This window comes from Genypterus blacodes, unplaced genomic scaffold, assembly GCF_046128005.1.
Source record: "Genypterus blacodes isolate CSIRO-AG114 ecotype Tasmania unplaced genomic scaffold, CSIRO-AGI_Gbla_v1 ptg000005l_1, whole genome shotgun sequence".
Taxonomy (NCBI): domain Eukaryota; kingdom Metazoa; phylum Chordata; class Actinopteri; order Ophidiiformes; family Ophidiidae; genus Genypterus; species Genypterus blacodes.
Window position 1 is genome coordinate 2,008,350 of NW_027466819.1, and position 234,151 is coordinate 2,242,500.

Here is a 234,151-nt window from a genome sequence, read left to right on the forward strand (position 1 = left end):
TAATGCAGAGGCCAGAGGTGTGTGTGACCACTGACCAGATCCACAGCCATTTATTATATTTAACAACGAGAGAGAGAGAGAGAGAGAGAGAGAGAGAGAGAGAGAGAGAGAGAGAGAGAGAGAGAGAGAGAGAGAGAGAGAGAGAGAGAGAGAGAGAGAGAGAGAGAGAGAGAGAGAGAGAGAGAGAGAGAGAGAGAGAGAGAGAGAGAGAGAGAGAGAGCACACACATTCTCACAGACAAGCACACACACGGTCAATTTTCTTTTTTCTTGAAGGTCCCCGTGGTAAAATACCGGTTGTTTGGATTTATTTCAAAATAAAAGTCAAATATTCTCGTCCCCAGAGAGAATCTGTGAGAATAAAACGCAAGAGCCACGTTAAATCACAAATAATCAATAACCAGTGACATAACAATAACACAAAGTTTGAAGAATATTATTTTAACTAAAATTATTTACTACATCATAAATAATCACATTGGAATTTTTTTCAGATTTACTCACCGTAACCGTTCGTACTAATTTCGTTCCATTGTTTTGTGTTGAATATAAAAAGAAAGAGATTCATTATGTGATATTTATGTGAAAACATGTTTTGTTTTTTATTTTGAAGGTTTTAAGCGGAAGTGCTGCGTTATATTCTGTGCGGCTTGACGTCGCTGAAGCTGAGCGGCGCTCATTGCCAAACAGCGGCTGTGCAGCTCAGAGCCTCAGTCCGTCCGTCTGTCTGACTGTCACGGGAGGATATTTATAACGGCCATTATAAATTTGCAACAACCGGAGCTGATATCCGGAGGGGCTTCGACCCACAACCATCCTGCCATGAGCACCGAGCTGGAGACCTGAGCCCCGCGGTGTGGAAGAGGGGAAGATGCCTCATGGACCGCTCCATCACCAGTGCGCCACTTCAGGGCATCTCACACTCCCAATAACAAAGACATGCCGAGGTTTAGCGTCAGATGGATGGTGGCGGCGGTGCTGATTCTGGTGGTCGTCGGCGCCTTCTTCTTCTGCGAATATCTCATCTACTTTCCCACCATCCTGAGGTGCGCCTGGCCGAAGATCAGTCATGTGCGGGCCGGAGAGGGCATCGACGGCCGGCCGATGGACTCAACTCTCCGCGCCATGGTGCTGTCGGACACGCACCTCCTCGGAGCCGTGGGGGGACACTGGTTCGATAAGCTGAGAAGGTAAAAAAAACAAACATCATCAACATCATTCCGTTCCCCACCATCCACCCCTCCGTCCTGTCCGGCTCATCCGTCCATCCGTGGTCACCGCAGGACCGATATGTAAACAACAACAACCACAACAGTAAGGTCGGTGACCGGCTTGTGTTCACAGAGAATGGCAGATGGAGAGAGCGTTCCAGACCGCCCTGTGGCTCCTCAGGCCTGAAGTCGTCTTCATTCTCGGGGACATCTTCGACGAAGGCAAGTGGAGCTCTCAGAAGGTAACGCAGAGCTCCTCGCTCCTCCATTGTCTGCAAAACATCAAAGCCCAACGTGATGGTGGTGGTGGTGGTGGTGATGAAGATGAGGGTGGTTGTGTGAAATGTGAATGCATGTTGTCATCGGTGGTCGTCATCATCCTCTTCACCACGCAGGGGCAGAGAGGCTTTGTTTTTAAATTTCAAACAGCATCAGAAGCTGCAGTTTGCCTCCTCTGTGCTCTCTGTGCTGCAGCCTCCTTTTGGAAAATTCCCATGGGAAATCCCACAAGTCTGATCTGAAGTGGGAGTCAAGAAAGAGTGAAGAAAATTTGGAAGAAATTGAGAAATGAGAAGACAACCCAAGGGCAATTTAACAGATGGGAATTTAGTTAACAAATTAGTCAAAAAGTGCAAAACAAAACGGTTTAACCTTCTCATCGTGCTGCTTTTCTCTGTTCTCCCTCTTAAATTCGTCTTTTCACAAGGGACTTTTGTTATTTGTACATTGCTGGAGGATTTACTGAGAGCCGAACAGCTACAGCTCATTCAATAATGTGAAGCAGTTGACGTAGCGGCGGTGCAAACAGCAGCACGAGGCATTAAGGTGTAATTAAAGGGCTCCTGTGAGAGGCTGAGTCCCTGCAGGTGTACAAATAGATGAGAGTGTGAATCACAGCACAGATGCATCTTGTCCCAGACACCCATGGGAGCAGGAGGAGGGGGGAGGGAGTGAGCTCCTGGGTGACCCACAGAGATCCATTAACTCTTATGAATTTCCCACGAGTGTTTTCCTTAAGGGCCCATAAGTGAAAACTGCTACACAAAGGCTTGAGCTGCACCTGTGTTGTTCACTGTGCAGCACTGGGAGGATGACGTGCGGCGCTTCAACCGGATGTTCAGGCACTCTGCTGACACAGAACTGGTCGTGCTGGTTGGAAATCACGACATCGGTTTCCATTATGAGTAAGATTCCAATTTACTGCCTTATTCATCCTCGCCCTATCCAATAACCCTTAAGCCTTAGATGCAGTGTTGTTGATCAGAATGAGATTCCAGCAGGACTTTGGCTCCCAAACACAAACACACAGGCACCGCTATCACGAATCTTTCTGATATCGTTTACGGTTCCAGAAATAAACCTTCAATTACAGTAAAATGGCGTTCATAAGGACGAAGTCTATTTGCCTGCATCTCTTTGAAGGACTTTGACTCTAACACTTGCTTAGTTGCCAAAAAGGAAATGTTGTGTGACCTCAAAGAGGAAGAGAGCATAAGGACTTTGTACTGGTTGCATAAGGTTTGATTAAAATATGTTCATTGTGTGCAGAGGGTGGAGACGATCAAAAGCAATAGATTGTAAGAGAGTGACAAAGTGATAAAACTGCAATGTTTAGTTTCTACTTCAGCTGGAGTGTGTTAGATGAGCGTGTGTGACTTTAAGTGATGTTACTCTGGGGAAACAAAGCAGATCAAGTTTTGTTGATCTTCACTCAGGGGTTCTGTATTTTGTTTCCTAGAACCTAGATGGGGTTTGAGGGCACAAGCGATGGGTTAAAGGTGGTGTTAAGATGGCACACACACCTGTTGCGGCAGTCTGATGTAGGGTGTGTGTGTGTGTGTGTGTTTGTGTGTCAAGAACAGGTTTTTGAATGACCTAAACACACTGGCATCTCTCTGCAGGATGGACTGGTTCAAGCTGCAGCGCTTTGAGAAAGTCTTCAACGCCTCCTCCACCAGGATCATCAGCAGGAAGGGAGTCAAGTGGGTAACGCAGTGTGACACTGAAGGAGGAGAGAGGGTTTAACCCCCCACAAAGTGCCTCTGAGCAAGGGAGCAGGAACTAAACTGCTCTAGAGCTTAGTACATTCCTGTATCGTGAAAAAACAGAAACTTGTTCAGCAACTCCATACTCCTTGTTAGTATAGTGGACAGTATCTCCACCTGTCACGTGGAAGACTGGGGTTCGACTCATAGGCAACATTTCTCTTATCTTAATGAATGAAAGAACGTAGATCAGTGGCTGTCAGTGTTACTCAAACCAAAACATCAACAGATCTCATACACTTCATTCACTTACTCGTATACTTTTGAAATTGCCAGAGTTAAAGTAAAAACTTAGCTCTATGATAAAACAACAGCAACGATTTACTCTAAACTTGAAAGATTCTGATATAAATGTGTTTATTTACTCTGTATTAGCTATAAATTCCTTTGCTGCCTTGTTGAAATCCTCTAAGTCCACAGCTTTCTTCCTGTGGCAGCGCTGTAACCATGTAAGAGGAGAGCGGCAGACTCGCTGTTACATCACTGGGATCCATATTGCAGGAGGATCAAAAAAGGATCAGAGAGAATCCAGAATAAAAACATTGTGATATGATGTTTACTGCTTTTATGCTTCTAGTGTGTTTACAGAGTGTGTGTGTGTTTGTGTCTCAGCTTTCTGTTGGTGAACAGCGTGGCCCTGCACGGTGACGGCTGTCCCATCTGTCAGTCGGTGGAGAAGGAGCTGATCAAACTGTCCAGAGACCTCAACTGTTCTCTTCAGGTGGGAAAAACTTCCTGGAAAAGTCGGCGGCTTCTTCACAGCGCCGGCATCCAGAGAATGCGTGAAAATCTTCAGTCAAGTTAGGAAAAGATTGGAAAAAGATGTGGAAGTTACTGTTTAAGCAGAAGTAGTACAAAACTACTTAACAAGTCAAAGTCCTGTCTTTAGATTGGACCCGGATGAAGGTTCGGTATCTCTCATTCTGTGGATCCGATCATGTTGATAGATCGTTTGCTGCTTTACAGATCAAACAAAAGTGTTTTTCTATAAGCTATTTACCTGACAGCAGCTTTATCCAGCTCCTGTAAAGTGTAAACTCTGCAGCACAGAAACAGATAAGAGATCTGGAAAGGTCCAGACCCCCCAGGTGCAGATCAAGAATCAATGTGAAGATAGAAACACACCATCACCGCCATTATGTGGCTGGAAATTTGGATCTTCCACATTTAAATAAGGTCTTTGGGTCTGTTGATATTGATTGTGTGTTGAAAGTGATATATAAATTGTCTAGTTCTGTTAGAAAATGTTTGAAATGAGAGACAGGAAGTAAGAATAATTTCTCTGCAGCAGAACACACAGTCCAGCAGCGGCATGAAGGACAGCTGTGAAGGAGCGCAGGTGTACCCGCCCACACCACCTGTCATGTTACAGGTACACTGGCTCTGTGTGTGTGTGTGTGTGTGTGTGTGTGTGTGTGTGTGGGGGAGAGCTTCAGAGAACAACGTGAATGCATATACACACACACACACACACTGACTGACAGGAGCAGAACAGAATGTGACGCAGGTGGATTCACACACCCGGAGTGCAAATATGTCTGTTTGGAGGAATCAGAGAGGGGAGGAGTCAGTGCATCATCTTTATATGATGTCATCACTCTGCCATCAAGAGTGTGCAGTAAAGAAGGACATAGAGGGGAGATGGAGGAGTGAAGGGATTAAGAAGGAAAAGAAGGAAGGGAAAGGAAGGAAGGAAGGAAGGAAGGAAGGAAGGAAGGAAAGAAAGAAAGAAAGAAAGAAAGAAAGAAAGAAAGAAAGAAAGAAAGAAGAAAGACAGAAGCAAAAAAACACAGAAAGAAAGAAAGACAGACAGACAGACAGAAAAAAAGAAAGAAAGACAGAAAGACAGGCAGACAGACAGACAGACAGAAAGAAAGAAAGAAAAAGAAAGAAAGAAAGAAAGGAAGAAAGAAGTCTGGAGTGCAGGAGTGAACAAATAGGCAGACACGTGTGTGATTGACAGCTTGTCCTCGTGCAGCACTACCCCTTGTTCAGGGTCAGTGACGCCGCCTGCACCGGACAGGACGCCGCTCCTCCGGAAGAGCGACACCTGCTGTTCAGAGAGAAGTATGACGTGCTGTCCAAGGAGGCCTCGCAGAGGGTGAGGACGCGCGCACACACACACACACACACACACACACACACACACACACACACACACACACACTACACTCACAAACATCTGCTTTCAACCAATGGAAACACACCTCTAATATAGATACTGATGCTGATGATGATGATGATGATGATGATGATGATGATGATGTTAATGATGATGATGTAAGTGAGCTGCAACCCCTGTTACCCTGTTACGCTGCTGTGTCTCGTCCTCAGCTGCTGCAGTTGTTTAAGCCACGCCTCATTCTGAGTGGCCACACCCACAGCGGATGCGAAGTTCTCCATGACAACAAGTACCCAGAAATCAGCGTGCCATCTTTCAACTGGAGGAACCGCAACAACCCCAGCTTCATCCTGGTGACTGGCACTCACACACACACATACACACACCTTTAATGCCTTAAATGTTCTCTTAATTTGAAGGATCAGAGTACAGGCTGCTAAAAACAAACCTAAAATGATCTTAAGTGTTAAAGTAACTGCAGATTGGAGAGACAGCTTCATGCATATTCACTCATTTAACCCCTTAAAGTCACTTCTACCATGTACATTTAACATTATTCTTCCTATGGAACGTTTAAGGGAAAGTTTAAGGGGCTCTAAGGGCATAAACCAAAGCACTTCTGCTCTCTAGTGACACGAAAATCACAAAAAGGCCTCTTTGGGCTTCAGCAGAGACAATGCATGTTCTCTGTGAAATCTTCATCCTGCTGTTAATGACTGTGGCTGTCACATGGCGAGGGCGAAGGTTCAAAGTTGACGAGCGGCACGATGGTCACACTGTCCTTAATTAGTACAATTAGCTTTTCTGCGTGCCGATAAACAGAATTGATGTATTTTAGCTCCAAACAACAAAGACCAACAAAACAAAACAAAAGCCACAACGAATGCTTTGGTCACACGTTTCTCTCTATTTGCACAGTGAGACAGTAGATGCTTAAGTCTCCGTCACGTGATGCTGATGCGGCTGTAAACAGGCTGCTAAGGGTCAGATATCATCAGTGGATCATCAGTGGCGGCGTTACGGTCAAATCTGTGCTTTACAGTCTAAAAACCGTCTCCTCCTCCTCGCTGTTTAAGTGAGAAAAGACCCAGAATGCCTCAGTGCACAAACTCAATGGAACATGACCATCATTCATGCTTTTAGTCACACATGTGCTTTTCCTGTGACCACTGTATGACTTCATGCCTCTGAACGCACCACCACACCAAACCGCCATGATGGGCCAAACAAAACAGAACATATTCTCTCTGAACCTTCCACTTTTCCTCCATGCCCTTTCTTTCCTTCTTTACTCCCATAGTACCAGCAGAGGGACTTTCAAAATAAAGTGCTGAACATTACCTTAGATTGTTACCTCTAACTCCTGCTATTCTGCGTTTATGTCCCTCCGTCTCCCAGGCGTCCTTCTCGTCCAGCAGTTACGCTCTGTCCAAGTGTTTCCTGCCGGAGGAGAGCACGGTCATCAGCGTGTACTGCTCTGCCGGCGCCTGCTTCCTCTTCCTGTTCCTGGCTCACTGTCTGTGGATGAACGGCCTGCTGCAGTGCCTCAGCCTCTGCCTGCTGGGCAAGCACAAGTACCTGTGAACTTCATTACCCAGGGTACACTGCAACGACGGGTGCCAGGATGAGTCCACTGTGAAGTTCCTCTGCTGAACAAGCCAAAACCTGCTCGTACTACCTTGATATATTTGCCAAAATGTTTAGCAGAACTGTGAAGGATCGATATGTTTTATGTCTTTAAACGGACTGAAATGGATCTTGCCAATGGAGACGCTGAGGATGATGATGGTGAATTGATCTTTGTCCACTGAAAAGTCATATTTCCTGTGACCAAATGTGTTATTTATCAGAAGAATTTGCGCATTTGGCGTTAATGTAAATAAGCCCAGTCAGACTGAAACGTGTGTAAATACTCTTTGTTGCTGCTCTGGTGTACGGAGGTCAAGTCTGATGTGTGTGTGAGTGGTTTAAGTCTCTGGTGATCTTTGTTTTAGATTCTGAAAAGTTCTTTCTGTTTTTGGAAGTTTATGATTACGCAACGATCCGAGTATATTCCATCGTTGACTTTCTGTGTCAAATCTATGTGAGGGTTCTTTTGCCAAATTGTTGAGGAGTTTCTGATGAGGTGTAAATAATAAAGCAGAATCTGACACCGTGGTGTGTTTGGGTCGGTGAGGATGACAGCATGTGTGTGAGCAGTGACCGAGAGAATCAATCACCCAAAGCCTTAGGAACCCGTGGTAGAAGAATCACCAGAATGTATACAAAGAAAGCATACCTCCACCAAGGCCAAAGAGATCCTTTTCTGGAAGCGGACCAATCTGCACCAAGATAAGAATGAGAAGATAGACTGGCGACAAAAAGTGAGCTGCTTCCTCCCTGAGCCGCGACTCAAACAGCAGAGATGAACAACATACTGCACGTAAACAATACAAACCTTCAGACGTCTCTCTCCTTACTCATTAACTCTAATAACGCTTTGCTCGTCAGTACGGTAACTCTCCAGTGTCTCTGAAACCTCCACGGTAACAAATCTGGACACAACTGGACACCAAGATGGAAATAAAGCAAAGTCCTCTAATGTGCCTCTTTATTTAAAGAAAATAAAAATGTCATTTAATCATCCTCCCAGGCCAAACAAGGCTTTTGCACCTCCAGTCACTTCACTCTGTTTTGGGGGTTAGACGTGTACTGTAGCAGAAGAAAAGGCTGATGCTGTTTGTACAAGGAGAAGAGCTTTTGTCTTATTGGGTGCTGCTCACACATTCATAGTGCCTGTGCCATTGAGTTATGGCTCCAAAGGACCAAAGATTTACTAATATTGCACGCTCTCATTTATTCATCTCCATTCTAAACATGCTTTCCTATGTGTGTATGTATACATATTTACCGTATACATACATAGGTATGTACACCTAGGCACACACATAATTAAACATGTATAATTGTACATATATATTTATATAGACCTATAAATTTACATGTACATACATTTATAAAATTTTACACACACAACGCACACGCTTTCGCACGCCCTCTCTCTCTCTCGCTCCCGCACACACACCCACACACACACAATGCGTCTGTGAGTCTGTTTTATGTACACATGCGCACAGGCACACACACGCACACACATCAGTACAGGTCTCACACACACACACTTCATATTGAGAAAAGAAAAAAAAAAAAAAAAGGAAAAAAAGAAAGAAAAAAGTCGGTTCCTATTAAAACAACACCAGGTTGCAATTTGGACACTTTCAATGGATTTCCAATGTTTGTTTAAAGCTGTGAAATTTTAAACAAAATAGGAGGAAAAAAAAAAAGAAGAAAACAAAACAAAGGCATGGCGCTGCAACATCTGGTCTTCACTGCAGGTAAGTGGTTAATTTGCATAATGTATACAGGTTTTTAGGATTTTTTCCCTATTTTTTATTTTTTACTAAACAGCATTTCCTTTTATTATAAACCAGAAAAAACTAAACTCTACAGAGAAAGTCCCCTACCCGCAGTCTTCTGCTGCCGATAGAGTTTGACATCAAGCTGTACAGCGCAGTCGAAAACATACTTACATCTGAGCTCATTTACAGGTACAGCCATAATCAAGGCACAAAGATCTACAAGTAGATTTGTTTTTCTTTCAATAAAGTTGTACAAAATAATATTACATTTTACAGTCTGTACAGGATAATTCAACCTTGCACAGTGTACAAGTTTAACAAAATAAAAGAACCAAAAAAAAAAAAGAAGAGAACAATACATTTCTCTTTCTCTCTCTCTCTCTCTCTCTCTCTCTCTCGCTCTCTCTCTCTCTCTCTCGCTCTCTCGCTCTCTCTCTCTCTCTCTCTCTCCCCCCTCCCCTCCCCCTCAGTATCTCTAAGCTAAAGGATGGTTGTGTGGACAAAAACCAAAAAAAGAAAAAAGGAGGCATGTCCGAGTCCGTGGAGGCGTCTCTCCGTCCGGGTCGCGCCCAGCGGCGGCAGCGGCGGGGGGCGGGGCTAAGGTGCAGACAGCTCAGTCCCTTTGCTTCATTCACATCCTTCTCTCTGTCATTCTCCTGCCCCCCCCCTTGTTTCGCTCCTCCCCCCCTCCGTCTGCTCCACGCATGTGTGTGTGTGTGTGGGTGCATGTGTGTGTGTGTGTGTGTGTGTTTGTGTATATGTGTGCGTGTGTGTCCATCTCTGGGCTGCTCGGTCCATCCTGCAGCTCGGCAAGCTAACGTCTTGACAGGGAAATAAATATGGTGATGCTACATTGTGTGTATGCTTCCTCTGGAGAAAAAACAAAAACAAAAACTTATTAAGGAACCTGATGCAAAGTGCATTTCGTCTCTTCGTCCGCTCGTCTTCCGCTTCCCCTCCGTCCTCTCCTCTCCCCCGCCTGTCGCCGTGTCGTCTTCCACGGTGTGTGCGGGGGGGAGGAGGAGCAGAGGAACCGTTACGGGTGGAGGGCCGGGGGGGAGGGAGGGGCAAAAAAAGGGGAGGGGCAAAGGTCATGGTGGTGATGCCAGCTTCAACTGGCAAAGTGACACGTCAACATAAACACACACACGCGTTCGCTCGCTCGCTCACACGGCACGCCACCCTCTCGCCCCTCTTCACCCAACACACACACACACACACACACACTCAAAATGAAAACACACACCCACACGCTCTCCACGCCGAGTTCCCGCAGGTGTGTTTCATGTGTCCACACCCACCAGTCCAGGTCCAGTGACAAAAGCCAATGTCAAAAATACCTTAGGACACCAACGGGGGGAGGAGGGGGGCGGGGCATGAGGGAGGGGGCGGGGAAATCAAGAGAGGTAGCCCGAGGCTTAGTGGAATGACAAAAATCAAGGCATTCAAAAGTAAAACCCCCCCCCCAAAAAAAAAAAAAAAGACGACAAAAGCGGCACGCAAACAACTTTTGTTCCCCAAACTTCCTTTAACTGTGAAATGGGGATGAATCTGTCTCAGAGGGGGGGAAGAGGCAAAAACTACAAAAAGCCAAAGTTAAGAAGAGGAAGAGGATTTGACACACTTCAGTAGTACTTCATAGTCCTTGACAGGGGGGGGGGGAGGGGGGGGTGAGGAGGGGGAGAGGGGTTCTGGGGGGGGTGTGTGGGGAGCGAGAAGAGGAAGAGGTGGAGGGAGTCGTCAAGGATGCAGAACGGTGGAGGAAAGAACAAAAACAAAATCAAAAAAAAGCCGAAAAAACCCAGCGAAGGCTGACGGAGGAACGTGAACGTGTCCCATCACAAGAGTTCGTACTGCCGCAGGTGCATTCTCTGGATGATGTCCCGGCAGTCGTTGAACACCCGCCGGATGTTCTCTGTGTCCACGGCGCAGGTGAAGTGTGGGTAGCAGTAATGTCTGCCGTCGCCGCTCGCAGTGCTGATCCGCTGTGAGGGAGGAAGAGGAAGTGGAGGAGAAGGAGGAGAGGGGGCGGGAGGGATAGAGAAAACAGACGTCAGGGGCAGCCGAGACAGAATCTGTCACGGCAACCATCTATATCTTCTGTTGCTCACAGACTTGAACCCTCCCCCTCCCCCCCTCTGCCCCCCCCCCCCTCTGTCCCCCCCACAGTCTTATTGTCCACGCTGGTGTGCCGAGTTACTCACATTTCTTTCTTACTTATACAATTGATTTGTCCCGATTATTCTTATCAAGACTCAATCGGGAACACGGGCCCCTTTAGTTTAGAAACGCAGTGTGACCATAACGAGCTGAACCGTCACTACGCAGCTCAGATCACTGCGGCCTTTCACTCATTTAGAGAGTTGTTAAGGTATACTACTACTACTACTACTAATAATAAGTAATATAATATAATGTATGTATTATAATATCTATCTAGTCCTTGTTCAGGCGCCTTCAAACTGTCTGAACTCACCAGAAACTCGTCTCGGATGAAGAACTTAGCTCTCGTCACTCTCGGGTCTTCACCGGGTTCAGGAGTTGCTGAGAAGAAGAAGAAGAAGAAGCACAGAGAGAGTTTAAACACCGGGGCTGAGGTGAGGCTGGGTGTACTCAGTGTGTGTAGACAGGGAGGCACACACACCTTCATTTGGTATGGTGTAGCGAGCATATTCAGGGAAGTAGTCTTCGATTTTGGATTTTCCAGCTAATACTTTCTCAGCCAGCATGTCCTGCTTGTTCAGGAATAAGATGACTGATATAGTGCGTAACCATCTGGAAAGCAAGCACACACACAGCAAAACAACATGAAACACATCCTGCCCGCGTGCTTAGGGTTGGGTCCCGGGTCTGAATCTGGTCAAAGAGGTCAAACCGGACTCACCTGTTGTTCCAAATACTGCGGAAGAGGTCCAGAGCTTCTCGTAGCCTGTTGGTGTTGTTGTCTTCCCTTATTACCATGTTGTAGCTGCTGCTGGCCACCACGAAGATGATAGCGGTGACGTCTACCACAAAATAAAGAGGAGAAGGACAGCACGTCAAAAAAATAACCCTGAAACAAAAGGAGGCGATGCGAGGAGAACGTGTTCCCCTGACACACAAACTGCGTCCGTGTCAAGAGAGGGAAGTCTCACCGTTAAAGCACTGGATCCATTTTCTCCTTTCATCTCTCTGGCCGCCAACATCAAACATGCTGTGGAGGAAGAAGAGGAGAGAGAAAGATACTGGGTCAACCTCATCACACACACACAACGTGCTGAATGCTGCCCTCCTGTGGCTACAGAGGGCACAGCCTGTAAGGAGCGTGATGGAGCTACTGGCTGCTGGACTTTGTACAGGCAGATGATCACATATTGTGTAACTGCTTTGGTCTGACGCTGAATCTGTAAATCCATCTGGAGACACACCGACATTACTCTCACCTCGGCGACCTCCATTGTCTGGCGAATATCGACGACTAATGACTAATATCCACCTGGAGTCGAAGCAACATGCAGAGCTTTGACTTTCCCCTCAGGATGATATCATCGAATAACAAAAGATGGCAGAGCAGAGTCTGTTGTGTGTGTGTGTGTGTGTGTGTGTGTGTGTGTGTGTGTGTGTGTGTGACTGGAAATAGGTCATCTTATCTGACATCATCCACGTAGTTACACAACTCTTTAACTTTCACTGGCTGCTGGTTGTAACTGCAGCCTGGGCTCAGAGATCACACACTGCTCAGCTGTGATCACACACACATCTACGTTTACATTAACACGGCGGCGTCCGTCCAGCGGCTGAGCAGGTTGGGCTCTCCGCTGCTGTTATGCGGCACAGATCTTATTTTGTTTTAAAACGGGGTCAGAGTAAATATAGCGCCGCAGCCCAGAGATCCTCTAATGTGTGTTTACAAGAAGGAGGAACAGAGACGGCGTCTGAAATCGTTTCCTCCATTGTGTCATCCTCATTTCATGCAGAGCAATGTCCAGTATCAAAGCTCTTCACATCATTTATGGGAGCTGGTGGCGTTGCTTAACTAAATGTCTTTCTGTGGTGAGATAGAGTCTGAGGCACAGTCATCAACACGGCGTCATCACGAGCCTCAGACCCCAGAGAAAACACGGCTCACACTTACTGAAAGTTCACTTTGTCTACTTGGAACCTCGTCTCAAAAATCCCTGAAGTTAACACTCGGCAGCGTAGCAGATCCTGGAAAACAGGAGAGAACAGAAGAGAAAGTTTTCCCCATTTAGTAACATTAGCTCCACAGCAGCACGGAGGCGATGGCGTGCAGAGGGACAGAGCAGACTGACCTGGTCCGTTGGTGTGTAGTCGCTCTGTCTTACAGAGTCGATTCTGTCCAGGAAACTGCAAAGAGATAAACACAACAGATTTAGACTTTGTGTCCATAAATACAGATTCAGAGGCAAATCACCTCACAGAGAAGCCAAAGGCCGCTGTTGCTATACCAACAGGCAAACATAAACATCCACATCTCTGAGACTTCCAGCTACAGCAAACGCAGCCAGAAGCAGCCGCCATGTCTGACTTCCTGTCCGGGTTTGGAGGGCTGGTGCTATGGCAGCTGGTAGCCACAAGAGGGCAGGGCTGTTCAGTCTGGGCTATTTTGGTCTGTCTCTAGCTGGAGTGATTACATAAGACAGTTATTGTGGAGGTTAGACAGCTTGCTGTTGCCGTCTCTTCACTGCGAGCAGCTGCAGCTGCAGCAGCAGCAGCAGCAGCGTCTCTGCAGCACAGCACCCAGGATCAGGACACTGAAGCCGGGGACATACAGACACACACACAGGCCCCTGGATGATCAGGAGGAGTGTGTGTGTGTGTGTGTGTGTGTGTGTGTGTGACATTACAGAGGACGCAGGTAGCAGACGGTTTCACACACACTGACTGTGGTTACAGCAGCACATGAGAGAGCTGAGGCACGTCAAATGAGCGACCGCGGTGTGTGTGTGTGTGTGTTTTGTTCACAGTTTTAGTCAGTTCTCCATTTGGGGGACCTGATCTGGACTTAGACAAATGATCAAACATGTAAATAACTAATTAGAAATGCTCAAACCCTGACACACACACATACACACACACACAGACAAAAACCTCTCTCTCTCTTTCTAGCTCGCCCCCCCCCCTCACTGCAACAACGTGTGTTTAAATTTAGTCACTGTTCCTTACAAAAACCTGAGTTCCTGAGGCTTTATGAGGCCGTGTGACAGGGGGCCTGATGGTGGACCACATGGGGGCCGGTTGGTGGACCTGTTGGTGGACCGCCTGGGGGCCGATTTGGGTCCTCGCCCCCGGCCAGAGAGGAAGATAACGGCTATTATCCGGGAGCCGCCTCAGATAATCACGTCTCACCCACCAAACGGTTCGGGTGCAACTTCTCTGGGACGCCGGTGCCCCAAATAGACAAACAGCCGGGTTTCAGGTCCGGTTTAATCTGAACCAGGAGCTCTCAGCGTGTTCTGTGTTCCCTCATAATGCTGCGCTAAATTAAAACAGATTGTGATTTCCCAGCGACCTATTTGTGCCACCGTTTAATAAGAAAACCACGATTACAGCTTCTCTCTTACGCAGTACAACCCGTATTGTAACTCACACAAACACACACACACGCACCCACGCACACACGCACACACACACACACACACACACACACACACACACACACACACACACACACACACACACACACACACACACACACACACACACACACACACACACACACACACACACACACACACACACACACACGCCTGCATACTGAGGGACAGTCTGACGTTATGGCGCCCACGTCCACGTAGCTCAAGTTGAATGTTACTGATGATCAAAGAGAACGCTGCAGTTTGAGCAGAGAGGGCATTAAAAAACAGAGTCACACGGGCCTTCTGGGGGGTCACAGGTCACCCAGCTGCTCCCTGAAACGGAGCTCACGTCCCAGCAATCGAGCGATTTGGCCTCTTTCTTCCTCTTAGTTATGGAGAGGCACAACAAACAAACCGAACGTGCCAAAGCAGAGAGGAATCAGGGCTGGAAAAACGCTCCACCCCCCCCCCCCCCCCCCCCACACACACACACACACACACACACACACACACACACACACACACACACACACACAGCGACAGCGACAGTGACCAGCCTCATGTGCTCATTTGATAATTGGGTTGACTTTTTACAAATAGCGCACCATCTTTAATTAGCAGTGCAGAGAGTCCGGTCGATAGTTTCCATATTTTGAGCCGCTCAGGCCGACATAATGGACTCTCTCTCACTTTAGTGTCCGACTGACCGGGCGGGCAGCTCTCTAAACCTCACTGCTGGACGGGGAGCACATACACACACAGACACACATGGGCTGCACTGTTTCCAACCAGCAGATAACAACTGGAAACCTTCAGATACAGCAAATTTCCGGTTTCAAACAAGAAGTGAACAATCCTAAAGTTATCCTACAGTTTGCCAAACCGTGGCCTGATATGTAAACTTGACTCGTCTCATACGGCAGGGACAGACAAGAGACACACGTGCGGGGCGAGGCGGGACGCGGCTCGGGCTCCCGGTCACCTGGTGGAAAGATCTGAGCCCCGGGTTCAGCTCGTCCATCCAAACAGGAACACTGTGTCGTTGTGGGAGATGGATCTGGAACCACACAGATCCATCAGCCGCTCAGTGGGTACTTCCTAAATATAGGCGCGAGAACGGAGACACTCCTGAAAGTCAAACCAAATCCTGTGTAAACAAAAGTGCCTGCTTTCTCTCAAAGCCGCCAATTCCTCCTTCCAGGGCCGCATCAAGTCCTGGTTTTGAAAGGTGTTGTATAAAAATGTGAAATACATTGTAATGCCCTTTTGTCTCTGTTTAGTGTCGACCTGGGCCGTTACAGCGCTGCGGCTTAAAATAGACTCAGGCCCCAAATTCTGTGTTTATGCAGAGCTCAGGGCAACGGCTCACACAATCACACTGACTTACGGCTTTCTAGAAATAATATTCAACCCTAACATCAACACACCAGCGGCCATGCAGAGGATTAGTCTGGGACAGAAATAGAAAACAAGGTAAAAATAGTCTAATCAACATTATGGAGCAGGTTTCACACACAGACACACACACACACACTGTTCGAACTGGCTCGTTATGTCTTCTGTTGAGACGACACCCTCTCTCTCCTCCGCTGATCAGGAGTCAATAAGCAATATCTGACATCAGACAGAGGAGAGGCGGCCGTATCGCTGCAGATTGCGTAACCCTGGAATGAGCCGAGCTGGCTGACCCGACAACCGCTGATTACAAACCAAACAAAGCTAGACGTGTGTGTGTGTATGTGCGTGTGTGTGTGTGTAATGTCGCCCTGTGTTTCAAACTCGGATTCAAATGCTGAGCCGATCAAATCAGGCCAAACCTGTGTGAGGGAGCCGGAGCCGCCCGGGCCTGTGTTGCTGTTTGTGTAGTACCCAGGCCGGCCTCCGGGTGGCATCCCTCCGCTCCTGCTGCACACAGCCTCTCTTCCACACTGACCCTGCCTGCTTTTAGCAGCTGGGTTCCCATGGCAACCCCAGTCTGTCGATACCACTCCTCTCTCTCTCTCTCGCTCTCTGTGTCTCTCTCTCTCTCTCCCTCGCTCTCTCTCTCTCTCTCTCTCTCTCTCTCTCTCTCTCTCTCTCTCTCTCTAAGCCAGGCCGCACTTGTATCCTTCCATTCCCAGACTCTCCCATACATCAACACAAAGCAGAGCCACGCTCTCTGCTAGCTCTTTCTGCGTGTGTGTGTGTGTGTGTGTGTGTGTGTGTGTGTGTGTGTGTGTGTGTGTGTGTGTGTGTGTGTGTGTGTGTGTGTGCTCGGTGGGAGGGCACAGCAAATTTAGGCTTACAAAGACAGATTCATCTAAAACGCCGCCGTCTCAAGCAACAAACCAAAATAAGTCACATCTTCAGAGGAGCGAGCGCAGCGCCTGCTCGTACGCTAAGACTCCGCTTAAAGTCGGCCATGCCCTGAAAAAGCCTCGGACAGCCGTGATGAATCAGATGCACAGAGTAATAGGAGTTGATGAGAGCTAAACAATGGAGCTGAGTGATAAGGATGGTAGGTGTCACGCTAGGAGTCATGGTAGGAGTCATGGCCCAGTACAGCTGAGCCTCACTGGGAGAGGACCAGTCTGAGGATGAGTCACTGCAAACTGTGGACATGCTTTCATAGCAACATCAAGAAAAAAGCCCCAAAATCAAAAAAGACACACAGGGAAGCGACGGGTCAGTATAAATGATCAAGGTGGCTCCATTCTCCTGCGATAGTCGCTGATGTGGGGAAACTGATTAGATGTGATTTAATATGCTGGTTATTAGCATGACATCTGTACAAAGTAATGAGGGGACAGAGTCATTACATCACCCAGGAAGAGCCCAGGACTCAAACTCTACACAGCAGAAACAAAAAACACACAACGTAAACGCAGAAACGTTTCAGTTTCAATCCGAAATGTAAATTTAAAACTTTGGAAATGGAACCAGAGCGTCCACTTCCTGAATCGGTGCGAGGGGGAAGAAGCAGATGAGCCGCAACTGCAGGTGATAACAGAGGCGCCGCTTTCATTTGTAAGCAAAAGCAGAACTCAAAATGGAGCCGGACGATCGGAGAGTTCCTCCCCGAGCGGACTGAGGAGGTTTAGAGACGTTCTATTAAAGAATAAAGACTTCTTTCAGCAAACACAAAGTCTCAAACACATTTCCTCCTGTTTGCTCTCAGGAGGTGTTGCAGCTCTTTGCTCAGCCGCTCTATGATTTATATACCATAAGCTGTAATTATTAGATGATGGCACATTATATATCTTTGCTTAACCTGCAACAGCTGTAAAACATTTGGGTGTAATGTTGAATTAATTCTCTAAGTAAACGTTACTATGAGGTAAAGTATTGCTTGGAGGAACTCCAAAGACATAAAAAAAAAAAAAAAGGAACTGGATGTTCTGGTAACACGGCTCTGACATTCCCAGATACACACGCGTTCGGGATGAGGCTGCGTGTCTTCCTGGTGGTCTTTAGAACGAAGAAGCTCTAATGCCGACAACAATAAGTCATCCATATTTAAGGCCCTGGTGTTGACTTAGCTTAGCCTCCCAGGTTACCTCCTCCAGGGCCTGATGAAACACCCGACAGCTCAGACTGGCCGGGCAAACAAACCGCTGTGACAGAAAATATATAAAAGCTTTCTATAAATAGCTTTGTGCCCCCTCTGGCCACATTCCACAGGAGGTGAAAGTTGAGGCCTTGTTTGAACAGTGGTGGAGGTGCAGCGCGACCTTTGACCCGGGTGTGGCCGCTCACCGATGGACGTTACGCTGTCGGCTACCGGGGCCTGCAGGCTGCGTGACCTGGAGCTCGCCACGGCCTGAAAGTCGGGGGTTTGAACTCCTCCACCCGCCCCCCCGCCCCTCCATGTGATGCGGAACATGCTAAAGTCAATGCTCGCACACGTGGTCATGTGCTTTTTGATGGATTTAGCATGCCTTCAAGTCTGCTGCTGCTGCTGCTGCTGCTGCTGCTCGCCGTCAGGCCCGAGAGGAAGAGCGAGGAAGGAGCTGCGAGCGCCTCTCATGATTAGACAGCGAAAAAGTCTCCTCACATGTCAAACCCCTCTTAGATCATCCGGCTCCCCTTCTGTCTCTGGCAGTGTTAGAAACGAGAGCAAGCGTGTGTGTGTGTGTGCGCGTACGTACAAGGGGGAGACAGCGCAGGAAAGCTGGTGTGTGTGTGTGTGTGTGTGTTCATTCACTTGTGCGTGTGTTCCCATTATCAGGGTATTAGGAGCGAGGCTGTGGCTGAAGCAGGCGGCGAGCGAGCGAGCTTACACACACACAAACTGAGTAAATGTCCCTAAGTACTGTACTTGAGTAAATAGCGGGAGGTATTTGAGTTACTCGTTTAGCCGACGCCAGAATAACTTTGAGAGAGAGAACTCCTACTTTGAGCGGAGTAATTCCCGTTTTGGGACACTCCGTACTTTGATCCACTTCAGCAGCAGGAAATAAACATGGCTGCTGTCAGGAAGAAATCCTCAACCTCCAAACATTTAAGGGATCTTTGGAGGAAGGGGGAAAAAAAACCCTGGCTTGGATGACATCATCACTTTATTATCTGTAGAGTTGTGTAGATAATATTATAGATGAACGTGTGCAGCAGCAGTAGCGTGTGTCAGGTTCAGAGTTCAGCCTCAGCCAGCTCAGATCAGACAGAGGAGGAGGAGGAGGAGGAGGAGGAGGAGGAGTTCCTGTTCCTGCTGAGACTTTGGCCTGTTTGCTGTTAGAATCCAGGCTTTCCTTCTTTTCTTTCTCGACTTGTAATGCAGTATTGTTCCATTGTGGCATTACTGCTACTTAAGTAAAAGGATTTGAGTCCCTCTTCCACCGCTGACACACACCCACACACACACACATACGCGCAAAACCAACACAGAGGCATTTTGTGTCTCACCTTCTGCTTCTGACCTTCCCTTTGTTTACAGCGCATTGCCGGGATACTCCCTTTGATTCGGCTGCGCACACGTGACCCTCCGCCAGTTTCTGCTCTGCAGTGCTGCTGCTAAAAATAGCCTCAGCTTGCCCTGGCTCCACAGCTAGTTTACATAAGCTCTAAGGGGGGTGGGGGAGCTGGAAGATGAGGGGGAGAAAAGGGAGAGACAGAGGAGAGGAGGGGAGGGGGGGGGGGGGGGCTACGTGGGGGGAGGGAGCCAAAGAGAGAGACAGAGAGAGACAGAGGGAGAGAGAGAGACAGAGAGAGACACACATGCAGGGAGAGAGAGAGAGAGAGCGACAGAGAGAGGCTACTGACGACAATTCCACAATCTCTGAGCAAGGAACCTGCAGCACAACCGCTGTCCTCCACCAGTCTGTGCCTTTACACTCCTGGTTGCCGGCAGCAGCGTGTGTGTGTGTGTGTGTGTGTGTGTGTGTGTGTGTGTGTGTGTGTGTGTGTGTGTGTGTGTGTGTGTGTGTGTGTGTGTCAGTTAATTCGAGACAAAACTACCAAACGAGTTAAAGCTCTAATCTATCCGCAGGTCCAGGTCTGGGAGTGTTGCCGGGGCGAGAGCGGCAAGTTTCCTTTTCAAAATCCAGCTTTCTATCCCGCTAACACACAGAGTGAGTTTGGTTGATTAGTTACCGTCTAAACTGTGACCTCTCAGGGTCCAACGGCCACAACCTGGACGTGAGAATGCTCTCATCTGATAATAAAAGAATTCTTTAATCTCCACCTACCAAAGTAAAAGCCACACACAAACTTAAGGACAGACGTCTGACTCTCACACCAATCTAACTTGTTCTGCTTTTTTGTCAGATGACCCCTCGTCTCTTCTGTCCCCTCCGCCTCTGAAAGACAAACGTGAGCTCTTGCCACATGTGCGGGGGGTCGAGTTTGGGAAGTTGACGGACGGCATTTTGGGTGTAATCGATGTCCCGGTGTCTGTAGACGCGGGCACACATGAGGCCTTTTGTTTGCTCTCCGTCTTCAAAGCTGCTTGTTTGCAATCTGAGCAAACTTTGCGAGCCGGGAGCGGAGAGAGAGAGAGAGAAGGAGAGAGAGAGAGAGAGGAAAAAAAAGGCTGTGCTGAGCTCTAACCTGGAAGCGAGGCTCCATTACGGCCTCTTCTTTCACACACATGTCCACGGGGAGGCAGTGTCTCAGCTCACTAAAGGGCAATGTACAGAAACAACAGCAGCTACTCTGGATTTGGATCAATCTAAACGGAGCTAAAACCAAAACAGGAGACAAAGCAGTGAGGTGGACTCTGTGCGCCGTCAGAGCAGAACATCACAGAAGCTTCTGCACGCTGGACTGGACTGGACTGCACCACACACACACACACACACACACACACACACACACACACACACACACACACACACACACACACACACACACACACACACACACAGCACACACACACAGCACACACACACAGCACACACACACAGCACACACTCCTTTGTCCTCCGATTAATGCGTGAAACAAATATGCCTACTACCAGATTTGGGCATGTCCTTTAGAGTCCTGTACTGGCCAAAGATGGACTCCTAAGTGTTCAGAACAGCTGAACACCGAGCGCATAAACCCGGCGTTCAGCATTTAAAACCTGATCTCTGCTCATAAATAACGTCCCCGCACACGCTTGCCTCTTGTCTCGCAGACGATTTCTGCTCAGATTTGTTTTCCCCCTCGCACAATAGTTACTTCTGTGATGAATTTCCACAGTGTGTGTGTGTGTGTGTGTGTGAGAGAGACAGAGAGAGAAAGGTTGGTAAGTCTATGCGTCTGTCTGTATGCATGCGTGTGTGTATGTGTGTGTGTGTGTGTGTGGTGGGCACACAGTAACAGATTGGTAGATATCTGCCATTCACCAGCATCTCTGCCTCTCTGTGGCTCCTTCTGTCCTATAAAATGGAAGCACAGTTTAGCCCAAAAATAAAAATCTATTTATAGCAGCATTTTCCCGTCTTTAAGTAGAAGATGAATTCCCTTTTCTTCCGCGTTTCAGTCCGACGCTGTTACTCTTACAGATCTGCCTGTACAAAGCTTGTGATGAACACGAGGCTGCGTTCAAGCTACATAGGGACGCAACTTTGCTATTAGATATGAAACACAGAAAGAGAGATAAAAGTTACTCAATGTGTGTTTGTTGTTTTCAGCTTCAGATAACTTTTCTAAACGTAAACTCTCTCTCCTTTCCTATGTGAAGGCAGCTCGTCAGACTCTCCCAGGCCTCTGGTCTCTAGGAATAAAACACAAACACATTAGTCTTGTGACATGTAGCATGTAGCCGGGCAGCTTTACACTCTCTGAACCATTTCCAAATGCAGAGACGGGCTGAGGGCTTTCTAGACCGACAACTGGAGCTGCTACAACATCTTCAGTCCTCTTAATGATCAGAAAAGGACATTAACAGTCATCGATACACCAACTTCCAGGCTACATAAAGCCTGGTGTGTGCCGTGTCACTTTGAGAGCTTTGAAATGTATCATAGTGAAATAATGGGAGTGGATTTTGGTCCACAAACACACACACACACGCACTCTACAGAAGGTTTCATATACAGTAAGGAACTTCATGTGTTAAACTACATCCTCTGCACTGTAGCTTTCAGGCCTCAAGAGAGCTGTATACATAGACAGAGAGAGAGAGAGAGCGAGAGAGAGTCCCTCAGGGGGTTCTAACAACCTTAAGGACAGTGGTTTGTTAAGATGGAGTCCCACCGAGCTTCCAGTAGATCAGATTCTACAGTTGAAGAACCACTCCTTCATTTCCCCTTAGAAATCACACACACACACACACACACACACACACACACACACAGCCACACACACACACACACACACACACACACACACACACACACACACACACACACACACACACACACACACACACACACACACACACACACACACACACACACACACACACACACACACACACACAGAGAGTATACTTCCATAGTGCCCTCTTTGATTATTCCTCAGTCAGCTGACAGCAGGTCATCTGATTTCACCAAGTGACACAAAGGTTTTTGTTAAAGTGGATTAAGGCCTTTTATGATTCTCTTCATGGAGAGAAGTCTTATTATTGGTGGAAGGAGAATTTCCCTTTGGATCTGTTTGATAAGGCTGCGTTTCAGCTGTCAGGTTAAGAGCACAGATGCATGTTTGTTTACTCACACAGGCCGAAGGTCACAACTCAGGAAGAAAAGACATCAAATTATATAAAATACTCCAAAAAATTCGGAGGAACTTGTTGAAAATTTTAAATGTTTCGTTAAGTGGAAATTGGAGTTAATTTGCGTGGAGAATCTGTGTGATTTCCTCGCTGACAGGATGAGGAAGTTCTTCATTAAAGAGGAAAGGCTCAGAAAAATTATGATTATCATTCTCTCAATCCGACGGTAAACTTCTGCTTTAAGTTTCTGTGTTGTGTTTTAAAAGCATCACACAGTGTGAGGGACGGACAAAAGTGACATCTAAGCCAGTCAGTTGATTAGTCACTTTATCTAAATGGACAACTATTGATCTGATCTCTCACGCATTCTAGTGGAGCCAGGCCATTCATGATCAAACACACACACACACAGACACACACACACACGGCCCCCGCCCAGCCCAGCCCACCCCCGACCATGTGGCAGAACTGACAGAGACGGAGACAAAGGCCTCCTCTCTCTTAACACGCTGAGCTCTGAAGCCCAGAAGACGAAGAAGAAGAAGAAGAGGGCGGTGGCTTCATTTACTGATTCCAAATCTTCCTTTCACAAGGCAGCGTCCCGTTAACGTTCACTTTCATTCGCTCTCATCTGCCGCCCCCCCATACAACATGCGCTCATCATCAACATCAGAGAAGCTTTATGAATGAGGGGAAAACACAACAACGCAGGTTTAGCCCAGCGTTGTGTTGTTACTGTCATTTCTTTATGAATGACCCTCAGCGTGTTCTAACTCCTTGTATGAAGTGCTGCAGTGAGCTGCTTGTGCCACTGATGCATCTGTGCACCGCTTTCTGTTTAGTGTCAGAGTTTGTAATCCTCAGCTGAAAGTACATCAAACTAATCAGGAGATGTGTGGATTGTTTTCTATTCCTCACACATTTCCTCTCTCTGTCTCCCTGGCGTCTGATTGGCTCACAGCAGGTATGGAGTCTTCCGATTGGCCAACAGATCAGCTTCGTGTGCACAGCAGACGCATTCTCTAACAACCTCTCCTCTGCAGACGGCTACGGCAAGTTTACTTCCTGTGTGTTACATGAAAGAGCAGAACGCTCCGTTTGCAGGAGGGGCAGTGAGCCACAAGCCAGCAGACACCAGAGACAAACACACACACGTGAAGACGACCTGATAACTAACACGTGAAAGAACAGACCACAAACGGAGGACACACAGCCTGTCTGTCTGTCTGTCTGTCTTTCTGCATGCATGCATCGTCCTCTGGCTTCAGCTTTCAGATATAAAAAGAAAGAGGAAACAGAGAGATGTAACAGCAACAGAAACAGTGAACAGTGACATGCAGCCGGTGTACAAATATGGCTCTCTGTGCTTCTTCCATGAACAGAGGAGGCTCCTTACAGAGGAGGGCCACTGTTTGCAAAGCGTAGCCCCGCTGTTTCTGTAGGCCCTTCAGGGGCCGGAGCTGGCTGACAATGGCGGCCATTCTTAGCACTTTACTGCCCCAGATGACTGCGTCAGCGGCCCTCAGGCTGGTGACAGAGTCCCGTGACCAGCACTCACCCCAACTCCAGCCCCAGCCCAGGCCCGGGCCAAGAACCGACGCGGCCTTAGCTGTGGCTGTCCGCGGCCCTGATTCGCCATCGCCATGACACCAGCGCTGCTGAGGCCCGCCCCACCCCGGCCATTCTAACGTGGGCCGGCACAGCTCGACCTACAGCTCTCATCTGGCTATAGGATAAGACTCACAATAACACTGCATCTGTTTCTAATGGTACAATGTTTCTCAATTGTTATGATAAATAAATACAACATATTACAACAATGACAGATGCTTGATCCTCCAATCTACCCTAAATATAACCTAGTTCTCTCTCATATCTGAACTTTGACCTTTCCTTAAAACCTCATCAGCATCAACTACACGGGTGCCAGAACGTGGCGATGTTGTCTGGGTGGCTGGACGCAGACAGACGAGGCGTTTGTCTCAGCGAGGAAGGTGAGCCCGGATCAGGAAGGGAAAGTCACACGCCGTATTTATTTATCTATCAGGTAATGTTTGGCCGCGCTTCAGATTACATTATTTCCAAATCCAGGGCCGTTTTCCTCTGGAGCAGCTCCTAGCACGGAGTCTGTTACCCAGCCGTCAGAAGAGCAACAACAACAACAACACAGGCCCGTCCAACGCTGAGTGGCAATCATCCACTAAAAATACCAAATTATATGGATTGTGTCGGATCGGCCGCTCGTCTGCAGCAAACACAAACTCGCCACGGAAAAGAAAAAAAAAAAGCAGAAAGCCCCGAAAGTTCAGATCTGCGTGTGAAAGAGTGTTTTGATTTTGCGGGCGACACGTCCGAGGCTCGGCGATGGAACCACGGTCTGCCGCAGCTGAAAATAGCTCCTAATCAATCAACCGGCAGACACATATCTGTGCTCTTAAAACATATAAATATGCGACGCAGAGGGAGGATCAATGGGTGACAGGATTCCAAAAGCATCGATAGGCACACGCTCTGTGGCATAACAAGTGTGACATCAGCCACGACTTGTGTTTCCTGTCCTCTCGTCCAATGGGCTGTCCGAGCTTCAGGCCTGCTGGAGAACAGGAGCGGGTGGAAGGTCTGTGAAGGACGCGACGGAGCGTACGGCGCTCTGCTAGCCAGGACTTACTAATAGTTTGGACAGAGCTTCTTCCGCTGTATTCGTCTTTCAGAGTTTATGACAATATATCTATTATGTTTGATGACTGTTAGGATGTAAAGTTGCTGTCTGCCAATCTGTTCCACCCACAAACAGCCACATGTAGACCAACTTCCTCTATAATTTGCTCTTTTGAGTGATGGAATGCCTCTCTTATCACATTCTTGATCCGAGACGCAGCCTACCTCCCTCACAAGCATCGCAGCTCCAGAAGAAAATGGCTTCAAGACAAACGCGAGAGGCGTGAAGAGCAGAAGAAGAAGAAGAAGATGAGAGATTGAAATGACAAACTTCCCGGAAGGGTCAGCGTTGGTGTGAAAGCGTGCAGAAGCAGCCGAAACCACAGCGGTTGACAGGGACCCAGACGGTTTGATGTGGGGCTCGGTCGGATACAGGAAGGGTTGCTAGGATACGCATTGGGTTGGGGGTCAGGTTGAGGTTTAGATCGCTGGGTTTGGGTTGAAGACTCTCAGCTCTGAGGGCAGAATTCCTCTGCCTGAGATGGGGTTTGGATTATAAACATCACGGTACGCGTCAGGTCAAGATGAACTCCGCCGGCACTCTGTGTTACAGTTTGGGGTCGGGATCAAAAAAACTACAGGCGTGATTCAAGCTCTAAATATGGGGCCGAGGCTGACGAACGGCCAAATTCTCCAAATCAAGGAGTGAAAAGACTAAATAAGTGAAATACAAGTGAATTCTGTGCCGTCCTCCCTCCTCTTAATGCTGTCACTGAGACACTTACTGTAATGAGTGGTCATAACAACAAGGTGCGCACACACACACACACACACACACACACACACACGTCGGCCACAGTGTAACCCGCAGTACCCCCCCTCCCCCCACACACACATACACACACACACACCCCAACCTCCGAAGAGTTCACACAGAGGTTAAGAGGAAGTGAGTGAGAAGCAATGCAACCTAACAAATTCCAGGCATCGGTCAAACACACAGTGAGCGGCCACAATAGAAGCTGAGGCTGAAGCTGAGTCTCTCACTGAACGCTGTGATTGCAAAATGAACTCCTCTGAAAAAAACCCCACAAGATTTAGATTTTGTTTGTAGCTACAAGTGACTGACAGGAAACACCCGGACGTGAACCGCACAAGGAACTGAAATCGTAACTCAACACAAGGTTCTGACTTTTGAGATGAGGCGAGGACTTGTTGGCTCGATCTTCATCAGCTGGAAATCCCCAGCGATGATGACGACGACGATTTATGGGACAGACAAACATCACACAGCGGCTCCTTACCGCTAACTAACCCGTCCAGAGCCACGGAAAGTACATGAAGTGAAACGAAGCCGGAAGATGGTGAATAAACTGGATTCAGGAGTGTATTCACACACACGTTGGAAGTCAAACCGCTCGACAAAGACGAGGTCATTGAAAGAGGCATGTCGACTGAACTCAAGCTGACAACAGTGACCTTACAGCTCATTTAAATATATTTAGAGCCCGTTTCCCCGTCTTTTATTCGTGTTCAGTTGTGTCACAGGTATGATGTCATCTTTATTCCTGCTTCAGCCGTTTACAGGAGCTAAACTTGTAAAGATGAGCCTTTGTCTTAACTTCCAGAAGGACGGCCGTATCTATCACTCCTGGTACTGTCAATCAAATCACAATATGAACTCAAATATTTACAACATTTTCACCGACACACACACACACACACACACACACACACACACACACACACACACACACACACACACACACACACACACACACACACACACACACACACACACACACACACACACACACACACACACACAGTAGTATGTATGCTTGCACAGACACACAGCCTGAGTCAGAGCAGCAAAGACAAACAGACCCTGGACTATATCAGCTCCACCGTACAGATTCATGTGACTCTCCAACAATCACCTGACTATCTCTCTCTCTATCTCTCTCCCTCTCTCCCTCTCTCTCTCTCTTTCTCTCCCTCTCTCTCCTTTGCTGTGGAAGCTGCTTTGAGGCAACCAAGGAAAACATGACCCGGAGTCAAATCTATGCTCAAGGAACGGCAGATATTCAAAAAAAAAAAGAAAAGTGTACAGAGTGTGTGTGTGTGTGTGTGTGTGTGTGTGTGTGTGTGTGTGTGTGTGTGTGTGTGTGTGTGTGTGTGTGTGTGTGTGTGTGTGTGTGTGTGTCTACATGCTATGTCATCTAAACTCAATCTCAACACTGCACCCAAGCACCGCGCCGACCAACCACACAATATCCCTATTCAGCCATAAAAGTGTGCCTTTGGCCCGACCCGGAGAGATAACGGGCTGCGACCTTTGGGACGGGACGGGAAGACGACTTCCAGGCGAGTCCAGGCCGCCTCGTATTTACATCTGAATCCAGAGGTGATAGGGAGAGGAAGCAGAGGGAGCTCGCCGTTACAATCGGCCGGTCCCCCTTTTTTTTTTTTTTTTTTACATATCCAGACTTCCTTTTACAGGCATCGGAGGGGCCCGCCGCTGCCGTGCACCGCTGGCAGACGATGGCGGCCAAAGGTGGGAGCCATCCAAACACTCTGCCCCCCCCGCCCCGTGGAAACTGAGGTGGGTGTGTGTGCGTTACCACAGTGCAGTTATCAGAATTTCATAACTGCGGTATCTGGGAGGCAATTGTGTAAAATGTAGGTTCCAATTCTGAGCCGTGACCCACTTAGCTTTAGTCCAGCCTGAGGAACTGGAATATCACCCAGCAGCTACACAGGTAAAGTCTCACTGTGAACAGGATCTGCTCACTACAACCACAGAGTTAGAATGCAGAGAAACACAACGTCACACAAACACAAGCGCCGTGAATTCAACTGCGGGCCGTCTGGATAAGCGGCGGCGGCGGCAGAGTTTGCATGCGTCCCTGGATACGGGTCAAGCTCGTCAGCGGTGGGGAGACATAGTGTGTGTATCGTTTTCCAAAGGACAAACACAACTGTTGCTTGCCGTGCCACACCCAGTGTAAACATATCTCTGCCATATTCATACATGACATGACACAGGTACACGGTGCAGAGCTTCACCTCGAACACGACACAAAGACAACAACCCCAGCAGGGGTTGGACGACGGTTTGAGGGCCTGTGAAAATAAACCCTCTTACCCCTCCTCCTCCTCCTCCCCCCCTCCTCCTCTTCCTCCCGGTACATCATGGTCGCAGGCGTAACCCATCGCAGGATTAATTGCGATCACCAACCTCCGTCTTTTCTTTAACCACCGTCAAAGCTCAAAATGAAAACCCCGCAAGATGTTTTTCTAAAAGGTTGTACTCACTATTGTGCACAGTCGATGAGCTGGTACTCATTGGACCTCTCAAAGCAAGCCTTCACTCCTTCATCGTCCCACAGCTTCTTTGCGTGATCAAAGAACTCCTGTTGGAGGGAACAAAAGCAGCATTAAGTAACAGATCACCAACAATAACATATGTAACATAATAATAACAACACGTACATAATAGGTTACATGAAGGCCTAAACTTGTTGTGACGTAAAGGAGGAAGGCCTTTTAACGACACTCATACCCGGGACAAACAAACTGGAATGCAGCCGATGGTAAATCCACCTAACCCTTCCTGAAACAGACATTATCCTCCCTTTTTCTTAGCTTCTATAAATCACTGCTGCTATTAACTCCGAGTGCACATGAAGTAATGTACCATTCCTGTAAGCGTAACGTAGGACCCAGGCGGCGTTGGCGGCGGCTCGTCTTATCATCAAAGAGAGTTCACAGCTTACTCGTCATCATTTGTCCTTCCGACCGTTACCTGTTGCCAGAGCCGTGCCCCGTTCTACTGCCGGTAACTACGCATGTACGTCACATGTTCAGCCGGTTACTATACAAACTGCTGTGCCACTAAAACATCTGGAAAAGTACGAGCATCGACTTTAAACGTGATCTGGTCAGGAAACACACAAGCTGCCCCCTCCAATGTTTAGAGACGTAAACACATGAAGGTATCCACAGAAATCTCATGTTAGATTACATACATGACCAGTTACACACACACACATACACACACACTGTCCACTTCCATTAAGGCAATCGGTGTATGTAGTTTGTTAAAGTCCTGCACAGATGGAACAGGGCGAACAGAGTCACAGACCTGGATTATGTGATTTTAAGTCAATTTACTCAAGCATGTCAACGATCCATTGTCTTCTAATCAGACCGAGCGATCTCCACATGCATTTCCTCCCCCGGCTCTCCCTCGCACGCCGACGCAGCATCGCCGTGTCGTGTATACGTACAAACAACCGATGACGGGATCGCATGAGTTACTCTCCGTCTCCATCGCAGCACGGGATCGGGAATATTAGAGGTTAGATTTAGTTAAATATGTCAAAAACACATCAACTGCATTGCTTAGCCTGAGCAGCTGAGTGCTGAACGCCTTGCTCATGAGCGGCGTAGAAAACAAGAAGACAGAATCGGATGATTTGCTGAACCAAATTCAGATTAACACGCTTATTTCTTTAAATCCTGCCCTAGTTTACGGTCAATAAATATGCCAGATAACTCTAAACTCCTTCCCCTCCAGAGGTCATTGAACACAACACACCAAAGTAAAAGCAGAAGAGTTCCTAACGTGTCGGAGCGCCTCCTCTGCTTATCAATACGCTGCTACAGAGCTTCTCATCTACTTCCTCCACGCAGGTTTGCCAGCACTTCCTGAATTCAAACTCATGACATTCAGGTCACAGGTCAGGTTCTCTAAACTCTCTGAGCCTGAACACGCCTTTCACACACTCTCACACACTGCTTCATGCCGTTCCCTGGATAGTAAGATGTATATAAATGTTTTTCTGATCTTCCTAAACACACAAATGTTGCAGCGACTCCTGCAGAACTCATCCATAGGCATGATGCTTCTCAGAGCCTATATATAGTCTCAGTTCTTCAGCTGACTTCCTCCTCCTGGACAATGGCGTGCATTATGAGAGGGGCGGAGCTCATCTTATCAATGACTTTGAGACATGAAGCTCTGCAGGGCCCCAAACAAAGATGATTGGGCCAATATCCGCCCTGGCCTCCTAGCCTGCGCACATGTCTCCTCGCCCCGGCTCCTCCCCTCGCCTGGAACGACCACATGACCCTCTGCACTCCGCGCCGGCTGCGGCTGAGGAGAGCAGAGGGGTGAGACTCGCCCCCGAACCACAGAAGGGAGAAGAAGGGAGGCTGATAGACGATCACATGCTCCGGGAGATCTCCTCTCGGCAGATCCGGTGATTAACTTCCAACAAGGAGGAATCCGCTAATCCCGTCCTCAAGGAGTCCTGATGTACGTTTAGTCCAGAAAAAGGAGTAAACATAGACGTGTCACACACTTCTACACTCACACTTCAGTCGGGAAAGGCTCAACTTTGATACAAACGTTTACTTTCTATACCAAAGACTGAGGTTTAAGGCATTACTTTGACTTCCTGCAGCAACCACACACACACACAGAGAGAGAGAGAGAGAGAGAGAGAGAGAGAGAGAGAGAGAGAGAGAGAGAGAGAGAGAGAGAGAGAGAGAGCCTCTCAGCCATGATTAACAAAAGGACATGGGGCCATATTTGCTCTCTTGCCTGTATTTGCTTTCACCTCTGTTGCAGTCCGGCTCTAATACTCGTCTCGGCTCGTATCGATACATGTCCGCTGCTGTGATCGTGTTTGGGTGCCCTTGTTTCTGCGGGTTTGCGGGGTTTTAGCAGACCGCAACAGACCCAAACAACCAGGAAGGGCCAGGCGAACGCTGGGACTTGATGGAGGGAGGAGGAGCGGGTGGAGGGACGGAGGGTGGAGGGACGGAGGGACGGAGGGTGGAGGGTGGAGGGGTGCAGAGTTTGGTCCTCAGGGCTCTTTTCCACAGAGGCGTGTGACACTGGGCCTTTGAATAAATGCAGTGTGTGCTGCAGTGCCCTACAGAGGAACTGATAACGCAGAGAGAGACCAGGAGGGAATTTGTTTCAACACAAGCTTCTTTTTTTTTTAACTCTTCCCTGCGAGCTTCCCGGGGTCGTGTTCCAACTCTCCGTCCATCGGCCCCGTCATGAGATACCGGTTCTGGGGCGGCCCGGCTAGAACCGGGTCTGGATTAGGTGCCGGGCCTATCCGCTTCACTTCAGCGGTAATGGAGTTGGGTGTGTGTGTGTGTGGAATCTAATTCAACGGTATAAAGTTTTAGGTCATCGGAGCCGGACTGTGTGACCTAAAAGTGTCTGCTGCAGTGTAACATGAATGTTAGACCGTAATGAGACAGAGGGGGGCAGATGTTTTGGGGGGGGGGGGGGGGAACGACACTTCTCTGCAGACTGGAGAGGAAGGAGAGCGATCAACAGAGACGACAATACCGCCAACCTTACGACCTCGGAGTGAAACATATCAGCCAGAGAGAGAGAGAGGAATGTTTGACAATGCTTGAGAAATCCAACACGGGTCTGAGTCCCACTGCTTCCTCGGCACGCAAACCCGGGTTTCTCGCCGTGAAAGGGGAAACGTGCGCGGCGAGCGTGGCGTAGAACTCGTACGTCCCTCAGCACGTTCGCACGCACATTAAGACTTTGATCCTCCTCTGATTAAGCCCTTAAATCAGCATCATTATGTAAACACGTAAACACCCTCATCATCCAAATTGGCATAAATCGACTTTTATCATTAACAAACCTAGATGATGTGATTCTATTGGGATGTGTCGTCTGATAACCGGAGCGAGCGGTGGCCGCGTGCGTCTGCTCACCTGGTGGGCTTCCTCTTAACAACAGGTCGTGTCGTTTGTCGCCTGTGTGCTCTTAGAAAACTTTGATTACACTGCGAATTAAGGCAGGATGTCTTTCTCACACCTAACCTACACACCTCAGCCTAACTGTCACAAACCCAGGTATGCTTAGCCCTACATTAGGCAACTGTAGATCAATGGATTAATAAGGCAGGTAAACTAAACGCTGACCTCATTTCGCCGCCGCCCGACGTGAATCCAACCGCTTCCGTGCGAGCAAAGCTGCTTAATCACATTTCTACCTTTAATTGCCGTCAGGGCAAACACTCACAGCATCGCCGGCATCGTGAAACCAGTACGACTGCGTGACTCCCACTGTTGGAATGCGGCCGCCTCGTCTCACAGCTACCACGGCGCAGCGAATACTGTTCAAATATCCGAGCCATATTATTTATGATGGTGTATTTATATTGGCCCGGGGGATCCTGGTGTGCGTCCCACTGCCTACCAGCCTTTACTGGTGGCGGTTAGGAGCGTGGAGATATCTCGTATCACAGGTTTGCTCCTTTAAACTGGAATTCCTACGGTTCAAGTTTTTTAAAGCGACCTCTGACCTCAGCAGATCCCAGGGCCGGGTCGTGGCTGTTTTGATTGGATTCTAATAGAATGTGTGTGAGGTAACAGTCGCCCCGCGCAGAGAGAGACAGCTGAGCTTCAGAGGCGGCTTCGGCTTGATAGTACAGGCTTCAGCCAAAAGCAAACAACAGAAGACGAGAGAGAGAGAGAGAGAGAGAGAGGGGGAGAGAGAGAGAGAGAGAGGGAGTGACTGTTCAAGGCTGTTTCATCTTTCATAACATCATTCCTAAATTAAACCGGTCCTGCATACCGTCCGCCCCGTTGCCCCATATCACAGATCGTTAAGTAATCAATTAGAGGGAAAGCAGCTTCTGGACTCGAGCTTCTTTTTTTTTTTTTTATCATTACCAAATCAACAAATCAGCAGAAAAACCTGAACGACGAGGTAAAATTCCAGACTTGTTAGACTTCGCCGGGCCGCGACTCAGCACAAAGCAGGGAATGTTCTGTGACGGGAAAACTCATAATTATGGGTTGCCCCGTTAACATCAGACAACATTAAGTAATGTGACACACACACACACACACACACACACACAACCCGACACACTGACAGTCCCTGATGCGCACACGCCTAGAAGCTGGTTAAGTTTCACCCTCGATGAATTAGTAAAGTAACTCTCTACTCTGGTAAAGGAACTAAAATGGTCGGAGGTAAAAGCTGAACTCAGGAACATAAAGCTTGTGTCGCCTTTCACGGCAAGACAACCGCCGATTGTTGACTTGTAGATTAAAAGGACACCCAAAGCCTAAATGCTTAAAATGCTCCACAAGTGTGAGAAGAAGCCCTGGGACCTGCAGGACTTCATATCAGGGACGGAGGCGATGCCAGGCGGGCCGTAACGCGCCTGACGGGAAGAAGCCGCGCTTAAAAAAACCCAGAGCAGAGGCCGGGGCTCATTTGAATTGGCTCCACTTCAGCTGACGGGAGGCCGCCGGGTGGCTCGCACTCGCACGGCTCCTCGCTACAGCATTTGTTTCCATTTGCATAGACGACCGTTTGTGTCGGGGCCTTTTTTTTCGTTTCCTACTGTTATCCCTGGCCGCTGCAGGGGGAGGCTTTTAAAAAAGAAGAGGAGGCTTTGATGATGAAGGCCGGGGGCTATCGAGAAAGTAAAAAAAAAAAAGGTCCCAAGCATGTCCGTTTCCATACACGACAAGTGGAGGATCTTGTTTTCCAAAGTTATCAGGCATGAAGCCGCAAAACCTCAAACAAATCCAACCGAAATTAACTAAAGTCTACTGACAGTGATTGTTCTGTCGTGGCGGACTTCCTGCTAAGCTTGCAGTTTCTTTAAATCTCTAGAATATCAACACTTGGATCATAAATGTAGCATTACTCTTTCATATTGAGCCATCAGGCCGATACCTGGCCTCTGTGGGAGGAACAAGTTTCAGTCACTCTCACATCTCCTCTCAAGATTCTTCTACAACTAAACACAAGAGCCACAGATTTAGGTTTCCTTTTCTTCATTAATGCAACAACATGGTGTCTATTTTTGACCCCCCCCCCCAACCACACACACACACACACACACACACACACACACAGTGGATGAGACACATCCAACATGCAGAATAATCCAGATTCATCACGGTGGAAAGCAGGGGAGCAATATTTTAACTGCGTCGGGTCCAAAACGCCAGAACACAGTTAGAAGATAACATTAGCTATGTTAGAAACAGCGACAACCAACCAGAGGCTTCATTCAAACAGACAAACTGACCACCGGGACTCGTCGTGTCATCACCGCCGTGCAGTGTTGTGTTTTACAGCCATTTATTGCTATGCAGATTCGGTTCCAGTAGATATCCAGCTAACGTCAAATGCAGAGATCATTTTAGGAGGAAGCGTTCATGTAAGCAACAGCTTAGCCTAGTTATCAGGATCAGCCGGTTCACAAGCTCCTAACCAGAACACGGAACCCCGGCGGCTCAGGTCTACTTCCACTCTCCATCAGGTAAAGGGAAACAAACGCAAACTGAACGCATTGAATTTTGACTTCTAGATGAAGATGTCATAAAGCTGACATTCATTTTGAAGTTACCTATCAGACCATGACATCATCTCTACACACATGTCTTAACGGCGCCAACAGGTGAGCGCCACAGGTTAGCACCCGGGCCGTGTGGCTGCCCCGCCGTATTGGATGTCATGCCCGGTGGCACTGAGTGACAATGTAACGACGCTGCTGACGACACGAGTGAAGCCCGAGACCGACGACAGGCGGGGACGCTCGGAACAGAGCCGTGTTGTTCCCCGTGGCCTGGGAACTCTGCGTGGACTCTCCCCGTGGCCCTGAGCCTCGCACAACACCACAAAACAACACAACACACAGGCTTACAGTGGGACCCGGTCAGAACATGAACACCTGGACCTTTATTTGACGTTCTTATGATTAAAGAAGCATCAACATTCAGACCAGAGAGAAACTGAGAAGCTCGTTTCTAATCTCCATTTATAACCAAGAGCAGAATCATTAACCTGAGATATAACAAGTGTGTGAAATCAAACCAACCAAGAAGCTGAAACTGAAGCCAAACTATTCTTAACCCAACCACAAACAGCTTTAAATACAGTGAGCAGATAATAACACATGTATCTCTTCCTTTAGATGAACTTTGACTACCAAAAAAGGCCAAACCTCCTAGATTGACTGAACAATTCCGTGCCATTGTCTCTCTGCTGCATCGGCCAGTCCGCTTTGGAACAAGGAAGACTTTCAAAATCATGTAAAACATTATCTCCTTTTCCAAAGCATGACCTCACGCTTTTGCCCCGTCACAAAGAGGAGAGAATCACATGACGCTCAAAATGGCTTTAAATCTACACGCCTGTTCCGCCTCTGCAAGGAGGAAGGAGAATCAGAACCAGAGTCCGACTGTCGCTCTCGTAAAGCTGTCATTTGGATTTCTTGGGTATGAAGACCTCTTGGGGGGAATTAAACGCTGGTAGACCCCAAAGAGAACGAAGTAAACAACAACTAAAGAACATTTCATCTTTTCTGGTGGAAGTACAGCCGATGCCCCTGAGCTGGACGTGTTGAGGTCTCCATTGGCGGCCATGGGACTCTTACCAACAGCAAACTCTCTTGTCACACACACAACCAACCGTCACACACACACACACGAACCATCAAAAGCCTTAACGCAAACACATGTCCTCTCACTCACACTCACACACACACACACACTTCATGCACTTCTTACCTGTGAATAGTCAAAGTCGGAGAGAGGCGCTATGCTTTTGATGTATTCGATTCTGAATTGGTCCTCTGGGTTGGCTAGTGGGACTGGGGGTATTAAAGTGCTCATCGCAGACACTATAGTCTACAAAGCAGAAGTAGTGAGAGAGTGAGAGAATGAGAGAGAGAGAGAGAGAGAGAGGGAGAGAAACATTACACAGGATAAATACAGGCAAAATCAAATGGTAAGCCTTTATAATCAGTGAAATGGGATGGACATGTTCAATCTAACAACAGAGGGACGGAGCAGATGAGGCGGTGATCGCCGGGGAAACTCACCACTATGGCATCCTTCACGTTTTTCCGAATATCTTGGATTTTCTGTTTCTTTTCTCTGCATGAGGACAGAATAGAAAAGTGTGGGGCAACGGTTACAAAACCCTCAAGCACAGCAAAAAAAAAAAAAAAACCCACAAAAGACTTATCAGCCAGGCTAAGATAAAGGTGAGTGCCAGGCTATAGGGTAAAGTCAGGCGACGCAGCTGACAACATGTACACGGAGATAATACCTAGTTAAGATTCAACATTGGGACAGATCTACAGATACATGCTTTGATTGAACACATTGAGCAGCAGGACTGGGACATGTAGTGAGTCCTGTTTAAAATAGACCACAGCTCAGATCAATGCAATGCTGAGTGAGGCCTTGCAGCAAAACAAATCATCAATAAAGCCTGAGTGGATCACAGAGCGATCAGGCACCGATATCAAACAGGAAACGGTGAATTTTAGCCCCGTGTCTGTGTCACGGCGTCAAAAAAAAAAAGCCTCACGAATGCACCGATACTGTATATGAGGCACCAGAGAAGAAGAAGAAGGAGAAGGAGAAGGAGGAGGAGGAGAAGACATTAGCTGCTCTGCTCTGCTTTGCTTTGCATGGGATCCTGGGCCCAACAGGCGCTGCAGTGCCTGGGGAAAATCATTCACCAGCCTGTGTACGCTGGCCTCCACAGTCTTAACACATTAGCACACAAGCCGTAAGAATAAGCAATTACGATTCATTTTTTACCGAGGCATGTTATGGCGTTTTTAAATAAAAAGGAATAAGCAGCAACACACTCACTCCGCGTTGAAGCCGTTGACGTGTAGAATCCTCATTTGCTTCACAATGGTGCTTTTTCCGGACTCTCCCGCACCTTCGAAGATAAAAGAAAAAAAGACAAGAGAAACGAAACAAAACACGTCAAATATGGAGATATATCGCCGTGGAAGACCAGAGAGGACATCCCGGCGACAGCGTCAATAGGAAAAAACACAACTAATGCCCTTTTTTTGGGGGGAAATGAAGCCAGTTAATTGTAGGCTGCGGAGCTTCCATCAATATCCACCCCCATGACATATTATTGCAAGCGCTGTCAAATGGGGCTACGTGTTCGGTAAACGAAAGGGATTACGGTTAGATTCCAGCCACCGACACACAGAAAGCATTCTTACCCAGTAATAAAAGCCTGTGGGTGGCTTTATACGCCTGTCGTTCCTTTTGTAACTGTTTGTCTATCTTTTTATTAGCCTCTCGTTGTGCCTTTTCGTCGATGCGTTGATCTTCAGTCTTGCTGTTGCCCAAACAACCCATCTTCCGTCGCCCTAACCCTTCCTTGTGAAATGGTAAAAAATATAAAAACAACACCCGGGATGATATTGTGATCAGATAATACAGAAATAGGTCTAGAAAAAAAAAATCTATGCGAAGCTTCTCCGTCGGAGGGAGGAATACGTTCCCCGTTACAATTCCGCTTTAGCCGCAGCCAACCGTCATCCAAACCGTGTATTAATTTACAAACCAGCGAAGAATGGCGGGTCGGTTAAAAAGGGGGATATCAAAAATATAAATAATAAGAGACAGAGAGGGTTTTCAATGTGTGAGAATCCAGTCAAGTGTTCCTATCGCGTCTCCAACCCCTCTCTTCTCTTCTCTGTGTATTTTTTTTCTATGTGGATTCTATCAGTATTTCTGTCTCTTTAACTCAGCACTGCCTCTCTCTGTGGCACCAGGAAGTAGCCGTGGACCGTGGAGGTGGAAAACAAACCTGCGTTAACAATCCGCACTGATACACCATTTTATAACCTGTGTGGTAAAAAAAATAATGAAATAAAAATAAAATATAATTAGTCGCCTTCGTAGTCTTCGCCCTCCCGATATTAAACGAAAACAAACGAGGAAGAACAGGGGAGGAAGTGGAAACCGTCCCGGTGCTGGTTTGTACAGGGGCTGGGTCTGTCCGTGAAGTGGCCCTGACCCAAACTGGCAACCCACGTACTGTCTGCGTGCCGCGGGCTTCACCTTTATAACGCCTCCTTTCCCAAATAAATACCCCCTTTAATGCCCGTATGACGTAATGTTCACGATTCTAGTGTCAGTTTTTAAATCTATAATCACGTCTAGAGTCACGAGTTCCACTGTAGCCACTTCCTGTAGCGCCAGATCAGTGGTTCTCAAACTGTGCTGCGTGTACCACTGGTGACACCTGAAGTGCTCTTTGCTACAGTGTGAATTTAGTCACACATTTCATGATAACATTTAGATTTAACTGAATTTTTAATGTTTAACTACTATAAAAGCTTGATTCTGATTGGTCAGTGGCAGTATTCAGTTAATGATAATGGCGGCTGAGGTTAATAACACACCAATCAACTAGGTAACTAGTTTGCTTTCATTAAAGTATATAAGCACACACTTTCTTAGATTTGGTGGCTTGTTGGTGAGATGATATTCACTCACACGCGGATCATATTTCTGACTTTCTAATTCTTGGCACTTACACATAAGCAGCATATTGCCATTGCAGTTTCTTATGTACAGTATACACACACACACACACACACACACACACACACACACACACACACACACACACACACACACACACACACACACACACACACACACACACACACACACACACACACACACACACAGAAAAGCAAAACTAAAAATTTGCAGATGCGTCTCTCAAGACAAAATGGAGCCTTTCCACTCCACAAGTCTCTGCTCCAGTATCCTTCCATTTAATATCTTACAGATCCTTAACAAAAATAATTCCCTTATCTGCTTATGTGCCCTTGAGCAAGACGTTAAGCCCCCGCACTGAATGAAAGTTCCCGAAAATATTATTTCCATATTGGTGGATTAATAAATGGCATCAAATCATACAAAAATACAAAATATAACTGATGACTGCTGAGATAAACTCCAGCCCCCCCTGACCCTGTGACCCCAGAATAGTGAACAGATGAGTGGATATCATAGTAATGACATAATGATCTATACCAGTGATTATCTATGTAGACGATTGGTGGCTTGTCTGTGTTTAGATGTGTTAGTTTACTTAGAGGAGCTACTTGGTTCAAAGAGTTTGAGATCAGCTGCACGATACAAATGAAGAATGGAATAACACAAAATGGCCCCAGCAGGATATTAGAGATGAGACTGTAGCTGGTCAGAAAATCAAAGATCATGATAAAAGTCAATATCAGTCTTAGACCAATGATTCTTCTGATCTTTTATCTGTTGCATACCAGCACATCTCTTTACTCCCTCCCTGTATTGACCATTTACGTTCACAGCGTCTGATACAGCCGTTCCTCCAGCGTCGTAACTAAACCCTGGCAGTGCAACTCGTGGTTTTGCCATGATAAGATAATAGAGTCGTAGTTGTATCTGTATGTTTAGCTTTCTGTGCTGTAGCTTCCTCTCGAGCAGACTAAAGTGACATGTGGCTTTGTTTAAGATTAGTCTCCTTTAACACTGCTGTTGATTTCAGCTCCTACTACGTTAACGGTGATACAGAGCAGATCACTGCCACTGTGTACTAATGTGGGAGATGGAGAACGGATTTGTTATAACGATGTTGCATCATTATTCAGTTATGAAGAAGCTGGAGAAGTTGGCCGGGGTGGGATCAGATTCAAGTCACGACAAACTAAGTTCAAAGGCTCTATAATGTGTGAGTTAGTAATAGAGCGTGCAACAGCAACAGGAAACAACCATCAATGACTATTTGTGTAACATGTAACAACGTGTGCTTGCTACGGTCCACATTATGCAAATCCAATGCAAATGCTTGTGTCATGCATGTGAAAAAAAGAGTGAAAAAAAGTGCAACAGAACAGTACAACGCCGAGTTGCAATGCATGCAAATAGAGGCTGGAGCCCTCACTCCATCTATAGTGGTGTGGAAACTGTAAGCCCCCAACACAAACCACTCCTTCCCCACCTTAAAAAGCAAGGTCAAAACAAGTGACTGGCCCACAGCACTCTCTAGTGTCTACAGAGGGAATTACACGCATGCTGCAGCCACTGCCTCATGCTCAGACACAGCTACTGCAACTCTGGGAAACTAGTGTCATCTCATAAATATACAGATATAAATACAATAACTTTGATACTTTGATGGTAAAGATAAAGTGTAAAGACAGAACACAACCCTATCCAAACAGCAAAGGTATACGTGAAGCTAGAAAACAACTTTTCTGCTTTTTTGGCATCTTGATTCTATGTGTTTGGTGATTAAGAAACCGTCCTTGTGACCAATACATTCACTCTCTTTCTTCATTTACACAAAGCAACAAAAGACAATGTCCTTAAGTGACAATGCACCATCTACTGCTGTACCTCTTGTGCACAAATTATGATGATTTACTGGAATTATTACAAACTGGGATTGGGAATTTACAGTTTCAACATCTCCTTCTTGTTTCTCTTACAGTAAGAAACAAACTCTGGTATCTTCGTGCACAGCTATCGTCCACTCAGCTCACAATTTAAATAATCAGTAGATTGATTCTTTTTCACACTAATCAATAGTGACAGACCTTGTGTAAACCTTCTACACCGATTTACAATCAGTGACTGTGTTGTAACATGTATAGAGGGGTGTATATCTTAAATGATAGCAGGCTAAAAATAGCCTACTTGCATTTTTCTGAAGGTACAGAGGACGTTATCGCTCTCTCTTTATGCCCGGAGCCGTTTGAGGAAGCCACAGTGTGAATTATACAGTAAAGCTAAACCTGCAGGACAAACACGGTCCAATGTCCTTTTTTTTGTCGAGCGGTTAGCTTTCATTGAACTGATACAAGCATGAAGATGATTCATGCTGAGGCCCCGCTATCAATATCATAAAATACACCAATAATTCATCATACTTAAGTAACTCCTGTTGATCATTACATTAACGATCTGTGAAGCTTCACACTCATTCAGCTCGTCCAGGAATCCTAGGAAAGTTAACTGGACTGTTAGTCAAGTTTTACTATCTTAGGTTAGTAGCAAGTCCAGCTGCTTCAGATTAACTTTCCTCTAGTATAAACATGCACTTTAGTATATACATCCACGTATCGTTAGTAATGTCAGATAGTCAAACAAAGTCCAGTTGCCTAAGATTAACTTTCCTTTGATGACATTAATTGGAAGTCCAAGCAGTGAGTAGCAAAGTTCAGCAGTGGTCAATGATAAAACCCCTTAGCTGTGAAGCAAAGTTCACCTGACTCCACGCGAGCCATTCTCCCATTTAAAGGGGCGGTGACGGCCGGGGCTGCAGCCTCTGGCGCGTCCCCTCTGTGGATGAGTAAGCTTTTCCAAAATATGGTTTCACATTTCTCGGAAGTGAAACGCAGGCTGGATAGCGGCCCAAACACTGAGGAACTGACGGAACATGACAATCAGTGACTTCCAACAAGCTATTCATTGGCTCCGGCCTGCCTTCCTCACTGATCGGCTGCCACAACGCCGCCGGCCTGTTGTTCGGGCTCATGAAGGGTGATAAGGCTGAGATACGGAACAGCCTGTTAAGGACATCTAGGATAGCCGTCACAGATATGATCACAAGTCCTGAGCAGAATCAGGTCCATGCAGCATAACAATAAAGTCACTTCCTGTCCAAGAAATAATAGGAACTTGTGTTGAGTTCAGTTCCTGTCCCTGCGTTCATATTCAACGGCTTAAACGTTTAAAGGAACATCACTCCAGGAATTCAGACTTTCTTCTCCCTATCAACATACGTTATCAAGTGTGTTTAACAATGATTAGAAGGTCGATTGGAAGTCGGTGACCTTTGCCATCAATCCTGTGCTTGTTCTGCAGAAAGGCACTTACAGATAGAAGAAGACAAACATATTGACCCTTTTCTTACATGAGAACAAAGAAGTCCATCAGTTATCAGTCAGTTATCAATGACATCACGATGAATGGAACAACATGATGAGTTAAGAACCTTACACTTAACTTTAATCACTCTAATCAGCAGGTTTATGGGTCCAAATGTCCCATAAGTGATACTAATGATCACTGATCAATGATTGCACAACATGCCATGGTCCTGGAGATAGGTTTGGCATGTATCTAGTCTATGTAAGAGGTGTTGCAGTAGCAGCATAGAGATCCATAGGGGTCACTAAAGGCCTGTGGACCTGTGAGTAGCTCCAAAATGCTGAAACTTATCAAAACAAAACAAAGCAGTGTCAGAAACCTGTTTTGGACCTGAAAATCAGGAAATTTTAGGTTTTTACATTCAACTAAATATTCTTTACACAAACTAATACTTTACTTTATCTTTAATCCCAAATTCTGTACTCAGGAGCATAAAGCCAAACATGTTGGACCCTTAATGATGTCATTAATTATCAGTTCACAGCTTGTGGTTTGTCAGAAATGCACACATTTGATTGCATATCACCACATTCAAGATATGAAGAGGTGCAGTTATGGATCTGGGTAAAGGTGATGAACTCCTGCTCCGGCTCAAAGTGAAACAGGAAGGACACACACCGGTTCCTTATTACTATCATTATTCAACTACATAGCTGCAGCAAATGCAAACAGATAAAGTGACCCAGATTAGCTCGCATACGTTTCCTTGAAATGTAACACTATTTGAAAGGTGTCCACTTTCAGAGGAACACAAACCGCCTCAGTCCTCTTGCATGCAACAAGAGTCCGAGCGGAGCGGATAAAGTCCTGAAGGCCTCTTAAGTAAACCCAAAGTGGCCTGTGGTCCAAGCTGAGGCTCTCTGGGTGTACACCTGGACGGCCTGCTCCTAAAATAATGGGACTACACAGCGATGAGGAGAGCTGGCTGAGCCATAATGACAGATAAGACGGTGAAATGACACGGTGACACAGGTTAAACGCTCGTGGCTGGACCAAAGGCACAAAGAAGCACAAGCCTGCCTGTGACCTGTGCAGGTTCATTTAGTGAGCCGTCGCTTATCGTTTGTAATTAGTGAGAGACATTTGCTCAGGAAATTATACGGAAAGCCACTGGTTACACACACGTATCTAGCCATCAACAACTTCATATCACTTCTTTAAGGAACGTTTTGTGTCTGATGAGCGTTAGTTTGACCAATAGTTCAATCAGAGTAGTGTATGTATGGCACACGGTGAACAACAGGTTAGATCTGCAGAAAAGTCAACTTGCCGAGCTTCACGCGAATCTACAAATCAGCTGGAGAGGTAAATAAGTAAAAGCAGGTGTTGGATTGTAGGAATGAGCCTGTTTAGTGTGTGTGCAGTGAGGGAAACATGTCCCACGCCGGTGTGGGATGACAACACCTACTACTGACAGGCTAAATGTTCCAGGGACAACAGTCGCTACTGACACAGGGGACGGAAAGTCTGTTAATAAACCATATGCATTATCTCTCTGGGTAAACCGGCGACTGTTTGATGATGATATGGCTGCATTTCATAGGATCAGACTAAAGTACTCTCAGCCTGACACCAACATAAACACAGAGTGAGTTATACTCCTGCCCTCAAACACCAACAGGGCTTTACTCTTTACTCCTGAGAGTGAGACCAAACGCTCCAGACTACACAGGTATGAGAAAGGGATTCTGCTCTCTGCATGTGTGAAGCTGCATGGGATTAGTATTTCAAGAACTTCAAAATAGGAATCAATTGTTTACTTGATGATGCTGCCAAACAATTAACAATGTTTCCCTCCAGAATGTCACCTCCTGCCTTTTAAACTTTACTCTTACGATACCAAACTATGCTATACTGTACTACTATACTATGGGCTACTGTACTATTACTATTACTATACTAAAGGCTGCTGAACTACACTACACTTCACTACGCAACACTATACCATACTATACTACACACTACAGGTAATAGGTGTCTATCAATCAGTGTTTAGGTCTATTTTGATTGTGTACTTTCTTGTTAATAGTCATGTGTGAGAGCTGTGTATCTGTGTGTGTGTGCTATAGGCCAGCAGGCCCGGCGAGTGTGCGGCTAAACGCTCCTCTTCATCATTTGTCATTGACACCCGCAGGGGATTCTTCTTCTTCTTCACAGCCGAGCACACAGATGTGGCAAGAGGCCTCCGCCAAAACAGTGACATAATGAGTGTATAGGCCACAGTGACATGAGTGTTTCTAATCACATAGCGGCTTCATAGCGGAGGAGAACCTACCGAGCAGCAGCAGCCGGTGGGTCTGTTTGTACTCCCGCTTCAGCTCCTTCAGCGCTCTGTCAATATTCTTACTGACTTTCTTCGCCTCCTTCTCGGCCTCCTTCTCCTCCACCAGCAATTTGTCCCAGTTTTTCTGCTTTTGCGTGCTCGTCTTCTGTAGCAGCTGTAAGCGGCGGCCTCGGTCCTTCCCGGTGCCTTTGCCGCTTCCTCCACCTCCTCCTCCTCCGCCGCCTCCGTTCTGTATGAGCACACCGTCTGTGCCGGTGTCTCCACGGCGGTGCTCCCCGGCCGGGAGCCTGGCAGGGTCCCCGGGGCGCACCGGGCCGCCGCCGCCGCTGCCACCGCCACCGCGTAGCGACGAAGTCTCTCCACATCCCCCGGTGTCCTCCTGTCGGGCTCCCCCGGCGCGGCTCGGCACGGAGGCGTCCGGAGGCTGGTCCGAGTCCGAGGTAGCGTTGGAGATCGAGCCACTCAGGTCCCCGAACAGCCGGGGACGCAAACTGTAGCACAGCCCCATGTTGAAACCAATATTTGTCTGTGAATGTGATTTTTCATAAATTAAAATATCAAAAAAATCGCCGTTGCGCCTCCAGTCCTAACGTGCCATCGTTACATTGGAGCTCCAGCGGCGCGTTTTAAGTCCGAATTCGAGCCGAAACGTGAATGAATAATGCTCCGACATTTGCTATATGACATTTTGCATTTTCCCCAGTCAGCCTACGCTTCGTAGTTAGTGGATCACCTGATCCTTTAGTGGACACTGCGGGTCCACCTTACCGTAAGTAACCGAAAACACAACCTTGGAGGAAAAACGCGTCTATCCGCCACACAGACAGCCAACAATCCGGCTGCACAGCTGTTAGGTGCATTGCGTGAGACGTCACGTTACTACAGTATGGCCATTTCGAGAATGCTGGTCATGATTTTCATTCCTCACATTTCATGCCTGCATGTCTCACAAAGCGACCGCAGACACTGAGCCTGCTCTTTATCTGACATGTGCAATAGGATTCTGTAATGAAGCCCAATGAAAGTCCTTTTTCTGACACTTTTCCACAATTTACACAGACACACATGCATGTATCATTACGGTAATTGCCTTTAAAGCCCGTTTATATGGAGCATGTGTTTATTTTAATTTCTCATCATCAAAGTGTCAAATATTTATTATGTAATTCTTTTTCAGTGCAACCCTAATTTTAACATGTGTTCTACATTAAAGACATCTTGCATCTCTACCTGTGTCCTGGCTCATCAGGGCAGTTTTGTTGACTCCTCTGGAAAACAAACAATACTTACACATTTCTGTCAAACTCATCACAATTGTAAACAACCACCAACATCTGTCCTCTTAAAAACAATCTTACTGCAATTGCAACAACACTCTGTTTCTTTAGTGGGGGGTCACAAGAATAAATGATCCATTAATTGGGATTCTTTGTTTAATGTGCAGCTAATTGAATAAGTCAACCTGCATGTGTCACAATCACATGCAGGCCTTGAAATGAACACTAGATGGCGACATTGCTAAAAGCAAATGTATTGATTCGGAAGTGCAAAGGGTCAAACTATAGAAACCTACATACTTTACCTCAGAGAGAAGATTGATACTTTTGCAAAAATTATGCACATATGTGAGTAAATAATAGAGGAAAACAAACACAAACGTGTAGCTCGTTGCCTTTCCTATGTACACATTTGCACTGTAAATCTATTCAAGCCTGTCAATAAGCACAATAAATATTTGTACACTAATCTACATATTAAATTATATCCTGCATACATCATGGATAATGCACTTTGATGTCATTATATAATAACGTTTCTTTGTAAATTACTAGAGTTAGTAGAGTTGATTTTTATTTCATAATTTGTAATTATTTTGTAATTTTGTGAGCCTGTGTGCGTTGCCTTGGAGACGATATTCAGGAAGCAGCCCTTGCCTGATTACATCTCCGTCTCCACAAGCATCCCGTGTTGATTAACTAGCAGTCCTCGTTTGAACACGGAAATGTGGTTGATGGGTAGGCGGCACCGAAGGAGGCTTCTAGAGATCAGGCTGACTAATAATAAATAATCTGAATTGTTTAAAACCAAAATGTACTTGTGCGTTTTACATTTTCATTGCTCCCCTCAGTATATGAGATGAGTACAGGACAGTGCAAACATTGTGTGCTGTGTGTGTATGTGTGTGTCATCATGTCAGCCACTCTAAGGGGATGTTCCCGGCTCTTGTCTACTACAGTAACTACATGTTCTCCTTCCTATCAGTCTGTTACTAGTGGAGCGTTTACTGCTGTTTTATAGCAACCGCCTGATAACAACACTGGTAACCCTCCCTCCCTCCTCCCTCCCTCCCTCCCTCCCTCCCTCCCTCCCTCCCTCTCTCTCTCCCTCTCTCTCTCACTCTCTCTCTCAGGTAACACTTGTCATGACCTCCAGTTTTACACTCCTGTGTGTGTCAACATGAAACTCAGTGAGCCTCTTCTTCTTCTGTTCTCCTCACGTGAGTCCATTTCCTGCCACAACATTCTTAACAAACCTAATCCACTTCCTCTCGCAGAGGATCGCCCTTCCTTTGTCCAGGCTTACCTCAGGACAGCTGGGACACAGTGGGGTATGCAACAGGTAGAGTCGGTCATCCACTCCCACGCACAAGTCAGATCTCCAGCCGTCATCACCGAGGCCGCATTTGCAGGGAGAAAGGTAACAGATTAAAGCTCATGTTTGATTTCAGACTTTAAGCGTGACGTTACTGTGTTTAAGGTGTCTAACCGTGTGACTGTGTGGGATTTGTCATGGCTCTTCAGTGATTGACAGGCAGGGCTGGAGGATGGAGCGTTACACCACACTGAAGCAGCTGGGCGACGGCACGTACGGCTGCGTGCTCCTGGGAAAGAGCAACGAGTCCGGGGAGCTGGTGGCCATCAAGAGGTGAGTGTGGCTCCAACACGTGAAGACATGCCAGGGGACAGACGGGACGCTTCTAGTCTCGTTCCGTCTTTATCCTTAAGCTCATTAGACCCTGAGCAGCTGTTGCGCGGTGCTTTCAGGTGCTAGACCGCAACAGAGTTAATCCTCAATGGGAACCTGCAGACAAGAGATCAGACGATAGACTTCTGATCTATCAGGTCAAAGGTGAGCGGTGTGTGAATCATAATAAACAACACCAACCTACTTTAAAGACCTGGTTCAAGATACCATATGTTGAAAATGAGCAGATGCAGGTTGCACAGGTTCCTCGTAAAGCTTCCCTATAAGCCACACACACACACACACACCATCTGGCTGCTCATAAACAGCAGGCTCTGACATTTGATTATTGTTTCTTTCCGGTCATAACTTCCTTCCATATCTAAAGGGTGTGTTGCATATGACATATATATATTACTGTACACATAAATGATGCCTCCATCCGAGCAGAATGAAGAGGAAGTTCTATTCCTGGGATGAGTGCATGAATCTGAGAGAGCTGAAGGTAAGAAAGCCTTCTGACTATCAGAGCTTAACACTAACATACATAACATAACCTACATGTTAAGTGAGATAAGTGAGGCGTTTGGATTGATGGGAAGTCTTCTCTGTGTTGTCGTGTTGTTGCCATCAGTCGCTGAAGAAGCTGAACCACGCCAACGTTGTCAAACTGAAGGAGGTCATCAGAGAAAACGACCGCCTCTACTTTGTCTTTGAGTACATGAAAGAAAACCTCTACCAGCTCATGAAAGGAAGGTGAGAACATCAATATTCCTGCATCCGTGTCTGTTTCATTGGGGAGTATCTCAGTCCTGCACCACTTAAATGCTCCGATAAGTTTCATTTGTTTGGGTTGAGTCACGGTCAGCGTCAGTCAGGTATGAATGGTTAGTAACAGGAGCGAAGAGTAAACTGCATTAACTAGTATGACCAAACATGGAGAGCAGGCAGGACAGCTGCTTTAAAGCCTCACAGGAGTTCCTCCATGCCAATAAAGATGAGTCACTGTCTGAGGAGAGGAGGTGTGAGTGGTACTTGAGGAATACTTTTCCTTCTCGGGATGAAAATGAACTTTTAGTGCTTGTGGGAGTTGGTGCATGAATGTTTACATGCTTCTTCTTCTTCTTCTTCTTCTTCACCCCCCCACCCCTTTCTTATTTTTGTCTTTCCTCGCTTTGCTGTCGTCAGGGAAGATAAGATGTTTTCTGAGAATGAAATAAGAAACATTATGTTCCAAGTGTTGTCTGGCTTAGCGTTTGTGCATAAACACGGTAAGAGACTCTTCTTCTCCCTCCCTTTGTGGGTGTGTGCCTCGTCACGTTTAAGTGCATCCTATCAGACGTGTTCTAACGTCTGTAGTCTCAAGCGTTACACGGTCTTCCTCGTGTTCCACAGGTTATTTTCATCGTGACTTGAAACCGGAGAACCTGCTGTGCATGAGCCCCCAGCTGGTGAAGATTGCTGATTTTGGACTCGCTAGAGAATTACGCTCCCAGCCACCGTACACCGATTATGTGTCCACAAGATGGTGAGAGTGATTTACAGAATAGTGCATAACACATTCATCTACAGCCCCTACGGTCCAAAACAATGGACTAAACCACTCATTTCATGTTATGGAGGCAGGGGAAATCTTCTATTCTCACTCTACCAAAGTCCCTCACTGTGTGTTTATGTCCTAAAGTTACTGCAATAGAATTCACAAGCAGGAGATCGGGCCGGGCCTGACTCGGACCCAGACTGAGTGAATTTGCTGACCTGTTGTTGATGTTCCAGGTACAGAGCTCCAGAGGTTCTGCTCAGGTCCAAATCCTACAGCTCGCCCATCGACATCTGGGCGTTGGGCTGCATCATGGCCGAGCTGTACACACTCAGGCCGCTGTTCCCCGGTAACAGTGAGGTGGACGAGGTCTTTAAGATCTGTCAGGTGCTGGGAACAATGAAGAAGGTGAACAATCAGATCCAAATATCCCATCAATCACATCAGTTATGAACTACACACACACACACACACACACAGCACTCACTTGTACACACACGGGCCCAGACACTCGCTCAGGTTTCTGTGTGTCTCTCCCCTCAGTCTGACTGGCCCGAGGGCTACAACCTGGCCGCCTCCATGAACTTCCGCTTCCCAAAATGTGTCCCCGTCTGCCTGAGATCCCTGATCCCTCATGCCAGTCAGGAAGCCACCACTCTGCTGACAGACATGCTGCAGTGGGACCCTGAAAAAAGGCCGACTGCGGCTCAGGTAAATGTGGACAGTGGAATGCTCTACTTTATGTCAGCAGGCCGATTCAAGTCCTTTCACATCTGTACAAATCAATGCACTTAAATGAACACTTCACCTCGATGAGTGACTTTGGGTGTCAACTCTCTGGTCTCTCCCTGGGTGTGTGTTTCTTCAGGCCTTGCGGTATCCCTACTTCCATGTTGGCCGGAGCCTCAGCACTCCTCTGAAGCTCTCAGGCCGTCATCACACAGCATCGACTGCAGATCTGAAGCCTCTGTCCCTGAGTAAAGCAGACCTGGGATCATCTCAGCTTCAGGCCTGCAGTCAGACTCTCCACCAGCCTCTTCAGCAGATCCTCCCACAGCCAAACACACTGAGACTGAACCAGGAGGAACCTCTGAGTCTGGTGAAGAGGAGAGACCTGGTGAGCTGTGTTTCTCACTCGACTACAGCAACAACAGGACCAGGCTGAAAGAGCAGAAACTACACATGTTCTCCCTGTGACAGAGAGCAGCTGGGCCAGGAGCAGAGAACATGGCGACAGGACTGAGGAGTGGACGCAGGCGATGGGGCCAGACGTCCATCAAGACGGTGGACAGCTGGGACGATGCTGAGGATGCAGACGCTGGAGTTTCCATCTCCAAAAAGCCTACCGTCCGTTCTCTGAGGGAGAAGACCTCTGATGAGTCCAGCTTAGGGTGAGAGCTCTGCTTTGTCAAAGAAAGATTGCTTCTCTTCCATCACTGTTTACAAAGAAATACAAACATGGACTTTTCTGTAGATTTGCAGAGTCAAATTCCTACATTAAGTCGCCAAGCAGCGGTGGGCTGAGCAGAGCCGACGCCCCCTCGCTCTCTGCCAAGCAGCACTATCTCCTCCAGTCCAGATATCTGCCAGGTAAGACTGCAGACTCAACCTCCAGCCACCGCTCAGCCTCTTTCATACTGAGGTTGATTTTGTCTTTTCCAGGCATAAATCTGAAAAGTAATTCCTCAGCAGGAAGTCAGCTGGCAGACAGACAGGTGCAGGGCAGCTGGAGTCTAACCAGAGGACAAGGAGCGGATCTCCCACTGAAGAAAGGCAAGAATCAATCTCAGAGAAATGATAATGAAGATAAAAGACAGACAAGCTGACATCCACTGAATAAACACAGATTCAATTATCTTTCTTTCAGAGGCTTTCATGAGCAACTCCAGGGCCCCGATGGAGACGTACAGGTCAGCACAGAGGGACACGGGAGCTTCTCCTCTGAGGACGACACCTATAGAAGCAACATCTGCTCGTGAGTCCCACCACTGTGCTTTGAATCGTTACAACACACAGTGACGTCACAGAGTAATGATGTCACGCACAGAATTTTGGAACATAAATCTTTCAATCAACACGAAGAGTTGTAGATTTGGTTAGTTGGTCAGGTCACTCGTCTACTTCTCTGCTGTAATCAGGGTCAACCGCAGCACAGCGCCTCCCGGAGCTGGAAAGGAGTCGGTGTATTGTCTTAATCACAGCGTAATCAATGTTTTGAAGTGTATGTACAGTATAACAGTAAATGTGTTCTGTGTCTTATTCCCATTCTGTCTGTGTGTCTCCTAGTTGATCTCTCCCCCGCTGCTGATCTAAGAATAGACTCTAAAATCAAATCGTCCAAGAGCAACATCTTCCCAAATGAACCCTCTCCACCACATGAAGGTAACATATCTGAACTCTGAACCCAGGCTATATCAGTTTGTGCTTTTACACACTCAGCCTCACTCTCATGTTGACCTTCCAGAGAACAGAGGATGGAGGGGCAGATCTCTGAGCGCTCACATCCCCGCATCCAGCAGCAGCAGCAGCACCATGGGGACAAACACATTTTCTAGGAACCCAAACATTCAGCAGCCAGTGCACGGACGAGTAGACTGGAGCGCCAAATATGGAGGCCATACACACTCCACCGTGCTCAACTGGTGACTCATGGGAGAACATTCCCTCTGTGCTTTTGCCAGGAAACACACACACACACACACACACACACACACACACACACACACACACACACACACACACACACACACACACACACACACACACACACGCACACACAGAGCGAGAGAGTCTGTCTTATCTGCCATACTGTCAAACAGTGTCCAGTTCTGTAGAAATGTCCCATGATGTTTATATTCAGTACTTTTTTATAACAAAACAACTCAAATAACTGATGAATTAGTACATTAAAGAATATATGTGTTTGTTTTAGAACAATACAAACATCACAGATTTGAGTTTGGTCACAATCCACTGCAGTTAAACAGGTAAAAACATAAGCACACGTGTGTGAATGTACAGTGACAGGAATGTAGGTTTGTATTTTTGTAGTGATCTCTGATATAATAAACTAATATTTTCAGGATTGGTGTTGCCTCTTCATCATTCCAGCGGTGATCTTCCACACCATCAGTCCACTGCAAAGAGAGCATTTACGTGAGGACAGGGTTGGGAAAGTCCATCTGTTAATGATTGTGAATCTCTGCTCATGCTGCATCAGATTCACATTTATGATAGCAGCAACACTCTTAACATGTTGTATTACCTCAACAAGCACATCAAACCAGCCGGCATGAACTTCCAGGAGTTCAGGAATCGGATCCCCATCAGCACAGCCAGAGTTCCCGAGGTACCTGAAGGGAAACAGCCGTCATGTGTTTATGTCAGAGCGGCACTCGAGTCCTTCTAGTTTAACAGAATAGATTCAACTCGCTCACCTAGTGACAGCCAGACATTCTTGGGATTGTGAGATGTCAGATAAGCTCCAGCAGCGGCCAGCAGCCCAAACACGAGCCCGGCGACCAGAGAGGGGACGCTGCCTGCGGGGGGGCGGTCAGGGCGGAGGGGTCACACACCTTCTTTCATCGCTTTTAATACACATTTTCAATCGGAGAACATGGCGCACACCTCCCACCTGCTTTAACATAACCTGTGATCCCTCCTGCTGACACCAGGACGGCGTACGTGAACCCGATCCAGTCCAGAGCCATGAGCGGAACCGGCACAGAGCTGCAGGGATCCGGGAGGACCGCAGTTTTTCAGAGAACTTTGGCTTAGCGTCTGCTTTCAAACTTCTTCCAAATGTTTGCATGCATGTTTCTTTTCCGGGTTTCGTGCAATTCAAAATAAAAGTTTCTAATTGATTTCATATCCCACTTTCTTTTAATTACTTACAAAATAACTTGTTTGTAATCATATAACACGGGGAAAGGGATAACTTGTTTCTACTCGTTGGGAGTTCATATACAATATTTGTCAAAAAATACAATCATTCTTAATACAAACTGTACTTAAGCACCCCCTTGTGGCCAAAATGAGCAACTGCACTTCTGATGAAAATAAAATCTGTCTAAAAAAATCCTTGGATTAATAAAATGTTTTATTGATTTCCCGTTTCTGTTTCAGTTTCCACCGCCTTCTTCTTCTTCTTCCTCTTTTTCTTGGGTTTGCCCTCATCTTCCATAACGACTACTTCTGTAGCAATTCGGACTCTCTTGTTCCTTGAAAGCTCCTGGATCACTTCAGTGGACAGACAGACAGAGGAAGAGAGTGTTACAGGGGCACAGGAACAGGACAGGAACCTCACACACACGAAACTTGAGCTTTTTTATGGCAAAGAACAGCTAATTATAACAAAGATGAAGTGAAACGCCTGCAGCTGTTTGTGGGGCAGCACCTTCAGACGTCGTGGCCTTGGTCTCTGGTTCTTCAGTGATCTGCGGCACATTCGAAGGTTTCCACACAGCCAGGCACATCAGTCTGGCTGTTGTGTTCACTTCCCCGAGCAGCGTGGGAGACTCCAGCTCCTGTTGGACAGAAGCGGCACACAGATCAGGGACAGCTGACTTTACAGACGTGGTTTCTATATTAAAATTAGTTTCATTCTTGCTTTCATTTGTTTTGTTTGGCATTTTCAAAGTTGCCCAGACATTGAGAATGTAAATATGAAGGTTTTGTATATAAAGAATTCTGTAAAAATGTGTAAAGTGAACATAAGGGAGCGAACACTGTGGGTAAGGGACCTGTGTGTGTGTGTGTGTGTGTGTGTGTGTGTGTCTCACCTCTTTCAGATGGAGTTTCCACATTTTGATGAATCCGTCGTTGGAAGCTGTCACCAGCACTTGGTAGTCGTCCATTTTGAAACTATCAACAGCTTTCACCCTGAAATGGAGTAAGATTTGTTAACTTCAACCTCTCTGCATTCTAATGTCACACACACATGATGGAGGTTGTGTGTATACCTGGTTTCATGTGCCTTGAACTCGCACAGCCATTTCTCAGTCCCCACATCACACAACCTCAGTGTTTCGTCGTCTCCTGCCACAGCCAGGATGGAGTTCTGAGAAACAAACACGGCAGGGTTCAGAACAGAGAAGCCCACCCCATCAAAGCCTTCAACCAGCCCACAGAACTGAAGAACTCACAGTCAAGAACTTAATGGATGAGATCCTCTTTGGGTTGATGATGCTCCCCGTCACCGATGCCGTCTCCAGGTCGTACACGTTCACCGTGTCGTTCACCACCACCACGTATTTATCGCCTTCTGGAGACCATCGGACGATTTCAGCATCTGTTCACAACACGATCCAGTCAGAAAAGACACAAACAGATTCTACAAACAACAACAACAACAACAACAGTGTGTTAGTTAAAGAACTTTACTCTGTTTGATGTTTTTGATGAAGGCTGATCTTCCATTAATCAGATTCCACGTTCTGAAAGGATGAAAAGATGCAAGAGTCATTTTCTGGCGATGCATTTAAGCGCCTCTCTCACACACTTTACAGTAGAATCGTTGACGTTTACCTCAAAGTTTTGTCCGTCCCGACTGAAAGAGCAAGTTTCCCAGACGGATGGACGGACAGAGAGGTGACGTGACCTCTGAGGAGAAGAAGAGAGTCAAGGAAACGGTCACCACCAACATAATGAGAGACAGAGACACACACACACACACACACACACACACACACACACACACACACACACACACACACACACACACACACACACACACACACACACACACCCCCTCTCCCTTGTGCTTACTTGTGAGCTTTGATGGATTTCAGGCACTCCCACTTCTTCTTTGTGCTCCACACACATATGAGTCCGTCTTCTCCTCCGCTCAGTAAATGAGACGATCCGTAAAACTCCAGGCAGGTGATGGTGCCTGTCAACATGGACCTTAAAGAGTTAATTCGGTTTTATTTTGAAACATATTTAACACAGCGGCGCTCTAAAACTAAAGACAAGTACCGTCATGATGCAGCAGAGCTCCGTGTTCGATTCTCTTCTTCATGTCGTACAGCTGGATTGTCTCATCTTTGCTGCCTGTGACAACAAACCTCTCACTGGCTGCAACGGCTGATATGGAGGCCGTGTGGGCGTGATGGGTGAAGTCTGCCATGGTCGTCCACACCTGCAGGAACAAATGAAAAACACTCATCAGATTAGAACACATAAATGTAAGTGTAGATTAATAATAGGCAATGGTTACAAGAGACACAGAAGAGAGTTGATCTTCAGCTAGATATAAATGTCGTACAACTTTCAAATATGGAGATAAAACAAGGACATGTACAAACATTCTAAATAACAAATTAAAACGACTCACGGCTTCGTCGGTGCACACTCGGTAACCGAAGGCGATCTGCTCGTAGCTCCCTGCGATCAGCTCCACCACAGGAGCCATGCTGGTTCCTCTGCTAGCTCCTGGAGGCTAAGCTAACGACTACTAACTCTATTGGTCTGAATTCTGTCGTCTTTTCCTCAGCAACAGGCGTAACAGCTCAGAGAGAAGCCCGAGTGCGCAACAACGAGACAACAAACAACGCAAACACGGCGGGGGAAGTATTTCTACGTGACATCTAAGCTAACGGCATTTCTATCACACAAAAATCCAAACAACGTGAGAGGCCGATGCGCATGCGCAGAGAACAATTTCTTCCAATCCAAGTTAGGATCCCGTTTTCAAAATAAAAGCTGCGTTGCCTCCTCGAGCTGTAACTAAATAAAAATATAATTAAATAAAATATAACGTGGAAAATCAATTAAATTCAATTAGGGTGTAGTTTCCAGAAAGTCAGTGTTTATCAGGGAAATGGCAAGCCATAACAATACAATGATTACATTTCATTTAATAACGTTACAGCTTATTTTATGTTAAATAAACAAATTACATGTATATGACTATTAAGTATCACACCCACTACCAGCCTTCCTTCCTTCCTTCCACGTAAACCCACCGTAAAAATGAAGACCCCCGGAGGGACCCGCCCTCATAACAGATGGGCGGGACCTTGGCCTTTTCCTTTCATGTGATTGGCTCGCTGCTTTGGCGAAGTCCTGATTGACACTTGAGGTAAATTGTGTGAAACGGTAGAGTGAAGTGGATGCGACTGAAGTTTTCCCACTGAGCGGAATCATGGCAACGAGGTAAGATGTTGATGTGTAGAACAGATAACGTAGTAACTCGCATTTTTACACGGGTTATGTTATTATTTCCTCTTTTTAGCTGCAACTTGTCCTTTGTATAAATGTGCATTCTAATAAAACCATATACATTGTGAATGGCGTAGCTGGAATGCACTGCAACAAGACACTTCTCTTGTTTTTGTTGTGGTCATTGTAGATAAAAAGTCAGTTTTAAGTTACATTTTCCAGGTTTTTTCCTGCGTGCTTCAGACCAACAGCTGGTTTCTGCATTCTTGGCGAAGATTATAGTTTGCTCATGGGTATGCAAGCTGTTGCAGGCAACGTTGGAGTTGGAGTGTGTGTGAGAAGCAGGGCTGGCGTGTGTGTGTGTGTGTGTGTGTGTGTGTGTGTGTGTGTGTGTGTGTGTGTGTGTGTGTGTGTGCAGGGTCTGGGACTCATTAGTGAGTGGAAGTACACAACAACACAAACAGGATACAGTGGAGTATAAACGGCATCATTGTGCCCAGGCTAAATCAAGAAGGCTCATATGCTCCTTCCTGTCATCTGCTTCTTAGTCAATCCCTGTCATAAATGTGATGGGTGGGGCTGCTGCTGTCATATAATTTATTGTATGTTCTAAGATATTTTGCTGCTGTTTGCGATAATGGCGGGGGGAGATGTGAAAGATCTACTGTCACGGTTTCAAACCCATGACCAGTTCTGAAACAATGACTGATCAATAAGTTAGTCAATAACAAGATTAATCTATTCACAAAGGTTGATTGATAAGACCTGAGTCCAGTCCACAAGATAGTGTAAGCAAGGACTGTGCTATAATTGCTGTAGTAGTTTAAGTATCATCAACCAAATTATGCAAAGTGATCTTAACCCACATGTTGCAGAGGGAGCTGAGCTTTGGCCACGTGGAACTCGATCACCTACTGTACTCACCCAAGTGTCAACTCTTCCCAAACATTATACAGGCAGAAGCCGGAACAGGTTTGGCCTCAGATGATGTTGTTATATCAGCTGTGGAGGAATTCTGTCTTTGTTGGACAGCTAAGAAAAGGACGTAAATGAAACTGTAATCAAATCAATCCAGCAATGTCAGCAAAACTGTGTCAAACACCAACAGACGTCTGCATTGTGATTACATTTGTGGTCATTGGCTTGTCGAAGAGACAAACAGTGGTAATTTGATAATAGGGGTGGAGCCCCTATGTTTCTGACAGACCTGCTTTCCTCTCTGGCACGGTGTCATCTAACAAACACCAGGAGACAGAAAGGTCACTAGGGACTCCATGATAAAACAACAGAGGCATCCAGGTGCCGTGTGGGCTTCAGGTTCCCTTCCTCTGTAGGGAAGTAGTGTTGACCTTTTAAGATAAGGTTGTTAATTCCATGTTACATGCATCAAAACATTTAAGGAAAACATGGACCTGAGTACACATGCATGTAGGGTACTTTCTTCTTTGTGACCATTAACTCAATTATAACCTTTTTAAAACCCAACCTAGCTTTTTAAATGTTGGAATCAAACCACTGTACACCTACACATTTGTATTTTCCCCACTTAAACATTCCCTTATGTTGTGTTCTTTTATTAAAGTGAAAGGTCAAACCAGGAGCTGACTGACGTGCTGAACGAACTGTGGCGCCTGGATGCCAACCGTCTCAGACCGGGGAGCGATTACATCATCAACCCTCAGGTCAGGATGTGGTCATTCCGTTGTCATCTGCAATGCAAATCACTTAGTTATTGCACATACAGGCACATAAATGCAAAACCTCAGAACTAAATCCACTTTATCCACCTGCAATGTTCAGGCATGACAACTGCACTGATGCTTTCAAGTTCTAAACCTTTTTTCTGATGTCTAATCTTCATCTTTTGTCTTTGTTATGTCTATCTTAAGTGCTTTTTTTGGTCTTGTGTATAGCTCTCTGGATTGCTTTTGTCTTGTTATATTCTGCTGTGCTGTTGTTGCTGCTTCTTATGCAGGGCCGGGCCGGATATGTGGCTCAGGGCAGCAACTACGCCAGAGACAAAGCCAGAGCTCCTCTCTTCTCCTACGTCAATGAAGACAAAATCAAGGCCATCGAGACATACGCCCGTAAGTTCCCTCATCTGATCTCAGCACTGGAGGTCTTCATTATTAGTTACATCTGATTTGGTCACAGTTTAAAGAGACCAACTTAACTTCTCTTGCAGATTTCATCAACTTGCTGGACAACTACGAGACGTCCACAGGCGTCTCGGAGACGGTGACGTCAGAGGAGATGAGAGAGAACAGGCTCTTCTTGGACTCCGTAATGGAGACCGATGTCATGAAGGTGCGGTAACTGCGCGACAGTCATCAAACATCATTATCTAACAAAGAGGATGTTTGCACTCCTGGTTATCCCAACAAACGTCTGTGTGTACAGAAGTTCATGCTGAGTGAAATAAACCTATAGATGAATGGTATGAAAGAGGTGACAGTGTTTCTATCAAACCACCTGTGTACAGTGAATTAAAATCTGCTCTTAGTTATTTAACTTGTACCTATTTCAGTGGAAAAGTAAGGTATCTTTATTATTGTTTCTTCTGCAGTGACTTGGGACTGAAATGTGGTCTTCGGTTGCTTGTTTTTACTCACAGCGTGCCCACATGTATCTGGTCAGGAAGGGCCAGTCGCCATCAGACCAGTTACAGTTCAAGAAGCAGCTGTTCGGCATCTGGTTCCGCCTGTACCACAGAGACAGGAGTGGAGGGTAAGCTTCAACGTACCAGCAGGGGGCGGTAACATACAGAGAGAGGCTGTGCTGACAGCTAGAGGAAAGACAAACGTGTGCAGTCCTGATAGGCATGTTGATGACTGACTGATGACTTTTGTATGTACTCGCTTCTCTTTATAGTGAGGATTCCTGTGGGTTTGAACATGTCTTTGTTGGAGAGACCAAGTACGGCCAGGAGATCATGGGTCTTCACAACTGGGTCCAGTTCTACCTGCAGGAAAAGCACGGCCACATAGACTACAAAGGCTACAAAGCAAGAGCTCACAAAAATACAGTAAGAAAAGAATGTCTATCACCTCGTGAAGATACTGGACACTTCCTCAGCATCTTCACACCTACAGGTTCAACTATTCTTCCTCTGTTCTGTTGTACAGCCTGATGAAGACGACCACGTCCTGAACCTCCAGTTCAGCTGGAAGGGCCTGGTGAAGCCGGTGGGTGGATCATTTATCGGAGTCAGTCCAGAGTTTGAGGTCGCTCTCTTCACCATAGTCTTCCTCATGTCCACTGAGAAGGTGACGACTGTGGAAGTGAAGGTGGACGAGTACCTGCTGGAGCTGGTGGTCTATCGGCACGGGCGATCCATCGGCACATCCTATCCCAAGCTGATCAGCAGCAACCACAGGGATTTGTAAGATCACATCATGCAGCGGAAACCTAAAACAAATCTGGATCAGGTTCATGTTTCAGTAAAAACAAACTTTGACCAAGGTTTTAGCCTAAAAACAGCAGATAACAGCTGATCTGGATTGCTTTTACAAAAATATTATTGATTTGTATTCTTCATCTTTATGACCCATACTCTGTATGCTATCACAATATGATGTTGAATAAAACAGTGTTTAACATGTTTACGTTCCTCCAGGGGAAATTGGACAAAGGTACATACTAATGAATTCTTATCACTCACATATGTTTTTGCTTACTATATGTTTCATTGTAATAAAATAATAAAACAAAGCTTCAAGCTAAACATTTGAAATGGCCTTGTTGTTGATATTTAATAAATCCCATCATTCAGTGGCACCAGCACAGGCTTGGAACCCACAACCCTTCTTGTGGGTAATAAACAAAAATAGACATGGGTAAGACATGTCATCGCAGAAAGCCACCAGTAGGTAGAAGCAGACACTTTGGAGCTGCAGTCATAACTGCTTGAGTTTCCATGGCCCAAAGTTAAGGTGTGTGTGTGAGTCATCCTCTTCGTCCTTTTCCTCTTGGCCCTTCTCCTTTCCTGGCTCCTTCTTGATCCCTTCCTGCACTTGCTCCATCTTCTCCTCTGAATATCCACTCAACATCCCTCATCCTCATCCTCCCACCCCTCATGTTCCTCTGTCTCAGCCTGGAGAACTCTCTCTGGTTTCTATGGAGCTTTCTGTTGTGATCCTGCCTTCATCTCCATAAGCTCCTTCTGTCTTCTGTCAGTGGGCCTCGTTTCCCTCACGTGTTCATCTGAACTCACAGAAGAGAGAACAGATCGAGGAAGAATTGCTCCTGCTCCTGCAAATGTTTTAACATAAGTCAACATAAATGGATTAGATTAGAAGCTTCAATAAAACACTCCATGCATCCATCCCCTGTGCTTTCAGCTTAGAAAGTAACACAGTAAGAGAAAGATTACCATGATACCTGATAGAATAGGCGCCATTATCTTCGTCAAAATACATCAAGCCCTTATCAGATCAGGAAGTAGCTATGACAGTCACTCTGTTGCTGGAAGTTCCCCTTGCAAACAAAGAGATTAGAAAGGCGATGCGTTGAGATTTCTGTCAGTGAGCCAAACAACTTCAACACGCTTAAGTCACAAATTGCGATAATTACGTTTCTGCTTTGGTGAAGTTTTCCCTCATGGTAATTTCTCTAACTCACCACCATAGTGATTAGAATCTTTTGTTTGTGTTGTCTCCATTATGCAGGGAAACGACAGCTCAGACTAATGTTACAGGAATGTTCTATGTGCCTTTAGGTTCCAGGAACTCCATTCTTGTGTAGCTTTGGTTTCTTTCCTCTTATGCTCGGTGGAATCCTGCCGTTTTGCAATCAGCAAGTGACACAATGATGTCATCAATCAGGTGTTGACTGAGAATGAATTGACTTACAAAGTACGACCAATTTAAATCACAACTATGGCAGTTTGATTGGAAAGTAGGCACAAACAGTGACTTAGTGGGAAATACTACACAAGTTACGGAATACTAAGAAAGGATATCAAAGATGTTATTAGGATTTACATTATTTTGAGAGGTTATAGTTTGTTTATTTCAGAAAATTACATTTTTAGTGGACATGAATGATCTGATACTGATACAGACCTGTTTATAACACACCTGCCAAATCAGCAAATAACAAATCATGCCTGGCTTGTTGCTTCCAGAGTGTGAAGGACCAAATCCAAACTGTATGAATAATATAACATTATATGGGTATGAATATCTAATTTGGGCATGAAATTCTAGAATCAAGTGACTAGATCAGGATTGTGTCTGAAGATTCTGAATCATTTTGACACACTTTCTGAAACAAGTTGATTTGTATTGGAATGGGGTGGAACCAGCAGGTTTCAGGACTCAATAACAGACAAAATGACTTCAGAGGATGGAGATTTTGGCAGCATTTCTAAATCTTATGCTCACTATAATTTTTCCCCAGGTTAAAATTGAAACACGTTTAATTTTAAGCCTTTTCTGCGTTGGTTTTGCTTACATTCTTATAGCCATGTTTCTGCCGAGTCATGATTGAAGGCTTGTGTTGCCCAACTTTCAGCTAAAAAATTATCCCATGATCCTCCTTTCCCTTACAACAATGATGACACATACAGCCGGCCCACACACACACACCCCCAACCACCCACGCACGCACGTACACACACACACCTGTTAAGAAAGCGGACAGGTGAATTATCATCAGGCCCCACCCACTAGAGGATGCTAGTGAAAGAGGCCCCGCCGACGCTATATCATACACCGCGGCTTCGCATCACAGGTGAAGTTTGAAGAGAAACAAACCAAGAACATCAACTCGCCTCAGCATCATATTCACAAAGCACAGGTAAGCAAAACTAGTTTTTATCCAAAATCGTTAAAATTTTCTACAATTCTGATGACGGCGGAGGGACAAACTTCCTTCGCCGTTATATGTTCGTATTTTGGGGGGGACTCGGAGGGTATTATCTTGGTGTTTGCTCGAATATGTCAAGCGGTAAATATATTAAACAGTGTCAAAATAATTATTAACTATTTGTAATGCTTTTATGTAGTAAATTTAATGCGGAGCTATGTCCTTTCACAAGTCTAAATTGTAGTTACGCGGCATACGCTTTAATATGCCCCCCGCGCATGGATCTATAATGGGCTTTACCTGTCAAAATGGCAATTTGAGATGTTTGAGATGTGACCTGTGTGGGTCCAGTAAAGATCAAATGGGCATTTTCCTCAGATACGGATAATAAAAGGTACTAATTGATGCTTAGAGTGGTGTTTAATGGCGTCTGAACACCCAGCCCAGACAGTATTAGCTCCCGGTTTGTGTATTTACTATAGAATGTGTGTGTTCTTGTCAGACATGGACAGATGGCAGATGGTGCTGGTGGCTGCTGTGATGGTTCACATGGCGCCGCACATCCATGGAACCTCTCACCTGTCTTTTGCCAACAACACACAGGTGACACAACTAATTCATCTGATTTGTTGATATTTTGCAAATGATAAGGACAAAATCTGGTCTTTTCCCATTGGTTGGAGACACTAAATGACCTTGTTAAGTGAAAGCCTGCTCTGTGATGGTATGTGTGAATTGTGTGTGTGTGTGTGTCTCCCAGGTGAACATCACAGGGGCAGGCTGTGGAGAGACTAAGCAGTGTCTAAAGACCCCGGCTGGCTGTGATCCTGCAGGAAACACCAGCTGTCTGTTCGCCTCTGCGGTTAGGAAGTCCGTTTCCTCCGTGTACGTGCAGCTCCAAGGAGAGTCGACTGGATACGTTGCAGTGGGGCTCAGTGCCAATGCTATGGAGGTAACACACACACATACACACACACACACACACACACACACACACACACACACACACACAGCTTTGGATATGACACTGTTGATACACTATATTATTACGTCTTTAGCCACATACAACTTTCCAGACTTATATATTAACCATTGGCTCGAAAACAAGGAAACGGTTTCACTTAAATGTGGAAGCAAAGGAGATGATAATGGCTGATTAAATATCACAGGTGAATGCAGCGACTGACTGACTGACATCCGCTTTGTTGGCTTCTTCCTCTCTTTATCAAAGCCTGTTTGTGCAGCTTTCCTGTGTCAGAGTTGTATTTACTTTCCTAAGATAAGATCTTTCTTTCCCCGCTCTTTTCTCAGGTCAGCACAATGCTTTTCATCTGCGCTCAGAACAGCTCAGCCAATGGAACCTTCTTTTTCCGCACAATGCAGTTAAACACCAGCGACAACTCGCTCACTCCAACAGAGACGGTGAGACCTTCCGCTTCATTTCAATGTTTCTACTCTGACTGTGTGCAAGTTATTCTATGGTCAATGCTGAAAAGAGACTGAACTTCATGGACTTTTTAACCGATGCCTCTCGTCGATTAGGCCTACGTCTAATCTGTCTGCCAGAACTTGAAACCCTGTTAAAATAAGTTTCGGCTGCAGTGTTGTGTAACAAAATAGAGCCAAACATGCAAACCACCAGGACAGTTTCCTCTTTTTCAAATGAGGCAAAGCCTGTCTGACAGGATCTCTGAAGTTCGATATGTAAAAGTCCTCATGAAGGTCACTGCCTTTCCAAAACACACATACAGGGCATTCAAATGATTTCTTTCCCACTGACGTATAACTAAACTGTATTTTTAGACTAAGAGTCACGTGAAACTCATGCAGTCCTTCCTCTGACTTTATCTTCTCTCTAGAGAGTGAAGATGATCAGAGGCATGGTGAAAGGAGCCATGATCGGGTGTGAATTCACCATCCCCAATCTGAATATGACCCACACACGCATGATGAATCTGACCACATTCTCCATCCTGGTTGGGAACGGAACCTTTGATGGCAGTAAGTGGACATAAACACATTAGGTAGAGGAAATCCATCTGGTTAACAAAGGAATTCCTCTTTACAAAGACAAACTCAGCCTCTGCTACATGCTAAATGCTAAATGTGTCCGAATTTCATTTCTCAGATGGTCTTGGTCCCTTCAACCTCATAGTGAGGAGCGACTCACCCTCTACAGTCGCTACAGCCTCCACAGTCGCTACAGCCTCCACAGTCGCTCCAGCCTCCACAACCAATGCTGCTGTCCACCCTCAGGGTAAACAAAATTAAATTCACACAGTGCCCATTAACTGGTTCTTAATAAGGTGTGTTTAAATGTTCCAAATATCAGCTTTGGGAGTGAACGTACTACAGAGTTATGTGACAGGTGAAAATTACCGTAACTATAATCACATGCTGGTCTTCAGTAATACACAGAGTTGTTTGATCAGCAACCAAATGAAGGAACGCTTTCCGATAATTGCCTGGTGTGTCTTCCGTGCAGCTACACTCGCCCTGCTCAGCCTCGTCATCGGCGCCATCCTTCTGAGAACCTGAGCCGCACAACAGGAAGTCACGGCAAGTTGGATGAAGGAAGGAACGATGAAGGATTTCGAGGATTCATATTAAAACTTGTATTTTTTGCAATCTTCTGAATTATGAGAAGCTTCCAAGGACTCCATTACATAACTTGTTAATAATCCTTTTTTGTTTTACCAGTTTAACGCTGCCAATGTGTCGGTCTGTGTCGATACATTAAGCTTTGCAGCACACGTTTGCATGTTGGTTTCTAAACCTCACTTTATGGCTCTGAATGTAACATGGATCACTGTTTTGTTCCTTTGGCACTGTTGAAATGAAGTTTGAACTGTTTGAAATTAAGTGCATTCTTTGTATCATTAACCTTATTACACACACACACACACCTGTCTCAGGCACCTCAGAGGCTGGAGTTGCAGCTTTGGCAAACATGAACTTATCAGAGCTTCAATAAATCACCTAAAAGAGAGGTTGAGGTATTTAAAATGATTTCCTTACCTGTTCTGTCAAGGAACACAGGGTTAGCCCAGCTGACAGGCATGACTCACTGATGATAAGATGATGATACACATGCACCCGACTTCAAAACAATGGCTCTCAATCAGCAGCTGGACAGATGAGAACCAAATGTAAAGGGAAAAACAATTCCTGTAAACTCCTCCACTACTGAATCTCTCCATAAAGCCTGTGAACACCTTTAGCAAAGCCTCTTACTGTTATGACATCACTTAAAAAGGATTCATCCTAAAGACTTACATCACTAAAAGCACAAAAAGGGGCAAAACTCATCCGATTTTAATATTTTATTGCAATTTATTTCTTTACAGTTCAACTGAATAGTATAAAAAACTGACACGACAAACAGACACAAACAGTCAAACAAGCTGATTAGGAAAGAAACCACACGTGAGCCGGTGGCTGAGTTAACCCTTGCATTAAGACATGTCCGTCGAGCTGTTGTCTCTGAGAACATCTGTCCGTGTTTCCGTCTTCTGGTGAGACTGAAGACAAACATCGACGCACTAAAAGCACAAATCCAAACCTAGAGCTAGTTTATTCCTGTTACAGTGATTCCAACGACTGGAGAGAAAATGAAATGTACTAAAAACAAACTAAAGGGATTGTGGAACGATACGAGTAGGTGCACCATGCTTGTGCCAGCGTGTGTGTGTGTGTGTGTGTGTGTGTGTGTGTGTGTGTGTGTGTGTGTGTGTGTGTGTGTGTGTGTGTGTGTGTGTGTGTGTGTGTGTGTGTGTGTGTGTGTGTGTGTGTGTGTGTGTGTGTGTGTGTGTGTGTGTGTGTGTGACTTTTGTTGCCACGACATGAGTGTTAAAATGGGAGTCCAAGTTCATACGGGGAGCTGTGTGTGTGTGCGTTTACTGCATGCCTCTGTGCTTAAGAGTCGTCGTCGCCGTTGACACTGTCGCCATCGTCGTCTCCTTCCACGTGCTCACCTTCCTCCTCTTCCTCTTCCTCCTCATCGTCCTCATCTCTCTCTTGGCTCTTCACCTGCAGCACATCACATGCTTTAGTACTTAAAAAGGATCACAACATCAAACTACAAACTCACTATGCGATTCCAAATGCTCACCTCGTCTTCCTCGAGCAGGTCACCCTCCTCTTCGTCGTCGTCTTCATCTGAGTCGTTCATGTCCTGGCTGTCCCGATCTCGCTTTCCGTCGTCCTTCTTGCTGCTGGAGTGAGGAGGTGACGTCACCTCTCCTGGCTCCGTCTTCATACTCTTTGAATCTGTTGGGGTGAAGGAGGGGGAAACACATTAAGTTCTTCTGGTGACATTGTGTGTCAGTGTGTCCCTCATGCAGTTTGGTGCCTTGGCCCCTTCTCACCTGACTTCTTGCCGTGGTCCTTCTCCATACGCTCCAGGCTCTCCAGCAGATCGTCCACCTTGCTTTTAATCTGGGCCAGTTCCCTTTTGATGGTCTGCAGCTCGTCTGCTTTCACTGCAGACAGAAAGTCTGCGGTTATGAGCGACATCAGAGCAGTTCAGTCACATACACACTCTCTCTCTGACCGATTAACCAAGGGAAACACTAACTCGTTCTGGAAGAGGAGGTCCTCTGACTGCTCTTGGAGGAAGAGGAGAAGCTGCTCTTGGTGCGTCGGCTGCTTCCACCCCCGCTGAGGCTGACCCGCTGACGCTTGGACGGGATCACGGCGCGAGACAGTGGGGGAGGGGGGGCGGGGACACGGGACGGGTACGAGTACATTCTGCCATCAACACACAAACAAGAGAGACTGGGTTAGAACAAGAGCGCTTCAAGATCCACAGATCCATTTGTTTCAAAGCGCACCTTATTGATTGGCCTAGATTTGTTGGCAGCACAAGAACAGAAGAACAGAAAGACTGAAATGCTCACGAGGAGAGAACAGGTTCACTCACTTCAGACTCGTGACTGACAAACCTGTTCACCATAATTAAATCTAATGAATAAACATCTCTGCCAACAAGGGAACGTATGGAAACATTCTTCTGCTTCTCACCTGTCGTAATAATCTCTCTGGAAGTCATAGTCGAGGTCAAAGGAGGAACTGCTGCTGTAAAAGGAAAGAGAGGGATGCAAAATGTGAACAACGCGGCTCTAATGCTGCGTTCAGGGGCTCTTCAGAAGATGGTAAATACCAGATGGTGTAGTGGCATGATTCTTGGAGGGGAAACACCGCAACATGGAGGCTTTAATTGAAGTTGGCTTCGTCTCAAGAACAGAAATGTGATTTTACTGGGTTGCAGTGTCACAGTGGGGCGGAGTCTTGGAGCCTTTGGCCTTACCTGTACATGTCTCCAGCTGAGCGCTTGGTGGTTTTTGACCTGTGTGGTTTGGGTTCTCCAGCCAGGTTGATGTCTGAGGTACAGCAGATGACAGATCATTGCATCAGTAACACAGATGGTGTCACTTCATTCAAACACAGACACTTTATCTCATGAGAAGGTTAAAGCTTATGTGTTGGAATGTGAACGGATAAATAAAGACGAGTTTCTGGAAATTCCACAGCAGTTGGCATTCAAACACACAGTGCCACCTTGTTCTCAAGATGCAACCGAATACTTACCCAGCACTTGGCCGACTATCATCCGCCCGTCCTCCCCGGTGACGGCACACCGGGCGTTCCTCTCGTTGGCGTACTGAACGAAGGCGTAACCCTTGTGGACGGAGCATCCTACGATTTTGCCATATTTGGAGAAAATGGCCTCCACGTCCGCCTTGGTGACCAACAGGGTGTTGAGGTTGCCGATGAAGACCCGGGAGTTGAGGGAGCGCGGGTCGGTCTTGTTGGTGACGTTGCTGCTGGCCATCAGGCTGGCTGCGGCGGCGGCGGCTGCGGCAGATGTGCGACTGGAAAGACGACACAGAAATAAGAGCGGAAACATTTAGTGCCAGAGCGAGTCATGTTTACTCCTAAGAACTACATCTGATTAAAGAAAGAGCAAATACATTCTGCCAACACAAACAGGATCAAACAGCCAGGTGATTGACTCGAGGCGGCCCTGATTCTGATGCTTAATGTGAACAGGGCCTATGTAGCAGTATGATGTCAACAAGTGATCACCCGGAACACAAAGGGCAAATAAGATCCTGGTAGTTTACAGATCACAACACAAAGCATCCAGACTGACGACCCACAGCAAAGTCAAACTCTGATACCAGAACCTCTGATTCTGCCAAAACCACAGACATAAACTGTATGGTGATAATGTTTGGGTATAAGAATAATAAAAGACGGGCTTGTCTGGTAGTTTGTTGCTTCTTGTGACAGATTAAGCTTCTTCATACTGCAGTTTCAGTTAATTTAAAACCAAAAGTATAATCAGCATCCATATAAACATCAATATTTAACATATTACATTTCCTGTCTTGTTTCCTCTTCCTACTTTCTGACCAGGAACACATTCTCATCTGAGGGCTGATTGGCTGATTGGTTGATTGAGTGATTAGGATACAGCTTATTGTATCGCAGCTATCCTCAGGTCAGCAATATGGGATTCAAACCACTTACATATTGAATATGGTGACATTGGTAAACAGTATTTTGACTAGTACTGTAAATAGAACACACATGGCCGAGGGTTTTGATGATACTTTAGGTACTGTAGATACTTTATAACTAAAATATGGCCCCTGGACAATAATAAACACGCTCTATTTAATATGTTTCTATTCCTCTGACTGTGGGTTTTATGCATTTGGGAGATGAAAGTGGCCTGATACAGCAAACATGAAAGAAGTATTGGCATCAGGAGAAACCACGCCCCCTACTGACAGGGAGCGGAACATTCATCACTCACTCCATAGCGTCTGTGTGCAGGGCTGTCTTCTGTCTGAGTAGTCTGGGTTCAGTTTGGGCTGGTGTCGTGACCCTTCACCTTCGCCCCTTGCGATTTATACTGAGGCGACAGAAAACACACCTCAGTCAAGCGGCGCAGGGTTATCTCAGGACCAAGTCTTACCTGGGAGCATACAGCAGTCAGAGACAAGAGGAACACGGCTTACTATCATGGTCAACTGTTAAGGTTTGAGAGCTGTTACATATAGACTATAAGTAAGTAAACACACCTGTTACAAACCCAAAAGTGGAAAAGCAACATTATCCACCATTAAACACAAACCTACAGCTCTGTTTGTTACATTTAATGGTTGTAGGCGATGGATGAGCTACAGAAAGATTACTGTACCCAGGTAATATAGATTAGGCCTCCTAAATAAGACACTGAACTGTACTATAAAATAACAAATTATGAAACATAGCAAACCCATTTCCCTTTTTTTGACAAACAAATTGAAGCACAACAGTTTGCCGTTTCTTCATACAACAAAGCATCTCAATATGTCACATTGTGACTTGTTTAAAGGCCATATAAACACTTTGGGACTCTTTACTCGGTGTGTTCCCCCTGGGAGCTGAATGTAACATCAGTGTGGTGCGACACTGTGACTGGGGGTCAGATTGTGTTGCTATACTTTAATGTGAGCTGAAGAAACAGGAACATAAACAGTTTAAGACACGGAAAGGCCAAAAGAACAGGCGGGCTGGGATGTGATTATTCAAACAACGGAATTTGTGCTCTGTATTTATGAGATATTTTTCTGAAATGTGTTTAATTGTATTTTGCAAGTGATTCTCTCTGCAATGGGCCAATATAATAAATAAAATAAAATAAATTTTTTAGCTTATTGGTTGATGTTTGCGGGGTGAATGTGAATGAGTGATTTATGATACAGATAAACAGCCATCATACTTTATTTTAACATAAATAAGGCTTTAATTATCATGTGCTTGTTGAGGTCTCTGGAGTCCAAAATTCACAGAAAAATATATAAAATGTTTATCGAAGGAAAAATATAAAATATCCCGCAAAAACAGAACAGCAGCATGAACCAGTTGGAAAAACAAAAAGTACCTAAACCAACAACACACAGGCCTCTAGCCCGGCAGCGCCCCCGTGAGGATTTACTATGCAACACCGGTCGTGCGGTCGCCTTGCCTAAAGGGGCTTGCAGCCGGCTAGCATTGCTACCGCTAGCCAACCACCACTTCAAAAGCAAAAAGCATCAAAATCACCACACCAATCAGATCGGCCCTTGTGCGTGTAAAAATAAAAAGCATTGATTTTGTAACGAATTGATTTAGTAAGAAACTGCAAAGCACCGGGATTAGAATGATTAAGCACTTTAAACCCTGCAGAGCCCGTGACGTTGTTAGCTAATGCTAACCTTAGCTGGTAGGCTGCTGAAAAGCGTGACAAAAACATCAGTCCACTTAGAGAAAAGTCTTCACAACATCTGCTATTAAAAAAAACAAAACTACACAAGCTTGCAAAAAGGAAAGAAAATTGCGTCGTGCTTCTAAAAACCACAACCAGCGTTCGTGTTTGTCAAGGGTCGCCTCCATGTTAGCTAAGCTAGCTAACTCGCCAGCCCGCACATTACGTTCTGTCCGCTCGCAAAATAGAAAAAACATCGTTGAAAAAAATCCAAAAAGAAAACAAAAAGAAGGGAAAAATAAAAATCTCTGGGAACAAAATACTCACCACGACCTGTACGAGTAAAATGTCTTGCTTTGGATAAAATCTGTTTGTTAGGTCGTCCTTTAATAGCGCAAGCGGTTCGCCCACTGAGCAGCCACTTAGCTTTCTGTTAGCCACTGAGCTAACCTACGTCAGCGGAGATGGCGCATAAATGCACTCTGATCCGGGTTTTCAGTCAGAGCGCAGTCCGAACGGGCGGGGTCGACCGCGGAGGTATCAAACCGAGAACCCAAACGATTCCGGTGTGAGCCGTAAGTAAAAGCACACTCACCCACTGTCTTTAAACATGAGCTCACTCTGCCTCCGAGACCCCTGAGGTTTGGGTCTTTGTCTAACTTTATGGCCTGTTTTACTAGACAACTACATCATTAAAACAAAAACAACTATTCCACCAGACATGTTCCATCTTTAGGGGAAGTATTTTCATGAAATATAAAAAAACCCACACACACTTACTTTCCACCTTAACAAATCGACACATTTCACAATTGAGTGATTTTCTTAGTCAGATAATAACTGTGAAGAATACAATGTAGGCAAATAAAGGAAATTCAGGAATGATTTTACTGTCATTCATTTCCATCCTAAGTGAATTCTTGTTTGGTAGATCAAACTTCATAAACACTCAACAAAATCATCTGATCATAATCAAACACCCTGTTCTTCTTGTGTTTTACCACGCTTCGCCAGGAGAGGGCAATGTTGTTATCATAATAAATCAATGACACTTTGGCAATGGATGGGATACACAACTACAAAACGAGAACGAAAAAGTCCTGTTAGTTGGCTCATTAAAACTGTTAAGACTGTAAGAGTTAGGGTTCAGACCTCAACACGCCAGATCATAGAAGTAGATCAGAGAAGAAACAGGTGATCCTGGGGTGGAGGGAGGGGGGAGACAATCTTGCCATCTAGCGGTCAGGTGTGATACAACCAGTTCTGGTAAATATAACAGATGACTCAAATGTCATTCTAAACTGTTTGCATGAAAAGACTGTTCTCATCAGGGCAGGGTTATATATGTACCTGACCCCCTGTATTGGTAAAGTAGTTGCCTTGTTTTGTTTTTTTAAACGAGTACCAGTTTAATCACATGATCATTTGTGGTGTAAAGGCTCTATTTTTTGTGTTGTAGGAAAAACACCTCCGACATCTCGTGGTTAAGTTCAAAATGACCAAACATTTTCCTTGAAATGTCATGAAAGGCCTCGGTCAAATCATCTGCACATAATTTCCATTGACATGTTTGGAGTTTGTGCCATTAAACAAGGTAAAAATGGGCTACAGAGACCCTCCAGCAGGTGTGTGTGGTCTGGGTTAAATGCTTCATTATGGTGCATGGTTGAATTCTAAGCGTGTCGTTAAGATTTCTGAATGGCTGCATAGTACCTGAGGAGGAAGAGAAAGAAAATAATAAGTAAAAGTGTCCAAGAGCAGCTGTTTTCTGCATTTGCTTAAGAGATGAAACCCCTCCAGTGTCCCAGTTTTCATGGAGAATATGTTCTTTTGTGAATTGTTTTCGTCCATCTGGTTTTGTTTTGAGCACCGTCCCAGAGGACTTGTTTACAGCTCTGTGCATCATCTCAGGAATCAGAACTATAACTCTTGTAACTTGCAGTTTCACACACACACACACGCGCGCGCACATGCATGCGTGTGCTCACACACACACACACACACACACACACACACACACACACACACTTCTCTCACTTGTTTGCAACCCGGTTGTGTATTTCTGTCAATCTTGATTGTGTGAGATACGGCCAGATGTTTGACAGGCTGTCACACAGTTGGTTACATGTCCAAATTTTGATCGAATGGTGCAGATGTGGAGGGATAAAGTACCTTCTGATTGTTCATTGACCACCTAGTGAGGAATACATTAACATGCTTTGTTAACATTCATCTGTCATGCAGTCAACACAGGTGTGGGGGCAGTATGAAGAATTGTGTTTTAACTCCAACATAAACCAGGCTGTGGTCAGTGTAAGGTTATAACCGGGAGACACAAATATACTATGAGTACATTTGGGTAAAGTGTTTATATTGTTTTAATTAGGAATGCCTGTATTTCATTTGAGCCTAGTTTCTGTGTGATAACTAACAAGAGAAATGGAAGTTAGATAAAGTACAAATGGATCTGGACTCACTCTTGAGTTCTATGGACACTTACCGTCCCTGCAGGAGCCACAATGACAGCATAGAAGAATCAATCAATTAACCAATATAGTCACAATGCATGTCACTTTGAAGATGAAACAATATAGATCAGCTCAAGTCCAGTACACTTTTGATGCATTTGACCTGTAGCAGTATTTAAATTTTGTGCTTTCTTCTTCACTATTACATTTCAAAGGAAATATTGTACTTCAATACATTTATTCATCAACCATAATTTAGTAGTAGTAGTTACTTTGCAGATAAAGATTTCCGACTTAATGGAAATAAAAACAGCATGTGAGTCCATGAGATTATCAAAGGTGCAAATGTGATCCAAATGTCAATGAATGAGAAGGAACTTAATGCACAGACCAATACTAAGGAACTGCATACATAAACATATATGATGTGGGGCTGCTGGTTTGTAAAGAATAATCTGTTCTCAGTTATTATAGTATATAATAATTCCCAGCTCCGGCAGATCGAAATACCATAAGCACCATAAAGTTACCAAAACCCTGATGGGATAAATGTTATAAATATCTGAGCTGTATCAATGTCACAATAAATCACTATAAACATGTTACTGAACGCTGCTGACGCACAATGAGTCCCTGTAGGAATAACAACAGCGCCACTAAAAAGCTCAAAACACTGCAGCAGATAAAAGCACAAACACACAACAGGCGATTCATTCAGCAGCGTGTGTGTGTGTGTGTGTGTGTGTGTATGTGTGTGTGTGTGTGTGTATGTGTGTGTGTGTGTGTGTGTGTGTGTGTGACATATTGCCTGCATCAGAGCTCCACGGGGGGGCAACTTCAGCTCGCGCGTGCGTGTGTCCTTGTGCGCGCGCGGCAGCAGCAGCAGCGTGGATGCGCCGCACGCGGTCAGTGGCCGCGCGCATGCAGAGCTGCAGCCGCGCAGTGAAGCTCCTCGATCCGCATGGAGCAGCGCGGAGACGCGTGGACGCAGAGACGCAGAGACACGCTGACGGCGCCTGCATGCTCCACGGTAAGAACACACACACACACACACATACACACACACAGACTCACTTTCTTTGACTTTCTTTGGATGTGTCACACTGAGGAAAGCTGCTGTTATTCGGACCTACGTGGGCATTGAACATATCACCTCCGCACACACACACGGGTCACCTCCTGATCAATGTTGCGTTCAGGTAACTAACTTTCAGGAAATGCTCTTTATTTACCCTAAAATATCCAAAGTACTTTTTCTTATAACTGGAGAAACATTAATTTCAAAAGCGTATGAATTGAACTGCTTGCATCTGTCAGTGTCTTCTCTTAAATTGATGGATGAAGGATTTGTAATCACACAACTGCCCCTTGATAGCTGTGACAGATCTTTGGACAGATCACAGTGATCAGTGAAACTGGTGTTCGGTTCTATTTTTACCTCTCAGTCCTGGATTACACAAAATGTTATTTTGATTGTGCAACAAGGATTCGTGGAAGGCATTTTAATAGAACTGCTGTTATGAACTCCTACCCAAATGATTCCCTGATATTTCCCCCCTCATCACTTATGGGACTCTTCCTTTCCACTCCTCTGCAGTGCACTGATTTATGTAATGGATCTGGAATGAAAAGTGCCGTGCAGGGGGTGGAAATCTGGCTTACTGAAAGTCAAACAGAGGAGGAGGCTTGTTTTAATCATTAGTCTCATGGTATCACTGTCATGGTGCTTGTGCTGGGGAATCACCCGAGGATGGTTTTTACTCACCGGCCTCGTCAGCGACCCCGCCGCACAGATATACACGTTATATTTTCTGTGTTAAATCACAATTTGTTTTATTAGTTACCTCATTTCTCCTTTTATTTGTGGTGAGGGGCAATAAGCAGGATTTATACTGTTCCATAATTCCAGAAAATGACCCCAATATGTATTTGGGAGGTTGATTATGTTGTGGATCAATACCAGTGACTCAACAATGACTTCACCAGATGCTCAGATTGTTTGTTCAAGTGCTCAGATGGCGCATGGCGCTGTGACGAGCGACAGCTAGGAGCCAGAATCCGTTTCGCCCCAAAAGATTTTGTTTGCCCTGGCAGCGTGTCTTCACCTCAACTTCACACCAGGGAAGAAAATAACAAAAGCATTTCACTTTCAGCGAGCTGTGTTCCTGTCGGTTGCCTTTCAGATAGTTAAACAATGGTATTAAAGTATTGTTTTTGATTAGAAGTGACGGTACCGAGCCCAGAGCTGAACGTCTTCATTCTACAAGGACATTTTGAGGTATTAGACTAATTTATTAAGTCAGTTTCCCACCCCAGTTTCTTGTAGGTGGCAAAAATACAAAGACTGAAAATGAGAACACACTGTCACCGGGGGAACCACCGGGTCCAAGACATACACATTTTGACGTTAACATCTGTATCAGATGACATTTAATTCTCCTGTCAGGAGGTTAAGTTTCCCTCAAGCTGTTATACGCTCATCATTCATGGAAAATGTTAAAGCTGCTGTAATCGATTTTTTTTTTTACGATTTGTTTGACCAGAAACACCTGTTAGCAAAGCTCAATATTCACTCCTCTCCAGTCCTGTTTCAGTCTCTTTCTCTCCTTGATGCTTAACTTTCTGCACCAGCTGTTAGGTACGTTTGTCTCTCTGCTGTTTGTGTTGGACAGATAGTGTACAGGTGTCTAATCGCTTGATATAAGAGGCTTTAGATAACTGAGAGGCAAACAAACAGTGTGTTTGTGGGGCGTGAATCCAAAACAAAGCGCTCAAAAAGGTTAGAAGTTGGTTGATTAAATGTCAGAAACATCAGTTGCCAGTGAGGAATTGGATAAAAAAGATAAAAGTCCTTTTTTAGAAGCAGGAGCACAGAAGGTTTGGATGGATGAAGCGCCTCTTCTGTTTCTTGTTCCTCAGCTGAGACACTGCACGGTTGTGTTGGTGTCACCCACCATAACCATTACAATCATGAGGGGATCCTCAAAATAAAAAACTAAACAAGACAGGAACACAGAAACAGCCATTGTTGTTCTAACATTTGATTAAAGCCATGCTCCTTGATTCTAATTGTCTTTTACAGGCCTTTGGAAACTCTGATTAAGATGTACAGGTTTCAGTTGCAGTTCCCCCTGGTGGCCAGTGGAGGTCAGTTACAGTTAGAGCTGAATAATGCCTTGTTAATACTGGTGTTTGTATTATGTGTGCCAGGATGAGCTAACGTGTTTAATTAAGGCTTCAAAGACGATGAGAGCTGCGGATCATATGGGACTTATTAGTGCTGTAGTGAAAAAGACACATTTCCTTCCCCAACCCAAATATTTGTTGCCATGTCGGTGAGAAAACAGCCTGCTGACTGACTTTGTCACATCCGATGACACGCTGCGTCGAGCTGCGTTCCATGACAGCCGTGTCTGTATTTATAGCACGCTGATGAAATGGATCACAGTTTGTTTTGCTCCGTTGCCCCACATACCTTTCACTGACGTTAAAGCTTCTCGGCCTTGAAACGCAGCTCTTTTTGCACATTCTGGTGTGGTTCAGAAGTATTGCTTCTGGCTGCCGAGGTGCTCTTTTGCAACACTCGAGGGTGACACAGCTTGGTAATAGGGCCCCGTGCGAGTGTCAGAGGTTGCTGTTTCAACATTCTCTCTGCTGTCTCTTTATATCATGTTTACTTGGGCAAATCGTTTCATTTTCTTCTCCATGCAATCCAGAGAATGAGTGGAATTATTAGAGTTCCATCTATAACATGATGTGGATTTAATATCTGAGTGTGTGTGTGTGTGTGTGTGTGTGTGTGTTTTATCTATTATTAATTGGTGCATTCTTTCATTTATACCGGTCAGCTTCATCAATGAAATTACGTTTGCGCCTTCATCTGTTGTTGATTTGTTTGTGTTTTCGCATGGTGACTCCAAAGGCTGCAAATGTATTGTGATGGAAGGTTACTACCGTTGCATATAAAGCCTCGGCCAGGATCAGAGCAACACGAAGCCTCGTCTGTCCTTGGCAGAGGCACTGTGGACGTCTTCTCTTCGCTCAGACTCTCAGGTCAGATAGTTCAGCGACGTCGCAGTGCCGTTACGACTCACTGGATAAACTCAAAAATACACAGTGGTGAAGGTTAAAACAGTTTGACTTTATAGTCCCTAAAGTTGACTCGGTGAGGACAGAAGGTTCCTGTCTGGGGTAACACAATAAACTGAAGTCGTTTATTTCCCTCGTGGTCCTCAGGGGAGGTTGGAGTTGGGAGTTCTAGCAGAACAGCAGCTCCAGAACAGAGAGACCGATTAAGACAATACGGCAACATTTAAACATCATCTCAGCAATAAAACCAGATACGAAGAGGAGAGGAACTCCCGCAAAATGGCCATTCTATGTGTCAAATTGATTTCATACTGCACAGGGTGTGTAGTCACAGGCGACGGTAACGTAACACACTCCTCTGCATCGCTAAGTAGTTGGGGCTGGGAAACGGACACTGAAGTTGTTGCAATAAAGTTTAAATATTATTACTGGGAGCCACCTAAGACTAACATACAAGCATAACAAATAGTGCAGTTAAATTAAAGAGATCTGTCATGATTAATGGCGACTCGTAGAATTTGGCGAAAGAAGGTGTACGCGCTCCCCGTTTCATCGTCTCCCATAGGAAAATCAATTTACATTTCAAAGTTTGAGCTCGAAGGGTGAAAAAGGGGAAACTTCAAAAGCTTCAGGGGCCCAACAGGAAACAGGCACAGACTTTTACATGAAATGGGACTATTTAGGGAAGCAAAGATATAGGGGCAGAGGTGAAACGTAACTGAAGTACATTTTCTCAAGGACTAAAGTTGATTACGTGTCATTTGTTGCTTCTACTCCTCTATCACATGTATCTGATCACAGTTATCAATGTATTTCAGATTAAATGCAAAGATTTAGAAACAAAAATGTGAGATTTTACTGCAACTAACCTGAAAACAGGAACATCGCACATCGTAAATACTGGAGTATATTTTCCTGCTAATCCTTATTGAGCAGAAATCTGAATCTAACGCACGTCCCTCCACCCTGAGAGGATTGTTGACGCCATTGTTTTAGCATTAACACATGTTGTAAAGATAAGATCATGCACTGGAACAGAAAATGTTTAGCGTGTGTTGCGTGTTTGTTTTTGAGTAATTTAATAAGTTACTTTCTAACATGCATTCCCTCTCCTCTCCTCCCATCCCAAATGTATTTGCAATAGGACTTCAAACAATTATCTACGAGTTGCGTAAAGCTAATTCTCCCATGACATGAAATGGAGGAGCGATGCATTGGGGGCTTAAACGTGTTGCTTGATATACTGACGCCTGATCTTCCAGCCAAAACACTCAACACGCCGGTTGAAAGAACATGAGCTATAATCTGCTGGACGTAAAAACTGAACCTATTTTCATAAGGGTTGTTAGATCTAATACCACCCAAAATGTGTTTGGAAAGACACGCTGGAGTCAGTCAGCACCCAAGCAGCCCAGACTGGGTCCACGCTGCCCGAGAGGTTTAACAGACGCCTCAAGAAGCCGCTCCGGTTTCACGACACTTTCAGGCCTGGCGGGTTGGGAGACGCGTCCATATAGGCGCTGCTGGCTCCTCTGTATCTGCTCCGTGGGCTCCGCTCGCACCGTCCTGTGGTTTGGATGGAGCCACTGTCATTTCCCTGGAATTTCCTGCCATCTGCGCTCAGTGGAAGTTTCTCACAGATCCACACCTGCTTGTAAATTGTTTAGGTCTAAAGAAGGAGAAGAAGGGAGAAGAAGAGAGTGACAGGGTTTAGGTGAGCAATGGAGGAGTGCAAGGGCTTCACACTAGAGTAGGAGTGGTATGGAGAACAGGAGATGGGATTTGATGGTGAGGAGGAATGTAAAGCATATTCCAAAACCAGCATGATGCACTTCCTTGCCGTATGCATCCAGCTGGAGTGTTTCCATGCGTGTGTGTGTATCTGTGTGCGTTTGGAGGGTGTTTAATTATGTGATGAGCAAACCAAACCTTCACATTACAGCTGAGCAGTGGAATCAAACCAAATCTGATCAGATGTATGTGACACATCCATTCACAGCTCATTCAGCATGTGGTCCTACATCTGATTCATCTCTGCTCTCTGCTCTCTGGCTGTGTGTCCACTGCGTGAACGCTCAGATTGGAATTCTTGCAGGTTATTGACGTCTCACTTCTCAGCTCAGGCGTTAAAGTAAACATGGAGGGAGGAGTTTCCCCCAAACAAATGCAGGAGAAACGACACAAATGAGGCTTTTTTGTTGCACACTTGTGGCTTTTTAGTGCCGAGCTGTGATCAGGTCCAATAAAGGTCAACCTGAATGGGAAGCATCAAGATAAAAACATCAGGTCTGATCTGAAAAACGAGCAGAAGAAGAATGGAACATGGATATATACAAACTTGAGAGACACATTTACAAACAAGTACTTCTCCGTCTGCTCACCCAGGTTCTGTTTTTGCTGTCAGCCTCACTCTCCTCAGTTTGGATTCTGTCTTTTCACTCTTCTTCTCGCTTCTAAACCGATGCAACTGATTGATGACAGGTGAGTGGATGTGATAATAATGTGTCGCTTGCAAGCGAACCGGTTCAGGTTGCAGAGACATTTTTCGTTCTTTGTTACTCAATACTGAAAGACCACAATGTAATTTAGTCCAGATCTGGAGCGGAGTGCACATATTGAGTGTGTGGCTTTAGAAAATGGAAAGTTCTTGATTTTTTTTTATGTATGCAAAATGTTAAAAATAGAAGAGAATCACACTTTCCCATCCTGTGAAAATAAACTCTGGAGAAATTTCCTGCTGTTAGCGTGAGCGTGTCTCTCTAAAGGCATAATTAGGAGGATAAAATGTCACCTTAGAGGAAAAGTGTTGGGTCTGAAGAGGAATTTAATAGCAGTAAAAACATTGTACAAAGGTAAAACCCAGGATTTCTGCTTTTTATTCTGTGCAACATGAGACTCTCTTACTCACCTGTTCTCATTTTCACCTAAACTGCCTTTGAAAAGCGCCAAATGTCATTTTTCTTTACCCTGAAGTCATTAATAGGCAGGAAGTGATCTACATTAATGAGATCAATTATTCCTCAAAATTACTCAGAGGATTTTTACCGGCGAGAAAGTTCCAGTCTTCCATCTCGGCTCGTCTGCTGAGCAGCACATCTGGGTCACAGCACACTGAATGTAAACACATGTAGCGTGAGCGGACGTTGTTGAGGCGTTTTCTCATTACAGCAGCTGTTGGATGAGAATGTTGCGTCGCTGCACAGTCACTTGCACTGCTGATGGGTCGCAGCACATTCATCTACTTTCACGCACATCAATCAACCGCTCCTGTTATCTCCAGCCAGCGTATGAAGAGAAGTTAAGATGAAAGATTTAGATTGGGGATGTGTCATTCAAAACACCACCATTTTGAACTCAACACATTTATTGTATATATAGTCTCAAAAGGGCAAAATGGACACGAGTGTATTCACTAATTCAACATCAGAATGGCAAAATACTCAAAGTATCATAATTGTACTTAAAATAGAGAAGTATAAGCAGTAAAATGTATGTTGTAAGTAAACGTAAGTGCACTAATTGTGAGGAAAGTTTCCTGTTTCTTCTTCTACATGACTTTCTCTCATCTCTTTTCCTTTATAAACCTTGACATGATGCCTATACATTGTGTCATAGAGCTAAAAAGAAAAGAGATACAGGGTTTTAATGCATCAATGGCAACTTCTAATGGGTAAAATTAGAACATTTCACCCTGAAAATGGAATTAATCAAGTAAGAACAACAAAACTGCCCTTAAGTACTTGAGGAAATTTACTTAAGTTACTTTCCACCCCTGGAAGAACACTTATATACTGTATATAATGATATATATATCTGTCACAAGCTAAGAACATGCAGGTGGTTCTACCTGCTCCAGACTTGTTGTGCTCCACAGACTGGAAAATAAACTGTCCATCACTCATTCGCCTTTTAACGACTTTCCTAGCGAGTGCAGGAGTGAATGAGAGCATTTTTCATTTTCACACATCTCTGTCTGGGTAACACAGTGCATGTGTGTCACACCTCGACCTGCGCTCTGAATATGCCACTGTTTACCTTTGATGGGGCAGCCCGGGAGGATTACGTCTCCCGGAGAGCCAGGAATGACTTTTGGAAGTTTTTTCTGTCTGCGGCCAGTCCACCAATTTTACACATTAAATCGGGTTTTCTGGTCATTCAGACGCTGCACTCGGCTTCTAGCAGCGGTTTTAGTTTTCAAAGATAATTTTCTGCACCAACTGGAAGAAATCTCTCCCTCTTCCTCATCCTCTTCCTCCTCACATAGCTTCATGCTGGTAACTTCTCTGGCAGCCCTGTTGGACTTTGTCACGCGCCTGATGCAGCTTCGTCACATCGCCTCCTTCTCTTGCATGGTGCTGATCCCTACTTGGATTCCCCTATAATGCAGAGTCGTGCTGGTTATTGACTCTCCATGTGGAAAAACCTCCTCAGCTCCATTTTGTCAGGCTCAGCCTCAGCAGACTTGGCTGCGGCGATCAGACATGGCACACTCGGGCCTTCGGGTTCAGATGTTGGGTGGTAGCTTCCACGGTGTGGCCCACCTCGGTGACGTGAGTCTCTCCGGCGTCCTCTCTCTCTCTCTCTCTCTGCGTGCGCGCTGAGGTTGGCACGGTGCGTCTCTGCTGACCTCACTGCCCACAGGTGCGAGGTCTGCTTCATCACCATCTTCTCCTTCAGCTTCGCCTCAGAGAGCTTCTTGTTGTAGTCGCAGGGTGACGTTTGGGATAAAGCCTCCTTGTTCTCTGTGGACATTTAGTTGAAGTCAGTGCTACGGCTCATTGGGGAAAACATAAAGCTTTCATACTTCTGCTGTCATAACAAAGACATTGTTGCAACACATGCCGTTTCCAACATATCGGTGATTCCTGCCCTGGAGGCAGACAGGATTTCCCCTCAAATCGTGTGTCTGCTCTGTGTAATCAAATTATTATTTCCGATGATTACAGTGTTTTATAATCACTGAAAGGCTGTAGGTTGTTTTCCACAGTCACAAGAGTAAAAGTGACGAAGAAGTGAAGTCTGTGCAGTCTGCTTCTTGGTGCAGCTCAGTGTGGCACAGCAGCTCCAGCTTGGGCCTCTTCCTCAGAATAAATAAATGTTTCACCAGGCTCCTCCTCATCATCCTCTTGTTTTAGTTTCTCAGCTGAAGGTGTTTTGCAGCACTGTGAAGTATTTATAGGGGCCTGGCCACAGAGAAAACAGAACATGTTACTCAGTCGTGATTCATCATTACATACATGCATCACGTATGTGGAGGCACACACTCTGACAGTGCTACCTCAGGTTGGCCCCCTAGTTTGAACAGGAAGTCCAGCTGCTTAAACAGCAGCAGGCTGTGTGTGTGTGTGTGTGTGTGTGTGTGTGTGTGTGGGGGTGGGTGGGTTGGTGGGTGTGTGGGTGGGTGTGAGCCCAGAGAACATAGAGATAAAGAATGGGTGCAGGGAATGATAAATAATGATGAGTGATGAGTTTTCTTAGTGTTTATTAGTACTTATTTACTTCCTAACTATAGTTTGACCGATTTTTTTTTTACCCCAGTTTGTATTTAAAAGCCTATCCTGCTGTTAAAACAGCAATTCAACAACAGTTGAATAGGTTGTGTGTGTAAAGAGTCACTGGGCTGCTGGAACAGAACTGCAGGTGTAGTGGAGTTAATGTAATGATAGATGTGTGTGTAGGTTGGTGAAACAGGGTCTGAATGGAAGCAGGGTCAGAGCCAGGAGGTCTTGGGTAGGACCCTGGTTAGATGCTCGCAAAGTCTGCCTTGTCCCAGTATGATGCAACATGAGGAGCATTCGGGTTACAAACAGGCCGGTGTTGCCTAAAAGCGACGGAAACGTTTTTGTTTTTTAATGCAGGGTTGTCAGTTTAATTCTCAGGACAGGCTGCGAAATCACGGCGAGGCCAAATGAATAAGTGATGCTCTTTTCTGGCTTTAGCCTTCAGCTGCACAGCGGCCACGAGCTGGAACGTGCGGCTTTCCTGGTAAATGTCCAAGTCTGAATGAGTGTCACTATACGCTTCGTTCAATTTCCTCTGGATAAATAAAAGGTTAAAGGACTCCAAGCAGTGTAAATTATGATTTAAAGCCGGTACTTAGTCCGCAAATGTGTTTAACAGGATTAACATGTTTTAAAATGGGCACTCGGAGGCAGAAAATTATTTAGAGAAAACTCGCCTCCAGCCAAGGGTTTACAAACACACACAAGACAGTAATGAAAGTGTGTATGTATTCCACATATTTTCTTTAATACCCAGGCGGACGCATTTATGATATTTGGTTCCCTTGCACACATTTAGTCACCCTGAGTTTAAAATACAGTCTACCTGGGAATACTTGGAAGATCTAAACGCTGGGACTTTGATTTACAACATTTACTTTCCTGGTCAAACTCGCAACAGACTGGATCTTCAGTCTGAAATGTGTCCACAGCACATGAATACTTAAAATATTATCACCAACCAGTGTGGAAGGGCAGGTTTTATTTCAACATTCTAAGTATTGGACAAAGTCATAACCCGACTCTCTGTTGCTCTTTCTGAGATTGATGAAGTTAGTTTGACAGCCAATTCCTCTGGCACCTAACACGGGACTCAACCCCGGATCTGATTCAGGCAGCATCCATCATATATTCAGTCTGATCTGTTCTGGATCAGGGCCCACACAATGGAGCAGGTCTCAGGTCTGCGTGTCGATATGTGTCACACCTGAGGAGGAGGAGGTGAAAGTCTGTTTGGGTCTAATTCTCCTCAGGTCTATTGCAGACCAGTTCACACTGTCCTTTGGTTTCCTTCTCAATCTCGTCTCTTTTTCTTCACATTACGCACGTCGGGTAGCTTTTCTGTTTGTCTGTTCCAGATCTGTTCCTACTTTCTGCAACCGTGAAGGCCTTTACACCTAACAATCACACCAAGCACAGTAGAGAGACCTGCTGTCCTGTTTTTGATCAGACTGACACAAACCTTCCACTCCTCAGTGCCTTAATGATTCTCAGTCATGTTAGCATTTGGTCTTAGTCAAACAAAATAAAAATAAAGCAGATTTTCCTCGTTCACACGGAACTCAGACAGATGTTCCCTGATGACCTGATAAGCTTCATCTTCTGTGCTGCACATGTTGCAGCTTGGACAATAGAAGTCTATGCCATATATAAATCTACAAATTGAAAGAAAACCACCATCTAATACCCAAACCTAATAATAGCCTCTTCAGCGAGAGGATTGAGTGAGTTTGTGAGTGCCAAGCCACTCTGACGCCTTTATAACACCGTCTATTCTGAGGATTTAGAAGCTGCATTCAGAGGAATGTCTGCTTATTCTCATCTCTCTCATTTCAATGAGGAGCTTTTCCCATGTTTCAGTTGAACCAAAAAGCACAAAAACATTGGTAATTCAAGAAGCAAAGTGCTTATTGTTGAGACAAGTACACATTTGCTTGTCCTGAAATGCCACAGCTGTGTTTAGCTAACCTCAGAGAGAGACTCTTTAAAAGACACCACATGAGATGAGCCTGCTATTTTATAACGTCTGCTGGTGAACTTGAGGCTTTGTGGGACACTTTTCTTAGTTTTACTGTCTGACTCTTCTTTCTGGATTTGAACCAATGTGGTTCGCGAATAGATACTGCTAAAAAAACACAAACCCTTTCGCTATGAATACTGCTGGAGTTGAGTCGGCTCCATTTGTAGCAAAGTGGAATCTCACATCCGATCTGGAGTGAAGGAGAATATGACACGACAGCATGAGAACACCAGCCGCTTCATCAGGCCGATGAGTGTGTGTGTGTCTGCACAGCATCTGGAAAATAGTGGAGGAAGAGGAGCGTAAACAAATACAGGGCTTACAGTAAATAAAGGCTGAGATACCACAATGGACTTAACTAAAAGATATTTAAGCAGTACAAATGTACTTTTGAGTATTTAAAGTGTCAGGTGAAGACTTTGCATTTTTCCATTTGAAAACAGAGCAAAAAGGAAACAAGCCGGGAAAAGATACAAAGTAGACAGAAAAGAAAAGAAGAAGAGCAAAATGAAAAAAATGCAGACCCCTTGGGGACGCGAAGGTTGACTGATAAGTTCACAGCCTTGCATGGAAAGCTGCAGTTGGTGATGCATCATGTGTGGGAGGAGGTGCAACATCAGGCTCAGAACTTATCATTCAGCTTTTTTAAAAGAATTAAACCTAATGACCTAAGTGTATTTGGCTGCATGAATTTTAATAAAATTTCAGCCTACAAAGGGACCTGCAAGTACAGATGCATTTCCAGGTAACGTTTCAAATACAGACACCTCAGCAAAATACGAGCACGAGGTGATGTCATCGCATTTCACACCCACCACGTCCAGTAACTCTGATTAATTCCATTGAACTGTTTGACACGTCACTGCGTCTCTAATTACGATCCCACCACAGTTCCCATGACTCGTCTACTACATGGCTGTGGTGGTTGTGTGTGCGTGTGTGTGTGTCTGAGGGGGGGACGGGACTCCAGCGATTTACGGGAAGAATCATAAAACAGTAAACCCCGAGTGTACCAGGAAACTATGGGCATGAACCTACACTTACTGCGTCCTTCGTCAGCTAATATAACTAGAAACGTGAACCTACTCATCATGTCAGCCGTGCCGAGTTCTGGCTTGTAAAAGAGCCTCCATCCACATAAAATCCACATTGAATCTTTCCGATAGCTAATTACACATGGCGGTGATCCTGTTGTAAATTAGATCATCAATATCTGACAGATGGCAGAGAACAGTAGGAATGGAGTTTATCCCAATAAACACTGGCGGGCCGTTGCACAGCAGAGCTACTGTGTAAGTGACAGGCTCGCTATTTTCCAGGCTCCCTGCGCTGTGTTCTCAGCTCCAACTCCAACAAGTACAAGTGAGTGTTCGCAACTATCAGCCTCAGTAATAATAAGCAAAGTCTGTGCAGTACAACGCACTCCAGTGAAAAAACTCAATCAGAAGAAAAGGAAGGAAGGAAGGAATTCAGAAGGTCAAAGGATAAAGGAGTGAAATAGGAAATGGAGGAAGCACAGAAGGAAGGAAGGAAATGAGCGGGCAAACAAGTGTAGAAAAAGAAGGTGAAAAAGTAGGAAGGAAATAAGGACACATGGAAGGATGGATCTGGTGTTGAATGTGAAATGCATTCAGATGTCAGATTAATGTAGAGGAGTGACGTCAAACCTCCAATACCTCCAATCAAGCTGAGTACCTCAAATGAATACATGAGTTGTGCTGCGTTCAAGTACTTCTCTGAACAAACGACCAAAACACTGACTGGAATCTTTCTCCCTAAACGTTCTGGTTTATTTCAAAGGTTCACTTGTAAATACGACTTCTTTTGTTCGATTGCAGTTTCCATGTTGTAAAATTGGTATTCCCGATTTCCAACACAGCTCGAAGGCAGCATTGCCGTGGTAACTCGGCTACGGTGCAGTGCTGCTCGTGGACCAGGTTCCAGTCCATCTGAGGCCGTTTGCCGCTGGGCCGGCCTCAGGGAATCAAACCTGAGAGCGCACACACACACACACACACACACAGACACACACACACACACACACACACACACACACACACACACACACACACACACACACACACACACACACACACACACACACACACACGGTCGTCACAGTCACAGCTGTTTGACAAGGAGGTTGGACACCCAGTTTGTTTTGGTTTGATTTCATCCATGACCTCCTCCGCCGCTCACCTCACTCCATTTGTTGTTAATGATTGGATGCAGAGGTCTGAAACCAGGGAGGAACGTTCTCGCTGTGACACAGTTTCATGTCCTGCAATAACACGGCGCCCTGTCCAAGCCACTGAGTCATAGCGTTGCGACATGAAAATAAATCCTGAGTCACATTAGCCGATTTCATTTTGTTGTTACATGATCTGGGGGGGGAAAGTGTGTTTGTGACTTTCTGAATTTTTGTTTTGAAATGATTCAGTGGGCTTTGGTTTTTGTTTCCACAGGGCAGGAGAGACGGCTGACCACGCCGGACCATTACGCTCACTCGGGTTGAGATGAGAAGACGCCAGCAGCAGCAGAATCAACCTGATGTCTTTCTGTGTAATTATCTCTAAGTACTAAAGGATGCTGAGGGCAGCTTCACCATCGATGGATACTTAGACTCTCCTCCAGTCTGCTCAAAGTGAATCAGCATCAACTATTTGACAGAAGGAATCCGTGGGGGGGCCAAGATGTGGCCCCCTGATCTCGGCCCTCCAGATGTCCAGCTGACCCTCCCCGCGTTTGGAAGCGTGTTTCAGGATGCGGAGGACTCTCAGGCGCCGCTGTCGTCCGGAGGCGTCTGTCAGTCCATGTCGTCCATCCATTCTGGCGGCCTGAGCATGTGCTGCCATTCACGGACGTCCCTGTCCCTGTCCACGCTGGGACGAGACCTCACCTCCCTCCTCAGCTCCTCCTGCAAGACCAATAATAAGACTGTGGAGGACTTTGCCACCACGGCACACACAGACACCAAAAACAGCACTCAAGCGTTAAGTTGTTACCCTCAGCCCTCCCTCCCTGTGTCCTTCATGATCACGACCTGCACCACGTCTCCGTCTTTCTGCTCCCCCTCCACCACCTCCTCCTCTCCGTCCTCATTCTTCACCTCCTCCTTGTCTCTTTCTGATATGCCTCGGGCCCAGATTTCTGTCAAAAAGACTTCTCAGCAACAGCAGAAACTAGAGGAAGAGTACCACTCAATCAAACAAGAGCCAGAGGACGATTTCTTGCCCTGTAATGGGGAACCGCTTCAAATCAACAACTTGCAGACGGAGCTGTTCCACGTGGGCCCGCCCGTCTCTGGTCAGAACAGCAGCCAGTCCCCTCCTAACAGGCCCACGGGACAGGACACCACCGGGGACAAACAGGACCAGCCGTGCCATTGGATCGACTGCAGCGCCGCGTACGGCAGCCAGGAGGAGCTGGTGAGACACATCGAGAAGGTGCACATCGACCAGCGCAAAGGGGAGGAGTTTGCGTGTTTCTGGGCGGGCTGCGTGCGGCGCCACAAGCCTTTCAACGCTCGCTACAAGCTGCTCATCCACATGAGGGTCCATTCTGGTGAAAAGCCCAACAAATGCATGGTGAGTTGTTCTTTCAGTCAGGCAAGACTGACCGAGGTTACACAGTTTGCTTGCACTTCACGCTCACCCTCACACCTGAGAGTGACCCAGTACAACCACAGCCCTCTGCTGCTGGTTACTGAGCAGCTGCACTGGAGATGAAGTCATGATCTGGGCTCGGTCTGAAAGAGTAAAAAAAAACCCAGGGATCCTCTCCAGAGCTGCCATTTAACACTGATATTCAACAATAACTACCAATTTCTCCATCCGCAGTAGCCTCAACAATCCAGCGATGCAATGCAGCCACAAGTCATGTTGAATTGTGGGTAGAAGTTGCAAAGTCTCTTTTTTTCTGACTGGAAAAACATTCACCCTCTTGCTCCGTTGGCATCGGTTTCTTTACCTTCACATGAATGCCAAAACTGATTGCAACATGTCCATACCCATGCTAAAGAAGGTAAAGGATGTCTGGAAAATGTAGGGAATCGCCACTGTACAGCAAGAAGCAGCAGTTTGACGCTAACTGAAGTAAAGTACCACACTTATATGTCTTTGAAATCTGCACAATTCATAAATAAATCATACACTTGGCTGTGTATCAGCAGTGAGGTCAGGTAATAACAATGTGACCACAGGGACATCATGGTGGTGCGGCGGTTAGCAATGATGCCTTACAGCAAGGAGGTCCGGGTTACAAATCCAATGCCTTGTATGGAATTTGCATTTTCTCTCCCGTGTCCATGTGGGTTTCCCCCCATCATCGTAGAATGTGTTAGTTTAATGCTCCGGCCATTGCCCTTGACCAAGGCACTTGGCAGCGGACCTGTGGTGTGTTCAGACACTTTTACTTGGTTGTTACTAGATCCTCCATCCTCTCACCACTTGGAAGTTTCTCTGGTCCGCCATCTTTAAAGAGATGCTTTGACCTTTTTGTTGTAAGTTGGAGAATTCTGGAGGTATTTGGCGTTCATTTACCAGGCCTACAAGCCTCTGAGTGGAACCCTGGACCCTGATAGATTGCTCATACAGACAAATAACAGCAACAAATCAAATGTAAAGGTCCTCATTACCTAGGTTTTACTTTGGCTGTTTCACAATATGATTTAGAAGTGTGTGTGTGTGTGTGTGTGTGTGTGTGTGTGTGTGTGTGTGTGTGTGTGTGTGTGTGTGTGTGTGTGTGTGTGTGTGTGTGTGTGTGTGTGTGTGTGTGTGTGTGTGTGTGTGTGTGTGTGCTTGTGTGTGTGTGTGTGTGTGTGTGTGTGTGGAGCTGGATGATGAAAGAAGCATAAAACAATACGGCTGTAACTTCCTGAGTGGAAAAGACTGCTGATGAATGGCTGCAGCCTGTGATCAACACGATAGTTTGATGTGTGAAATTTACAGATTGTGGCTCAGGTGTGGATACTTGTCAGCTTTATCACATTAAATGTTACAATAATAATCAGAGAATAATATTTCACTATTGTCATGGGGGAAATAAAACAGTCAGTACAGAGCATCTCCAAACAGGCTGACAGATGATCCAGCTGTGCTGCTGTCGTCAGTGAGTGATGTCCGCTCGGATGACGCACGAGGAGCTGAGGATGTTTCATTTCTTTGTAATCGATGTCCCTCGGCTCCTTTGTCCTCTCGTCTTTGGGACGCAGGGGAAAGACCCGTGTGAATGAAAACAAATGGGAACAATTTAAGAGCTCTGGAGTGCAGCTCTGGAGTTGGTCACTCGCCTCACGCAGATCGTTAAAGTGTTAAAGTGATTTGGTGCAATTTTGGTGCAATAGTACCACAGGGGGCCACCTGAGGAACAGCTGAGTTGTCAAATGTCATAACAACCCTCATCAGTAACTGGAGGAGGAGTTTACATAGACGCCCTCATACATTTATCCCAATCTTGCGCCTCGTAACCTTTCACAACATGGTGCTGCTTCATCTGTTGCAAGGATTTCCAGTCTGTGCGTGGCTGGAGACCTCGGCATTCCCGTCTTCATGTCCCTGTCAGTAGGTGCCGGGCTTGTTTAGGCGTTTGACCCTGTTTGAAAGGTTTTAACAGGTTTGTTTGTCCACAGCGTGTCAGGATTTCTTTCAGACTGTGATGAAGAGCCCGTGAGACGGAGGGATGATCAGATGGTTTCCTTTCCTAATGACAGGTTTCCCTTACTCATGTATGCCAGAGGGAGAACTGTGGCATCGCTGTGTGGAATTAAAGGAGGATGTGTTTGTGCCTCTGAGCATCCAAAGACCTGCTGACAAACATAGGATTGTAAAGGAGGACGCCACCAATTTTACTCACCAAATGCAGTGCCTTGGTCTCGATGAGCGCTGTTCAGCATGTGAAAACAACTGTATGAAGGCTTCTCTGGCTGTAGAGGGCGCTGTGCAAGGTCAGGGAAGCTGATATCTATGACACTGCATGATTCAGTGTGTGTCCACCAAGCACCAAGAAGCAAACAAAGCCACTTCTAGAACTCAGAAAAACTCGGAGTGGCCCTGGCTTTAGTATTCAAGCTTATAGTTTTCAGCACAAACAGGAAGGAACCCTTGTGATGTCATAAAGGTCAATTCTTCTTCCTCTAATTTTACAAACCGTCTGTAATTAAGGACAGGAACTTGCCGTCACTGTCATACAGGTCTTACATGCAGCAAACATAAGTTATTAATGTTAAGAGATGGATCCTGTTGGATATGTTTTGCATTAAAGGAGAAGACAGAGCTCCAGTAAACATACTTTTTACTTTCTACCCCTTGCAACATATGTTTAATATTTAAGCAAAGGTTGCAGGAGAAGGTACTATTTTAGAAATGACAGGATGCAACAAAAGCAGCTTATGCACTTTGAAGAATGCACAACACTCGTCCAAGATAAATACAAGACGACAGAACGTGACGTCCAAGAGAAGACGGACACCATGAGGTTTCTGCATTAGCATTGCTGCGCTTTAGGTCCCAGCGCTGCATCACAGTCCATCACCGCTGTCATGAGTCACATAGTGAAACACGAGTGGGCCGTCTCTTCTGTCCCATGATGACCTCGCTCTCGGAGCCAAATCCCCCTCCTGAGTCCAGCCATCACAGAGCTGAGTAACAAACGCCGCCGTTCCCCAGCGACTCTGCTGTCATGGTGCTGTGACTCCGCTCCATAATTCATTCAAAAATTTTCACTCAGGGACACGTTTCCTATTAAATTGAATTAGTTCATGAAAATGACCTAATCTGCTGCCATCATGTAAATATGTTTATGTGGTGAGTCGCTTGTGAACAGATTTATGAGACTAAATAAACATCAACACAAAAAAGAGTCATTAGTCACACGCCACTGTGTGACTGTAAGGCATTCACAGTGCAGCAATGGAAAGTGAATATTTGACACGAGTACAGTTGGTGTTTGTTAATGGATTCATGCTTATTTACCTGCATCAACAGGTAAATAACATCAGACAGCTATTATTCAGGTCCCTGAGAGTTTCCTGGTATATACGAGAACTCTAAGAATGAAACAAACATAACAACATTGTGAGTTAACTCTTTTTTGTTGGAGACAAATCACAATTTATTGATAAGTAATCATGAAATGTGTTAAAACCATGTATCTTCAGATTCAGTTTATGTTTTAAAGTGAAGGATTATGTTCAGAAATCTTATAATTCCTTACAAGGCATTTGTCTGCTTTTGACTCATACCATATGCTGGTATCACTGTGTCGCCGGTTCGATTCCCGCTGTGGATCTTTGTGGCAGCAGTCTGTCCACACTCACTTTCCCTGTCTAAAAATAAAGAGAACACATAGTTTTCTATGGAGTCACGAACTGACCTGACTGCAACATTGCTTTGGTACCAAAAATCGTGTGTGTGTGTGTGTGTGTGTGTGTGTGTGTGTGTGTGTGTGTGTGTGTGTGTGTGTGTGTGTGTGTGTGTGTGTGTGTGTGTGTGTGTGTGTGTGTGTGTGTGTGTGTGTGTGTGTCCACCTCAAATGTGCTGCCAATGGGCAAACCAAACCATGCTAACTTCCTGCCCCACATGATGACAGCAGATGTATGAACACACACAGAGCTTACTGTGTATAAAAAGAGGCCGTCTTGATATGAAATGGCCAATTGACTCAATAGAATGACACTATGTTGTTTATTATCAGTCAAAATCAGGGGAACTAGTAACAGTTTAAATGCTACTAGCTACCTAAGTTGAATGAATGAAGTGGTGAGGACGGAGGACTGTAGAGACAATCACCAAGGTAACCTGATGTCCATGTGTTCCAAATGTCCCCTGCGTTTGTTGTGTTTGTGATTAGTTTGAGCTTTGACACGATATGAAAGTGCTGCAAAAAGCTATGTTGTCAAGTCGCTGACTCATGTGTGGAAGTTAGCTAGTTGAGTTAGCTCACAAAATTTGTTCTTATCAAGATTTAAAAAGGATGGGGAAATGATATGTTGAACTCTTCATTGTGTGAACATCTTAATCTTACTAACAGAGGAACGTAGAGAAAGTAATGTACATAAACTATTAAAGCCCAGAGCTCAGATCAATCTGTGCTTCATTTTCTGCTCCCTGAAAAATGTTAGAAACGTGTTTCCATTTAGGAGCATATAACGTCCAGGCTACGGTTACATTTGTTTGATTCTTTATAGGCTTTTAAGTGCAGTAGCCGCGGGCCGAAATGTAACAGGCATGACTGACTGAATGAGCATGAAGTCTGTCGCCGTTCAGACACTCCAACCGAGGAAACGGACGCCATTTAAGTACGCTTGTTCTAACAGATCATATGACATAAAGCAGCAAATATGAGCCGCAATGTTGACGGTACTGTGTGTGTGTGTGTGTGTCTGTGTGTGTGTGTGTTTTAATATCTCAGTCTTTGGTCTGTAATTGTGTTGTGCTGAGGTGAGTTTGAGTTGCTTTGATTATTATCTAAGATGCTCCTTAATCTTTGCACTTTTAATTCCCTTTTTCTTAAGCAACACTTAGAACAGTTTGATTGTCTCCTCCTGTGATCGTGTGCGATTGTGTGATTCCGACACACGGTGCTCATTTGCACTCTGTGGGGTTTAGTGATGGTGTGTGTAGTGCAGCGGTGTGTGTAGTTTCTGCTCTCTGCCTGCTGACTCGGTGATATTTGCACTTCGTCTGGCTTCAGTCCAACAGAAACGCTTTTACCAGAACCTACTGCAGCTGTGTGTCTATGTGTGTGTGGTTGTGTGCGTGTGTGTGACTGTCTATCCATTACCTGATGTTTATTATTCCATAAAATAAGATGTATGAAATTGAGTTGTGATAACAAGGTCTTAAATCTGCACTGAGTCACTTTTTGACCTGTTAATCTGATCTTCATATTAACAAACATAGATCAGAGTGACGGCTTATTTATATTGGTCAAGTGTTCAGCCTGTTTTCGCAATATCATATCCTACTTGTGAGGGTCTTTCTCACCTGGAATTCTTGAATCTCCTCTCTGGTTCTTCCCAGTTTGAGGGCTGCTCTAAGGCCTTCTCCCGCCTGGAGAACCTGAAGATCCACCTGAGGAGCCACACAGGAGAGAAACCGTACATCTGCCAGCATCCCGGTTGCCTCAAAGCCTTCAGCAACTCCAGCGACCGAGCCAAGCACCAGCGCACACACCTGGACACGGTCAGTGCGCCGCAAAACACGCCAGTGCAGTTCGGTGCTAAAACAAACTTCAATCAGATATTCTCAGATCCATTTTGACATTATTCATTCCAGGAAATAAATCCGATCTTAAACTGATGTATCAATATTTTCCATCTGAACACACAGATTGGAATTTCCTGCCACTCTGACTCAAGCATCATAAAATGGGCCTCTTGTGCTTTGTTTGCGCATGAGGGATGTAGCTGCGCACACCCAACACATGCTATAGTCCCTCTTCTCCTCCTTTAAGTATCATTATAATTAAGTCATTATAGACCAGTGAGGACGCTGCGGAAGGCAACAGCTGCTGTAATTAATGACATCGGCCTCATTTGAATACATTGCAGCAGTTTTGTTTACCTTTCAAAAATCCGATATAGGCAAAACTTTGAGGAAGAAGAAGACAATGGATACGGTATCTCTGTAAAAACAAAACAAAGAATAAAAAGTGTGTTGGGATTGCTCACGACCAGGGCAGGCAAAGTAGCGCCCCCTACTGATGGGATCTGGGGGGGAAACCTGCTGCAAACTGTTGGCATAATGGGTGAAATTAATGTAAAAGGACATTTATGTTACCGCAGACTTGATTTCCTGTGTAACTCATAAAGTCTGTGAGAATAATTACACCCCAATATCTGTTTTAAGCCAAAAGCCAAACTCCAGAACTCTGTTACTTTAGTCGATGTCATATATGAGGATTTCTTGGTCCATTAACTGCCAAATATTTGTTCCTACATACACATACACACACACACTTCAACTTGTAGTCCCCCCTCTCTTCCCCCTGTTGTATAATTGCATGATACACAGTCTGAACATTCCTAAAGATTGGGAAATTGCATACCTAGTGTGGATTTACTGTATAAACCACAGTTATTTTTACTCCTGCTGACAAGTGATGAGGATTTAGAGGTAATCCAGAAAATCAGATCTCTTATTTCACGGATGAGATGGAGCTGTACGTTGCTCTCCAATGTTATTACAACGAGAGGACTCCGTTATTTTCTCCTTTTTGTGGTTTCACACTGGCTAACGGGGGCTTTGCAGATGCATCACAAATCAAGTATAAGCAACATCTGGCGCCATCATGGAAGCCCACTGGAGAAATGTCTGCATGCAAATAATTGCTCAATACATAACTCATACCAGTCAAATCAAACCTGAATTTGCTGATATTTGGGGATATTATCACAGGACGGAATGAGTGTGTGATGGCAAAGGGTCACCTGCAGGGATGAACCAGCACATAAAGATCAAACTCTGCAGCTTTATGGAGCTTTAAGCCCCTTTTTTTTGCTCAGTGTTTGGGTTCTTCTGGCCTGTTTGCTTTCAGCGGTTCTCACAGTGGAGCCCTGATTTATGAAAGCAAATGTAGGCAGCTGTGTTTGTCCACCGCACAATACCTGAGCACCAAATGACCCAGAGAGAAGCGGCATGTTTAACCTTCAACTGGACACATGTAAAGACACAAATCACCTCATTATAATTCTATGTTGTTGGTTTGTTTCATCTGCGGATGATTATTTGCTCAAATAAATATCCTGTGTGTTGTTTAACGGCTGCAGATGTCTTAAATATGAATCTGTGTGTTGTGAGCTCTTCTCCTCTTTAACTCTCCTCTCTTTCCTCTTTCCTCAAGCCTGCAGATGAAGGTAATGAATTCTGTTTTCACATGAGGAGCACATTATGTGACATGTTGACATGATCTAGGCGGCTCTAGTTCACTGAGGCAGTCATGTCCATGTACAGTATTTATCCTATATGTTTCAGTGTATCGTACACAAAGCTACTGCGTACTGTGTGCTGCACCTGTAACCCCTGTGCTTTAACATAAACTCTCATTCGTAAACACACTTACACTTACACGCTCACATCCGGCGCGATTACATAATCCCCCTCAGGCATCCTGGAATGTTTAATGAGGGGAAAGTTGTATAGGATGGTGGATGGGCGGAGTCAAGTTTATTCACTTAATAATGTATGCAGGTTAGTTTCATTTTGTTAATCTGTGAAACTTAAATACTTGATCACTTTGATTGTTCATGGCATGTTGTTCTAGGGTCACATTTCTTGAGGCTAGTGCAGTTTTAAACCCTCTTCTGTGCTTTTTCAAGACATCTCTGCTCTATTCTCCAACACTTTTCACTGTATGAGCTCGTTTTTGACCCTCACACCCTGAAATCTGATTAGTTTTGGCGCCTGCACAGTGTTTCTCTTTCTCTCTCCTCTCTGTCTTTCCTCTCTCACTCCCGCCTGTCGCTGTGGTTGTTTCGCAGAAGCCGTACGCCTGTCAGATCCCAGGGTGCACCAAGCGCTACACCGACCCCAGCTCCCTGCGGAAACACGTCAAGGCTCACTCGGCCAAAGGGCTTCACGAGAGGGACAACAAGGTAACGCTCACCATGACATCACCATGGACATTACAAACACAACATGTGTAATCAAATAGCCCCTTAGGTTAGATTAGATCTGATTAAAATTTGTGACAATGGCTGAATTCAATGAAGAAGGACACAAAAGTGGCGTAAAGTGTTGTGTAATATCTGTATCGGCCTTAAAATCTGTTAAAATGTCAACTCCAAACACTTTACTCGATAAACCTGACAACGTTTTAGGAAGAAATGCATGAATGAATACGTGCAGATCAAATTCATCCATCCATAGTTTTCCTATAACAGAGAGAGAGAGGAGAGAGAGAGAGGGAGAGAAGGAGAGAGAGAGAGAGAGAGAGAATGTTTATGATTGAGTCGAATGAAATACAACAAAACAAAGTATTACACACACTCTCTGGAAGTCAGCATAGGGAGCCTATTGTTCGGTGTTATCTGGGCCTTGTTTGTTTTCTATGGACTGTGAGTGACATCGGAGCTTCGTGTGTATTCCCAGGCCTTGTTTGGCTTAAACAGAACCACGTGTGCGTGTGAGCTGCGACATGGCCAACACGCCCTGCGCTGCACTAAACCCTGTGGGGCTGGATGGGACTTTGAAATATCAAACTTCATTAACTCCTCACGGTTGTGCGTCTCTTCCAGCTGATGCGTCACGGTTATTGAGGTCCATATCTTCATAAACACGGCTTCGAGTGAACATTTCTTGGCCGACGGTGCGGATCTTTATTGTGGTTCCTGGGTGTTCCTCATGAGTTTCTCCTCAGTCCTGGAGCTGCCTGTCAATGAATTGTTTTGAATATTCCCCCAGGATCTTCTGCTAATGCTTGACTCAACTTTGTGAACATTTTGGAATAATATTGCCTAATAAGATTTCGGGGTTTTGTAGCGAAAGAAGTTGGATTACAAGACGAAACGAGAAACAGGCATCTGGTGCAAAAGCGTCATTTAGAAAAAAAGAAGAACAGTTGTGTATCGCCTGAGGAAAGACACTTTCAATTGATCTACAGTATGAAAGTTAATCAGAAGAGAAATGAATCTTTTGAAACTGGGCTCTGTGGGGTTGAACGTTGCCCAACATCACTGCAGGACATCAGAGCTTTACTTGCAGGCCGGCGTCACACAGGGACGGGGAACTCTTACCATCTTACTCAAGCTAATTCAAGGAAAAACGCTGTCGCACGACCGAAAAATACTCAAGTAAATGTAACTGACGTCTAGCAAAATGTGCAAAGTGGTATTTCAATTGAAGAAAGAAGGCAGAGGGGGGAGTACCAACAATATCCACAAGGGGGCTCACGGCCTCGGCTGTCAGTCATGAGGCAGAACTTACAGATTGCTGCTTTAAAAGGATCGGAAGGAAAGAAATGAGGAATCAAGACGCGTTCAGGCTGAAATTAACCTCTAAGATTGTTTTCATACATCTTAGCCAATCACATACACATCAGGTACAACCTGAGTAGAAGTAGAAGGCCAACACAATGAAAATATCCAGTTCTAGTACTTTGAGCCTGAAGTTAAGCTTGTACTTCACTAAAAGTACTCAGCACTTGGCACCTCTGCGCTCACACACTCCTCCAGTGTGGAATCTTAAACCCCAGATGTAGCACATTACACGTTCCTCTCTCTGGGCTCCGTCTACATGCGTATCTGTGTGTCGTCTCGTTTGACAGGTTCAAGCTCACTCTCTGCTGGAAGCCGACATGTTGACCGATTGTCTGGCCAGGCAGCGTCTCCACAGCTCGGCCGCCTCCCACCGGGGCAGCGGCAGCTCCCCTCTGCCAGGCCTGGATGACTTCACAGGTAAGAGCTCAGATGAAACGGTAGCGAAAACGGCTCTGTGGCCCTCCGACACCTCTGTGGAAAGGAGGGAAAGAGAGAGAGAGAGCGACTGCCCGAACACCTGGGCTGTTAAGCTGTCTCTTTCACTTTCTCCCATGGCCTCATTTGCTCCTTTCCTCGCCCTCTCCCTCTCCCTCCTCCTCCTCCTCCCTCCTCCTCTCCCATTCCTGCGATGATAGCTCATCATGCCAGTGTTTACCTTGTCCAATTACCGGGCACTGGCTGCGGGCGTCTTGGCCCCCTCGCCGCCCGTCCTTCAGCCTTCCCCAATCCGTACAATTCGGCCAAGCTCTGTTTCTTTCCCTCTCAATGGCTGAACCGGGATCAAGAAACTGTCAGGTACGCCGAGGCCTCAGCTGGCAGAGGAGCGGCGAGGAGAGCGAGCGTCCAGGAGAGCTGTCCATGTCCATTACTTCAGACTACTTGCAGTTTTACCCAGAAGACTTTGAGGGGGAAAAGCCTCAAACGGCGCCCTGCAAGCGATGTTTATTCAGGAAGAAACAAGCATGTCAGTGTTTAATTCCAAACATTTCCCAAGGGGACTCTTCTCTTTATCAGTATTGTGCTAATCTTAAACCTTAAAATCTATTGGCTGCCTCTCCAGTAAACACAATAAAACTGCACAAAACATCACTTCAGCTCAAACAATAGAGTTTCACAAACAACATTCCAGCAGAACAAAAGGATTGTTACCTAATACGTTGTTCTTGGACCTCCGGGCCTCCTTGCAGGTATCAGGCGTTACACTTCAATGCTTTGGCGTTTGGTTTCTTCCAGGCGTTTACTCCGGCAGCAGCAGCAGCAGCACCGGCGCCTTCCAGAACCGAGGGAGCTCCGGGTTTCTCCCTCCGCCCGCAGACTTCTGCTCCCGGTATACGAGCCTGGAGGGAAGCTTTGACGCCAGCAGCCCGATGTCTTCACTGACGAGCCTGAGAGACGGGTGAGTGCCAGAGGACGCAGGTGGAGACGTGTCGCTCGTTATTCATTCAGAGACGCTTTGAGGGAGACGATCCATCTTCATCAGCTCCACGTTCTCACACACACTCCTGGGAGCAGACACACTGCTGCTTTCTTATTGCTTCCACTTAGACAAGGAATGCCTTGCTCAGTGGCAGTTGACCAGTAGTTATTACATCAGAGGTTAATTCTGACCTCCACCAGTGAGTTTATGTTTGTTGTGATGTTTGTTTGTTAATTTGCTGCAGGACTCAAACACATTGTGTCAATCTCTGCTGCCCTCATGATGTTTTTGTTCAATCCCTTTATTTCTGCTTTGACAGTCAAATGAACTTAACTTAAATAAGCAAACACATTTTTTAAATGATGTAATATCGCAAGTTAGGGCGTTTACTTTACTTTTACGTGCTGGCACAAGCATGCACACACACACACACAGACACACACACACACACACGCAGGCCAGGCAGTAGGTTTTCCTCTGTTTTGATGAGGTTCAGCTTTCTGCTTCACCGTTTGGAGCTTCTGGACTCCAGCCTCAGCATGTCACAACCAATCCAAGTGATCATCATCAAATCTCAGAATGATTTGATTCAGATCCCTCCCTACTCTCACACACACATGCACACACACACTATTCCAGGACATCCAGGCCAAACATGCAGCTTCCCTTCATCTTCAGAGGATGAAGATGCCGGTGAACATCAACCCACCTGCTCCTCTCATCAGCTGAAACATGCAACTTCACCACTTTTCCAGAGCGATATGAGCTCCAGTGTGGTTTGGTTGTGGCTGTTCAGCTGTGAGTGTTTCACCCTTTGGTGGCTCGGATCCACGTAGCAGAAGAAACTGGAGATCATTTAAATGGAAAGCGTAGCATGAAGCATCCTTCCCTCCCGGCGCTTCTCACGGCCCGGCGTCCCGTTTCAACCTGAAATATGTTTGAGTCCTAAAAAAGAATCCTGTTTCCATGTGACCGTAATGATTTTTACGTTTCTTGGCCTCTCTTGCCTGGAAAGAGCCAGAGAGACGTGAGCGTACACATTCTTGAATAAACCAGAGGCATTATCGCCACAGATGGAGGTATTGCGGTGGCTCTGATTGGCTTTGTCGGAGGCCACAGAACTTAGGTCTCCCGTAAACTGAGACAAATTTTGTCAATGCCGTTAAAAAAGCGGAGGCGAGGAGGCAGCTGAACCCCTGAAGCACAGCGGCTCACACACAGAGAGGCGTCAGAATCACTGTAAACACACTTTTAATGGCCATCGCATTAACAACAAAGGCATCAATGCATTGAGAGAGAGAGAGAGAGAGAGAAAGAGAGAGGCACACACACACACACACACACAGGAGGGGTCGGGGGTGGGGGGTGGGGGGGGTGATATGGGCCAATGTGGCATTTTTGTGGGTTAAGACTTCGATCTAAAGTTCAAGTGTGCTGCAATTTTCACTTCTATTAAGAGCTTCACACACTAATAACATCAATATCAGCCTCAATACTCCAGCATTGGTGTGTGTGTGTGTGTGTGTGTGTGTGTGTGTGTGTGTGTGTGTGTGTGTGTGTGTGTGTGTGTGTGTGTGTGTGTGTGTGTGTGTGTGTGTGTGTGTGTGTGTGTGTGTGTGTGTGTGTGTGTGTGTGTTCTCGCCGCAGCAGCATCTCCCCGCAGCCCTGCACAGTCCGTCCATTCAGGTCTCCGTAGAGGCCGAGGATGTCACAGGGTCCCGTCGGTGCTGCGGCCCGTGAAGGTTCTGCCAAAGCCAACACCAGACACACACACTTGTTCCCTCCCAAAATGGCTGAGCGAGATGTTAAAACACGTGAAAGTGACTGATCTCCTCCTCGCAGGCAGCAGCCAGCGTGCAGCTCTGACTTCATAGCCAGGCCAGTGTGTGTGTGTGTGTGTGTGTGTGTGTGTGTGTGTGTTTACCCTGGCCGAGTCCAGCCGCTCTGACTTCTTTTAATTATTTAATACATGAGGGATTTCGGCGCGCTCTAAAGCTCGTCCGTCAGCGTGTGTTTGTGACGTGCAGTGTTTGTGTGTTTTGTGGTGGAGCGCTGGATCGGTTTCTGGGCGTGACGTATCCATCAGATAGAGGCGGCCTGGCTGGGATGGCTCGCACACACAGAAACGCTATTATACACTTAGAAGGAAAGGAGAAGTAATGAAGCTTAGAGTGACTCCTGAGCCAAAACACCAAAATGTTTGACATCTCCAGACATGTTATTCTATTTAGATCATTTTCACGTGAACCAAACGCACTCTCAGCTACGATCGGTGGCTCCTCTGATCAGCCTCAATCTCCATCTGGATTCCATACATTTACAGCTCTGATCCAGGGACATGTTGCAGTCTGGACAGCCAAACTCAGAACAGTTTGACTTCTGACTGCACAGAGACGCACCTGCATTTAAACTGACTGATCCGTCCTCCCGTCCAGCCAAAGCAAGCTGCTATTGAAAGGCAGCCATGTATTAAAGTGATACTTTATCAGGTCATTTACGCCTGAACGAGGTCATTGAGCATCAAGAAGGTATTGGCGGTTACTCAGCAGGTTTGTAGACCTTTGAATGAAGCTTATGGATCCCTATGCATGTATCTGCATTCTTTCAGCTACTTTATATTAATAATACAGACGTTTCAAGGTGAAAGGTCATCAGAAAGCACTTAGAGGCTGCAGTACTTCATGCAGAGTATCTTCAGAGTGTGACTTAAAGCCTGGTGGCATGCAGGACACAGATTACTGGTTTGAATGCAGGATGTTTCCTTGTAAAGAGAGTACTTTTCCACTGTCCCCACGCCGCTTCTACCGCTGATGGACGCACAAACTGTGATGACAAGGTAAAGATCTTAACGTCTGCGTGAAGGATTCCTGACGTTCCTGATAGGAATCCAGCAGCTGGCTGCAGTTAGTTGAAATGAAAAAGTGAGTGATGAAGGGGTTTAGCCGGTAACATATGAGCGGAGGAGCAGTTTCCTCGAGGTCGCGCTGACAGCCGCTCCCTCAGGCGTGGGCTCTCTGTTAAACTCGTGCGTCGGAGATGTTTGGCCGTTCTGACCACAGGACGACAGATTGGCGCTGCAGGTCACGCACGGCGGGGATCTGACATTTCAGCTATGTTGTTGCAGCGTTCAAAGAATGTAAGCCGTGGAACAGATGCAGTTGTTTGCGGTCAAGGTCGGCTGTGATCGCTGTGGGTCCGCTGAGGGGAACCGACACTGCAAGAAAACGCTCTGGAGAAGAAGAAGCAGCAGAACCTGGAGACACTCTCACACAGGAACAACATCTGGCAAGAGAGCATCTGTATAACTGCATGTTTGGAGACTGAATAACAGACAAAATGAGCTGTTATGAATTCAAAATTGAGCCGTTTCTTTTCAGATGTTTTGGGATATTGATGATGTCGTAATTAATCAAACACCCAGTCCTCTTGTCAAGCTTGTTTGTTGTCCTTTAAAGCTGGAAATCAGGCTGAATACCTCATGAGGCCAAATCCAGACCAGTTTCATAATAACCCAAACTGTGCTCGGTGTATTTATGCGGTACCTGCAGCGCCCCCCTGTGGCCAAAACTAAACCATCAGTTCCATTAAGATTTATTCTCTTTTAATTCGCCCAACTGATCTCCTGGGGAGGATTTATTTGGCGCTCATACTATAAATTTCTCAGCTTCAGGCTTCGTGCGGACAGAAGGACATTAAGAGAACGGACAGATCTGGATTAGAGTATTTAGTCATGGATTTGTCGTGGATTTGTGGGACTTGTAGCCTCGCAGCAGTTAAAGGTGTGAAAATACCAAGCAGATGAGGTTCTTCTCTGGTGTTTCATGGACTTGGTGCTTGCTTGTGGATGAGGTAGTGCTTAGATGTTTTGGTTTACTCAGAGGTGGTACTTGCTTCAAAAACCTTTCAAAGCGCCTGATGTAGTGCATATGGTGTTTATAAGGTTACTTTGCCTTGGGTAAGTATTAAAAAAAAAGGGATTGAATCATCGTAAAAAAATCTCAAGACTTTCCTCAGAATTCCTGTTTTTGCAGGGCAGAGAAGTGCGGAATTCTTCAAGCTGGGAGTCATCGTGGCAAAGCTGCACACATTTATTTCAGCAGTGGTACTATATCAAAGCTCACTTTGTTTACATAATCTTATACAAAGCCTGGTCTTTATTACCTTGGGAAGCCGCAGCCATCTGTAAGTTATATCAGTTTGGGTTTCAAAAAGTTCCTCTGATTAATTTTGGCTTTTATTATGTTTCTCGGCCGAAAAAGGGGAACGTTAAATTAAACATAATATCATTTGACATGGGAAATGGGTAATAAAGGGAACTTGGGACGAGAAATGATAGATATGTAAAGAAATCTCCAAACAGTTCCCTTTTTTTTGTAAAGGTTTTGTAGCGGGTTAGATGTGAGTATGGAGGGTGCTCGGGCCGGCTGCCATCAGTATCTGTGACAGGGCCTGGCTTGTTTATGAAGCCCACTAAAAGCCTTTCCAGCACAAACCCGGGCTGTTTGGCTCCCCGGGGTCCAATAAGCTACAGTACATCATCCAAGAGACTTCTTAGGCTCACATGGACCGCTGAGAGCAAAGTCTTTGAAGGAGGGGGTCGGTGCGGGGGTGGGGGGGTGGGGGGGGTCGCATACTCAAACACCACACTGAGCGTTTTTCAGCTGCGTATCTCCTCTGAGAGAGATTCCATTGCTTTTCTTTCGTCTTCTCATACTTGGCTTCACTGACTCATCTGTTTCCATGTTGAGTCACCGTGCTGTTTGTGCACAGTCAGCACATTCCTGCAGCCCAGAGATGGATACAGCCCCCTCCCCCCGCCCCACCCCCCGCCAACCTACCTTTCGTTAAAATAACTCAACCCAGCTTTAAAATCAATCACAGTTGTTGCTCAACACAAACTGAGTCGTGAGATTGATGGGCGAAATTTTTATGATTAAAACCCAGATTATAGCAATTACTTATAAAGAAAGAAAGGTCAGAGATGAGGGATTGCTGTTGGGAGGGGGGGTAGAGTTCCAGGCTGCTTGTGATCGTTAAATATGACTATTAGTGCAAAGCTGCACTAATGATGGACTTATTACACCCTCAGCATTTTACTTTCCTCAGTAGAGACTAGAGACGCTCGGAAATCTGGTGGTGAAGTTAATGAATCTGGAGAGAAAGTTCCTAACAGGTCAGCAGAATGAAGAAGAGGAGAAACAGCTGGAAGAGAATGAAAACAAAGACTCGATTATCTGTTTTCAAGGAATCTTTTCTCCATTCACCTCAAAAATGCTTCCACTTTAGATGCTATTTGTTTGGCCCGATTCTTTCTGTTTTTAATCCATTTTAATGCTTGCTGTGAAAGAATTGATTGGAGTTGACTGATTAATTACGAGCCTAGCACAGAAGGGGGGGGGGGGGGGCAAATCAGGTGAATACGGTTGCTGAATTAATTTAAAACCACAATCATGAACAGCAGCCAGCAAGTATATATACAGTAAAACATAAAACTAAACCCTGCATGTTGCCTAGTTTGTACATTTGAAGTCTAAATTCCTCTAATGGTTGCAGCTGCAGCTGATGTGCAAAGAGGCCAAATAATTCTATCATTTCCACAAATAATGTTACAGATCCTCATTGTGTGGAAGGCTCGGAACTTATCAATCAACCCATGTATGATCGAAATATAACTTAATCTTAAATATTTCTGTTGTTGTGATTGGTATGGTAACAGGAACCGCCTGGCATCATCCTTCATGTCTGATCTGAGCTCCACAGCAGACCGACCGGACATCAGGCTGCAGTGCTTCAACAAGAACTACAACCAGCACCACCAACAGCCACATCAACAACAACAACAACAACAACAACAGCATCAGCTCTCAGAGCAACAAGGTACTGCAGCCCTCCACCTGACATGTCTGTGTATCAGAGGCCTGGCTGTTGTCCTCACCCATTGTTCCTGCCGTGCCTCCCTCAGGATGCCTGTTTGGAGAAGGAAAACTGTTCCAACCCGCCAGTGATGGAGGCTTTGAACCAGCTGGTTATTACACAAATGCCTCTGCGTCTCACTCTGCAGGTCAGACTTCATCTTTAGATTCGATTATTGTTATTTTTTGGGTTCTAATCTAAATCTAATTCTGTGTATAAAAACTCCTTTGTTTTCTGTTTTCCTCTGCTCAGGGTTTGACTTGCTGCAGGACCTCCAGAGTCAGGCTGGAGGCGGCTACTCCTCATGCCCGGACGACAGCTTCCTCTTCCAGGCCGGAGGCGTGGACCGCTGCCTCAGTCAGATCTACTCCATCTACCTGGACTCGTGATGCCCAACCCAGATATGCCAACAAATACACTTTATTTCCCCAAAGACTAACGCAGCGTGGCCTTCTGATGTACTGTACAGCAGCACACAACAACAACAACAACAACAACAACACCTATAGAGTAAACACGCAAATAACAGATGTGGGAAATGTGCAGATGATATCAAGTGCAGGAACAAAGGCCCCTGAGGCAGAGCTGCTGGTAGATGGAAAACATGAACGGATAAAGAAGAAGTCTGGGCAAAGTATTAATAAGAGATTCACAGTAAAGAGCAAACTTAGTCTGAACTATTTAGGCGGTCCTGCGAAGGTGATCTGTGTCCAACCACAACCAGCAAAGATCAGTTTGTCTGAATTTAAGGGATCCTCTTCAAATGCACCGCTAACTTCATTTTGCAGCCCATCACATAAAACTCTATGTGACCACTTTCTAATAATACATGAACTTTTGTCTAATGCATGATGCAGCAAAGCTTTTAACTTCAGCCACAACTCTTCCAATCTGTCTATTCTGCTCTTAAGTGTATCAGACAGGATATAAAGTTGTACTGTTGCGGGGGGGTTCACATAATCTCTGGTGACAGATACAATAGATGCAATCACGTCTTTGCTCCTGAGGTATTTACAGCTGGAAGCTCTAACAACTCTGTTTTCAACATTTCAAGATAAACTTCACATTTCTGGTTCTACAAAACAAAGACTCCTCTTGGTAAAGCTGTTTAAACTAAGCAAGACTCCATGTTTTGGCCATCCTACTTGTATTTCCTGATGCTGCGGTGTCAGTTCACACTTAAGAGCAGTAGAGTTCACAGGGCGCTTGAACGTTTAAATCACCATTTAAATCCACTGTATAAAATGTACAGAACACAGCTGGATCAAAGAGCAGCGCTGCCCTCTAGTGGCTGGATTCCTTCTCATCCTGTGTGTCGCTGCTAGCAGTGATCAGTGCTGATGACTCCTGACAGTTAAACCAGACCAAATGTTTTCTCTTTGGTTCCTCTGTGATGGACTGAGAGGCGCCAACACACGCTGGCACAAAATAACCAAATGACTTCCAGCAGTTATGACAGAAATCATTATGGATGCTTTATTTACGTCTTTTGTTTCAACGCTTCTTCTTCTTCTTCTTTCTTTTTGCTTCCAGACAGTGTATTTACTTGTTTACTGTCTAGTCTCTATCAGTGTTATAGTATCACCAGCCAGAGGGGGTGTGCATTGTTTACAATAAGTCTCCTGCACTCTTTTCTGTCTTATTACAGAGACTTAAAAATGACCAACCGGAAAAATGTTTACACTGATTCTGTAGCATATTAATAATTCAGAGATTTTCTTATTGTTGTTTATTGAACAATGTATAGACTGTATGAAGATGAAGATGGATCTTTCTTTTATATCTGAATAAAAGGTCAAATGTACGTACATGTAGTGTTTGTCTGTTGGTTGTCAGATTCAAAGGAAATCCTGTCCAATATTGCCATCTAGTGGTCATTCACTGAACATACAGATACTTTTAAAGCGGCTGTCCCTATCGCGTCTATCCCATAGACAGATTTATAGATTTAATTAGACAAAATAAATACAAAATAAATAGATAAAATCAAAGTAATACACGGAGGCCGTTGCTCAATTCACAATGATTATTAAGTTATTTTAGATTGTTAAATAAGTGTTATCTCACTGTGTAACGCCTCTGCTAACAGGGTAATCCGGATGTAATTGTAGTTATTTTAGAGAATTAAACTGAATTAAATATATTACAGTATGGTGAACAATTAATGTAGCCACCAGAGGGCGCACTGTGATCACGAAGCGGTCATTTTAATTTTGTACCGGGATTTCACAGCCAATCTGGAAAAGTAAGGTAAAAACCACAACAACTCATCTAATGAATGGTCTCTCTCTCTCTCGCTCTCTCTCTCTCTCTCTCTCTCTCTCTCTCTCTCTCTCTCTCTCTCTCTCTCTCTCTCTCTCTCTCTCTCCTCTCTCTCGCTCTCTCGCTCTCTCTCTCGCACACACTCACACACACACACACACGGCTGAATTTCCACATTCCGCTCTGAGGGACTGACACACCCACAGTTCAGCAGGAGGAGCAGTGGGAGGTTCAGACAGCAGGGCAGTTGATGGGAGGCAGAGAGGAAGAGGAGGAAGAAGAAGCTGCTGCTGCTGCTGCTGCTATCTGTTCTCTGACTGATGTATGGATCCAGAATAAAAACCTGAGATCTGATGGCTTTGATCTGACAGAGAGCAACAGGCGGCTGCCATGGCAACCACAGGTGAGACACACTCATCTGCTCCACCCTGGTAATGCAAGGTGGGGAAACAGGTGTGGAAACAAACAGGTTAGAAATACATCTTTATATTGATGAGTGATGAGTTTTCATTGTGTGTGTTATAATGTTAATCACCAGGCACTTATAAAGGTAACTACAGTACTAAATGGAGAGAATTCAATGATGATAGCTCTGATTGTTGTGGTTTGTTTTGCATACTAAAATGTTATGATGTCAAGCTGTTTCAAAATGAGCAGAGAGTGTGTGGGACTGTTACTCCTCAGCCAGGGAGGCTGTAGCTACACACATAACTGTAGAGTGAGATCATCCATGTTCTTCAGATATAATGCTTGTTCTTATCACTGATCACACACACACACCCAGAGAGGAGACGAATCCTGAAAGAATCCAGCCTGGGTGGGCCCTCGCCCTCGCCCTCATCCTCATCCTGCTGGGTTTCAGTGCATCCTGGTGTGAGTGTGTCTTCAAAATCCAGCTAAAAAAACAGAAGTCCCTAAATCCACAGGAATTGACTCCAATCCTGCTGATTCTGAAAGGTGGTCAGAGTCAGTTTAACCTTTAGACTGCACTGTTATCTAGGTGGGATGGTAGTTTGACTCCTGGGCATTTTTAAAGGATTCAATTATCTTAACTTGTGTTTGGCAATGCACACAGAGTCTTGCTTCATCCTTGTTGAGGTGTGAGCAGCTGGACTGAAGCATCCACATGTGAGCCACACAAACCAGCGTGTAGCTTCATTCTCTTCCTCTGAGAGCTGAAGTTTTGAATATCAGATAATCATCAGCTGGAACAAAAGCTTTGTACCATGTGGCGCAAGGTGCAAAGTATAAGGAGTATAATATGTACACACAAAGTCTGAGTGCCAGAAATAAACATATCACACAATAGGGGTTCACATGGTCAACTCTCAAACCAACGCATTAACAAAGCTCTGCCCCTTTATCTGACACTGTGTGTGTGTGTGTGTGTGTGTGTGTGTGCCCTGCCCTCTTGCCCAGTGAACCCTGGGATGTCTCTGTTCCCCTCCTCGACCTTGCACAGGATATTTCCTCCAATTGTTGGAGACGTTCGATGGCCTGCTGATATAAACTCCAGACTGGAATCATCTCTGCTTTACTTTCTGTCAAAAATAACTAACGCACAAAGCTTCAGTCAGGTTTTTTGGGTGCTTTTCTGTTCTGTTTAGTCATGAAATAGTTTTTTACTAGAAATCTTTGAAGTCATTAGTTGATATGCATCTGTTGACTTGTCCATGTAACAGTGAGGCGAGCTTCTCACTGCTGGAGCCTTTGTGGTCTCCGCTGGTCCTATAGGCTGCAGCTGACAGTGGTGGTCCTGCTTTGCCCCCCCACCAGTACATGAATCGGCCCTGTTGTTGGGGAGTTAGCACATTCCTGCCTCTCTAACTGTAGAGCCGCTTTCCAGCTCTATTGTGGTGTGTGAGGAAGTGTGACATCACGACCAAACACCCTCATTCTCTCCCTCTTCCTGCCTGCGTCAAATGTAAGTCATTAGGGGAAGACAGTGTTTATGTCCACCACAGGCCACTTTCTCCTCTGTCAGGATCAACCAGCATGTTCTAATTTTAGAAAGTGAATGAAGATTTCATCGTTGTTGTCCCCTGAAACTATAGATCGTATTGCCACACTCTGTAGGGAAATCCATCTCAGTGTGTAAGTGTGTATTCTGTCACACAGGTTTGGGAGTGACCCGCAAGTTCGCAGGCCAATGATTTGAATTTGTTGACAGTGTTTGGCTCCCGTGGCTTCATCAACCAGTGAGCTCATTCCTGCCGGAGACGTGTTTGTCTAAGTCCCATCTGTTTATCAAAAGCCGAGCCCTCCTGTGAAAGTCGTGGCAGCATCTGTTTCCTCTCCTACAGCCAAACTCTGGACTCGCCGGTCCCTAGTGATATGTTTCACCATGACAACACCCACGCTACCCACAACAACCGGGAGTCCTTAGAGGTGTTGCTAGGCGCACGAAGCCGTCTACATCTGTGTGCCTTCATAAGGAGGATCCCCTCCTGTATTATATGTGTGTTAGAGACGGAGGAGGGGAAGGGCGGAGGGTTCAGAAAACTATCAATCTGTCTGAGTTCTTTCTTTCTTTCTTGCAGTTTCTGTTTCAGATATGATCTGCCATTGGCGTGTCCTGTTGCTTTCCGTGCTCCTGGTGAAGAATGGACTGGTGGGTGGGTGTGAGTGCCCAGCAGCTACCGTTTTGTCCCAGTTTCCCTCCACCGTGCCTGCTGACGTCTGCTGCCTGAACTTCTCTGGCTCTGCTTTCAGCCATGTGTCCTGGTCTGTGTTTACCAATGAGACCAACATAGAGATTCTTGATCTTTCCAGCTGTAATATCAGTTTTATTGGTATTAATGGATCAGAGTCCCGCACATTGCAAGAGGTCTACTTAAATCACAACAGACTGACTGCTTTGCCGAGAGACTTCCTCGCAGGCCAGCCCGGCCTGAAGGTGCTGGATCTGAGCAACAACCTGCTGGAGAGGATTTCTGAGGGTTTCCTTCAGGACTCTGACAACCTCCAGGTGCTGAATCTACAGGGGAACCAGCTTCGCGTCTTCCCTGGCTCTGTACTGCAGAAGCCCAGTCTGCAAAGGCTGGAGCTGCAGGGGAACCTCTGGGACTGCTCCTGTTTGTTCATTGAAGGCCTGGAGGAAGGCCACCAGGCTAACAGGACCACCAAGCTGCACCATCTGGTGGGGAACTTGACTTGTTCCTCCCCCGACAAAGTAGCTGGACGGACTGTGTGGTCAGTGAGGCCTGGCGATGTGTGCCGCCCACCCGGCCTCACTGCACTCTTCATTGTCCTTCCCCTCCTCCTCCTCTCGATCTTAGTGCTCTGCTGGTGCTGTGGGAGGAAGAAGAAGAGGAAAGAAACACCTGCGTTTGCTGCGTCAAAGAAAGGTGCCTCCAGGTCCAACTGCAATGGACAGAAGCATCGCACCAATCATCTACCTGTGGCTGTAGAGCAGAACAGAACTACAGATGTGTCGATCCTAAAGAATCAGCTGCTGCTGCCTCCGGCGTCGACCCTGTTGGGCAGCACCAGAGACATCTATGAAGACGTGGAGATCAAACTGGGCTCTGTGGATTCGCTGCCACGGACTCTGTCGCATTGCTCCGGCTTCACAGACGGGAGGCAGGGCTCCCAGGGGCCCGACGGGGCCGGAAAAGGAGAGCTGGACACCGTGAGTGTGACGGAGGTGATGAAAGACTCCAGTGACAGGGAGAAGGCTTACCTGACCCAGTCCACTGAGTACTACAGCCTGGTGCCAGGCATCGACCTGGAGGACTCAGACCATGGAGATTACGAGAGTGTCGATCTCTCATGACAGGAGAGGAGGGACGTTTTGTGTGTGAGTGTGTGTGTGAATGTGTGTGTGTGTGAGAGACAGAGAGAGATCTGTTGACTCAGATACAGCGCGGCCTGGACACCACAGTATCACAATGTAAGAGGAAGTGATTTAATCCTGAGCTTTTCCTGTGGGACCTGAGGAACGCTGTGACGATTTGAAAGGGAGGCCCACTTTTTCTCTCAGCACACATCTAAAGACACTTTCTCACTTCCAATATGACTTTCATGTTGTGGCTTTAAACCTTTGCACAAAGACATTCCTCATATTTAAACACACGGTTCCACTGCAACGGTTTTATGAAGCAATCATGTGAAGTTTATGACAAGGATCAGGGCACGTTTTGTAGAATTATCATACTTCCTGTTTACTTTTGCCAAGCCAGCTTTAGCATCTGATTGTACCTCACTCTATTATGGCAGGTGTATGCATTCCAGTCTGACCTGTTATTAATGTATAAAGCGTATACTCTTTGACCTTGAGCTGCAAAACCAGAAATATTTGAGCAGAACAATGAGAGGAGTGAATGGACGGATGTTTACTCTGCTGCTTTTCATTGCTAGATCATCAAAGATGCACAAAGTGTAGATTGGAATATGCTTGACATCACAACAACAAAATCCCTTAAGACACTCGGGGAGACCTGCACAATAGATCACACCCAAAGACAACGTGAAGGTGCAGAATGTTCAGACTCTATTGTTATCCGATGCCTGGAAAGCTCTGTGGCTGCGTTCCTTAATTAGTTCATTGAAAGACACAGAGAGTGGGAGGAGCTCAGGGTGTGGAACTTCCTGGAATGTGTTTTCCTCATGAGTTCTCACAGACTTTCTATCAAAGCTTTTTTTCATTTTATTTTAATCTTCATGATATGGTTTATTGTTTTCCAAATTACAAAGAACACTTTAGGTCAAGTCACTTGGATTGATGTAGCGAAAACACTGAACAAGGTTAAGGACTGAATGTTGTGTTTTGTAATTTTGTATCACTTTTGCTCAGTGAATTAACTTAAATGATGTGATGTAACTGCACTAACAGTGACTAAATAATGTGTGTTCACCTTTTAATGGGACTACTGGAATGGTGTGTAATAAAGTCACTGCTTTTTCATCTCTGTTGGCAGAATTTAGTTTTATTACTCACAGCATTGTGTCAATTAAACATTAAAAACAAGTTAGGAGAGGAGAGAATAAAGCAAAGTGTGTCATGAGTTCACGTTTCACATCTCTTCTGTGGCCCCTTGGCTCCTTATGCCCCGACAATGACCCAGGCCAGCCTCTACTACCTGGAATCCCACTTTGTGTTCAGATCTAATTTCACTCACCGTGGGAAGTTGTAATTACAGCATTGGGTTACCTTAGCAATCAGCATGAAACTGCCCTCTGTGTCCGCGTCTCTGAAGTCTCAACATGAACATCACCAAACCGCTGAGGCCAGGATATGATCGCACAGAGAGATTTGGAGTATCTGTGGATGATGAAGATCACAGGCAGGCAGACGGCTTTAGAACTGAGACCACAACACAAAAGTGAAAAATCCTTCCCTCACTTATGTACTTATATGATTCAATGGGAAGCACTTGAGCACTTAATTGAGTTGATAATAGATATTTGTGGCACTGGGATCTATTTCAGACTATTGTAGTGGCAGTTTACATTATGAATCATTATCATTGTGAAGGAAAAATGACTCATGACAAAATACATAAAGAAATGTCTAAAAATTAGATAAACCTGATATCTTAAGCAAATCTACTGATGAGAGAATATTCTAATTATATTTCAACCTCACTTATTGTCTGAATATCAGCAGGTAAGTGTCTATTTTGTTGGTGAGGGAAGATTTGACATAGATCTAGGGCAAATAGCTTTAAAGTGATAAATATGTCAGATATTCTTTAATGTTTTCTGTCATCAACAGCACCTTAAGCCTCTTTGTTTAGGAGATGAACACACTGCAGGCAGGGGGGCCTGGGGCCATGAGCTTTACTTCACACCACAAGAGCGCCATCTAGTAACAGGGAGGGAAACTACCATTTGTGAGCCAAACCAAAGTTGACGGTGGGACAAACGCATAAATCAACTGGAAATAAATGCAGTAAATCTAAAATTACAAAACTCAATCGACTGCAGCTGAATGAGTGTGACACAGAGTTCCTGCAGAGAATAGGGAAGTGTAGAGTGAGCGGCTGTCTGGGCTCTGATGGAGGACAGATTGCACTGTAAATATCCTGTCAGGAGAGAGCAAACAGAGCAGGAGGATAAAACTGTGCTGCAAAAGATATTTACCGTGGAACGCTGTAACGATGTGAAAGACAAATAAGCGAGCTGAGCTTAACAGCCAGTGACAAAGGCTGAGAGACGATGGGATGTGCCCATCTGACAGATCTGCATGGTGCTGTAAAGATGCCTCCTGTTATCAGACACTGATTTCCTGAAGAGTAAATAATGTAAAAGGCTGCACACTGCTCGGCTCTCGATCTGTGTTTATCCCACTCGGCACAGCAGCATTAGATTTATTTAATACTGCCCTGGTATTTTAACAGCATCTGGAAATGGAATGCTAGTACAAACAATGCATTCTTTTGATAAATAATACTTAAGAATATGCCAAGCTCTCAGATAAAGCACATATTAATCTCAGAACAGATTTATATTGGTCTGTAAAATCAGCTTTATTTGTTTATTATGGTTTAACTAAGCACTGTATTTCATAAATTATCAAACTGAAAGCAGCATGAATTAGGAAACAAAATAACAAAAGCACTCAGGGATATAGCAAAGATTGTGTTTATGTGATCAAAGACACACTCCTCCGTTTATTAACTGTGTGCTACTACCACCATATACACACACACAGGAGTATCCTGCTCTGTACAGCCATGACAGTTTCTTATAGCCAAAATGATTATTCACTGTATTGATATGACTCAGTTAACAACCTTGTATCTCCAATCTTGCAGACAAACATGTGAGGTATGAAGTCTATACTGAATGATTATCATTCTCTGAGCTTTGAGATAAAGTCTCAAATGTGTGAGTTTATGGCAACCTGAACATGTCTTCATTCTTCAAGTAAATAGTAAATAGCAAATAAACCTGCTACTTTCACCTTTCCATTGACATAACAATGGCGGGCCTTGATGACAACAAAGATCTGGCAACCCAAAGTGCACATGTGTAATGATAGTGTTGAGACTGAATGAATGCCGCATGGCCATATGCTTTATTATTAACAACAACTTGACTAATAATGTTTTTTCATAATTTTCCTATTTAGGTGAGATGTGTGTGCCTGGTGATGCCTGCTGCAGGAGAATTCCTCGGCCATCAGGTTCCCAGGCAATAAATTTAAGATGATGAATTATGAGGTCTGACATGGAGCTTTAAATGGTGCGATGGGGGGAAGCATCGTTCTTCCCAGGACAGTGAGTCTGAGCCCAGGACAGAGGGACACAGGGGATTCACAGGTAAGACACCTTTAAGAATAGGTTGGCACATTTCAAAGAAGAATACATCTAGATTTGATATTTTGCTCTTTTACAGGAGTATCCTTCTCTTCACAGCCATGACAGTGTCTTATAGCCTGGAGGTGGCCGATGCAAGCTTTGGTGGTTTCTCCAAGCTGCTGTTTCGATGGAAGGGAAGCATCTACAAGCTGCTGTACAAAGAGCTCCTGGTGTTTTCTGGCATGTACCTGTTTTTCAGTCTGTTATACAGGTAAATGAGGCCAAATCTCATCTTTTAGTTCTGCTGATTACTATCAATCAATGCATGGGGGCTTTCAGTGGAGATGTTTGATGTCTTCTGCAGGTTCATCCTCACATCCAGGCAGCAGGGTGTATTTGAACGTATCGCCCTCTACTGCGACCAGTTCACCAATACAAACTTCATCCCAGTGTTGTTCGTGTTGGGTGAGTCTGACTGAATCCACTCTCCACAATACAAGCCACATCTAAAAGAAATGTTAAAGAAAAGGATGTGTGTGGTGCTTGACAACAGGATTCTACGTCACCCTGGCCTTTAATCGCTGGTGGGGTCAGTACACCAGCTTCCCCCTGCCTGATAACCTGATGATGGTGGTGTCTGGTAACGTGCACGGGGCCGATGAGAGGGGACGCCTGCTGCGACGCACGCTCATGAGATACGCCAACTTATCTTCAGTTCTTATTCTGCGCTCCATTAGCACACGCGTCCACAAACGCTTCCCAACTCTGGAGCACATTGTGGATTCTGGTAAGAGCTGATAATTGTGATGATGTATGTATTCTACACCTGATGCCTCCTAACCCATCTGTCTCTCTCTTCTCTCTGAGCAGGATTTATGACTTCACAGGAGCTGATGAAGTTTGAGTCTCTACACTCTGATTTCAACAAGTACTGGATGCCTTTGACTTGGTTTGCAAACCTGGCATCCAGGGCGAGAGAGGAGGGTCGAGTTAGGGATGACATCGCTTTGAGGCTGCTGATGGATGTGAGTACTTCAAGCTCTCTTGTTCAACAGGGAAACTCCGGCCACTGCCTGTAAAAGTCCTATGTCACAATTCTGCATATGTTAACTGCATTCCTGGGTCTGCAGGAGCTTAATAAGTACAGAGGAAAGTGCAGCCTTCTGTTCCACTACGACTGGATCAGCATCCCTCTGGTCTACACTCAGGTAAGGACAGATATGTAACATTCTATCAAGAGCACCTGAGATTTATCATCACAAATGTAATCTCATGGCTGTATCACTGTTTTCCCCTGCAGGTTGTTACTATTGCAGTTTACTCGTTCTTTGCCTTCTGTCTGATTGGCCGACAATTCCTGAACCCCTCGAAAGGATACAAGGATCACAAGATGGACCTGTACGTGCCTTTTTTCACACTGCTGCAGTTCTTCTTCTACACCGGCTGGCTCAAGGTGAGATGGAGGAGAAATAGTTTGAAAGTTTTGATCTGTCTGTAAAGAGACACACTAGCCTGTGTTTCCATTTGCAGGTGGGGGAGTTGATCATTAATCCATTTGGAGAGGATGATGATGACTTTGAAACCAACAAGCTGATTGACAGAAATATTCAGGTTGTCCTCCACAGTCTGTCCATTCTGACCTGACATCAGTGTTTCACAGCGTGCTCACGTGAGTCTTGTTGCACCTATAGGTATCCATGCTGGCAGTGGACGATATGTACCAGAACCTGCCCCCAACTTTGAAGGACAAACACTGGAAACAGAGTCACTTTTCCATCCCATACACTGTGGCAACTGCAGCAGAGACTCTCAGACCAGCTTTCAAAGGCTCCACCTACAATATGAGGTAAACTTCCCCTGCTGCTGCACAAGAATGCAATCCAGTAACTAGAAAACAGACAATCTATATCTCTGAACGTTGTTGAATGCTTCAAATAAATAAATAAATATGGATACACATCTGTAAGAAACTGCAGAATATGTCCTGTTTGGGAAAATTATGTTTCATATACAACAATCACATGTGAAGCTTGAGTTTTACATACTGTATGTCTCCCGTGTTGGTTCCATGCAGGATGAGCGTTGAGGATCTCGAGATCCACCAGCCTGCAGACGCTCTGTTAAACACCCAGTATTTACCTGTGAGGGGTTCTGTGGGGGATGGGCTCGACAGACTTCTGCAGAAGGGCAAAAACCTTCTCCGTGGTGGCAGCCTGCCTTCTCTGTTGGACGACCCATCACAAACAAATGAGGATGAAGATGATGGTGCAAATGGGGAGGATGAGTTTTCCCCTCATAGTGACTCCAGTGCCATCAGACATAAAGAGCAAGAAAGAGAATTGATTGAAATTGCAGTGGAACATATTGAGTGAAAATGAATTGATTCATCAATCTGCTTGACTTGGTACATGTGATGCATCCAGATGAATGCTGAACTGAGAATTATGATATTATTAATAGTATAATATAAATATTATTTTATGAAATATGTCCGGATTTGACGCACAAATTAGTTTCATGTTATTCTGAGTTTAAAAATAAATTCTGACAAAAATTGTATTTGGTGAATTTATAATAAATAATAAAATTGTTAAAAAGATCAGCCCTCACAAATGAATGTTTCCCATTTCTGTTGAGTTTTGCGGTTATTCCATTTTTTTTAATTCAGTAATATTACACCGCAAAATAAATGTGAAAATTAAACAAGATTTGTTTACATTATTAAAATAAGCAAAATGCGTTCTAAGGATGTTGATTTAAAGGATTAATTCTTTCTGTTCTGTTTTTTCGTATTTGAAAAGTAAATCCAAAATTATCTCTAGAAGTCTTGGTACATTATGACAGTAACCCTTGTGTATCTCAATTTGATTTAATTATATCACTGATATTATTCTGTGCCATCTTCTGTATTTGATTCTCTATCTCCTGTTCGTATTATTTTCTGTGTAATGCTGGATCTACTCTCTGTTATCGTTGTTATTTGTTCAGTAATGACGGAAAATAAACTGAACTCTTGTGTAACAGAAGCGACAGCGACGCTTTTATTTTGGAGTTAGAACGACGGAAAGTCGGAAGAGTCTAAATGGACCTTTGCGCTTCCGCGTTGCAACTCTCCACAGATGCCGAAGCTAAAGCCTGTTTTCTTCACTCATACCCGGATAGTTTTCTGCTCTGAGGGTACGTTAAGTGTTACTGTTTGGTCCACTATGAGTTTATTTTTCTGAATTTTTACTTTAGTTAATGTTGTTTTACGGTGACATAGCTAAAGGCTAATTTCATGTTAAGGGTACCTGACTTGCTAACGTTAGCTTCCTCAGTGGCATCGATTAGTTTAGTCACAGTGACACAGAACTTTGGCGATTGACCACATTTGACTTTTAACACTCTAAACTCCGGGAGTGATGACAGCACTAAAGCAGCATTTTCACTTATGCGCACCAATTCGCCTCTTTGTTTACTCCAGTCCAGGAATTCCTCAGAATATTCTACATTGTGTGTTTGTTTGACAGGAGCGTCGTTGCTTCACTCTGCAGGAAAACAAAAGCAGGTCCGCGGTGTTATGTCACGTGACTCCCCCCTGCTGTAAACAAGGTGTGTCTCCATCATGGCGCTGGGTGACCACCCTCACCTGCTGCTGGGCAGGATCCGCTTCCTCAGCAGCTGCATAGAGAGCTTCAGGAGAAGCCAGTCTGTGCCAGAGTGCCTGTGTTATGTTCCCAATGAGGTGTGCTATAAAATCTGCAAGGACTCTTCAGCGTCCTCCTCTTCCTCCTCTGCAGTATCTGCAGGTGGTTCCACCGTTGGAAAAACACTTGTGTCTGTTTTTGAAAGCCCGCATCATAATCCTCATAGCAAGAAACTAATCAAGTTTAACATTGAACCAAAGAAAGGCACTTGTATCCGGACTACAGGGGAGGAGTACTGTAACAGCCAGGGCCTCTGGGTGAAAATCAATAAGGTAAACCTCACACCCTCCTGCTTACACTCATATCTTACATCTCAGTTGACTTGCTCAGCTGCATTGCACCTCTTATCAATCAAGTTGTTTGTGCCTGATGTGTGTTTGTGCGTTATCAGGATCAACTTGTGGAGCACCGTCCAGGCCAGGAGCTGGAGGAGGGCTGGATCCTGGTGTGTAAGCACACAGAAGGGGGCGACAAGCTGGTGCCAGTGGAGTCCCAAGAGACTGTGAGCAGACTCCAGCAGCTCTTTGGCTACGACCACAAGCCGTGTGATCGGTGGGAGCAGGTGGTGGATGTGGAGAACGCCCTGCACATCGGCACCAAACCCAAGGTCGCTGAGCGCGATGACGCTGCCGTCCAGAAGCTACGGTGAGTCCGTTTTAATGATGACCGCTGCAACATCTTGGAGTTTGTTTTTACAGCAGTAAATTGTTGTTGAGCGTGTCAATAACATCGACTCTCCTTTGATTTGTGAAGAAATGTTCCGCCCACTTGGACATACGAATGTGACGAGGACCTGGTGCACTACTTCTATGACCACATAGGAAAAGAGGACGAGAACCTGGGCAGTGTGAAGCAGTGTGTGACCAACATTGAGCTTTCTTCATGTTCAGTGAGTGGGTTGTAGAAGCTTTTGCACAATCAGCACCAAGCTCACAGTGATGTACGCATTGTATTGTTTAATGTATTGTAATATATGATAATATAACTTGATTATGGCTGACAGGAGGATCCTACAGGGGGGACCAGCTGTCTGACAGACGGCGACACAGAAACCTTCTGGGAGAGCGATGGCATGCAGGGGCAACACTGGATCCGCCTGCACATGAGGAGAGGCACTGTGGTCAAGTGAGACGCTGCTGAGCTCTGTGACTTTACCATGTTGTCGTGATATTTCTATCGGACCTATGTATAAATCGACCACACTGATGTAGCTTTAAGGTGGAGCGTAACATATTATTTACAATGATGATCTGTCTGTACTTAATTGTAAATAACTTCTCTCTCACCTCTAGTAAACTCATATTGACAGTGGACTCGACTGATGACAACTACATGCCAAAGAAAGTCACCGTGTATGGAGGAGAGGGAGACAATCTGAAGAAGATGAGTGATGTCACCATTGACGAGTGAGTCTCATCTTTCACGACGGCGGATGACAAAGGCACTAATCAATACTTTGGGAAACACCAGGTTTTGAACTGACCCTGTTCTCTGTCTTGGCCTCCAGAAACCTCATTGGAGAGGTGTGTGTGCTGGAGGACATGACGGCCCATCTGCCCATCATTGAGATCCGGATAGAGGAATGTAGAGGTAAAGCTTTCTATTCATGTTCACCCTGACTCTTTCTACAGCTGTAAACTAATAATAAACTAAGACAGGCTCCTTGGCCTGTCTCTGAGTTGACGTCTCCCTTGCTTTCCTCTCTCAGACGAAGGCATAGATGTCCGAATCCGAGCCTTGAAGATCAAATCGTCTTGTGAAAGGGATCTGGGTCTGAACGCAGATGTTTTCCAGTCCTCCAACCTGGTTCGCTACCCACGTCTGCAGGGAACCCCGCCTGACGCTCTGTACCGCCGGGCGCTGATCATCCAGAGGTAGGCTGGCATCTGGACTGGAGTGAAGAGCTGTTATATTTCTCACCTGTGCAGCATTTCAACTAAAACCCAGTCAATGGTCATGCGTTAATAGTGCACTAGTTATTATCCTCTCTCTTTCTCTCTGCAGGTTCATCGCACTCCTGGACGGTGTGCTTCCACATGTAGTGCCGGCCTGGGACTACAGCTTGGGCACCTTCAACCAGATCAAAGTGAGTCATCATGATTCTTTAATGTGTCAGTTATGGACAATGAAAGAGACTTGAGCAATAAACCTCAAGCCGCCAGCGCCTTTATAACACTACAAGAAAGTATGATGTAATGTGGCATTTTGTTGTTATACTAATGGGAGTTGGTGTCTGAACTGTGTGTTCTCTAGAGCATTAAGCAGTTCCTGCTGCTGTCCAAGCGCCGCTCAGCGCTCATCACTCAGTGCCTAAAGGACTCGGAGACCAGCAAGCCCAACTTCATGCCCCGCCTGTATATCAACCGGCGCTTGGCCATGGAGCACAGAGACAACCCGTCACTGGACACCACCAGCAAGAACGCTGTGTTCACTCAGGTAACACTTTGTACCTGATCACCTGATAAGAAGATTGGGTTGGAGGGAATGTTGGATCTGTCTTCCTCATGTTTATTTTTGATTTAGCCTCTATGGGACACTGATGCTTTGTGGATGTGTATCATTGTTTTTCTATTTGTATGCAGGTCTATGAGGGTCTCAAGCAATCAGACAAATTTGAGAAGACTTTGGATTACAGGTGTGCATTGCTTGGCCTTGTATCTCAGCTTCATGTTTCCAATATTTCTCAGCTGAAAATGTCTGTCGCTCCACTGAAGGTTGATCTAACAAAGCAGTAATCATCCTTGTGTTTGGCTGCTAGGTGGCCGGCTCGGTATGACCAGTGGTGGGAATGTAAGTTCATTGCCGAGGGAATCATTGACCAAGGTGGAGGATTTCGGGATAGTCTGGCAGACATGTCAGAGGAGCTTTGTCCCAGCTCAGCAGAGTGTCCCATGCCTCTGCCTTTCTTCACCCGGACCTCCAACCAGGTAATGAAATGGACGAGCTGCTTTCTGACAAATGCTAACACGTTTAACATGACAATTTAAGAGAAAAGGCACCAGGATTTGGAACTCTTCTTCACAGATGCATTGAACTTGACGATATCTGATGTTCACTGATTGTTGAAGTGTCCTTACTGGTTTCCCAGGAAGCTGGAGAGGCCAGGGATTACTACGTACCCAATCCGTCCTGTAAAGAGCTGCACAAGTTTGAGTGGATCGGCCAGCTGATGGGAGCTGCTCTCAGAGGAAAAGACTTCCTGGTGAGTAACATCACAGTATTTGCATCTTCTTTTACTGATGACACCTGGCTGTGGAGACTTGGTTTTAATTTGGCCTCCGTCCGCTCCTGCAGGTGTTGGCTCTGCCTGGGCTGGTGTGGAAGCAGTTGACTGGAGAAGCTGTCAGCTGGACCAAAGATTTCCCTGCTGTAGACTCTGTACTGGTGAGGACTTTGAAACCATTATATAATATCCGCACAATGGTAATCTTGATTATTACCTTCTATCTGATAAATTCTCTCTCGCTCTCGCTCGCTCTCTCTCTCTCGCTCGCTCTCTCTCTCTCGCTCTCTCTCTCTCTCTCTCTCTCTCTCTCTTTAGTAAACATATCAGAGATGAATGGACTTGAATTTGACTCATGAACATTGATGCATTGTCAATAAAGATAAATGTTGTTGTGTGTTCAGGTCAAACTGTTGGAGGCCATGGAGAACATGGACCAAGAGACCTTTGAGTTTCGGTTTGGGGAGGAGCTGGTCTACACCACCCTGCTCAGTGATGGGGAGATGTTGGAGCTCATCCCTGGCGGCAGTAACGTCGCTGTTCGCTACGAGGACCGCATGGAGTTCATTCGCCTGGTGCAAAAGATACGGCTAGAGGAGAGCAAGAAACAGGTGTGTGTACGTGTGTTTGACAGGTTTGAAGACGTAACCAGAAGCAGTTTTCATTACAAACTATGTGTATGTTTGTTCCAGATTGCAGCCATGCAGGCAGGGCTGCTGAAAGTCGTCCCTCAGGCGGTGCTGGACCTGCTCACCTGGCAGGAAGTGGAAAAAAAGGTGTGTGGAGACCCGGAGATTACTGTGGAAGCCCTGAAGCGACTTGGTGAGTGTGTAGCTCAGCTCCCTGCAGACTCTTGTTTAGACAGTAAATCTCCATCAATAGTAACGTCATTTCATTCTCTCCACCAGCTCGCTATGATGATTTTGAACAATCTGACATCAGAGTGCAGTACCTGTGGGAAGCTCTGTCAAGCTTTACCAATGGTCAGTTTGGTGTTCGCAGTGTTTACATGATGGGCTACACAGGAGCCTATTGTATGGTGGATGATTGTTGTGTCTTCTAACTCAACATTCATGAAGGATTCTCCCTTTGATTTCTGTTGTCAGAGGACCGCAGCAGGTTTCTGAGGTTTGTGACCGGAAGAAGTCGTCTTCCTGCTCCCATCTATATCTTCCCTGATAAAGTGTGGTGAGTGAGAAAGCATCCTCAGATCAGTCTTTCTAATTAGTTAGTCGATAATGAAAGGACTTTGGGGGAGAACTTACAGCGTTCGTTTCTCTTTTTTTTCTAGCTCTGAAACAACAGATGCACTTCCGCGGTCTTCCACGTGTTCCAGTACACTTTATTTACCAAACTACCCAAGGTAATCTATAAAACTGACCTGATGCTTTGCCTCCTAACTCCCCTCACAATTTGTAAATTGCATTATCCAACTATAACATGTTGCGTAATAAACATGCGTTTTATTTAAGGTAATAAAATCTATCCCTCTGTCATGCAGTGCAAAGGTTTGTGAGGAGAAGCTGCGTTACGCTGCATACAACTGCGTGGCCATCGACACAGACATGAGCCCATGGGAAGAGTGATTCTCCTGCTGCCCGTCTGCACGCTGCACTCTACATCACTGTTCAGTGAAGGAATGTTGCCAAGTTCATCACCGTATTTACAAACTGCCAATCAATCCTACAGCTGTGTATAATAAAGAACTATATGGAAACATGGAAAAGAGTTTGGGGTGTTTATTGCTGACTACTCATATTTAACACAGGACATATTAGTTAATGAAGTCTATTTATGTTTGTCATGAGTATGATTGTCGGTTACAAATACAGTTGTTTATGGATAAGAGAAATATATCTGGATATCTTTAATTAATTTTTTAAGGTAAGCTTTGTTACTCTTATTTTTCAATTATGATATTTTTTGAACATTCAAAGAGAAATTGATGAATCTATATATATCTACAAACATATATTGATTATTTATTTTTAGTAATTTGACGTTGGGATAGACGGCGATGATCCAGGGCCTTTACAAACAAAAGCCGTCTGCTGTCCACCAGAGGACGTTGCGCTGTGTCAGGAAATCTCGCGAGAACACGCGTCTTCAAACCTCCCCATGATCCTTTGCGGGTCCTCTTTCTAGCCGGCGCCTGAGAATGGGTACGTGGTTTTACGCTTGGGTCGGAGGCTGAATCGATGTCCATCTGATGTTTTACTGAAGGGATATTTCAATAATGGTTTGCTACATCATAGATTAATGTTATACGAATAGATGTTGCGTTAAATTTATTTTCTGCAGGCATTTCCGTAGTTTTTATTTAGTTAGATTCCTTACGACTCTAGTGCTCCAAGATGGCTGCTCGCTTTAGTCATGTCGTTTCTGATGTTCATACGCCTTTATACTCTGCGGTTTGCGTTAAATTCTGTTGTTTGTTTGTCTTAATCAGGTTCTTTGTTGGTTCTAAAATTTCCAACGTTTTGGCGCAATGCTTCTGTATGTTTGTATTCGCGTGGCTTTTACTACACAGGTATCAGAGTAGCATTTAGCTAATAGGCTCCTCATGCTCGTCATGATGCTAATGCACGTTTCATGGAACACAACTCCGTGGAACGTGGAATTAAATGTTAGAAATAAGTGCAACTAATGCCAGATACTGTGAAGTTGGAAAATTATTAACCCTAGAAATAACGGTGGAACCATGTGGATTTGTCTCATGTAGGCCCCAAAAATGAAATGGCATTTGAAATTTAGAACTCCATTATGCCTCAAATGTTTCACTGCATTTCTGCTCCATCGAGGTTGGAGTTGAAAGTTCATTTGCAGTTTTGATTGTAGCTTGAAGGGTCAATATGCTAGGGAATTTGTAGTGTGGATGCATTCAAAGAGTTGGGTTGTTGGAAGTGCTTGAACGTAATTTCCTGTAGTTTGACTTAAAATGCGTTTGGGGGAGCAATAAATGGGAATATTAATGTGTATCTTTTATCAGCCATGTGTATGGAACCTGTAACTGCTTGAGTAACATGATGAAATCCTTTATGCGGATCCTATTAAACATGCGGACATCCCTACCTTGGAGAACTGATTGCTCAAGCTTACAAAGGTCCTCTTGTGAATAACATTAGGTATCAGTGATCTAACCTATTTCATTTATCTCTTTCCCTACTCCAGGTATCTCCAGGGACAACTGGCATAAACGCCGCAAGACCGGCGGTAAACGCAAGCCTTACCACAAGAAAAGGAAGTATGAGCTCGGTCGCCCTCCTGCAAACACAAAGGTAAGAAAATTGAATCTTGCTCTCAGCTTAATTTAGGTTAAAGAAGTGTGGGTGATGAAAACACAACCTTAGGTAGGTCTCTTTTGGATCGTCTTGGTTCAAAGCACAGGGCCTACCAATGTCAGGCTTGTCATAGTTACGCTGACACGCTTCATTAGAAAGTGCTCTTTGTACAACCGTTAAACATTTTCGTTCATATAACCACGTAGACCTGGTACTTACGTTAAGAACTGTTTTTCCTTAGATCGGAGCTCGCCGTATCCACACGGTGAGGGTCCGTGGTGGGAACAAGAAATACCGTGCGCTGAGGCTCGACGCTGGGAACTTCTCATGGGGCTCTGAGTGTGAGTTTACCTTTGGCTAATTCTACAGTTGTACAGATAGCAGGATGACATTGTTTCTCCAGTACTCCTGATGTGAAGGCTGAAGTAAGAATATCAATTGAGATACTGTCATGTATTGGGACCATCGGTACCAAAATGTCTTTCCATGATGATAACTTTGTCCAGTTCTGCTACTGAATGCAAGTGATGATAATCGTGACTCTGAGAAAGACTGCTTACCCATGCTGGCATTTGTAATATAAATGGTCATTATACACATTATCTAGGAAGTTGAATTGGCTCTTACCGACAGTACATAATCTTGTGTATACAGGCTGCACACGCAAGACCAGGATTATCGACGTGGTCTACAATGCCTCCAACAACGAGCTGGTGAGAACCAAGACCCTGGTGAAGAACTGCATCGTCCTCGTCGACAGCCTTCCATACAGGCAGTGGTATGAGGCTCACTACGCTACTCCTCTGGGACGCAAGAAGGGAGCCAAGCTGGTATGTGGCAAAGTTCATGTTGAGCTTGTATTGTCTTTATATTAGGACTTGGATCCACACTGCTGTTCTCTCCCACAATTTAAAATATGAAATGCAGTGTGGGTAGTTTATGGTGTTGAGCAGTTAACTATTCCTGACTACACATGACGGCACAAAACGCATCATTCCATGCATTATATTGTGGTCTGTTTTATTTTCAAATGCCGCCCCTAACCTTAATGTAACTGCATTTTTGTTGTGATGTCTTTCCATGATGATAACTTTGTCCAGTTCTGCTACTGAGTGCAAGTGATGTTAATCGTGACTCTGAGAAAGATCCTCTATTCAGTTGAAAATGTTGTGTATTTTTGTAGTTTGTCCATCTAAATGCCTTATTTGTCTTCAAAACTGTAGACTCCTGAGGAGGAAGAGGTTCTGAACAAGAAGAGGTCAAAGAAGACCCAGAAGAAGTACGACGAGCGTAAGAAAATGGCCAAGATCAGCACCCTCTTAGAGGAACAGTTCCAGCAGGGAAAACTGCTCGGTGAGTCCAACATGGAAAACTGTTGATGTTAAACTGAACGGATTTTCAGAAGTAGAAACTCTTGCCTTTCTGAATCCTCAACAGACCGTTACAGTTAACAATCATTTTTCTTTTGGTTGCGACTGCCAGTGTTTGTCCATCTTCACACTCTCTCTTCCCCCTGCAGCTTGCATCGCCTCCAAACCCGGACAGTGTGGCAGGGCAGACGGCTACATCCTGGAAGGCAAAGAACTTGAGTTCTACCTGAGGAAGATCAAGGCCAAGAAAGGCAAATAGATGTACAGGTGTTTGATACGTCAATAAAATCCAAATGTCCCAAAACAGTCGGTGTCTTAACTCTTAAATTGGGGTGAATTTTGTGTTCCATGGGAAATGATTCAGATATGCTTTACACGTGGAAAGGGTTAAATCTGAAATATATGAGCACTGAAAGGGTTGACATACAATCACGAATCAATGAAAATAACATTTCTACTCAATGTGACCTGAAGGCAAATGCGCAGAGGAATGGTGTAAGCGGTGACCCTGCAATTATCCATCTTCTAATATAGAATAAAGACTTGAATCGGAAGTTCTAATGCACAATTTGCTAAAAAAATGTTAATAGAATGTGAAAACACAAATGATAGCAGCATGGGACTCTACCTCTCCATTCGATCATAGTGCTACAGGGCCAGACACTTATGTAGGCCAAGATAATAGAGTAAGGTTCCAACAATTTTGATGAATCTTCAACCCGGGTCCAGGAGGAGATCATGTCCACAATATGTGATTGTATCTTTGCACTTAAGGCAACATGATACAAAGGTACAGAGTCGCCAAAGTCATCCTCCATAATGAACAACCCTCAGTCTCCGTAGCGGGATGATTCTGGGCTGCTCCCTTCAGTGGCAGACAGATTCCCCCTCGGTGTGCAAAGGAGTTCCTGCTCCATCTTTGTCCCATTTGCTGTGAAGCAATTTCTACAGTAGGCATCTATAGGCATCATAGTTTGCAGTAGGTGTACTTAGATGTGTTATACAGCTGTTTAGAGAGGGAGTGTAAATGTAGTCGGTATAAATAAAAAATAATCATGAAGCTTACACTTTTTTAAGTTTGTGTTCATTCATTCCACTATCTCGTGCCATGTGATTTACCCGTGTTAAATTTGGGTTCGCTTTTGGGTTTGTTGTTCCAATCATTTAAGAATATTGAATAAATCTGAACATTTGCACATACATCTTATTCATATTATTACAAACCTCAATTCTGAAATTGGGTAAAAGGTAAATAAAGTGGTCTGACTGTTCCGGTTATGGTGAAGGTTAAGTAAGAAAGTAGAGCAAACGTCATCCTGTTTAAGGGTCACATGATCACCATCCTGTGCTGTGATTGGATGAAACTGGAGCCATAGGGATGTAGAGCAAAGGTAACAGTCTTTTAGTAGAACACTACAGCCGTCTTCTTCCCTGAGCCACCAAAACAATGTTACTAAACAAGGTAAACGTCTCTTTAATATGACTCACCTTCACGCTTTCATGTACAAACAAAGCTGAATCTTTAGCTCTCGTTCAGCTTGTCCCATATTCGTACTTTTCTTGTAATTATTGTCTTTGCCATTGACGTAATTGCTAATGTTAGCCAGTAGCGAATCGCCGATTTCTACGCGTTTTACTGCAAAAACGAACAGCTGTTACCGAAACTTTACATCTATAAACTGTATTACACCATGTTTAGTGACGCTGCTTTGACCATACAGTCTAACCGGACACGGCCAGTGTGTGGCGCTATTTAAGGTTCACCTCAATTGCCCCCATTCACATTTGGAAGGAATTAAACATTATTTTTCAGAATATGTTGCAGTGAGATATTGGCCTGTATGACAGTTTCTAAGAATGGGGGTGATTGGACAATTATCAATGACTTGTGACTTTGTTGTGGCCCTAATTTGAATTTATGTACTAATCCTATATGTTGATACAGTGTTTGTTATTTTTTGCGGTATATTTTAGTCCTGTTTCACCCCTACAACAATATATTTAATGTCTTTTAAGCCCGTCTGTGCCTGTCACCATAAAAATTGATCAACCCAAACCCCTCTGCAGGTTCTGAGAGCCGGTGTGCAGACGGGGATTCGTCTGCAGAGCTCTGCTGCAGCAGTCGGTGCCAAAGCGGCCGCCGTCGGACATGGAGGTTCAGCGGGATATTGCTTTGGTGAGTAGGATGCAGGGGAGTCAAAGTGCCTACTGGACTGAACTGACCTGAACAGCTTGTTGCTCATCAACCTGCTCATGTTGCTGCTTCGGTCCACAGAGTTCACGGACCAGCAGAAAGAGTTTCAGGAGCTTGCAAGGAAGTTTGCACGAGAAGAGATTGTGCCTGTTGCAGCAGCTTATGACAGAAGTGGTGAAGTGAGTGTGACCTAAAACATGTATGATGGAAGGTTGACGAGCAAGATGAGCCATACCTTCATCACACAAGCGTTTGAATTCTAAATATAAGCCACCTTGGAACCTTTGGTTAGATTTGATAGCTTTACAAATGACATCACATGGTTTGTCTTCGATATCCTGCTGTACCAGTTTGTCACAAGATCACATCATCATTACTTTATAATGGGACAAGTGTGGGGCAAAGCATGTGCCGCCTCCACTCAACTCTTAGTTTAACTCTTAACTTAACTGTCTGTGTCATTTTGCAGTATCCCTTCCCCATCATAAAGAAAGCATGGGAGCTGGGCCTGGTGAACAATCACATTCCAGAGGAGTATGGTGAGCTCTCTGCACTCTGCACTCTGATGTGGGTGTTTTTTTCATTAGACAGGTGTGTTATTAGGTTTTCTCCTTTGTTCTCAGGTGGAATGGGCTTGTCTGGGTTCGATTGCTGCCTCATCACAGAAGAGTTGGCCTTTGGCTGCACAGGGATGCAAACTGCTATTGAGGCAAACTCTCTAGGAGTAAGTCTCACTTTGGGCCAATTACTTCATTTACATTTTCTTATTGAATATTAATCAGTTGAAAATGAATTATTTCATTGCATCTAATAATCTGTGAGCAAAAGCCCAAAACAATGCATTTTGTCTGTACTTTGTTGGTGATAATTCACAGCGGTTGTGGATTAGAATTAAATCAAACTTCTCTCTCACAGCAAATGCCCGTTATTCTTGCTGGAAACGATGCGCAGAAGAGGAAATACCTTGGAAGGATGACTGAGGAGCCTCTTATGTGTGTAAGTATGACATCAATAAACGCAACTTATCTTAACAAGCTGCTATTCTTCATCCCCATCAAAGAAGTCCTTTCTTTCACACACTCAGAATGTGCAGTAGAAAGATTAACATGTGATGTGTTATACTCTGATGTGTTAACACCTGATAACCTGTTCAGATCAGCCGGTGGTAAATATTGTGTGTTTTTGTGGGGCAGGCGTATTGCGTCACAGAGCCCGGTGCCGGCTCAGACGTTTCCGGCGTCAAAACCCGAGCAGTGAAGACGGGCGACGAGTACGTAGTGAACGGACAGAAGATGTGGATCACCAATGGCGGGAAAGCAAACTGGTACGTGGTCACGCTGCTCCGAACAGAGATCAGAGCACAGCGGGGATTAGAGATATCACTCCAGGAAACATCAACAAACCCAATCTGCTGCTTTGTAAAGGTCCTCACTCATTTTTTTTGTCTTCCCATATTCAAGGTACTTCCTCCTGGCCCGCACCAACCCAGACCCTAAATGCCCCCCCAGCAAGGCTTTCACAGGCTTCATCGTTGAGGCCGACACTCCAGGAATTCTAATCGGAAGAAAGGCAAGAATCTCTGCATTTAGTTTTCCTCTCAGCCTATAATTAAAGCTTCGATTCGCAATTTAACGGCTGAAGAGTTGAACTTTGGAAGTCATGTTTGCCTGTGTGAATGTAGGAGCTGAACATGGGCCAGAGGTGCTCAGACACCAGAGGCATCACCTTTGAGGACGTGAGGATCCCCAAAGAGAATGTCCTGATCCAAGAGGGAGCCGGCTTTAAAATCGCCATGGGTGCCTTTGATATGACAAGACCGCCAGTGAGTGTGTGACCTGCATGTGCACCACAGTGAACTATACTGGAATCTGATATGTGAGGTGTGTTGATGCTTACTTATGTGACGTAGGTGGCAGCAGGAGCGACTGGCCTGGCACAGAGGGCACTGGAGGAAGCTACCAATTACGCAATGGAGAGGAAGACCTTTGGCAGAGTTATTGCTGAGGTCAGTCAACACAGCCTGCACTGTCTCTGAATGTGAATCTGAAAAGTAAACTGATACAACAAATGCAGTTTCCAGACGCACAAATGTCACCAGACGGCTGTTTGTTTACGATTCTTAGCACCAGGCCGTTTCCTTCTTGCTGGCTGAGATGGCGATGAAGGTGGAGCTGGCCCGGTTGTCCTACCAGCGGGCTGCCTGGGAAGTGGACCAGGGTCGCAAGAACACGTACTACGCCTCCATCGCAAAGGCCTTCGCCGGAGACATCGCCAACCAGGTGGCTTCCGATGCCGTCCAGGTATTTGGAGGCAACGGCTTCAACAGCGAATACCCCGTAGAGAAGCTGATGAGAGACGCCAAGATCTATCAGGTAGGCGATGATGTCATGGTGTGAGCGTGTGTGGCGTGGAATCAAAGCTGGCAGAGTTTCACACATCCTTTTCTTTCTCTCTGTAGATCTACGAGGGCACTGCGCAAATCCAGAGAATGATCATTGCTCGTGAACATCTGGGAAAATACAAGAAATGAACCTTGTACGAGTGAAGATTATATAATTGTATGATTGCAGATCCGGTTTTAACTCTGTCAGGACTCTTTGGAAAGGCATGGAATCATGTATCATGTTGGTTGCCTTACTTTCACCTCCTCGCCTCTTCCATTGTCTAGTTCGTCAACAGAAGACTGAGACATTGAAGAAATAACATGAAACCACAGTGTCATTTTTCAAGATTAAAAAAAAGAATAACATAAATAATAGGGAAATTAATAAATTATTTCCTGGACATCTCAGTTATCATCACCTGCTTTTAGCTTTAACTTGGAAAACCACTGCAGATCTAGAATGTGTCACAGATGCTGTAGGTGTGTGAGTGGACCACACACACACATTCCCTTGTCAGTTCTCAATAAAAGTCCAGCCCCAGAATCGTATGGTGCCATGAGTATCACTTTGTGCCACCAGCGAGAGTTTTGATGCCATTGAAAAGCTAGAATAACCCGTCGTCAGAGTAATGCTGCTGCAGGGCTAAGACATGAGTTCGACAATGGACGGTCTCCTGGTTACATGAGGACACGAGCCTGGGAGGAGCAGAGTGCCCTGACTCCGCCTGACAGGATCTTTACAGATGTGATGGCCCCTGTGAAGTTAAACGGGCTCTGTGGAAGTGTCATTGTGCTGCAAGAGGTAGGAATTTGAATGCCACTATCTGAGTGTAACGCCCCTCATTCGCCAGGTAAAGCGTGTGTGTGTGTGTGCTTGCTAGTGTATCAGTGCAAGTCTGTGGACAGCCAATCAGGTGAGAGCTGAGGCAGTTTGTCCACTACCACAGCACGCTGACCTGCTGAGGTATAACAGTCTCTGGTACCTATGGAAAAGTAAAAATCATTAGAATCCATTTAAATCAAATGACTTTCTTCTTAAATGCCACCGCACATGTTTCTCTCTATGATATCCAGCGTTTGTCTTTCTTTCTTTTTATTTTCTGGCTGTGGTTAATGTTTGTATATCATTATGTGCATGAAATGTTGGTAAAATTAAAAAGCATTGCCGGGTTTTAACGGTTATGATAACAGAATAATACAAAGAAATAATAAATAAAAACGATAACATGAAACATTTAAAGACTCATTCCACTACTACATTACACTTGTTTACAAACATGATATTGGGTAATTCCACACTAACGTGGGGGAGAGGGTAACGCCCCGTTAACGTCGTTTGTCGGTGACTTATGACGCAGTAACTGTGCGACGCCGGATCATGCGAGAATGGTAACCTGCTCCCTGTTTGACAAACTCGATTAATTGCAGCGAATATGGCTCGCGGTTTAAGAGAACTTAATAGCTGAATTAACATAAACGTGCGCCCGTTTCCATTTTGTCCAAAATTAGCTTCACACTTACCGTCGATCAGTCAAAACAGCTTGTTAAGTAGCTAGAAAGTAGCTAGCCTCGGTGTTAGCAACTAGCTCTGTCAACAAGGCGGCGCCGTTTGACAGATTTGTTCAATTCAATATGCAGAACAAGAGTAAACGCAGAGTGAAAACATGCGGGTGATCATATTATAGGATCGAAATGTGTCTTAGCAGAATCGGTGACCCCATTTTAAATATTCGATGTGTTTTTATTGCCAGTCGACTCAAGTGAAAGATGTCATCATCAAGCCCGACGCTCCACACTGCCTCCTGCTGGACAAACACGCAGACTACATCGCTGCCTACGGCTCCAAAAATGACGACTACGTAAGTAACAACGTGTTCTCATGTCTTTAATCAATTACTTTATATCTACTATTACTTATTATGTCCCGGCTGTACATTAAAGTCTTATTTTCTCAATGCTAAAATTAGTCTTTGTTGTTCTGTACGTTCACTGTACAAATTTAAATTTAATTAAAAAACATACACCACTAAACCACTAAGCGGCGCTGTTACCTCCTCTCCCGCTTGTGTCGGCGCAGGAGTACACGCTGTCTGAGTACCTGAGGATGAGCGGCATCTACTGGGGGCTGACGGTGATGGACCTGATGGATCAGCTGCCCAGGATGAACCGCCAGGAGATCGTCGACTTCATCAAGTCCTGTCAGCACGAGTGTGGTGGCCTGAGCGCCAGCATCGGCCACGACCCGCACCTCCTCTACACCCTCAGCGCTGTACAGGTGACGCCCAGGTCAACCTGACCAAGCTTATAGGATGAAGCTCTGTGATCAACCAGATCTCTATCTGGCTACTTTGAATATTTATTCCCCTTTAATTTCTTTACATCTCTGTTTATTCATTTCCAGATCCTGTGCTTGTATGACAGTGTTGACGCCATCAATGTGGACAAAGTGTTGGAATACATCAAAGGGCTGCAGCAGGAAGACGGCTCGTTCGCTGGAGACAAATGGGGTGACTCATTCGTTTCGTTTCATTTATGAGAGTGGACAGAAAATTGCACTTGAAGTGTGTGTGTGTGTGTGTGTGTGTGTGTGTGTGTGTGTGTGTGTTGCCTTCCACCTTATTCATTCATTTTGACTCGGTGGCTGCGACCTCGTTCAATACAAGGTCAATGACAGGAGATCGTTGACTTTATTCAGTCCAGTCAAAAGGCAGCGAGAACATTCCTTTCTCTTTCTTTGCTGTGGTATGAATAAATATATAAATTGTTTAAATGAAAGAGTTTCTTCTATTTACAGGAGAAATAGATACGAGGTTTTCCTTCTGTGCTGTTGCTACACTGGCGTTACTGGTATGAATCTGACCTTTCACCTTTTCACTCTTTAATGCGTACAGTGATGGTGTTTGTTATGAGAGGAGGACTGATGCTGCTTTGTTCTTTGTTCTCTTCAAAGGGCAAAATGGACACAATCAACGTGGAAAAAGCTGTGGAGTTCGTCCTGTCCTGTATGAACTTTGATGGAGGTTTTGGCTGCAGGCCTGGTTCAGAGTCTCATGCTGGTCAGGTGAGGTGACGTCACTCTGGCCCCAACAGGATCCAGACTTCTGACTGGACTCCATTCTAACAGGATAGATGCTGATCTTCTTCTCACCTCGACGCCGTTTCTTCTCTTCTGTCCTTCAGATTTACTGTTGCACCGGCTTCCTGTCGCTCACCGGTCAGCTGCACCAGGTGAACGCCGACCTGCTGGGCTGGTGGCTGTGTGAGAGACAGCTGCCGTCTGGAGGCCTGAACGGGCGACCTGAGAAGGTTCGCTCAGTCACTAATCACAAGCCACACTCACTGTATCTCAGTGTAGCTCAACCTCCATCAAAGTGTCTCAAAGCGATGACGCTGAGGTGTCCCTGTCCTTCTGTCTCTGTCCTTCAGCTTCCTGACGTGTGTTACTCCTGGTGGGTTTTGGCTTCGCTGAAGATCATCGGGAGGATTCACTGGATCGACAAAGCAAAGCTCCGAGCTTTTATCCTGGCCTGTCAGGACGAGGAGACGGGAGGTTTCGCAGACAGACCAGGGGACATGGTGAGTGTGTGTCTCTTCTCTGAATCTCCTGGTTTCCTCCTCTATCCATTATTGAGATGTTTCTACCTATTATGATCCCTTGGCTGACGTGGCCTGAATTCTCTTCTTGTATTTTATCTCTTTGTTAAATATCAGCGTATTCAAATCTTTAATGTTTACTAAAGATGAGGTAACTTCTAGCTTTGATGAGGTAATAAGTACGTTTAAGACAAGATCCTCAGTAAACCCTGAAACCTCCGTACGGTCAGGTCCATGTGTCTGGGTCGGTCAGCTCCTCCTCCATTGAGCCGCTCCTCCTCTCTCCAGGTGGATCCGTTCCACACTCTGTTCGGCGTGGCCGGTCTGTCGCTGCTGGGCGACGAGCCGCAGGTGAAGCCGGTGAACCCTGTCCTCTGCATGCCAGAGGACGTCCTGCAGAGGGTCGGCTTGCAGCCAGAGCTCCTGAGTTAACCCCTCCACGCCCTCGCCACCACCCAACGACAACAACAACAACAACAACAACACCGCCACACCTCTGCTGCCCGGTTAGCCTCCACTCCCCTCACTGATGGACGCTGGGAGCAGAGAGACGCCACCTCACCTGCTCCTGTAGCTGTTTCTCCGCGGGCTCAGATTTTTGTTCTGACAACGGCGTCTCACTGTAGACGCTGAGGGCAGACGCTTTCCTCTCAGCCATTGTTTGAATCATTCATCATATCAAATCAGTCTGCGATGGAAGGAGCCTTCAGACAGGTAATGAGGAGATGAGCATCGTCACAATTCATGTCAGAGTGGAAAGAACTGGAAAACCCTAACCTGAACCCCAAGTCTCCTTGTGGATGTTCCTTAATTCTTGTATAAATGACCTGCAGGAGCGATGGAGACAAACACAGTCACGCAGTTTCCTCTTCTTTATTTAAATCGACCCACAATCCTCTCTGGCTGTGTGAGATAACACACCTCTTGGCCCAGTCGTGTGTGTGTGTGTGTGTGTGTGTGTGTGTGTGTGTGTGTGTGTGTGTGTGTGTGTGTGTGTGTGTGTGTGTGTGTGTGTGTGTGTGTGTGTGTGTGTGTGTGTGTGTGTGTGTGTGTTGTGTGTGTGTGTGTGTGTGTGTGTGTGTGTGTGTGTGTGTGTGTCTCTGTCTCTGTCTCTGTCTCTCTCTCTCTCTCTCTCCCCCCCTTGGTCGTGCTTATTGTCATTTTGATGCGATAAAGCCTAGAACAACATTCCTCCACCCGCCAGCTCAGCAGAAAGACGCCACGTGTTTGTCAGACTTGTGGGAGGAATTCAGCTTTATACGGGAAAGAATGAGCAATATTCAGATCTGGGCTCACTGGTATGTTTGACCTGGGAGCAGTAGGAGGAAGATGAAGGTGGAGGTACATGCGGTTCGGCGGCACAGAAATATGATTTGTTGTCAAATCCTCTCAGTTAAATCTGTGATTTTATTGTGTCTGGAGGTGTGAAGCACTTCTGTTGCTTTCTCTGCTCGTTTCTTTGTTTAGATCGAGTAGCTTTGGTCTCTGACGCGTGACCTCCTCCTCCTCTCCTCCTGTTACACTGAAGCCAGAACGCGTCACCGTGCCTCAGCAGGCTTTACACTCGTACGTGTTCTCTGTCCTGACACGACCTCGGTGTTTACAGACGGACCTATAGTGTGTTTAGCAGGAATTTTAGTGAACTGGAAACATCATCATCTTCGTCTTCTCCTTTCATGTCTTATCCTCAGTCAGAACTATGCGCTCACGTTACATTGTGTGTGTGTGTGTGTGTGTGTGTGTGTGTGTGTGTCACTAACCATGTTCAGTCTGACGCTTGTGTACTTATTTAATCGTTTTCTTTGCAAATAACCATGTTGACATGGTAACTAATGCACTCTTGTGGGCTCTGTGTGATTGATCACCGATCACTCTCCGTGTTTGTTTGTCAATAAATCCTGAGTCAAACATCAAACATCCTATTTCCTTTTCTTCTTATCTCAGTAAACTTCCCCCTCAGATCTGTGACCCTTTCAGCGTCACAGCCAGCCGTGGCCACCAGATGGCACTGTTACCTTTCATCACCACACTGTATGAAAATGCAGTTTACAGTACAGAATGTTTGTTCCATCAAGGATCTGGGAAGCTTTAATCACATAATTAGTAGCTTGTTATTTGTTATTATTATAATATTATGACATTTCAAACAGAAAATGATCTGGCAGCAGGAGACACAAACACACACACCCAATCCTGTCATGCGCTTATTTGTTTGGCGGCTCTTCTAACCTCATAGCTGTGTCACTTTAATGTCTCTTTAAAATTCCTACTTGCACATAAAAACCTTCTTTAAAAAGTTTACAGTTATTCCCGATGATACACACTCCTGAAACATTTCACACCCTGGTCTCTGCTGCGGCCTTTGTGATCGGCACCGTGGAGGCTGCAGCAATTATCCCTGCACCTCAAACGCAGCACACTTGATGTATTATGATTCCCATCGCGTGTCAGTCGGCCATAATGGAGCTGCAGAGAGATTGATGTTCTCTTCCGGAGCAATTAGACGCAGGTCATTCTTCCCTTCCTGCCTCTCGTCACATCATATAGATAAAACGTTTCACATGCGACGTACACAATCTGATAAGAGAATCACGCTTTATGTTTAACAAATCCCAACAATAGCTTTTTAATGAGAGGTAAGAGAAGGGATGTTGTTCCTGGAGACCACGGGGCCGCCCCAGAATGAGCTGAAGGGTTATGTTTCCAATCTGGCCTGGGAACGTCTTTAGATCCCTCAGGAGGAAACATTCAAAAGATGTATTTTCTATTCATTTAATCCAAAAGGGGAACAATAAAGAACAACTCGGTGGTTGTTAGAGATACTGAGAAACCCCACCGGCTCTCATTAGTGAGAGACGGAAAAGAAAACCAAGACAGGAGGCGAAAGAGAGAGAGAGAGAGAGAAACAGAGAGAAAAAGAAAAGAGGAGCGGGGAGACAGATGGATGGATTGCAGCTTTTCAACGCTCTGTTTCTTGGTTGTGAGGACAGCAGGAACCACATTTCCCTCCCTCTCCTCTCCCCTTCCTCTCCCCTTCCTTCCTCTCCCTTTCCTCTCTTTCTCCTCCACCCTGTCACAGTCTCGTTATCGCTGCACGCAAACCACAGAGGCTCAGTGCAGAAGCAGCCAAGTTGGTGTACCACAAGGGCGAAGCAAGAAAAACACTGAGACAAAGCACTGGCATGCAGCATGAGAGCGACGGTGACTCACTTTAACCACTAGCAGAGGTGGAGAGTAACCACACGCTCTACTCTAGTAAAATGTTTGGGTCCTTCTTGTTTTCCTGAGCTTTTCCATGGTATTTCCTTATCAGTGTTTTCATGTGTATGTTGTTGCACTGCAGCATTGTTCTCACTGTTGTCAGATGTGATGGTTACAAACTAGGTCGCTGTGCTTCTTCCTTCACTCTATGTAGGTTGTGGTGACATGGAAATGGAAAGCAGGGATGTCTGTTAAGTAGCAGTAGTTATGTGTGTGAGCCGGTGGCAGTGGGACACTGTAAATTAGGACGGCAGCATGTCACCGCTGTTGTTATTCACTCAGAATGGAGGGGAATATGTCGGGAGAGAAAAGTTTATTTTCTTCTGAATTATTAAGTTACTGCGGTCGGTGTGGAGGTTTGTTAGCCGTCGTCTGTGCGGTTTGTGCTGACAGGGCAGCAGCTGGTGATCGGGTCCACAAATATCTGCCAGGGAACAAAATCTTATGACTAAACCTGCCTAAGTACCACAAGAACGAGTGACAGTGTACCTGAAAGCTTTCACTGCTCAGAGGAGAGGGAGGAACATGTGCTCAGGTACACTGCTGCTGCTGCTGCTGCTGCTGCTGTTGCTGCAAAGGTTTAGTTCTTTGATTATTCCCATTTTGCTCTGCTAGTAGTGGATTCAGATGAAAGTCTGAAGCTGTCACATGGAGGTCTTGCGTAACTTTACATCATCTCCATCTCAAGTGTTTGAAACAGTTCTTCCAACTTTCTGGTACAACCAATCCTGCTTCAACTCTTCATCATCTGCTTCCGTTTCTCTCCTTCATGTACTCGTATACTTCAAACTTCATTTTCCTCGTTGTAAGCTGCATGATGTAATCAGTCAGCAGATATCTTCTTCACTGAGCTGCGTGTTGTACTTCCGTATCATTTCAGCCAAACTACTACAGAAGATAAGTTCATATCCTGTTTCAATACATCACATATTTTCATTTATGTGAGTTAATGATTCATTCTGTAATCCATTTTTCTGTGCACAGAGCCGAACGCTTTACGCTGCGTTTCTTTAATTACACTTCTGTGATTATGAATAATGTTATCGTTCAGTCATGAAATATAGAACGACCTAGCTTTAGTTTCAGACAGGAGTGATACATCATGTAACAGAACACGTAGTACAGCCAGACCACGTAGTGAAACTCTCCTCTCCTGTTGTTTTGCAGCGTTTCCATTTGCTTAATGTTGTTTAAGAACACAGACACCCAGCAAATCTGTCTCTGTTACGTTTGTTTGATGGTTGCAATGTGGTCCAAGTTTGATGAGTAGATTGTTTTCCCTCTTACAAATCACCTGCACACTGTTTACCGCTGCAGGCTGTGTGTTCCTAACCCCACAAGAGCTGACTCAGCAACTTCTCAAGCTCCTCAACAAATCAGTGTATCACAAAGGTCTGCAATGGAAACACGGCCGAGTCCTCTGAAACCGGGCACCACGCCGACTCTCTGCTCCCTTATCCCATCGTCCATCTGCACACTAATCCTGTTCCTCTTGCCAAGAGGTGGGAGGAGGTCAGACACCATGCAAACGAAGCTCCGCTCTGCTCTTCCCTTCCCTTCCCTTCTCTTCTCTTCTCTTCTCTTCTCTTCTCTTCTCTTCTCTTCTCTTCTCTTCTCTTCTCTTCTCTTCTCTTCTCTTCTCTTCTCTTCTCTTCTCTTCTCTTCTCCCCTCCTCTCCTCTCCTCTCCTCTTCCTCTGTTAGTTTGACGCCACACATAATGAAGTTGCATTCAATCCAGGCTGTGAAAATAGGAAAACTGCCAATCGAAAAGAGTAAATAGGTTTTAAATGGGTTTAATGTCTACTTCATTCACTACACGCAAGCGTGTGTGTGTGTGTGTGTGTGTGTGTGTGTGTGTGTGTGTGTGTGTGTGTGTCTCTGTGATTGTGAGTGAATGATTTTGAATGAATTTGATCATCAGCAGGAGGCAATGAAGTACACATGCCGGCCTGGTGTGACATGAATCACAGGTTGTTTTGATCAAACGCTCACCCTAAGAGCATCAGGGAGCGCTCATCCATCCACCGAGAGGAGAAAATCTACATTATTATTGAATGAATTCTGATCAATACCCTCCCTGCTTATTGATCTGAGTCACAGTTCAGCCTAGGAAGTGAATATGAATGGATTTTTGGTCTTTGAAGATAAATTGTTACACACATTAAGTCAGCCACGCAGTGTGAAATAGCACACACGGTAATGATGTGTGAATTTATAGTTCAGTCACTCATTGGCAGGGGAGCCAAATCTGTGGTAATGAGTCAAAATGATTCATCCTTGTCTAATACGGAAACAAACAAACGTTGTGAGCCATCTTGTAGCCAGGGTGGTGACAGGAGCTTAGCCATGTGTCTGCAGCCCGAGGACATCTGATGTGCAACAATAACGTCTGTGTACTTAGAGCCGGGGTACGTCTCAAATCTCTCCTCTCCTCTCCTCTCCTCTCCTTTCCTCTCCTCTCCTAAAGATCACATTCTTGGTCATGGAGGAGGGCAGGATGGAGTCATTTTCCGGCTGTTGCATGTTTTACCAAGGCCGTCCGTCCTGCTTGAGCGTCCTTGGACTCTCTCACACATATACAAATACATTTATTTACCTCATTCCTCACTGAGACTAAAACAAATTCCAGCAGCAGTTACATCAATACATAAAACGTGGGAAGCATAAAATAGGCCAACATTCTACCCCACACGGGACAGAAGAACATCAATATTATCAGGTTTAAATATGCTAATTTACAGATAAAGATAATAACAGTAGTTCTCATGCAGCTCATTACCTCTCGTACGCTTTTGTCTTTCCCTGGAGGTTTGATAAAGTAAATGGAATTAGGGATGATTAAATTGTTCAAACGTTTTTGGTCAAAAGGCCAGATGTGAAAATGTTACGTAATATCGCTCCCTAGCAACCGTAACAAAAACACTTATTCAGTTAGAGAGCAGCTAGAAATATAATAATAATAACGGTCATTTGGCAGACGCTTTTATCCAAAGCGACTTACATTACATTATATTACCACCCTTCGCAGAGGGGGGAGCAATTGAGGGTTCGGTGCCTTGCTCAGGGGCACCTCGGCAGGGACTTGAACCGGCAACCCTCCGGTTTTCAAGCGGAAGCTCTACCCACTCGACTACTGCCTCCCAGTAGAAGAGACTCAACCTGTGTGAACCTGTGTGAACCTGTCCTGTTGCTTCTGATAATGTCTCAGTTTCATCTACAGATCCCTCTCATGTCTCTCTATCGCCTCCAAATCGGCCTCATCCACACTTTTACTGGGAAGAGCCTTTGCGTCTCCGTCAGCTGGGAACTCTGGCCGGGGGCTTTGTCTCCATCTGTCAGCGGAGGAGGAAGGTTTCGGGCCCAGGGAGGTCCCTTCACTCAGGCTCAGCCGGCTGATTAAAGGCCGGGAACCCGACCAACACGGACTGTTCTCATCAGGCAAATGGACCCAGGTACTTTGAAACCAGAGCCCTGCTGTGTGGCCAGTAGAGACAAACTGTGCTGAGCTGCTGATTATCAGATACACTTTACACCGATGCCAGAATGTGAAAAATACGGAAATTAGCGGAGCCAGATTGCAGTTTTTGACTCGATCCGCTTCGTTGCGTCTTCTGTGTCATTTATGATTAATATCTCTTCAGTCCATCTGTCTCCCTCTTATCCAGCACTGCAGAACATCCATTTATTCATCCATTCATCCTTTCAGCAGAAGTGTAATCGTGCCCTTTAAGCACTCAGGGTCCAGTTTGAGTATCCAAAGCCAAAGTGCTGTGATATCACAGCCCTGCAAAGTTTCTCATCAGGATAGTAGAAACTATTCAATGAAAACCCTGCAAGTTCCTGTATTTCTCTCAGCCTTGAAAATTGTCGACATAGCAGTGGAGCTACCTGTTAATCTGTTACAACAGATAATGGAACAGTTTAGTTTTGTTAATTAGTAATGGAGGACAAAACCTTTCTGTTTCTCTGCACCACAATACAATAAATACAATACATTCTCCTTTCCTTTGTAAAACTCAACTCTGTGTTAATCTGCAAAGTAAGTGTAGCCACAATTATTAGATAAATGTTGAGCAGTAAAAATTGAAATATCCTCCACTACAATGTCATGAAATAGAAGTATAGAAGTAGGATGTAGGATTTCCCAGCTGTCGGTGCTTTGTGTCTGACAGTGTGTGTGTGTGTGTGTGTGTGTGTGTGTGTGTGTGTGTGTGTGTGTGTGTGTGTGTGTGTGTGTGTGTGTGTGTGTGTGTGTGTGTGTTTGGGGCTTGTTGGAAACTAAAATCCGACACAGAAATCTGTTCTTACTTCCACACAGCTCAGTTTCTCTCCATCAGACACACGAGCCCTGCTGCTATCTGGACCGTGTTGTGTTCCCTTCCTCAGCTTTCCTGCGCCTGATGGCTCCTTATCACATCCCAAAGCTCAGACAGAGTATCATCCACTGTGTTTCACATGCACGGGCCACAGATATGACCTGGATTGTCTCTATCAGCCGCCTGTAAGAATATAACCTACACTATGGCCCCTGCAGAGTTTGATGACTTGTTCCTGCTCTGTTTGTAAAGCTTTCAGAGGTGATTTAGTGATAACCCAGGTAGAGCCATTGATCTGGAGAGAGGACACAAGATTACACAGGAGGATAAGGCAGGAGTTTCATCAGATTATCAAAAGGAGGGAGACATCAGAGCGGGACAAAAAAGTTTCAGGACAAACCGAAGTCAGTGGGTGTGTTTGTATTGTTACAGGTATGTGTGTGTGTTACTCAGCAAATCTCCCCTAAGTAACAATAAAGACCTTACTACCTACTTTGCATATAAACACCCCAAATTGATATTTCCCCCTAATGGACACAATTATATAAACACCCACTTGGACACGTTTGATCAACCAAAATTTACAGAAAAGCACCCTACCATAGCAACCACACCGTACACCATAGCAACCACCCCAGCAATCTCCCGGATCACCATGGCAGCAAGCACACATTAGATGTTCTTAAGGGACATTGTTGTGTTTAATGTCTTGTTAATCATCTTGAGATCCCCTTGGAAACCACAGAAGTCTTTACCTGTAATGTAACCAGTAACTACAGGCATCACATAGATCCTGTATGGTGGAATATAAAGTATATTAATCCCTTTTCTCTTTATTCATGTGAATGTAGAGGAGGGTAGAGGATTGGAGGAATAATTTTATTCCAAAACACACTAGTGAAGTACAATTGCCTGTAAATTGTAAATGTACTCGATTCCTTCCACCTCTGCTGTGGGTGTCTGTACCTCTGTGGATTCAGGCTCATTCACGTCTCAGTAATCACAGGACATAGATCTCAAATATTTGTATATTAGTTTTGAGTCAGATTGGTTTTGCTCATTTCCAAACACGACTGACGCGATGAAAAATGTGTGTTTGCTCAAGGTGCCGTACCATGTGGGAGGAAGGCAGTCTGAAGATGAACTCAATCATCTCCTACACACACAGAGGCACATGAAGGCAGCATCTGGAAACGTGATAAAGGAGACGTCTGGAGGTGTCTGATAAAAGCAAGACTTTCTGTGAAAACATGCAAAACACCCATATCCCCACCCAAACACTGCTGTGACTGAAACACACCTGCTGCTGTCACAAAGGCAACACTCTGTCAATAATACATGTTTGTGTGTCCGGGTTTATTTTCATCCACCTCTCTACATTAAACATGGATTCAGCCAAGACAGATATTTCTTTAATGACTCTTTTAAATGGTAATAAGGTTTACAGAGCCCACTGGTGTACTTGTCATGCCTGGAGTGATTACACAGATTTGTTTGACAGACAGAGACTCAGAGAGGATGTTACAAAAATAACTTATTCATTCAACAGCATCATGTTTAGAATTGACTTCCCTTCAGGTTTACAGCATTATATTCTTCTTGTTGACAGTATATAATAATAATAATGAATTTAATGATAGCAAGTATGATCAAGTAGGTGTTTTTGTTTGGCTGTAATGTTTACATGTAATCATAGAATAGTAGATACAGTACCCCAGTATTGTCCTTAGTATGTTTTGGTTGTGTGTAGTATTTGGTAGTAGTTTGCATGTTCAGTCCTTGAGTATCTTAACAGGTAGCATATATGGTTTATGTGTCGGTAGTATTAGTATTATTTGATCTATCTTGACTGGTAAAGTGTATGTTTTGCTTGTGTTTGTGTGTATTTGATGGCACCATATTACATTACAGTGCTTGTGTATGTTGGCTGGTAGTATATATGTGTTTTGGGCGCCTGTAGTATTATAATTTGATCTTAGTATGTCGGATGTAGCAGTATTTGTGAGTATCTTGAGTATCTTGGCTGGTAGTAAACTGTATGTATGCTTGTGGGTTGTACTATAGGATGTGCAGTAGTATCTTGTCTTGTCTGTAGTATGATGTACTCGCGTGTCCTCGCTGTTGTACTTGTGTGTACTCGCTGTTGTACTTGTGTGTACTCTCTCTTGTCCTTGTGTGTACTCGAGTATCAGAGCACAGAAACGCAGGCGTCAGGAGCTCCGGCAGTCACGTGACGCGGCGGGGGGCGGGGCCGAGCGCGAGCGCGGCCAGTAGCGGCGCAGCGTCCGTCCAGGTCCCGGCAGCTCCACCGGGGAAAAAAGCCCAGCGGAGACGAATAACGGTCCTCTGCCGCGTTTATGGAGCCCGTCCCCGCACACGACGGCATCGCATCCTCCTCTCCCCGCCGCATGCATCAGTAAACACGGGCCTCTGTGCACCGGGGGGGCGGCGGCGGCGGCGAAAGGACCAGAAAAGCAGCGGTCCACCATTGTCTGCGCAGGAATAAGAATGGCCTGGATGTGGAAGGTAAGGAGCGGGGCTCTGTCGGGCATCGCAGCCGAGCACAGGCGCACACTCCGGCAGCAGACGTGGATGTTTGCTGGGTCAACTTGCATATATGTGTATTTAGAAATAGCGGAGGTGAAATGAGGCGCAGAGCGGCGGATTGGCGGTGATGCGGGCTCCGTGTGTGGAGGTGCTGAACCCCGCTGCTCCTTCCTTCGGCTCTCCGGACAACGAAGCTGTAATTGTGTCCTTGTATCTGAACGGAAAGCAGGCCCGTGTGTGTGTCTGTGTGTGTGTTATGCCCGTGTGTGTTGTCCTTTTCAGTCAGCTGGGGTGAGCTGTGCTGAGGACTAACACACTGCAGGACTCGCTCAGGTGTTTCAGTGATTTATTGATTGATTTATTGAGCGCTGATTGAACTCGTACAGACAAAGTCAACCAAAACTTTCCCACTCTATCATCTTCTGTGTACGTTTGTTTGACTGCTGCACTTATTTTTCCATTGTGGCTGTAAGTACTTTAGTAAGGGACTTAATGTACTTTATGCTCTCTCTCTCTCTCTCTCTCTTTCTCTCTCTCTCTCTCTCTTATTTCACTACTTTCCATTCCACTCTTTTAGCACAGATCTCTGCAAACACTGCCAGTGTTTGACCTCTTGTACTAAAGCATCTTCTTTGTTTGGCACAAAACTTTCCATAGGCACCAAGAGCACAGAGGAAGTTTATAAATATAAATACACGATGAGCAACTTTGCATTCTGGGTCTGGATGGATGTTCAGATGTTTGTTGTGTGTGCTTGGCCGATCCCAAACATTCCTGTGTCCCTAAAAGTCTCGACAAGACATTTCAAACATTCCCCATGTGACACACACAGTTAAATCAATCAATCAGTCCCTCTCCCTTGAGTGCTCCTCCTGCTTGTGTTTGTGTTTGGCCTCAGTCTTTGATGATAATCAGATGAAAACAGTCAAAGCCATCGTAGGAAACACAAGTGTGATGCCCTGCTGTGATTCTGTGTGCGTGTGTAGGGGTGTCTCCTATCGACTGTGATAATGTTACCATGGTGACGCCCATGTTATTGCATGCAGCCATTTTTATTTTTCTTCTTATTCAGGCGTAGTGCAGATTGACATTTGCCTGCTGTGAGTGTGTTCATTCATGTCTGATGACCCACAAGAAGGATTTGAACTCTTGAACTTGTCACCTCACCTAAACCTCTGTGTCGGCAGAGATGGCGGTTCTTTACAAGGTAGATTTGGCTTTATTAGTATTTGTATTTAGAAACATAAATGACTAAATGTGAAGCGTCTTAATTACACGGTGTGTTTTACAGAATGATTACAGGAAATTGGAATCTATGTGAGCATCAGCAAGCAGCATGTGTGGCAAAGCAGAGGAACATTGGTGTGTTATTGTGTTTATTTATGGATATTTGGGCCAAAGAATCCTGTAAATGTAGCTGTTAACAAAGAGACACAGATGGTTCTGGTTCCATCTCCACTCTGCTGGTTTCCCTCTTATTCAATTGGACTCCAAGTTGAGGGTTGATTTTCCTTTCGTCACACACAACCTTGAGTGTGTATGATAGAAGGATGGACAGAGTTTTAACCGCTGTCATGTAATAGCTTTTTCTTCAACTTTTTAAAAACTATTTTCCACTTTGTGATTGTAAGTTCGGCCACTTTTAAAGTTCTTTTAAGGACACGAGCACTCAAATGACACCTGCACCACAAGGAACCTTCCACTCAGAGGAGATACTTTTCTTGGCTGATGTTGCTGATAATACAGTAGGCCAAAAGTGAAAAATGTGACATGAAGACCAAACACCATTTATAAAGCATGTATGCGTCTTGTTCCCCTGACTGAGCCATTAGATAAAAGCATGCTGTGAAGCTACAGCTCATGAGCTCTCCCACTCTCAGCTCAGACCTGGGAAAATATTCTATCTGAATATGGCATCAAATATTGAGCTTTAGCAACCTTGAGCTAAGGTTGGGTTTTGATTTGGATTCCATGAATTGGTGTGAAAACGTTAAAAGCCAAAATGTTAAAGTGGTTATATAAAATGTTATCATTTTAATGTCCAACCAGCCCACTAAGTTTCATTGAGTCAGTCACTTTTTGAGACAGGTGTGATATCTGATATCTGTGAGGCCTAGTCAGCCTTGGCGGAGGTATGGGCCTTCTAGCTGGGATGAACTTTCCATCATTCCGCACCAAAGGACGGAGTGCTGCTGTCACTTTCTAACTGCATGAGGGAAAACAAGGTCAACACACACACACACACATAGAAGAAGCCCAATTAATGAATGCATCTGCAAACACACACACAGGCTTTGGCGTGTGTGTGTGTGGATTTAAAGCGATGGTAAATGTTGTGCGTGTCCCGGCTCCTCCAGGCTTCCCGGGCCTGACTGGCACGTCTCTAACTCCCTCTCGGCCCGGCGTGATTGTGTTACAGCAGAAGGTGAGCTGATAATAAAAAGGCGCTGGGCCACAGTTTGACACAGAGCGTGGTTTAGCTGAACGCTTCTAAGTCAGTGTGTGTGTGTGTGTGTTTGTATTCAGCGTGTTATCAAAGCGCAGCTCGGATTCCCCTCTGCGCCTCCCTCTCCTTTATCTGTTTGCCTTCCTGAGTGTGAAGTGTACACGGGGGCTTTGGGGGATGCATTGTTTTATCGTCGACACAGGAGAAGTCAGCAGTCGGCTTGTTTCGTCTGACTGATTTTGTCACTTTGATGCCTAGTTGAAACTCCTTTAAACCTCTTTAACTTTGCTGGATTCAGTTAGTTTGAGTCACAAATTCCTCTTATTATTCATGTCTATGCACTATTTTATACACGTTCCTTAAAACGTTGCCTAACATGCTGGGAATTCCTGGAAACTTTGGGACTTTCTTGAATTTCAGGTCGGCTTCAACCCGGCCTGAACCATGTGTTTAGATACGAGTCACAAGACACGAGAGAGAGAGCTGAGAGCTTTAAGTTGAGAGAAGAAGAACATGCGTGACTTCTTTATCATGGTAATGTAACCTACATCACACACACACACACACACACACACACACACACACACACACACACACACACACACACACACACACACACACACACACACACACACACACACACACACACACACACACACACACACACACCACTGTAACCTTCTGTGTTGCTGCATGTTGCTCTGTGCTGCAGTGAGTCACGTCCCTGTGGTTCTGGTGCTTACATGAGGAGCAGACCTGAGGTTCCGGCCTGCATGTAAACACGCTGCCTGCAGTTTAAAGTGAAGACGTGAACGTGACCCCCTCAGTCTCAGTCAGCCGAGCACACAGAGGGAATCTGAGAGGACTTCACTTCACTTTAAGTACCCGCCGTCAGCGGTTTTGTCCTCTTTAATCTCGCACAGTTTAATCCCGTGTTCCTCTGCCAGATCAGTCTGCTTCTGGCGCTGTGCTGACTCGCTCTGAAACGCAGAGCTGCCGCTTTGCTCCGCGTTCTATTAGCCTGTTTGTAGCAAACACAGAGACACTCGTCGCTTAATGAAAGAGGCGACACGGCGGTTCACAAATTGCGTCTCTGTTCCTGGACTGCGTTTGTGGTCAGCAGCTTAAATGAAACAGCGTTCAGAAGGAACCTCTGGGCTCTGAGTTCTATTATTAGACACATTCACAGAAGCTGTAATTACCCCAAAGCCACAGACACACACACACACACACACTTTCCAGTAAGAGTCCAATTAAACGCATGAATGAATCTGAATCATCATACATTACAATCACATAGAACCTGGTGACAGCGTTTAGGCTCCACTCTCCGTCTCTCACACATAAACATGAACGACTCCAGTTTGTGGCCAAACACAGCAAATCTCATTTCTGTCTCTGTTATTTATCTCTTTTCTGTTCTGCTTGTGATGCAAATCTGTGCGTGTGTGTAAAAGCGCTGCGTGAACGCGACGACCTCACGCCGTCATTAGACAGATAAGCGTTTACACTCGGTGGTAAATGTTTATCTTTGCTGTTACATTATTTGATAAATATCCGGATAAGGAAAAGGCTTGACTGCAGTGTTCATCTGTGTAGAGTTAAGGCCTCTATCACATAGATTGGACATCATAATCATTTGTACCATCAGCGTTGCATTTTATGTTCCATAAATCATCTCCCGCCGCTCCTAAATGATCTCCCGCCTCCCTCAGGGACTCCAGCAGATTGGAGCTCCGTTTAATTAAACTTCTCCCAGCAGCACTTTCCCTCCGCCGCTCGTGTTAACCTCCACGTTTATCTGTCTGGGTTTAGAGAGGTGAGGATAATTGGCTGATGATCATCTGGTCACCGTGTTACCTTTTTAAACGCACCTGCCTGATCCGTCAGCGCCGCAGTCCCAGCAGACCCCGGGGCGCCCACTTACAGGGATTAAAGGGTCACACCGTTTTGCGATTAAGCCTCGGCCTCGTAGCGCTCAGATGTGAAATCCCACTGGAGGATAAAGACCGAGGCGACGGAGCGGACAGAGTGTCAATCTGGAGGTAACAGCCGTGACAGCAGATCCTCCGTGATCACGTGGCGTTCTTCCAAGTCTGACGGCTGGGATAGAAACAAGGAAAATAACTGGAATTAAAGCAGCAGTGTGTGATCTTTGGAGCCCTCTAGTGTTGTGTTGTGCTCACTGAGCTCCCTGGTGTGTGTGTGTGTGTGTGTGTGTGTGTGTGTGTGTGTGTGTGTGTGTGTGTGTGTGTGTGTGTGTGTGTGTGTGTGTGTGTGTGTGTGTGTGTGTGTGTGTGTGGTGTTTACGGTTTACATCCTATAGCAATTTCAACCACAATTTAGAAAATAACACATCATCAGCGACATCACCTGATTACCTCAACACAGCACTCTGACATCTCTAAAGTCTAAGATCACAGCTATCTGAGCCGCCGTCTGTGTTGTTCAGTCTTGTTTTCAAATGATGGTGATCCCCGTGTCTTCAAATTGCCTGAAACAATTGAAGTTGAAATCGTCTCACAAACAAAAGTGAATAAAGCTGCGAGGACTCGATAACAAAACAATGTGACTGCTGAGGAATCCTTCCTATTGATCTTAGTTTAAAAATGAGCAAAGTAGATTATCTGGCTGTTTGTGATATTGAGCCGTTTACTCTCAGGCTTGATTTGAGAGGAAGCTCCTCGTCTCCTCGTCTCCTCGTCTCCTCGTTCAGTCATACTGACGTTTTTCCGAGCGCTGAATCGTTTCCAAGTCAGAGATCAGTCAGTTCCTGATTTTGCCGTTGTGTGGAAACATTGTGTGTGTGTGTGTGTGTGTGTGTGTGTGTGTGTGTGTGTGTGTGTGTGTGTGTGTGCGTGTGCGTGTGCGCCTTCTGACGTCTTCCTTGCTGATATTATTGTTCAAAAGCGGAGGATGACATTTATATTTTCCCCACAGGCCAAAAGAAGGGACTGAGTGAATACATTCCTTTATCTAGTTTGCTGTACCTGGTCTCCATCCTGTCCTTTGTGTCCTGGCAGCAGTGGCGGCGCTCCTAACCTCTCATTTCTGGGTGACTTCCAGCTTCCAGGCACATTAATGCCCTCAGCTTTTGTGGACTATCAGACATGAAGTAGTTACAGCATCAGACGAGTCTCAGCCAGATGGATTTGATTTGAGTTTGTTGCACCATCACTGCCTCACTGCCCCCCCCCCGTACCCACACACACACACACACACATACACACACACTGCACACTGTACACTTGGCAGGCCCCTAAGAGCTTGTTGTAGTCTTGGTGAGGTCTGTCCGCCCACTGGCACCGAGCGACCCAAAGCCCCACAAGAGACGGATCAACAGAGGTCATGTGTGATAAGGAGCTCTGTGTGGAAACTCTGTCCAGATGTCAAAGAGGAGGAGGAGGAGGAGGAGGAGAGGTCAGGCGGAGGCAAAGGTGCCAATGGATTTCAATGTATTATTTATTATTGCCCAGGCTTAAAGAGAAAGTAACGTCGCTGCATTAGTGTAGCTCCAGTCCAAACATAAAGACGATTGTGTTCCCAATAAGTCTGATTGTTTCTGAAGAAAAATGGCCCAGAAAAAGATGAACCAACGCCCTCACATGTCTCTGTGGGTGAGGGATGCTTGTGTTTCACCCTGAGGTCGCCCTCCCGCCCACTCTCCTCCCAGTTTCATCAGAATTGCTCGGTAACTTTTTCGAGCCTCGCAGCTACAAAACAAACAAGACAAGCAAAGCGACAGCAAACACGACCTGAAAACAAAAACAGTGAGAGAGAGCAGCAGCGGCTCTCATGAGGGATTATTCACTCAATCCATCCTCAGGAAACGGCAGCAAACACTTCCCTGCGCGTGGATTCGCAGATTTTCTGATAAATGAATTCTTTGCTCCATGTGATTTACGAACCCAAACCATCAAAGCTGCTCCGCCCGGGCTGGAAGTCTCAGCGGGTTTGGCGCCCTGAGCTCGCCGCTTCTCCGCCCCGGAACTGAACTTGTGAGCGTGCAGAACATCCCTGTAATTGCATTAGTGTTGTTCAGCAGACCCCCGCTGCCCCGACCCCCCCCCCATAGATCCGCTTCTTCACAGCCACACTCGCCGCTCTGACAAGTTAGGGCTTATGCTCATCCCTCTGCAGAAATCTGGATTATGGGTGACGGAGGCGGCGGGAGAGAAAGGATGGAATGCAGTCGGTTTAATTCAAAATAAATCAGTATCGGTCCTCCGTATCGGTGAAGAGAGTCCAATTATGAATGGATTATGGATTTAAGTCATTACTCCATCATGGTATTACTACTTTTTTGTCAGGACTTGGCGATATCCACGTCTTTAAATAGTACATCAGAAAATTCCCCTCTCTCTCTCTCTCCCTCCATCTCTCTCTCTCTCTGTGGGGTCCCGTTATGTCAGCATCGTGGTCCTGATCCCAGCATGTGAGCTTTCCTGAGGGCTCTTGACCGCGGCAGCTAATCAGTGATATCAGTGCCCGTGTTATTATCTGCCTGGCTCAGCGGCGGTGGCGGCGGCGGCGGCAGGCTCCAACTCCAGGAGGTGGATCGCCTCCGTCAGCTGAAGAGGTTGATGGACACAAACAAAGCCCGAGCAGTTAAGCGACGGTATTAAAGTGCAGTAGCTTCTTCCCTGATCTATAATCTCCCCCCCCCGTCTGCCTTTATGTGCGTCTGTGGAACCTCCCATTGTTATGATCATTATGAAAGAGGAAGCGGTTCAAATTGCCCCAATGATCTCTGGGTAATGTCGTGCCCGGCTCATCCGGCCTGCTGCTGGTGTTCGCTAAGTCGCTTGGTTGCATTCGAGGTCTCTCAGGTACTTTTGTGATTGTTTGTCTGTGCGGATTTGTGCTTTCATTTCCTATTGATCTCCACGGCAACTGCAGGTGGTTGCTGCTGTTTTTGTTTTTGTTATAATTCTGTCAGATTCACACACACAAGTACACACATGCGAGCCCACACGCTGAGCGCTGAGCTCTCTCGTCCGTCTGTTTTGCCGGCGCGTCGCAGCGCCGCAGAGGCTCTAATAGAACCGACTGTCATCAAACTTTATTGTTATTTTGCCGAGTGGACACCTGTGAGCGCGCCGCACCGCCTCGCCTCGCCGGCCTCTCATTCATCTGCCGCGCGTGTGTTTAATGCGTGCGACAGCTGCCGCACTGAAGTGCCGGTGTTATTGCGGCTCGCGCTCTCGCTTCACAATCAGAGGGGATTAATGAAAAACAAAAGCTGGTATTGTGCTGGCAAATCATCTGAATGTGTTTTGTGCTGAGGCACCAAAGCCCCAAATCCCACAATCTGAAGAGAGGAATCTGTGCAGAACAACAAACGCTCTTCTACCTGAGTTTGCAGTATAACTACATCTGGTTTTGGAGTATTTACACTTCTCTTCTCCATTACTTCTTATCAAAAGAACTCTAACGTGCTCTCATCACCTTATGAAGTCTTTCAGGCTGATGTGTCTCTTCACAGATCCAGCAGACACAGAGCCACATTAACAGCCCACTGGAGCCACTGCTCTCTGCTTTTAGCTTTGTTAGCTCTTGGCTCTTCGCCTGGCTCGTCTCTCCTTTGCCACCACACGGGTCACATGTTGGATTTGCTGCAGCTTTAAAACACACACACACACACACACACACACACACACACACACACACACACACACACACACACGACATTTGATTGATGTAAAAACCAAAAATCCCCAAATTTTAGTTTGGTTATTTTCTTACCAAGCGAGCGACTCCTCTTTTCACAAAGAGTGTTCTTACACTTCTGACTTCCTCCTGGCAGACATTTAAGAGCTTGTTGAAATGTCTTTGTGCTGCGTAGCTTTTCATCACCTTGTCTTCATTCTGTCTCTCTCTCTCTCTCTCTCTCTCTCTCTCTCTCTCTCTCTCTCTCTCTCTCTCTCTCTCTCTCTCTCTCTCTCTCTCTCTCTCTCTCTCTCTCTCTCTCTCTCTCTCTCTCTCTTTCTTTCTCTCTCTCTCCTTTTGTCGGCTGTAAAGTAACAAACGTCTGGCATCCTCGACCTTAATGACTTGAATGCATACGTAACCCATGGGCGACGACAATACGTCTGTAAACTCATGTACTCAGCTTGGAACAGGACAAATTTTTTCTCGCCGAGCCTCTTGAACATTCCGCGCGTGTTTGCGGCAGTCTGTCTGATTCCAGCCTCGCCGTTTCTCTGCAGAGGCCGCACGTCTTTGTGTTCAAGCGCAGAACAGATTGGGCGGTGCCGTTTGTTCCCCGTGTTGCAGACCTTCGGGCCCATTCAGATCCATTCAGGTCTTCATATTTCCATGCGGTTCGCTCTGCTGCGGCTGAATTCGCTCAGGTTTGTCTGTTTGAGCATTCGTGCTGTGTGTAATCACTCTCAATGACACAGCCTCTATTATGGAGTTATAGAAGGCTATCATTGAGTTTCTGGGGAAATACTGGTTGCTAAATGTCAGTAATTCTGCACCCGCGTCTGGTAAATTGAAATGGATTTTCTCCGGTCGATATTTTTCTCGACAGCCGGATTCCCCGCTGCCTTTGCCCTTCGAATACAAAGAGACAAGAGTCTGCAACGGAGGAAAGACTGAGAATAATTGGTATGTCGGTCGGAGTGTGTGTTAGTGTGTGTCTGGTGTGTGTGTGTGTGTGTGTGTGTGTGTGTGTGTGACGTGCAGATGTGATTTTGCATTTAGTTGCCCATGTGTTTAGTATGGTCTCGCAAATTGGTAGTGTGCGGTCATAACCTGAAGTTTGAACATCTGTGTTTGGGCGGAGGACAGATTCATTAACATTCAGCAGCTTTGTCCTCCAGAAGGGAGAAGAAACTAAACTCACTGAACAGAAACGGCCTCAAAGTTTGGTTTAGATTCAAGAAACTCAAGTCAAAGACACCTGAAGCTAGACGATCTCAATTCAGAATATAAATAAGGAGAAATGACCATGAAGTGTTGATGTTTCAGGCGTGATCTTCTCAATTTCAGGCTCAATCTTCCTTCTTATGTCTCATTAGTTGATGCGTGTATCAGAAACAGTCTGAAATCCCAGTTTCCCCTTTGAATAAAATAAAACATTCAGAACTCAATAACAGATAGAAGTCTTTGCTCTGCTTCCATTTAGCAGATTAGGAACGGAACGCTTCAGAGAGTCGTCCAGTCGGTTGCTTCATAGATTTCCTTCAAGTCAAATATAAAGAAAGTTAGAACCAAAAATCTGAGAAAAAGTCTTTTTAATTATCTTGCCCACATGGCGCTCGATACGATTATTATGCCCGGATAAGAAGAGAAGAGAGTGAATCGTCTCCAAACTGCCCTCGAGACGCTCCTGAATCCACATCTCTGCACTCCGGTGTCCGTCTGTGACCATAAGAGCCCGCACATAAAAACTCTGATCCACTAAAATCACTTAATGCAACACTTGGTGGGCCGTTTCTGTAATTGGCGTTGGAGTTCAGTATCAGCTGGGCCCCCGATCTAAATATAGCCCCCCCAGCAGTAAATGTTCTAGATTTTATAGAGGGAGCAAATTGGCCACATTGGCTCTTTTAAACCGAGGAGCAGGTGGTCCGAAACACGGCGCCGCCAACGTCCTCGGCAGGCTTCACGCCGCGTTTAAAGTCGGGAAGCGGCAATCTCTGCGTCTCTCTGTGGCCGCGGACGGCGCCAAACAGACGGGGAAACAACATGAGGGCCCGGCCCAGATCCTGCTCGCCTCACAGCAGTGTGTGTGTGTGGGAGTGTGTGTGTGTGTGTGTGTTTAGGGTATTTTTGGGGAATTTTTCAGTGAAACGGTGCTTATTTATCTGCCAGATGCCAAAGTTCCACATCCCATGGAGCCCGCAGTTAAAGCTCAAGTTAAACTCCATCTCTGGTGTTACATGTCAGCTTGACCTTTCAGAGTAAAAGCACACAATGATGATGATGATGATGACAGTTCAGCTCAGTGGGAAGAGAGTTCTCACCACTCAGCTTCTGGGTGACAGTCTCAGCTTGTACCATGTCTGAAATAGGGCCGTCTCTTTGAGGAGGTATTTTATTCTGAGGAGGTCAACGCTGCTCTTTCCAATGCTGCGTTTTGGTGGGAAAAGTGTAGGAAATTCTCAACACGCAATTTAGACTTTAGAATCATCTGTCAGCTCCGACTGGTATCCAGAGAGAAATGGATGAGTTAAGATCTCTGAAGGACAAACACTGACGATGACGAAGTGATGAAGGAAGTAAAGTCTCAGGCGCTCGTCTCTCCATCTGCAGGTACTGAGAGTCTGTTTGTGTTTGATCTGTCGCCCACCACACACAGCACTGAGCCTCACATATGCTGCTATTTCCCCCCTCCTGTAAAAAGGTTTGTAGACACAGACGGGAGGCTTGGTATTGTACAGTTTTAATCCTTTATACTTCTGCGGATTACAGTCCATTAGATATCCGATCTGCATTAGTTTAATGGGTTTTAACTGCATGTCCTTTCAGAGTCACGCAGATTTAACACGCACACACACACACACTTTCATGTGATGGGATTTGGTGGATGAATGTTGTGGCTAAAGTGTCGCTTCCTCACACGTTAGCGCCCCCTGCTGAGTGTTTACATTCACAATGAGGAGCAGATTCCCCTTTCAGGCCCCAGATTAAGATGGTGTGTGTGTGGCTCAGCGTCCGAACGACGCAGCGTCACAGCAGCAGCACAGATTAGCAGCTGACCTGGATCCTGGGATTGTCTTCTCTCACTGCATGAAGCCGCCGATGAAGGTCACACAGCGATTTGTAGGGGAAGACGCCTCCACAAGTGAGGCTCCGTCTGATTCTGCTCAGACTGGATGACATCATGACTCCAATGTTTGTTATTTGTATGTAAATTATGGATTATAGAATTAGATTGTTGATTGAATCACTTAACTGCAAATGAGTGAGAGGAGTGTTTCATATTTATCTAGTGAACACTGCAGAGACACATTTACATATGACTGCACGCTTGAGTCGGGCCTCTGGAGTGTGAGGTGTGTGTGTGTGTGTGCCTGTGTGTGTGTGGAAGGTTTTTATGCAGTCTGAGGTTCAGTCAGAGAGAAAACTCCAGAGACTCTTTAAGAAGCAGCACTGCACCATCTGAAACTCATCTTCGTCCTCTTCTTCCTCCCCCCCCCCTGGCTCCTCTAGTCCCGTCTGGGCGCCACATGACAGCTGTGTGAGGTGACTGCCCCCTCTGCTGGGCTCGGCGGGGATGAACACACTCACACACTCGCACACACACACTCACACACACAAAGGGAGTGAACTTCGCCTCTTCTCATTCACTCACCCTGCTGGAAGCTGAAGCCGCCGACTTAATTCAGTCTGAAACTATGAAGCGTAAGGAACATTTCAGTGAGGAGCGGAGAGTCGAGCCGGAGCGAATTTCTCTGTCAAATGAATAATGCAAGAAGAGATTTGGAGTTATATGAACACATTCTGCATCGCTCTCCTCTATTTCTCCATAATTGCTACAGAATCGACACACCGGTCTAATCTTCTCATCTAATATCAGATGCAGATCAATTAAAGTCCAGGACACAGAGGCACCTGTGAAATAAAGTAAATGAAAAGCAAACAGGAAGGGAAGAGAGACGCCTGTTTGATAAATAACAACCCCAGAGACTCTTAGGAAGCAGCTCGAGTGTGAAATTAATCACTAATCAAAACAAAAACAACCCTAATAGTTGTGTTTGGGATTTGATGTGACAGTCATTACTCCTGCAGATGGAGGTTTGGAGCGGAGGAGCCTGCGACCCCCAGCAGCAGCGGAGTTTATCTCCTCCCCGGGGGGGCCAGAGAAGGGGAGCGCTTGTTATCTTGTACTCGGATGACTTTCCAGGAGAGGCTTTTGCTTGAAATATTGCACGAGGGAAGTAATGTGCTGAGAGCCGCTCCATCACGGGAGCGACGTGCTGTTTACGCCGCCGCCGCTGCTGCTGTCGTCGCTACGGCCCTGGAGAGGGACGCCGAGGAGAGGGGAGAGGGGGGGAGGCAGACAGAGAGCGGGGGGAGAGGAGGGAGAGGGGGAGAGAGAGAGAAGAAGGCGGAAGAGCGGGGGAAAGAAGGAGGCGAGGGAGAGAGAGAGAGAGGGGGTAGACAGACAAGCAGACAGACAGGGAGTGATGGAGAAGGGGGGGAGGGGGCAAGAGACACAGACAGACGGACAGACAGGAGAGAGAGAGGAGGGAGAGAGGTGGAGACAGATGAGCAGACAGACGGGGGCGTCCAGGGTTTGGTAAATCTTTTCTAAATGCCTTAATTGAACTTGTCTCTGAGCTTCTCTCTCACTGGCCTGTGCTGGCAGGATCCATCTGCCTTGGAGGAGGCGTCCCTCTCTCCCTTGCCCCCTCTCTTCCCCCCCCCCCCTCTTTTGCAATGCAAATGTAATTTTCAGGTGTTTTTTTTCTGTTCTTTGGCCTGTTCCCAGGAGACGCTCCAAAATAGCTGCAATGTTTTTTTCATGAGCTCTTTTCTGCAGGTTGAGCTTCTCATCATTGTGATTAGCTTCTGCAGACCGAGCGATGTGCTGTCCTGTAGTTGTTTACTGGGCGAGCGGCCTCGGGTTCTCCCCCTCTCTCTCTCTCTCTCTCTCTGCCCCCCAGAGCGCCGGGTAGAGGGGAGGTTTTGATTGCGCAACAATAAAAAGCTCATTTGTGCTGAGCTTTGTGTTTGTTATTCAAGTGGATGGAGGCAAAACTGCCCGTCGGCCTGTAAATCACTAAACATGAGTACAGTTTATTACCTATTCACTTGTTATGATGTCAGAATGTTGCCTCATGGATTCATACAGAAGATGCAACAACATGTTTACTCACACATGATCACAGCCCCATAGTGCTTTATTATGAAAGTAATCAACCTACAAAACCTGAGGTCACGTGTTTATCTATTTATTTGATGGTTCAATAATTGCAGCTGGATACAGTGATAATCAATCAAATCTCTCTTTTATCACTGTTTGCAATCTGACACACCGACTCACTGCAGGACACACACACACACACTCACACTCCTAGAGAGAGAGAGAGAGAGAGCCTTTGAACATGGACCCTTTTATGCAGCAATATAAGAAACTGAATTCTGAGTCCTTTTTTGTTCCTGAGGCCTGAAACAAAATGAGGAGAGATTCTGCGGCGGTTAAGCTTCAGGAACCTAAATCCATATAGGAGCTCTTTAATCTGCAGCTCGGAGGTCTGGAGGCTCCGCTCCTCTGTTGTCTTCCATACGTTCTCCCTCCAAAGCCTCTCCTCTGCCTGTTAAACATGATTCCTGGCTGTGGCTTATTTCCTGTTCTTTGCATCACCTCCGCCCCCATTTTGCAAACCGGGCTGTCAGACACTCGGACAGACGCTCTTCCTCCTGACGCTCTTCCTCCTGACGCTCGCCTCAGACGTGCGGTCAGCGTTTCTGTTATTGTGTCACAGCTTCATTTTTGTGTCCCCTCGTAATGGAGCCGTGAGACGCTGCCACCGCTTCATCAACTCGCCGCCATATTGTGACTTTGAGGAGTATGAATACCGAGCGGACGCTGCTGTGATGGATGGCTTCTCTCCAGGAAGCTTCAGCAGGACGCTAATTGATTGACACGTCTCAGGGAAATGAAAGGGAACTTGTTTGTACATCTACTCTGTGTTTTTACTCTAATAGAGTCACATGACGACTGTAGATAGTTAAAGATGTCCTTTAGGTTGATGTGGTCAGGTGGAACGTTTGGATCTCCCCTCTGGAAATCCACCAAATCCCAAAATAGCCCAATCCTCCATTTTGTGCTTTTACTTGGGACGGATTAATGCTGTGTTGTTGCACCCTCGTTAGGTGTTTGAGTCGTTTTTTTTCCCTCTGCTGTATTTTGCTCTAAAACTTGAACAGCCACCGCCTGAACGCCAAAGTGCTTCCATCCCTCATAGGATGGGAGTACTTCTAGTGGTACTGCAGTTAATGGCCGTCATTGTCGGATTTGATGGCCACAAACAAGGTCATCGCAGCGGCGAATGGAGCCGTATTTCCCCCTTTATCATTGACTTGAAAGCTCTGATGGTGAAGCTTTATAGCCGTTCCGCTTCCTACTCGCCGCCGCTAATGTCCGCCCCCCTCCCCCCTCGTTTCCCCTCCCGTACTGTACTTCCTCCCGTGACATCACCGGGGCCTTTTGCGACTTCCCGGCGAAGCGTTCGAAACGACCGCCGCCGTGATTACCCTGATGGATGGCGAGGCAGGAGTCGCTTGACGCCGGCGGAGGTTCAGCGGCCTGACGCGGCCACGCCGAGCCCCCGATCACCTCCAGACTCTGACACATCATTTCCCCTGTGATTTGTGGGCCAGATTGAGGTTGAGGGAGTCAAGGAAACTCCCCGTCCTCGCCGGGACAGATGGATGCTGTAGCGTCGGAGGCTGAGGGCTGGTTTGTCCTCGTGCTGTGTAAGCGATCGGCTTCATGCTCCATTATGGCCCCTTTATGATCGGCCATTACAGAGCATTTACCAGGAAATGACCTGCTTCTTTTCCCCCACGACCTCATACAGAGCCAGCGTCCTCTCAGAGTGGTGATGTAACCTCCTTAACGTGAGGAGTGGCGGTCTGGATCGTCTCCTCCGTGTCCTCCTCCGCCCCCAACGTGCGGCTTCGCTCCCACAAGAGATCAAAGTTGAGACCCTTTGTTTGCGATCAAAGATGGAGCTCTAACGTGACGAGGTGATGCCTGATGTAACTCGCCCGCAACCGCCCTGTGAAGCGCCGCGTCTCGTCTCGTCGGCGGGGGCAGCGAATGGTCACCGTCCCCTTCATCCACCAGCCTCATGTTTGATCTGTGAAGGAGCGAAGGCCCCTCCTGGGTTCCCCCCCGCCCTCCAACCCCCTCAACCCCCCTCCCCCACACGGGACGTTTCATGTTGGAGATTAGAGCCCAGGCTGGACCCCCAATCCCCCCCATATGAGATCACTTCAAAAGAATCTGCTAAACGCCACCTTTCCTTAAAAAGGCAGAGTTTTCCCACCCGTGCTTCCTGTTAGATTAGCAGCGTGTTATTGAAGTTTCCCTCCGACGCCTCTGAAATCCATCATCACCTTCAGCTCGGTGGTGCTGCAGCGCTTCATCTCTCTCTCTCTCTCTCTCTCCCCTCACTCTCTCTCTCTTGCTCTCACTCTCTCTCTCTCACTCTCTGCGCCCATCTATTGATCCCTGTAGCTCTCCGCTCTGCCGCCATGCAGCCTCTCTCTCTCTTCTCTCTCCCTCCCTGTCCTCCGTCTCTTATCCATTATTCATCGCTGGCTTCTCCGCTCCTGCCAAGCCGTAATGCCTCTTTTACCTCCAGACGATCATTCTGCTGTTTAGCGAAACTTATGGAACAATGATGCTCCGGCTGTTGCGTTATTGGTATAAATGCTGAAACAGGAAGGTGGATTATCATATAAGCCCACAGTGGACACGTCCTCTAATCCTGGACGGCCGCTGTGCAGCCCAGAGCCCCTTTCCTTTCCTTTCCTTTCCTTTCCCTTTCCTTTCCTTTCCTGCGTGACAACTCAATCACATTAGGGAAAGAGTGAAAAGTAAAAGTTGCCGTACGTGAATGAGAGGAGATTAAGTGTTCATCTCTGTAAATGGACTGTAAAGAGACGGCGGGCTTCAAAAGAGCTTTTTCATGGCACGACGACGCGTTTTAGTGCTCAGCACTTGTGGAGTGAAAGCAGTGAATCATCAGCGTAGAATGAACGTCTCATCTCTGCGTATTGTGTCGCCTCTCTGCCACTTCACACGGCCGCTCCGGGCTCAGAATGCTTTCCTGTCCGACGTAAAGGTGAACGTTTTCAACGCTGGAGCATTTCTGACTGAATATGCTGAATAGTAAACAGACCAGTGCAGTAAAGAAAGGTAAATAAGGATGTGTGAGCCGCAGAAATGACGATACTTCTCTATAAACAAACATAAATAGGTACTGTAGGTGTGAATGTAAGCTGGCGATTTTCCTTTAGAGATATTCATTACTGTTGGAAGTATGACAGCCATTTGGTGGTTGTAGTATCTCTCACTTCCTGTTCTGCAAACTGAGGCGTTAAACACTTAAATACGCTCCTGCCACTCCGACGCTTCGGCTCGATCTAAAGACGAGACGCAAATGAGCCGAGCGGAGAATCCATACGGATTGGGCGAAACCAAGAGAAGAAAAACAACTTTCTTTTACTCGATCTGCGCCCGTTCGGCAACGCGATCTCGCCTCTCCTCCAATACCCATGGCGTATGAACAAATATAGATTAGTTTATGTGTCCACGGCGTGAGCGTGTTCAGGTTGATGCCCAAACAAGCAAAGCGAAGCTGACGGATGTGTGCGTGTTGATAATGCGAGATTACAAGCAGCGTTTACTCAACAGAGGGACGGCCTGAGCGTCATTGGGATGGAGCAAACGATACGTATCAGTAATAACGGAGTACATAATAACATATCTGTCTCCCTGCTCCCCTCAGAGGGCAGAGTGACTGACAGGCCTGTTTTTCTGAGGATTTTCTCGGACTTTTGCAGACGGCAGATAAGGTCTGAGACGAGCAGCGGCACGTCCAAAGTCCAGAACGTCAGGCGTAGGACAGAGATCGATGGTATAGTGACTGATCTCTGCGCCAAATCTCATTAAAAAAGCAACTCTGGAACTGTCTGACACAGTAGAGAAGCAGAGGCAGTACACAAGACCAGCACTGCAGGGGACAGAAGGAATAACTGTCATAGTTTCTGGCTTTATTAGATTTCAAGGGATCAGATGTGCTTAAGTCCACCTTAAGTGACCGACTCGTCTCTCTCTCTCCCTCTCTCTCTCTCTCCCCGCAGAGGAAGTCGCTGATCGTCAGCAGCCTGGTGGTGGCGGTGTCGCTCTTTGTGGTGGCGGTGCACTACTCGGAGAAGCCGTACTTCCTCCTGCCGCCCGTCTTCGGCCAGACCTTCAGCGGTAACCGGACGCTCCCCAAGCAGCCGTACACAGCCTACAAGCCCCACCCGGGCTACGTCAGCATACCCAAACAAGAGGTGAGGGGCGCTAAGGAACACACAAACGCTCAGGCTGAGAGTTTACTCCAGTCCTGTCCGTTTTTAGTACAATTCAGCTGAAATCTTCCAGAATTAGGTTTAACTTTCCTTATTTCAAGTGTGGAAAAACACAACACCTGCATATATTGTTACTTTGTAGCTTTTGTGGTGTGAATAATCTGTTTTTCACTGCAGATTTGAAACGATTGAGGCGTTCTGATCTAATTTCTCACATTTTGCTCATCCGGGTTTACGTCACACACACACACACACACACACACACACACACACACACACACACACACACACACACACACACACACACACACACACACACACACACACACACACACGCACACACACACTTATTTATTTTATGACGCACTCATAGTTTAATATCCCTCTATTAGAATGAACTTGGCATCTCCGCGCCTCACCTGGGCAGTAAAGACGCTGTGAGATGTGCTGACACACACACTCCTTTCTTGTATTCATCAGGTTCCTCTCTGGTGATTGATGTGAAAAAGCCTCTCTGACGTCTCCGTCTTATTTCATTGCGATTCCAAACACACACACGTGTCTGCGATCTCGTTCCAGTGCCTTCAAACCGCTCGGCGCTGGATATTCCCCGCGCAATTTATGGAAATTGAAATATCAAAGCCTTTTAATTCCCAACACATCAATATGTAAAACCCAGCCCAGTGTTTGTTGTTTGGAGGGAAAGAAGCCGAAAGCGCAACGTTATGACAGACATCGCAAAGCAAAGCCTGCCTTTGGTCGACACGTGAAAAGTTTCTGCCTTGACGGCGAGTGAGCGATCGCACGTGGTGGCTTTCTGAGATCTGGAGTCGCCCCGAACACAGAAGTCTTTAATAACGCCTGGATGCCATTTACGTAGTCTGCAGGCCGTGTTGGCAGATTAATGCACAGGCTCAGACCCCCCTATACCCCACCCGCTCGACACCAGAGGGCCCAGAGGCAATCACGCCGTACGGCAACCTCTGTGTCTGCGCCTCTTTAAATCACTCCACCCCTCCTGCAGAGATTTATGTAGATCACATGTAAGACTGGCAGCTTCATCAGTATCAGGCGTCTCCCCCCCCCCCCCCCCCCCTCCCCCACCTGTGAGCCCCGTCCCATCCCGTCCTCTGATTGGGTTTCTGAAGCCGAGCACACCTCCCCGAAACGTCCTGACGGCGGATTAGACGGCGGTCAAGGTTGACGCCCATGTGCCAGGCGTCATAAATGATCCCGTCCGGAGCGGAAACCTGCTGCCAGTTGTCAGCCGCCATTAAGCACGACGCGACACCTTCAGAGCGCGGCCGTATTTCTCCCCGGACAGTGAGGCAATCCCAGCGGGGCGGCGGCGAGGCGGGCGAGGCTGCGGGCGTGTTTAATGCATCAGCCTGAAGCCGAACGCCTGCTGCCTTATTTCCCTCAGTTTGATTGAGTCTGTCTGCGCGGCGTGATGAATTCTTCCCAATCTACTTTTTTCAGGAGGAATAGAATACATTTGTCCTGCGACTCTCTCATGCTTTCCTCTTTTTTCTTCTTCTTCTTCTGTTTTTCCCTCCCACCGCACGCAGAGGCAGAAAGTAGATGTTTTCATTTAGGTCTGAAAACATTAAATTTGAGCCCTTTGAGATGAACGAGCTCAGGGACGAGGGAGAAAGTAGTCTTGGATTTGGATCGAGCGTTTTATTGTTTTTTTGCTGCCTCTTAAAAAACGGCGCCCGGCGTTCAAGTCGTCCTTCAGCTTCGGACGCAGTCGGTTGATATCTTGAGCTAATCAATGGTACTTCAGTCCCTGGGTGACGTCTCTACACAGCCACTTAATGTTAATGTCTAAATTATGGCTCATTAATAAGTTGGGGTTCACATCCCTGCGCTATCTTTCTCTCCTGAACACATCGATAGATATTAAACATGCCTCTATTCTTCTTGTTCTCGTTTATTTTAAGCACATTTACACGTTTTAATCTGCTTCTTCACTCTGTGTGTCGAGAAGATTTCATATTTATCAGCAAACGGCAAAGTTATTGGATTATAAACGTGCAGCGTGAACCTCAGACATGAATCAGCGTTTGGGGGCGGTGAGCGCACGAAGAGGCCATGTTTTATTGATTTATCGGACGGGTGGATCCTCTCCTGAGCGGATGAGAGCTCAGTCGCATTACGCTCCTCCTAAATAAAATATAAATCCTTAAGTAGGGATTTTAGTCGGGCGATGGGATTTACTGCACTTCCTTTCTGCTTGAATCGTCTCTTAAAGTCGCAGCTACAAGAAAAGTCACAACGTCGCCGCCCCTCGCAAACTTCCTCGGCTGCAGCTGCCAGGAAAGGAGGGTTAAATGTCTTGCTCAAGGGCTCCTCGTCGGACATTTTCCAATCACAGACCTGCATGTCTCACCCGCAGCTATAGGTTGACCGGAGTCCCTGCAGAGCCCCAACCAATCTATACATGCTGAGAGCTGTGATGGAGTTATGAGTCGGGCTGAAGGTGGCAGTTTATAATAGACGAGCCGCTGACAGCTCAGGGCTGCAGTGATGTGTGTGTGTGTGTGTGCGTGTGTGAGTGTCACAGTATGTGCTCAGGTCCAGAGATCATTTTGGAACCATGATTGAATCCTACAAAAGCAATACTGGTCGCTCAGTTTGAGCTTTCCTCACCAGGGTTCTGTGAATAAGCCTCCGCATGGCGTTCTTATTGCTTTCTGTGATGCAGTTTAGGGGCAGAGGACGCTTTGATTGCCCCCCCCCCCCCATCTGCTCGCATCTCATTTGCCCATCAACTGGAAAGGTGTGTGTCACTGTTGCATGGTCACTTCTCCATCTCCACTCTCTCAGCTGTGGTATTTAAAATGGCCGTGATTGTGAAAACCTTGAGCAGTCAGAGTGAAAACAGGCTAAATTATCAGTGAATCCACAACACGGAGGGAAACAAGGTCAAGACGATCGGAATTCGTTTTTTATTGGAGGAGCAAACTCTTCACTCTGCTATCTGCAGTCAAGGACGGAGCATATTAAAGAGAAATCCTTCATTCAGATTGAAATGTATCTCCAGTTTATTACGTGACACAGAACACTTCTTCTTCTCTTTCCAGTTTGTAACTTTCATCATCGGCTGTCAAAGTCACGGTGGAAACACAAATTCACACAGAGCGGCGGCGGCGGCGTGATGGTGATGAAACGTAGCGCAGCACCAGCACGCCGCTCCTTCATTTGCATTTTGAAATCAGACGATTGATTGATTATAGCGGATTTGAAATGAAAACGAAACGGAGACGCTGCTTTCAAATCAGCAAGCCGAACGTCTGATTGACTGATTAAATCGACTTCTCGCCAAGGTCACGTCTGTCACCCTCATCCTGCTCTTAATTAAAGGAGTAAACACGGCAGGCAGTAATGATCCTCCGGTCAGACCAGCCTCTGGATTTACACCTTCCACATCTGGATTCAGCTTAAAGCAAAGTTAACCACGATGTTCTGCTCCTCTCGTCTTTAGCGAACTGCTCTGCGATCCTTTAAATCCTTTTTGTTAATATCAGATTCATGAACAATTTGTAAGATTTGACATTTATTCCAATTTCACATTTCTCCCCTAGTGGCTGAATTATCCACCTGCCAATTAAAATGTGTGTATCTGCCAGAGTTATTGATCTAGATAGTCAGCGTGAGGCCGCCAGGAGGAAGGTGAGGGCCTGTGTGTGTGTGTGTGTGTGTGTGTGTGTGTGTGTGTGTGTGACCTGAGGAATAAAACACACTCAGGCCTGTAGCAGTAACACGTGATGCATGGCCCTGTGGGACTCCGTTTGCTCGCTGAAAGCAGGAGAGGCAGAGTGTTTTTGTAATGCAGCACAAACACACACATTTGTATTGAAACCAGCGGCGTGGCGGCTGTTTATTCTCCATTAAGCAAACGATCCGCCGGCGCTCAGTCACCGTACCGCGCTTGTGCTCTGCTCCCCGCCCCAACTTTCCTCTCCTCTCGTTCACTTCAGCAAGTTTGATCTCATCAAAACAAACCGAGCGTGTTTGCCTCAATTACGTAAATCTCCCGTTTCGGATGCAGACACGTCTCTCTCTCTCGCTCCCTCTCTCTCTCTCGCTCACGCTCTCTCCCTCTCCTACTCTCTCTCCCTCTCCTACTCCCTCTCCCTCTCTAAGCTAAGAGCCATTATTGAGCAATTACAGGAAGCGTAGACGAGTGACGAGCGTCCTTCCATCTTCTGCTCTCCTTTTATTGCAAAAAGCCTCTCGGCCATTTACAAAAACACAACATGGATCTGTTCTGTGTTCCGACTGTTCAAACCTTTGTGGTCCCACGTTCAATTAACTTTGTCAATGTTTTCTGGCCGCATCAGTCTCAGAAAATAAACCCAGGCTCTTTATTGGGCTGTAAACCTCTGATGAGCGTCTGTATAGATAATTACGAAATGTGTGTTTGCTTTTATGTTCCTTTTGTTTGAGCCTCTTGCCAAAAATCCCGCTGTCGTATTCCTGGGGTCAAAGGTCAGCCACAGCATGACACTCAGGCAGGCGTTTGCGTGGTTGCATCAGGTGGAGGAAGTGTGTGTGTGTGTGTGTGTGTGTGTTTGTCTTCCTGCACCGCCTGCAGCACAAACACATCAACAGTGCTAATCAATAGAAAATACAATTATTATTTCACAAGGTTTATTTTCCCCTCTAAGCTTTTCTGCTCCTGACTCACTCTGCTTTCATACAAAAACCATTTGTCCGTGCAAATTTCATCAGCCGCCTCCTCCTCCTCCTCCTCCTCTTCCCTCTCCTCCTCCTCCTTTTAAATGCTCTGCGTTTGGAGGACGTTTGTGCGCGGGCGGACACGTCCATTATCACAGGACACAGAGGAGACAAATGTCAAAGCGCTACAGTGTTACACGCTCCGCCGCCATTTTATTAGGAACACCGAGCCCATAAAGTAATTTGTGTGTATTCTGTCCGACACACACACACACACACACACACACACACACACACACACACACACACACACACACACACACACACACACACACACACACACACAAGGGAAGCAGAATGTCGCAAGCTTACATAACAGCAGCGATAATAAAATGGCAGCTGAGTAAATATTCATCGACTGTCTGCGTTCGCGGATCGCCGATGGACGAAACGTTGAAACTACGCAAAGATTTGGCTTCAGCTTCAAGTCTGATCACGCACACACACACACACACACACACACACACACACACACACACACACACACACACATACACACACACACACACACACACACACACACACACACACACACACACACAGAGTAATGCTTATGCCGTACATCACCACAGCGAGGCGAGACCGCCGCCGCGTGAGGTCGGGACAAAGTGAAGTTACTCTTAACGCTGCTTTTTAAAATGTCAACCCTTCAGGCGGCGTGCTGAGTAAGGAGCCGCTCCTCCAGCTGGGACGCGTTCAGGTTAATGTCAGGTTAAAGTCGACTCATTTATAAAACACACGTTACACTTTACAGCTACAACACGGACCAAAGTACTGAACACACACATTTGTGTAAAAAAAATGCAAACGGAGACAGAAAAGCTTTGTACTCCTCAGAGGTGAAGATGCTGAGGAGTTCAGGGGCGACAAAGGAGCAAAACGCCTCCTTATGGTTGACAGCTGAAGGTGGCCGTCCCCAAATGAGGACACTGGGCGCCACAAAGTTAAAGGAGATCTTGGCTTTACGTCCAAAAATCCCCACAACAAAGAGATATTATGCACTTACAGAGTCTTCCTCCTCTTCCTCCTCTCCCTCTCCTCCAGCCCCTGAAGCTGCACTGCGAGCTGTGCAGCATCGTGTCCAGCTCGGGCCAGATGTTGGGCCAGGCGGCGGGCCCCGAGATCGACCGCTCCCACTGCATCTGGAGGATGAACAACGCTCCCACGCGGGGCTTCGAGGAAGACGTCGGTCGCCGCACCACCCTGAGGGTCGTCTCGCACACCAGCGTCCCCCTGCTGCTGCAGAAGCCGCAGTTCTTCTTCGGCCAGGGCAACGAAACCGTCTACGTGGTGTGGGGGCCGCTGCGCAACATGCGGAAGGACGGGAAGGGCATCGTGTACAACATGCTGCGGCAGACGGCGGAGAACTACCCGCAGGCTCGCATCTTCATCACCACGGAGGAGCGCATGAACCACTGTGACATGGCGTTCAAGAAGGAGACGGGCAAAGACAGGTGAGGCCACACCCACACAACATCTGGGTCCCCTGCTCACACACTCAGCACATGTGGGAGGGAAATACAGATTGATTTGATTTGAATTAGTACTTATAGGTCTAACTTGAGTCTGAACTTATTGGTGTGTGATACAAGTAGTAGAAGAAGCAGAAGTAGAAGATCCAGTTCAGGACTTTTCCTTTAATGGTCGTTCCCCATTGTGCTCCTGCAGACTTCACACTGTAGCACAGCGGCTGCCAGACGTCTCATCCAGACCAAACTCTCTTCCTGCGCTCTCTTTATGTGATATTCATGGCGTAATCTTGACTTTGGTTGACCTGCCACACACTGGCGGTCTGATCAGAGCTCTCTGCGTTCCAGAAGTCTCATCAAAAGTGAGAACTCTCCCCCCTCGGAGGCTCCACAAAGCAGCCGGAGGCCGTTTTGTAAAGAGAGGCTTTCATGAGACAAAGGAAACATCGGCCAAACGGCGGCGAGCGCTTAATGAGGCGCCAGTCGGCTTCTCCGCGCTCGCAAACTTCCCTGACAGAGTTTTGCCGGCTGAGGCGACGACTTTGAAAGTTCTGGGAGGATGGTTTGGTTGAATTCTTCCTCCTTCATTGTTTGACGGAGACATTTTGTCGCGGCATCTGGCGAGGCGATTCAACACGCGGCGCCAAGACAAACACCTGCTCTCACGGGTTTCCGGTCCGCCGGTCCGGCTCGTCGCTCCAGAGTGCCGTGAAATTTTGTTCCGATACGCCGTCAGAAGATGAATGATGGCGAGCGTTAGTGAGCCGCAGGTTTGTCGTGTTTCTCTCACACCGGCAGGTCAGAGACGCTGCTGACATGTGACAGAACGGAGCGTCTCTCCGTGTTGTCCTCCGTGTCAGGCGCTCTTGTTTCCTGGCGACTCGGCAGCCTCTGGTAGCTGCAGGGCGTCGCCGCGTTGTTTCTGCCGCCTCCAAAGAGAATTGGAGGTTAATGAGGAGGAGAACCGGGCTGCTGTTGTTTATTGCCAACCTCATTTCTCAGTCTCGCCTCCTTTTCATTACGGCGGCGCTGGAGGCCTCCTGCGTCTCTCCCACGCGGCGCCGAGACCTCGCGCCACTTCTTAAGAGGATTAGTGAGTGTTGGGTAACGAGCGCCCGCCTCCCTCCTCCGCCTCATTGTCTGCTTTCCCGTTTAAGATGCAGGCTCGACAGTAAATTTCATGTCGAGCATCCTCCTTGGGCTCGACTCGGAGGCTCACGGAGCTCAGATAGAGATGTGGGATTAGGGGAGGAAGAGGAGGAAGAGGAGGAAGAGGAGGAGAATGTCATTAATGCTCCTGGGCTCCTGCTTCACTCCTCACTGATTGGTAACAGAGAACAAACTCCGGGTGTAACAACGAACCAAATCTATGAATATGTGATGAGCGCTGAGACGTGAATCCTACACGTGTCTGTTCTTCTTCGTTGGTGTTGGGCGGCTCGGTTCTCTGTGTCTGTCAACCTTGCAGCCTTTCTATCATGAAGATTCTTTACATTACCGTGGCGACTCGAGGTTAAACCAAATTCCGCTTTGTGCTCGTCTGCTGCCGAACAATGGCTGAGCGACCAAACAATGCAGAGAAGAAAGAGAAGGAAGAGAGCAGCGTCTCAGTGGCGTCTGCTGATATGAGAGGTCACAGATGTTTGCTCCACACACACACACACACACACACACACAACTCAATACTTCTGCTAGAAATGGTGGAACAGAATGAAAACACTCAACGGCACCCAGGCTGCTTTCCCCCCCTGTGTGTGTGTGTGTGTGTGTGTGTGTGTGTGTGTGTGTGTATTCACTGGGTGTTAGCTCTGATAATCATCTGTTTGGCAGAGATGGAACAGCGATCGAACTGAACTCTAATTATACAGACGTGGCTGTGAGCAGCCAGAGGAGACGTAGACAACGCCGCCGCCGCCGCCGCCTCGGCTTCTCCTCGCTGATCAGGCGGAAAGAAACGCCGGCTGACTGCGTCTCCAGTCAACCGAGCCACCGCTGACAGTAATATAAAGCCACATGTATGGATTCTACAGGAAGCGGCGGCGTTGTTAGGACATCAGGAAGGAAATTAAACCTCAAAACCTTCAGAGACGGACGCTTATGAGTTTATGAGCGACCCCAAACTACAAGACGCTCTCATTCTAACCAGCGAGAGGATAAATAATGATAATAATGATAATAATACAGTATGTGGCCATCTGGTCTACAGGGTTCAAGTTAGATTTTTGTAAGAATCATCCTCATCAAACCTTCATCGTCCTACTAATCCATACACCACAAGCTGAGGATTCTCACACACACACACACACACCTGATTCTAAAAGTGACTCTAAAGGTGAATACCTGTGTGTTTTTGTGTATTTGTCATGATGTAACACAGTGACACGTGCGTCTTCACAGCTCAGCTCAGTCTAATATCGTGGGTTCATATCCGGTCAGAGGCGTTATCAGTTTTCGTGGTCATTTGTCTCAACGCGTCCGTCCAAAAACAGCAAAACATCCTCATCCTCATCCTCATCCTCATCCACATCCTCCGGCCCGGACACGTAGAGGCGACACCGGGTGCCTGTTAAACATGCGACTGGTGTAATTGTGCGGCGGCCCCCGAGGGCTGAGCCTCCACCGTTATCAGCTCCGCCCCCCCCCCCCCCCATCGGGCCGTATCGCCGCGACCTCCGTTAGCAGCCGGAAGATAACAGACCGTCCAACGACAGAAGCCTTAAATCACGCTGTCACATAACGCCGCCGCCACCTGGGCCCAGCTGACCCGGGGCCTGTGTGTGTGTGTGTGTGTGTGTGTGTGTGTGTGTGTTCTGGCAGATCTTCCCTCCCTGTTTTCGACATGGAGGCCTCCGCTGCTCGTCACTGTGATCGTCTGTTTCTTTCGTTCCAACCGTGAGCTTTAACATTGAATCCTTTTAACCTTTAAACCTCCTTTACAAATTCCATTAAACTTTAATTAGAGCACAACACTAGGCTTATTTAGTTCTGGCCCATTTGCTGCTGTCTGCCTGGAGTTTATGCTTCCACCAACCATTTGGCAAGGCATTCAGTCTGTAATTAGATTGACAATTACTTGATTTTTAAGTACAAACTGAACATTGGGAGAACAACAACAACATAAAGACATTAAGAAAAGCTTTAGTTAAAAAATGCTCATATAGAGGGATTGACAGGAGACGGCTGCTCCTGTAGAGGCTCATTAGGGCTGCTGCTGCCGCTCTATGTAGTGATTTCCTTTCCTGAGACAAAGCGACTTGACCTCCAGTTGACCTCCCAGTCTGTAGAAGTGATCAATATGATGTCATTTAGCCTCAGGTCAGACATAAGTCACCGCCTCACGCCCACACTGTGTAGAATAAGAGAGCAGTGTGTGTGTGTGTGTGTGTGTGTGTGTGTGTGTGTGTGTGTGTGTGTGTGTGTGTGTGTGTGTGTGTGTGTGTGTGTGTGTGTGTGTGTGTGTGTGTGTGTGTGTGTGAAGCTTGGGTTTTATTTTTATTTTTTTGTAAGCACAGGCGTTCCTCTTCCCATTTTCACACCTTGCTTGGTTTTAATCTGGCTGAATTGGACTCAGGTACGGTTTCTCCCTCCGCCGCTCCAACAAAACAGCCTCCTCCTCCTCCTCCTCCTCCTCCTCCTCCTCCTCCTCCTGACCGACGGAGTGCAGTGAGTGTTCCCACACGGCTTTTGTTGATATTTGGATTCGCTCTGAAAAACCAAATTGGAACCAAGAGTAAATGCAGCGCTGCAATAAAGAAGCTCCTGATTCAGACCAGAGCAGACAGAGGGGAACAAAGAGCGGCGGCGGCGGTGATGGCGTCTCCTGCTGATGGCAGCTGTCGTCTCTTTCTCTGCTCGTCAGACTCTTGGCAGTAAGCAGCTCCTAATGTAATCTAGCTGCGATATGAAAAGTGGTTGCTCAGACAGAATCAATTAAAGCGGAGAGTCGTCTCGTACCTGTCCAGAGGATGAAAAGGAGCCGTGGCAGTTTGGAGAAGAAGAAGAAGCAGGCAACAATGGAGACAACAAAAACCCTCAACACAAAAACCCTTTATAACGGAGACAAACAATGAATGACTTTGGATTTCACAGGTTGATCTTCAATAATAACCCAATATAAGTTGATCCCCCGTCTTTGTTTTCTTTGTTTGATTTGATTTAAGTTGTTTAAATGCCTTCTGATGCTGCTTGAAGGTGAATCAAAGGAAGACGAAGAACTAAAAGAGTCAAATATGTCACGTTTCCGTCCGCCGTCGGTCCCGGTGAATGTAGATGAGCGAGGCGGAGGACGAGGCTCTCTGTTGACTGCGTGCCGTTCTATTACCATGGAAGTCACGCGTGTGTAATCATGCTTCATCATCTCCAGCCCTCCACTTCATCAGAGCCCCGAGTGCCTCCGACTCAAACTCCAAAGGGGCTTATAAGGAAACAGCCTTCAGTTTAACGGCTTCATTACATTTTTCTTATTATCTTTGGAGATTTTGTTCAATATTTGTGAACTTGAGCTCCTCTGCCGCTCGGACGGACCTGACGTGCTTACTGATGGTGTCAGGTACGAATCCCAGAGCTGAGTCAGGGAGGAGAGACCCTGAGGGCGAAGGGAGGGGAGGATTCCCACAGACCACTTCACTCTGTGTGTGTACGATGTAAACAAAACTAAACACGAAGTTAGTCCAGAAATTCAATCTCCTGTTCATTATCTACAGAGACAGAGACGCCGGACTTATGAGGTGAATACTGATGTTGTTATTTGAGAATAAATCCTAAAGTTATGAGTCAAAAACAATCCTGGTACATATTAGCAGGATCTGAATGACACATACTGCATTTCTATAGATCTGTAGTCTGTAAGATTTGGTGCAGAGTGGACGTTTCTCTCCGCTTCCTGACTAGAATTCTTAACGCGGCGCCGCCTTGCACCAGGGCGACCCCAAATAAGTGTGAGAAGCAACGAAGGGAATCCTGCGAGGTGATACAGGTGACCTTTAACCCCGCGGACGTGCGATCGGATGTCAGCCCGGGTGAAGAGCTCACGCACAGCTGAGACCGTTTTTGCTTCTGTCCGTCGCTCCTTCTGCACTGTGAGGCGGAGGGCCAAGTTTCTGCTGGCACAGACGAGCACAGCTTCACTTCCTGCTGCTTTACACTTTAAAGCGGTCACGTCAGTCGGGCCGCCAGCGAGCAAAGAGCCGAAGGAAGGAGCCGCACGTTTCTGTCTGACCCTGAAATATTCCTCCAACTCCAGAGCGAAGGAGCGTGACACCGAGACGAATCCGCCGAAGATTGTTGATGCAATCTGCACCCTGAGGTGACAGAGACCCCCGCCTCCCCCCTCTCCTCCCCCCTCTCCTCCCCCGCTTCCAATGTGAAGCGACTCCCCTCCAGAGGAAAGCAGTGTGTTTACAGGGCAGACAGGACGTGAGTGTATTTATAATTGCTTTGTGTATTGGATGTGGAGACAAGGAGAGAGCGTAGATAGAGAACCTCACTCTCGGCCCCCTCACTGTCGGACCCCCTCACTGTCGGCCCCCTCACTGTCGGACCCCCTCACTGTCGGACCCCCTCACTGTCGCCCCCCCCTCACTGTCGCCCCCCCCTCACTGTCGGCCCCCCTCACTGTCGCCCCCCCCTCACTGTCGCCCCCCCTCACTGTCGCCCCCCCCTCACTGTCGGACCCCCTCACTGTCGCCCCCCCTCACTGTCGGACCCCCTCACTGTCGGCCCCCCTCACTGTCGCCCCCCCTCACTGTCGCCCCCCCCTCACTGTCGCCCTCCCTCACTGTCGGCCCCCCTCACTGTCGCCCCCCCCTCACTGTCGCCCCCCCCTCACTGTCGCCCCCCCTCGCTGTCGGCCCCCCTCACTGTCGCCCCCCCTCACTGTCGGCCCCCCTCACTGTCGCCCCCCCTTACTGTCGGCCCCCTCACTGTCGCCCCCCCTCACTGTCGGCCCCCTCACTGTCGCCCCCCCCTCACTGTCGCCCCCCCCTCACTGTCGGCCCCCCTCACTGTCGCCCCCCCCTCACTGTCGCCCCCCCTCACTGTCGCCCCCCCCTCACTGTCGGCCCCCCTCACTGTCGCCCCCCCTCACTGTCGCCCCCCCCTCACTGTCGCCCCCCCCCTCACTGTCGCCCCCCCCTCACTGTCGCCCCCCCTCACTGTCGGCCCCCCTCACTGTCGCCCCCCTCACTGTCGCCCCCCCTTACTGTCGGCCCCCTCACTGTCGCCCCCCCTCACTGTCGGCCCCCTCACTGTCGCCCCCCCCTCACTGTCGCCCCCCCCTCACTGTCGGCCCCCCTCACTGTCGCCCCCCCCTCACTGTCGCCCCCCCTCACTGTCGCCCCCCCCTCACTGTCGGCCCCCCTCACTGTCGCCCCCCCTCACTGTCGCCCCCCCCTCACTGTCGCCCCCCCCCTCACTGTCGCCCCCCCCTCACTGTCGCCCCCCCTCACTGTCGGCCCCCTCACTGTCGCCCCCCCTCACTGTCGCCCCCCCCCTCACTGTCGCCCCCCCCTCACTGTCGCCCCCCCTCACTGTCGGCCCCCTCACTGTCGCCCCCCCTCACTGTCGCCCCCCACGCTGCAGATTGAAACGCGAGCTCAGGCCCGATGTATTTTCAGCATGGCTACATATCTGTAATGTCATGCTCATCACGTCGAGCCATTAAAGAGAAAGCGGAGCGCGGGGGGGAGTTGGGGGCGCTTTGTGTTCCTCGCCACATGCGGCTGTGATCCGTCCTCCAAAATCGGCACGGCACCGCTCTCAATCCGAGCAAGACTTTCCCGCCGAGCAGGCGTGTAATAACATCACATTTCCGCACTGAACGCTGGTAATTGCTGTGAAATTATCTAATTTAAAGGAGGCCACTGGAAGCCCCAAAACACAAATAAGACGTCAGGCTGAGCTGATCGTCGGGTCAAAACCCAGCAAAGAGGAAGAGCAAACAGAGAGGATGGCAGGGAGGGAGGGACATTGTGTTGATTATTGGATTTCCATTTGGAATCTATGACTGGAGCTTTATTCGTTACCTTACAAGACTAAATATCTTGTAATCTATTTCTCAAAGGCAGCCGATGACAGAACAGGAAGCGAACCTGAGATGAATGATTGAGGCAGGAACCCTAACTATGAGCCGGTTTGAGCTTCTTTCATTCTGCTTCGCTTCGCTTCACTTCAGAGGGAAATACAGATAAAGTTTTGCTCCGCCGCATTTAACTTGACTTTGCAGATGAAGACTATAAATCCAAACAGCACATAAACTCCAGAAATGTGTTGCTCTTGTGGGTTTTAGAAAGATGACAAACTGAGAGCTCCCCTCCCTGCTGCAGAGAAGCACGATGTCATCGAGAACCGCCGAGTGAAGGATTTGCCTCCGTGCTCGATGAAGTCCCACACAAGTTCACAAAGTTTGTCAGATAAATCATCGTCATCACTTGCGCTCCGCCGTCTGTTTCACCTCGCATCGTGTCTCGGTTTCTATGGAAACGGCGGCGTTTACGAAACCTCGTAAACGCATTTCCCCCGCTCAGCTTTGGCTGAGCCTGATTCAATAAGCTCCACTGGACAAAACCCTTCTGAGCATGCACACAGGCGCGCGCGCACACACACACACACACCTGCACCTCCATTCAGGTAGAAAGGCGGCTCCATCCAATAACCCTTATTACATCAAACGCCTCCGTGCTCCCGGCAGATAAGCCTCGTGGCACAAAGCTCCGTGTGTCAGGACGCATTATCAGTCTGTCTTACACCGCCGTCACACACACTCTGCTTATTTACTCTCCTTATGAAGAAAAATACATTATCCTTAAAAGGCAGCAGAAGATAAGATGAAAGTTTATTGATCCCGGTGAGGAAAGGAGGTTTGCTGCTGCAGCAGAAAGTAATGAGATCCAGCCAGAAAAACGCAAACTAACCGGGAAAAAACACGCAACAGAATATAAAGTAGAGCATTAAAAGTGAAGCAGCAGACACAAAGAGCAGGGAAATGTTTCTATTGACACTGGGAATGTTCCGGAATACAGTGAGACCAGGAGGGGGAATATTTAACTGCAGAGGAAAAAAGGCCTTAAAATGTGAAAATCAGCTGTGTGAAGAAACACACCGTCCGTAAACGTGGAGCTTTTTCTGCACACATTTCCGCCTCTTAACAAAGAATAATGAGCGCCGGGTTAGAGAGCAATCAGTGTGTGTGTGTTTGTGTGTGTGTGCAGAGTGTAAATGCGGGAAAAAAGTGTCGGAAGAGAAACCAGGTGGGTGAATTTCAAGCAATACTAATGATGTGCAAACAGGGTCTGTCTCCACATTAATCAGAGCTACAGACGGCCGCGTCTGGACGCAGCGCTAAAGTGCAAACCGGCGCTGCGGAAAAAAGCAATTAATGTGATTCAGACTCCGAGCCAGTGTGTGAATGTGTGTGTGGGTTGGCGTGAAGGTGAGCGCAGCACGTGTTGGACCTGCGCTCAGGCACGCCAGCGTCTCTCCCAGGTCTCCCCGTTGTAAATCTGGGCCCTGTCCTCCCACTCGCTCCTACTCGTCCTCCTCCTCTTCCTCCTCCTCTTCCTCCTCCTCTTCCTCCCTGGATGACATTCTAACCGGCGCAGCTGCAGAATATCAAGTCCCTCTCCGGTCCTTAACTCGCCTCATGGAGCCGCCAACACTAACCCACTTAAACCAGCCGCTCTCTTAAACCTGCTGTCGTTTCGCCCGCGACACAATCACAAACGATCTGCACCATAGGTTTGAATGTGCAACTCGTGTGCGTGTGTGTGTGTGTGTGTGTGTGTACACGTATCTGTGTGTGGTTCTGGGCGATTCTCTCCTGCCACAAAGTGAGACAACAGTCATTGCGTAAAGCGACCTAACAGATTTAACGGTGCGGACCAAATGTTGATGGATCCTGCAGGAGCGTCCAGAGAGAAGGAGTAAGTGCAGCCGTAACGCTGTGGCGGTGCGGTGGCGGCGGTGGCGGCGGTGGCGCTAATGCGTTGTGTCAGTGATGTGGATGTTCTGCTCGGCGTCGGGCTGTAAAGTGGATGTGAACCAGTCACTTCAGATTATAGCGGTGCAGGAAAAGCCCAGCGATCACCTCGTGGCAGCGGCATTAAAAAAATCCGCTGGTGAAATTGTGGAGCGTTCGTCTCCCAAACAGCCTCTCCAGACTTTCTCCTCTCGGCTTTCAAGCCTTTTTGTTTCAATCAACAACGCAACGAAAATTCACTCTCTCCTTCTTTGTTTTGGAGTGTTTTTAGGTATCGATGCACAAATGACAGACAACCAACACCAGAGCTTCACCGCACTCATTTGTCGCAAGGCCGAATCTCACGCCGCTTACTCTCCGGTCAGCTTTCAGTGTCGCTCCGGAGGATTGGGAGCCTTTTAAAGTCTCTGTAATGTGGATGTTTGCCTCTGCTTTACTCACGCCGCCTCCTAATCTGTGTGTAGTGGTGTAACTCCGTGTTTACTTGAGACCCCGGACAATTTGATTCTCCTGAAACGTCGCCGTCGTGGGCCGGAGTCGCATTGATAGACGAGATAGACGACTTAGACGAGATAGACGGGACGTAAAGCCTCCAGTGAAACCAGGAGCGGCTCAGAGGCGTCTGGAGTGAGAGGATTGGGGCGCGTTGAGGTCGCTGAGCCGCCGTTAATCTCCCTGGCTGTGAGACGGGAGCGGGGAACAGTTGGGAAGAGCTTAGCGGCGTTCCGCCTTTATTGGAGTTGTGTGTCTGATCGCCGTCCCTCAGGTGCCGAAGACGCCGCCTGAAATTATTCAGCGTGTCAAGTGAGATTAATTGATTATCGAGCTTTAAATCAATGATAATCAGCAGGTCATGCGTGTGTGTAATTCTGGATCCGAGGTCTTTGTCTTGATCTTCGTCCCCGGAGAGCGACGCTCCTCATCTGTTTTGCTAATCCTGCTTTGTTCCCTCCAAGCTTTTACCTTCTCCTCTCCTCCTCCCTCTGACTTTGCACTCTTCCTCTGCCAGTTTTCGAGTCGTTGAAGTCGCTCGACTCCTCCCGATAAGATGGGAATCGCGTTGCTACGGTAACGGTATCGCCGTCTGGGTTCAAGCTAAACACGTCAAACATTTCCTGATATCGTTGACTAAAAGTGGAGGAGGCGCAGCTCTGCACTCGTCTCCCAGACACTTCACACTCGTCCTGAATAAAACATCAACCAAACATTGATCGGCTCCCTCTGAGTGTTCATCACTGAGGAGGATCCGACTTCGGTTCTTCTTCTCTCCTCTGGTCGACACTAATAGGTTTAGAACCCAAGACGCACTGTTCGTTCCTGGAGACGCCTCCATAGAAACGAAGGTTATTGTTGTTTGTTCTCATGGGTCGATGTTAAACTTCCTTTCTTCTTCTGATTGGCTGTTTAACGGCGTCTCCTGTAGCCGCAGCAGCTCAATGAACCCCGGCTGTAATCGCTGAACAAAGCAGAGTTAAGTGTTTGTGTGTGTGCTTCACGCCAGCGTCGCCCTTCACGCTGCTTTTGTTTAAAATCCAAATTGTGTTTCGGCGGCCCGTTTCCATGACACCGCCGCCCAGCCTCGTTACAGCGCGAACGTGAGCGTCCCGTCTCAAAAATCAGGATTTCTGCAGCCTCAAACATTCCTGGGCTTCTTTTCTTCCCACACACTCCCAAGATTCACTTTACTGAGTTCAAATGATCGTTCAGCATCGGAATCAAAAGCCCCCAATACAACTGCTGACTCCAGTGTCAAACCTCTGACATCAGATGAAGCTCAGCAGGAAGTGAAGCACGTTCTCACCTGAAACGGCTGAGACGAGACGCTAAACACGCTAAGCGCTCGTCGCCGCTGCGCCGCCGTTCACCGCTTAGCTCTTTAGGTTGAAGTATTTAAAAGCAGGTTATTGAGTGATAATCACCTTGAAACCCTCGTCTGCTCGTTACAAATGGAAACAGAAGTCAAATTCACTTTGAAGTTTGGTGCGAAGGAGACAAAGACGCGATGTGTGTGCGTGCGTGTCTGTGTGTGTGTGTGTGTGTGTAGATCTGTGCAGACAGCCGGGACGCTTCAGGCTCTAAGCTTTGATTCACTTTTTACTGCAGTCAGCTGAATTAGTAAAAGAGTGAATTGAAGCGTACGCAGTACTTTTTATCCGATTGTAAAAAGAGGAGGACTGAGTTCATCTCATACGTCAAGATGGATTCTGCCTGTAGTTTCTGTTGTGTGAAGCCTTTGAAGAGTGTCGGATTCTTGTTCCTTTTGTTCCGAGGTCGTGACGGTGCAGAACGTGGCACAGTCGCTATTTTTAGGAATAAGCAGGTAATTATGATTTATGATCCCAGCTGTAATTTAATCCTCCAGCCGCCACAGCAGCCTGAATTATGAATCCTATAATCATAAACAAGTGTGTGGAGCTTTGTAACGAGCAGGTGACTGTAAACAACTCTGACACGCCCGTCGGCCTTCGTCGTGGAATATGGATGAAGATGCGTGGGGTGATGTGTTCAGGCGCCAGAGCAACCAGAGGAAGCTGCCTGGGTGGTGATGGGCACAAAGGCGGCAGGATCCTCTTCTTCTGCTCTCTGAGAGAATTATTAAAGCGCGGCGTGCCAGGAGCAGGCGAGGAGATCAGTGAAGGCCTCGCGACGGGAAGCCTTCGGATCAGCGTGTGTGTGTGGGGGGGTAGGGGGGAGCGCCGCTGGGTGGGGGCGGGAGGTTGAAGCGAGGGAGGGGGGGGGGAAGAAATATGTCTTCATTTTCCCTCTTGCCGTTCCTCACCATCTGCCGGGCCGTTTGGGTTTTTCTGTGTTTGTTAAAAGCAACAGGGGAGCCGGAGGTTGGAGTTCTGTCAAGTTAGGATGATGAATGTTCTCCTCATGCAGAGTGTCAGCCAGCGAGGCAGCCTGGATCACGCTAACAGCACAGAGAGGCCGCGGGGGAGAACAGCGGCTCTAACAGCCCTGCACATCATCATGTCACCGCAGCAGAGGAAGAGGCTGGTGGCTCGGCTGCTCTAAACGCTCGGCGCACATTAATAATTCAGATTTCAGGTGAAACAAAATCAGAGCGGCTCAACGGTGACTGCAGACGACCGAGGAAGATTAAAGGGACGAATGAGACGGAGTTCTTATTTTAATTTAGGAGCCACTTGTTTTGGGAACATCTCCAAAGCTTTATAGCTCGAAAACACACTGATCCTCCTTCGCTCGCTGTGCAATCTGAGTGAAAACAGGCTGCTTTTTAAAGCCCCCTCACAAAAAAAACAGCATAAACAAATTGCAGCACAAACATCGTATAGTTTCTTAATTAGTTTGTAGTTATTTAGTGAGACGGCAGAAGAGAACTCACGCTGTGCCGTTCATGTTAGTGCTCATAACTCAACTGTTATTGGGTTTGTGCGGCGGTAATTTGAACAAACGGCAGTAAATCACCACTAGGGGGCTCCAGAAACAACACAGTGAAGAGTTTAACAGTGTGTTTTGATATCGTGTTAGTGTTGTTACCACTGAGAATCGTTTGGCACCAGGAGAACAACCTCTCTCTCTCTCTCTCTCTCTCTCTCTCTCTCACTCTCTCTCTCTCTCTCTCTCTCTCTCTCTCTCTCTCTGGGATAAGCTATTCAATTCAGTCCGCCGCACCAAATGTCAGCGTCAGTGTCACGATTGTTTGGTTGTTCCCTGTTATGGGAGTCTGGGACGTCGGCACAAGGACTTTGGAGGATCTCCGTCTTTCCGCCGAACCGTCTCGGCGCTCCACTTGTATTGACGTATGCTTCAGCAGGATAACAAGGCGCTAACGGAGGGGGCGAGAGGGAGGGCAGGGACAGATCTTTGGCGGCGTGCGTGCGTGCGTGCGGGGAGTACAAACAGAGAAGAGAGCCCCGGACAGGAAAGGGTGGGAAAGAATCGCAGGGAAAGAAACAAGGAGAAAATCACCGACAAAAGAAGACGAGCGCTTACGTGTCCGACTCTGGGAACGCTGAAATATCCCACGTTTGAAAGCAGCGGGAAATCTACAATTCTAAACCAGAGTATTGATCCTAAAGCCGTCACCGACCCTAAGAAAGTGACTGAGCTTCCACCAGTGTCACTAGTAACTAAACGTCCACACACACATCAAACGCCACTAAACACAGGAGTGATGTAAACAGGAGTGAGTACTCGCCGGCCCTGCAGGCGGATGTCAAGCGTCTGTTCTCAGCCTTGTTATTGGTTTTGGCGGCTGCACTGTAGTTTGGAGCCAAGGCCCCTTTACCTCCATCCACAACACCGAGGCAGGCTCCAATTCATCACAGCCAGCCGTCTGCAGATGTGTTTATTATAGCAAAAGGCTCCGGCGCTGACCTTCAAAAGCTTTTTACCCAAACATCAAACATTCATATTTACCAACAGATACCTGGAAAAATAGAAAAATGCTATAATATGTGAACGTGTGTGTGTGCGTGTGGACTTATAGCCACACAGGAGCTGAGTGTGCAGTCACACATGGTCGCCGTGACATTAAAGGACCCAAATTCTGCTCTATATCAGTCATTTAGCGCCGCTGCCTTTGGTCTGTAAATAGAGTTTGTGAAGTTAGCTGACAGAAACCGCACACGGACGCGGCACCGTCGCCTCCGCCTGCCGTTTAGTAGAAGGAGCTGCTGTGGGCGTCGACAGTATGCAAATGAGCCGGCGCTTCTGACTGGCCTTGATAATCCCGTATGAACCGCTACGCTCAGATGTCTGGCGGAGGAAGATACACGTTTTAATGTCAGTAAAGTTTACAATTCTAATTCTCTGACTCGGTTGCAGGCAGAGGTCGCCTCCTGCATCGATTCACAGACGGTTAACCAACATGGTGCCGTGAGCGGGATCTGAACCCGCGTGGGAAGAGCTCATCAGATTTCGCATCCAACCGCTTAACAGTTGGCTGAGGTTTGCGACGGCCAGAGAGAGAGCTGCGATGACGAGAAGCTGGAACGGACGGAGGGACAAGAGCTCCTCTTTGTGTTTGTGTTGCTTCTCGCTCCCTTTTGCTCTTTTCCTTCGCGTTCTAAGAGCTCTTGGATGTGCGACACGTTAATTAGGGCTCCAGCTTTGGGCGGTGGGAGCTGACAGGGAGCTCAAGGCAGCACAACCTGCAGTTTGAGTGTCAACCCACCGTGAAACAACCCCACTTCAAAAAGGCATCAAGACAAACCGGCAAAAATCTGATGCGTAACAAAAATAAAGAGCTGACGACCGTGAACTCAACGCTGCAAAACCCACAAAACAAAACCGACGACCATAGAAACACAGAAAGAAATCCAGCTCCAGAGTGCAGCAGTGTGAGAACAAAATGTTTTTATTCCAGCTCCCACAAGCTGACAGACAATGAAAAGCTTTTCCTGTTTTGGGGGGAAGACGAGACGCTGCAGGGCTGCAAAGCGTCTGCTCCCACTGAGGGACGACGGGAAGGAGAGAAACACTCACCTACTGTACATTGGACGTCCTAATGTCTTTGATAAACACGTTTACAACAAGGATCCTGTGCTTTGTTGTTAGATGGGTTTGCTTTGGAAAATAACGCCGAGAAATCCAGTTTGAAATTTAACAAAGAGAGAGAGAGAGGGAGAGAGAGAGGCGTTTAAAGAAAATTGAATAATAAAAGGAAGCACTTACAAAATGACTTACTAGATGTTTTCTCTCTGACCTTCATCATCCAAAAAAAAGATACATTTCAGAGCTTCTTTGTGTCCACAAGTCTCTGCTCTTCAGCTTCCTCCTCCTCCTCCTCCTCTGCTCAGACTCATCAGGCTGAGCCTCATTCAGCGGCTGCGAGTACAAACTAACACAAGTTCTGTCAAATTAGTTTATATCTTATTTTGTTCTGAAGCTTTCAAATGTAAGACAAAACCACGCAGGTACAGAGGAATGAGACCTGTTGTCTTCTTCATCTTCTTCTTCTTCTTCTTCTTCTTTGGAGGTCATTCTCAACGTTTTATTCTGAAATGACTCAGCAGGACGGCGTGGCAGTGTTGCTAATTGCCATCATGAAAGTAATTGCCGGTCTGTTGTCTGTGTAAAAAGGAAAGGTAAGAAAGAAAAGCCTGTCAGTGGGTTTGCTCCCTGTTTGCTCTCCGGGGGCTTTTCAGCTGCGGCGTGTTTCTCTGATCCTCAGGCCAAGGAGCCACTCGTTACCTTAACTATCCTCGTATAAGGACGATCAATTAAAGGCTTTTATCAGGAAAAAGGGGGGGAAATAGAGGAGCAGAGGTGGCGTTCAGAGCTGAGATCAGTGTTAAGCGTTTAAAGCCGATGAGAGCGTCGTTTAAACGGCATTGTGTCGAGGCTCAGGCGGCTCTGATGGCACTGCCAGCCTCACAATACGGCGCAGAAGAAGGGAAGATGAGAGATTAACAGGCAGATACATGGCTGATATAACACCCACTTTCCTTTAAGACCCGACTGGGCCCTGATGAAATGCTCCCTGCTGATTGTCTCTGAAGCTGCGACGCCACAGAATGGATGATGTCCTCTCTGCCGACGAGCCGGGGCAAACGCTGAGCCGGCTGAAAGAGAGGGAGTTACCGCACTGCGCCGCTCTCTCTCTCTCTCTCTCTCTCTCTCTCTCTCTCTCTCTCTCTGATCCTGAGTGCAACAGCAGCGCTCCTAACCGAACTCAAAGTCTGAATAGAGGTGAAGTTAATTGGACGAGGAACTGGAACGATCAAAGCACTTAGTCATCTAAATTAGTGGTATTGATCCAAAAACTGCTGGAAATTTTTTACCGATGCTTCACAATGAAATACAATAACTGTCACTCAGAGGAGGGAAGGTTCTGGTTCTCTTCATGTTTGGTTTGTTTGTGGGTGGACGATCGATGCTTAACCACGGAGTTACAGCCATTTAAGTCCATCAACCAAATCATCTATAGTGTATACATTATTGCTTCTATCCACACCCACTTTCTCCCCTAATCCGTTGAGATCTCCATTGTAAAGATCAACGCCTCACAAAGAAGCTGAGTCAGGGCGGCTGGGTGTTCTCCACAGGTGTCACATCCTGTTCTCGTACCTGCAGGGCTGATGTACGGAGCGTGTTTGACCTAAGTCGTCCTCCGTCTTAGATTTCTCACGGCCTCCTGCTGTGAATGTCAAGAGAGTGGCGGATGCGGGGCCGCTCTCTCTCTCTCTCTCTCTCTGTCTCTCTCTCTCTGCTCTGTAGCCTCTGGCGCTCGGGCAGGTAAGGCTCCTGCGCAGTCACACTTGGGGGATTATTTTACCCCCGGCAGATTGTCTGACCTCATTACTCAAGCACCCCTCGCCTCCGAGCGTCTGGTCTCTCCTCCCTCGCTTGTCTGGGCTTTGTACCGAAGAGAAGAAGAAGAAGAGAAGAAAGGAATCCTCTGCTGACTTTACTCTCTCCTTTATCTTCCCCTGCGTGTGCAAAACCGCTTTATAATATCGGAATCTCTCAACCAAACTGTGTCACGGCGGACAGTGTGTGTACGAGGCGGCGTGGAGACACACACACACACCCCATCACACATTTGTTTGCTCTTTCCAAGCCACTTCTCTCTGCCCTCCTTGACGTGGACACACACACAAGAAGGCGTCCTCTCTATGAAGCGTCTCCCTCTGTAATTGTCGTATGTAAACACATCGAGCCGTGCCGGGCCTTCTGCTCCTCTTGCTCCTCCTCCTCCTCCTCTTCATCCTCCTCCTCCGCTGCCAGACGTGAGCTTTGAAACCTTCTTTATCAGGTCAGCACATCGCGTCCACTTATTTATTCTGGCAAGGCTTTTTGCTCCAGGACATTCAGCGCACTACTGGGGACGAATGCGCGTGTGTGCGTGCGTGTGTGTGTGTGTATATATCGACTACCAGAGTGATACAAATGGCCGATGAATAATGCAGGTCAGCGCTGATGTGTTGACAGCTGTGAGGGCCGAGCTGTGTATCGGTGATAATGTGCTTCTCACTCCCTTATTACCACAAATTACATTTTTGTGATTTCCTCCTGTGCCCAGCTTCAGTGTGTGTGTGTGACTCTTGACACCTCCCGGGCTTCCCACTGTTTGCCCAACACACACACTTTGCGCTTATACGATATCCGGAAGGGCTGAAGTTGAGTTTGCTTTGCTGACTTTTATCAGAATTGATTTAATTTTTTGGATCACATCCCACCTCCGGGGCGATCTGCATGAGTACAGGTCTGCATGAGGATCAGGATTCAGTCTGAGGCGTCACAGGTCAGCAGAGGGAAACAAGCGCACCTGTGAAACATATGGAAATGTACACGTCCAGCCTGCTCCCTCTTGCATGTAATGAGGAATGTGTTTGCATAATGTTGGACTGGAATATCTTTAAGCTACAGATGCTCCTGTGTGTGTGAGTGTGTGTGTGTGTGTGTGTGTGTGTGTGTGAGTAACCACCTACTCAAGTCCAGGTAATCCACATATTTACATTTGTTTTGCCTGATTGTTCTTCTCCTTTACTGTATCGTACTCACACTGTTAGACGTTCTACTCAACATGAGGTCATCCTGTCACACTCGTGGTTAAGACTCTTGTATCTTAGCGTGATGTCAGCGTCAACAGCGGCTCCTGACTTTTACCGGCAAAGAGAAGCAGCAAACATTAATTTTCTCGTGAGAATCTTTCATAAATCTATGCTTAATAAAACTGATTGTCAAAGTGTTAAACTCAAAGGATCTCCAACCTCTGGGAGAACCTTGAAGTTGGATCAATTATAATGTCACGTATGACATCGTGTGGCCTTCCCAGCACTCGGCGATGAAGCGGAGTACTTGAAACAACATTTGTACGAGGAGAGAGATGCGACTGAGGCGTTGTTGTTGTTCTGCGTCGCTCTGACCCGGGGGCGAGCGGCTCGACGCCTCAGCAAAGTGTGTTTTCTCTACCTCGCTCAGCTGTTCACGCCGCTCGGCACATAATGGCGTGTGATTGTATACTCCTTCCCCCTGAAAGAGCGCCACCCTCGCTCGCTTTACATCTTAATGCACGCGGCGGTAAATCAGTCCTAACACAATGAAAATGGAAATCAGAGGGGAAGGAGGAGAGACGGTGTGGCAGCCGTGCGGCGAGGCAGGTGAACGGACCGGGCGCCGCCTCGCAAATGCATCTACATTTACATTCACATTTACATTTTCGATCCCTGGCTGGGGCTTTTATTCAGAGCGATCTGTAACAGAACAGCTGCGGCAGTCATTTTTATTCCCCCCTGCCTCCGACGGCGACATCAGCAAACCAGAGCAGAGAGCACAGAGGTCACAGCCACGCAACGTGTCACCTAGCATCCACAGGGTTCGCTTTAATGCAAATGATTTAGGATACGTGCAAAATGCAAATACAACACTACAAGAGCTGATGTGTGTGTGTGTGTCTCTCTCTGTGTGTGTGTGTGTGTGTGTTTGCAGGATCCAGTCGGGTTCGTATCTCAGCACAGGGTGGTTCACGCTCATCCTGGCCATGGACATGTGCAAAGAGATCCATATCTACGGCATGATCAACGACACCTACTGCAAGTAAGCGACACACACACGCTCGCACACGCTCGCACACACACACACACACACACACAGGTTTTTGCATTCACAACCTGGTCTGCTCCTGTTGGAATATAACTCAAGGCCACGCTGTGAATTCGCTGGCTGAATTTCCATGTTGGCTTCTCTTCTGGGTGAATATTATTACGCTCTGCCACCCGCAACACACAGCAGCATGCAGGTGGAGGATCTCAGGCACCTTCCTCCTCCTCCTCTCCCTCCTCCTCCTCCTCCTCCCTGTAAAGTTTTATTCGTGTATCAGTCTGACGTCTTCTCTTTCCACTGGAGGGCGAGTGATTACTGTCTGGCTGCGAGGCCACGAGAGGCGATGACAAACAACATGTTGTTGCTCCGGGCATGAACTGTGATGGAGGCATAGAGCTCCTGTCTCCTGTCTCCTCTCCTCTCTCCTCTCTACTCTCTCATTCTCTCTCTCTCTCTCTAATTCATCCTCCGCCATGGTTGTTCTGATTGAGCGAGGCGTCCTCTCTCGTCCCTCACCTGTTTCCATCCGTCCTGTGAGAGACAGAGGGGTTTTGTGTTTCACTGAGTCGGACAATTTAGTGCCACCACAGCAGAGCGCAGTGGCACCAACAGGAAGCGTTCAGAAGTGAGAGACGTGGAGGTTGGAGGGACGACAACAGAGCGCGTTTGTTGTTGCGGCGTGTGAGACCATGTGACGCACAGAGAGCAGCGGCGGCCGGCTCGTGCGTTGCGTTGGCAGGCGGCCATCTTCACTGTGGGCCCGCTGGCAGGCTGTTTCAACGCCTGTTTCTCCGCTTTGTTCCGTCTCCAAATGACACTTTTACACACACGTACACTCATGCAGCTGCCACTTATTAACAGGAGCTCAGCGTGACTCCACCCTGCTGACCACTGGACTTCTGTTCTATCGATCCCCAATCAATCGACTTGAAGATGCAAACTGCAGACACACACACACACACACCGAGGGATTCAAAGTGGAGCGTCCGGTTCCCTCATTTCCATGTTTACATCGGCTCTGGAGGACCATAAATGTATTTTATCTTAAAGTGTGTTAGATAAGTGTGTAGAAACAGAGCAGCCCAAACGTTTACAGGCACTAAATCCCAGTTAAGCATGAACAGGCGTTTGCTTTATGTCACGTGTAGTTTAGTTAAAAGTCTCTTTAATGAACAAACGTCTCTGAAACAGCGACTCAGCTTAACGTGCTGCACACACACACACACACACGCACACACACACAGTAACAAAGGTCTTTAGCAGGTCCCGTGCGCCCTGCAGTATTTACCAACCCTCTGACAGAAGTATGTGGACGGTGACGTGTCTGCTGCAGGACTTTGTTGCAGGAATGTGTTGGGATCATTTACAGCCTCGTTTCTCTGCGAGCCAGGGAAGCATAAAGCTCTGGGACGCCTGCAGGGGAGACGGGTTGATGCTGAGGAGATGTGAGATATTTGGGGTGATGGCATCACTTTAGCAGTTTAATAAGCCAGTTAACCCATTACATCATAAAAGAGCTTTTCAAGCCATTCAGCACCAAGGCCAGCGGTGATATACGGCTGCAAGTCAAGAACGGGGATGGAAATGCAAAACTCACAGAAGCAAAAGAGAGATGAGGAAGAGGAGAGGAAGACGTGATTATACAGGAAGATTAAACAGCACAGACCTCATTTCGTAATATGTAACAGTAACACTGAATGACCCCTGACCTCTGTGTCTCCCTCTCTCTCTCCCCCCCTCTCCCTCAGGTCAGAGGGCTACAGGAAGGTTCCATATCATTACTACGAGGCGGGCAACAGGGACGAGTGTGCCGAGTACCTCCTCCACGAGAGCGCCCCCTACGGCGGGCACCGCTTCATCACGGAGAAGACCGTGTTCGCCAAGTGGGCCAAGACTCGCGACATCAAGTTCTTCAACCCGCCGTGGCAACTGTCGTGACACCTGACACCGGTCCAAAACGCCACGCCATCGCCATCACCAGCCGGGGACCAGACGAGTCTCTAACGGAGTGCTCCAACAAACCTCCATTCTATTGCACTAATCCTTATCCATCAATTAACCATTTTTATAGTGTTTCTTCTCCGGGCCCGGGTCGCCGGCTGGTATCCAGGACGCCCTCGCTCTCTGAGGCTCAGAGGTGGAGACATTTGAGCAGCGATGACAAACCGCCGGCCGCTTCAATATTCAGTGTAAATCTCCTCCATTTCTCTGCTGGCTCTGCGGAGGCTAAACGACTGATCCCTCCATCCATCCCTCCATCCATCCATCCCTCCATCCCTCCATCCCTCCCTGGTGAAGGTGAAGTCACGGAAAAACAGAAACAAACACGTCCACTGGCGGTGACCTCGTCAGCCGGGGGGGGTTGGCGAAGGCTCGGCATCTGCAGCCCCGTTGCCATGGACGCCTGACGGAGCTCGCCCACTCCGCTTCCTCCGCGTCTGTCTCCTGTCAAACTATAATTAATCCCTAACGAGTGCGGTTCAGGCCTTCATCTCTGACTGCGGGAGGACGGCAGACAGACGCTGTCACCTTTAATTTACTCCACTGTGTCCGTCTGAAGAAGCCTCGGCGCACAAGGTCGTCCTGAAGGCAACGCCAGCCGGCCGAGTCCAATCCCTGTAACACAATCTATTCAACGATAGATAAATCCAACGCTTTCCTCCCTTTCCCCTTCCTTCCTCTCCCCGTTTTGAAGACGTTCAACCCAGAGGCGTTTAGGCGTCGGCGTGACGTCGCTAATGTATCGGGTAAAGATAAAGTTCCTCACACTCCTGAATGTGTGTGGCGCCGACGGAGAGGCTATCACGGCACGCAGAGCAACGTGCAATTAGAAATTCTATCCCAGTGGAAGGAGTGAAGTCATTTGTGACCCTGCGGAGGGAGAGATTTATGTGTCCAGTGAAAGCGTTTGAAGTTAATTGCATTCTATTATCATTTTGTGCCTGCGATTGACTCTGCAGTTCATTGTATGTGCACAGAGGACAATGCACTCCGCAACCTGTTCTCCCTCTCTCTCTCCTTCATTTGCTCGTCCAGCTTTGTGCCTCTTTGTCTGGCGTATCGACGTGCGTGAAAGTATGTCTCCCCCCCCCTGCCGCGTCGGGGTGGTCCGTCACGTTTGAGCGCGGTCGCTCGAGGACACGGCGAGGGGGCTGAGTAATCAGGAGAGTGGCGAGGGGCGTCGGGTTCGCAGTCGGGCTCAGACCTGAAGCGGCTGTGATTAGTCGTCTCCCGATGGGCGGCGTGCACCTGAGGGGAGGAGTCGGGAGGAGATCCGCACCGCTTCTGATGTAATACACCACCGCCGAGCATCTGAGGCGCAACGTTTACCACCACACACACTCACTGACACTTTCACGGAACAGGAAGTCACCTTAGTAGAGACGTAGCTCCAGCGTGGCGATGTCAGGGCCGGGCTGGAGTCGCTGTATGCTTCGGTTGGACTTCAGCACTTTCACACACTGTATTGTAATCTAGAGGGGAGCCCACACTTTATTACTTTTGTTTTATAATGAAGAAGAAGAACGCTCTGTGACGTCGACCACGTCGACTTTAGGAGCAGCAACAGGAGTGTGTGTTTGACTGAATATGGGACTGGACGTGAAACACACACCTGCATTCACACTAACTAAGGTGTGTGACCCAGAATACACCAGCTTCTGTCCCATCACGATGTTTACATGATGAATTGATTGATTTGTCGCCCGAATTGAATCCCGATTGAACTCTTATCACAGCTGTACATGTGCTGACTGTTATCATCGTTTTAAAGTGCAAAGAGAGCAGAGAACCAGAGAAGATGTCCTCATTCTGCTCATGTTCACTCAAATGTTCTGTTTCTGTTGGTTGCTATGTAACAGAAGAAGTTAAGGACTTTTTTTTTTAACCGAAAAAAAAGAGGAAGATTGTGTTAAATCAGTGTTTTAAACAAACCAGCAGGAGGCCCAGAAACCCTGCGGTTGAATCCCAGCAGCAGCTTTGTGTGTGTGTGTGTGTGTGTGTGTGTGTGTGTGTGTGTGTGTGTGTGTGTGTGTGTGTGCGTCGGCGTCTCGCTCCGTCTGAGTCGGCCTTGAATAACGAGCGAGCTTCAGCTTAATGTAAACGCCCTCCAGCTGAATGTATGGCAGGAAGGAGCGGAGCGGGCGGTAGGTAGGTTGGGGGTTAGACGCCCATGCAGAGCGGTCGAGATCAAAGTGATCCGACGCTGCGTCATGTAGGGAAGCTCCATTTAAAAGCTGCTCAGACTCTGGCTCTGCTGGTGTGGAAGGATGCTGACATGATGAATCCATATCAGATGAATGTTACATAATTGATGTACATCTGTTAAACTTTGCCACTCAGCCCATCTGGCAGCTCCGCTTCATCTCCACTGTGTTTCCACTCTAACTTATAACGAGCCAGACGGCAACTTTTCCTCCCCGATTCCATTTTTTATCCCAGTCTCCTTCCTCTTATCAATAATTCCCGGAGCTGATTTGTTTGTTTGTAAACTCCCTTTAGATCCCGGAGCCGCAAACTCGTTTATATTCGCTCCATTGTTTTCACCCAGGAACGAGCTGGCAGAGCCCGGGTGGATTTATGATCTGTATCATGGAGGGGCGAGGGCCCACCATGAATCATCTCACGGGGGGGAGGCTGTCAGGTTCACCCATGCATGTGCGCCTCCACGAATCAAATGGAGAGCCGGGTGCAGAGCAGAGAAGGGAGGGAGGGAGGGAACTTCTTCTTCTGTGTTCAAACGCCGACCCTGCGTCTGTATCCATCGACGTTCATCACAACGTCATCGACGTCTTTAGTTTACACGCCATTCAGCATTATGGCACACACACACACACACTTATTTAGGCTCCCAGTCGGAGCGCCGACTCCCACAGCCATTCCGAAGCACTTTGTCCCTCCAGATTCTCTCCCTCCTGTCGCAGAGACGGAAGGCAGCATGAAGGGCAACCATGAAGCCCTGCAGTCAAATTGGCCAGATTGTGTCCCAATTTGTAACTTGGTGAGGTGTGAAATTGTTTGTAATCGTTGTTTCAGAGATTACAATTCAAACGACCACTCCCCTCTCTGCGGAGTGAAAGTGTGTGCTGTTATCTTTATCACACACACACACACACACAGACACACCCCCCCCTCTCTCCTCTCTGAGTGGGCGAGAGAGAGAGAGCAGCCTTGGCTCTGCTTCCTGCTCTCTTCCCTCTCTGGTGTAGCTGATCGCCTTCAAACCGTAGCCGAGTTCGCTCATCTGGCCACGTTGTATAAATGCAAATGGCTCTTAACACACGGCAGCAGACGTGCAGCTGCAGGGAGCTGGAATAATGTGAAACTAAAGAGGAAAGAGAAAAAAGAAAGAGTTCAGACTGTGTTTTTAAAAGTCTATGGAACAAAGCTGTGAACTTCAATGCTCTTCATCATTAAAGTCTTGCTCGTTTCTGGCTCTCACTCTTGCGCTGATCACTCCAGGTAATTGCTGCCATTTTAGATGTGAGGGTTCACGTTGTTAAGGACTCGTTCTCGTCTCGACTCCCGGTTAAATACCTTCTTTGCAGCGACTCGAGTGCGTCCTCACGACTTTTTTGTTTCCGAGCTCAAGAAATTATTACAATAATTTTTTCTTTGGTGAAGCACTTTGCCTCTTCATTTTCAGGTCAAGTGTCCTTGTGTAACTCATGCGTGCGTGTGTGTGAGTGTGAGTGTGTGTGTGTGTGTGTGTGTGTGTGTGTGTGTGTGTGTGACATACATGGAATGTAATAACACTGAGATTCTTTCAGTTGCAGAAATCACTTTTTCCCCCTCACACACACTCACCTGCATCTCTCCCTGCAGGTGACTGAGCTGTACATGTCAGTGTTGTGTCACTTCTGTTGTTAATCTGAGTTTGTTAACTTGTGAATGCTCGTCTCTTTTCTTTTCCGCTCTGTGGGGAATAAAGAAAATGAACAACGCCTCCCAAGACTGAATTCATTCAACTCCACCTATAGAATCTGTGAGTCGTGTGAATGAAGCGACACGCTGAGCCGTCGCCTCCAACATCTCACCACATAGTTTAATCATTTTAAAAACAACAGGAGCTTTAAATAATAAAACCCACGCAGTTCATGGATTTTACGCCACTGAAATGAATTAGTCATCGACGTAGAAAACGGCGTATGGATTCTTTAAAGATGCAGATGGAGGCGGTTTGTTTCATCAGAGCTGCGCTGCTCGTTTTAAAGAGGAATCTATAACTGTCGGCCCCCTGCAGGGGGAGGGTGTGTGTGTGTGTGTGTGTGTTGGGATTTATCGAAATGCTCCGCAGCTCTGGGAAAGAAAAATGTAAAGGAAAATGATCTTGACTAATGGCGTCTTCCCTTTTCATCTAAACTAATCCATATTTGTAGACGTTTCCTGTTGAGTCGAGCCGCCATCAACACCACACATAACTCCCGACAACGCCTCCAGGACCCAGACACCAAACTTTGCTCCATACACCCTAAACATAGCAAACAAGCGAGGCAGCTCCGTCTCCTCCGCACGTCTCCTCCCTGCAGAGGATCTGTCCTCGTTTTCCACTCCATGTAACATTCCGCAATCTCCTCTTTTCGGGATAACTGCAGAAATCGTGCAACGTTTCGTCCGATGGAATCCTGACGAGCGTAATAAAGAACCAATGACGGGTGCAGAAATGCAATCGCCGGCGTTGCAGAAAGAGTAAAAGCAGTGATGACGTTCCTCATATTCGTCTCACGTCTCTCATCATGTCCTCCCTCTTCACACACACACCCACACACACACACACATCCACCGAGGTCTGTCCAATGCCACCATATTCACAGGTGCTACTCAGTGTAATGAAAGGACACGATGCAGAGAGTAGAGATTACAGTCTGTCAGTGTGTATTGTATGTACAGTGTGTATTGCACCATGTCCGAGCAGAGGAGTCGTCTGTAAACACACTGACCACGTCAACCCGCCGCCACACGGCTGATATATGGACTAATATCTAAATAGCCGCGAGCGTGGCAGCCTCGCAGGCCGCTCATCACTCACACGTGTTGGGTGAAGGCGCGCTGGGAGTAACGGACACAAACAAGCAGCGCCGGCAGAAAACAGATGGAGATGCAGGACAGGACAGAAGAGAGTTTCCGTTTGACAAATCTGAAGAACGACCCTGTAATTGTTCCTTAAGTTACCGTGACGATGTCGAGCCGCTGTTAAACTCACATCTGCTGCCATGTTGAGCTCATTAGCTCACATGTCTGTGTCGCTCACAGCTTACACGTCGCTGCTTTCTCTCTTGTTTACGTTGTCGTGCGTGAAACAGACGAGTGGTCAAAGGGAACAAATGGATGCTGTCATCATTACAGCAGCATTTGTAGCTACTGGCTCGTGCTGTGAGAGGAAACGCTGCGGTCCAACGCTTCGCTCCAGGTAACTAGCTGACCTTGGAGGTGTCGGCAGTAAACAGGCCTGCGTTGCTAGGCCGTTGCCATGCAAAGTAACCTCTCATCTGCTACAGGAGAGCTTGATCCTCATACCCCCTGGATCCAAACAGAAACAGGCCGCCGGTAGGTTGCGTTTCACCCCTTAGGCGCTTTATTGACCAGACGGCGTCTCACGTAAACGATCGCAACATTCCTACCAGTGGCGAATAGAGATAACAAGTTGCTTAGAAATATGAAAATACACACATCCTCCCTGTAAGAATGATGAAATGTGAGAATTATTCCGCCACACACTGACAGCTGCGGAGAAAAATGCTTCCGTTTGTACCTCTGCATTATTTATTGCGCTCCAACATACAAAGTGATGCTTGTTCTCCTCGTGCTCATGTTTCATGCTTCTGCCTCCTCCAGCTGTTTACGGCTCCTCCTCCTCCTCCTTCGTTAAACTTTAATCACTCTGGAGGAAAGTTTCTAAGCCGTTAGGAACAAAGTTTTGCATTTTGCATCATCATGACCTCTGAACCCAGAACCTTGAAAGTTGTTTTTTTATGATTGATGGATTAGATTCAAAGCCGTTTGTTGACAGATGCAGCCAATTAGTGGGTTCACACTGAGTTTGCGTGTCTTTGTTGGCGTGTCTCATCTGCGCTCTCAGTCAGGATCAAACCAGCTCCGACTTCACGCTTTTTGGGATTTTGGTGCTGCCCACTTGACACATCACACACTGCTGCCAGGTAACAGCACCTGGGAGCAGCTCTTTGTGTTTCAGCGGCTTCAGCGCCCACAGACTCTTCACATTCTCAATTTGTGACGGTAGATTCAGAAATAGATGACGACCTCGGTGTGAAAGGAGGCGGAATACACTACAAAAGAAGCAATTAAAAGTAAAATGTACTCAAGGATCCTCAGGTACAGTGGGATTCTTATTCATCAGACAGATGCAGTCCGGTTAAAAAGGCAACAGGACAGAATGTGCCACAGCATTCTGCAGAGTTCCAACCAAAAATGTGAGGAATCTTGTTTTTAGTTTGCATGAAATAATCATAATAATCCTTCTGGAATGTTACAAACAATCTGAGGTTTTAAAGCTCAAACATGGCAGACACAAGGTGAATATTACAATTTATTTTCCATTCTGTTGAGTCAATGTTTTAAACATGTGTAAATCTTGGAGACTGGAGAGTAAAGTGTCTCCAATTCTGTTGTAGCTTGAACGAAATAATGAAAAACTAGAAAATGTGGATTCTTAGGAACATGACACGATTAGATACAATAATCATGAGCAACATACTGTATGACAAACACTACTATACTGTACACATAATCATCTATACACACACACACACACACATATATATAAACAGCTAAATAAAGAATAATATATATAAATAAGATAACTAGAGAGACTACTTGAGTGCTGCTTTATGCTAAATTCTAAGAGGATAATGTGGTTTGGGTATCCTCTCTTGAATAGAAAGTGTATTCATTCATTTGCAGATAGACTACATCAAAGAGGCCATACAGCAGACAGATAATCAGCATATAATACACACTGACTTCATGGAGGAGCCATGTGTGTATTGCCAGAGTTTCCAGTGTGTGTGTGTGTGTGTGTGTGTGTGTGTGCTGCTGGTGAAATAACTGGGATATAATAAGTTCTCCTGGGAGAAACAAAGACTTTCCAAACAGAAATAATCCACATTGGTGTCAGCAGGGGAATAATGGCAGATTACTCACCGAGGCTCCACAACAACAAAGCTAAAAGGCTTTTGGAATAAAAAGCTCCGTCCTACTGAAGGGCAATGAAAGGGTAACAGGCACAACGTTCCCTGAGCCTTAACAAGGAGATTTAGGAAGATGACCAATATGGCAAATGGGCCATAACGAGAAAGAGCCTTCATTCATTTCGGCATTTACGCTGTTGCTGCAGGCGATGTGTGTCTTCAGTTTCAAACCACAGAACCCGAGGAATATCTGGAGCATGAAAACATCTCCCTCCTGTCCGCTGGGTAAACACATGCTGGAGCTTCCCAGGGCTTCACAGTGACTGTAGCCCAATTTTATGTTGATAATTTCTCACGGGGGAAATGACATCAAAGTGTGGCGAAGGTCAACAAGCGCCTCGTAAAAACACGACCTCACTGTGGCTCCATGTGGACTCTTCATTCCCCAGAGTTAGAAGAATCTACATGAGGAAATAATAAAACAGCGGCTTCTCAGATTCCAATTTTGCCGAAATAATAGGACCTAAGAGATAAGATGACGACTGCAGCGATGAGGTCGTGCTGTTTTTAGACATCATCTGTGACTTTGAGAGAAATCATATCCTTTACTGAAGTGAAGGTAGTGAAAGTCTCAGCAGGAAAATGTACTCAGATATCAGGAAGTAGTGAAAGAGTCCATTGTGCAGATTGATGTGTGAGTTCATCATCCGGTTGCATGAAAGACGAACGAGCTCAACATCTCATTTTAGTGACCTTCTACTCCAGCCAATTTCTAACACAAACTTTATTTCACTCGTTGGTGAAAGCGTCGGTGCTGGAGGCTCATTACTTCTGCGTTCGCTTCACCGGGCGGCTCTGAGTCGCCGTGCAAACCCGAGCGTGGAAGCGACCGGCAACCAGGGGCGCAGTGATCGATGTTAATGCTGTTAAGAGTTACACCGAGGTTATGGCGCCTGTAGAGCAGCTTTGATGATGAGGTTACTGGTGAAAGATGGCTGCCGCTGCCTCTGCCTCTGCTGCTGCTGTTGTGGGGGCTGGAGCGGTGGCGTGATGCTGATCAGAAGGCATTTACGACGCCCATAACACACTGGAGGCCCGGGCACCTACTTATTGCCTGTCATTCACTGTTACATGGTTGATAGTCTCGGGTCCACACGGGCCAATATTTCCCCCTTTTATGTTCTCAGTAATCCAGTGCAGATCTGTATCCTGCCGCTGATTTATGAGTGAGAGCTGCTCCCCGCGGTGCCGCTGGAGGAGGACCTTGACAAGGGAATCTGACTGGCTTTTTGTCCTTTCCATAATTAGAGAGTACATCCAATTCACCCTGTTCATTACCCCTGGGCTCGGTGACAAATGACGACGAGGCCGTTTTAATGCAGGCGTGCGGTGCTGTCCTGTCTGGGGTGAATGAGCAACAGTGTATACATGAAGATGAGAGCCGCAGAAGCTTTCACCAGCCGCTTCAATCATCACATCACCCATATTTCACCATATTTTTCCACGCAGGGCGTCACACCAGGAGAGGAGGTTGGGCAGGGGGTCCATTTGGGGGATTGGAACTGTGAAATATGGTTACAGTACGACCTCCTTCATATCGGAATGTGGCGTTGGCTCTTTTTGCAATAAAGTCATTGTTAACATGATGATAACAGCTGACAGGTCATTAGAGAGAATGAATGGATTGTATTACCAGATCGGACAAAAAAATGAAGCTCGTTCTGATTGAGGGTGAATTAGAGAATAGATAGGATTTCCACTAATGGGTTTAATTAAATATTGTCAATCATCAGTCCATTCACATGAAAAAACCTTTAAAAGCCAAACAAATTGTGATTCCGTCCTCTTCCCAGTAAATTACAGTCATTACGCAACAATGGTCTGAGTGTGTTTACAGCTGGTGTAGCAGAGGGGAGACATTGTCCACTCGGGTGTTTGTTGACTGCAGCAGCATGAGGAGGGGGGGGGTGGTGATTGGTGTCCTCTGCACCGAGGTGGCCTTTGATTAAACTGTTCCCTCAGGCATGATGGGAGAGGGGATGTAGTTTTGGGGGGTGAGTGGCGCCGGGGTGCTGAGGGAGACCCTGCTGGAGGTGAGACAAACACTCCCAGAGTCCTGCGGGCCAAGCGGGAGAGCAGCCCCGCGGTGATGCATGAGTGTGTAACCCCCTGCTCGAGGCTCACACACACACATGCTTTATGTTGCTCTACATCATCCTCATTCCCTTTCCTTTGCTGCTCTGCAGCGAAGTTCAAAGCACTTTGCTGCATGAGCAGCATTGTGAGAGGTAATAAATGGTTATGGCTACTGTAGTAGTGCTGCTGCTTATTTCAGCAATAATTCACATGGATCTTTTTAATTGATTAAAGCAACATATTTCATATTTATTATTTTTAACCTTGGTGTAATGCAACACCATCTGAAAATGTCACACACTGCAGCCAAGGCAGTGAGCTCAGTCCACACACACACTGTGGACGGAAGAGAATGGAATTTACCAAACAAGTTTGAATATCACAACAAAGCAACTAAACAAGATAATGTTTAATTCAAGGCTTTTGCTTGTGAACATTTTTGCAATCTCAGTCCATCATTTAAACGACAAATAACACTTTGAAATCTATGTGGTTCATTTTAAAATCTTCCCATCATTTGCTCCCTAAGCAACAATCAAACCTGAATCATGTGACAGTAAAATGTGGAGGAATGTTTTTACAGCTCAGCGATCCGTCTGTTTTGTTTCAGCTCTAAAACATCATAGTTTCATGGAACAACTTGACTTTTATGGTAAACGGTTTGAAATATTCTCACTGCACTGGTAAAGTTAGAAGACGATAATAAGAAAGAAATAAGAAATAGGAAAAACACAAGTAAGACCTGATTCTTTAGAAACATGAAGTGATGTTGTTTTCACTGAAAGAGTTCAACCATCTGGTGCTCCATAAGGACATACATCTTGTCTCTTTAATTCTGATTTCTGCTGTGTGACGTGTGTGTACAATGTCATTAACTTGTCCATTCTGCACTCCACACACTAAAAGAGTGTCATGTTGAGTCTGACTAAAAGCTTTTCTCATTTCCCTGCATTGGAATATTCATTGAACATGGTGGTGAAATCCAAAGAACATTCTCTGTCGCTCTGCTTTGTGCCCAGATCCATCTCCACTGTGGGCGAGCCTCTTCCCTTATTTCTCCAACCAAACTCCAATAAACACCCCCCCCTCCGCCTCTCCCCCTCTAATTCCATTCCCTGGGTCGTGGCTGATGGCGGTCCGGGCCAGGATTCTGTCTTTCTCCCCGGCTGACAAATGCTTTGGCCCAATGACTAATGGCTAATTAACTTCCTGAATATGATTGTTTATCTGACTTTGTGATCTGACTGTGGGCCAGTATGCTGCCTGCTCGTGGGTGAGTAGTCGGGTCTGTCTGATGTGCAGACCCACGTCAGCACAGACCCACCAGATGCTCTGGCTGCCTGCTCTATGCTTCACAGTCTTGGCCGCGTGCCGCTGCTCCCGTTGCATAGAGCTAATGTAAATGCACCATCTGGCTCAGAGGGATAACACACACACACACACACATCTGCCCACACACACTCGCTCTCACTGGGGGAGAGGGTTGGACAAGGTGCTGAGCTGGACGGGGGAGGTCAAAGGTGACTAACAGGTAGTATGGATTGGTTTTATTGCTGTCTGAGTGCACAAGGCAGGGAAGCAGGAGTGTGTGTTGAGTCTCTTTGCTGTGTTTACATCCCTCCACTTTGTTTCCTCTGTGTGTTGTGGTTTCCACTCCAAAGATGTGCAGATCCGGTGAATTCTGTCTGTGTCAGTCGGTGTCATTGACTGGCAGCCTGCCTACAGGGCACTCTACCTGTCACACACTGCATGCTGGGAAAGGCTGCAGCCCTGCACGACTCTGAGTCAAACCCCCGGGAGCTGAAACCCAAGGTCATGTTGTCGCCCTGCGGTCCAATACGACACAAACCTGTCAGAGAAGAACAGAAATCACTCTTTGACTTATTCGGATATTAAAATGTTGTCAGATGTTGAATAACTCTCTAGCTTCACACTAACAGGAGGTTCAACATAACAGCTCCCCACTGTTTGGGTTAGAAGGACTTGCTCTGTTCTCGGTTAAGGTCTTCCTTCATTCATTCATGTTCTCAGATCAAGATCAGGATCAGGCTGTGATTTATTCACATCTATTCATGGATATTAGGCATTTATTCATAACAATATATTGAATAACAGTCCCCTCTTGGTCGGGGGGCAGTTCTTTGCCCACTTGTATTATTTTCTAGGTGTAGAGAAGTAAAAAGAAAAGAGTGCCGAGGTGATTTTGCACTCGGTCTGTGATTATTTCCTACTCTGACTCACAGCCAGACGGGAATCTGTCACAATGCAGATAATGAGAAGGCTTTTTGATGCAGCGTGCGAATGAGTCCCAGCAAGTATGCACGTATATATGTGAATATCCAGATTACATGCGAGGCGTGGAAGAGGCCAATTATCATAAATATGCTGCGCCGTCCAACAGGACAGATGGAGAGCGACGCTGCAGGAGAAGCGTGAAGCCTCTCAGCATTCTGCACATGTTTCATAGTGGAAGTATTCTTGTAAGATACTATGTGATTAGGCTGGACAGGTGTAATTTTCAGGAGGGTTTTGAAAACGCTGTGTAGTGGAAGAATCCCCAGAGAGATCAGTGCTGCCACACAGGATTGGACGGACGAGCAAACCACTCGACATCCGCGCTGGGGAACGATGTCTGTGCTTATATAATGTTTGTTTAGAGGGAAAACAACAGCTGTGCGGCTGGCTGCACTGCCTTTTACTTTGCTTCATGGATAAAAGCACACATCCAACAGGGTGGGGATTTATAAGGCGGAGAGTGGATTCAAAGTCTTCACCAAGTCTGAGAGCACAGCCAGTGAATTCTTTCATGATTTCAGCTGTCTGGCAGGCTTGCAAATACATGGCGAAGGCTTCTCTCTCTGACTGTAAACTCCAACTCATCACTCAGGCGGCTGAAGGCGGTGGGTTTCTCCATTCTCAGGTTGGACAGAATCAGCTATGCCCAAATAGTCAGCAGAGAAAGTCAGAAGATTGCGAGTAAATGACTGACCAACACTCTCGCCTGCCTCTGCAATTGACGCTGAGGAGCACTCGAGCGTCTGATGACTCCAAATGCTTTTGTAGGAGCTGCCCTGTGGCTGACAGTGGCAGTGGATGGATCTTCTAAAGTCTGCATGGTTAAACTAAATTCATCATAACAGGATAACGAGGTCTGTTCCAGTCAGGCTGCTCAAAATAACACTGAAAAGGATCCGCCTGCCTGCCTCTGCTCAGATTTGGAGGCTCCCTCACCTCCTCCTTCCTCCTGGTGGCTTAATGTATGATTTTCCTTCATTTATTTAGAGAAAATATAATTTTCTCCTTCAAGGCTCATGAGATAACGTCTGATTTAGATGGTAAAACAGCTTGTTTGTGTATGCAGAGAACCACTTGTGCTGAGTTAATGGACTATTTTCAGCTTTGTGCCAGAAAATATAGACGTTATTGTGGATAAGAGCATACGTGGAGCTTAGAATTGGGCTTCTGGCTCACTGTGAATAGCTACCTATGCAGCAATGGCCCGCACAAATATGTATTTCAATGCCATTCCTACTGATATGTGATAATGCCGTCATATATAATGCCAGGAGCTTAAGAGCTGCTCACTTCTGACTGTCTCCTCCCGTCTATAACAGCTGTGACTTGAACATTAGAGCAGTGGGGATGTTTGATGGCTGAGGTTTGGTGCAAATGACTCACTTACATATTACAGTTTATATTGTGGTCCCAGGATCAATGGAGCATCCAGTCCCATTCTCCTCAGAGTCAGTGACCATGTGACCACATCTTATGCACCAGATCAGTCACAGGTAAATACATCACTTGACAGGCTAAGGATATAAATAATATTCTTTAAAAACCTGTCTGTCTCTAAGGGTAATTAATCAGAACGTTAGTGTGCACTCAGGGATCTTTGATGCTCATACAATATACTCTGTTAATGACAGAAATCGTGACATTGTGGTGATAAACTCGACTTTATTGTGACGAATCCGCCATTATTTTTGTTCTTTGTGAGGCTAGACTGTCTTATTTAGGGACCAGAGTCAGTTTCAGTGCATAGGACACGTGCAGCAGGGTGGTTGCTAATGGAGACCATTTTTATTTAGTTCACAGCAACCATTCCCCCTTTGATTCTGAAGCCAGTCCAAAGAAGCCGACACCTCGCAGCTTGGATGACAGAACCGTCAATCCTTTCCCCCTGCTGTCACACAGAACGCCACCTCCTCCTCCGTGAAAGGAAAACACACGCATAAATAAAGAAAACCTTGGGCTAATGCATCTGGAGTCATAAAAACGGAGGATGTGATTGATTGTGATGGGCAAAGGAGGTTTTACAGAGATGAGAGCATTTAGAGCAATGTAATTACCTTCAGGTCTGCAGGAAATGTAAGACGCTGTAAACTTCGATTATATCACAGCTGATGCAAGGATGTGAGGAGAGGGCTGTAAACAGGAACATTAGCCGACACATTATTTAGCTCGTGTTAATAAATAACACAAACACTGCTGGGGTCAATGCATAACACTAATTTCCGTCATTACAGAAAGTGCTGGGATTTATTTATTTATTTTAGAAATTGCTCGGGAGCACGATCTCTGTCTGTCTGTCTGTCTGTCTGTCTGTCTGTCTGTCTGTCTGTCTGCCTGCCTGCCTGCCTGCCTGCCTACCTACCTACCTACCTACCTACCTACCTACCTACCTATCTATCTATCTATCTATCTATCTATCTATCTATCTATCTATCTATCTATCTATCCATCTATCTATCTATCTATATGGAGCATAACTTTGCGCCAAAGAACACAGATTTATTTTGTCAGTGCTGGAGTTGCAATTAGTCACGCTCGGTTGTTTCCCGTTGCCTGAGATAATCTAAAAATGGTTGACATTTAGTGCCAGCCCCTGCACTTTATCCTTCCGATGCTTCTGATTCCTGACAGGCTGGATGTGCTCTGCGAGAGTGAACATGGTCGGATGAGCAAGTGCAGCAGGAGGAGGGAGTAATCAATATAAACATGAGGCAATTAGTGTAGCTCTCATATTTCTTTAGGGAGGTGGGTGTAAAATGTGGCGATCAAAGTACTGTCTGCTCCAAGTCATTAATGAAACACCCCGGCTACCACGGGGATAAATAGTTCAAGAGACTTTGGGAAACCTTATAGAATTAAAAACAATCCCTGCACCCATCTATCATGCACTTTACAATGTTACAGATGCATTAAAAAGTTAGCAGGCAGAGAAGAAGAATTATCTCTCCCCTCTAACTCCCACACCTCACATGGGCTTTCTTGTTTATTTCACTATCTCCCGCTATCACAGCTGGAAAATAACCAAGAGGATTAAGTCAATTACCGCATTACTGTGTACCTGAGGTGTACTTGTTTCCCCTTTGTGTTATTTTCCACGTCTGCTGCACACACATTTCAGATGGAGATCTACTTTGTATTTGATGGCTTATCGATTACAGTGCAGATGAGCACAAGATAACAATAAAGTCATTGAATAGTGTGTTTACCAGGCACAACCCTCATATATATTCATTCATATGGCCTGCAAGGTTTGAGGGTTACACCATTTAAGAGTTTAGAGAGACACAGAGGGAATTTAATCGGGTGTAGAAGAGCATTTAAGGCTTGGAATGACCCCAAAGCCTGAACAGAGTCCATTCAGCCAACAACACACAAAAGTCTAGATTTTACGCTTTGAAATTCATGAAAATAAGTCTTTGTTAACAGAGAAATCCTTGACAGAGCTCATCATTTGTCCCCTGTGTCCTCAAAAGATCCACTTGTTTACTTTGAAAACGCTAAATGCCTGTTTGGAGTATATTATCAATTAGTTTTTATTATTATTTATTACATCTATAAAAGTCTAAAATCAATCTGGCAACATTTGGACCAGTTCAGTTTCGCCACAGATAAGTCCCGCCCATCAAACGCTCCTATTGGACGAACGGTTTCCGTAGAATGCGGCGCTGATTGGTTTGCTTGCTTGTCAATCACGTCCGAGCTCACGACTAGAAAGCTAGCGGCTAGTTTAAAATGTTTTTCAGAAGCAAAATGTCCGCATATCAACATGGTGACAAACATACAAACACAACGTAGAGAGAAAGGGGATATATGGAGGCAAAATAAACACAAAACATTGACGACGCCGCCGCTTATTTTAAAAAGGCGTTTACGGACAAAGCACCTGGATATGTTTGTGAAGGTGAGTCGAGTTTGTCTATTTCCGGTTAATGTTAGTAAATATTAAAGTCAGCGTTGATGTGAGACGTCACCATGAGTTAAATCAACCCTATGCTTCTATTATTCATATTATAAACTCTGGCACTCTGTGGCAGCTGCTTCTAAAGATGATATGCTGTCTTAAATGTCAACATGTTCAGTAATCAATGTGATGTATGACAACAATTTCATAAAAACTGATGCGATGACCTCATTTGAACTCAAGTTTAGGCCCATTAATTTACACTCAAACTGAAATTAAGGTTTTCTGACACGAGTAAAATCTGATTTTTAATTGGGGGGAAAACCAAGAGTGTCTACAAATAAAGGTAAGAGGATAAAGTTGCATGTTTCCAGCCTTATTTGTGAAAGTACAGCAAAGCTTTGAACCTGAATGCATCTTTGATATTTGAGATATAATCATCTTATTGTATGTTGGCATTTATTAACACACTATGAGCAGGACTCTCAGTACACACATACAGTACACACATACACACAGACTAGCAATTTGACCTATACAAATATATTATATAGTCACAGTGATTACTAGCTTCAGGAAATGAGGAAGGCAATAAACACATACACACACACACACACACACACACACATACCCGCATACCCAACAATGGTACAAAACAGGAAGTGGGAGTCGAGGTGAACTCCTCAGCAGAATCCAGGTTAATAACAGTGTGTGTATTGTGTGTGTCAGCAGTGTTCAGGACGCCATGGAGCCACAGACACGCCTGCTCGCCTCCTAACCCAGCCGATCATCTGTGCGCCGTTCTTTGTGCCTGTCTGACATCCACGACTGCCAACAAGTGCAGACCAGTGAGTCCATACACACACACACACACACACACACAGCATGAAATCCAGTATAGTCATTCATATCCTGTCATCACCTGGGAAGGAAAACAGTGAAAACTCTTCTGTCCCTCCCTCTAAATCTAATTTAAGGAACTTGATTTGATTCATTAATGCAAATTTGTGGGCTTTTCATTCTTCTTATTTTCATGCGTAAACATCCAGATAGTGGATTCAGATTCAGACCTTTTATTGTCCACAGGGGGTTGAAATTCATTTAACAGGCAACAGCAACACAAGGAACAATAAAAACACAGTAAAGGCAGCAGAAGTGTGTAAGATAAAACACAACACAACACGTAAAGCACCGGGATGAGACAAGACGACAGGATAACAGATAAAGTCAAATCCAATAAATGATGGATAATAAACACATGGAGTGCTGTTGTGTATTGGAGCAAAACGCGTTGATACTGTTCTTTTAATGTGGAGTCAATAAAATAAAAGACTTTACTGCTAATACTTATTTACCTTTACTTTATTTTTATTTTCCATTCCAGCACTGATGTGTCTGAACACTTCCTCCTCTTCTTGTTTCTGCACAATGCATCGAGTGTGTGGAGTGCTGCCTTTGAGCCCCGGTCAACATCCGTCCGTCTGTCTGAATTTCCAAAAAGTTGTGAAAGTTTAGCTGTTGTGCTCCCATTCCTTTCATTCTTAAAGGTGATGTGTGCTTTTCCACCTTCTTGTTTAGAGGTCTGCAGCTCTCTCTCTCTCCACTTCTGCCTCAGCCAGGATTCTGCTGTTAGACTGAGTACACACTGCAGCAACGAGCCTTCTGAGTAAACGCACACGATGTGACCGTATTACCCCAATTTAATTCCCACAGGCGTCGCTCGGCTGTACATTTTTGAATACGTTTTAATATTTTACCCATTAAATTCAACTCTCGGCTCGTAGCGAACACACACACTATCTGACCTTTGAGTAACCTGTGAGCCAAAAAGCGGAGAGAGACCCTCAGGCGCGTGGCGGCCGAGCTTCAGCTGATCCAGAATCCAGGCTGCAAACGTCTGATTCACCGGGGATCTGACCTTCTCAGCCAGGATACTGCATCTGTACTGCGGATCAAGCTGCTCCGGCCGTTATCTCGCTTTAAATCACTCAAAAACAAACCCAAGCTAAGTCCATCTTTGTGTTTGGACTGACAGCCTTCCCTTGTTTTCTGTTACATTGCTGGGTTGCTGTTGCCAGGGGTGAACTCAGCGGTGCAGTTTGGGCTGTTAGTCTCTACATAGATGAAGCTCCACTGTGTGATAACATCTCAGGTGCCCTCTTGCCTTCCCCCCATACTCTCCTCCTCAGCACTAACAGGCTCTACGTCTTCATACCAGCAGTAACTCAATAACTCTCACTGTTACGCTCCGGTTTTAGGAGCTTGTTTTCCCTCTTTGCTCTTCTGTGAAACACTCTGAACTTCCTGCTTTTTGTACATAAAGTTTATAAATATTTATTCCAAACTCTCTGCTGTAGCCGCTCGGAACATAAAATGCATCAGGTCTTTGTTTGTAGCACACACACACACACCCACACACACACACACACACACACACACACACACACACACACACAGAGAGAGAGGGTATGATACACAGTTTGCCTCAGCCAGTGTAAAATACTAATGAAGCGGCTGATTGGTTGATTCACACTCTATAAATCAACATGTTGTGTTCTTCATGGAGAGAAAAGGGCAAGAAGTGTCTCCGCTATGATGCAACTAACAGAGAAACCCGATCAGCCGCTGCGTTTGGACTGAAGTCTCCCTTTAAAGGACAGCGTTTGTTTGTGTTGAACCTCTTTAAAAGCAGCTGAACCCCGTCTGGAGCTTTAATGCACAATCTGCAAAAAGAAAACCTCGATCCAGCATTGATCATTATTCAGCTCAATTTCAGCTGTTCAGAATGTTAGTTTAAAATCTATAGTTCCATTTTCCCTGCAGCTAATTCTAGAAAGGGGAATTAAAGCTTTTCGGGCCGGGCATTTGTTAAAATGATGTGCTATAATTCTTTTAAGAAATGCACAGTAGGCAACAACACAACATTACAAATTGAAAAAATGCAAAAGTGTTATTGCAGTCTGCCTCTGTGGCTGCGCTGGCAGGCCGCTTAGAGTATTGATGAAAGGTTGAGAGCTGATATTGAATCAGTGTAAGTGCTCGGGCTTTAACACTGACTCCATGTTGCTTTGATTGCCGCCGTATAACTCATGTTGCCTAGATAGATACAACTCTCCCTCATATGTCTTTGCAGTGGGCGTCCAAAGGGGTCCAGACCAGAGTCCAGAGTCCAGACCAGAGTCCAGGCTGAGCTTTACATCACGGAGAGACGTGACGCGCTTGGCTCCTCTGCTCCCGCTGCAGGTAATGAGCCTCCTTCAGGCGGGGAAGGAGGGGGCGCTAAGACCCAGCAGAGGAGCAGCGGTGAACATCTGGTCTCCTCTGTATGAGAGGAGAGGAGTCACACACGGGCAGAGCAGCGGTAGAGTCAGAGCAGAACCAGAGCCGGAGTCAGAGCCGGAGTCAGTCTGGCGCGGCGCGGACACACCGGAGCGGAGCCGCGGGATGCGAGCGGACGATGCTGGACCATGACAGAAAGTGGAGCCACACGCAGCGAGGCACAGACATAAGACAGCGCGCCGCACAATGAAGACGCCGATGGTAAGAGAAGCGCTGTGCCGCGGAGCCTATGAGCAAAGTGCGTGTTTGTTGTTGTTGTTGTTGTTGTTGTTTGATGTTGTTTGAAGTGAACTCCTTCTCGACATTAACGCCGAACAATGGATCTCCAGCTGTGCGCCCCGGTGTGTGTGTGTGTGTCTGTCCGGAAGCTCCGCCGGGCTCCGCAGCGCGCACCAGGATGATTCCCGCCGGTGCTGCCGCCGCTTCTAAAAGTCCACTCGTGCGGGGAAATGTCATCGCGCCGTGGTTTGAAAATTACGCTGCAATTTTCCCACAGCAGATTCCGATCATTTCCCTCTTAAAACAGACACATAATGAAGTGGAATACCGCGGAAGGAGCCGGACACGCACCGCGCCAAGAAAGCAATCAGAGCCACCAGCTGCTCCTCCACCTGTAACTTATTAGAGGTTTATAAGAGCACAAATCAGGGAATTAATCTGAATATGAAAATGATATCTGTGTGTGAACCAGCAGCGTATAATAAGCTGAGATACAGTGACTTTATATGAGCCCAGGGAACTTTACGGCTCCCTTTCTGCATTAATACTTATAGTTAGCTGTGCTCTGATCAGTCAGTCCGGTCCAGATGTGCTTCCATCCGGGGTTTATGAGGCTAAACAGTGTGAATAACTCTAACAAAACCTCTAACTAACCCATATGTTCTATAGACGTTAAACAAATGGAGCAAGAGATGCGTTCAAAGACTCTTTCATCCTCCACTGTGTAACCCAGGTGGTTGTAAATGATGAAGGACCTGCATGTAGTTCCTCTTCCTCTTCCTCTTCATGTGATCCCGTGTGTATTTTGTTACTTCTATCATGCAGGCGTGAAAACTCAAAAGTAAAAAAACTCAACTTTTACATTTCAAGCTTCAAAAAGCAGCCCGGGTCAGCAAATGATGTGCAGAACATAAAAGAGAGATCGGTGACCTCATTCTGATTTATCCTCTCTCTGCATATCCTTATACTGTGTATCGTTACTCAATTTAATTCTCCATCTCGGCGGCGAGCTTTGGTTTTTATCTGTTCTCTCAGTCCTGATGGTGACTCCACCCAAAGTCTGTATGAGCAGCATGAGGCGTTCACATCCTACAGGCTTCAACGCTCCATCTCCAAACAGGCAGTAGATGGCGCTGTTTCTGCCCTGCCACTCACATTCTAATTGGTATCGCAGCTTCAACGTGGACTGAACTTTCACCATTCATGCTTTGATTTTTAGATAAAATTAATTCCACCTTTAAATTAAAAAGACAGTTGAAGTTTTCGTGTATTTGGAGCCGTCGCCACAATAACGACACACACCCACACACACTCACACAAAATCAAATCCCTTTGTCGTTCAGAAGAAATGTGAGGAGAATGAACGATACTTTCCTGCAGACACTCAACTCAGATGTTTATATTTAACTGTCACTCAAAATGCTTTTAAACCATGAAGATATCTTGTCTCTTCCTAACCCTTCCCTGCTATATATTTATGTATATTCATATACGTTTCCTGTCCTCAGTGCGGTGCAGCAGGGCTCATTAGTCAGCATATGTTTGTGTCTTGGTGACAGCGCCATGGGGTAGCCGTGTTCCTGGTGATTCTCCTCTGCGCCAGCTTGTTCCTCGCGTACAACGGCAGCTTCAACGGCGCTTGGAGGGACGCTAACGACACGCACGTCCGACAGCATGAACAGCTGCGGCGGCCCACCGAAGCCTCCGTCAGGGTGGCCAAGCCTCACCCTCCGGCGCTACAGGGATACAGCGGCATCATCGACCATAAGGTAAACAGATGCGGCGGTGGCGGGCGGCGGGCAGACAGGGGCGGGGGGGGGCCTTCAGACGTGCGGCTAATGCACTGCAAAGTAGGCGACGGCCAGCCTTTGGAAGTGGTGCCAGTTGTATTTTCTGCCATTATGAACACATCTGCTGACTCGGCCTGTGCGGAGAGCCTTGACACACTCAGAAATGAAAGAGGGGGGATTGTTCCTTTGCTGAGAACAATGTGTGTCCCTGCAGAGACCCAGACGAGATAGAGAGATAGAGAGAGAGAGAGAGAGCTTGATTCTTTTCCCGCTACGCTGCGAAAATCCTCCATTCTAAACAAGCAAAGTCTTCTGTAAGTGAGGGGAATTTTCCTCTGAGGAGTAAAAACGCTCTGCTAATGGAATGTGGACATGATGTAAAAAGATTTCTTGGAAGTAGGATAAAAAAAAAATAATCGAGCCTCAGCAAAAACAGCAGATTGTGAAAGCAGGAAATGTAAGAAACATCATTTTGAAATGTTGAGTATTGATCTCTGACTCCAGGTCGTTCCTAAGATATTCTCTTAAAACAGGACACAGTAATGACATCAGGAGACTCTGACATGAGGCCACAGAGCAGGAGGGAGGTACAGCTGGGGATGGATCACATAACCAGCGGGAAGATTCTAGAACCGGTCGTCAATAAATGGTCCAATTTCTTTGATTCCACAGAAATGATGTCAGTTATTCCGTCTCATTTCTGTCGACAAGCCGATTCCTGTCTCACAGCTCTGGCAGCTTTTCACCTCTCTCTCTCTCCCTCTCTCTCGCCCCTCCCTCTCTCTCACACACACACACACACCTTTCCCCGCTGCCTAATGACCAGCAGTCATCTATCTGCTGGGCTCTTTGGAGGGGAGGCTCCCTCATGTCATTTATCACAATTTTCTCCGGCGCCGTGTTGCGCCACACTCGATACCCACCTGTCGTTACTAATAACAGCTTAGGGTACAAATGAAATCCTGGGCTGCATTCTGGCGCTCTAATTGATAAGCCAGGGAGACGCTCTGCCAGGTTGAACCTTGACGTCACTGCAGGGGGGGAGGAGCGGGGGGGGGGGGGGGGGGGGGGGGGTATTGACTTCCATCTATTTACCAAGACAGAAGAAAGCAATCAATGTGAGTACTGGGAAGCTGAGGCGCTGCGAGTAAAGGAGAGCTCCTTCTTTTAAGGCAACATGCAAGACTATTTGGTTGATGGGTTGTGTGTATCCGTGTGTGTGTGTGTGAGGGCTCTGGCCCCCGGCTGTGTTTGGGCAGCAGCCCCGAGTCATCGACCCCCTGGTGATGGAGGCAATCATTGGTATTGAGATGTTAAAGATTTAAAGATGGAGAGCGCTGATGTCAGGCTCAATCAGCGCCGTCGCCGTCTCTGTCTCCATCTCTAGGAAAGAATCCATTAAGCTGCTACAAGATGATGTCATTGACTCACTCGCTGATGACTTATCTGACGGCACCCCCTCGCTCTTAGAGGGTAAACAGGCTGACGCCGATCTATAATCTGCTGTACAGGTTTAGTTGTTGGTTATTAGCGGGTCTGAGTAGTCCGTGATCTCTCTTGGCGAAGCCGTCCGGCTCGGCGGCACACGGCGGAGCAGCTATTCATTAGATGATGTCACACTGGGGAAACTGGGACTTGTTAGCTGCTGATTGCTGGGAGACGTGGAGGCGTGGCTGAGCTTCCCGGGGAGCATCGTTGGTTTTCCTTCACATTTACAGGGTTTAATGAACGGACTTTGTTAAACCGTGTGTGTGTGTGTGTGTGTGTGTTAAGCTGGTGTCTTTATTCACGGGTGGGAGAAGTTTAACCTGCTCTCCACACACACACACACACACACACACACACACACACACACACACACACACACACACACACACACACACACACACACACACACACACACACACACACACACACACACAGCGTCTCTCCCAGACATTCCAGTTGCACCTCACCTCCATTTTTCCATTTCCACCCGAGTCGCTTCAGATCACTGGATTTGGAGTTTCATTACAGCCCGATTGCTCCTTTTACCTGCGCCGCTGCTGCTGCGTGTCTCCATAACCACGCAGACGAGATGGGGGATGAAAGACATTGAGTCGTTTTCATTCACAGCATTTTGAGGATTTGTACGGCGGAGGATAAAAGCTCAGTGAAGCTTTGTGATGTCTCCTTCATGGACCTGCTTCCTGTGCAGTCACGCTGTCATTGGCATTTGCAGCCGTTTGCACATTTTTTTTGGGAGGCGTTTCCTCCTCCCTGGCATTTTTGCAATAATGGGTCATTGTTTCAGCGACGGTCAGCAGAAGTTCAGCTCCGGTCCTCAGGGTTCCACAGATTCACCTCAGCAGGTTTGCATATGCATGGAAGCTTTGTTTATACGGGGATAAAGGCGATAGATCCGCTCGCTCAAATGTCATCACACACGACTGACATTTGCACAAATCTAAGAACTCTTACAGGCCCAGGTTACGCCGTTGTAAATCGATACATTCACACATCTAAACGTCTAAATCTGCATATGCCCGCAGCCTCCTCAGAGGGAGAACTCCTGCTGTGGTTACACACATGTTTACTCCAGGAATACTGGCGCTCCCGAGGCAGTAGTCGAGTGGTCAGAGCTTCCGCTTAAGAACCGGGGGGTTGCTGGTTCGAGTCCCTGCCGAGGTGCCCCTGAGCAAGGCACCGAACCCTCAATTGCTCCCCCCTCTGCGAAGGGTGGTAATAAAATGTAATGTAAGTCGCTTTGGATAAAAGCGTCTGCCAAATGATCGTAATGTAATGTAATGTAATGTAATTCCCTGCATGTGTCAGGCTTAATTGCTTTCCGCCTTTAAAGGCAGTGAGGGCGAATATTCTGCTTATTGAATGCAGGTAAACACACTTGACTGATCGGCGCCTCCAAGAGAGGAAGAGGAGGAGGAGGAGAGGCTGCAGACTCTGGAGACGTCTCAGCCTTTGTGGGTTTGTTTGTGGCACGGTGGGACGCGGATCATCGACCTGTTGTTGTACAGTAAGAGCGGAGGAAAGGAGCCGGTGTCCTCCATTTAAGAAAACGTTTCGCTCGGCCAATCTGGCGGCAGGATCTCCAAGGATACAGATGCGAACAGAGTTTTCGAGAGACGTGGCTTTTGTATCCCCGATGAAAAGAGGAGACATCAGCCCCTCGTTCACGTTAAAGTGCTCTCTTCATCAAGGCTACCAGCCGCCACCGCCGCCGACGCTCTCCTCCCCATCGTCTCCACAGCACGTTTGCCCCGTTCATCCAAAAAACGGTTTATATCTTTTGTGCAGAGCAACCTCTTATTTTTTAGGCGATGGAATCATCACACGGCTTCAAACTCCCTCCTCACAACAAAATGAACATGAACCGAGTGGCGTCTACTGGAGGAAAGTTGATGTGACAATATTCAGTCACCGTGCACATTTTTTTGATTCGATGAGGATTTGTCTGTGATGCGCCAGTAAACCCAGCTATTGACGAGAATTGATTTCCTGCGGTGACAGGAGCGCCCAAGCATCAAAAGTAAACCCCCAATTTATTTTCTCTCTTGGCAATAAACGTATTGACATTCGGGTGACAAGGGACATCAATTAGGACCAGAGCTCCACTGAACATCACTTACGTTGCTCTCAAACCTGCTATTATGTCCGTTTACAGCGGCATGCAGCCACCACGAGCTATATTCAAATCTTCATGGTGTGACTGCACTCTGCCACTCGGGGACGTGTCCATGCATAATGCAGCGCCGCCTTCAAACAGGCGCCTTCAAACCCCGATGCAGGTTTTTCTATTATTCCTCTTTTTATGTTTGTTACGCTGGAAAACGGAGGAGTGAGAAAGTTGCCGGCCTCGCTCTGCATCTGAACCCCCCCGCCGCAGTGATGAACGATAATAATAACAAAAACACTAGCATGAGCCGTTTGTCTTCTTCCTTCTTCCGCCGCCGACCTCTTTGTCAGATTATATCTCTCCCGGAAATCAGCCGGCTGGTACACGGAGCGCCGAGTCGCTCCACCTTTGACCCTTTATCTCCTCCCACATTATTAAAAGCATCAAAACCTGCAAACCGAAGCTGAGACCTGTGAGGAAGAGACGGACATCCGACCCCTAAGCTCTGCCAAGAACGCGGAAACTGTTTTCTCAAGGATCCGACCCCAAACTTCCATCTGCCGCTTCTGAAACATCTCCTCCAAAATGTTATCAGTGTCAAGGTTATTTGTAGTTGTGAAGCGGATGGAAAGGGGGAGAGAGACTGTGCGAGCATGTAGGACAAAGGCAACAAGAGAGACGGAAGGAAAGGGTGAGGACGGAGAGAACGGGAGGAGAGGAAGGTTCAGCATGAGAGCGTGAGACACCAAAGTGAACGAGGAGGCAGAAGCTGACATGAGAGGGAAGATGGAGAGAGCACCGTCCCAGGGGGGTTCCTTTCTTCTTGCACCGCGGTTTATTTTGTCAGTGAGGAGGAGGAAGATGAGGAGGAGGAGGACTGGAAACCACTCTCAGCCTTATCTGGAGAGGCTGGATGAACAGACGGCGTAACCGATTGCTTCTCTGACACCGAGACTCATGCAGATTGCCGTCAGGTGGAGACGGAGTAATAGAAGAGATTTGGGTGCAGACGGGCGAGGAGGGAGGGAGGGGGGAGGAGGAGGAGGGGGAGAGACGGCTTATCAAAGTCCCCCACGAGGACACGCTGCTCAGGGACGGACTTACACGGGCTTTCCCTGTCTAACAAGACGCTGGATGTTTTGCAGAGGCTTTCATATCAAACCCACCGCCTGGTTAAGCTCCTAAAAACACATCTTGAAGTTGTTTGTGTGCAGCTGCAGACCAAACGCCCCCCTGAGAATGCAGATTTGCCTCAACGCTCAGTCAAATTATGGACAGGATCCCGGTTTGAGACGAGGCCCGAGACCGAGGCGCTCTGCGGTCTCCCCTCGTCCCTGAGCCGAGCCGTCTGTGGCGAGGGGACCGGAGCGGGCATCCGTCTCCCTGCCACAGCTTTGGGTGACAGCTGGAGAAGTGAGATGTTTAATATTTCATTTCAGGCGGCCACATCTTCTCCCCTTCTCTCCCGGCAACAAAGCCATTTGTCACAGTTCATTAGGATTTCGCTCCGCAATCAGCCAGCTGGATAGTGAGACAGAAAACACACCAATTAGGCCGTTATGGCCGAGGACCGCTCCGTGTGTGTGTGTGTGTGTGTGTGTGTGTGTGTGTGTGTGTGTGTTATACGGCGGCGTCGTCTCTAAATTACAAATCAAACTTCGTGAAATATTAACAAAAGATAAGCAGTGTTTTTGTGCAGAGACCTCGTTAGAATATTAAAAACGCCTCATCTTGCCCGAGCGGAGAGGAGCGGTCCGTCGGTCTGTTGTGCCACAGAGATCCGGACTGGAGCAAAGTCTTGGATTTCAACTTATCTCCAATGTATTCTGCTCCCGCCAAACATAACAAAGCTCCAGGCTCTTTCCAGTGCCGGCCTGGAAAGCAATTATGGATGAGGGGGGAGAAGGGGGGGGAGGGGGGCCTCTCCCTCTCGATAAGCATTCTCTCTATGGAGTAATCTCACGCTTGCCGCCTTCCAGCTTCCTCCTGAGGGAATCACGGTTGAAGTTATACGTTTTCTAACATAAAGGAAGTGTAGGGAGGTTTTCTAGAGGCTCTCTGATGTTCTGGACTCCAGCGCCGCTCGTACGTCTCTGTTTTAACCTTTAGCTGCTGGCTAAGCTGCAGCCTGCAGGGTGTTTGGCCTCTGTGAAGGATCTGAAAAGGTTAAACTATGATAAATGGACGACACCTTTGGATGATGGGCCTGTGAAGAGTAAATGCAAAGGGAAAGCTCAGCAATAACACCCGACTCCTCTGGTCCATTCTCCTCCTCTGGTCCCTGCTCCTCCTCTGGTCCCTGCTCCTCCTCTGGTCCCTGCTCTTCCTCTGGTCTCTGTTTCTTCTCTGGTCTCTGCTACTCCTCTGGTCTCTTCTCCTCCTCTGGTCTCTGCTCCTCTGGTCTCTGCTCCTCCTCTGGTCTCTGCTCCTCTGGTCTCTCCTCCTCCTGTGGTCTCTCCTCCTCCTCTGGTCTCTGCTCCTCCTCTGGTCTCTCCTCCTCCTACGGCCCCTGCTCCTCCTCTGGCTCCTCCTCGTGGCCCAGCTCTTTAGGCGTGATAAATGAGCTCCTCCTGCGTGACGAGACGGAGGGATGATGAGCCTTTTATTTGTGTTTTGTTCTCATCTCTTTATGTATGCTGTGAGTGTTTCCCCCTCAGATTAGAAACACATTGCATTCCAAGGTTATTAATTATGAAGACCTGGAATTTGCCAAAACAACATGGTTCCAGGCGAGAGAGAGAGGGAGGGAGAGAGAGAGAGGGAGAGAGAGAGAGAGGGAGGGAGGGAGAGAGAGAGGGAGAGGGAGAGGGAGAGAAAGAGAGGGAGGGAGAGAGAGAGAGAGAGAGAGGGAGAGGGAGAGAAAGAGAGGGAGAGAGAGAGAGAGAAGGAGCAGGCTGGGTTCAAAGTTTTCAAAATAACAAAACACACCCAGTTGTTGTGGTAGAAACTCTCAGCAGGAAGAATAACCTTGTACACAACAAGGCTCCACACACACTCCAGCAGCTCTGCACACACACAGTTCTGCTCTTATTTACGCACATTTACTCAGCAAACCTGCTTCCCCCGTCAATAAGCTGAGACGGAGACACAAAGTCAAACAGATCTGCTGAAGGATCCAGCATGTAGCAGCTACAGACACATGACGTCAACATTAACCAAAGTACCATAGAGAATAAGTTGAATTAATATAAAGTGTCATAAATAAAAAGCCTTATTCTCTACTGCCTTATATTTGCGCTTGATTGTAGATATAGAACAATCAAATGTTCAGTGTGTCCATGTGGAAAGAACCAGACACAAGAGGTAAAATTACCAATATTTAAATTAAATAACACTTAAGGTTTCACAGCCAGTCGCTCTTTAAAACAACTAAACCTGTCCAATAAAAAGCTGCAGTTGTTATTTGAGTCTCTTAACGACACAGTTAATAATGTAGGTTACAATTAAAACTGCAGCTCTTGCAGTTTGGGAAGTTGCCCTCTTTTGAACTGCGATATTAAAACGACTCCATATTAAAAAGCATAGAGTCGCAGATAAAAGCCAATTATTGTGAGCCAAGGCTGAGGCTACTATCACAGAAACCTTCCTCCACTTTAATGAAGACTCAGAAGTTTAGCCTTAAAGGAGCCGGGGCGCTCCCACGCCTCTGATTGGAAACAAGGAGCAGGAAGCGGCGTTCCCGTTAGGTTTGAACGCTGTGGTTCAGGTTGATATGTAGGTCAGCGCTGCAACCGATTCAGCACTTAAACTGAAATGAATTTGAAACGAATGTAAATGATTCAGAGGGACGGAGGCGGGTGGAGGGTAAACGGGTCACTGAGTCACCGCAGCCTCATCCAAACACTCTCAATGACAATTACAGGGTTAATCCGGCTGACATTCCGTGGAAATCCATATAGTTTCTGTGTTTACCTTTTTACTTCTGAATCATAATCCGTCCCCCTCATAATACTGTTGCATAAATCCATCTGGCATCTGCAGCCCTGTCAGTCACTGGATCCTGCAGCACCGCCGTGCCGTTTCTCTGCTAACGTGCTGTGAAATCGAAAGTTTAACAACAAATTGCATCCATCACGTTTTTGATCCATTTGTTCATTCACTCGCACGCTGCAGACTTTGTGTTGGAGGTTGATTGTAAGCTTGCAAAGGTGCAGATGTGGTTTCTGTGTTTCTCTGTGTGTGTGTGTGTTTGGATTATGACTTCGCTTTGATCCCTTTGTCCTGGATCCACCGCGGTTGTTATGCATCTGTGTAGCACGACATCATAGCTCTTTGTTCTAAGCAGGCTGGTACAGTGTGTAAGCCTCTTTGCTCGTACATAGGGAAGTTTAAACCTCTTCAGATTATCCCTTTGCAGTTTCATAATCTTATACTTCTGTAATTAAGACAGGTTGAGCACAGTGTTATTATCTTTATATTAATGTGTGTGTGTGTGTGTGTGTGTTCCCCTAATAGAGGTGCAGCTTCTTTTCCTCTATTAAATTTTGCCAAATCGAGTTAAAAAACGCACAACTCCCTGCTCTAATCTAAATCTTTCCACCTAAAACTCTCGACATCATGTAAGTCTGTTTCCGTTACAGTTTTTGCAAATTATCTTTATCACCTCTGCACACAAAAGAATGCAAAATTCCTCCACATTACTGAGCCAACAGTTCCTGCAGAAAGTAAATGAGATCTTTTTGCTTCACAAAAAAAAACACTGAGGGCAAAAACACAAAGAAGAACAAAGCAGGAGCTGCTAGAAATAATTACACTGTGCATGACAAAGTTATGCACCTTTGCCGGTTAGAAACGACGAGTAAAAGGATTTAATAAGGAGACGGGAGAACAGGGTTACACGGTGAACTCTTGTTCAGGCCGAGGGAGGTCAGGTTATGCTAATATACGACACACTGGACAGAGTTTGTGTAATTATGCCAACTTATAAACTTTATAAACACAAATCCTCCTCCTCAAAAAGACGGGAGACGCTCCGGAGTCTGAGTGGGACGCAGACGAACCTGTAATCTTTATGTCCGGAGCCCCTTTTATCACCGGCTCTTTGCTTTAATGGTTATTCTATTTAATGTGAGCGACTTTATTTGGTTGTGGTTGCTGTAAGATAAAAAAATTAAAAAAAAAGACCTATAAATGATAATGTTCATAGATATCTACAAGCTGATCGCCTCTGCTGTACAGCTGATACACCTCTGTGTCTGTGTCTGTGTGTGTGTGTGTGTGTGTCCAGCATCACAGCGGTGCTTCAGGCGCCGTTTCTTCACCGCGACAGGAACACAGTTCTGATGAAGACGATGTGTATCCTCAGTATAAATGCCTTAAAGCTCCTTTTTTTTTTTTTTACCCGTCTGTGCGATGAGCTTCAGAACACCCTGAGACAATCAGGAAGGAGGTAATTAATAGACGCTTTTACACTGAAGAATGATAAAAATAGAACAATGTGGTGGGGCTAATAAAAGTAACAGATGCAGCCGGTGTTTGGCAGCGAGGCAGAGGAGGATCCGTCTGTTTACGAGCCCAGGATGACTTCATCTCCCCAGCTCGTAATCAGCCTTAATCCCGTCCTCCATCATCATCTTATTAATAATGCAAGCGAAGCTGTAACCGCCACGGAGTCGGATGCTTTCTGCTAATAACCAGGAGGAACAATGTCGACCGCGTTCGCCGCCCGTATCGAGGTTTAGATCCTTCGCCAAACAAACTGGGTTCATCTCCTGTAGGACAGAGCTCATCAGGGCTCATCACAGGAGGAAACAACACATCCTACACTGAAGGGTGCGTGTGTGTGCGTGTGTGTGTGTGCTTGTGTGTGTGTGTGTGTGTGTGTGGGGTTTGTGTTCCTCAGAGGAAGAATCCACTCAGGATTAGACTAATGAGCCCAGTGTTTGCGGGGGAGGTGTATTAGTTTGGTCCGGCAGCTGTTTACAGATGATCAGGGTGCGTTCACAGCCGCAAGGCCCCGAACGCGGCTTTCATCAAAACCATTCGGCCAATGAAAAGGCATCACACCAGCAATAAACCTTAGTATTCTGATTCATTTCATTAGCCGTTTCCTATTAAAAGTGTGTGTGTTAGTGTGTGTTAGTGTGTGCTTGTGTGTGTGTGTCGCAGCAACAAAGCACTGATGAATCCTCGCCGCCTGCGTTCCACTTGGTTGCAGAGGGAATCTTTTTTGTTTTTCCATGCAGAGAGGCTTATTATTATGGGTACTTTCAAGTTAGCGCGCTCACACATACACGTGCACGCGTCCGTCGTGCAACAAGCACGCGTAGATACTCTCACACACACACTGACACACACACACGCACGTGTTCTGCCTGCCAATATAGAATCTGCCTCTTCCCTGGAGATTCTTCCTGCTGAACGGCTGTTGTCACTGGCAGCTGCTGTGTTATACCCTTCTCCATTCTCTCTCACACACACACACACACACACACACACACACACACACAGAGACACACACGTACCCTCGCGCACCCCTTTCAGTTACTGTCTCTCATTATCCTCCGTTCCAGCCGCACATAATGGACAAACTCCAAGTTGAATATTGTGTTGAAAGGGGGAAGTGGAGCTTTTCTGCACTCGCTGGCTGTGGCGTTGGCGATGCATTATTGATGTCATTTTTGTTTTCCTTTGGCTTGGTATATTGGGAACACAGCAGTAATTGCTCCTTTGGGATTCCGCTCGACAGGATTTATCACTCCGACGCTCGACGGTTTAACGGCGGTCGTCAGTCTGGTGGAGAAAGTTTTTTGCGTCGGCGTGAAAGCCACCTGCGCGTTCACAACAAAACTCTTCGCCTTTGAGTTTGACGTTGAAACGGAGTGACACGTTGGGATTCCCTCACGCCGCTACCGCCCGTCCGTCTCTTCACTTCATCCCTCAGTCTCACTTTCATCTCACTGTATCTGGCGTGAAAATGAAGCCGGAGTGAAGTCATTACTCTCACCTGACTTCTCCTAACAACATCATTTTCTTGTCATCGATCGGGTCCATTGTTTACCGCGGAGAGGGCGGCAGATAACCGCGCTTATCAGTCGGAGGAGCCGATGCGAGGGGGATTATCAGACATCGCAACATATCAACCCCCTGAACGCCGCCTGGATGAACTTCCCCCGCTCGCGCGTGTGTGTGTCTGAAACCTGCTCGTTCCTCAAACAGAGAGTGATAAGACTCAACGTGAAGCGTCAACATCAAAGAGCAAAGGAAGGAACACATGGAGACTTAATCATTACTGGAGAGTTCATCATTAGTTCCTGAATAACTCTAAATCCAGGATAAGATCATAATCATACTTTACTGAAATAGACACTCCTGGTCGCTAGGATATTGAACCTGTGTATAATCAATAGCTTCAGTCTCTGTATGCTTAGAAACTTTTGTCACTGCATCATCGACAGCCTTATTCAGGTTGCTGCAGAAAAGTGGAACGCAGTCAGAAAGAGGAAGTGGAGTCTTAAGTGCTCTTACAGGAGCCCTGGAACTTTCTTTAGTTTGAGAGGAAGTAACCCAGGATCCACATTCACTGATGACCGACGGATCAACCAGTGGAGTTTCAGAGGAGAAGCTTTGAGTCATTCATTCCGAATTGAACTCGAAATTAAGCAAGACGATATCAAATCCTTATAGTGAAAGACAGGAACTCACTGCAGGAGCGACGGTCCTCAGTCAGTCCAAACCCCCGGGCCAAATCAATTAATTAATCAGTCATTATCAACCAAACGTTTCCTCCTCGGCCTCGCTCCTCCGTCTCCACCCAGGCTTGTATAGTTAGCTATATAAGAGGCGGATCATAATAAAGGCAGCTATCATCGGCGGCGTGCGGCAGTGAAAGTGCATTTCTAACTTTTCTCATCAAAGGAAGCTCCTGAGAGCTCCGTGTCTCTCCAAAGGCCCCGGCCCACATCTGCTGTTCCCTCAAAGTGCTTCCCTCTGTGACAGCCACTCCTCTTTCCTGCTCCTCTTTTTCATCTATCAGATTGCTTTTCATTCATCCCGCCTCCGTCTGTCATTGGCACTCTCCTCTCTCTCTCTCCGTCTCTCCCCCATTGCCCGCCAACCGCCACCCCCAGTAATTCCCTCCTTGCTTCTGCACCTCTATCTTCTCTGCTCAGCACCTCCTGCTGCAATCTGCCAGCGGAGAGCAGGAGACTATTTGACGTGGTGAATTGCTCCTCATCCTTTGTGTTCTCCTGAAGGCAATCATCTCAGCGGGGACGTGTGTTTGTGTGGTCCTCACCGCAGTACATCAGCTCGTCCGCTCTCGGGAGTGGTAGAAGTAAACCCGAGTACATTGACTCCATCCCGTGCCGCCGCCGCCGCCAGCCTCATTGTGTTTGTTTTGAGCGCTGCTTCCAGATGCGGTGCACATCCCTGAACGTTTCCCCTCTGAAGCTGAGTTAAAGTGAATGATAAATGGAGAGCAGTCAAGCAGAAATACGACAACAAACGGTTAAACACACAACAAAGCTTCAGCTGCTGACTCCTCATCCGCTGGCATGGAGCCAAACGCAGGAGTCACAGGGAAAATGGTAACCAGGTACAAATGAGGGGGGATGGCACTTTCACTTATTGAATTATTTCTATTTAATGCATTTTCACATTACTACAGTTATCTAACAGGGGAGTGTGTTGTGAGATAAACCCAACGTATGAATGCTTGGTAAAAAAAAGAAAGGAACAAAAGGAATGACAAATAAATAAATAGAGTTCAAAGCTGGAGCACCTGGCAGCATATTTAGAACGGTAAACAAGTGCTGCCCGTGGAGACAAACGCTCTAAAAGTCAACGACAGGATTGCTTTGTTTACCTGAGCACCTTCATACTCTCAAATAAAGGACGCTCACTTGTAATGGAGTATTTTTCCGTCCTCTTGCTGAGCGGAGGTGAGGGCTGCATCGCGCCACAGTCTGAGTCAGTGCTGCAGGCCAGCCCACTGATGTGAAGGCCATTAAGGCAAAGGGGTGTGTGTGCGTGTGTGTGTGTGTGTGTGTGCTGTAACAGGGTGCAACTGGATTGTCTCCACACTCCCACTGGCTTGACGTGCTGGGCTGCCTGAGTGTAGACTTTGCTGCGGCCCATATTAATTCAGACTGGGGGCGAGAGGAGCCGTTTGTTCTGCTGCCCGGGTCGGCAGCCGAGCGGTGCAGCCCCGGCTTCTTATCCGGGAGAAGAGAGAAGGTCCACTCCGGCTCTGTTCACCTTTCATCTGAGAGGTGAGCGGACTCTCAGAGGTTTGACGACGCGCCCTCTCTCGCCCTCTCTCGCCCTCTCGCCTTCTCTGGATGTGTTGGACTTTTCCCCGGAGCCTGTGAGGTGTTTGCCGGTTGTGATACGAGGAGGCGTTTGAACGAGGAGGTGGAACATGAGACGGAGATGAAACTTTTGATTTTTCTGGACATAATAACAGCAACTGGCCCCGCAGTTTAGAGGAGCAGCATCAGACTCGGGGCTTTGCTTGGGCTCAGCACCGGACTGAAAAGAAAAGCAATAAAGTAACAGCTCGGAGATGATCCCTCGCCTTTGTTTATTTGATTTAAAACATGTCACCCGTGTGTCTGCGGGAACTTTACAGCCACCCAGCTGCTAGTAAAACATTAGCTTCTAAATGGCAGCTGTGTTTCCCGCTTCAGACATCACTTCCAATTCACTTGACAGCCCGTCTAACCAGACGCATCAATTCACCCATCCTGTTTTTATAAGCTGCCATCAAAGGCTGCATCCTAATTGTTTTACAATTTATTGTTTTTGTGCTTTGTGCAAATTACCAAAGATATATTTCCCCACTACCAGGCTCCACACACACACACACACACACACACACACACACACACACACACACACACACACACACCCTTTAACACCCTGAGCTCAGAGTCGCAGCGATGTATCACCCTGCTCATCACACACACGGATATGTTGCTATGGTCATATCTGTGTGTGTGTGTGTGTGTGTGTGTGTGTGTGTCATGTTGTCCTAATGCAGTTTTAATATACAGCTCTCTTATTGTCTCCATTTATTATCTACAGTTGTTTATGTTCCAGTTGACCTGCTTGCATCTCGTCTGTTACAAAACTAAGGGTGACATTAGAAGGATCAAATATCTTTCCTTCACACTTCTCAGTCTGACCCAATTAGAGTGTGTCTGGTGGAGCTGGGGTTCTAGTCTGATGGAGCTGTGGTTCTGGTCTGGTTGAGCCGTGGTTCTGGTCTGATGGAGGTGTGGTTCTGGTCTGATGGAGGTCTGGTTCTGTTCTGATGGAGGTGTGGTTCTGGTCTGATGGAGGTGTGGTTCTGGTCTGATGGAGGTCTGGTTCTGTTCTGATGGAGGTGTGGTTCTGGTCTGATGGAGGTGTGGTTCTGTTCTGATGGAGGTGTGGTTCTGGTCTGATGGAGGTGTGGTTCTGGTCTGATGGAGGTCTGGTTCTGGTCTAATGGAGGTGTGGTTCTGGTCTGATGGAGGTCTGGTTCTGGTCTGATGGAGGTCTGGTTCTGGTCTGATGGAGGTGTGGTTCTGGTCTGATGGCGCTGTGGTTCTCCTGTGTGTTGCTTGATGTCCTTTAAGCTGCTGCCTTATCCTCCACTGCCAGTACATTTTCATTTAATCACCAACACACTCGAGCACTGTCTGTTGAAGTACTCTCACACACACACACACACACACATACATACACACATCCAGACAGTGAGCCCTCTTTTCACTGCTGCTTGCTTTGAAGATCTGAGCAGCTCTGTGTAAACCTCTCCTCCTCCTCCTCCTCCTCCTCTTCATGCTGAGTGATGGCAGCTCTTGTTTCAGCCATTGCCCCTGTAACCGTTCCATCAGCCTCTATCCCCCCACACACACATCCCTCCCCCCCTCTATGAGTTTTCATTTGTCTCCTTTTAGGTCAGATGGCTACAAGTTTTGAAGTAGATAATTGCCCTCCGTCAAAAATGTCTTTTGCTCACCGAAAACTCTGCTCTAATGAAGAGAGGGAGCGGTGGAGCAGCTGGAGCCGTCAACCTGCCTGCAGACCACTGGAATCCCTAATTGCCACTGTTTCGATATCCACTCGCACCAGCCCTCTTCCTCCTCCCCTCCTCCTCCTCCTCCTCTTCCTCCCCTTCCCTGGTCTTCATTAGTCCTCAGCACTGCTATCTCCCCACCTCAGCTCTCTGTAATGACTGGTCAAACGTCCAGGCAGGACACACAGCCTCCCCCATCCACTGTGCCCTGCAGCGCTCACCTCTCTGCTGTGTGTGCATCAGTGCTCATCAGCACAACGGAGGCTTGTTTTTATTCTCCTCTAAACTCCTCTAAAGCCACCACAGCATTCTGTTCTCCTCCTGTTGAGGTTCTCTCTCTCTCTCTCTCTCTCTCTCTCTCTCTCTCTCTCTCTCTCTCTGCCTTTGATTCTTATAGGTATTTATTTAATCTTCTCCCTCTCTTCCACCTTTAATCATCTCATATAAAACGTTTTTTTACGTCCCGGTCTCACGGTTGGAAGCAGCTGAACAAATGAACTGATGTCACATGTTTTCCTGAGTTATGAAACAATATTAGCATTGCAAATATGTGCTCAGTTAATCTCAGTGAGGTGTTTTAACTGTTGCTGTTGGAAACAGGCGGCAGACGGAGGCATATGTTCCCTCCATCCATCAGCGCCTGGGTTTCCTTCGCTGTTCCGGCTCTGCTGTGTTGTTTAGCTCGCTGGTTAGTGGCTCAGCTTCCTGCGGCCACAGGCTGTGTGCTCGCTTCCTTTCTGATCAGAGAACAGTTCATTTTGCTCCCCCCAGAAAAACATATTTACTGTGTTGACGTCCACAAGCAGAGCCCCCACCCTTATTCAAGCAAGGACACAGTCATGACGAGCCAGTTTGTCCTCTTATATTAGATTTGACTGAATATTTATTAGGTATTTCCAGGCAAATCAATTTTCTAAACATACCACACAGCAAACATAAATTCTTAAATTAATATTTGAAGTGTTTTATAATGAAGTAATGTTGTTTACATGTTTGAATCAGAGCCTCAGAAGCATCAACAGAGTCTCAATCACTGATGCAGGTTGTTGCAAAATCATAAACAATCTTGCTATAAATTCCAAATACTTTGAAGTGCATGTATGTAACAGAATAAGATGGAGAGGCTGAATGATGAAGTAAATCATTGAGAGCTTCTTCATTTCTAAATCCATTACGTTATGTATGTAACAGCTACACTAACATGCTTATGGTCCACAGGCAGCTGTGTGTGTGTGTGGATGAGTCTGTGCGTACATTAGATGCTTTCACACGTGGATTTGACGAGCGTATGATTAAACCATAAGCTGGAGGAGACGCAGCTTACAATATGTAAGAGTGTAACCTTCTGTGAGTGAGTACAGAGCAGAATCACAACCAAGGAAACCAAGGAAACCAGGCAGATGTATAAATAAGATCAAATATCATGTCAAGAATCAGCCATGGTAAAAAACAAAAGTTGCCCTGTTTACTTATTTAAGCTGACATAAGAATGTAAATCTGTACAACAGATGAGGAAGGAAAAGAAATGAGGACAGAAAAGCAAGAGGACAGAAGGAAGAAAGGATGCAGGAAACAAAGGGATGAAGGCAAACGAGAGAAGCAGGAGGAAGAAAGGAGGACGTGGATATTTGATGAGCTTTTCTGGTGTGTAGTGGAAATCTCTACTTCAGTAAATATTCTTTCATTCTGAAGAAGTTCCCAGAGCGTTTTTGACTGCAAGTTCCCGTTAATTTCCTCGGCTGGTGCAAAGCCTCTTTATGGAGTCTGAGCCGATCAAAGCTGCAGAAACAAAAGGCGTCTTTGATTATGCTAAAGGTCAAACCCCGCAGAGCTTCAAAGCGCCCTATTGTGTCGCCGCATCGCTGGCAGATCTGAGTCAGACATCCAGACGGCGTCCCGCTGGGGTCAGATGATTGCAGCCTTTCAGCGTTCGCACTCTCACCGTCCGTATCCTCCGTTCCACCTCCTTGAGGAGCCGGCGTCTCCGCTCCTGCCCTCCCTCCCTCCCTCCGTCCTCCTTCACACCGCATTCACCCACGCAAAATCGATAACAACACTCCGACTCTACTCCCTTCGCTCTGAAGGCCACAGCGTTACGCCCAGAGGAGCGCGCCTCTCTCCCCCTCCTCGCGGTGCTGAGCGGAGGTGGAGGTTGGAGGTGCGGTGGGGCGCGGCGGGGTGAGGAATTGAAGCTGATTTCACGCTCGCCAGGGACCCGGGTGAGTTTTTAACCACCAATTACTGCCCGTTACCCATGAGCAGAGCTCTGAGCGCCGACCACCGAGTCAAGGCCGACCAAGCTGCCGCCCCCCACGCCCCCCCCCCCACCCCACCCCCTCCTAACCGTGATCACATGGTTATTAAGCGTGATTATCTGACTCCTCTAAGGGTTTATAATTGCACACACACTTTATACGCAGGCTCCAAATGCAAATCTATCCCACCGGGCTCTGACACAGGAAGTCCAACACAACCTCAATATCACCCAAGGACACAAAGTATTCATTCAAGCTGTGTACTTAAGTAGGAAATGAAGCGTCTACTAGATCGTCTGGTGTCTTCTTAAGGAATCCTTTAGTGTCCGTACAGATGAGCACTAGAGTTTTGAGGTTGTGAGTATTTCCATGTTGTGTCCCCTCCTCTTCCTCTTCTTCTTCACGTCAATCTCCAGTCTGGGCTTATCAGTGTTGACTTGAGACTTACTGTGGGACTCGTTGCCAAGACCAGAGACTTTACGCGTCATCATAAATGAGCGTCGATGCGCTCCGGTTAACAGACTTGGATTATGCATCTGTCAGAAGTGGATTTACTCTGGCATCATCATCATCACCATCCTCATCGTCATCGTCCTCCCGGTCTAAACTCCGCGCCTATACTTCCTCACCTGTCACTCGTCCTCATTAAGGTGATTAAGCAACCAGACGCAGACGGAATCCTATTAATTCCGTCCGTGTCTGCTTTTAAGAGGAAGAGTAAACGAGCGTGACGAGAGAGATTCTTTATATTTTTAAAGAGATGAAAGAACCGGAGCACCTGTGGCTGTCAGAGTGTCTGGATCTGCAGAGGAAGAAGGAATTGAGCAGATTTCCTCCACTTCTGTTGGTTAGACACGTTTAATTGTGACACAGTTTGGTAACACATCACTTCCTGCGCCTCCACACACACACACACACACACACACACACACACACACACACACACACACACGTGCCCCCCCTGCTCTCCAGCCTCTCTCCTCCCCAGGTGGTCGGGGGCCTGAGCGCCTGTCTTTTCATCCCCTCACCCGTCTCTCAAGGTTAATCCCGCTTCTTCTGACAGGCGTCTCTTCCCGGGCTCACGGGGGGTCAGGGAGTCAGGCGGGTGGGGGGGGGGGGAAGGACAGCTTCCCCGGGGGGGGCAGGGGAGGCTTCAGATGCTGACAGAATAAAGAAGCAGAGGAGCGGCTGCCTGTTGTCTGACTGGCTGTCGTCTCTCTCTCTGCCTCAGACTCTTTACTAGGCCGCCCTGGATGGATGGGCTGAATGAAACCAGGACGAGCAGCCACATGTGGGACAAGGTTACCCCCTCGTCCCTTTTTACCCAAAATCCCCTCGCTGTCGGGTGAATAATTACCTTTTTACCCCGTGACATCCTTTCCGACGCCACAAATAGGGCCGGGGTTTGCAGGAAGGGGAGCCGTTACAGTGACGACGCCCACAGCTCTTATTCTTACTTAATTCCTTTATTGTGCAAAATCACGCGCTTCCCCTTCGTGCACACAGAGTGAAACCAGCTCGTCGTAGCCCCTTGTGTAATGCGGCTTTGTTCTGATTGGCCAATGGCGACTGTACGGCACGGAAGCCGTGGGAACAGTTGCTAGGAAGCCTCGAAATTTGTGTGTGTTGCATGTGGAGGTCAACATAACACGGAGGGTTTGATACAATATAAAGAACTTATTTATATGCAACATTTTTATTACAATCAAAGGAATTTCATGCAGCAGCGGAGCCCAAATTCATGCATTCAGATTTTTAAATGATAGATTAACTGAAATGGAATGATTGATGGAATGAGTCACAGTGCTGAGCCCAATGTTTACTGCTTGAGCTTTTAATTAGTCAGGAAATGCTCCCAGTCACAATGTCAACATAAAGTGTAGCCTACTGCACTCCCACACACACACTCTCCCCCACAGACACACACACACACACACTATGCTCAACTCCATCTTCTCAACTCAAACCCCCATATTGGTCGGGTCACATAATTCCCGCTGAAATAGAGCGCCTTGTCCAGAGCGCCCAGCCTATTCCTCTGTAATAGGCTGGGCCCGGCTCCCTGAAGAGGCCAATCTGCCCGGCAAGGCCCACTTAAGTTCTCGCTGAGACACAGGAAGAGAGAATGGGGTCTGCTGAGCCACTTAAAAGCTCCTGGGTGAAAATGGGATTTCTGACCTGCTCTAACGGTTCTGCAGCGCCGCCGACAGATTGGCTGTTACGGCTCTGCCAGGTGGGCGAGGGGATGACGGAGAGCGGGTTGGGGAGGAGCAGTGGCGGCGGCGGCGGCGGCAGCAGCGGCGGCGGGTGGTGTTGACGTGTAGACCTCCCGGACCTCATTAACTCAACATTTCATCATACACATTGGCGGCCAGGTGGCTTTTACTACCTCCATATGTCTCCTCCTCCCTCTCTCCCTGTCACTCTCTTCATCCTTTCCCTTTTTCCTTTTGTCTCCTTCCTCGCTCTGCCCACTTCACGCTTCCTCCCCCACGCCTCTCCTCTCTTCCCCACCTCTCCTTCCATTTCTCCTTTTGCTCTCATTAACTCCAGCAGCCTCTCCCGCTGTAATCGTCTCCTAAGTCAAAGGTAGCAGACGCAGATGATAATGATGCGTCTCCTCCTGCCCCCTCGCTCCTCCTCTGCATCCGGCTACAATCATTTCTTCTTGTTAACGCCATGAAAATGTAAATGTGTTACGGCTATAAGAATGTAAATAACTGCTCGGGAGCTTTTCCAGCACACGTTAGAGATTCACACGGCTAGTTTGCATATTATTGATTTTCAGTGCAGAGCTCTATGTCAAAGCAAGGGAAGACCTGCACACACACACACACACACACGTACCGTGAGCTGTACTGGTGTGTGTGTAAGGCTGTTGTCTCTGCAGGTTGTTACCCACACAGCTCTTATTTCATCGCTGGTACTTGTAGCATCTTTCTTAGTTTATCTGTGTTTTTTTAAGCTTCACATTTTTTGGGATCATGTATTTCCTGTTTGTTAATGTTTACACATGAGGCGTGAGGTTACGGAGGGGAGAACACACACAGGCTGTGGGTGTGTGTGTGGCGGTGGGAGGAAGCGTTCAGGTGCGTGGTTCTGCGAGGCGTTCAGGGCTCCTGGCAGTCATAAGACAATCTGACAGGCTACATATAACCGCCAGGCTCTGTCGCTCCCCATTTGTCAAAATAAAATTAAAAAAGCCCAACACATTTTCCATTTCAAACATATTGCTGAGAGTTTTACCAAAGGTTCCCTGGATGTGCCTTTCTGTCTGCTTTGCATATTTCTGTATAAAAAAAGACACTTCAGAGCGTTTTCCCACTGCTGAGGAAGACTTTAAACTAAATACGAAGGGAAAATCCACATGAAAGTTGTGCTGCGCCGCTGCGGGCGCCTCCACAGGGGAGAAGAGAGCAAATATCTGCATGCACAGTACATATTTACATACATATGAGAATATTTTGCTTATTTCTCCTTAACAGCCTGTTTAATTTGTTTCTCTCTTCCTCCTCTTCCTCTCCATCAGCCCCTCAGGATGCACTGTCAGACGTGCGCCCTGGTCACCAGCTCGGGTCACCTGATCGGAGGGGGCCGAGGCGACGAGATCGACCGGGCCGAGTGCGTCATCCGCATGAACGACGCCCCCACCGCCCGGGGCTACGCCGGCGACGTGGGGCGCCGCACCTCGCTGCGCGTCATCGCTCACTCCAGCATGCAGCGCGTCCTGAGGAACCGCCACGAGCTGCTCAACGCCAGCCAGGACACCGTCTTCATCTTCTGGGGGCCCAGCAGCTACATGAGGAGGGACGGGAAGGGCCTGGTGTACAACAACCTGAGGCTGATGAGCCAGGTGCTGCCCAAGCTCAAGGTCTACATCATCTCCTGGCAGAAGATGCTGCACTTTGACGAGCTCTTCAAGAAGGAGACGGGCAAGGACAGGTGAGAGGAGGAGGGAACGTTCTAACACGTCTATGCTAAGAGTAAGAATGCATACGGATGTTTTAGATGTTAGTCCAACCTTTCATGTAGATGGTAGGTTGATGTCATTCTTTTCATTGAACCTCCTCAGACCTGCTTGATGGTTAGATGTTAGATATCAAGAGCATAAAGACTCTCTGGCTCTTAGGTTGGCTCCTTCTTGAAGGACAGTAAGTGTAAGTGTCCCGGTCCCTTGATGAGAGCACTTAGTTAAGGCAGAAGGAGATGATGAAGGTCCTGATGTGTGTGTGTGTGTGTGTGTGTGTGTCTAATAGAAACACCTAACGATCACTTAGATGATGCTGATTCTGTTTATTATAGTTTATTATTAGAAGGACACGTTTATATCTCAGCTTGTTCTCTGCTTCACTCTCTAATGAGCCGCTTGTTACTCAGAGAATGGATTCATTTACCTTCGTGTGTGTATACGTTGCAAGGACAGTAGAGAGCATTAAAGAAATGTCTCAGGAAACCGAGCGGAGAAAGCGACACAATTAGCAGCACAAAGGATCGCTGATTGAAAAATACGAGGCAGAACTGCAAAGAACGCAACTGACGGAGTGAGAGCAGCTCGTTAGCATCAAGGACCAAAGCAGATGCAAACGTCCTCAGCTTAAATACTGCCAAACTCTCCCTCACACACACACACACACACACACACACACACACACAAACAGCCTCTCTCTCTCTCTCTGTCAGTGAAGATTGAATCTGACTCCGGCTTAAGACAGATGTCAGGCGGGAAATTGTCTGGTGAGGGATTCGCTGAATAACTCGCACATCCATCCTTTAGAATCACGCCTACAAGCCGGCAGACGCTCCGGGCGAGCGGCAGCAGCAGCTGCGGCGGCGGCGTAATATCCTCCTTATTTATCGTGTCTCATTCCTCGTCGAGTTTGGCATTAACATCTGCGAATCCTATTTGAGGCCGTTTCTCCCAGACGAAGGTGTTTTTGCGATGGGCGGGTGTTAGAGGAGCGCAGAGGCCGAGAGGCGGCCGCGTTCCCGTTTGTCTTCATCTGCATGTTTGGGAAGACTCAGCCGGAAGCATCAACATGCCACACGCCTCTCATTTGTAAATGAAAAACAAGATTTTGGAGCTAATTTGTAAAATAAATCCTGTTGTCTTTAAGGCTTTGGAGCCAGAGTGTGTATGTGTGTGTGTGTGTGTGTGAGTAATCAGCTGTGGGATCGGCACCGCTGTAAGCGTCTGATTGCAACGAGTGTGTGTGCGCTGCGTTTGAGTCCAGATAATTAAGACGGTGTGTGTGACGCTGCCTCACACACTTCATTTAATAACAGACAAGCAGAAGAAGAAACGCAGGCGCCTGTCCGTCTCTGAGCCTCAGACGGTGACGGCGACCAGCAGGCGTCTTCTTCTTCTTCTTCTTCTTCAGGTCCCCACATTCTGATGCACACACACACACACACACAAACACACACATAGACACACACACACACACACACACATATATTTTCAACAATGTGTTTCATAAAGGGCTGGGAAATCACTGCTTGTGTAGTAGTTGTTACTATAGTTACTAGTTTAGTCCATTTGAGCTCTGAAAGTATCGTCTCCTTGTTTCCTTCACTCATCCTTTGTTACTTCCTGTCTTTATTCTCTTCCTTTCCTTATTTTTCCCTGCGATTCTCATTATTATATTTCCTAATTTGACATCCTGACAGAAGTATGTATTCTCTATAAGTATGTTTACCTTAGATCATGTTGTTGTTTACAGTATTGGAGTTAAATCTCTGCAGCAGGAGGATTCCAGTCTTTGTTGTCGTTGCTGCTTTGACTCAGGTGAGGAGTCACAGCGCTCTGGTTCAGTAATGACTCACACAGCTGGTGACCTTTATCTCTGTGACCTTTCCTTGTCACTCACCTACACACACACCTCGGCAACAAAACAACCCCGTATCTATCCCCGACCTGCTTCCTGTTTTCACTCAGCCTGCAGGATGATTAGGATCATTTTTCATGTTTCCCTTGCGAATCTAATCAGAGGCCATTATCCCCAAACAAGTCATCTCTGTTATTACAGACGCGCTCCGTATCCTCTCTCCCCGTGCCGGCTCCTTCCTCTAAGCCGTGTGTGACACAGACACACACCGATCGTCACACAGGAGAGGAAAGAACGAGGGAAAGACGTATTTTTACCCACGCACGCGTTTGTTTAGAGTCCTTTTATAGACACACGTAAAAAACACAAGGTTGACATTTCGGGCGGGATTATTCATCAGCAGGTTGTTCCTCAATGCGATTTACTGCAAAGCTCTACACACACACACACACACACACACACGGCGTGATGATGTAATGTTGAGCCTTGCACTTTGAAAGTTTTCCACTTAACAAAAAAAGGGTGAATGTGTAAGTGTGTGTGTGTGTGTTTTTGAAGGGTGCGCGTGTGTGTGTGTGTGTGTGTGTGTGTTTTTTCATATCAAAGCCCTCCGTCGCCGTCTTTGCATATCACAACAAATCAACCTGTCCCAGACGACCTGGGTCTTGTCTTAATTAAACCAAAATGAGAAATCTCCCGCCCAGTCTCTGATCGCATCGCTGGCAGGTCGGCGCCGCGTTCGTCGCAGGAGCTGAATCTCATAAAGACCAAAACGCTGCCAAAAAGGCTGCATCATTACACACACACACACACACACTCACAGCTGGGATCTAACATTTACTCTAAGCACAGAAACAACGACACACGGTTGATGTATTCCTGCTCTGAGCTTCCTCGACGCCACATTTAGCATCGGAGTCTTTTCCCACTGTGAGCAGGTACGGATGTTGAAAGTTCACCGTGGAGCGTTTATGTCCAGGTGACGCAGGAGGGTAACGTCATTTGCCAGTATATGTCACTCAAACACAAACACTCTGACCCTCACTGAACACACAGAGAGCTCAGCGTCACAACACACACACACACACACACACACACACCAATGATCCCAGGACGAACCACACCGTAAGAGAGGAAGGTAATAAACAGGCTTTTCTTTCCGCTGTGTGTGTGTGTGTGTGTGTGTGTGTGTGTGTGTCCTCGACGCAGGTAAAGCCAACACTTCAAATGTGTCATCAGCTGGCGCAGAGCGGAGAGGCAAAGATGCTCGTCCGCTTGTTCCTGTCAGCTTCTTTCTTATCAGGCCTCTGCCTTGTTTTGTCTGCTGTTGCCGTGGCTCCTGGAATGCGCGTGTGTGTGTGTGTGTGTGAAAGGTGAAGAAGCACTAATGAGCTTTGTCAAAGCAGCAGGATGATGAGGTAATCCAGTGATTACGAGTGCTTCCTAATTGGATGCGAGCAGACGGCACAAACACAGGAGATTCTGCCACTTTTGTCGCTGCAATTCAAATCAAGCCGAGGCTCCACGTGGAGGAATATGAAGGTTTGAGCTCCAAACTGCCACCGCTGTCCTGTTCCAACAAGAAAGAAGTCTCATTATAAGCAGATTATGAAGCTAACGAGGGCAGCAGAGCCTCACACACCCCATATGTCACAGTCGTTACCTTCAAATCGACCCCAGTGGCTCCGCCCCCCCGGCTCTCATCCGTCCATTACTCACCTCCTGACAAACAAACAAACGCACGCTGACCAAAACAGAACATCTGTGGCGGTAATGGGTGATAATAACACCCTGGTCTGTTCACACACACACACACACAGACACACACACCTCGTTACCCGTCAGTCCTGTTGACTCACATGAACACACGGCTGGAGAACAACATCCTTCCCCGTTATCCTTTCACTCCTTTCCCCGCCTGATGGCCACAGGAAGTCTGAAAGCTGAAAGCCTGGAGATGAGACAGAGAAATGCTCTCTGTGCCATTACGCATCTTAATGCAGTGAAAGAGCAACGCAGGCCCGAAGGCAGCGTCGCACTCGCACCCGTTAATCAACAAGCTTCAAAAACACGGAGTCATCGGGACAAAGTTCACCTGCCGGAACATAAAAATGGAAATTCTGCGCTTTGAAAGTTTCTCGGGAGGAATTCAGACAAAGTAGTTCTGGTCGTGTTCTCTTGAGAACGCCGTGGCTCTGATCTCTGTGGGCGTCGGGCTGTGATGTCACCGCTCTGTGCTGCGGCTGAGCCACGTGAGGAAAGCATCAGACGCCTGAGCTCGCAGGGTTCCGTCTTTAAGCCTCCGTTCTAATCTGATGAAGGTTAGAAATGAGGTTTTTCTTTATCGGCGTCACATCGATGAGACCTATGAAGGAAAATGAAAGCCGGGATAATTAACAGATTTATCTTTAATAACGCCGCTTCCTGTCTTTGTGAACGCGCTGCAGGCTTTGGTTTCCCGCCGCACCTAGAACGTGACGGGTGGTGGCGTGGCGGCGTGGGGGAGGAGTTACAGGGAGGGGTCGCCCCTAATCATCCAGCAGCTCAGGGACGTCCTGTTTAATATTTCTCAAAGCTGATAACAGATGCATGAAGACGTCCAGCGGTCAGCGGCGCTCTTCATCAGGGCCGCTCAGGTCTACCGATGACGATGAGTCTCTCACCTCTCTCACCTCTCTCACCTCTCTCACCTCTCGTCTCTCGTCTCTCTCGTCTCTCTTGTGTCTTGTCTCTCGTCTCTCTCCTCTCTCCTCTCTCCTCTCTCCTCTCTCGCTGCGTCCTTTGCAGGTGTGTGTG

The 234,151-nt window shown here is 46.6% G+C and overlaps 17 protein-coding genes and 3 non-coding genes across 29 annotated transcripts in view; 16 read left to right on the plus strand and 4 right to left on the minus strand.

The window, feature by feature from the left end:
• Positions 1-578: 578 nt before the first annotated feature.
• mppe1 (metallophosphoesterase 1) lies at positions 579-7,532 on the plus strand. Of its 2 annotated transcripts, none has more exons than XM_076148328.1 (9): positions 579-1,189; positions 1,344-1,452; positions 2,291-2,394; positions 3,112-3,192; positions 3,868-3,976; positions 4,547-4,627; positions 5,234-5,356; positions 5,590-5,730; positions 6,776-7,532. In XM_076148328.1, exons 1-9 carry the CDS (start codon positions 939-941, stop codon positions 6,959-6,961), a joined length of 1,185 nt encoding a protein of 394 aa, XP_076004443.1. In that variant the 5' UTR covers positions 579-938; the 3' UTR covers positions 6,962-7,532. The 2 variants fall into 2 exon arrangements, with proteins under 2 accessions (XP_076004443.1, XP_076004442.1); XM_076148327.1 differs by having other exon boundaries at positions 581-1,189; positions 4,544-4,627.
• A 402-nt stretch (positions 7,533-7,934) lies between these two features.
• LOC142998034 (guanine nucleotide-binding protein G(olf) subunit alpha) lies at positions 7,935-44,914 on the minus strand. 3 transcript variants are annotated; one of them, XM_076148323.1, is made up of 12 exons: positions 44,175-44,914; positions 36,815-36,887; positions 36,031-36,085; positions 35,717-35,836; positions 28,448-28,545; positions 13,068-13,122; positions 12,890-12,963; positions 11,910-11,968; positions 11,660-11,780; positions 11,420-11,550; positions 11,252-11,319; positions 7,935-10,760 (listed from the first exon to the last, which is right to left on the minus strand). In XM_076148323.1, the coding sequence occupies exons 1-12, from the start codon at positions 44,689-44,691 to the stop codon at positions 10,614-10,616; spliced, it is 1,518 nt and encodes a 505-aa protein (XP_076004438.1). In that variant the 5' UTR covers positions 44,692-44,914; the 3' UTR covers positions 7,935-10,613. The 3 variants fall into 3 exon arrangements, with proteins under 3 accessions (XP_076004438.1, XP_076004439.1, XP_076004440.1); XM_076148324.1 differs by lacking the exon at positions 44,175-44,914 and adding an exon at positions 37,186-38,080; XM_076148325.1 differs by lacking the exons at positions 12,890-12,963; positions 13,068-13,122; positions 28,448-28,545; ... (2 more) ...; positions 36,815-36,887; positions 44,175-44,914 and adding an exon at positions 12,198-12,368.
• Positions 44,915-46,640: 1,726 nt separating this feature from the next.
• LOC142996213 (serine/threonine-protein kinase MAK-like) lies at positions 46,641-50,082 on the plus strand. The gene is made up of 10 exons (XM_076147117.1): positions 46,641-46,680; positions 46,985-47,108; positions 47,598-47,652; positions 47,782-47,903; positions 48,336-48,418; positions 48,543-48,675; positions 48,924-49,095; positions 49,231-49,398; positions 49,556-49,804; positions 49,888-50,082. The coding sequence occupies exons 1-10, from the start codon at positions 46,641-46,643 to the stop codon at positions 50,080-50,082; spliced, it is 1,341 nt and encodes a 446-aa protein (XP_076003232.1).
• A 1,433-nt stretch (positions 50,083-51,515) lies between these two features.
• Positions 51,516-52,530, minus strand: LOC142998238 (transmembrane protein 14C-like). Its single transcript, XM_076148340.1, has 4 exons — positions 52,322-52,530; positions 52,125-52,226; positions 51,953-52,040; positions 51,516-51,824 (listed from the first exon to the last, which is right to left on the minus strand). Exons 1-4 carry the CDS (start codon positions 52,395-52,397, stop codon positions 51,767-51,769), a joined length of 324 nt encoding a protein of 107 aa, XP_076004455.1. The 5' UTR covers positions 52,398-52,530; the 3' UTR covers positions 51,516-51,766.
• A 9-nt stretch (positions 52,531-52,539) lies between these two features.
• pak1ip1 (PAK1 interacting protein 1) lies at positions 52,540-55,327 on the minus strand. Its single transcript, XM_076148329.1, has 10 exons — positions 55,022-55,327; positions 54,664-54,826; positions 54,454-54,577; positions 54,214-54,288; positions 54,070-54,122; positions 53,832-53,977; positions 53,649-53,746; positions 53,469-53,568; positions 53,084-53,213; positions 52,540-52,926 (listed from the first exon to the last, which is right to left on the minus strand). Exons 1-10 carry the CDS (start codon positions 55,097-55,099, stop codon positions 52,787-52,789), a joined length of 1,107 nt encoding a protein of 368 aa, XP_076004444.1. The 5' UTR covers positions 55,100-55,327; the 3' UTR covers positions 52,540-52,786.
• A 95-nt stretch (positions 55,328-55,422) lies between these two features.
• LOC142998158 (uridylate-specific endoribonuclease C) lies at positions 55,423-60,180 on the plus strand. Its single transcript, XM_076148334.1, has 7 exons — positions 55,423-55,842; positions 57,431-57,530; positions 57,824-57,935; positions 58,034-58,155; positions 58,463-58,575; positions 58,720-58,873; positions 58,974-60,180. The coding sequence occupies exons 1-7, from the start codon at positions 55,832-55,834 to the stop codon at positions 59,232-59,234; spliced, it is 873 nt and encodes a 290-aa protein (XP_076004449.1). The 5' UTR covers positions 55,423-55,831; the 3' UTR covers positions 59,235-60,180.
• A 1,315-nt stretch (positions 60,181-61,495) lies between these two features.
• Positions 61,496-64,518, plus strand: LOC142998206 (putative ferric-chelate reductase 1). The gene is made up of 7 exons (XM_076148338.1): positions 61,496-61,647; positions 62,159-62,259; positions 62,417-62,608; positions 62,968-63,078; positions 63,516-63,657; positions 63,785-63,913; positions 64,142-64,518. The coding sequence occupies exons 2-7, from the start codon at positions 62,161-62,163 to the stop codon at positions 64,192-64,194; spliced, it is 726 nt and encodes a 241-aa protein (XP_076004453.1). The 5' UTR covers positions 61,496-61,647; positions 62,159-62,160; the 3' UTR covers positions 64,195-64,518.
• Positions 64,519-64,964: 446 nt separating this feature from the next.
• LOC142998112 (heterogeneous nuclear ribonucleoprotein C-like) lies at positions 64,965-70,365 on the minus strand. 4 transcript variants are annotated; one of them, XM_076148333.1, is made up of 9 exons: positions 70,223-70,365; positions 68,480-68,578; positions 67,246-67,529; positions 66,965-67,037; positions 66,679-66,732; positions 66,233-66,405; positions 66,024-66,128; positions 65,768-65,925; positions 64,965-65,685 (listed from the first exon to the last, which is right to left on the minus strand). In XM_076148333.1, exons 2-9 carry the CDS (start codon positions 68,482-68,484, stop codon positions 65,572-65,574), a joined length of 966 nt encoding a protein of 321 aa, XP_076004448.1. In that variant the 5' UTR covers positions 68,485-68,578; positions 70,223-70,365; the 3' UTR covers positions 64,965-65,571. The 4 variants fall into 4 exon arrangements, with proteins under 4 accessions (XP_076004448.1, XP_076004447.1, XP_076004445.1 ...); XM_076148332.1 differs by having other exon boundaries at positions 66,024-66,137; XM_076148330.1 differs by having other exon boundaries at positions 66,024-66,152.
• A 2,946-nt stretch (positions 70,366-73,311) lies between these two features.
• On the plus strand, positions 73,312-106,041 carry glis1a (GLIS family zinc finger 1a). Its single transcript, XM_076148322.1, has 9 exons — positions 73,312-73,393; positions 86,439-87,560; positions 92,994-93,155; positions 95,453-95,566; positions 97,237-97,366; positions 98,183-98,345; positions 104,083-104,243; positions 104,329-104,427; positions 104,532-106,041. The coding sequence occupies exons 2-9, from the start codon at positions 86,667-86,669 to the stop codon at positions 104,666-104,668; spliced, it is 1,860 nt and encodes a 619-aa protein (XP_076004437.1). The 5' UTR covers positions 73,312-73,393; positions 86,439-86,666; the 3' UTR covers positions 104,669-106,041.
• A 697-nt stretch (positions 106,042-106,738) lies between these two features.
• Positions 106,739-111,447, plus strand: LOC142996432 (uncharacterized). The gene is made up of 2 exons (XM_076147435.1): positions 106,739-106,944; positions 109,082-111,447. Exons 1-2 carry the CDS (start codon positions 106,932-106,934, stop codon positions 110,314-110,316), a joined length of 1,248 nt encoding a protein of 415 aa, XP_076003550.1. The 5' UTR covers positions 106,739-106,931; the 3' UTR covers positions 110,317-111,447.
• Positions 111,448-113,904: 2,457 nt separating this feature from the next.
• Positions 113,905-115,635, plus strand: best4 (bestrophin 4). The gene is made up of 8 exons (XM_076147789.1): positions 113,905-114,056; positions 114,150-114,250; positions 114,339-114,572; positions 114,656-114,810; positions 114,916-114,993; positions 115,086-115,238; positions 115,316-115,396; positions 115,477-115,635. Exons 1-8 carry the CDS (start codon positions 113,905-113,907, stop codon positions 115,633-115,635), a joined length of 1,113 nt encoding a protein of 370 aa, XP_076003904.1.
• Positions 115,636-116,848: 1,213 nt separating this feature from the next.
• hectd3 (HECT domain containing 3) lies at positions 116,849-122,422 on the plus strand. 2 transcript variants are annotated; one of them, XM_076148346.1, is made up of 20 exons: positions 116,849-116,962; positions 117,319-117,743; positions 117,863-118,116; positions 118,225-118,360; positions 118,475-118,596; positions 118,764-118,877; positions 118,979-119,061; positions 119,180-119,345; positions 119,476-119,557; positions 119,725-119,907; positions 120,054-120,106; positions 120,230-120,398; positions 120,560-120,673; positions 120,766-120,855; positions 121,099-121,305; positions 121,387-121,516; positions 121,603-121,677; positions 121,801-121,882; positions 121,986-122,057; positions 122,196-122,422. In XM_076148346.1, the coding sequence occupies exons 2-20, from the start codon at positions 117,390-117,392 to the stop codon at positions 122,278-122,280; spliced, it is 2,571 nt and encodes an 856-aa protein (XP_076004461.1). In that variant the 5' UTR covers positions 116,849-116,962; positions 117,319-117,389; the 3' UTR covers positions 122,281-122,422. The 2 variants fall into 2 exon arrangements, with proteins under 2 accessions (XP_076004461.1, XP_076004460.1); XM_076148345.1 differs by having other exon boundaries at positions 116,859-116,962; positions 117,295-117,743.
• A 352-nt stretch (positions 122,423-122,774) lies between these two features.
• On the plus strand, positions 122,775-125,651 carry rps8a (ribosomal protein S8a). The gene is made up of 6 exons (XM_076148341.1): positions 122,775-122,856; positions 123,866-123,972; positions 124,217-124,316; positions 124,630-124,805; positions 125,199-125,328; positions 125,495-125,651. The coding sequence occupies exons 1-6, from the start codon at positions 122,853-122,855 to the stop codon at positions 125,602-125,604; spliced, it is 627 nt and encodes a 208-aa protein (XP_076004456.1). The 5' UTR covers positions 122,775-122,852; the 3' UTR covers positions 125,605-125,651.
• On the plus strand, positions 124,017-124,123 carry LOC143000224 (small nucleolar RNA SNORD46). Its single transcript, XR_012963607.1, has one exon. It is a non-coding gene; the product is annotated as a small nucleolar RNA SNORD46 (small nucleolar RNA).
• LOC143000211 (small nucleolar RNA SNORD38) lies at positions 124,457-124,525 on the plus strand. The gene has a single exon (XR_012963603.1). It is a non-coding gene; the product is annotated as a small nucleolar RNA SNORD38 (small nucleolar RNA).
• Positions 125,051-125,119, plus strand: LOC143000216 (small nucleolar RNA SNORD38). The gene has a single exon (XR_012963605.1). It is a non-coding gene; the product is annotated as a small nucleolar RNA SNORD38 (small nucleolar RNA).
• A 1,048-nt stretch (positions 125,652-126,699) lies between the features above and the next one.
• Positions 126,700-130,304, plus strand: acadm (acyl-CoA dehydrogenase medium chain). 2 transcript variants are annotated; one of them, XM_076148344.1, is made up of 12 exons: positions 126,700-126,807; positions 127,413-127,521; positions 127,621-127,718; positions 128,009-128,078; positions 128,163-128,263; positions 128,455-128,535; positions 128,733-128,863; positions 129,000-129,108; positions 129,221-129,361; positions 129,449-129,544; positions 129,663-129,911; positions 129,998-130,304. In XM_076148344.1, exons 1-12 carry the CDS (start codon positions 126,793-126,795, stop codon positions 130,067-130,069), a joined length of 1,272 nt encoding a protein of 423 aa, XP_076004459.1. In that variant the 5' UTR covers positions 126,700-126,792; the 3' UTR covers positions 130,070-130,304. The 2 variants fall into 2 exon arrangements, with proteins under 2 accessions (XP_076004459.1, XP_076004458.1); XM_076148343.1 differs by having other exon boundaries at positions 128,009-128,263.
• A 971-nt stretch (positions 130,305-131,275) lies between these two features.
• rabggtb (Rab geranylgeranyltransferase subunit beta) lies at positions 131,276-135,431 on the plus strand. 2 transcript variants are annotated; one of them, XM_076149298.1, is made up of 9 exons: positions 131,276-131,311; positions 131,674-131,781; positions 132,000-132,197; positions 132,324-132,429; positions 132,717-132,769; positions 132,873-132,983; positions 133,103-133,228; positions 133,349-133,498; positions 133,747-135,431. In XM_076149298.1, the coding sequence occupies exons 1-9, from the start codon at positions 131,309-131,311 to the stop codon at positions 134,044-134,046; spliced, it is 1,155 nt and encodes a 384-aa protein (XP_076005413.1). In that variant the 5' UTR covers positions 131,276-131,308; the 3' UTR covers positions 134,047-135,431. The 2 variants fall into 2 exon arrangements, with proteins under 2 accessions (XP_076005413.1, XP_076005414.1); XM_076149299.1 differs by having other exon boundaries at positions 133,805-135,431.
• Positions 135,432-143,386: 7,955 nt separating this feature from the next.
• On the plus strand, positions 143,387-191,778 carry st6galnac3 (ST6 (alpha-N-acetyl-neuraminyl-2,3-beta-galactosyl-1,3)-N-acetylgalactosaminide alpha-2,6-sialyltransferase 3). The gene is made up of 5 exons (XM_076149390.1): positions 143,387-143,620; positions 160,920-161,114; positions 166,920-167,329; positions 185,721-185,828; positions 187,583-191,778. The coding sequence occupies exons 1-5, from the start codon at positions 143,603-143,605 to the stop codon at positions 187,770-187,772; spliced, it is 921 nt and encodes a 306-aa protein (XP_076005505.1). The 5' UTR covers positions 143,387-143,602; the 3' UTR covers positions 187,773-191,778.
• Positions 191,779-206,666: 14,888 nt separating this feature from the next.
• Positions 206,667-234,151, plus strand: part of st6galnac5a (ST6 (alpha-N-acetyl-neuraminyl-2,3-beta-galactosyl-1,3)-N-acetylgalactosaminide alpha-2,6-sialyltransferase 5a) — a 33,027-nt gene continuing 5,542 nt past the window's right edge. The window contains exons 1-3 of the mRNA XM_076148347.1: positions 206,667-206,849; positions 208,427-208,636; positions 229,060-229,472. Coding sequence (XP_076004462.1) covers positions 206,835-206,849; positions 208,427-208,636; positions 229,060-229,472 — 638 coding nt within the window. The 5' untranslated portion in view covers positions 206,667-206,834. The remainder of the gene's footprint in view (positions 206,850-208,426; positions 208,637-229,059; positions 229,473-234,151) is intronic.

Coding starts and splice junctions, on each gene's coding strand:
- hectd3 (XM_076148346.1), top strand. CDS start 117,390: ATGGCGCTGGGTGACCACCCTCACCTGCTGCTGGGCAGGATCCGCTTC. Junction 117,744..117,862: donor TCTGGGTGAAAATCAATAAG/GTAAACCTCACA, acceptor GTGCGTTATCAG/GATCAACTTGTGGAGCACCG. Junction 121,306..121,386: donor TAGAGGAGAGCAAGAAACAG/GTGTGTGTACGT, acceptor TGTTTGTTCCAG/ATTGCAGCCATGCAGGCAGG.
- acadm (XM_076148343.1), top strand. Junction 127,719..128,008: donor CTTATGACAGAAGTGGTGAA/GTGAGTGTGACC, acceptor GTCATTTTGCAG/TATCCCTTCCCCATCATAAA. Junction 128,864..128,999: donor AATGGCGGGAAAGCAAACTG/GTACGTGGTCAC, acceptor CCCATATTCAAG/GTACTTCCTCCTGGCCCGCA.
- LOC142998158 (XM_076148334.1), top strand. Junction 57,531..57,823: donor ATTACATCATCAACCCTCAG/GTCAGGATGTGG, acceptor CTTCTTATGCAG/GGCCGGGCCGGATATGTGGC. Junction 58,156..58,462: donor TGGAGACCGATGTCATGAAG/GTGCGGTAACTG, acceptor TTTTACTCACAG/CGTGCCCACATGTATCTGGT.
- LOC142998034 (XM_076148323.1), bottom strand. CDS start 44,691: ATGGGGCTGTGCTACAGTTTGCGTCCCCGGCTGTTCGGGGACCTGAGT. Junction 36,888..44,174: donor CCACCGGCTGCTGCTGCTCG/GTAGGTTCTCCT, acceptor TTATCTTCGAAG/GTGCGGGAGAGTCCGGAAAA. Junction 11,551..11,659: donor CGCAGTATTTGGAACAACAG/GTGAGTCCGGTT, acceptor CTTGCTTTCCAG/ATGGTTACGCACTATATCAG.
- rabggtb (XM_076149298.1), top strand. Junction 132,984..133,102: donor CAGAGTCTCATGCTGGTCAG/GTGAGGTGACGT, acceptor TCTGTCCTTCAG/ATTTACTGTTGCACCGGCTT. Junction 133,499..133,746: donor CAGACAGACCAGGGGACATG/GTGAGTGTGTGT, acceptor CCGTACGGTCAG/GTCCATGTGTCTGGGTCGGT.
- mppe1 (XM_076148327.1), top strand. CDS start 939: ATGCCGAGGTTTAGCGTCAGATGGATGGTGGCGGCGGTGCTGATTCTG. Junction 3,977..4,543: donor ACCTCAACTGTTCTCTTCAG/GTGGGAAAAACT, acceptor ATTTCTCTGCAG/CAGAACACACAGTCCAGCAG. Junction 5,357..5,589: donor CCAAGGAGGCCTCGCAGAGG/GTGAGGACGCGC, acceptor TCTCGTCCTCAG/CTGCTGCAGTTGTTTAAGCC.
- pak1ip1 (XM_076148329.1), bottom strand. CDS start 55,099: ATGGCTCCTGTGGTGGAGCTGATCGCAGGGAGCTACGAGCAGATCGCC. Junction 53,569..53,648: donor TTCAAGGCACATGAAACCAG/GTATACACACAA, acceptor ACTCCATTTCAG/GGTGAAAGCTGTTGATAGTT. Junction 53,214..53,468: donor GGAAACTCCATCTGAAAGAG/GTGAGACACACA, acceptor TCTGTCCAACAG/GAGCTGGAGTCTCCCACGCT.
- best4 (XM_076147789.1), top strand. CDS start 113,905: ATGACAGTGTCTTATAGCCTGGAGGTGGCCGATGCAAGCTTTGGTGGT. Junction 114,057..114,149: donor TTTTTCAGTCTGTTATACAG/GTAAATGAGGCC, acceptor TGTCTTCTGCAG/GTTCATCCTCACATCCAGGC. Junction 114,811..114,915: donor CTTTGAGGCTGCTGATGGAT/GTGAGTACTTCA, acceptor CTGGGTCTGCAG/GAGCTTAATAAGTACAGAGG.
- glis1a (XM_076148322.1), top strand. CDS start 86,667: ATGTGGCCCCCTGATCTCGGCCCTCCAGATGTCCAGCTGACCCTCCCC. Junction 95,567..97,236: donor TTCACGAGAGGGACAACAAG/GTAACGCTCACC, acceptor CTCGTTTGACAG/GTTCAAGCTCACTCTCTGCT. Junction 104,428..104,531: donor CTCTGCGTCTCACTCTGCAG/GTCAGACTTCAT, acceptor TCCTCTGCTCAG/GGTTTGACTTGCTGCAGGAC.
- LOC142998238 (XM_076148340.1), bottom strand. CDS start 52,397: ATGGCTCTGGACTGGATCGGGTTCACGTACGCCGTCCTGGTGTCAGCA. Junction 52,227..52,321: donor CACAGGTTATGTTAAAGCAG/GTGGGAGGTGTG, acceptor GCCCCCCCGCAG/GCAGCGTCCCCTCTCTGGTC. Junction 51,825..51,952: donor GGTTTGATGTGCTTGTTGAG/GTAATACAACAT, acceptor CTCTCTTTGCAG/TGGACTGATGGTGTGGAAGA.
- LOC142998112 (XM_076148330.1), bottom strand. Junction 67,038..67,245: donor GATAGTCGGCCAAGTGCTGG/GTAAGTATTCGG, acceptor GCTGTACCTCAG/ACATCAACCTGGCTGGAGAA. Junction 65,926..66,023: donor GGACCACGGCAAGAAGTCAG/GTGAGAAGGGGC, acceptor TCACCCCAACAG/ATTCAAAGAGTATGAAGACG.
- rps8a (XM_076148341.1), top strand. Junction 124,317..124,629: donor CTTCTCATGGGGCTCTGAGT/GTGAGTTTACCT, acceptor TTGTGTATACAG/GCTGCACACGCAAGACCAGG. Junction 125,329..125,494: donor CCAGCAGGGAAAACTGCTCG/GTGAGTCCAACA, acceptor TTCCCCCTGCAG/CTTGCATCGCCTCCAAACCC.
- LOC142998206 (XM_076148338.1), top strand. CDS start 62,161: ATGGACAGATGGCAGATGGTGCTGGTGGCTGCTGTGATGGTTCACATG. Junction 63,079..63,515: donor CGCTCACTCCAACAGAGACG/GTGAGACCTTCC, acceptor TCTTCTCTCTAG/AGAGTGAAGATGATCAGAGG. Junction 63,658..63,784: donor GAACGGAACCTTTGATGGCA/GTAAGTGGACAT, acceptor TTCATTTCTCAG/ATGGTCTTGGTCCCTTCAAC.
- LOC142996213 (XM_076147117.1), top strand. CDS start 46,641: ATGAAACTCAGTGAGCCTCTTCTTCTTCTGTTCTCCTCAC. Junction 47,653..47,781: donor TGAATCTGAGAGAGCTGAAG/GTAAGAAAGCCT, acceptor TGTTGCCATCAG/TCGCTGAAGAAGCTGAACCA. Junction 49,399..49,555: donor AAAGGCCGACTGCGGCTCAG/GTAAATGTGGAC, acceptor GTGTTTCTTCAG/GCCTTGCGGTATCCCTACTT.
- st6galnac3 (XM_076149390.1), top strand. Junction 161,115..166,919: donor TCAGCATACCCAAACAAGAG/GTGAGGGGCGCT, acceptor CCTCTCCTCCAG/CCCCTGAAGCTGCACTGCGA. Junction 167,330..185,720: donor AAGGAGACGGGCAAAGACAG/GTGAGGCCACAC, acceptor GTGTGTTTGCAG/GATCCAGTCGGGTTCGTATC.